The sequence below is a fragment of the Bos indicus x Bos taurus genome, chromosome 9, assembly GCF_003369695.1.
Source record: "Bos indicus x Bos taurus breed Angus x Brahman F1 hybrid chromosome 9, Bos_hybrid_MaternalHap_v2.0, whole genome shotgun sequence".
Classification (NCBI taxonomy): domain Eukaryota; kingdom Metazoa; phylum Chordata; class Mammalia; order Artiodactyla; family Bovidae; genus Bos; species Bos indicus x Bos taurus.
The window spans coordinates 91,199,542-91,435,458 of NC_040084.1; the positions used below are offsets into that span (position 1 = coordinate 91,199,542).

General features: G+C 40.4%; 1 protein-coding gene across 4 annotated transcripts; it reads right to left on the reverse strand.

Moving 5' to 3' along the window:
- Positions 1 to 24,904: 24,904 nt before the first annotated feature.
- IPCEF1 (interaction protein for cytohesin exchange factors 1) lies at positions 24,905 to 192,715 on the reverse strand. 4 transcript variants are annotated; one of them, XM_027551901.1, is made up of 14 exons: positions 192,555 to 192,715; positions 182,577 to 182,936; positions 182,250 to 182,360; positions 144,508 to 144,551; positions 116,910 to 116,962; positions 102,331 to 102,367; positions 101,542 to 101,711; positions 71,315 to 71,388; positions 69,824 to 69,895; positions 62,258 to 62,316; positions 60,859 to 60,947; positions 51,461 to 51,833; positions 37,564 to 37,757; positions 24,905 to 31,054 (listed from the first exon to the last, which is right to left on the reverse strand). In XM_027551901.1, the coding sequence occupies exons 5-14, from the start codon at positions 116,940 to 116,942 to the stop codon at positions 30,848 to 30,850; spliced, it is 1,308 nt and encodes a 435-aa protein (XP_027407702.1). In that variant the 5' UTR covers positions 116,943 to 116,962; positions 144,508 to 144,551; positions 182,250 to 182,360; positions 182,577 to 182,936; positions 192,555 to 192,715; the 3' UTR covers positions 24,905 to 30,847. The 4 variants fall into 4 exon arrangements, with proteins under 4 accessions (XP_027407702.1, XP_027407700.1, XP_027407701.1 ...); XM_027551899.1 differs by having other exon boundaries at positions 102,331 to 102,370; XM_027551900.1 differs by lacking the exon at positions 182,577 to 182,936 and having other exon boundaries at positions 102,331 to 102,370.
- Positions 192,716 to 235,917: the final 43,202 nt, after the last annotated feature.

The following is a 235,917-nucleotide window of genomic DNA, read 5'->3' on the forward strand; positions in this document are numbered from 1 at the left end:
TTGCCCAGTATGCATCAATCAGATCAGATCAGTCGCTCAGTCGTGTCCGACTCTTTGCGACCCCATGAATCGCAGCACACGAGGCCTCCCTGTTCACCACCAACTCCCGGAGCTCACTGAGACTCACGTCCATCGAGTCAGTGATGCCATCCAGCCATCTCATCCTCTGTCGTCCCCTTCTCCTCCTGACCCCAATCCCTCCCAGCATCAGAGTCTTTTCCAATGAGTCAACTCTTCTCATGAGGTGGCCAAAGTACTGGAGTTTCAGCTTTAGCATCATTCCTTCCAAAGAAATCCCAGGGCTGATCTCCTTCAGAATGGACTGGTTGGATCTCCTCGCAGTCCAAGGGACTCTCAAGAGTCTTCTCCAACACCACAGTTCAAAAGCATCAATTCTTCGGCACTCAGCCTTCTTCACAGTCCAACTCTCACATCCATATATGACCACAGGAAAAACCATAGCCTTGACTAGACGAACCCTTGTTGGCAAAGTAATGTCTCTGCTTTTGAATATGCTATCTAGGTTGGTCATAACTTTCCTTCCAAGGAGTAAGCGTCTTTTAATTTCATGGCTGCAGTCACCATCTGTAGTGATTTTGCAGCCTCCAATTACTCAATGGAAGTATCAGTTCAGTTCAGTTCAGTTGCTCAATTGTGTCTGACTCTTTGCGACCCCATGAATTGCAGCGTATAAATATGTTTATATTTTTCAGATGGTGTGTCCTCTTCAGTTTTGGTTTTGCAACAGTCGTTCTTGACACTTTGGTTACAAGTATATAAGTACATCTCATAAAAGGGGATAGTTTTCTCAGTAACTAAATTTGGCTCTTGTCTGTACATCTCAATGATCACACTTTTATTTTTATTCTTTTTTAATATAAATTTATTTATTTTAATTGGAAGCTAATTACTTTACAATATTGTATTGGTTTTTCCATACATCAACATGAATCTGCCACAGGTGTACACGTGTTCCCCATCCTGAACCCCCCTCCCACCTCCCTCCCTATACCATCCCTCTGGGTCATCCCAGTGCACCAGCCCCGAGCATCCTGTATCCTGCGTCAAACCTGGACTGGCGATTCATTTCACATATAACATTATACATGTTTCAATGCCATTCTCCCAAATTATCCCATCCTCATCCTCTCCCACAGAGTCCAAAAGACAGTTCTATACATCTGTGTCTCTTTTGCTGTCTCACATACAGGGTTATCATTACCATCTTTCTAAATTCCATATATATGCATTAGTATACTGTATTGGTGTTTTTCTTTCTGGCTTACTTCACTCTGTATAATAGGCTCCAGTTTCATCCACCTCATTAGAACAGATTCAAATGTATTCTTTTTAATGGCTGAGTAATACTGCATTGTGTATACGTACCACAGCTTTCTTATCCATTCATCTGCTGATGGACACCTGGGTTGCTTCCATGTCCTGGCTATTATAAACAGTGCTGCGATGAACATTGGGGTACACGTGTCTCTTTCAATTCTGGTTTTCTTGGTGTGTATGCCCAGCAGTGGGATTGCTGGGCGATCACACTTTTAAATGATCTGCTGTCATTCAAAGCTAAGTCATGAATCAAACTTTTGCTCTTCACCCTACAGTCATGTGCAGGAAACTTTTGCTCTTCACCCTACAGTCATGTGCAGGAAACCTAACATGTGTCTTTTGCTCTGGTGCCTTGACCATGTGTATATTACTGTCTAAGCTTTCTGATAACTCAAGACTTCCAAAAGAGAAGAGTTCCCATTTATAACATGATTTTGAAACAAAAGGGTCAGCTAGGTGTTTCAGAATGCCTATTCCTCATTTGTTGACCCTTGGAGATGTTTTTGTTGGCTGGCTGGTTGGCTAGATGATGTGTGGGTTTTTGTAGCTGCCGTTCAAGATTTTTCAGGTCTCTTTGGAATGTTTGTCACCACACAAATTCATGTGCCTCTCTTCTCCCTACTGAATGGATTTCCCTTTGTAATGACCTGTGTAGGAGGTTAGCATCACTGGAATAAAGTGGAAAACTGAGGCATATCTTTGTGGATAGTTCAACACCCTGGTGGGGCCACCTACATTCTTTCACCAAACAACGGCCCCTTCCTCCTACATCATTTGGATTTTAGAGCTGGTCAGAATTCAATCTCCTACATCCTGTCTAGCACAGGAAGCCCATCAGCTGATTCTCCAGCTGCATCTCTGCAAGTGGGACGCCTGATTTCTGCTCCAGCCTCCACAGGGGTCCATTCAGAAAAATAACAAAGTCTTCCTGCTACTCTCTCTGGCTGAGACAATTTGTTCCCATCTGCTCCCAGGCTCACCTGGCACTCTGACTCAGTGGGAAGCTGGTACTGATCACTGCTGCATTAATTCAAAACTCATTTGCTTTATGGAAATTCATGGCCCTTATTTCTCAAGGGAATGGAGAAAACCAATAGACCTCCTACCAGCCGGGTACTTTCCATGCGAGTGACTGCATCTACATAAATTAGATTCAAATGACTTTATTTTCAAGATTTATAAACTCAATATTGCAAATAGTAGAACCTGGCACATGGATCCCCTTGCTTGTCTGCGAACCAAACATATAACTTCTGCGTGAACTGGGGCAAAATAACAACAGTGAAAAAAACGGGTTAATGTGAAAAACTGACCAATGATTTTGTTTGTTTTAATAAACTCAATCCATTTACTAGCCAGGGTGGGGGGATGTTCATCCTGATTACATGGCTCCTTTTTCACTTTTATTATGAAATCCTTTGTCCAGGAATACACTAAATCTGATCATAATCAAATACATACCAATCAGTAGGAAATTGGGAGACCAACTTGGTTACTTTTCTTATTGATCTAAAGATCGTTGAAGCAATCTTGCTAGTTGCTTTCTAACTGGCTGGTTTCTCATTTAGAAACAACTGAAAAACTGAGCAATTAAAGACACCACGAGAAAAAAAAAGTTGCCTTACACTTCCTGCAGGGCCAAGGGACAGGAGAGGGGAAAAAATGCCTAGTAACAGCCATGCTATCTCTGACATAAACTGAAAAACCAGAAGGACTTCCTCTAGCTCTGTTTTTGCATAGCATACAGATATCTTTGTAAATAATAGGAAATTAATGTTTGGTTGGATCTATAACCTAAGTCAGTTTGACTCTGTCATGTTAAAAGAGCATCGTCTGGCCTGTGTCTGTACTTTATAACATTTGAAATCTAAGTTTCATCTCAACATGATATAATGCTGGACACTCCCACAAACAAATATCATTTTGACTTTGCCCTCTGTTTGAGAAAATTCATAATGGAAAAACTAAAACATCAATCATACTCTTAGATTGGATTTTCTTTCTGTTAAGAGCATCTACATATTTTTGAAAAATAGTTCTCTGCCTATTCTCAAACATATTTATTTAGTTCATGGCCTGATAAACATATGACTTCCAGACTGTTAGGAATAATTGTAATCAAAATAGAAAGCAATCAATAAAATTAAATTTATCAAAAATGTAGCTTCTTATTTGACACTCCAGAATCAAAAAAATTATTTGTAAACTCAAAATGAATTTAGAAAATGCTTTCAACTACACATTCTCTATTTAAATCTTAATTTGAACTTTAAATGATGCCATGGTCTCTATTCAGACCATCAATTTCAGTGAAAAGTTTGAATGGTCATAAATCCTGAATCCATAGAATTCAAAGCTACTGTTTATAATTTAATACTCCCAACATAAAATTTCTGGTCTATGAATATCAGAATATAAATTCCCATTAATTTAATGAGAAACAAATTAAGAATATAGATATATGAATATGTATTTCCATTATATATCCCATTATAAATTTGAGTATATACAGGGAATATATATATTGATATACATGTGTGCTATCGTATACAACTCTTTGCAACCCCATGGACTGTAGCCCACCAGGCTCCTCTGTCCATGGGATTTCCCAGGCAAGAATATTGGAGTGGGCTGCCATTTCCTCCTCCAGAGGATCTTCCTGATTTAGGAATCAAAACTGCATCTCTTATGTCTCTTTCATTGCAGGTGGATTCTTTACCACTGAGTCAATGGGGAAACCTATATATTGATATAAACGTACCTATATATATTGCCATATAAGTTCCCATTAACTTAATGGGAGTTAAAGAAGAAATGCCAGTTTCTACTAACTCATCCTTCCCTTGGTAAAACATTTTCTGAACTTTTCATCTACTACTGACATAATTCTGAAAACTCAAAATGACAAGTTTTAATTTTGTTCTGTTATGGAAAAAAGAAACCATTTTGCGAGTGGAGCTCTAAAAGAAAAAGAAATAGAAAAAGATCTTTTTAAAGAGTGTAAATCTAAACAGTAGTTGCTCTGACACTTGTTGAGAAATTTTTTGTAGCAGTATTGACACATTTTTGCTTTTTAAAGATAATTTCCATTAGACAGGAGAAGATGTACTGCATGCTTTCAATTATGTTGGAAATTCAGGTAACTAAAAAACACTTAGCTTATAAAGATGACCATCATGTTTCTGTGGAAAAAAAAAATATTATAAGGGAATCTGTTTCATTAAATGAGATTGTCTATGGTTGATGCTTTTCTCCCCAGCAATAGAAATGGCAGCAGAATTGTTACTTCCTATTTCTATAGCTTCAAGTCAAATTCCATCCATCAATCTCACTCAAGTGGCTCCCATTCAGGGTCTGAGAAAAGAGCAGAATTGATAATTTTCCTTGAAAGTATTGGAGGTGAAAAGAAGAAGCCGATCTGCTGCTCTGCCTATGGATTAAGCCTCCCTGCAGTATTAACTATTCAAAGAGCAAGCAGAGATGCCAACCAGTATCGTAAACAGTCTAGAACAGTTCATGTTTTACAGATTTCGTACTCAAGTAAACGAAAATCTAACCATGTCTTTTGAAACATAGTATGAAATCCTTGGATTTAACAATGAATACAGCATGCTTCCTGTATTTATTTTTCAGATCTCCTCCCCACAAGACATACACACATCTGTCTTCACCACAATAAGACAGAAGTACTGCCAGGTATCTGTACTGTGCCTACGTGCCCCTGCCAGGGAAATAGAGACAAAGAATGTATTGTTGGTTATGGTAACACACAAAGAGGAACATTTTAAAAATATATGGCATTCTTTTCCTTTTGATCATCTAGTAGTTTTCCTTTAGCTTTTTGTTTGTCCCATCAGAATGTCTTTTTCACTGTTGATAAACAAGTATTTTCATTTGAAGAAAAGATTAAACTATCGTTTCATGAATATTTCCAAACAAGACAGGATGATCCACCAAAGCTTCAAAAGAATGAACTGTCAAATCACAATGGTCTCACATGCAAATCAAAATGTTGATCCGTACATCAACCAATGAGCGTATCACTAAATTCATTTTACTGTATTCTTATCTGACTGTTTGATATAACTGTGTATAAAAGCAGATGTTTGCATTGTATTACTCTTGTGCCAGAATACATATGTTTTGCTCTATATTGTGATTTTCTTGCATGTAATATATGATTATACATGTGACCAATAAAGAAAACCTGATAATAAGAGAAATCTAGACTTTTCTCTTGTCTTTCTCATTCACACAGCATCACTGACCTGCTTAGAAAGAATGTTTTCCAGGTAAATGTTCCAACGTACATAAGGAGCTTAAGAATCATACTGACAGATGACTTTGATACTGAATAAGCACTTCAAAATCAATGAAAGAAGCGGGCTTTTTCCTCTTCATGAATTATTTCTGTTTTTAGAACCAAAATGTCCCTAATTCTAACTTCATGACTCCTTCAGCTAGAACTAATCTGTGCAAAGAGGGAAAAAAATCCTCTGTTGTAAAGTCCAAAGTTGAAAATAAGCATAACTATATTCATTGCTAGTTTATTTTTTAATGAAGTCAATATCTTAAGCAAGGAAATTCTTCACAAGAACTAGGCAGTTCAACAGGGTGAAATTTAGAGGGTACTTTAATTTATTAAGTATAATTTTTTAATGTGGAAGCAATCTTGACATGAAAACACTTCGTGGTGAGGAAAAAACTATTTCAAAATAACATTGGATCACTCTAGATTACATATTAAAAATAGTTTTAAACCTAGACCTTTTGAAAAGAAAAACCTTTGTCCAAACCCCAATATGTGCAAATATCTTCTCTGCATCATAGCAACCTCTTCATTCACAGCTCTGTTCTCTGCTCAGCACCTCTGAATGGTGTTCCATTACCTAACAACTAAAGTCCAGGCCCTTTGGCCCTCTGTATAGCACATGGAACTCTGTTCAGTGTTATGTGGCCACCTGAATGGGGGGGCGGGGATTTGGGGAGTATGAATACACGTACATGTAAGGCTGAGTCCCTTTGCTGTTCACTTGAAACTAGCACAACACTATTAATCGGCCACACTCCAAAACAAAATAAAAAATTTATTTAAAAAATAAATTAACAAAGTCCAACCTCTTTGCATGATATCCAAGGGTCTTCATACTCTGTGTGAATATACCACAATGTATTCGTCCATTCAGCTGTTGATGGACAGTCAGGCTGTTTTCAGTCTGAGACGCTCATAAACAAAGTTAGTATATACATATCTTCTGGTGCACATATATATGTGTTTCTCCTGGGCAGGTACTGGATGTTATTTAAGAAGAGTATGCTTTATTCAGTAGCCAGTGGCAGTCATCAGAAATCTTTAAGCAAGGAAATCAGATGATTAGATTTGTATTTTTTACATGACCAGGAAGCAGCATCCATACCCAACTCCATCCATTTAATTCTCAGACACCTGTGTTAAAAGTAGGGTTATGTTCATACTCAGGTGCTGAGAAATGAGTTATTGATTCAGGCCTCTAAAAGCAGAGAGGTTGGTTCATGTGTAGGAGTAATGGATGAAAGTCCTCCCTATGTTTAAAGCAAACACAGCCAGCAAAGTGCTCCTTTCTGATGCACCAAAATTCAGTCCAAGTCTTAATCCAAGAGGCAGGGGGAGATAGGGTCTCTGAACCACCACTTTATATCTGTAGGGGAGATGCAGAATTCTCTAGGATGTTGAGACAATAAGAGAAGAAACAATGGCTTTGAAGCTTCAGTTGTGCCCGAATTACCCATCCTTGACTCCACGTCATCCCTTCTCCTTCCTTAAAATTCCAGACTGAGGCAGGAAAAATACTCAGTGCTGAAAGTGCTAGAGAAAGAATGCACTCAAAAGCCACATTCTGTACAAGAAAACGTGCTCAAAACAGCAACTCGTTAAAACTTGGGCTCCTTCCGCTCCAACTTCTCACCCAGATAGCAGGACCAGTCAGGCAGTCTTGCAAAAGTACAGACAGCTCTCCCCCAGAAACTGGCTAAGCAGCTTGTTTAAAAATCCATATGCATTTTCAGGTCAAGAGTCAAAGGAAAACACTCTCTGAGAAGAGGAAATGGGCATAGCAGTTAACTCATTAATCAAAAATCGATGGCAGAAAAGACCTATCTAAATTAGATTTCAGGGACTTCCTGGTGGACCGATGGCTAAGACTCCACATTCCTCATGCTGGGGGTCCATGTTGGATCTCTGGTTAGGAACTGAATCCCACATGACCCAACTAAAACAACCTACATCCTGCAATGAGGACCCAGAGCAGCCAAATAAATAATATTTCCTAAATAAATAAATAGATTTCACATTGAGAAGACCTCTTTACTTCCCACCCACCCTCTCTGGGGTTATGGGACTTTTGGGGACAGTCTGGTGACCCACTGAACCCTAGATCACTTCTTTAGATCAAATCTACTTTTCAGCTCTTGATAAACCTTTGTTCACTGTGTGTATCATGGACTTGATTGTAGATGTCTTTTGCAAAACCAAAATAGACCAAACTGACTAGAAGTCTATGAGAACAGATATTTTCCCTTATTAATTCTGTGTATCAATTCATGGAGTTGCAAAGAGTCAGCCATAACTTGGTGACTAAACAACAACAATCCATCCTAAGAGGTATTGATAGAGTGTATCTTTGTCCAAATCCAAGGTGAACTTTAGTTTACTTTTCAATTCATCCTCCACCCTAGTGACAGGGTCCATGTCCAGTATATGAAAGGCTTGGACCAGTCACACTGACCAACATTTCTGAGCCACCTGGGCCTCATATCCAGGCCTCTGGTACCTTTCAGCCTTGGTGGAGAGACATGGATGCTCCCTGAAAATGAAACCAGGAGTTGGAGCTCCATTCAAACTTTTCCTAGTGTAGCCTGATACTGGAGCAGTGCCCAAGCCTCCCCACTGAAACTAGACATGCCTTTTCTTAGCAGAAAATCAAAGCAGGCTTAGTTAAAAACACCAAGAGAGAGAAATAGAAAGAATATGATGTTTAATATTCCCTAAGGAAGCACTAATACAATCATAATAGGAAGATTCAAGCTCGCTGGACTTTCTGTAGTGTAGAGTATATTCACTATTTGAATTTACATATGGGAAGTGGAAAACCATTCTCTTTTGTATGCTTAGGACTTGTAAAGATATAATTCAGCTCTGCCCAGCCAGAAAGCCTGAGTCATTATACCCAGAGAGGTCCGGTTGGTCACATGCAAATGACCAAATGAATCTGTTGGGACCTGACTATCCTCAAAGAGTGAGAAGCCATATCAAAGGGATCACATGCACAATCTCACCTCTGTCACAGTCTGTGCAGTTTTCCTGAGATCCTGCTTCTCCTCTCCATCACCAGTCCTCCCGCCTCCTCCCATTCTCATCTGCATCAAAGTTCCATTCTGAGGCTCATATTTCACATGAAAAGTTCTCTGCCCAAGGCAGAGGACAGAAGTAGAAATGAGAGAAACCTTTATGGAAATCTATGATATGCGGCTATCCTTGACTCTTCTTGTGAAACAATGGCATCAACTTTCAGCTGAATAATGTAGAGATACGAGATGTAGCCAAGTGATCCTGCAGACTAAGCTCTGCTAAATCTCCATGCTCATTTTATGCTCCCTCTTAAGAATGGCTAGGGGACCCCTTGTTCCACCTAAACCTTTACCCCTCAGCCCCTTCTGTGAGCCCTCTTGCCCCACTGGCCCAGTATCCCTAGAGACAGTGGCCAAGAAGAATGTGGAATGGTGTCACAGGCAATTAAAATTCTGAGCTTTTTACCCACACTGACCAGGTTTAATCCCTCACCCCTTCTACTCACTAGCATATTCTTAAACTCTCTGAGCCTGTTTCTGCCATTGCAAAATCATTAAGAATTGACATTAGGACTAAATTAGACAATATACAGAAAGCTTTCAGTAAAATAATAAAAAGGGACCATTATGTGGCTTGAGGTAGGTTAATATTGTAAAGTGTCTTCATATAGAAGTAATTCTCATGCCAATTATTCATCTAAATCGTCTGACTGTTTTCAAATAAAAAATACCAATGCCTGGGCCCTGCTCCAGATGAATTAGATCAGTTAAGTGTCTGGAAGTGGGGCCTGACCATCAGTATGTTTTAGAAGTTTCCCAGGTAATTCCTAATAATCAAACTCTAAAGAAAGCTGAGCACTGAAGAATTGATGCTTTTTAACTGTGGTGTTTTCTAAATGTTGAGCTTTAAGCCAACTTTTTCACTCTCTTCTTTCACTTTCATCAAGAGGCTTTTTAGTTCCTCTTCACTTTCTGCCATAAGGGTGGTGTTATCTGCATACATGAGGTTATTGATATTTCTCCCGGAAATCTTGATTTCAGCTTGTGCTTCCTCCTGCCCATCATTTCTCATGATGTACTCTGCATATAAGTTAAATAAGCAGGGTGACAATATACAGCCTTGACATACTCCTTTTCCTATTTGGAACCAGTCTGTTGTTCTATGTCCAGTTCAAACTGTTGCTTCCTGACCTGCATATAGGTTTCTCAAGAGGCAGGTCAGGTGGTCTGGTAGTCCCATCTCTTTCAGAATTTTCCACAGTTTATTGTGATCCACACAGTCAGAGGCTTTGGCATAGTCAATAAAGCAGAAATAGATGTTTTTCTGGAACTCTCTTGCTTTTTTGATGATCCAGAGGAAGTTGGAAATTTAATCTCTGAATCCTCTGGCTTTTTGAAAACTAGCTTGAACATCTGGAATTTCACGGTACACGTGAACTGAAGCCTGCTGAAGCCTGGCTTGGAGAATTTTAAGCATTACTTTACTAGTGTGTGAGATGAGTGCAATTGTGTGGTAGTTTAAGCATTCTTTGGCATTGGCTTTCTTTGGGATTTGAATGAAAACTGACCTTTTCCAGTCTTGTGGCCACTGCTGAGTTTTCCAAATTTTTGCTGGCATATTGAGTGCAGCACTTTCACAGCATCATCTTTCAGAACTTGAAATAGCTCAACTGGAATTCCATCACCTCCACTAGCTTTGTTTCTAGTGATGCTTTCTAAAGCCCACTTGACTTCACATTCCAGGATGTCTGGCTCTAGGTGAGTGATCACACCATCGTGATTATCTGGGTCGTGAAGATCTTTTTTGTACAGTTCTTCTGTGTATTCTTGCCACCTCTTCTTAATATCTTCTGCTTCTGTTAGGTCCATACCATTTTTGTCCTTTATCAAGCCCATCTTTGCATGAAATGCTCCCTTGGTGTCTCTAATTTTCTTGAAGAGATCTCTAATTTTCCCATTCTGTTGTTTTCCTCTATTTCTTTGCATTGATCGCTGAGGAAAGCTTTCTTATCTCTTCTTGCTATTCTTTGGAACTCTGCATTCAGATGCTTATATCTTTCCTTTTCTCCTTGCTTTTCGCTTCTCTTCTTTTCACAGCTATTTGTAAGGCCTCCCCAGACAGCCATTTTGCTTTTCTTGCATTTTTTTCCCATGGGGATGGTCTTGATCCCTGTCTCCTGTACAATGTCACAAATCTCTGTCCATAGTTCATCAGGCACTCTGTCTATCAGATCTAGTCCCTTAAATCTATTTCTCACTTCCACTGTATAGTCATAAGGGATTTGATTTAGGTCATACCTGAATGGTCTAGTGGTTTTCCCTACTTTCTTCAATTTAAGTCTGAATTTGGCAATAAGGAGTTCATGATCTGAGCCACAGTTAGCTCCCAGTCTTCTTTTTGCTGACTGTACAGAGCTTCTCCATCTTTGGCTACAAAGAATATAATCAATCTGATTTCAGTGTTGACCATTTGGTGATGTCCATGTGTAGAGTCTTCTCTTGTGTTGTTGGAAGAGGGTGTTTGCTATGACCAGTGTGTTCTCTTGGCAAAACTCTATTAGCCTTTGCCCTGCTTCATTCCATATTCCAAGGCCAAATTTGCCTGTTACTCCACGTGTTTCTTGACTTCCTACTTTTGCATTCCAGTCCCCTATAATGAAAAGGACATCTTTTTTGGGTGTTAGTTCTAAAAGGTCTTGTAGGTCTTCATAGAACCGTTCAACTTCAGCTTCTTCAGTGTTACTGGTCAGGGCAGTAACTTGGATTACAGTGATATTGAATGGTTTGCCTTGGAAACGAACAGAGATCATTCTGTCGTTTTTGAGATTGCATCCAAGTACTGCATTTCGGACTCTTTTGTTGACCATGATGGCTACTCCATTTCTTCTAAGGGATTCCTGCCCACAGTAGTAGATACAATGGTCATCTGAGTTAAATTCACCCATTCCAGTCCATTTTAGTTCACTGATTCCTAGAATATCAACGTTCACTCTTGCCATCTCCTGTTTGACCACTTCCAATTTGCCTTGATTCATGGACCTGACATTCCAGGTTTCTATGTAATATTGCTTTTTACAACATTGGACCTCGCTTCTATCACCAGTCACATCCACAACTGGGTATTGTTTTTGCTTTGGTTCCATCCCTTCATTCTTTCTGGAGTTATTTCTCCACTGATCTCCAATAGCATATTGGGCACCTACCAACCTGGGGAGTTCCTCTTTCAGTATCCTATCATTTTGCCTTTTCATACTGTTCATCGGGTTCTCAAGGCAAGAATACTGAAGTGGTTTGTCATTCCCTTCTCCAGTGGACCACATTCTGTCAGACCTCTCCACCATGACCTGTCTGTCTTGGGAAATAGATGGGGAAATAGTGTCAGACTTTATTTTGGGGGGCTCCAAAATCACTGCAGATGGTGAATGCAGCCATGAAATTAAAAGATGCTTACCTCTTGGAAGGAAAGTTATAACCAACCTAGATAGCATATTCAAAAGCAGAGACATTACTTTGCCAACAAAGGTCCATCTAGTCAAAGCTATGGTTATTCCAGTGGTCATGTATGGATGTGAGAGTTGGACTGTGAAGAAGGCTGAGCACCAAAGAATTGATGTTTTTGAACTGTGGTGTTGGAGAAGACTCTTGAGAGTCCCTTGGACTGCAAGGAGATCCAACCAGTCTATTCTAAAGGAGATCAGTCCTAGGTGTTCATTGGAAGGACTGATGCTGAAGCTGAAACTCCAATACTTAGGCCATCTCATGCAAAGAGTTGAATCATTGGAAAGGACCTTGATGCTGGGAGGGATTCGGAGCAGGATGAGAAGGGGACGACAGAGGATGAGATGGCTGGATGGCATCACCGATTCAATGGACATGGGTTTGGGTAAACTCCAGGAGTTGGTAATGGACAGGGAGGCCTGGCATGCTGCAATTTATGAGTTCGCAAAGAGTTGGACATAACTGAGCGACTGAACTGAACTGAACTGTGGTGTTGGACAAGACTCTTGAGAGTCCTTGGACTGCAAGATCTAACCCGTCTATCCTAAAGGAAACCAGTCCTGAATATTCATTGGAAGGACTGATGCTGAAGCTGAAACTCCAATTCTTTGGCCACTGGATGCAAAAAACTGGCTCATTGGTAAAGACCCTGATTCTGGGAAAGATTGAAGGCAGGAGGAGAAGGGGACGACAGAGGATGAGAAGGTTGGATGGCATCACCGACTTGAAGACATGAGTTTGAGCAAACTCCGGGTGTTGGTGATGGACAGGGAAGCCTGGCATGCTGCAGTCCATGGGGTTGCAAAGAGTCAGACACGACTGAGCAACTGAACTGAACAGGTAAGTCTTACACATGTGCCCTCCTGATTGAACACACAGAAGGGATGAGGAGCTCTGCCAATGTGCTTGGAGGGCAGGGAGAGAGCCAAGGTGGGCATCCTGGAATTGATGAGTCCTGCCTTGTTTAGCAGGTATCAGAGTCCTGCAGAAAGGATGGGAGGAAGATCAGATGCATAACAGACACTGGAGAGGTTGGGAGCCAGGTTACATTTTTCCCTTAAAGGGTATAAAAAAGGAGTCCCCTTTATGATGCATCTCAAACTCATTGAGTTTTCCACTTTTACTTTAACTTACTTTCTCTTCCCTTTTACTTTTCTTCCAACTAGGAGCAAGCTACAAACCAGAAAATTCATAAAGAGCTGGACAGATGCAATGGGAAAGGACAGAAATCAAGACCAGCAGCCCCTCAAGTGTTCTCCTATCCATTGTCGACTAAAAAATGTAGTCACGACCTGAAAGTAGAGAGTTATTTTATTTGATGGGGATGTTTAGGACTCTGAGTCCTGGAGACTGCATCTCAGAAGCTCTAAGAAAGCTGCTCCAAGGTGGCAAGAGGGGAAGTCAGGCTCTATACAAATTTGCAACAAAGAGAGCCGACAGTCCGAGCATCACAGGTCAGGTATTAAGTTAAGGAATTCCACGTTCTTTGTATGGGAAGATGCAAGCCTCTGGACTCACTGAATTCATCCCTCTCATACACACCTCGGCTATCTGGGGCCAGTCCTATTTCCTTCTTCACCGTGCTTCTTACATCCCCCAGCTCTTCAGCAATCACGGTGGGGGATGGTAGCATCCACTGGATCAGTTTGGGGAGCCCTTATTCACATTTGGAGGCCAGAAATCATTGATGGTTCTGATATTTTTTGTTTATTGATACGACAGGAGATGGCTTCCCTGGTGGCTCAGACGGTAAAGAATCTGCCTGCAATGCGGGAGACCTGGGTTCAATCCCTGCATCGGGAAGATCTCCTGGAGAAGAAAATGGCAACCCCCTCCAGTGTTCTTGCCTGGAGAATTCCATGGACAGAGGAGCCTGGTGGGCTACAGTCCATGGTGTGGCAATGAGTTGGACACAACTGACTGACTAACACACGTGGCAGGAGATATATTCATTCACACCATCTTCACTCTGATCATGTACCCTCACTCTGATCTGGTCACTGTTAGAAAAAGTCTCTAACATGGAGGGCAAGATGTGCCCTGAGGACACCCTTTTTAAGTTTAGAATTGTCCTGAAGGAAAGAAGTCACCGTGGCTGTATGCATGCACGCTCAGTTGCTTCATTTGTGTCCACCTCTGTGATCCTATGGACTGTAACCCACCAGGCTCCTCTGTCCATGGGATTCTCCAGGCAAGAATACTAGAGTGGGTGGCCATGCCCTCCTCCAGGCAGCTGGGTCTAACACAGCCATCAAACTGTGGTAGGCTGATACAGTTTCTGAGAAGTCAAAGACACTGATGGACCCAGCAAATGTGGGTAGCCACTTACATCAGCCCCTAATGCCTAGCACACTGGAGATTTAATCAAAAGCTTTTCATTGTCTCCACTATTTATGGAATGAAAAAAAACATGATCTGCAGACTGAAATGGCCAGAAACAATGAACATTAACCCCACTGCCTACATGTTAAATTTCCTGGTAATGATATCCCTGCAAAAAGTCACACTTGAACCAATCCTAACCCACAGGAAGTTGAAGAAATCAGTGTGCAGACTCTGATAACAAGACGTCAGCTCTCAAAGGAAAACCAGCACAAGGGACCTGCAACATTGATATGCAAGTCACTCGCAGGCTATGAGTCAGTTTCTTGAAGTAATTAGCAATTACCAGCATTTATTCAGTGAGCGCGACTCCGGCAGACAGACAGTGACAGGCTGTCATTAGCACAACAAAAGAACCACAGCATTTATCCTCCCCAGAGGAAGTACGATTTTTAAGAACTCCAACTTTCAAGCTCACACTCTTCCCAGACCTATGATTTATTTCACCATCAACCATAAAAATGATATAAAGTTCAGCTATTTATTTGTGAGGAGCTGCTCACAGATGGGTCTCCCAAGAATCACATGCAGACTCAGAAAGCTCTAAAAAACTACTGAACAGAGATTTCATAGGTCAGCTGCCAGGGAGGCACCACTCTGCACTATCCCCCAGTGACTACATTCCGAGAAAGGATGCCCTTTCTTCAAACTTCCTGCAGACTGCTTCCCCTGTGTCACACCCTCATAACTCAGTTGCTGCCCTGATGTGGGCAAAGCAGTTATTATTTGTTACATTCTGATTCAGTTCAGTTGCTCAGTCGTGTCCGACTCTCTGCGACCCCATGGACTGCAGCATGCCAGGCCTCCGTGTCCATCAGATCAGATCAGATCAGATCAGTCACTCAGTCATGTCCGACTCTTTGCGACCCCATGAATCGCAGCACGCCAGGCCTCCCTGTCCATCACCAACTCCCGGAGTTCACTGAGACTCATGTCCATTGAGTCATGAGTGATGCCATCCAGCCATCTCATCCTCTGTCATCCTCTTCTCCTCTTGCCCCCAATCCCTCCCAGCATCAGAGTCTTTTCCAATGAGTCAACTCTTCGCATGAGGTGGCCAAAGTACTGGAGTTTCAGCTTTAGCATTATTCTTTCCAAAGAAATTCCAGGGCTGATCTCCTTCAGAATGGACTGGTTGGATCTCCTTGCAGTCCAAGGGACTCTCAAGAGTCTTCTCCAACACCACAGTTCAAAAGCATCAATTCTTCGGCACTCAGCCTTCTTCACAGTCCAACTCTCACATCCATACATGACCACAGGAAAAACCATAGCCTTGACTAGACAAACCTTTGTTGGCAAAGTAATGTCTCTGCTTTTGAATATGCTGTCTAGGTTGGTCATAACTTTCCTTCCAAGGAGTAAGCGTCTTTTAATTTCATGGCTGCAGTCACCATCTGCAGTGATTTTGGAGCCCAGAAAAATAAAGTCTGACACTGTTTCCACTGTTTCCCCATCTATTTCCCATGAAGTGATGTGACCAGAAGCCATGATCTTCGTTTTCTGAATGTTGAGCTTTAAGCCAACTTTTTCACTCTCCACTTTCACTTTCATCAAGAGGCTTTTTAGTTCCTCTTCACTTTCTGCCATAAGGGTGGTGTCATCTGCATATCTGAGATTATTGATATTTCTCCCAGCAATCTTGATTCCAGCTTGTGTTTATTCCAGTCCAGCGTTTCTCATGATGTACTCTGCATATGTTAAATAAGCAGGGTGACAATATACAGCCTTGACGTACTCCTTTTCCTATTTGGAACCAGTCTGTTGTTCCATGTCCAGTTCTAACTGCTGCTTCCTGATCTGCATACAGATTTCTCAAGAGGCAGATCAGGTGGTCTGGTATTCCCATTTCTTTCAGGATTTCCCACAGTTTATTGTGATCCACACAGTCAAAGGCTTGGCATCTCCCAAAGCTTGCACAAACTCATGTCCATCGAGTCAGTGATGCCATCCACTGTCTCATCCCCTGTCGTCCCCTTTTCCTCCTGCCTTCAATATTTCCCAGCATCAGGGTCTTTTCTGATTATAGACCAATATTTGACACTGTAGAAGCAAGAATGAGCAAATGAGCTCTTCAGCGGTAGACTCTCTAGTTTGGTCAGAGCTTCAGTAATGGATCCAGAGTCAAATTGAAATCAATCAAATCCACCTCCGGTTCTTACTGGACACATGATTTCAGGCAAAGAATTTAATCATTCTGAACTTAGTTTGCCCACTTATCAAATGAATGAAACCTGCTACCGCTGCTGCTGCTAAGTCGCTTCAGTCGTGTCCGACTCTGTGCGACCCCATAGAAGGCAGCCCACCAGGCTCCCCCGTCCCTGGGATTCTCCAGGCAAGAACACTGGAGTGGGTTGCCATTTCCTTCACATGAAAGCGATAACGTACTACTACTAATAGTACAATGCACACTGCCTTACACACAGTACGTGGGCAACACGTATTAACGTCGTTACGTCACCAGTTTGTCCCTGTGTTGACCAGTCGATAAGTATGAATATCCAGTAAGGAGGAAGGAAATTGAATCAGTAATCAAAAAACCTCCGGACACAGAAAATGCCAGGACCTAATGTCTTCACTGGTAAATTCTACCAAATATTTAAAGAATTAATGCCAAGCCATTTCAAACTCTTCCAAACAAAGAAGAGGAAAGAGTACACTTAAGCTCATTTTACAAGGCCAGCATTATTCTGATACCAAAGCCAGACAACAATTATACAAAAAACATTTAGGCTAATATTCCTGATTAACATAGATGTAAATATTCTCAATAAAGTACTAGTAAACCAAATTCAACACCACAACATGTTAAGAGGATCATACACAATGCTCAAGTGGGATTTATCCATGGGATACAAGGATGGTTTAACATACACGAATCAGTAAATGTGATATACCACATTAATGGACTGAAGGATGAAAATCATATGATCATCTCAGTAGGTGCAGAAAAAGTATGTAACAAATTAAAACAGCCCTGCGAGATAAAATCTCTCAATAAATTAGAAGGAATGCGCCTAAACATAATTAAGGCTGTATACGGCAAATGCACAACTTATACTCAATGGTGAAAAGCTGGAAGCTTTTCCTCTAAGCTCAGGAACAAGACAACAATGCCCAGTCTCATCACTTCTATTCACTACAGTGCTGGAAGTCCTAAACAGAGTAAGTCAGTTCAGTTCAGTTCAATTGCTCAGTCGTGTCTGACTCTTTGTGACCCCATGGACTGCAGCACACCAGGCCTCCCTGTCCATCACCAACTTCCGGAGTTTACTCAAACTCATGTCCATTGAGTCCCTGATGTCATCCGACCCTCTCACCCTCTGTCGTCCTCTTCTCCTCCTGCCTTCAATCTTTTCCAGCATCAGGGTCTTTTCCAATGAGTCAACTCTTCGCATGAGGTGGCCTAAGTATTGGAGTTTCAGCTTCAGCATCAGTCCTTCCAGTGAACACCCAGGACTGACCTCCTTTAGGATGGACTGGTTGGGTGTCCTTGCAGTCCAAGGGACTCTCAAGAGTCTTCTCCAACACCACAGTTCAAAGCATCAATTTTTCGGTGCTCAGCTTTCTTTATAGCCCAACTCTCACATCCATACATGACTATTGGAAAAACCATGGCCTTGACTAGACAGACCCTTGTTGGCAAAGCAATGTCTCTGCTTTTTAATACGCTGTCTAGGTTGGTCAGAAGTTTTCTTCCAAGGAGCATACGTCAAGAAAAGCAAAAAGCATCCAAACTGGAGAGAAAAAGGTAAAATTGTCTCTGTTTGCAGTGACAGAATTTTACAGACAAAAAAATCCTAAAGAAGAAAATTCGGCCATTAGTGACAACATAGATGAACTTGAAGGACATTAAGCTAAGTGAAAGAAGTCAGGCACAGAAAGACAAATACTGCATGATCTCAGTTATATTTGGAATCTAAAAAAGTCAAACTCATAGATGCAGAGATTAGAATGGCAGTTGCCAGGGGCTAGGGATGGGGCGAATAGGGAAATGTCAGTCAAAGAACTCTAAAGTTCAGAATTTCTGGGCATCTAATATACAATTTTGAGATTGTAGTCAATATAATACCATATTATATAATTGAAATTTTCTGAGAGACCTTAAATGTTCTCACCACACAACACACAAAAAAATGATAACTATATGAGATGATGGATATGTTCATCAGCTTGATCATGGTAATCATTTCACAACATATGCATCTATCAAAACTTCACATTGTATACCACAAATATATACAATTTTTATTTGTTAATTACATCTCAATAAAACTGGCAAAAAATTCCAGCAAGTTTTTTCATAGATATAGTCAAGATTATTCTAAAATTTAGAGGAAAAGACAAAGAGCTAGAATAGCTAACTTATTTTGAAAAAGAAAAGAAAGTGGGAAGAAGCAGTCTGCCAGAATTCAATTTTTATTTATATAGCTGCAGTAATCAAGACTGTGGGATACTGGCAGAGGGAGATGCACAGAGAGCAAATGAACATAACTGAGAACTTAGAAATAGATCCACACAAATACACCAAACTGATTTTTGACACAGGTGCAAAAACGCAAGGAAAGAAAGACAGCATTTTAAACAAGTGGTTCTGGAGCCACTGGACATCCATAACCAAACATTAACCCCAATTTAAAAGGTTTGTAAGTATCGCACCTTGTATAACAAGTATCACACTGTCCTTGATAAAATGGGCTAATGATTAGGTCATATGAGGACATTTCTGCAAGGCAGTATGTTTTTTCAACTTTTTACTTTATATATTAGAGTATTGCTCAGTCATGTCCAATTCTTTGTGACCCCATGGACTGTAGCCCACGGACTCCTCTGTCCATGGGAATTCTCCAGGCAAGAATACTAGAGTGGGTTGCCATTTCCTTGTCTAGATTTCCCTACCCAGGGATCGAACCCATATCTCCTGCATCTCCTATCATGTCAGGCAGATTCTTTATCACTGAGTATAGGTGATTAACAATGTTGCATTAGTTTTAGGTGTACAGAAAAGTGATTCAGTTATACATATACAAGCATCTCTTCATTTTCAAATCCTTTTCCCATTTAGGTTGTTACATAATATTGAGTAGAGTTCAGTACTGTGCTATACAGTAGGTCCTTGTTGGTTATCCATTTAAAATATAGCAACATGTACATGTCAATCCCAAATTCTCTAATTATCCCTTTCCCCTACTCTTCCCCAAGTAACCATTTTTAGAGAGATATTTGCTTAACTTGGGTGTCTAGGTAAAGCAAGTGAGAAACAAAATCTCACAGTCTAACCCTGATCAATAATTTGTAAAGACAGGTGGTGACAGGAGTAAATACTTAAGTTCCAATCAATCTTTGAAAGGTATGAAATGGAGCATTCTGTGCATAATGTAGAAAATCAAGATGTGTTGTGAGGTTGCTAATGAATGTTTCTGTCACTCATGAATTAGATGATACTTAAAATATACTAAGGTGGTGGGTTAGGCGTGTGAAGTAAAGAGCAGTTGCATTCTAGACTCATTCTCAGGGCTGATAAGCTATTGAGCAAGAAGAAAAACAATATAGTCCTCACTATGCCATGCTTCCCAGGGTACCCTTACACAGCACAGAACAAAAAGCTCCCCCCACGTGAAAAAGTCAGGCAGAGAGGTGGACAGCTGTCTTAGATCAGATTCCACAGAAGCATGACCAGAGACAGATTATTGTTGAAGTGATGTGAAGGAATCCTCCTTTTGAGTTCTTGCTTTTCACTATCATATTAAGCTTGCTACATATTGGCACAGTCACAATTTCTGAATGAACTCCCAAGAGGCAAGTTAGTGTGTTGAATTATAGCCCAGCTGTGTCATGGTTCCCAAGGCCTCCCGTGACACTCTATCTCCCTCCTCCAGCACACATCCTAGACTCCCTTTCTTTGAATATCTGCTACCTGATGCTATAAACCTCCTCTCTGAGTTCCTGGTCACCATACATTCCTCAGGCCAGTGACTGCTCTTGCTGTTTTATTGGGCAAGTTATAACCAGCCATGGAGCACCAAGAGATGCCCCTGTGGACTGTCTGAGTGCCAAACGTATTTTTCCCTCTTCCACTATGTACCCAGAATCTTATCTCCTTGTAGTTACTATAGTCAATAATCCCTGCCAGCATGGTAGAGCCTTTCAGGGCCTGCTGGTCTCCCAGCCTGAGGAGTTCTAAGTAACTAGGTGGTATAGTCTTTGGTTTCTGGGGACTCTCGTTGCCCACTCCCCACCCCCTTGCAGAAGTAGGACCTATAGATCCACAGAGCCTGACCTTGGAAGGATGGAAAACACAAATTCCCCAGCCGAAGCTCTTGGAGTGACATTGAGTCAGCCAGTTCTATTTCTTGCCTCTTGTTTCCTGACCTGTGTAATTTAGGGTACCATACAATGGCCACTGGCTCTGAAAAGCACACTGTATTCTGAAGGGTGGTGCTCCACTCTCACAATATATTCCTACCAGTAGGTGTCTCAGCTGCCCCTTCAGGAGACTTTTCCAAAGCTCTTTCAAGCCAGCAGCCTCATGAACATATAGAATGTGATAGAACCACCAGGTCCCACAGTCATGTACCCACTGCCTCAGTTCCTTGGCTGTACAGTGGGCTGCTCATTAAGGTCATGGTCCCAGTCTACTCAGATGTCTATGACAAAATACCATATGGTAACTCATTCTCTATTGTAGATGGCATGGCCTTGGTCCAGAATCCTAGGGATCTGTGCCATGACTCTCGTGTTGGAGGCTGTCATAGACTTCACACTGTTTCTTTCTGTGTTGTATCTATCTCTACTACCTACTGTGGGACCTGCCAAGTCATATAGCCCAAGCACGAGAAGGATTACTTGTACTACGGTCTATTCTTACTGTAGAGCCCATTCTTGTTCTGGGCTCTAGAAGATTCCCATCTCAATGAATGAAGTCAGAACAATCTTCCCAAGTACGGGACATGTTGCCTTCAAAACTTGAACAGACCCACCAAGCATAATGCTTCTTTCTTATTGTAGACATCTAAGCTTCCCAAGTGGCTCAGTGGTAAAGAATCTGCCTGCAATGCAGGAGACACAGGAGACAAGGGTTCAATCCCTGGGTCAGGAAGATCCCCTGAAGAAGGAAATGGCAACCCACTCTAGTATTCTTGCCTGGAATATCCTGTGGACAGAGGAGCCTGGAGGGCTACAGTCCATGGGTTGCAAAGAATCAGACATGACTGAGCACAGCCACACACAAGGTACAATAATTTTGTCCTTTGCATGAGATGTCCTGGCTTTCCCCAAGCAATTGGACCCCTAGATATTCCACATATTTAGCAATACTTTGAGCCTTTGTTGAATCTATCTCTCACCATCCGGAGTTCCTATGTCAAACCATAGCCTCCAAAGCACTTTCCCCTTCTTGCTCATCAAGTTCTTATTGCTTGTTACGTGATGTCATCAATATGGTGAACCGATATGATTTTCTGTGGAATGTTTAAATGGTCTAGGTCCCTTTCAACTATATCATAACACACAGCAAGAGAATTAATAGAGTCCTGGGTCAAGACCATAAATGCATTTAGTCATCCATTCCATATAGATGTGAACTGAAGGATGTTGAAGAGAATCCACTTCCCAGCCAAGGTTTATGTGCTGGTGGATGTAATCTGCTCTAGTAAAGAGACCACAGCAAACACTGCAGGTTCCGCGGGTTGTAACTTGGTTCAGTTAACAGGAATCCATCATAATTTGCCATGATCCTTCTTGGTTTTTAAGGAGACAAACTTGTAAATTGAATAGGTATGAGTGGGCACCTATACCTCAAAGTCCTTTACAGGGGCACTAACCTCTGCCGTTTCCCTTGGATGCAATGTTGGTTTTCATTTACGGTCTATTCTGAAAGAGGTGGTTTCAAGGACTTCTACAATACTTACTACTGGTTAAAAAAAAAAAAAAAAACTGACATGAGAATTCTTCCAGTTGCCAAGTATAGCATTTCCAATTGTACATTTAAAAATTAGCAAGACTTCTCTGGAGGTCCAGTGGTTAAGACTCCACACATCCACTGCAGAGGGTGCAGGTTCAATCCCTGGTCAGGGAACTAAGATTCCACATGTCACACGGTGCAGCCAAAAGTTTTAAAGAAGAAAAAAGAAATTAGAGCACATGGGCCATTTATCACTTGGCCTATATATTTCCCTTCCCTCCCCTAACCTAGCAGCCATATTATTTGGAAGGGGTTCCTGGGAATCAGCAACATTTTGGGCCTTATCAAATTTCCCTTGAAGGTATTTCTGCATACCGCTGTCTTCCCATGTATTTTGTGTCTGGAGACTCGTTTTCTATTAGCCGTCTCCAAAGATCCATATGGTCAGCACCAGCCCCAGGCTGTCGCTGTTGCCCATTGCACTAATTCTGACTACCTTGCTTGTGATTGCTAAGTGTTGCCATCTGGCCTTGGCATTTATTGGCCACAGCCACCCTGGTCGAGAATGAGGGGCATAAATAACATCCTGGCCTAAGTGGGGCTCATTTGGCTGAGGACCATTTTCTGGAAAAGGAGGATGCTATTAACTGCAAATCCTGAGGCATGAAAACTCTGGACAAGTGAAGGGGTCTGGGCCGGCTTCCACAGCGTCCACAACTATAATATTTGGCACCAGGACAGTAACTAGTGAAGCATCCAGGCACCCCACTGGCCTGGGAGTTCTGTCCCTTCCCCACACCACCTGCTCCAGACAGAACTGCCAACACACGCTCATCAGAGACTTCAGGGCAGGCAGAGCGCTTATGAGTTCCTCAAGCATGAGGCTGGAAAAACAAGCAGACCAGCATCAAGGGATTACCTGTGAAGACAGGCTTGCTTGGGCTGTTCAAAGAGAAAAGACAAATATAGTATTCAGATGGTGGTTTACAAGGGCTGAAATCAATGGAAATTCTATGCCTCTTGGTACATTTGAACATCATCATGGACTCACTAGGCTCTCTGGGACTCTTTCCTGTGAGAACAAGCTGGGACCTGGCATGGAGCAGCTCATAAACCTAAGATTTTGAGGCCTAAGTCACCCTCTGCTAAACAATATTCAATTCTCAAAAGAAGCTTTCTAATGCTTTGTCTTTAAATGCAGGTGTTGTTAAAACTTGATCTAATTGTGAAACTCCTGTATCTGTCACACCTGAGTATGTGTCAGTTTAAAAACTAGAAAAATTTCCCCTTACTCATAAAGATGGAATTATTAATATTTTTCCTATAGTGAATATACTTTGATGAAATCAAATTCATCACACGGTATGACAAAGGATTTCGTGCTTGTCATTAAAACTTAAGACATTCCGAAATTTCTGGAAGACATCGATGGTTCAGGGAGACTAAACAGGATATTTGAAATGGAGGTTTACAGTCAGCAGATTTACATGGTAGAATGATGGTCATGAATCTCTGGACCTGCATATATTGTACAAAAAGGAGTTAAGGTTGGAGGTTGTATTCAGGTTGTTAAAATAGAGAAGGTTGCCTGCATTAGGTGGGCTGAATGCAATCACAGGGGTCCTTAAAAGAGCCAGTGGGGAAAGGGGTCTCTCACTAGAGAGACCAGAAGCAGAGAGATACAATGTTGCCACTTTGAAGATGCAGGAAGATATCCAAGAAGCAAACAATGTGGGTGACCTGGAGAGAGCAAGGAAATACATTCAACACATTTTTAAGCTGCTACATTTGCAGTGGTACAGCAGCAACATAAAACTAATGCAAGATTGTTCTGGAAATCAAGAACATGCTATATTGATGCCTTTGGATAATCCCTTTGGTCTAGAATAATTTTTTACTGCTTCTGTGTGGGAGCATAGACAGACTTGCTGGTAGCAGATAGAGGAAAAAGAGGATGAGACTCAGCATGTAAAGTGAAAATTTGGAGGGAGGGAGGAAAAAAAATAAAACACTTTGTGTATACAGCAGTCAAGGAGGTGTTAAGTTCAACACAAACTAACCTCCTTTCATCAGTGGATCAGAATAAAGGCGATTTATGATGCTACTTCAATATTTTCATTGTCCCTTTTTCACGAACATATCTTATGTGTTTTAAGGAGCTTATGTGCTACTGGTTGTAATTTTTGTAATCTGCAGATTTTTAAGATTCTCTAAACAAGATGTGGGTACATAACAATGACGAGTTAAATTGTTTGCATCAACAATTTTGAAAAGTATAAATATATCTGCATTGAGAAAACCTGTCAGCTGAAGACCACTGGAGAAGGCCACCTGAGTTATTGTTGAAATAGATTTCTCAATAAAATTCTTTTATTTAAAAATCGTCTAGAAGCAATTATTTTGAAGATGCCACCAGAGGGCGCCCTAATCTTTGTAGACGATAAAAGCCCAGCCACGCAATACTTCCCAGGGAACTTTTATTTTGACCAAGCAACATTGCAGGGCAGAAAACGAACAGGAACAGAACATTTCCACTGTTTCCCATGTCATTTTACTAGACATATTTTCTTCTGTTTTTATTTTTATCTGAAAAGTCATCCTCAAACACAGAAAGTAGGAGAAATGAGTCATGCCTCTTTTTTTTCAGTTTGTTCCAAGAGGGGAGATGAGAGTACAATGAGATTGAAGGTATCGTTTTGACATTAACATTTGCCCCCAAACATCATGCAGTGCAAAAAGTCACATCCGCATCATGCAAGGACATTAAAGGACATGGTGGAATAAAATCCTGGGCTTTATGATGAGATGTTCATCATCTCCCTGGGGCAGGCGTCCCCTTTTGGATTCAAGGTAAAGAAATATCAAAACAGGGCAGCGAAGTCTTCTCACAGCACGAGAAACAGAAGTATTATTCAAAATGTAGAATCCATTTCTTCTTCGTTTTCTCTGTGGTCTGTGGTGATGTGTGCAAGGGTGAAGATGTAGAGAAGGCTTCCTGTCTCACAACACATAGAAACGAGATCGTTTTCTTGTTCACTGAGACAGCAGCTCTGGGTGCTAGAGGAATGACTGATCCACCTCAGTCCATTTCCTATGAGTTGTTAAAATCTAGTTTTGGGGGCTTCCATTTTTGTGACATATTACAAAACCCTAGGTAGGCAGTCACTCCACATTTCTAGGACTCTATTTCTCTTATATATAACTATACTCCCCCCCTCAAAAAAAAAATTGGATGGTGAAGCCAATTGGAAAACCCCAATCAAATATCAAATATTAGACCGAAGAGGAGATCCATCCTCAAACTTCATTTAGACACGGCAGCTTTGCAACACAGAATGACTATTGGGTGGCCCCCTTCTGCACCTAAATTACTCACTCAATCTTCTGTGGACTTCATCAAAATATTATCTTTCAATTGGAATATCATACAAAGAGGTATATGTCCATAAATTTACATATGGCTGGAACTGGTACAGCACCTCTCCTCAAAAGACTTTTAAGTGTCTGGTTCACCTCTGTGATACTGCTTGTGATTTAGAGGCTGTCTGAGGAAATTAGCATAATTACATAAAAAAGAACTCAGAGGAACTTAAGGTCCTAACCCTTAATCGCTAAGCTCAGTGTCTGGTATCTCCTGACACATTTTAAAAAGGAAAAATAAACAGATCTCTTTCATCCAAGGATCTCACAGCTCCTACCAAGCAGTGTAATTTACGGAAGGAAGGAAAGGAAGCAGGATGATAAGTTATGCCCCAATCCACAGCCAGCCCAGCTGCAGAGCAGTACAGGAGGAACGGTAAACTTTCAGGCCACGAGGAAGAGACTGTACTCAAGAAACAGGGGCCCTCAGGTTTTTGGTGGATGACCTCCGAGAAGCCACCATGGCCCTGTGCCCATGGCAGTGCAAGGGCACGTACAGTCAAGTTCACCTGCTGGTCCCCACACCACTGCACAAGGCAGAGATGGAGGGAGACTCACGTCCTGGCCACACCACGTGGGGGTCTCCCCAAGGCACTCATCCTGGGCCAGAAGGAAGAACGATAATCCACAGCCATCCCCAATATTACAGAGACCCCTCCAGAGGGGTAGGGGGAACTTGAAATACATCCATTTGCAAACTACTACAAAGTGCTACTTAAATCTAAGGCACCATCGTTTCACCTTGACCTCTGACTCCAGCACAACCGCTTGCCCAGGCTTGCTTCCTGCAGTCTTCACCATAGTGTGCTTTAGAGTCTTTGTCCAAGGCTGTAGGCCTGGGGTGTGACACAGAGACCGTGACACAACTAAGGATTGCTCAAAGCAACAGACGTCCTCCATGTGAGGGACACAACTCAGCAGATCCTGCAGTGGGCCAATCAGTGAGAGCGTCACATCCCGCACCAGGCAAACAGTGGAGGGAGCAGCCCCCGACCCACAACAACCCGAGAGGAGTCCAAGCCAGATCCTAGGCCACGCCAGGTGCCGCGGGTTCAGACCCGGTTATGCTCAGAGCTTCTCCACTTCCTGAGTGGTCATGGTGGTGTGCCGTTCCACAGCGCTTGACCACAGATCTCTTTTATCCAAGGATCTCACAGCTCCTAACAAGCAGTGTACTTTACAGAAGGAAGGAAAGGAAGCAGAATGATAAGTTACACCCCAATCCACAGCCAGCCCAGCAGCAGATCAGTATGGGAGGAACAGTAAACTTTGAAAACAGCAATGGGTGTAGAAATCTCCCCTTAGACCCACATGAAATGGCCCCAAATCCATTTCAGAGATGGTCCAGTCCTCGGGAATAAATCGGAAGTAATCCAATTTTCTCAGTATCCCTCAGATCAGAAAAAAATGGCTTCAGGCCCAGAGACTTACTGGCGTTACTTCTGAAGAAAGTCACCCCCCTCTTCTTACTTCTCTTGCCCTCCTCTTCAACCACAGCTGAAGGTGGGAACTCAGAGCTGCAGCCCCCACTACTTCCTAGCACAGCAGAACACAGAGCGAACACATCCCCAGAAGGGAAGTCACAAGTGAGCAAGTGAGTCTGGTCTAGAAGAGCTGGGCGCAAAATCCTGCAACTCAATTTTAACTTTCATGGGGGGTTCTGCAACTGTTTCAACTAACAAAGCAAAAACGTGTCAACTGACTTCACCTTGAAAAGTAACTGAAAGACAAGTCATCTCACAGATCTATTTTGCCTTTAAACTGGAGTGGTACCTGCTACTGCTGCTAAATCACTTCAGTCGTCTCCGACTCTGTGCAACCCCGTAGATGGCAGCCCACCAGGCTCCGTCGTCCCTGGGATTCTCCAGGCAAGAACACTGGAGTGGGTTGCCATTTCCTTTTCCAATGCATGAAAGTGAAAAATGAAAGTGAAGCCGCTCAGTTGTGTCCAACCCTCAGCGACCCCATGGACTGCAGCCTTCCAGGCTCCTCCATCCATAGGATTTTCCAGGCAAGAGCACTGGAGTGGGGTGCCATTGCCTTCTCCGGGAGCGGTATCAAGCGCTTCTCCATCAAGCGGTATGGACTTGAAAAGGTCAGTTACATGTATATTAACAAAAAATCACAGTAAAGCATTAGAATATATCTGCAAGCTGTTGAAGCACTTCCACCTGGGGAAAACTGGTTTGACGTTTATAGGGTGGTGCTGGAAACTAAAGAGAAATAAGGCAGAAGAACATATATCATAATATCCTTTCCTCCATGATTATTTCAGCTTTTCTCACCACTTTGTTTCCATTGCAAACCCTGAACAATCCACCTTCTGATTACAGGAAGAATTTGACCTGTATGCAGGTCAAGAAGCAACAGTTAGAACCAGACGTGAAACAACGGGCTGGTTCCAAACTAGGAAAGAAGTACATCAAGGCTGTGTATTGTCATCCTGCTTATTTAACTTATATGCAGAGTCATCATGCGAAATGCCAGGCTGGATGAAGCACAAGCTGGAATCAAGATTGCCAGGAGAAATATCAATAACCTCAGATACCCAGATGACACCACCCTTATGGCAGAAAGCAAAGAGGAACTAAAGAGCCTCTTGATGAAAGTGAAAAGGGAGAGTGAAAAAGCTGGCTTAAAACTCAACATCCAAAAAAACGAAGATCATGGCGTCTGGGCCCATCACATCATGGCAAATAGAGGGGGAAATGGGGAAGCAATGGAAACAGGAAGAATCAGATGCTGCTAATTATAGGCAGAATCAATGATAATTTCTAGAGTAAAGAGGATGAAACACCAGGCTTCAAACCAGAAGCTTCAGGGTCCAGCCTGAGGACCTGAATGGTTCCTTCTCTCAGGGTTACCAGTTCTACCTGGGGCAACAGCACCTAAATGCTCACTGGGTCACACTGACCAGCTTGGCCTTTATCTCTCAGAAGCTTCTAGTATTACAACGTGCTTTTTGTTTGGTTTAAAGTTGTTTTTTGTTTACAAAGTATTGAGACCTCTTAGTAAAGCTTAGGGAAAATTTCAACAACTATTTCCATTTAGTTTGCAGATAAAATTCAGAGGTGGGGGGTGGGTATTTCCATTTGAATGTCAAGCCACACACTCTGACACTACAAACCCAATGAGGTTGTGTTGACAATTTGCTCGAGGTCAGGCTGAAATGGGTCTCTGATGTGGTTATTCTTATGGAGAGAAGTATTCATGGTGATTAGTGAGTGGAGACTTGCCTCTGTTTCTCTAATAAAATGAGTTTCCTTTAAGGGTATTAGCCTAATAGTCTTCAGAAGACTGCATTAGTTGTGCTTCATTTGATTTAGGATGTGTGGGCATAAATGGCATAAACCTTAACGTGTATTTACTAGAAGGGATGATGTAAAAGGAAAGTCCTTTTCTGGTTAGGAGAATGGTTTACAACAGATAGAAACCTAAGCATTCTGGTGACAGAGACAGAAGCAGAGAGAAAAGCCAGAAAATAAAGATTATTATTAGCAATGCATGCCCTACATTTATCCCACAAGATTTCCTGAGCATTCCTCAGATATTATAGTGCAATATCATAACTCCAATGTACCCATAGTATTTCTATTTTTCTCAAGCAAAAAGTATATACTTTGAAATATATACTGAACAAAACATACCATAGTATATAGCCTCTTGTAAGACATTAGTAATCTAAACTTCTATAAATATCTTTAAATAACAAACATATTATAGATAGCTATTCACATAGGACACAGTGACACATAACCATACAAAAATAAAACAATCATCTTTTAACTCTTTTTTTTTTTTTTTGGAGTAAATTTCAGACACCAGAATCACCTTGTCAATACGGATCCTGGGGATCGCGGATACACATTTATTTATTTAATGGCCATGTTGTGCTTTTTGTGGGATCTTAATTCCCCAACCAGGGGTTGAACCTGGGCCCTCGGCACTGCGAGCATGGAGTCCTAACCACTGAACCACCAGGGAACTCCCTGGATGTACATTTATACCATGCATAGCTACCGCACCCAAGGGCCATGGCGGGAAACATTCCTCGCTGGATGTATTACTACATCCTGGTTCAGAAAAGCTTAGGTTGGAATAGAGGTGTCCGAGTGTGATGAGAGAGTTGTCTTTAGCTGTTCCGTGGAAAGGACACATGAATCAGGTCCCCGACCCCAACCCAGACAAAGTGTGAAAATATGAAGCTGTCCTTTGAATGAGTGGAATACAGAACACGTCTCTTTCTTGAGTGTTCCCATACAGCATTTGCTACGAAGCATTTCTCAACACGTGGGAAAGGCACCAGCGTTCTGGGTCAAAGGCAAGGGATTTGGGCTCCACGATGCCACATCTGTGCTGCTCCGGGCGCTCTGTGGAAAGCATTCCTCCACTCAAAAGGTGATTTGGGGATCCACGATGCCACATCTGTCCTGCTCTGGGTGCTCTGTGGAAAGCATTCCTCCACTCAAAAGGTGATTTGGGGATCCACGATGCCACATCTGTCCTGCTCCGGGCGCTCTGTAGAAAGCATTCCTCCACTCAAAAGGTGATTTGGGGAACTCAGCTACCCAACCAGATGGAATATGTACATTCTTCTTTTGGAAACTGAATATTTCTATGAAGAAGTATCCCTGGTCAAAAGTGATCTTTTGCCCGTGGAATGCTGTCCTTCTCTTGAGAACAAGAAACAAAAAATATGGTTTGCATATCCCACCTAGAACCCAGCATGGTCAGGGGTCCCAGAAGGAACACAGACACTGTTTTCTCAGCTGAACTCCATCCCTCCAGTACGATGGGAGCACTGGAATTGGTGAGGCAGCATCATCGTTTGTTTCCATCCCAACCGCATCCCTCCAGGAGGAGCTGGTGTTTCCAGGAACTGGGTTTCAGTTTTCCTTTACAAGGAAAAATGTTAAGCTCTCGCAACGTCTTGAAGAGTTGCCTGAGGGGTAAGACAGGAGGGGAGAGCATCCTGGCTGGTTCTCAAATTGAATTTTCAAGGCAGGCAGAGGAAGGTGGTTTCTGGGGGGAGCCTTCAGAGGCAGACGTGGGGGTTCGCCTCTGCTGATGTTGCTGATAGATGTCCTGGATCAGCAGGGTGTTCATGAGCTTCCACTCCCTATATTTTCTGGCTGTCAGCTTCGGATCATCCAGCAGCTGGTTAATCATGGCCAGGTCGTGTTCTTTACACTGTCCAAGTAGGAAAATAAAAAGAGACACAGAGAGAGAGGAGGGTGAGATGTGATAGCTATCTTAACTTCAATAAACCATCTTTAGCCTTTTGCAAATAAATGCACATATACCTTGACTGTAAAATTATCAAAGTGTTTTTACACACTAATATTCAAATTTCTACAACAATCCTAAGAGACATGGCAGGACACCCGCCCTTTGTGCTTAGATAAGCTAAGCACAAAGAGGTAAACATCCCACACAAGGCTTGGGGGAAGAACTGGACACAAAACCAAGGTCTCCTATGTCTCCTATGTTCCTGATTAATCCAGTATTCCACATCACAGTCATATTTCTATCTCAGTGTGAGCTTTATTCCTCCTGGGATGGATAACTGTATAACCATGTTGTTGACCACACAGTACTTATCCTAAGACATAAGACAGTACAAAATGTCTCTTTTTTTATTTTCTATTAAATTGTATTAATTTTAAATAAATTTCACACATTTATTTAATGTATACAGACTAAACAGGTAGGCTATCTTTTTATTCAAAGAAGATATCATTAAACTTCCATACAAACAATGCGTATTTCAATGACGCCAATAATCTATTCATATCATTTCACCCTGCCTCCTCCGCAACCAGTGACACACATTTCTGAAATGTCTGTCTCAGGTCAGGGGACTTTTCTATAGTCAAGGAATGGAATGAGACATAAGACATATCAGTTTCCACATTAAAAAAAAAATAAAAGATTTCTCAGCCTACATATTTATCACAAACCTATTCCTGCTTCCTCCATCTCTGTGACCGTAATCCCAATTTGGGATATAAAGTCTCACCTATCACCCTTAATCTGCTGCTACAGCCTACCAGGTGAGGTTCCTGCCCCCAGTCCCCACTTTGTATCCACCCTCTGTCCAACAGTCCAGGGAGTCCCCCTGAAATTCTGAGTCCTCTTAACGGTTCCCCTTCTAACCCAAGTTTCCACGGACATGAGCCCATTTGTTGATTCTCCACTTGCTTTTTCCTTTCCTCTCTAGGAGTATTGACATGGGTTTTCTCCCCCATACAATGCTGCTTCACCACCCCAGGACATGTCACACAGAGGACCTTCTACACCCTTCTTCACCTGCTGTTGCTGCTGATAAGTCGCTTCAGTCGTGTCCGACTCTGCACGACCCCATAGACGGCAGCCCACCACGTTCTTCCATCCCTAGGATTCCCCAGGCAAGAATACTGGAGCAGGTTGCTATTTCCTTCTCCAATGCACGCATGCATGCTAAGTCGCTTCAGTCGTGTCTGACTCTGTGCAACCCTATGGACAGCAGCCCACCAGGCTCCTCTGTCCACAGGATTTTCTAGGCAAGAATACTGGAGTGGGTTGCCATTTCCTTCTCCACTTCTTCACCTAGTGGATTCTAATTCCTAGAGTGATTTTCATATGGAATATTTCCCAATCTCCCTCTCTCTCTCTTTTGTTTTTTAATGGATTTTACTACAGCTCATGAATGTACATTCACTTCAGGCAGAGGACCTCCTTCACCTAGTCGACTCTAATTCATACCTAGAGTGATTTTCACATGGAACATTGGCCAATCTCTTTTTTTTTTTTAATGGATTTTACTACCGCTCATAAATGTACATTCACTTCGGGTATCATGCTCTCCAAAAAACTGAACCCCCAGATTGAACTGAGAAGATTTTTTCATGCTTGCATGCCTTCCAATGCTTGGAACCCTCTTAGAACTTACCACATCACACTTAGATGTTCATGGGTCTGTCACGTCGTCTATTCTAAAGCTTCTTAAGGAAAGCGACAAGGAACATATTTTATTCATTCCTGCATTCCCCAAATCTCACACAGTGCTGAGGGCCAGATAGACATTCAGTTATGAACTATCTCTGCTAATCTGGGGCAGGATGTGCATAGGTAAGCATTCACTGCTGTGCTTACTGGTCCAAGTTCAAATGCATGACCACTGCCATTAAGTGGACTTGCACGACTATTCAGTAACTGTGTTTTCTCATCCCTTTTTTCTCCCACTCCCCTAAATGACTATTTCAGAGTTTCTCATTTCTGCTCAGATCTCCTCCCCAATCCTCCCCTGTAGCTGAGGACCCTGCTCTTTATTTTTTTGAGGAAATGGAAACAATCAGAAGAGTAGTTCTCCCAAGCTCCTATTGCCTTCTATCTACATCAGCACAAGTACATGCTGCCTTCCTTCCTGTTCACTTGGGTGAAATGTCTGTGCTTCCAGCAAAGACCCATCTCTCTACTTGTAAAAGCATGTTCTTTCGTACATTTAGGAAATTTTCTCCAGCAATTCTCACCCCTTTCCTGTGACTCATCAGTTTCCCATCTGCAGGTGATCATTCTCACTGGCGTACTCATATGCTCTTATTTATCATACAAGCCCTTCCTTGACCCCCTTCTCTGCTTCCAATGTCCTTGTGCCTCCTCTTTTAGACCCACTGGCACATGAATGTATTGTTTGTGCTCTACATTCAGCTTTAACTTATGCTTTATTTGGAGTGTTTTATTATATTTTCTTGTCTTCTTCTTTTCCTGTTTCTAAATTGACTGGAGTAACATGCATTTCAAGGGAAAAGGTTCACACACATAGTAATCTGAGTAGTGAGATTTATCATTTTGAATCACAAAAGCAAGGGTGTGGTGATAAACGGAGGTTAAAAGATACTTTGGGGTTTCAGGAAGGAGAGAAAAACTGTGCAGAAGGAAAGTAACCAAAGAGGAATACCCAGGAGGTTGGCCAAGACCAAGAAACAGAGGAAAGAAAGGTTAGTAAGTAAAGTGGGTAACTAGGAAGGACTGCCAGAAAGTCAAGCAAAGCCAAGGCAGTTTTCTCTCTGAGTCCAACATCAACACTTCAGAAAACAATCTTTCCCACCCAAAAATATGCTTCTATTCTCTAGTCTTACCATAGCACTATGGTAAGTAGTCACTTAAGGAGTTTCACTTCGTTCTTAAGAAATCTTGATATCTGTCCAGAGAGTGATCCTAATATGCTATTGAAGAAATTATTAATTAAGATCTTGGCAAATCAACAAAATTTGGAAAACTGATTTTTTCAAGGCAAAAATGAATTCACCACCCCTCTAAAGGGGATAAAAGGTTTTAGGAAAGGATCTCTTCAACTTTGGGCTAACACTTCTCATACGGTTTCTAGCTCTAAATAATTCAAATTTCTTCCCATTCAGCTCAAGTCTGTGTTAGTTCCTTTATGGATAAAAGAAAAAAACTGTAGATAAGAATAGAGAGGAAGGAAATTAGCAAAACAATAAAACTCTCTGAGCTCCTTCCTAGACTTGGCAACCCAGGGTCAAGAGCATCAGGCAAAAAGCCCTGCTTCTCCCCTGTAGAGCAAGAGGCTTGCTGAATGCTTTGAACTACTTTTACAACATCCTTCTGGTTTTCTGGCAGGCAGGGTCTGATAGAGTTCTGAAAAATATCATCCTTTCATTTTTTTACTCCAACTATTCAGTGCATGGTTTGTATCAAGACCTAAGCATTGGAAATGGATTCTATCAGAGCAGTTGGGCAAAGAAAGGTCTGTTCCCCTTCAGATACAAGTGAGGGTAGTTTTCGGAGAAAGTTTCAGTTGGACTCATTAATCATTTCATTAATCATTCATTTAAAAATAAAGACAGGCTTAGCCAAAAGTCAGGGAAGGTGGAGCTCTCGGAGACTCTTAAAGATCTAAAGATCTCTAGTGTGCGACACAATAGTTTGCTCAACTTCCTAAAAGAATTTCTATAGAGAGTATTCATTCCAATACAATCCCCGTGCAAGAATTTTTCTTTATTTCTGGAATGTGCCTACACTACTATAAACATTATTATTAAAATAGTTTGCTTGCTTCTGCATGAAACTGTTCTTTTTTTTGGCTTGTCCACACTCCAGCTTTGAAGTATTTTTTTATATATTTATATTGCAATGTAATATACACAGAGCAAAATGTACATATAAAGTCTGTGCTTAATAAAATCATCACAAAAAGAGCACATTTGTGTAACCACTGTCACAGTCAAGGAAAGACTCTTATCTGGCACTTCAAAAGCTTTACTGTGGTCCTACTCAGTATATATCCTCACCTTTTCCTCAAAGGTGACCACTATCCTAACAGCTTGAGTTTTAAAGACAGAACTCCCCTGGTGGTGGAGTGGTTAAGAATCCCCCTGACAATGCAGGGGACATGGGTTCAGTCTCTGGTCCAGGAAGATCCCACATGGCCCAGGACAACTAAGCCCATGTGCGGCAACTACTGAGCCCTAGAGCCTGAGAGCTACAACTACTGAACCTGTGTGCTGCACCTAATAAAGCCCACACGTCCGGAGCCCATGCTCCACAGCAAGAAAAGTCACTGTGATGAGAAGCCTATGCACGGCAACTTGAGAGTAGCCTACATGCAGCAATGGAGACCTAGTGTAGCCAATAAATAAATGGAAAAAAAATGTTAAGATAGTTAAAAGAAAATTATTCTGATAGCTTTCTGACATGAATAAGCATGCATGTACCAAATGATCATTCTCTAATGAAGAGGCTGATTTTTTTTTTTTTCCAACAAGGTCAATTTCTACGTCATCCTGCCCTCTGACCTCGTAGGAGGTTCACAGAAATACACAACGTGGAATCTATCTCATCAGCCCCAGCCTAAGGGATCTGTGGAAAGGCCTTCTTTTCAGTGATGTTCAGAGAGTGCAGCTGGGTGGGGCAGACAGCCCCTGAAATGATCCAGCATTCCTTGCTCCCTGGGATTCATGCCCTTCTGTAATTCTCCTTCTTGACTGTAGGGAGGCTGACCTAGCGATTTGCTTCTAATGAATAGAACGCTGTAAAAGCAATGTCACGTCTCTCCTGAGGCTGGGGTATGATCCACCCTGCTTGCTCACTCTCCCCACCTTACTCGCTCTGCAGGAAGTCAGCTCTTACTTTGAGAGCTGCTCTATGAAAAGACCCACATGGGAAGGAACTGGGGTGGCCTCCAGCCCATAGACAGTGAACAAATGAACAACTGAGACCGTCAGTCCAGCAACCTGTAAGGAACTGAACTCTGCTGTGAAAAAGCTTAGAAGCACACCTTCCCACAGTGGAGGACTGTGGATAGCCCCAGCTGGTGCCTGGATTATAGCCTCATGAGGGACATGGAAGCAGAAACACTGAACCAGGCCACACCCAAAGTCCTGACTCCCAGAAACTGTGAGACAATAAATGTCTAGTACCTGGAGCTGCTATGTTTGTGGGTATTTTTGTCACCTAGTTAGTAATTACTAAAACCTGGGAAGAAAAGAAAAATCTGTTGGATTCATCAATTCTGTGGCTATAGTGCCTGAAGAACAAGAGGTCACAGAGAACCACAACTCTGCAAATATTGAGTTGGCCAAAAAAGTTCATTCGGGTTTTTCAGTAACATCCTAAGAAAAACCCAATGAAATTTTTGGCCAACCCATGATGACAGATTATGTTTGATTTTGAAAGGAGTGCTAGTGATGTTTTTCATCATTAAATGCTAAGGAAATTTCTCCACATTTGGGTTTTCTTTCTATAAATAAAATGTACCTTTGCCTTTTATTTTTCAGCTTCATTTTAGCAAGGTTTTTAGGGTGCTTAAGTTTTCTATAGATGAACAGGGACATCTGACTAAGAGTTACTCAGTCATCTTTGGTAGCCTTGTCTTTTTGCTTGCTGACATTTCTTCCCGGAAAGGGATTCACATTCATATGATACAAAAGGACATGTACAAAACGGAATTAAATTTCAGGTCTGTCAAGGCTTTTCAGAATCTATAAATCTTCTGCTAATTCAGAACTATTTTACAAACTCTTCTGGCCTCCCCTTGTTTGTACTGTTGTCTAAATGTGAAACCAGGATGCTCTTGCTACAGAGAACCCTTTCAGTTACAGGAGGCCCTAGAAATAGCTCCAGTACATCCTGTACACTAACCCTTATTCTCATGATGAAATCCCCTGCTACCAGGAAGTATCTCTTTCCCACTGCCCAGCTCTCATGGTGTTTTGTAGCTTCAAATCCAACAGCTTGAAGTCTCTTAAGTCTTTGCTGTCTCTAAAATGTAGACATTTTCTTCTGGATATAGTACAGAAGAATGGCCTCCTCTCATGAATCAGGTGAAATCCCAAGATCTTATTAAATATTACTGTGTACTCCTGCCAGTTAAGTATCTCAGACTCTCTCTAACATTTATTATTCCAGGTAGAAGGGTACAAAAACAAATTACACATGATCCTTGCCATCTCGAAGCTTAATATTTGAGATTTTATGCCAGAGTGAATGGAAAAATCAAGGCCTATTGTAAAAACCACATTCCCTAGGGCTTTAGGAATGTCAAGGGTCAACTCACCCTACAGAGACTGTATTGGCTTTACTGCCTTTCCCCACCCTCTAGCCACATAAACACACGTGGTTAGCATGGATTGTTCCACAAAACCAGCATTTTCTCACCCCACATCCACAGAGTTCATCCACAATCTGGAATTTCTTACCTTTAATGTGCTATTCAAAGTTCGTATTTTGTGGAGTTTCTCATTTATGGATGGATTCTTGCACCGCTTGACAAAGGACTTTCTCAGCTCCTTTTTGGTTGAAGGTCGTCGGTCCCCAAGAGGAGACAGACTAGCTTGCTCTAACGATTTGTAGAGCTTCTCCATTTCATCATCTTCGGAGGCTTTTGTCTCTTCTATTAAAATAAAAACATAACAATACGCCCAGTTAATCAAGGACAGAACATTTGACACTGTGGTCCTAAAACAAGATCCTCCTGACACCTTCATCTTAGACTTCCAGGCTCCACAATGGTGAGACGTACATTTGTCACAACAGCCCATGTTCCCTTTGAAGGCTCTAGGGCAGGATCTGCTCCAAGCCTCTCCCCCAGCTTTTGACGGTTCCTTGGCTGTGGCAGCAGGACTCTTATCTTGACTTGGTGTCTTATGGTGTGCACGTCTGTGTGTCCCAATATCCCCTTCTATAGACACCAGTCATATTGATTAGGGGGACATCAATCTCTGATTTAGATGATATTTGGGTGAGACTCAGAGTCGACTTAGAGTTGATATTGGAATGGATTCAGACTTTTGGAGATGTTGAGATGAATTCAGTTAGGACTTCAACCCAGGGATTTTGGAAGGACAAAACTGAACCCATCACAGTACACCCTCTGTGCTGTGTGCTCAGTTGCATCCGACTCTTAGTGGCCCCATGGACTGTAGCTCACCAGGATCCTCTGTCCATGGAATTTTTCAGGCAAGAATACTAGATTGGGTTGCCATTTTCTTCTCTAGGGGATCTTCCCCACACAGGGCTTGAACCTGTATCTCTTGCATCTCCTGCCCTGGCAGGCAAGTTCTTTACCACTTGCACTACCTGGAAGTATATACCCCGTAACCTCCCAAAATTCATGTCCCTCTCACAGGTGAAATACATTCATTCATCCTAACATCGCCACAAGTCTTAACCCATTCCAACATCGACTTTAAGTCTGAAACTCTAAGTCAACTCTAAGTCTCGTCCAAACACCATCTAAATCAGAGATTAGTGGGACTCAGGGGAAGATTCATCCTAGGGAAAAATTCCTCTCCACCTGTGAACATGTGAAACCAAACAAGTTCTCTGCTTCTCAAATACAGTGGTGGGAGAGGAAAACCTTTGCAAACCAATATACACCCTAAATAATGAGAACCATTGTCCCAGACTCCTTTTTAATGTCCTTCCTAGAACCGCCCTTTGAAAGAAGGAATCTGCCTGTGGTCTGTGGCTTTGAGCAGATAATAATCATTTCTCATGCCACACACCCCCATTCTCTTCCTTAACCACACCTCGCCAGCCTCAGCCCAAATGCTTCCATTGGAGTGATTCTCCCGGGTATCCAGAGGGACCCTATATATTTAGGCAGTCCCATCGTGCTAGCCACAGTCACTGATCTAGGGATGCATACGGGTCTCAGATCAGGCCCACGGGGCCAAAGAGACTCAATTCTGAGACTTCGGTTTGGAGTATCAGGGAATCAATCTCCTTGTTTTCCTAAACTGAGCAATGTGATGATATGACCTGGAAGATTCCAGGAATCATGCCAAGAGTCATGAAAATGGAGCCAATCCATAGGATACAATTAAGACATGGATCTTGGTGATACTGTTAGTGTCATCTGAGCCCCTGGGAGCCAATCCATTGCCTTTGTTAAGGTATTCTGGATGTTGTCTTCAGTCATACGCAACTGAAAGAGCCTCGAATGATATAGAAATTTACTCAAAGAAAATCATCTCCTGTCGCTGCTTTAATTTCTTACTAAGAACTTCAGTCCATTATTCACTTTGGTCTCTGAAAAGTCTTGGGAAAGATAGACAATAAGACTTTTTTTCTACCATGCAGTCCTTAGTTTTTTCTACACATGCAGGAATCATGCGATTTGGTTCCTGTCCTGAGAACAAGATTGACAGAGGATCATAGAGAAAGCATGGCCTTAGGAGAACTAAAAAACAGTCTCTCCAAAGGGGATAAAAAAGTCATACCATAGTCGTATAGGAGCATCAAAATTAAGCACACTCACTTCCTTCACAGTTTACTCTTGTAAGATTAAGTGTCTTTAGGCAATGTTTTTTCCCCCTTCTACTACCAGAAAGTCCATAAGCATGCATAGTACTCTTTCATGAAATGGAGAGAAAAGATGTTGGGTTAACTTTGCAATTAAATTATAGTACTGGTCAATAAACTTCTTTGTTTTCTATCAAAACAATATCAAAAAAAAGGGGGAAATATTCAAAACTACATTCGAACACAGACTTTTTGGCTCAGTTGGTGCAGATATCAAAAGTAGGCTTTTGTCAATAAGCACATGAAAGGATGCTCAGTATCATTAGTCATTAGAGAAATGCAAATCCAAACCACAATGAGATACTGTGTCACACTCACCAGGATGGCTAAATTAAAAAGGACATAAGTGTGGTGAAACCAGAACATTAAAGTCCTTGGTGGGAATGTAAAATGGACCCCACTTTAGGAAACAATCTGGCAGTTTCTCAAAATTCTAACTGTAGACTTATCATGTGTGTGTGCTAAATCGCTTCAGTCATGTCTGACTCTTTGCAACCCTGTGGACTGTAGCCCACCAGGCTCTTCTGTCTACAGGATTCTCCAGGCAAGAATATTGGAACAGGTTGCCATGCCCTCCTCCAGGGATCTTCCTGACCCAGGGATCAAACCCATGTCTCCTGTGTCTCCTGCATTGCAAATAGATTCTTTACTGTGAGCCACCATATGACCCATCAATTCCATTTCTAACTATGTATTCAAGAAAATTAAAAACATACATTAACACAAAACTTGTGCATGAATGTCATGAAAGACACAAACAAAAGGTGCAACAGTGTAAATAAATGTTCATCGATTGCTGCAATATGGTACATGCAGGGAATGGAGTATTAGTCATTAAAAGAAATGAAGTACTAACACACACAAAAACATGGATGAACTGCAAAAAATTCTTTGAAGTAAAAGGAGCCAGTCACAAAAGGCACATACCATATTGTCCATTTATAATAAAATTTCCAGAACAAATCTATAGAGACAGAAAGTAGATTAGTGGTTGCCTGGGGCTGAGGAGGGGACAAGCAGGAATGACAGCTAATGCGTATGGGGTTTTCCTGTGTGTGATGTGACACACTTCACATCAGACTGTGGAGTTGCACAACTCTATGAATATATTAAAAACCACTGAACTGTTTTTTATATGTGAATTTTACAGTATGTGTAAGAAGCCAACTGCCGATGAGAAGAAGCAAGAGACACAGTTTCAGTCCCAGGGCCAGGAAGATCCCCTGGAGAAGGAAATGGCAACCCACCCTAGTATTCTTGCCTGAAAAATTTCATGGACAGAGGAGCCTGGTGGGCTACAGTGCATGTGGTCGCAAAGAGTCGGATACAACTGAGCAACTGAACAAGCATGCATACGTGAAATATATCTCAATAAAGCTGTTAAAAATTAGGCTTTAATAAGATTATCATGATAACTGATGACATCTGCATAGGAAAAATACTAAGCTTGGTAATAGTCCTGGAGTTAAGCTGGAGACATTGAAATTAAAAGACATCTGACTCCTAGAGGGTAACATTAGCATTGAGGACTCCACGAGTTTTCAGTCCCACAAGATAACAGTAATTTTATACATCTTTTTTTTTTTTTTACAGATAGGCAGGCAGGACTCTACTTCAAATAAAGTCCGGATATATAGCTTTTATGGCTTCCCTGGTGGCTCAGACAGTAAAGAATCTGCCTGCAATGAAGGAGACCCAGGTTCAATCCCTGGATTGGGAAGATGCCCTGAAGAAGGGAATGGCTACCCACTCCAGTATTCTTGCCTGGGGAATTCCATGGATAGAGGAGCCTGGTGGGCTACAGTCCATGGAGTTGCAAAGAGTCAGACAGGACTGAGTGACTAACACTTTCACATAGCTTTTAATACCACAGTATTTTTAAAGTAATATATATTTAACAAATTTTAAGAAATCAGTGAAATAAGTATACAACAAAAATAAACAGAATGGTTACTTTCTCTGTGTGTACCAAGATGCTCAGTTGTGCTACTAAAGACTGTGATAGAAAATAAAATTATTTTTGACTAGCACGTTAATTTGTAATTATGTCAGAGTAAAATGATTATAAGATCTTATATCTAATTTGACAGACAGTAAATTGGGAAGGATGAAAATAAGCTTTAGGAGCTTGGAATAGCATGGCATAAAGTACATTCCCTAAATGAAAAAGAAGATGGCTTATTTGGATAATCTTATATTATTTAATATATTTTTATGAATATATATTACCTTTAAGTTTAAAAAAAAAAATCACAGATTATCTCCCTCTCCCCACCCACCCCAACATTCCCTTCTCTAAATTAAACTTCAGGGCACTACCCAGGAGGATGTGTGTGTGAGTCTGTGTGTGTGTGTGTGTGTGTGTGTGTGTGTGACTTGCTCCTCCTAGAAATAGTGGAACTTTCAAATTAACACGTAGGTACAGTGGACCTTTTGCCATTACAAAAAGTTAATACAATTTACCTAAAATATGACCAAACAATGTTCAAAAAACAAACACTTTCTCATTGGGATTCACTTAGAAATTGGAGATAGTAGTAAGGAGTGAGTATATTCAAAGAAAGTTTTAAGCTGCTGGAAAAATGGAGAAAAATTAATTCAAATTACCATTACCTTCTACCACTCATCTCCTTGTCCCTCCTCAAAAGAAACCTGAGTCTAGAAAACTATATGTCTGACCTCTGATTACCCGATTCCAGAATCACTCGCAAAGGTAAAGATGAGAAAATAATAATGATGATGTTAAGAGTCAAGAAAATACCCTGATGGCTTTTTTTGCATAATAATCTGTGGAATACACAACATATTACTAGATATTCAGGGGTAAGACCTGTGACCCAACCTTGTCCATGACCTAGATGGGGATTTTACTCTATTTTACTGTTGCTAATGGCTGGTGCGTAGGTCTTCACAGGACCATAAACAGAAAACCCAATAAAAATGGAAGCAGATGATAAGTAGGAGCATAGGACAAAAAAGGACCCAAAGGGTACAAGCATATCAAACACAGCTTGCACCTGACCTCAAAGCAGAAATGAAAGTCCTTACTAGTCATTACATGAAGACTAGCACTGGTTGGCTAACCTTACAGGGCTACCTCCACACCTTTCAAAGGTTTTTCAATAAAGTAGCATTTTTTTTAATCTCCTTTTCATCTTTTTTTTAATATAAATACTTTTCTAAATTCTAATTTCATATTAGAAAACACTAGATTATTCCCTTATTTTACCAGATTATAAAAAGAGCAAAATAACAAAAAAATGATTGGCAGGAAAGGCATTTGGTCTCTCTCCCACTGTAAACAGAAGCCAAGTTCATTATCTTCACCTCCTTTGTCTTCTGTGGCAAAATAAAATGAATTTTGTCTGACAATCAAGTGTTTCCCATGCAATTGCTCTCCTTCCTCTCAAGTGCATATTTTAGTTTTCTTACATAAAATAACAGGACTTTAATTTCCTTCTTCTCATAAGGCACACTGTAGTCTATCTCATCAAGCCTCACAAGTTCCTTGCCGAGGAAGATGAAAACTATTTTTATATTACAGATGAGAAAAAATGTAGAGATTCTTGAAAAACAGCACGCAATCTTTCCAAAATGTAAATCGATGCAAAATTAGGAACAAGAGTTCAGTTCCACGCTGTGCAGGCCTGTGCAATTCTCGATGAGTTTCCTCCAATTTTAATAAGCAATCACCTAGGGATCTTGTTAAAATGTGGCTTCTGATTCACTCCAGGACAGCAAGCACTGAGATTTAAATTTTTAACGAGCTCCTCGGTGATGTCAGAATGGCTGGTCCCTGGACATTCTTTGAGTAGCAAGGCTGGGTTGCTTCCCAACAGCTAGTCACACAGAACCTGTCTCAGTTCATTGGAAGAGAAAGGGGCTGAAATTACAATCAGAAAGTTGGGACTCATCCAGAAAGCAGCATCTCTTTCTCTGAGCCATAGCTTAATTTAAAAAAAAAAAAAATCTGGCTTGCTCAAAGGAGGATCCAAGAATCCTTGCTCTAAAGCATTAGTATCTCACACATTGAATTGGTAGGAATTTGAGGTCAATGTTAGCAACCCTTTACTTCTGTTAGACTCGCTCAGAATGTCTGAAGGGGTCAGACATAAAACATTCTCCAAACTTAGGTTAATAATCTAATGATTTAGACTCAAGAAAGGGATGATTATTTTTTGTTTTTTTTTAACAAGATCTTTCTTGTTGACATGAGCAAAAGACAAAACAACACTTCTAACTAATGGTTACTAGTTCCTTCCTTTCCAAGATGATGCCAAATGCATGCACTCTTCTCTTGCTTCCTCCCACATACTCAGCCTATTGTGTGCTTCTGATGGGACACACACGCTCCAGTAAGTCTGGAACTTGGTTGTCGAGAACACTGTATGAAGATTATCTCTTTAAACGCTGTACTGTCAACTTGGCCTCCCCCACTATCTTATTTTTGGCGCTTCCTTGTGCTTTCTAGACTGTGGGCTTTTTATTTTCTGTTCAGAACATAAAAGCCGACTTTAGGAGACAAGAGGGAAATTCACACGCCATATTTCAAATCAGAATTTGAAAGGAAAACTTTTTGAGGTTGGAAAAATCTAAATGCTCTCCCAAGGAAGATAGTCATTCCTAAATATGAAACACTTAAAAAAGTTTACGTAGAAAACAGTATTTCCTGTTTCATATGCAGTGTTCTAAGTACTTGAGAAAAGAAAGACTATGGAAGTTACTTGTTACCAAGAGAAGATATAACTACACAGTCATTTGGACATTCAGACTTTAAGACTTTACAAATGTCATTCACTTTAGCACCTGACGAGCTTCCCTGGTGGCTCAGTGGTAAAGAATCCTGCTCCAAATGTAGATGTGGGTTCAATCCCTGGGTCAGGAAGATCCCCTGGAGAAGGAAATGGCAATCTACTCCAGTATTCTTGCCTGGAGAATCCCAGGGACAGAGGAGCCTGGAAGGCTGTATAGTCCATGGGGTTTCAAAGAGCTGGACACGACTTAGTGACTAAACAACAATAGCACCTGATGCAAAGAGATTAAAAGCATTTTATAGGCTTCCTCTAGTTAATGATTCTGATGACTCTACATAATACAGTCAAATTTAGAATCATCAGATCAGATCAGTCACTCAGTCGTGTCCGACTCTTTGCGACCCCATGAATCGCAGCACGCCAGGCCTCCCTGTCCATCACCATCTCCCGGAGTTCACCCAGACTCATGTCCATCGAGTCTGTGATGCCATCCAGCCATCTCATCCTCTGTTGTCCCCTTCTCCTCTTGCCCCCAATCCCTCCCAACATCAGAGTCTTTTCCAATGAGTCAACTCTTTGCATGAGGTGGCCAAAGTACTGGAGTTTCAGCTTTAGCATCATCCCTTCCAAAGAAATCCCAGGGCTGATCTCCTTCAGAATGGACTGGTTGGATCTCCTTGCAGTCCAAGGGACTCTCAAGAGTCTTCTCCAACACCACAGTTCAAAAGCATCAATTCTTTGGCACTCAGCCTTCTTCACAGTCCAACTCTCACATCCATACATGACCAGAGGAAAAACCATAGCCTTGACTAGATGAACCTTTGTTGGCAAAGTAATGTCTCTGCTTTTCAATATGCTATCTATAATTTATGCAACTAAGATACATCTGGACAATTTATCTTACTCATAAGGATACTACTAACCAAGGATATTAGCATAGTATAATTTTAGAGACAGATTAACTATTTGTCTCTGCTGCTGTTAAGAAATAGCTTTTTGCTGGTGGAAACAGCTTTCATGTACTGAACTTTTAACTGTGTAACAGGTACTGTGTTAACTACTGTACCAACATTATCTTAATACCTTTGTAACAACCCTACAAGGAAGTATTATTAGTCCTAATATAAAGGAGAGAATGTCAAGACACAGAAAGATTAAAAACTTTGACCAAATTCACAAAGAAACAAGTCTAAGTTCTGATCCAAAGCGCATTGCCTTAAACATTATGCTTTATGCTATAAAAATATTTGACACACTGTCTTTGAATGAAGTTCAAGGAAGAGGATTTCAAGTCAAATAATGCATAGTTATCAAGACAGTAGCTGGCAAGGCCAAGGCTCAGATCCCTGGCCCCTCTACTCTGTCTCCAAGGGAAAAGTCTCCACCCAAAGCCTCTGCTTCCGAGGTGCCCAGATTTTATACCTTAAATTCTGTTCTCACAGGGCACTCAGTCCTAGGAGAGGAAATTCATAAGCTGGTCAGCAACTTAAGACACAGGCTGGAGAATCAGATTCTCTGCTTGGGTGTTTGAACCAGACACCTAGGGATAATGAACCAGTTCACATCAGGAGCTATCATGGTAGGCTGGACCCCCAAAGACAACAAAGATATAAAGGCACAGAAATGGAGAATGCAAAGTCAGGGTCTCAAAAAATGATGGCAGGTAAAGAAACTTCTATAAGAGAAAAATCAAACAGATTGAGAGAAAGTCAGAGACAGCATTCAAGTATAAACCAAGTATAATCTTGTGTTTCTGTAACTCTGAGACTAATTTTACTTTGGTTTCCCATATTTTCCTATATTTGATTTACCTTCTCTACCAATCAGATATCTATTAATATTTTATCATGGATATTTGATGTTTCTATTAAGCAAGATAACTCAGTACCCCTGTACTGTATCATTGCTTTCATTGATAAGAATAAACTTAGTCCATTGGGAGACCCTTAGTGTTTTCTGTTCTTTTGTTTTATTATTATTGCCTGTGTGGCAGTGATTTTCAGAAATAACCTGAGGTTGACCTCATTACCCAAGATTCTAATAAGTGGCTTTTTACATTTTTAAAACAAAGATTCCATTTGTTTTTAAAATGTATTCTTCCAATCATAAGAGCACCTTGGATTAGGTGAAATAGTTAATGCAAACAAAAAATTTCTACACCTGCTCATACTCTGAGCAGACAAAAAACATCAGCATGCACGTCAAACTAGAATTTGGTCAGGTTTGGGGTAATTGCTAAATTCTAAATCTGGCTAATTTGTGTCACTTTCCTGGGGTGTCATGCATCCTCTAGTTATTTGTATATCTTCATTAAAGATGCATCTATTCAAAATGCTTTCCACATTCAATCTTGCTGTACTTCTACTTAACAATCTATTTGCATAAATTGGGTATTAGTCTCATTACTGATTGAGGAGGGCATGGCAACCCACTCAGTGTTCCTGCCTGGAGAATCCCATGGACAGAGGAGCCTGGCGGGCTACAGTTCATGGGGCCACAAAAAGTCAGACACAACTTAGCACACACACTTATTACTGACTATTCAGCTTGTCAGCATCCAGGGTATGGCCACTTCATTCATGGAGTAGGTGTAACTGTCTCACACTGTCGACATAATATAAGTAGAAAAATACAGTGTGAGTCATCATCACACAGGCATGAGTCATGGGCCAAATAACCTTTCATAAAAGAAAAGAAACAGGACAGAGTAAAACTGAGCTGAGATGAACATTCCATTAACCTCATCATCTCTTTCCCTGCTTTGCTTTGTGGAAAGACTCAGTGAAGAGTCTGAAGACCTCTGATCTACCAACGTAGAAAGGCAACAGGATACAATTAACACCATGTATTGTTTAACTAGCTTACTCTGTGGAGGAAGATGTCTAAAAGGGTTTAACTTCAGTATAAAATTCTAGCAACTACAGTTTTAATTGCATACCAACTGTAAAATATTTCTCTCATTGTCTAAATAAAAAGAAGGCTATAATACGTGCTGTCTGCTTATTTCTGGGCTCAGTTATTAACCTTCAAGAATCTTTTCTAGGATAAAAGCCTCTTTCTCCAGCAAACACATCTTGAGACTGGGACTTAATCTAAAATCCTAAGTCCTATCATAGACCTTGTTGAAACTTCAATCCCTGTCATATTAATAAAAGCATCCTGAACCATATGTCAGGCACAAGACTTTTAGCATTTTTCTTTTTTAATTTGCAGATAAAAAATAATAATTTTTAGAAGTCAGAAAAATGAAAAGCTACCTCTTTTCCAACACACAAACACATATATAAAACACACACGCACACACATACACACACAAATACGCAACCTGATTACTCAACATGTCATGGCAAACGCAAGCAAAAACTGGGTGGCTGTTTCCATAGCAATGACTTTCTGTGGTTTAACTCTGCTGGGAATTTGACCAAATCCCCAGCAGCAGGAGAAAAGCATCAGCAAACATTCTGTACCATATGGCAAATGCCAACAAATCAATGAGGGGAAAAATAGTTTTATTTTCTCTTCCTTTCTACCCAAAGGAATACCTTTGTGTGGAGCTGTTTGAAGAAGCACACAGATTTCATTGGTCACTCTGCACCTAACTCAAAATGTTAAAATACCTGGTTTCTTCCTTTGGAGATTAAAAGACCTGTTGGTACTCAGCCAGGCTCTGCAGCACACACATGCCCAGAATGACGTTAGACATGGACAAGAACTGCAGGCATCTTCCTGTGACTTTCAAATCATTCATCCTAAAGGAAAACTCAATCTGCAGAGTTACCTCCTGAGAATGAACGAGAATGGAACTTTATTCTCATTTGCTTCTGAAGCCATCCTCGTCCTAGGTGCTGTGTGTGTGTGCGTGTGTGCAAGCTTGTTTGTGCATGCGTGAAACTTTTTAGTCCTACCAATGGTCCAGTGATTAAAGTAAGAGTTGATAACAGGAGAGAGTAAATATGGCCCTTTTCATTACTTTCTTTAGTTCCACCTATCCTGTATCTGGAAGGATCTTCCAAATATCACATTAGAGGCAATCTAGTTCAAGATGCTTAAATTCCCTCCTTAGTATATCTCCATAAGGCCAAAAATTGTAATCAACACATAATATGCAATTAATACGCAATGAAAATGGTTGTCTCAGAAAGAGTAAACACCTTCAGTGATGAGGAACACACTACTTTCCAAGGAACCTGTTCAGTTCTGAACAATTCTCAATGCTAAAAAGTGTCTAATGTTGAATTGAAAATTATTTCCTTTTTATGTGAACGATTGGCCTCAAAATTTACATCAATTTGAACTTCCACAGAGGTGCAAATTAAGCCCAGCACCTTCATATGACAGCACCTCCCCAAGCTGAGGCCAGCCTGAGTCTCCTGCCTTCTATCCTGCACAGTCCAATATTAACCCATCTCCCCTTACTCATCAGTGGTGCTATTTCCATTCTCCCCCCTACCCAACCTCGCTCATCTCTAGAAGCAGGTTATTTTGGCAATAACTTTATTTACTAATGTAAAGTAGATCATTAGCATTAATTAAGGGTATCCAACAAAAATGCCATCAGATGGGGACTTCCCAGTGATTAAGACTCCAAACTTCCAATGGAGGGAGTATGGGTTTGATCCCTAAAAGTGAAAGTGTTAGTCACTCAGTCGTGTCTGACTCTTTGCGACCCCATGGACTGTAGCCCACCAGGCTCCTCTATCCATGGAACTCTCCAGGCAAAAATACTGAAATGGGTTGCCATCCCCTTCTCCAGGGGATCTTCCCAACTCAGGGATCAAATGCTGGTTTCCTGCATTGCACGTGGATTCTTTAACATCTGAGTCACAAGTGAAGTCAGGGAAGTAAGATCCCACATGCCTCAGAAGCATGGCCAGAAACTAAATAAATTAACAAAATAAAATAGCCTATTCTCAAGCTCTCCTGAAAATATAATGTCATCTGGGGCCCAGCAGGTAATTCAACTGTGTGAAGCATCTTCAGATAAGGCCATAGGGAGTGGTTAACAACTGTGGTGACTTGGAGAATGAGTTCCCAGTCTGAGAATCCAAATAAATGCTGTACACACACACACACACACACACACCAAGGTCTGTAGAGTTCTAATCCTTGGCCTAAATTATTCTGTACTGTGCTATGTTAAGTCGCTTCAGTCATGTCCAAATCTGCATCCCCATGGACTGTAGCCCACCAGTCTCCTCTGTCCATGGAATTCTCCAGGGAAGAATACTGGAGTGGGGTGACTCTTCCTTCTCCAAAATTACTCTGATACAAAATATCAAATTAATAGAGTACATATAAAAAATTGAGAGCTTAAAGAATTGTCCCTGATGAACCTGGGAGAGGGGGCAAAGCAGTCATTTACACCATCAGATCACCATGGCTCGCGATCCTGGAAATTTAGCCAGTCAACTTATCATTTTCTCATTTTTAAGTATCTTCTATCAGGTAAGCTTGTCTGACAGTGGAAAGAATAAGGCACAGACCGTCAGGAACAACCCATCATGACTGAAAACTAATCATTTTTTTAAAGTTAGTCTGGATAAAAGATAAGGACCAATTACCATGGAGTATTAAAAAGTATTAGATAGCATCACCAACTCAACAGACACAAACTTGAAGAAACTCCGGGAGACAGTGGAGGACAGTGAAGCCTGGCGTGCTGTGGTCCAAGGGGTCGCAAAGAATCGGACACGGCTTGGAGACTGAACAACGACAACATTAAGAAGGCTCACACTCTTCATTTCTACACTCCAGTAACTCTTTCTTTTGCTAAGACTTCAAATGATTTTTTTCTTTTATTAACACATAAGCTGTACTCTCCTTTGGTTTTAAAGTTCTAGTGATGCCCTCCGAGGTACATGTAGATTGCCTCTTCCTGTTAACTACACGGGCAGGCACCTCAGGAGCCAACTAGCTTAGGACCCAGCCCTTATCTGTGGTGGTAGCTCGGGGAAGGTGGTTGCTCTGTGTATGTTTCGAACAAAGGAGGCGATGTCATCTACAAAATGTTGATCTAGTCACCATGAACTCCAGAGCAGAGGACACGGGACCAAACCAAACAAAAACAACCTGTGGCTGATTCATGTTGAGGTTTGACAGAAAATAACAAAAATCTGTAAAGCAAGTATCCTTCAAAAAAATAATTAATTAAAACAAAAAACAAAAAAAACTCATACTTTATCTCAGATTGGTGAAAAGGTATCATTATTTTGTGAACACATGTCTCATAGTTGCAAGCATTTGGTTAGTGACACTTACAGTGGGCTGGAGAAGGGAATGACAACCCACTCCAGTATTCTTGCCTAGAAAATTCCATGGACAGAGCAGCCTGGAAGGCTACAGTCTATGGGGTCCTAAAGAGTCAGACTGGAGGAGGAAATGGCAACCCACTCCAGTATTTTTGCCTGGAGAATCCCATGGACAGAGGAGCCTGGCAGGCTACAGTCTATGGGGTTGCAAGAATCAGACACGACTGCGTGACTAACCACACACACAGTGGGCAATGAATGGCCTTGAAGCTGGAGTTTTCCACATGCAACCTCCTCTACAGAAGTAACCTCCGCACTTCGCCTCACTTGACTTAATTATCGAATCATTCAAGACTTCCAACATTCTTTCTATAATCCACATTAGCATTCTATATCCACATACAAATACCCATTCTCTGAAAAGAGTAAATAAATTTTTAGGGCTTCCCTGGTGGCTCAGTGGCAAAGAATCTGCCCACCAATGCAGGAGACATGGGCTCAATCCTTACTCCAGAAGGATCCCACATGCCACAGAGCAACTCAGCCCGTGAGCCACAGCTATTGAGTTGTGCTCTAGAGCCCGGGAGCCACAACTGCTGAGCCCACATGACCTAGAGCCTGTGCTCTGCAACAAGAGAAGCCTCCATATGGAGAAGCCCACACGCCACAGCTGGAGAGCAGCCTCAGCTCACTGCAACTAGAGAAAGCAGCCCGTATAGCAACAAAGACCCAGCACAGCCAAAAATAAATAAAATTATGTTAAAAAAATAATAATTTCTTGCTTTTACCTCTGTCTGTCATCTTTGATCCAGCAGGCTTATCTGGGACGGTAAGATGGTCAATGTTGCTACTCAAGGAAGAAGTGTCATCACTCGATAGAGAGTTCAAAAATCCACTTTCTGATGCGTCAGCGTTGTTTTCTAGGGCCCCGCGGCCATTTGCCTCTGAGGGGGCAGGTGAAAGCAACTGCACTGCACATGTCACAGACTTTCCCATATCTTCAGTGGCAGATGAGCTGCTCACCATGTCAATCCAGGACTGTCTTTCTCTCGATATGGAGGAAGACAGACTGCTGGGAGTCTTTTTTATGTTTTCCATGGAAGAGAAGGAACGTGATGTTTCACTCAATTTGGGTGAAGATGAAGATGCCTGCTGTGCAGCCTATTTTTCACAAAGAAAACCAAAAGAGCATGAAATAAATTATGATTAAGTCAACATTCTCTACTTGTCATTTTCAATGAAGGTAGACCAGTGTTTCAAAAAAGAGCCAATAATAAAAGAGTTGAAAGAAAATTAGATGGTGTTTATACCTGTGTGATAGGCATGATGATGCCATTTTCCCAAACACTTAGAAGACCTCTTTGAGGAATTCTCTGGAACACTGAAGGACACTTTGAGCAAAAAGTAGATTACTGAATTTTCACTGATCAGGCAAAAACTCTTAAGAAAGGTAATTAAAAGAAAGAAAAAGCTGGAGCCAAACAGGAAGCATAATAACACGAACTGAATGGAAGACCAGTGATGTAGACAAAACACATGTATTTATACTCTCAAATGTTTTTCAGATATTCTTTAGCACATGACCAGTATCAGCTCATAACTACATAATTAGGTGAGCTAATGTTAACTCATTCACTCTTCAATAATTTTAAAATGTCAATAAACTTTCTCCAAAAAAGACAAGAATACATATGCAGGGTCGTAATTCATTAAAGGAAACCAAGAACTATGAGAAATGGGTTGATGATGTAGGATCTTCTGAAAGCAGCTGCTGACACACAATTCAAGGGTGAATGACAGCCCTGGTAAAATCTTCACCAGTCTATCAATGCAACAACACCAATGTCCTCTCTTGGGAAGAACTTCATTTATTCTGACACTTTATCTTTATCATATATTTGCATTAAAACATATGCTTTCTTTTGGAAAATGGTAATGGTAGCTATACCTTTTGTCTTTTTGGAGCTTTTTAAATGTTCTGCATAGCAAAATAAAGATTTGGCAACTAGATGCTGGTCCTCCATTTTTAATTTTATCGTTCAATAAAAATCCAAAAGTCTAAACACCAGTGCTCTGGGGTTACCCTATATCTCCAGTGGCAGATAAGACAGTGAAGTCTGTGTTCTGGTTCTGTTTCATTACATCATTCTATGAGATCCTGCTGTCAATTTCAAGCATTCAGAACTCCAAGGAAGTGGAGGAAGTGGTAGGGAGGAGACTGTTCGAGGGAAGGAGCCAAAAAGCAAAGTAGGATCCTCTCCCAAAACACTCAGAATGATTGCAACTAATTCAGGATAGTTGACTTTGCTCTAAATTAATATGTTCCCAAGAATTTTTCAGATTCTAAGCTTTATGTTCTGATGGAAAAATCAGTAAATATCCAATGAGTGCCTAGCTAGCTGCAAGCTAGACATGGACTGTCAAATAAGCAATAAATAAATAAGCAGCATGCATTTTTAGTTACTCAGTCATGTCCAGCTCTTTGCAAACCTTTGTACTATAGCCTGCCAGGCTCCTCTGTCCGTGGAACTTTCCAAGCAAGAATAGTGGAATGGGTTTCCATTTCCTCCTCCAGGAGATCTTCCTGACATAAGGATGGAACCTGTGTCTCCTATGTCTCCTGCATTACAAGCGGATTCTTTACTCATTGAGCCAGGCGGATTCTTTACCCACTGAGCCATGGCACTAAAGCATCTAGTTAATATATTAAGTGAAAATACTGGCTTAAAATTCAACATTCACAAAGTGAAGATCATGGCATCTGATCCCATCACTTCATGGCAAATAGATGGGGAAACAACGGAAACGGTGACAGACTTTATTTTCTTGGGCTCCAAAATCACTACAGATGGTGACTGCAGCCATGAAATTCACAGACACTTTCTCCTTAGAAGAAAAGCTATGACCAACTTAGACAGCATATTAAAAAACAGAGACATTACTTTGCCATCAAAGGTCTGTCTAGTCAAAGCTATGGTTTTTCCAGTAGTCATGTATGGATGTGAGAATTGGACCATAAAGAAAGCTGAGCACTGAAGAATTGATACTTTTGAACTGTGGTGTTGGAGAAGACTCTTGAGAGCCCTTGGACTTCAAGGAGATCCAACCAGTCAGTTCTAAAGGAAATCTATTCTCAATATTCATTGAAAGGACTAACACTGAAGCTGAAGCTTCAATACTTTGGCCACCTGATGTGAAGAACTGATTCACTGGAAAAGACCCTGATGCTGGGAAAGATTGATGGCAGAAGGAGAAGGAGATAACAGAGGGTGAGGCAGTTGAATGGCATCACCAATTCGATGGACGTGAGTTTGAACAAGGTCCAGGAGTGGTGATGGACAGGGAAGCCTGGTGCGCTGCAGTCCATGGGGCTGCAAAGAGTCAGACTGAGCGACTGAACTGAACTGCTTGAGGACACTAATTCATCACACACGTCTTCCTAATAGCAACATGCTTGGCATGACATGAAAACTTTCCTTTCAGGAATATCAATGAGCTTTCAAACTGGCTGCCTTCAACCACCTAGACCACTTAGCTGGGAGATCCAAGATCTGCAGTTCACGAAAAAGCAACTACAACAACAAAGGAAAACCCTAGCGATCTGAAGGAGTTAATACACCCCCCTACCAAACTGTCCAAATAAAGGCCAAGACTTGTTTACTCTTTAACAAGATCTACAGAATAAATATTAACAAAAATACCCATTCAGGCCCAGTGCTGACATGGTCCCCTATTGTGAGCTATTTTAGTCAAACTTGGCTTCAGTGTGATCAGTTTCCTTTCCTGAAAAGAGACCAAGCACAAGCTTTTCCTGTTGCTCCTACTGATACTACTGTAATTTGATTATAGCAAAATAAGCTATTTGTGCAAAAAGCTGTTGCTGCAGCATTTTTCATAAGCCTTTTTGAACTTAAAAACTCTGCCTAAAAGAATGAAAGACTTAAAAGACTATGTCAATGAGCATCAGAAATTTCTAGGAAATGCTTCCAATCCATTGTTTTCCAGCACCATGTAGCATTTATAAAGCTGATTTTTGAACAGAAAAAAGAAGGGTGAGGGACAAAAGAGAATAAGAAAAGAACCAGAAAGAAGGACAAACAAATGAGAAAAAGATGATATGTACCAGGTCAGAGGGAATTTTCATTCAAAGAAAGGTGGACACAAATCTAAAGTTCCCTGGAGTGCTACCACAGAGAATCAATATGGGAATGAGCTTTGCAAACCCTGCAGTGCTAAACTCGGTTCATTATTTCTATGACTCTCTAGCTACCTATAACTACAAGTCAAACTGAGAACTTTTAGCTCACTGCCTTCTATGAACCATTCAAGTATCCATTCAAGGGCTAGCTCCTCCTGGAAGCCTTCACTGGGTGCCTCAGGGAGAGGCAGGCATCTTTGCCTGGTTCTCCCATGCTTACTTCTATTATACCAGGTGGAATATAATTTTATTTGTCAACTATTACTGTAATTGTTGAACAACTTGTTCCTCTTTTTTGGTGAGTTACTTGAGAGAAGGCTGTTTTTAATCATTTTTGCGTCTCCATGTTTTGCATTTGTGCCTGACATTAATAAATTAGTAGTTGGTAATAACTAAAAGGGGGCTGCCCAGCTGGCTCAGCAGTAAAAAATTCCCCTGTCAATGCAGGAGACTCAAGGGATGCCGTTCGATCCCTGGGTTGGGAAAACCCCCTGGAGAAGAAAATGGCAACCACTCCAGTATTCTTGTCTGGGAAATCTTATGGACAGAAGAGCCTGGCAGGCTATAATCCACGCACTCACAAAAGAGTCAGACATGACTTAGTGACCAAACAACAAATAAACCAATGCTACAAAGGCTGGTCTAGACAGCCAGCTGTACAAGAAAAGTGCCTAGAGAAGTTCAGTCTCTTACTCAGGAGCACCCTGGAATTCTCTGCAAAGTGCTATGGATGATTTATCCTAATCCCAGGATCCAGAATTACTGCTTGCAATGCCAATATTCCCACAAATGTCTTCACAATCTCAAACAAAATTATTTTATTATTGATTAATAACTGCATGCTGTTTCACTTCTTAGAGAACAACTGGGTTTTAAAATGCTATTTTTTTAATGAGAAAATACAGGACATTTTTAAAATCTTAGTTTTCATGAGGAAACTATGTGCGTTATTAAATAAAATAATCAATAAGACATGTTTCTCCCCATTTTCTGTATAAGACATTTTTAATCATTGAAGAAGCTTAGTTAAAAAGCTGATTAGCTCTAAAATTCTTTTCTTTGAATTGCTTTTAAAGCACAAGCATGACATGGCAAAAAAGAGTTTAAAATGGCCACCAAAAGCCTGTAATTAGAAAGGAGTGAGTCAGCATATAAATCTTAAGCAACTTTAGTCAAAGTACATGAAAATACAAAAGTAATGCACAAATAATTTTAAATCCACTTATTTTTTATCCAAAATTTTTTCATCCAATTTTTCATCCATACTATCTCCTTTACATACATTTCTATTATTATATATAGCACACGTAACTAAAGATCGTTTCCTTCAGTAAATAACTGAGTAAGAACTATCCTAGTAAGATTAAATTTGAATTTCTACAACTGTTTTTACCCCTTCTTGTGTTTAATCTCTGACCTCTTCCTCTGCCTCTGCCCAATGAGCCACAATGTGCAGAGTTTGTTTCTACTTATCGCTTCTTTGATTTTTTTTAGTTGATTTTCCCCCATCTTTTGGATATAAAGGAACTGTACTTCTGAAAAGCATTAAAATATAAGGACTATGGTGCTAAAATAATTTCCATGAGCTGCTTAAATCTGGGATGATAATATCTTCTCAGTTTCTCTCATATCCGATCCACCAATTGGTCTTAGAACTATGTTCAAAATCCAACCATTCCATCTCTCAACTACACCCTGACCCCAGTCCTCACTTCTCACACTAGATGACTCAACACTTTTCCTTAGATTTCTTTGCTTCTGGACTTCCTCCCTATGTCACAGGTCACTCCTACACGGCAGCCTGAGTGGTCCTTTCAAAATGGACATTGTTCACATCACTTCTCTGCTCAAAACACCCAAAGGCTGAGGAACTCAAAACATCAAAGCCCTTCAGTTCAGTTCAGTTCAGTCACTCAGTCGTGTCCAACTCTTTGCGACCCCGTGAATCGCAGCACGCCAGGCCTTCCTGTCCATCACCAACTCCCGGAGCTCACCCAGACTCACGTCCATAGAGTCAGTGATGCCATCCAGCCATCTCATCCTCTGTCGTCCCCTTCTCCTCCTGCCCCCAATCCCTCTCAGCATCAGAGTCTTTTCCAATGAGTCAACTCTTCGCATGAGGTGGCCAAAGTACTGGAGTTTCAGCTTTAGCATCATTCCTTCCAAAGAAATCCCAGGGCTGATCTCCTTCAGAATGGTCAGCAAAGTAATGTCTGCATTTTTTAATGTGCTGTCTAGATTCGTCATAGGTTTCCTTCCAAGGAGCAAGCACCTTTTAATTGCATGGCTGCAGTCACCGTCTTCAGTGGTTTTGGAGCCCAAGAAAATAAACTCTGTCACTCCTTCCACTTTTTCCCCTTCTATCTGTCATGAAGTGATGGGATGGGATGCCATGAGCTTACTTTTCTTAACGCTGAGCTTATATGATGATAGTCTTACCTAATGTTATAGTAGGAGCCCAGGGAATGCTTGTTTCAATACAAATGGACTTAAGGATGGATGTGAGACCACTAAGTTAGGTCACTGAGATGGGAGCAGTGTTTAGAATGTTATTCCAAATGTCAATCAAATGTTATTCCTTAAAGTTCTAAGTTAAGCATTGTCTGGAAGACCACTAAGGCTAACATTATTTTTCTGAAGGAATGTATTAGAAATAGATAAATGTTGAACAGTTAGATTTTATGTTCCTTAGAAACAGAATGTGTTGCTGCTGCTCACATATATCCCAGGCAGATTTTGTTTTTGTTTTCTCTTGTTTCTGAAAAGCAGACATGCTAGACACTTGGTTAAAATAACACTTAAGCTTTTTATTTAAACAGATGAAATTTTTGAGATTATGGTAACGTTTGTACAGAGCAAGAGCAAACATTGTTTTGGCTGAATCCGGCATAGGCTAGTCATGACTGAGCTATCTAAGCCTAGACAAGTAAAGAAGACAAAATAAAACCAAACTCCCAAACACCCAAATCTTTCCCAAGTTCTTGTTTTTCTTTTTTAATTTTGTGGTAATGAACTTTCATTTTGGAATAATGAATTCATGAGTATAAAATAATTACTATTCTAGAAAATTATTTCAAAAATGATAAAATCTTGAATTAAAATTTTAATTCTATGTCCAATCATTTTGATTTCTATAAACAGTAAGATTTCAGCACCAGACCAGTTTGGACCTATGCTTCTCATGGGTGAAACCACATTTCACAAAGAGCATAAGGAATATTACAGGGTCTTTGAGTAAATAAGAGATTTCTGTTCATGTTTATTCTTCTTGAGAAGGCCCCACAGGATGGATAATGGAAAGGACATCCATTTATTTACAAAGAAATTAAAAAGGGAAAGCTTTTTGGCAGGCTTAAGATAGATGAGACTCTGTAGGTTTCACTTAGGAAGATCCTTTGTGAAAATCACTACCCATGATTTCTTGAAACCCACAAAACAGCAAAAAAGGAACTGACCTCATTATATTTCAAACTCATTAATTTTATATGATATAAAGTGATTTAAAAGCTCAAAGATCATTAAAAATTTGTTACAAATATTTTTCAAGTTTAATTTTTAAAAAGTGTTATCTGGTAACTTGATGCTGCTTAAATGCTTATTCAGGCTTCCCGGGTGGCTCAGTGGTAAAGAACCTGCCTGCCAGTGCAGGAGCTGTCAGATACTAGAGTTTGGTCCCTGGGTTGGGAAGATTCCCTGGAGGAGGGCATGGCCGTCCACTCTAGTTTCTTTGCCTGGAGAATTGCATGAACAGAAGAGCCTGATGGGCTACAGTCCATAGGGCTGCAAAGAGTCGGACATGACCGAAGTGACTTTATCATGCATATGCTTATTCATTCATTTAATATTCATTGAGAACCACTATCCTAAATAGTACTTGGACAGCAAAGAGGTCAAATCAGTCAATCTTAAAGGAAATCAACCCTGAATATTCACTGGAAGGACTGATGCTGAAGGTGAAGCTCCAATACTTTGGCCACCTGATGAGAAGAGCCAACTCAATGGAAAAGACCCTGATGCTGGGAAAGATTGAGGGCAAAAGGAGAAGGGGACAGCAGAGGATGAGACAGTCAGATAGCATCACTGACTGAATGAACATAAATTTGAGCAAACTCTGGGAGATGGTGAAGGACAGGGAAGCCTGGCATGCTGCAGTCCATGGGGTCGCAAAGAGTCAGACACGACTTAGTGACTGAACAACACGACAAATCATCATATAATGCAACTCAGCCATGATCCTTCATCTAAGATGACAATGTGGTTGCTTTTACATTCACCAAGTAGAGGTCTAGATCCCTTAAAAAGCTCTTTGTAAACTCCAATACTTTGGCCACCTGATGCAAAGAGCTGACTCATTTGAAAAGACCCTGATGCTGGGAAAGATTGAAGGCAGGAGGAGACAGAGGAGGAGAAGGGGACGACAGAGGATGAGATGGTTGGATGGCATCACTGACTCAATGGACATGAGTTTGAGTAAACCCCAGGAGTTGGTGATGGACAGGGAGGCCTGGCATGTTGCAGTCCAAGAGGTCACAAAAAGTCGGACCCGACTGAGCGTCTGAACTGAACTGAATCTGTGATATAGTTTGCCATTTATAAAACTTAAAATCACAATATTTTAGAACTAAAATAATTCATATGAGATAGAGAAGAAGAGACACAGAGAGAAAAAGACAAAGACAAAAAGAAACTACACAAAAATATAGGCTTCTCCATTAAGTCAACAAGGCTAACTTTAGAAGAGGATTCAGTCTACATCAAGGGAAAGCTAAGAATATATTAAGAAAGGCTATATTGTACGTCTAGTTCAAAAATTGGTCTACATTTTACCATAGTCAACATTTAATTTTTTTATATCTTGCTTAACTTTGGCTAATCCTATTTAATAGAAATTTTAAATAAACATTCATTCAACAAATATTTACTTCTGGTCTTGACTGCCAGCCAAATAAATTAGAAATGTGACCATAATTCTCCACTGATAGCAAATAAAAGCAGTAGAGCTCATTATTTAAATGATATTAACACCTTTAACTCAGGAACTGGAAAAATGCAAATAAAGATTAAAAACCTTATCACACAAAATAGAAAATTCTGGCAGAAGAATTTTGGTCGGCAAAGGAGATGCTGTAACCTATGAGAACTTATAGTTACTGGGGTCTGTGGATGGACGAGTGTCATGGTACTGTGGAAAAGTCATGTCCTGTAAAGTTATAGGGGGTTTCCCAGGCAGCGCTAGTGGTCAAGAATCCCCCTGCCAAGTCTGGAGACGTAAGAGATGTGGGTTCCGTCCCTGGGTCGGAAGATCCCCTGGAGAAGGAAATGGCAACCCACTCCAGTATTCTTGCCTGGAGAATTCTATGGACAGAGGAGCTGGGCTACAGTCCATGGGGTCGCAAAGAGTCAGACACGACTGAGTGACTAACACTCACTTTCATAGTCTTAATGTCCATCAATAACCTGAACTTACACTGGATGCTTCCAAAGTTTCGAATCAAACGTGGACTGCTCTCTGGTGAACACACCGAATCATTCTATAGGCAGATTTAATGCGCTAACCCCACTCCTGGCTTCCAGCTCTCTTTCTGATTCTAAATTTCTCTTCATGGTCTTGCCTTTACCCCCTTTACATTCATTTTACATCACTATGGGGCCTGCACCTAGGAAAGGCATTTTCAATTCTTTCTGAGAACAAGTAGGGTATAAATAAATGTTATAAAATAAGTCTTTGCCAGCATCGGCCTATTACCTAGAAGCCCTCTGCATTAGCATGAATCCTCTGGGCATAATACACTTGTAGGTCACAAACAAATGCACCAAATTTGTCATACTAATGGGTTGCTATGGCACCCCGGGAATTACACTTGCTTTTTGGCAATACCTTTATTTAGCCTGCTCTAAAAACGTATCAGTCAAGGTAGTTTCTACCCAGCTGGAAGGAATGACATCCATACGTTTGATCGATGAGCAACAGGCTAATTTGGTACCTACCGAAGGAGAGAGACTTTCTGCAGAGTGATGAAGGGGTGGCGTCTGGACCGCTATTTCAGGATCTTCCTGTTCACTCTCACTGTAGCATTCTAGAACAAAAAGGAAAATGCTGAATGTTTCAACGCTGTCATCACTTATTCCATAATGCATGAGAGAGGTTTTTTTCCATCTGGCTATTGCAATTCCAATCCAATTCAGAAAGTCCTCATCTAGTGGGCTACCTGATACATAAGAGTTTCTCTCTGTTAGGGTTTCTGCCCTCAAAGAATGTCCACTAGGCAGAAAGAGGACTAATCATAGCTCAGGGAAAATAAAACTAATTCCTCAAAAGAGCTGTGAGTCATACACTAAGGGAGAATAAAATCAGCAGTGATTAACTTTGAGCATAGAAATCTTAATGAGCTGAAAATGGCAGGATAAGTAAACCACCAATGATGCACACAGAGTAATGTGAGTCCCAGGCGCCAAGTCTTCCGAGTTCCCTAAGGGACAGGGTGGAAAACAAAGCTGAAAGTTTGCTTGATGCCGTATCACAGAAGGCCTTACATAACAGGATAAAGAGGAGGGTTTTGTGTAGTTATTTTTGTGCTCACAATCTATAAAATACTGCAAATATACCATGAGAATTTATTTTATGGAAAAGAGGATCAAGAAGATGGTTAGGACACTGATTTCACACTATCATATTCTACTTCTTTATTCTAAAACAAGTTGTCACTTTTCCATTTCTAAATTTAAGATTTTATGATTTTGCTCTCCAAAGAAATAACTCCCTACTTCTAACTCCTGAGTTTTATGTGGTCTGAGCATTTCAGAAATAGTGTCAGCTCTGTGACCCAGACACATAAAGACATCTTTCTTCTCAATATTAAGGAGCAACTGCATCATTAAGAAGAATTAGACTCCTGGAGCTTTTGAACACTGAAAGCTATAGACTGAGCTAAAAAAGTGGCCTTTGTCCCAGTCTGACATTCAGGCTCCTGGTGCAAACTTAGGGTAATTAGTCTTGGCACACACCTGGTGAAAATACTAAAATATCAGAGAGGAAAGAGTGGGCTGAAAGTTATCTGCCTAGAGATCACGATGAGATCACACCGATGAGTAAGAATTCAGTAAGTGGGGCAATAAAACATTTGCATTGGCAATTGACTGCGATCTCCATGAAGCCTACAGCTGCTAATGTGTGGGTGAAGTGTGAAAAGCATTCTTAGCCAGCCTGGGAGGCTCTATTCCATGTTGGTGAGCCAGTGTGATTATGTCTGTCTCTACATATTTTCAGATAATTTTAAATAACAAGCTATGTTTCATTAGAACAAGGCTCTACATAGAACTTGACTTTGTATTTTCACCCTATTCTCAGATGCTTGTTAAAGTTTCAGAAATTGAAAATAGAACATACCTTCATCCTTTGAAGTGGATTCAGGATGGATTTCAGCTAATCCCAATTTGTTTAACCACCTAAAATTCAAATAGAAAATAGACGTTTGACCAGGGAGATTGGTCCCTCACCTATTCACCCTTATCCTAGACCCCAGAGGAAGGTCTTGTATCAGACTTTATAATGAAATTAATCGTAGTGCTATATCAGTATAAATGTTTTCAGAAACAGCCTAAACATGTGTTATGGAAACCTAAGACCACTGGTTTCACACTATGGTCCGTGTCATAAGCAATATGATACGAAATGAGGATAAGAAATGAGATGGCCCATTATACAGCTAGTTAAAGTGGGTAACTACATTAGATATTCTAAATATACAAACAAATATACATTTTGTAATTGCATATTTGAAATTCTTTCACAACCATCAAAATGAATTTCATAACTTGACCTTTAAAGTTCTCTTTAATTCTTAAAATGTAAGCTTACTTCACAAAAAGTGATGATGATCTATTTTTAAACCATGATCTTTATATCAATAAGGAAAAAGATCTGGCCAGAGTTTCACAGTTATTCCTAAGCTGGGGAAATTTTCAATTTCTTGAAAAATTTTATATAAGGTAAAACTGACAATGTCTCATTTTCCACTGACTTACCATTATTGGCAATGAATTTCAACTACACATCCATAATAAAAATAGAACTAAACAAACCTGAGGGAATGAGCGCAAATGTGGCTTATGACTTCAGGTCAAGGGTTCAGTTAGAAATTTATTTTAATACACAAATTTTTAAAACACATAAAATGCATCTATTTCATATGTTCCTAGCTATATAACCTATTTGGACTGCAAGGAGATCCAACCAGTCCATTCTAAAGTAGATCAGTCCTGGGTGTTCATTGGAAGGACTGATGCTAAAGCTGAAACTCCAATACTTTGGCCACCCCATGTGAAGAGTTGACTCATTGGAAAAGACTCTGATGCTGGGAGGGATTGGGGGCAGGAGGAGAAGGGGACGACAGAGGATGAGATGGCTGGATGGCATCACCAACTCGATGGACATGAGTTTGAGTGAAGTCTGGGAGTTGGTGATAGACAGGGAGGCCTGGCGTGCTGCAATTCATGGGGTCACAAAGAGTCAGACACACCTGAGCGACTGAACTGAACTGATATAACCTATTTAAAGGAAAAATATTATTTGGGGACAGTGATAATCTAAATGACCTATTTCCCATTTCTTTCTACTTTTCTTTATTTTAAAAACATATTCCATAATACATATTAATCTTTTTTTGAAAAATAAGTAGCCGAAGTCAACTATCAACAAAATGACGATAATAATGCTATGCACTTATTGACTCACTTCGGACACGACTGAGCGACTGATCTGATCTGATCTGATGTTTTATTTTTGTTAGTCCAATAATGCGTCATAAACTATCCAGCTACACCCTCACCAAAGCATAAACACTGCATATTCCCAAATCTGCAATTGTCAACAAATTAGGAATCTTTACCCAGCCCTCAAATAAAATAGAACTTTCTATAAGAAGCAAGATGAGTTTCAGCCTCATTTAGGAAGTCCCCTTTTGTATCATGATAAACACGTGTCTCTAAGTGGCCACTTAAAACTAGACCAAGACCCAAGCCAAGATCATGCCAGAGGCACTGAAAAATATTCATCAAGACTCAACTGCAAAATAAACAAAACAAAGAAATAGAAAATGACAAAAAGCTACAAATGGCTAATAAATATAAGGGAAAATTCTCAGCCTCAATAATATTTTAGAAAATGCATATTCAAGCACAAGCAAATATTGTTCACCCTGAGATTGGCAAAATTTTTAAATATTGCTAATTTCTAGATTTCAAGATAAACAGTCTCATCCTTTGTTGAGTTGACCCTAAAAAACTGGTACAGTCAATATCAAGCAGTTAATTGGATGATACTATCTGACCTGCCTCTTGAGAAACCTATACGCAGGTCAGGAAGCAACAGTTAGAACTGGACATGGAACAACAGACTGGTTCCAAATAGGAAAAGGAGCACATCAAGGTTGTATGTTGTAACCCTGCTTGTTTAACTTCTATGCAGAGTACATCATGAGAAATGCTGGCCTGGAAGAAGCACAAGCTGGAATCAAGATTGCCGGGAAAAATATCAATAACCTCAGATATGCAGATGACACCACCCTTATGGCAGAAAGTGAAGAGGAACTAAAAAGGCTCTTGATGAAAGTGAAAGAAGAGAGTGAAAAAGTTGGCTTAAAGCTCGACATTCAGAAAATGAAGATCATGGCATCTGGTCCCATTACTTCATGGGAAATAGATGGGGAAACAGTGGAAACTGTCAGACTTTATTTTTTGAGGCTCCAAAATCACTGCAGATGGTGATTGCAGCCATGAAATTAAAAGACACTTCGCTCCTTGGAAGGAAAGTTATGACCAACCTAGATAGCATATTGAAAAGCAGAGACATTACTTTGCCTCCATCCAGTCAAGGCTATGGTTTTTCCAGTGGTCATCTAGGGATGTGAGAGTTGGAATGTGAAGAAAGCTGAGCACCAAAGAATCGATGCTTTTGAACTGTGGTGTTGGAGAAGACTCTTGAGAGTTCCTTGGACTGCAAGGAGATCCAGCCAGTCCATCCTAAAGGAGATCAGTCCTGGCTGTTCATTGGAAGGACTGATGCTGAAGCTGAAATTCCAATACTTTGGCCACCTCATGTGAAGAGTTGACTCACTGGAAAAGACCCTGATGCTGGGAGGGACTGGGGACAGGAAGAGAAGGGGACAACAGAGGATGAGATGGCTGGATGGCATCACTGACTCGATGGACATGAGTTTGAGTGAAGTCCGGAAGTTGGTGATGGACAGGAAGGCCTGGCGTGCTATGATTCATGGGGTTGCAAAGAGTCGGACACAACTGAACGACTGAACTGAACTGAACTGAATTCAAAATATATTCATTCCCCTTCACCAAATAATTCTAATTCTAAATATCTATCCTTCAAAACACATCTTCATGTATATAAGAAATATGGAAGAATATTAATTCGATAGCCTTGCAATGACAAAAAAAAATGGATACAATAGAATTGTCCATTAACAGAAAAATGGATGAAGTATGGTAACAATTCCATCAGTACCATGTTATAAAGAAACTAATAAAAAGACTGCGGTTGGGTGAGGGAGCCTTGTCATGACCTGGAAAAATCCTAACATACTGTTAAGTAAAAAAAGCAAATACAAAACAAAGTGTTTATCCTGATTCAATGTGCTTCCTTTTTAAATTAATTTTCATTGTAATTGCTTTACAATGTTGTGTTGGTTTCTGCTGTATAGCAAAGTGAATCAGCTATACAGACACATATCCCCTCTTTTTTGTATTTCCTTCCCGTTTAGGTCACCAGAGATCACTGAATAGAGCTCCCTGTACTATACGGTAGGTTCTCAATAGTTACCTACTTTATACATAGTAGTGTATTCATGTCATCAATGTGCTTCTAAAACCGTGTGCAGGACTTGATTTGCAAAGCAAAGCATCAGAGAGGATATAGTCTTATTGTGAAAAGTGGCTTAATGTTAGGGAGAGAAGTTAAATTGGGAAGTAAAGTTGGGGGGACGGGAGGTTTTTCATTTTACATACTTCTATATTACAAGACTTTTTTTTACAAGAATGTGTTTTACACATTACTCAACTAAACACTTAAAAATACATTTTTAAAAACTGATCAGGCAAAGCACAATGAATTTAATGGCTAACTAATCCCTAGTTTATTCCTGATTTCATAATTTTATAATTGCATTTGACTCCCCCCCCCAAAAAAAAGCATCTCAAAATGAAATAGACAAAATTCTTTAACATATCAATGCAAAAAAAAAATGATGAATTCAGAATGCCTGAATCAAGTAAAGACATTCCTAAGTTCCTTTTCAGAAATGAGCAGAACGGAAGAATACTGACAGTAAAGAAAAGATTCCTTTCAGCCCTCACTCAAAACTCTTCTCCCTGTAATTGACACTATCAGTTACTTGCTGGGAAAACTCGTGATTGTTCAGAATTTTGTTTGTTTTCTTTCTAGAACTTACAGGCTTAGAGTACCTTCTTTGCTAAGAACTTTTTTTTTTTTTTTTAACATCTAGGCAGTAGAAAACTTTCTATTTGTAGCTAAATAGATAGATGCAAAAAGACTTATATTTATATAAAAGAAGACGACAGATGTTTCCTGGGAGTTTGTTGTATGTTAACTTGCTGTGAATGTGTGCGTTGAAGAAGTACAAGTGTTAAGAAATTGATGTACAAAATGAGAACATTCTTCCCACAAACACTGCCTGAGAAAGGCAGCTACCACCAGCCTTTGTTTAGAAACCAACTTTTACATTACCCTTAATTACTCACCCCTGCACTTGTAAATTGAGGGTCCCTGCAGAACACACAGTGTTTCTTAAACTTAATTACCTTGTCCTTCATGAGAAACGTCACCACCCAAAAAGGCAGTTTCTTAAGGAGGGGAACTTCTAAAACAGGCCCCGTCTCTCCAAATACCACTCCCTTATTCCCCAGCACCTCTGCGTCTCACTGATACCCAGAGGCATTATGTCCTGGCTCCAACACGTCTCATCAGTAAGACAGGAAGTTCTTCAGTGGCTACTGAAGAGCAAATCTTTAAACATCCTCTGCCTAGTCTTGTGGGAGAAGGAGGAGGTTAACTAGCAATCCCAAAGGGATTCTGCATTGTTAGCTACTAGAAAAAATCATCTTCAGAATAATAAAGCTTGCTGCTGCTGCTAAGTCACTTCAGTCGTGTCCGACTCTGTGCGACCCCATAGACAGCAGCCCACCAGGCTCCCCCGTCCCTGGGATTCTTCAGGCAAGAACACTGGAGTGGGTTGCCATTGTCCTTCTCCAATGTGTGAAAGTGAAAAGTGAAAGTGAAGTCACTTAGTCGTGTCTGACTCATAGCGAACTCATGGTTTGCAGTCTACCAGGCTCCTCCATCCACGGGGTTTTCCAGGCAAGAGTACCAGAGTGGGGTGCCATTGCCTTCTCCAAATAAAGCTTAATAATGATATTATAAATAAAAAATTATGATACATTCAGGCATAGACAAAATGAGCCATTTACTTATGAGTGGCCAGATAGACAATTTTTGTATATAAAGGTCACTGAGAGATTCAAAAATATGGGGCCAGGACACCTCACACTCAAATTTCAATTTATAATCTTATTTGTAAGCTGGAAAGATAAATGCTAAAATAATCTCAAGTAACACAGATCTTCACAGCATAGAAAGGCCCGAAGACTTTGGCTTTGATAACTGTGAAAGGCTTAGACTTAATAGTCAGATAGGCAGAGTGTGTAGCTAATGCTCATATAACTGTATTCCCCATTAGACAGATCACTTCAAAGGGAAGATGAATGGACCAGATATGTAAGCAAAACTGGAATAGTGGGAGAGCAAGAGCTAAATAACTCTGATGTGTGATTGAGAGAGCAAATTTGCCTGAAATAGAGGAGTTTCAGATAATCTTGTAAGGGTCTCACACTTTTAAAATGTGTTTCACCATGTAGCTAGAGAAATTCTCTAGGTAACAAAAGACTTTGTGTCATTGTTTTCCTGGTAAAGTCAGTCTTACTCTCCCCCTTGTTGGAGTGAACAGAACTACTTTGAAAGAACCAGCCCTGGGATGAACAGAAAGGATACAGAACGGAAGAAAGCTGGAGATACAGGAAGTTCGTGGGAGAAGCTAGGTACTGGCAGGAGCCTATAGGGGTGGGGAGAGGTGGCTGACGGGCAGCTCTATTTCACCACCAGTAAAGCTTAAAAAGGGCTTCCCTCGTGGCCCAGAAGGTAAGGAGTCCAACTGCAATGCAAGAGACCTGGGTTTGATCCTTGAGTCAGGAAGATTCACTGGAGAAGGGAATGCTACCCACTTCAGTATTCTTGACTGGAGAATTCCATGGGCAGAGAAGCCTGGTGGGTTATAGTCCATGGGGTCACAAAGAGTTGGACACAACTGAGCAACTGAACTGAACTGAGACTTTGCTAATCAATAGGATTTAGAGTTACCAAGGCAGATAAAAAGAGAAAAAAGAACTTTGACTGTCAAGTTTTTCATCTTCTCCTTTTGTGTTGTTGTGTTGTCTTCTAAGTCATATCTGACTTTTTGTGACCCCAGGCTATAGCACGCCAGGCTTCCCTGTTCTGCACTATCTCTCAGAGTTTACTCAAACTCATGTCCATTGAGTCAGTGATGCTATCTAACCATCTCATCCTCCTTTTGTGTATCTGCTCCTATTTTTCTCAGATGCTTGAGAAAGCCAGAGGGAAAAGCTAAAATCAAAAGAGGATAGAAACTATTTCTCCCTTTGTCCAAGGAAATAAAAGACTCGTTTGGAAGACTCGATTGTCAATACCTTGCTTTGTTATTTCTAACACAGGGTTTCCTAACTTTGTGCTAAAAAGCCATTCTGCCCTCATTTGAAGGTTTGTAATGGGAAGGTAAATGTAGGGAACAGATGAGAATGATTCTAGTGACAAAGGGCTTCTGTGAGGATACAGAGTAAGGTGCTCTGTGTGTGTGTGTGTGTGCATGTGTGTGTGTACTCTTGCTCATGCATGCTTAGTGAAAAGTAGTTTTTTTTTTCTTTAAGTTTCTTGAGCAACAGGCAAAAAAGAAATTACACAGAGCAAAAGGATAAAGTCATTATGTCTAAATTAATAGATATAATTAGATACAAAAATATAAATAGGTTAAACAATAAGCTCTATGAATGGAGATATTAAATCTGTATTCTTCATTTTTAATGCCCAGGATCTATTACAAGGGAGTACATCATAGATAATCCATACACATATTTTTAATTAATTAACTGAAAGCAATGAAACATTGACAATTCTGAGAATAGGACTTAATTAAACAGAACGCCCTCCAATGCCACAAGCACCTCAAATATATATAGTTTCATTCAAATAAGACCCCCTGGGATCACACTGTAATATAAACCAGCAGGGGATGTTGCAAGGCAGACAATGCTCTACCAGGATATTCCACTTAACCTGAGCAAACAGGAAATGAAGTTAGTGATATACATTTTTATATTAGAGGGACTCTGAACAAGACGTGCTGCAAAATGTTCAGGATGGAACATGGAGAGATGATAAACGTGAGTCACCATGAATCACACAGCACATACGAAGTCCTGCAGGGAGTTTCCATGTAGATTTCTGAAAGCTGTGGGACCTGTAACACAAGTCTTGCAGGCTTTTCTCCCTGTGAGGCTAATTCTCACTTTCACATTTTCTTACAATGTCATCTGTCTTTTCCTTTCTCAGTCTAGTGTCTGAGTGCTTCCCTTAGAAGAACCCTACTACTTCTTCCTAAAACAGCCATTTTGATCTGTATAGTGCTCCAAAATGCTTCCAAATACTAGGAAAGAAAGCAGAAAGACTTTATAACCGCTAAGGAGTTTAGGCTGTAAAGCAGCAGAAACAAATGAAATGCACATATGCTTAAAATTCAGACACTTAACCAAAATAATCTGTAAAGATTATATCGAGTGATTTTTCTCTACTTACAGGTTCATTTCCTGCACATTCTCAGCAGCAAAATAAAAGGTCTTGATCTGTGGATGACTGATCTTAAAAGCGCTTGGAAGGAGAAAAGCACAGACACATGAGAAGTTAGAAATTAGTACAGTCAACAGTGCAGTCAACAGTAAAACAGTCAAATATATACATGGTAAGTTCATCTGATTTCTTTGTTAATTTACAAAAGCAGAATTTTTAATTACATTAAATATCTATTGTCTAATCTCTATTATATGTAGGGAGCAGAGGATGAATTCATCACGTCAGGACTTTCAGACTAGGACTTAGTCTTGACTAATCAATAGTCTGTTCTTAAAACATATGAACATATTCTTATATTTTCAATTGCTGTTTGTTATAGAGACAATAAACTAAAATATAAAGTGGTAGATGTGCAACTTCAAAGTACCCAGATCAACTCCAACAAGCAAAATATTTAAATTCAGATACTGCATTTATAGAAAAATAATTAAGTATAAAGTTTCTACACTGTGACAACACATCAAAAACATTAACCAAGCTATCCTCTATTGGTGAAGAAAAAATACAAGGCAGATTTTTGAGTTTAAAAGAAAAGTATAAAAACATCGACGATAACAAAGTATTTCCTCTTTACCATTTAGACAGGAAGTCCTGTAGTGTGGACCAGAGTTTTTATACGTGACCAGTTTGGTCAAAACCATAAGAATCGACGCAACCTCATGCATCACTAGGTACTTTCTGATGCAGCTACATCACAATGGCACAGACTTAAAGCTCACAACAGGTTAATTTTTTTTTTTTTAATAATCAGTTGCTGCTACTAGAAACACAGGTCAATAGGGAACTGCCCTTTTCTAACAAAACAGGAAGTGATGTCAAAAGCAGAACAAAGAATAAGTAAAAGATGAAAAAGACACATATACAAAATGAAGATGGATCCTGTTATGGGAAGAGCACTTGACTGGGAGTCTGGAGGCTGGGGACTCTGGCTCCCATTGCTTATCAAATCTCTTAGACTTTAAGTGTATCAGGGTGCAATCCCCAAGTCTAAGACAACTCAGAGAATTCAATTTCAGAATGCTACTAACAATTTCATGAACTAAGAAAAAGAAACTGGTCTCATATCATATCTGCTGCTCTTGTGAGTCCTATTTAACTAGCCATTCTCTTTACAAGGACACATTCTTGACATTTGATCACCCTGCCAGTCCTGGATGGCAGCTCGTTTCTCATTGGATCATGGACATGGTCATTAGCAGCATGCCCTGCCAGGGCTCCATGGGGTTTTAAAAACCATCTGCTTCACAAAGTGAAATTCCAGAAAACAAGAGGTTAAAAGCTTCTATTACTGTTTGGTGTGCCAAACCATAAAGTAAAAATTTTTAGACATTTGAATATCATCATCATGAACTTCTAAACCACCATATCACCTGAGGAGCTTATAAAAAGGCTGTTATCTCGGCACCATTATTTTGTGGGAAATGATAGACAACTTACTGCTTTTTCTTGCATTCAGATGCTTTCTCTACTGTGAAATCAGGCAGGTTAACAAATCCATCAGCTTTTTCTGCCTGAAATAAACACACACCACAAATAGGAATAAATGCATCAATCCTAGCAGTTCGTTTATTGAGATCATATGTTGAACAGGGACAGAACAAGTGAAATGGAGGAGGATCAAAAGATACTTCTCTGAATCAGCATTGGACTTCCCCCGGACATACATTTTATAAGAGAAATTAATAGTCTTCTAACAAAGCATCCAGAATCTTCTCTGAGAAGTAACATGACACAGTTTAGGGACAGCCAACGTGTGGCACAAGTAAGACCCACCCAACCCCTTCTTGTCTGTCTTCCTAGAAAACATCAGAGCTAACTGATCAGAGCTCCACTTCCTCTTGAGCCCAGGGCCATCTTCAGTATCTCATCCTACTTCTCTAGTGAGCCACAAGTATCTAAGGTGGAACCTAATTAGCATCACAGACATAGTCATTAACAGCATGCCCTATTACATGATGAACAGAGGCCTGATTTTGGAGTTAATTAAAATTGAGGTTCATATCATGGATCCACCACTTACTGGTTGTTATAGGATTTAAATAAGCTCGGAAAAATAAAACACTTAACAGATACTCAACAAACATTATTTTCTCTCTCAAGTTTAGTAAGTTCCCAGAGGGTTAAATCACAGAGCCATGTCTTGGAAAATCTCAGTTCCATAATCAATTCCTCGAGTTCTTTCTATAAAGGAAAGAGTGCACAGGAAAATGATACTTCTAAGGACATAAAACGAATGCCACTTTAAAACACCATTTAGAGGAGAATGGATACAGGTATATGTATGGCTGAGTTGCTCTGCTGAGCATCTGAAACTGTCACAACATTGTTAATTGATTATACCCCAATGCTAAATAAAATGTTTTTTAAAAAGTGCATGTCAGTGTTTCAAATATAAATTTCTCAACAAATAATAAAAGATATTGGGCATTTCAGCAACTTAACCTAATTTATTCCAACCATTATTTAAAATCTAGTGAGTTTTGTACTGTACCTGATTCATTATGAAAGTTTTATATAAAAACTATGAGACTTCAAGATAAAAGATTAAACAATACCAAAAATTTTACAGGGAATATAATCATTGCTCTGCCTCTAAAAAGTTTCTTAGCCTTTATGAATAAAATTTAACTGAACCACAGGAGGCTAGATTGCTTGTCACAGATAGAACTCAAATCTTCCATCTACACTAGTATCTCTGAATGGAGAAATACAGTCCACAACATTAAACGTAGGTGAGTCTAGGATTTCCCTGGCAGTCCAGTGGTTAAGACTCCAAGTTCCCAATGCAGGGGGCATGGGTGGGAGAATTAAGATTCCACATGCTGCACCGCATGGCCAGAAAAACAAAGCAAAACGTAAATGAGTCAGTGGTTATTAGAGGATATGTAAAAATTGGTTTTGAAAACACAATTAAAGGCAGCTAGTTGTTAGGTCAGCACTTTGAGTGCTCATAGTTCATGTTTTCATCTGTGCTTCTTTCCCTTATCACCAACTAGGGTGTAACTTGCACTCTTTCTTCAGAAAAATTAAACTGTAAAACTTCCAATCTTAGGTCTGTTCCGTCTATTCTCTCCTACGTGCACCAACTTAGCCAGACTCTTCGCTCGAAGATCTTTCTTCTTATAAAACTCAAAACTCAATTCAAAGGATACTTCCTTCTTTAAAAATTATACGTTTTTCCAATTAGACTTATTTATTTTTGGATGGGCTATTTAATCACTGGATGATGGTTTCACCAATCCTATCTAAAGAGAATGTAAAGCATTTGAAGAGATTCAACTTTCTCTACAATGCACAATGCTTTTTTGTGGACTCTCAGCATTATATAAAAGTATACTATTTTTCATTTATTTAATTGAAGTATAATTGATTTATTTGCAATATTGTGTTCATTTCTGCTGTACAGCTAAGTGATTCAGCTATTCAGCTTTTCCATTATGGTTCATCACAGAATATTGAATATAGTTCCCTGTGCTATATAGTAGGATCTCACCGTTTATCCATCCTATATAATAAAAGTTTGCATCTGCAAACTCCTAACCCAGCCCTCCCTCACCCATACTAAAAATTAGAGTTAAAAAATTGCATTAGGCTCCAGAAATTCCACTCTTTATCCCAAAAGAAAACAGGTGCTCAAATAAATACATGTGTGTTCACAGCAGCATTATTTCACAATAGTCAAAAAGTGGAAACAGTCTAAGTGTCCATCAACAGAGGAACAGATAGTGGCCTATCCATACAATGGAATATTATTCTGTCATAAAAAATAAAGGAAGTACTGATAAATACTCTAATGTGGATGAACCTTGAGAACATTATACAAAGGAAAAGAAGTGATACAAAACACTATATATTGCATAATTTCATTTATATGAAATAGCCAAAATAGGAAAATCCATAGAAACAGAAGACAGATTAGTGGTTGTCAGGGGCCATAAGCAGGAGGGGATAGGGAGCAACTGCTTAATGGGCGTGAGTTTCCTTTGGGTTGTTGAAAATGTTTTAGAACTAGATCGAGGAAGTGGCTGCACATGTGAGGGTACCAAATACCGCTGAATTACTCATTAAAGATGGGTAATCTCATGTGAGGACTTCCTTGGTGGCTCAGAGATAAAGAATCCACCTGCCAATGCAGGAGATGTGGGTTCAGTCCCTGGGTTGGGAAGATCCTCTGGAGAAGGAAATGGCAACCCACTCCAGTATTCTTGCCTGAAAAATTCCACAGACAGAGGAGCCTGGTGGGCACCCGTCCATGGGGTCGCAAAGAGCTGGACCTGACTTAGCAACTAAACAACAGTCTCATGTGAATTTTACCTCAATTAAAAAAATGCTATTTGGGGCTAGGGTATTTTAATGTAAATTCCTACAATTACTTTAGAAAGAATAAAACAATTTATATTCACCATTTGTTTCTACTTCCTACCTTCATTGATTTCTACACCCACTAGTCCACAGAAAGAGTTGTTACCGAAAACCGCAATGATTTTCATGTTGCTAAATCCCATGTACCCTTTTTAGCCCTCAGTTACTTGAACTCTGGAAACTGACACTCCAGCCCACTCCCTCCCTCATGAAATGTCTCTTTTCTGACAATGCATTTCTGCAGCCTCCCCCTCTTCCCCATTTAACTGCTCCTTGCTTTCTTTCATAGGGTCTTCTTTCCCGCTCTGTTTCTTATGCCCCAGATTCTAAGTACAAACTCACTCTCTTCTTATTCCAATACCCTCCACAGGGGATCATACACACTTCCATGGTAGCGCATATAACCACATTTGTACACACGTATCCAAAACCTATAGCCGCAAACTCCTTTCAGTCCTAGTGCACCCATCCCAAGATCCAACTGCCTAATGTACCTATTCGATGAGTACTCCACAGGCTCCCTATGGACCCAATATTTGTGTTCCCCCACATCCCAAATTCATATTTTGAAGCCCTAACATGATGGTATTCTAAGTGGGGTCTTGGGGAAGTAGTTTGGTTTAGATGAAGTAATAAGGGTGAAACCCCTCCGATGGAATTAGTGCCCTTATAAAAAGATGAAGACACCAGTGCTTTCCCGCTCCTGCCCATGCCTCCTCCATCTGAACATATGGCAAGAAAGCAGCTGTCTTCCAACCAGAAAGAAACCTCTCATCTGATATGGAATCCATGAGACCTGGATCTTGGACTTCCTAGGCTCCAGAACTCTGACAAACAAGTATTTGTTGTTTAAGCCCTGCAGACTATGGTATTTTGCTATGTGGCAGCACAAACTAAGATTCTCCCCTCGAGAGTGGTAAATCCAAGACCAAACTCATCATCTCCCTCCACGAAAGGCCTGCTTCTCTTTCTCCTGTGTTCTCCTCTGAAGTGAATGATGTCACTTTCTATCCAGTTGTCCAAAAACAGGAAATATGGGAGACATCTTTGACACTTCAATCTCCTTCTCAGCATCTGTGCGAGTAACCACTAAGTTGTATCATTGCTGCGTCTGCCACAGCTCTTCAAAGCTTCTGTTACCCACACCACCTTCAGACTACCATTACTGCAGAAGTCCTCGAAACCATTAACCATTATCCCTCTCCATAGTTCTGTTTTTTCCTCTGATTTAGTGTCCAAATCACAATCACAGCAAATCTTCACTCCACAAACCTCTTCTTTCATTAAAATCCTGCATGGTTCCCAATTGCTCTTGGAGAAAGTCTAAGTGTTTAAAGTGAAGTCTCTCAGTCATGTCTGGCTCTTTGGGACCCCATGGACTGTAACCTACCAGGCTCCTCCATCCATGGGATTTTCCAGGCAAGATTACTGGAGTGGGTTGCCATTTCCTTAAGTGTTTAAGCAGAGTATAAAAGGCCTTTCATGATTACTCCATGGTTAATTACAGTTTCATCTTCTCTGGAGAAGGGAATGGCTACTCACTTCAGTATTCTTGCCTGGAGAATCCCATGGACAGAAAAGCCTGGAGAGCTACAGTCCATGGTATCACAGAGTCAGACTTGACCTAGCAACTAACACTTTCACTTTTTCACTTTCACAATTATATAGTTTCATTTTCTCTAGTGTCCCTACCCCTTACTCAACCAAAAGTAAATGAAAAAATTAAAACACAGAAAAAATACTTCTATTGAGCTGAATTATAATTGATACCCAATTTATAGCATTAGTACTCTCTAGATAATCTACTATCAGAACAAGAAGGCCATCTTAAATGACAACAACACAAAAATAAATCAACAAAAAACTAAATACAGATATATGTAAGAGAAAAACTGTAAATCTTCATTTTGATGGATTCCTTTCTGGCAAAACTGAAATGGCTGAGATTCCTTCAAATAAGAGCCTAAATAAAAATGAGTAAAAGATACCTTAATATTTCCCCAGTAAATTTTTCTTCTATGAGCAAAGGCATTTCTCACTTTATGTTCAAACTGTATTCAAAATCACAGATAACTGTGTCAAAAATTGTCTTTGCTTATTTGACTTGCAAAAAATACCTCAAAAATGACAATCACAGTGGGAAAATCCTAAGGAAATGACAGTTTTCTCCTCCTTTCCCTCCTCCCACCCCCTCAGATCCCTTGTTCCTTATTGCATTAACTGAACTAACTTTCTCAAATAGCATCCTTCCTCTCCAATCATTTCTAACTTTCTGAAAAGTTACTTGAAAGTTCTTCATTGGTACCTGCAATTTTCTCCCTGGATTCTAATGTCATAAAAATCTTGTTCTCTTACCAGAAGTATCACACCATCCTTTGGTCACTGTGCAAAATTGTCTTATCAGATTTAGTCTTACATTCTGAAACAAGACACTGCTTTTCACTTTGTGATATGATGCTCTACAATCTTAAATACCACATATTCATCCTTCCACTTTTCTAGCAACTCTGATTTTGTTCAACTTGGTGAAGTTTCATCTGCAGTTGGTATATTAGCAGCATTAAACACACATGTTTATTAAAACTGTTGATGTTATACATTCATTTATTCAATGAACATTTACTGAGTACCTCTTTTGTGTCAGGCACTGTGTCAGATATTTGGGCTTTATCAGTGAACAAAACAGACAGGGATATCTACTTTCAAGGAAAAAATTGACAATAGCTCAACATATGAGCACATAAATTCCATAGCACACTCTAAGCAATAATTCCTACAGAGAAAAGTAAAACCGATCTGGGTAAAGGGGTTCTGACTGCAAGCAGGGCAAGATGCCTTCTGTTCCTAGGCTTAAAAAGCCCTTCCTCTCTCACTTTCCTAGATATGTCTCCACGAATCAACTTAGGTGTGACCTTCTCCAAAACTTTCCCTTGCTCCTCCAAGCTTGGAGTTAATGCCCCCTGCTTTATGTCCCAACCTCCACAATGGGCTTTGCTTACCATACTTCTCTTTCTGTATTTAGTTATCAAGGTATTCCTCTGTTTCTCCAACAGACTGAGCACCTTGAGGGAAATAATTTTGTTGTTTACAGTTATATCATCAATTATTGAGATAAGCTAAGGTGTTCAACTTTTGATGCTTTTGAACTGTGGTGTTGGAGAAGACTCTTGAGAGTCCCTTGGACTGCAAGGAGATCCAACCAGCCCATTCTGAAGGGATTTCTTTGAAAGGACTGATGCTAAAGCTGAAGCTCCAGTACTTTGGCCACCTCATGTGAAGAGTTGACTCACTGGAAAAGACTCTGATGCTGGGAGGGATTGGGGGCAGGAGGAGAAGGGAACAACACAGGATGAGATGGCTGGATGGCATCACTGACTCGATGGACATGAGTCTGGGTAAACTCTGGGAGTTGGTGATGGACAGGGAGGCCTGGCGTGCTGCGATTCATGGGGTTGCAAAGAGTCAGACACAACTGAGCGACTGAATTGAACTGAAGGTGTTCAACACAAATAAAATAAAGAAATGAGCTTTATGAATGAATGAAGGACAGAAACATGGTCTTTTTCCTCAGTCAATAAAGTGCTAAAATGAGATGCAGAAGTCACCTGGAAAAACGTTTGGCAGTTTCTAAAAAATATAAATATATACTAATAATTACCATACAACTTAGCAATTCCATTCCTAGGTATCTACCCAAGAGAAATGAAAGCATATGCCCATGCAAAGATCTGCCTGCAAACATTTATAGCAGCAGTATTCATAATAGCTCAAATCTGGAAACAACCTAAATATCCATCAACTGGTAAATAGTGTGGTATATTCATACAACAGAATACTGTTTAGTGAATAATTGACATGAGCTCAAACATAGAAGAATCTTGAAAACATAATGCTAAGTAAAAGACAGACACAAAAAATCATGTAATACTATATTATTCTTTTATATAAAATGTAGAGAAAAAGCAAATCTATCTATAAAGACAGAAAGTAGAATAGTGGTTGCCTGGAGGGGGAATGAAGATTGACTGTAAAGGCATAAAGGATTTTATTGATATTATGAAAATTATTTAAAGCTGATTTATTATGATGGCTTATCACTCAGTAAATTTACCAAAAATCGTTGTAAATCTGAATAGTGTAATTTTATCATATGTGAAATATATCTCAATAAAACTTTTTAAAAATATGAGATGCAGGAAAAGTCTGGGGAGTAAAAAATAATGAATGAAATTTTTCCTGTTTGTCTATCCATAAGACTTAAAAGAAGGCAAAATATGAGGTCTTTGATGACTCCACTGATGACTCAGTATGACTTGTTCAAACTTTAGACACAAAATTAAGTTAAAATTTATTTGCTTCAATTTTTGGACTACAGGAATTTTAGAGTGAAAAGTATTTTACATAGAATTTGCCACACTCAGACATATTTTTTAAATTAATTAAAATAAGATGTTAAGTTTTAATATCTAAATGCAAAATAAGTGTTCATTGCCATCAATAAAGTTTGACTTCTTCATAGTACAAAATAGACAGAATCAGTTCTTAAGGACCTACATATGTCAGAAAGGTAGAAGGGCAGACCTAGAAAAATAAGAGTGTTATAAATATATCCCAGAGACTAAGTAGGTCAAAGAAGACCAAGCCAGAAACAAATGAAGTATAATATAGGAAACTATTATGTATTTCATGGTTAAAAATAAAGAGTATAATTACCTGTCTATTCTCAGTGGAACACTATTTCCTTGATTTTAAGAAGCCTGATTTTTTACATTTCAATAATTCTGAAATCAAGAGGCACCTTAGAAACCATGTGTATTTTCCTTGTACCATTTCCCTCAAAATCCTGTTATTCAATAAAGTATAGGTCTTTAAATGAATATCTTAAATTCAAGGGGAAAATAGTTTAAAAAACAAAATATAGACTTCTTTGTAATATGCTTTTGCAGTTATGCATGAATATGAATTTGACACTCTTGAAATTACTTTAAATAAACTTCAGTGAAGTTACCCAATGAATATCAAAATCGGGAAATTTGCAAAACTTTAGTACTCCACATAAATCCATGGTTTGCTCAGTTCTACCCTGAAACTCCCAGTATGTTGGAAACAGTTCAGTTCAGTTCAGTCGCTCAGTTGTGTCTGACTCTTTGTGACCCCATGAGTTGCAGCACGCCAGGCCTCCCTGTCCATCACCAACTCCCGGAGTTCACTGAGACTCATGTCCATTGAGTCGGTGATGCCATCCAACCATCTCATCCTCTGTCATCCCCTTCTCCTCTTGCCTTCAACCTTTCCCAGCCTCAGAGTCTTTTCCAATAAGTCAGCTCTTCTCATCAGGTGGCCAAAGTAGTGGAGTTTCAGCTTCAACATCAGTCCTTCCAATGAACACCCAGGACTGATCCTTTAGGATGGACTGGTTGGATCTCCTTGTAGTCCAAGGGACTCTCAAGAGTCTTCTCCAACACCACAGTTCAAAAGCATCAATTCTTCAGCACTCAGCTTTCTTTATAGTCCAACTCTCACATCCATACATGACCACTGGAAAAACCATAGCCTTGACTAGATGGATCTTTGTTGGCAAAGTAATGTCTCTGCTTTTGAATATGCTGTCTAGGTTGGTCATGACTTTCCTTCCAAGGAAACAAGCAAAGTCTAAACTCTAAGCAGAGCAGTTCACTCTCATGTCACTTTGGAACAGGTGTCACTAAATTCTAATGGCCTTCAATTTTCTTGTTTTGCAGTGTCTTTGATTTTGTTAACAGGGTAATGTTTACCTTGTAGAATGAGCTAGAAAGTATTTCCTCCTCTTTAATTTTTTGAAATACTTTGAGAAGGATTAACTCTTTTTTTAATGTTTGGCAGAATTCCCCTGTGAAGCCATCTGGTCTTGAAGTTTTATTTGTTGGGAGATTTTGGATTACTGATTCAATTTCAGTATCAAGAATTCATCTATTTAGATTTTCTATTCCTTTCTAATTTAATCTTGTAAGATTGTACATCTCTAGGAATTAATCATTTCTTCTAGGTTGTCCAATTTTTTGGCATAAAATTGTTTGTGGTATTCACTTGTGACTATATTTTTGTGACATTGGTTGTAACTTCTCCTCTTTCATTTCTAATTTTGTTTATTTGGTCTCACTCTCTTTTTTTCTTAATGAGTCTGGCTAAAGGTTTACCAGCTTTAAAAATATCTTTCTAAAAAACAACTCTTAGTTTCTTTCATTGATCTTTTTAACTATTTTTTTAGTCTCTATTTCCTCTCTAATCTTTATTATTTCCTTCCTTTTGCTGACTTTGGGCTTTGTTCTTTTCCTAATTCCTTTAGATGGAAAGTTAAGGTTGTTTACTTGAGATTTTTCTTATTTCTTAAGGTAGGCCTACATCACTAAAAACATCTCAGAACTGTTTTTGCTGCATCCCATAGATTTTGAAAAGTTATATTTCTATTTGTCTCAAGATATTTTCTGATTTCCTCTTTGATCTTCTCATTAACTCATTAGGTTTTTTTGTAGCAAGTTTTTTAGTTTCCATGTGTTTGTGGTTTTTCCATTTTTGTTCCTGAAATTGACTTCTAGTTGCATACTACTATGGTAAGAAAAAATATTTGAAATAATTTCAATTTTTTGAAATTTACTGAAACTTATTTTGTAGCTTAGCATGTAATATATCTTGGACAAAGTTTCATGTTCACTTGAAAAGAATATGTATTCTGCTGATCTTGATGGAATGTTCTGTGGCTATCTATTAAGTCTATCTGATCTAATGTGTCTTTTCAGGCCACTATTTCCTTATTGATTTTCTGACTGGATAATCTGTCCATTGATATAAGTAGGCTACTACAGTCCTCTTGCATTATTATATTACTGTCAATGTCTTCCTCTATGTCTGTTAATAGTTGCTTTATATATTTAGATGTTTCTATAGTAGATACATTTATGTTCACAAATGATATATCCTCTTCTTGGATTGAATTGTTTATCATTATATAATGCCCTTCTTGTCTTTTATTATAGATTTTTAAGTCTACTTTGCCTGATATGAGTATTGCTGCCCAATTTTCTTGTCCACCAACATGACTGGATAAAGAGGATGTGGTATACATATACATGATGGAATGGAATATTACTTAGCCTTAAAAAAGAATTAAATTTTGACATTAGCAACAATGTGGATGGACCTAGAGGGTATTATGCTTAGTGGATTAAGTCAGATGGGAAGAGACAAATACTGTGTGTTTTCACTTATATGTGAAATCTAAAAACTAAAATGAATGAACAAATACACCAAGGCAGAAATAGACTCACATACACAGAGAACAGACTGGTGGCTGCCAGTGGAGAGAGGGGTGGGTGGAGGAGAAAAATGGGTGAGGGGGATTAAGAGGTACAAACTACCGGGTATAAAATAGATAAATTACAGGGATATATTGTACAGCACAGGAATAAGCCAATATTTTATAACAACTTTATATGAACTCACACACTGTTGGCAATAATGCAAAAATGGAAGCCACTGCAAGGAAACTGAGCATTAACTAGCAAAAATGTATTTACTCTTTGACCCAGAAACCCTACTCCTGGGATCTGTCCTAAATATAAATATGTTGAATGGCATATGAATTGTATCATTATTTGCAAGAACAAAAGACTGTAAAGAATTCAAATGTCTATCATCAGGGGACAATTGAATAAAGTGTGTATGGTATCCACATACAATGAATAACTAAGAAAAATGACATATATACATACAGGGTAATCTCCAGGACAAGGCAAGAGAAAAAGTAAGGTATAGCACAATAGATACAGTATGCTAATTTTATGTAAGAAAAAAGAGATAGGATATGTTCATGCCTACATACTCATCTTTATTTGTAAAAATAAATCATAGCAAAAATTTTAAAAACAAACGTAAAAGGAGGAAGGCAAAAGGGTAGAGGAACAGGGACAAAAGCAAGACTCACCTGGTTATAATTAGTTATATAGTTTTGACTTTGAAATTGGATAAATGATTTATATTTTTTAAAAAATGCAAACAAAAAAGAAGCAGTTCCCAAAATTAAAAACAAATAGAAACAAACGAACTCAATTGAAAACATGGTGACAGAACCCCACAAATAATAACAGAGCACAGAATTTTGACTACAAGATAGTTAGTGGAACACAGTCTAAAAACTTTTAGTAGTGACATTGTCCTTATTTTTAGGTGATTTTAGTAGTTTTTTTTCCCCTCAGAAAATTCCTTGAAATGTAAAGGAAGAGGGAATGGAGTTGGCTTTTGGCTCTAGATGACAGACTATGTGATGCTGCTTTGTTATGAAAAGTCAACTCCACTCCCTCTTCCTTTCAGGAAAGGAACTAGAAAGATTATACACCACGGCCATCTCCAGTCTGCTAGTGTTATGTGGGCCTGCAGGCAGACAGCTGACATTATTAGCACTGGGTTTTGATAAGCACTGCAAAGGAAGAAGAAAGAATGATTTTCTCTCCTCTTTTAGATATCAGAAGCAAGACTGGCAGTGAGAACACTTGAAATCCTTTTGAGAAGTATCAGTCAGTTCAGTTCAGTCACTCAGTAGTGTCTGACTCTTTGCCACCCCATGGACTGCAGCACGGCAGGCCTCCCTGTCCATCACCAACTCCTGGAGTTTACTCGAACTCATGTCCATTGAGTCGGTGATGCCATGCAACCATCTTATCCTCTGTCATCCCCTTCTCCTCCTGCCTTCAATCTTTCCCAGCATCAGGGTCTTTTCCAATGAGTCAGCTCTTCACATCAGGTGGCCAAAGTATTGGAGTTTCAGCTTCAACATCAGTCCTTCCAATGAATATTCAGGACTGATCTCCTTTAGGATGGACTGCTTGGATCTCCTTGCAGTCCAAGGAACTCTTGAGTGTCTTCTCCAACACCACAGTTCAGAAGCATCAATTCTTTGGCACTCAGCTTTCTCTATAGTCCAACGCTCACATCCATCCATGACTACTGAAAAGACCATAGTTTTAACTAGACGGACCTTTGTTGAGAAGTAATTATAATAATCTTGAGTAAAATCTCTAGTAAAACCTAACTTTTGTTGAGTACTAAGTACATGACATCTAGGTACTAATATCTTAGTATTTAGAGAAAAATTTATCATATTCAAATGCCAGAATTTACAAAATTGATCACTATTTAACCTAGACATGAAACTAGACTGGCATTCAGGACTTCCTTGGTGCTCTAGTGGCTAAGATCTGCATTCCTAATGCAGGGGATCTGTGTTCAATCCCTGATCAGGAAACTAGATCCCACATGCCTGAACTAAGCATGCAAATGCCACAACTAAGACCGAGCACAACCAATAAATAGATTGGCATCGTACAAGAGAAAAATTATATGGTTCATTAAAGTGACAGAACTCAGACCAGAACCCAGAAGTCAGTTAAATAATTCTAGCCAACAATTTCTTCAGTCTCAACCACAGATGAAATATCATAGAAGAGAATCTGCAGTTGACAAATGTCATAGAAGAAAGAATCCTGGACTTGAATCAGAGTATCTTGAAGCAAGCCACTTACTGTGTAATCCTAGGCAGAGCATTTAACCTCTTGGGTCAGCGAGCCTAATTAGAATTAATATGAATCTATGTAATACTGTAAAGTTGTCAGAACTATATAATTTTATACAGTTAAAATAAAATTTAAGATTTTATTATTAATGAGAAGAATTGGGAAAGAAAATAGAAGGAATGACCCAAAAAAGACAAAGGTAAAGTAAAATAAGTTTTTCACTCTGCTCACTGTCAGCCAAGCCCTCCAAATAGCTCCTTCTCAGTCTAAACTCTTCCTTATTTCCTCTGTCTCAGATTAATGGCTGTAGAAAAATATTTTAAATTCTTTAGAGAGCAATAATGCTAGCAAGCTCTCTGCATCCTTCATACAGTATCTGGGGTATGCTTTTATTTAAATGCTATTGCATTTGAGTTTATCTAGCGCTGTATTTTGCATATAATGAGATTTTCATCCAAAGAGATTTTTCTTCTTATAAATGCTTAGAAATAGATGTCCTACATAGAAAACATTTGGCAAGTGTTCTTGACTAATCAACACAAAGGCCTGATTTCCTACCAAACCCACAGATAGTGGCCATTCATTATAAAAATGGACTGAAGGTGTTGGTGGTGATAATCAGGATGGTACTGAAGAGGCTGGGGCTCTAACAGGAGGAGAGAAAAGGCCTCAGAAGGAAGCCGACCACTTGCAGAGAATGCTGTGGGTGACCCAGCCACGCGGCCACGTCCTGATCACCCGGGGCACGCTGGCCAGACTGGACTGCCGGCCCTTGCATCTCTTTGTGGGAGGCTTCTCTGGCTGCCAGATTCCAGCTCCCCATCTGTGCAGGGGTGCCCTGCCCCCAGGGCAAGCAACGACTGATGCGACTTGGTGTATAAATATTCCAGGGTCCCTGTCCCTTGGGAGGAAAACTCAGAGGTGTGTCTTTCTCACAGGCTCTCAGAGTTCCCCAGCAGAATTAAGCTTTAGCTACTCACAGTCACGATCTGCATGCTCAAGAGAGCTTTATCAGCTGACTTTCCACCTTTTCTCACTTCCTCATTTCCTTTCCACATATTTCTGGTATCACTTCCCAAATAAAGTACTTGCACCTAAATTCTCTCTCAGGGTCTGCTTCTGGGAAATCTAAACCACGATGCTATTCCTTTCACAGAAAGCATTCCTACTAGTGGTTCCTGCTCACGAACAGCCCATCTGCTCTGCACCTGAAGCCCTCTTCATGATTTCCTTTTAAAAATTGCCCAAGGATATGACTCTTTCATTATCATATTAGGTCATATTTAAGTAGTGACCACGGGCTTCCCAGGTGGCGCAGTGGTAAAGAGTCTGCCTGCACTGCAGGAGACGCAGGAGACGCAAGAGACATGGTTTGTTCCCTGGGTTGGGAAGATCCCCAGAGAAGGAAATGGCAACCCAATCTAGTATTCTTGCCTGGGAAATCCTACGGACAGAGGAGCTGGCAGGCTACAGTCCATGGGGTCTCAAAGAGTCAGATATAATTAGTGACCAAGCATGCACACATACAAGTGACTGGCGTCTCACTCTATGATCTGTAAATCAGCAATCCTAGCTAGCCATGCTTACTTAAACATTCTTCCATTCTCTCCCTACGAAATCATAGTTTTAACGAAATTAAGTTATCAGTGAATTTTCTGGCAGTCTGACATACAAAGGTAGTCATTATCTTCTGAAATACCATTATAAGAACAAGGTGGAAATTTTAGTATAAAAGAATCTTCTATTATTGTTCTTTATAATATAAAATCTTCCTCACAGGGCACAAGCCTTAGCACAGAAGGCCATACGTGATCTTCCACATCCAGCTTCAACTCCCACCAGTGTTTTAGAAGCCTTAAAACCCTAGAGACGCTATTACTTCCACCTACTTCGAGTTGGTCTATTCGGCAGCATGGTCAGGGTAAAAAAAAAAGGGAAGAAAAAGCACTAAACAGGAAGGAAATTTTTTAAATGAATAGGAAGACATTTGGCTAAATGTCACTATTACAGAATAAGCTACGTGTCTTGTTTCCCAATAGAGGTCATCTTCCATCCATGGCTAGAGCAGAAGTGAAGGAAGAATAAATAAAGGAACATCATTTAAGAAACTTGAAGTCTGGCATGTTTGCTTTCAATATTAGAAATTTGGTGGAAATAAGAAAAATAAGGCAGATTGTTTCAAAATTACAGTTATTATAGCACATAATTGTGCCTTCACACCATGCATATTAAATCTTCCAAAACTCCAGAAAATTTCAAATCTCTTCAAACTGCTTTCATGAGTTTCTTGAGTCCCATTAAGTTACTGCTCAGCCACAGCTGAACAGACTCCACTGGGAAAAGACAGTTGTCCAAAGAAGATATATAAATGCCCAAAAGGCACATGAAAAGATATTCAAGGTGACAAATCATTAGGAAAATGCAAATCGAAACCACCATGAGACAGTACCTCATATCTGCTAGTATGGCCACTATCCAAAAACACGAACAAACAAAAAACCAGAAAATAGCAAATGGTCGTGAAGATGCGGAGAAAAGGGAACCCCTGTGCGTCACTGGTGGGCATGTAAAATGGCCACCATAAAAAAAAAAAAAAAAAAAAAACCAGTATGGCAGTTCCTCAAAGAATTAAAAATAGAATTATCATATGATCCAGCAATTTCACTTCTGGGTATGTAGCTGAAAGAATTGAAAGAAGGGTCTCAAAAAGACTTTTGTACACCAGTATCCTCAGCAGCATTATTCACTATCTCCAAAAGGTGGGTACAATCCAAGTGATCATCAACAGATACGAACGTGCAAGTAAGATGTGGTCTACACATATAATGGGATATTATTCAATCTTAAAAAGGCAGAAAATTCTAACACATGCCACAGAATGATGCAATGAACCTTGAAGACATTATGTTTAGTGAAATAAGCCAGTCACAAAAGGACAAATACTGCATGATTCCAGTTGAATGGGGTACCAAGAATAGCCAAATTCATGAAGAAAGAAAGTAGAATGGTAGTTTCCAGAGGTGGAGATACTGAATATAGCACTGTGGTTTTATAAGATGGTAAGAGTTCTGGATACAGTTGCACAATAATGTGAATGCACTTACTGCCACTGAACTGTACCCTTCAAAATGGTTAAGAGGGGTGACTGCATGTTATGTTTGAGGTACTACAATTTTCTAAAAATAAATTCCAAAAAATGTGGTGATACTCCTCTGAAAATCATTATTTGTCAGTGAAGGATGAGAATGCATTTGCCACAGTAAGTTTCCTAAGATTCCAATAGGAAAATATCAGTGGTTAACATGCTGTTCATGAGACTGCCTCTTTCCCAGGGAATAGCCAGAGATTCACATTCCAGTCTAACAGATAAGAAAGAAGGCCCAGAGAGGGTGAGGGGTTGGCCTAGGTTGATGAGTGGCTCCAGCATCAGAGGAGCGCCCATCCTCCTGATTTTGAATCTAGGGACAACTTCAACTCTAAGATGTCATTTCCTTGTGTCCTTTTCATTTATCTGGGAGGCAGGGAGAATGCTGTGCAGTATGTGGGATCTTAGTTCCCCTATCAGGGACCGAACCCACACCCCTCACCCCCTGCACTTGGAAGCATGGAGTCTTAACCACTGAATCACCATGGAAGTCCCTTTTGTCCTTTTTGAAGACATTGTTTCAAACATGTTCTAAATTCTGGCTCCTTTAAAAAAATGTTCTATATATATATTTCTTGTCACTTCCACTGCATAGCTTCCTTTCAAAATGTGCTTGAAACACACTTTATGGAAAACCAAACACAGCAGCACGATGACAGATGAGTTTATCAGCTAGCTTGTCAGTAGAAGCATCTGGTCCCTTGGACCTTAAAAAGCTTGCTCCGCAGGGAACAATAAATCTTCAAATAATGACTTCTCAGGAAAATCCTCAAATCTAACCAAAAGTTCAGCTCATCCCATGGGTCACTTCTCATTCTATTGTTTGGAAAATGTGCACACAGCCCTCATCACTAAATCACATATTACCTAAGCTCTTACTCCACGTTAGGAACTACTGTGCTGAAGAATGCCCCCAGGGCCTCCTAGTTCACTTTCCTGTTTTATGGCTTAGAAATCACCCTTTACACAGGGTCAGTAGGAGTTATTTTTAGAATCTCTAGCACATGACAGCCATTGCCGCCAAAACAAAAGCAAACATTTCTAGTGTTTGAAAATCCTTAGCACAACCCTTTTGCATCCTAAAATCACAATGCTATACACACACATTTCATCTAAAGTGTACACAAATTTGCCATTATAAGTATTCCTTTGATCTTTTATATATTGCCTTAAAATGCGTTTACTCTTCTCACAACCACTCTGAATTACGTAGGGACGGTATTCTTGGTCAAAAGGTACTTATAAGAAAATGAATGCATCACTGACCTAGGACGAGACAGGTTAGTATGAAAGGGCAGGACTAAGGACCCTGTGACATTTGTCCTTCATATCCATGCTGGCAAAACTCATTTTCCTGCCTGCTCGTTTAAAAGAATAACCGAGATACACACACACACTCGCATTCACCTATCAATATATTTATACGCATACCAATAACTATATAAATGCAAATATATTAAACACACTTGCATGCTAAATCACTTCAGTCATGTCTGACTCTTCACGAGCCCTCCAGGCTCCTCTAGCCATGGAATTATCTAGGCAAGAATACTGGAGTGGGTTGCCATGCCCTTCTCCAAGGGAATCTTCCTGACCCAGGCAGGGACTGAACCCACATCTTGTGCGTCTCCTGCATTGGCAGGTGGGTTCTTTACCACTAGCACCACCCAGGAAGCCCATATTAAACATACACTATAAATTAAACACATGTTGCTTTATATTCAACTTAGTATATGTGTGTTTGTAAATTCTATTTCCTGTTAGCTATTTTAAAGAATTTTTAAAACCAAGATTTCTTATTTCAAATTCTATGCATTAATGAACTATAATATATCCATATGTAATACAGCCATTAGAAATGATGCTGTGGATATATATATACATATAGTATATAGTATATATATAGTATATAGACATGAAAATATTTTTGTAATAATTGCTTAGTGAAAAAATCAAGTTATGATCTCACGCATGGTATGACTGGATTTTTGGGAAACACAGAAAAATGTTTGCAAACACATACACCAAAATGTTTGGAGTGATTGCATCAAGGTCACGGGATCATAATTCATTTAAATACATAAATTATCTTAATTCACTCATTTCTTTCTGTCTCTCTCCATATCTGTCTGACATTTTAAGCCATCTTCTTAATTATTTAAGGCATTTAAAAAAAGTATTTAAATTTCAGAGAAGCGAGAAGCTGGATTCCACCCAAAAAAGATGAAGTAAAACAGAGGAAGGTTGTGGAAACACCAGCAGAAGCACTCGGCACTGGCCGCCAGAGGAGAGGAGAGGAGGTACCACTGATCTCCCGAGGGCATTCCAGTTCCTGCCACGAGCTGAGGACCATCCTCCGACAGCCCAGCCGCTGTCATGAACCCTGGGGTCCTCCGTCAAAGCATCAGTGCCCAAACACAGTGGACCTGCCCTGAGAACAAGACAACAGGCGAAATATTTCACAGCCTTGGTATTTCACAGCTTCTTCGGCAAAGTTTGGAAAGAATCGAAAGGAAAATAATATTGGCAATGTCAGCAACTGTTCCCACACTGTGGGAATTTAGCAATAAGAAGTCACAAAGGACAGCCTACCTCAGTTACAGACTGCCCTGGTCATATGGGTGTACATGTCTCTGCTCTTTTTTTGGATTTCCTTCCCATTTAGGTTACCAGAGAGCATCAAGTAGAGTTCCCTGTGCTAAACAGTAGGTTCTCATTAGTTATCTATTTTATCCCAGTATCAATACTGTATATATGTAAATCCCAAGTATACCTTCTAGCTGCTTCACTTTGCTATACAATAGAAACTAGTAAGTTATAAAGCAACTACACTCCAATAAAATTTTTAATAAATAAATAAAGCTATGGGTGGGGAACCAGTATTTTAGAAATGCATTCGGAGGCCTACCAAGGAAAATAAATGTTAAGACATGGTGATAGTATCACAGACAACAAATACATTAAACCAAAACCAAGCATCCATTTTAAAGATCTTTTCCACATGCCTGAATTATAATGAGGGAAGGAAAAGAATTCAAAAAGTCTTCAGTCATTCCTAAATGCAGGCTTTCAGGTGGTACCTAAATTCGTTTTTCTCCTTTCACTCAAGTCATCATCTTGAGGGTAACCAGTCACTTCCAGCTGCTAAAAAATCTTTTGCCATCCACCTTCCCATTCTCCTTTCGCATACACACTCCAGGAACACGGGTTGGCAACAAGTGTATCCGTTTTACTTCAGTGGTTTGAATTGCCTTCACTGAAGAAGCATTGTTAAGTACTGGAATTTTGTATGGGACACTCTCAGAAGCTGGTTGTTGGCCAAAACAATGAATACAGAGATCAAACAAATTAGAAGCCCATCATTCATAAAGGATCTTGCTTGGTAGAACTCCAGGAATAATCAGGCGTTCAACATGCTTTGATTAATTGATTTATATAAATAATTGACAATTATGTAATGTGATAATTAAGTAATTGTATTTAAAAAAATGATTGGTGCCTATTCTGTGCCTACTGGTTCTAGGCTCCAGGGACATAATTTTCTCTTTTTTGGCTTTTTTTTTTCACTTTCTGGGTGTGTCATTTACTCTATACATTCAGTGATATCCCAAGACCAAGGTGGTCACCAGTATTCACAGAGGATAACTCTGAATGCTGAACACTGACTTCTTTTTTTTTTTTTTTTGGTTGCTCCGTGCAGCATTGTTGTTCAGTCATGTCTGATTCTTTGTGACCCTATGGACTGCAGAACGCCGGGCAGCATATGGGATCTTAGTTGCCTGACCAGGGATCAAACCCATGCCCCCTGCAGTGGAATCCCAGAGTCTTAATCACTGGACTGCCAGGGGAGTCTCTAGAAACAGTTTAAATCAGAGAGATAAAAAATATGCCCTCAGGTGTTCCCATTATACTGGGGGAAAGGAAAAAAAGAATATAATAAGCTCTGATTGCAATATAAATTCTTACAGATTTTTTTTCAACCTATGCTAAACTTGTTCAGACATCTTCCCCCAAATCTATGTTAATAACTGATTACTAAAAAAAGTTAAGAAAACATCAACAACTCTTTCAAAGGGAGAGTTAACCCATTTCTTATTTTCTTATGGTGGAAAAAAAAAAAAGGTGCTCTATATTGAGTGAAACTTTCAGAGCAGTTTTCTCATAAAAAGAGAAATTCAGGCTTTCAAGTAACATTTTCTGCAAAGGTATATTCAGTTCAATCTAAAAACCATATTAGTCTTTTCTATAGAGATTCTTATAAAACCGATTCCAAGAAAAATCCCTTCCAAACCTAAGATCTTCCAAAATTCACATGACCTAAATATGCAGCTGAATACTGAAAACTTCTGATATAGTCACGGTTACTTGAACCTGCAGACACGTGGAATCATCCAGGCAGTGAGGGGGAAAGTCAGTCACATTCAGGCTGGCAGGTTGAATTCTCAAAGAACTGCAAGGTCTGTATAATAGGTATACTGGAGTGGAGTGTGACTCCCCTGTTGGCTCAGACAGTAAAGTGTCTGACTACAATGCGGGAGACCAGGGTTCAATCCCAGGGTTGGGAAGATCTTCTGGGGAAGGAAATGGCAACCCACTCGAGTATTCTTGCCTGGGAAATCCCGTGGGTTGAGGAGCCTGGTAGGCTACAGTCCATGGGGTCACAAAGAGTCAGACACGACTGAGTGACTTCACTTGGAGTGGGTAGCCTATCCCTTCTCCTGCGGTTCTTCCCAACCCAGGAATTGAACTGCGGTCTTCTGCATTGCAGGCAGACTCTTTACCAACTGAGCTATCAGGGAAGCCCATTAAACCATATATTAACATATGGTTATATGTTTATATTAACATATAAACTCACCAGTTTACCAAAAGCGTTTATGAAATAAAGAGTTGGTGATTCACCTTTTTCTGTATGAGGCCCAGGGGTTCCTGGGCTCCCTTGAATCACTGATGCAACAGCACAAAAGACATCAATAAATGGTTACTCTACTACTAAAGAACATAGGTTTCCTAGTAATTTTATACAAAGAATGTACAAAACTAAAATAAACCGGAAAAGTCACTGACAATGAGTCTAAGTGCATATTTTTACCAACAAATTTGTCCTTCCTCAATTTTCATATTATTTTCCTAGTCTCTCCAGGCTCTAAAACTTGGAGTCGTTTTAGCTTCAAATATTTTGTGTTCTATATCAAGCGCTCCACATACCTTTCCCTTGCTAACTGTGTGAGTACATGCTAAGTCGCTTCAGTTGTGTCCTACTCTTTGTGATCCTATGGACTGTAGCCCTCCAGGCTCCTCTGTCCATGAGATTCTCCAGGCAAGAATACTGGAGTGGGTTGCCATGCCCTCCTCCAGGGGATCTTTCCAACCCAGGGATCAAACCCACATCCCTTACATCTCCTACATTGGCAGGCTGGTTCTCTATGACTTCCCTTGGCTTCCCTTCTCTACGACTTCTGGGCTTCCCTTATGGCTCATCTGGTAAAGAATCCGCTTGCAATGCGGGAGACCTGGGTTGGATCCCTGGGCTGGGAAGATCTCCTGGAGAAGGGAAAGGCTACCCACTCTAGTGAATCTGGCCTGGAGAATTCCATGGACTGCACAGCCCATGGGGTCACAAAGAGTTGGACACGACTGAGCAGCTTTCACTCAGTTCTCTATGACTCACACCCACTGGGAAGCCCCACTTATTGTGTACTGCGTCCTAATTTCTTAGTTTCCCCTCCAGTCTAGGAGTTCACGTTTCAACAACTGCCTTTTGTCACCATCTCCTAACTGACCCTCTGAAAGCTCCTTTATTCTCCAATATAGCCCCTATACTGCCCCTATATCATCCTATAGGCTATATATATCATCCTATATTGCCCCTATATCATCTCCAATATAGCCCCTATATCATCTTCCCCAGACTGAAGATGAAGCCCAGTCCCGGGAAGATTAAAAGTGATAATGGTTTGGGAAGAGATTTTATTTTTAAAAAAGAAAAAAAAGACAGGGAAAAAAAGAAAAGCTACTTAGAATATGGTTTTGGCTATGGCTTGACTCAAGGCTTTTCAATGCTTTTCCCCCCTTTTGTTGAAAATAACATTTTCTTCTTCTTCTTTAAAGAAAACCATTGTATGTTTAATTTACCTTTTTTGTTTGTTGGTCTCTTCTTCGTCATGACTCCCTCTTTCCCCTCCCCCTTTTCCAAATGAAAGCCATGTTAAATCAATCACTGGATTGACTGCTTCATCTTTTTATTTTTAATGGAGAGTATGCCACAATTGTAAAGCAATAAGATTTGAGGTAAACAATATGAAAATTTTGCTTTTTGCTAAATGGTAGCAAGTTGAACAGTAATAAAAAATGGAGAAGGTGTTAGTTAAAAGTTATTGCTTCTTTCTCTACCTGAATTTTTTTAAAAAATCAGTTGTCATCTAATACAAGTTTATATTCTATATACAAAAATTTGGAAGTCTAAAAAAATCATGGCTTTAAACGTCCACTGATGAGGCGGATAGGTGATAAAGATGAACTCTGAACTGCTACTAAAGATATGCATGTTTTTTACTGTGGGGCAGGGCAAGGAATTGAGGTGACTTTGTTTGGGGAGGTAGGTAGGTTTGTTTGTTTTTAGTTTCATCACTTGTTATCTCTAGGAGACTCGGAGCCAGTGATCCTTTTATTCTGCTACAGTCTTCAAAGAATTTACAAAAAAATCAAGGGCCGCCAAAACTTAAATCTTTCTTGATTTCCCCCAGAACTTAAATCTTCCTTGATTTCCTATTTCGTTCTCCGGTGGTTCATGTTTTTAAATATGTATACATGTATCTATTCTGTTTCTTAGATAAAAAATATTTTACCAAGGATCAAAAGAAGAAACCCTAGAATTAAAATGGGGAGATCTATCACAGTGGATTTCTTCTCAAACTGATAACGTTTAGGTTTTAAGCAAAATAAAGTGCCAGTTAATGTGAAACTCAATCACAAAGACTTGAGATTTTTGCTTTATGAAGACAGAGAATTGAAATTCTTTTATGCCATAAATGTGCATTCAGAGTCCATGAACCAAGCTCTGCTTTTACTTAGGGATAGAATGTTTTCCTGTCAGACCCCGTTCTTCCCATTTTTTGGTAGAAACATGGTATGGAGAGCATCTCTTGGCTTCCTGTGGGTACACAGGACACTCCTGCACAGCCCACTCGCACTGCCTACCAGCCCTGCTCTGACACGATTTCTCCTGGTTCTGTTCTTCACTCTATGTCCTGTACTTGATGGGAGTTTGTGACATGCTGCTCTGCCACTATTCCATTAGTATTTGTCTTTATACTGGTGCCCTTGCTTATTGCAAATGTCACTTACAGCAGCAGTTTAAGGGGCTCTGCTGGGCTGGAGAAACCATGCATTCAGGAGGCCTGTGTGCAGCAGATAACAAACCAGTCACATGCCTTAAAAAGGTAGTCAAGAGACAGATCTGTAGGTTTGCTTCTCCACCTTCTGATACCATGAGCTAACGGGAAAAAAGGTTTAGGGGGTCTTAGTGTGTTAATGGGCTTCCCAAGTAGCTAAGTGGGTAAAGAAAAGGCCTACAATGCAGGAGACACCACAGATATGGGCTTGATTCCTGGGTTGGGAGGACCCCCTGGAGGAGGGCATGGCAACTTACTCCAGTATTCTTGCCTGGAGAATCCCATGGACAGAGGAGCCTGGTGGGCTATAGTCCATGGGTCGCAAAGAGTCAGACACGACTGAAGCGACTGAGCACAGCACAGCACATAGCCCCTATATTACTGTTCGGTTGGTATTTTCATAAGCCAATTTCATGAGGTCATCTTCAGACTCAAGAATCTGCAGTGGCTCCCTACTGCCTACTGACCAAATCCACATCCCTACCATGTGCATTTGGGGCCACACTTACTGATCCTGGCTCACCTCTCAACGGGGAGGTCATGTAGCCTGACTTTAGTATTGGTAGATCTTGTTCCGAATTCCAGTCCTGCCACTTACTCCTTAAGCAGGTTTGAGCAAGTTACTTAAATTCCCTCAGCTGCATTAAACGCCTTGAAAAATGGGAATAATAAACTCTATCTTGCCAGGGTTTCTGAGAATTCAGTATAATGCCTAACACAATGGGTTGGCACAGTTCATTTATATTTTCATTCCTTTGTTCACATTAGTCCCCAGACTGGAATGCCTACCCTTCTACCCTCTGTCCTTAAAAAAAATAATAATAATAATAAAAACTGTCTTCCAAGGCTGATCTTCTCCACAAAGACTTTCTAAATTCACTGCAATCCACAGGAACAATGTTTTTTTGTTGGTGAAAATTATATTTATCCAGTAAAGAAGGCTAGCTTCTTTGACCAAGGAAATCACACAGCTTTGGGAAATGATGAGATAAGGAAAAACACACCTTCCTAGATAGAAAGGGAGAAGAATCTTTCAGGAATAAAAGTTGCTTGGCAGAACTCTCCCACATTCAACCCAAAATACTTCCCTTTACCCTGAATTTTATAGAATTCATCTGTATTTCTCACTCTCAGAGCCATTTCTTCACCAATTTTTCTTTGATCATGTCATTTACACAGGTCTCTTTGTGTGCACCAGTCTCTAAGCTTTTAATAGAGTGAAGAATTGCAGTCTCTCATTTATTTGTAATTCTACACTTATAACATCTACATCTACTAGTTAGTCCAAATTATTTTTAAGTCTCAATAAATACTGATGAGAGGATATATAAATGGGTGGGTAGGTGGATGAATGGAAGGATAGATGATAAACTTTTCATGTTTGGCTCATTTAGAAAGAGAATTTTAATATCTGTTATCTGTAATTAATATTAAACTGTGCTTTGTAATTAAAGCCTAAATTGTTTAGGCAATGCCTCCAAGTTTTATACTAGCCTAATGCATATGTTCCCTTGATGAATTTTGATAGCTCACATATGCTCTTAGATAAAGTAAGAAGATACGCCACCAAAATGATTAAATGCTCTGTGAGCAGAAACGTTTAAGAACCTCACTGATTTTAAGTGGGTTATATAACAAAATAATATATATATATATATAATATTTACCATATGATCAGTCTTGGGTATAAATAAAATCCACAACATATTTCTCAAGGAACTATGCAAACTTTTAATGAAGAATTCTTAGAAAAGAAAAATAAGTTATAGCAAAAGGGGAAATCTTAAAGCTGAAAAAATATGATACTTTTCACCAATAAGTAATCACATCTTCAGGACCTATCCTGTCACTATTTCATAGCAACACGCCTGAAAGAAAACAATAATTCAAAACTTTGTCTGTTCTCTTCCAGAGAGAAGATGCTGATCCCAAACATCAGTCTTCAGATGTGCCTGGAATCCAGGTGAAAATCTCGAGTGGAGGGGATTCCCTGGGAAGTCTTCCTTCTCTCTTTCAACATTTCTGCCCTAACCTGGTGATCTGGATCAATAAACCCTCGTTTTCAGCCAGAGGCCATGGTTAGAAAGAATCTAATAAAATAAACTCTAGTAAGACGTTAACAAAATGGGAGCAAGCAGCTGTGTGGGACCCATCTGGGACCATGGAAACCTTCTAGCAAATCTCAAATTGGATCTTGTCCTGTATTTTTAAGAACAGACATGACTAGGTGTGACTATATATATATATATATATTTTTTTTTTTTTTAATAGATGTTATTTTACTGGAAAATCATTTTCCATCAAAAGCCGTCTTTACTCCCCAGCCCATTTCTCAAAACCCCCACGGGTAAGATAAATGCTGGTGATTCCTAAATCTTGTTTATTTATAAAATCAACAAATACAACAGGAGTGCCTAGTAAGTGTCAGACACCGCCTAAGGGGCTAAAGATATACTCAGTCTTGCTCTATAGAGATTATTATCAGTAGTGGAAAACAGCAAGACTAACAAGATGTACAGGCTTCCCTGGTGGCTCAGACTGTAAAGAATCTGCCTGCAATATGGGACATCAGGCTTCAGTCCCTGGATTGGGGAGATCCCCTGGAGGAGGGCATGGCAACCCACTCCAGTATTCTTGCCTGGAGAATTCCATGGACAGAGGAGCCTGGCGGGCTTCAGTCCACGGGGTCACATGGAGCGGGACATGACTGAGAGACTAAACACACACAACAAGATGTACAAAAGAGGAAGATAAGTGTAATAAGTATTAAGCATAGGCTGCCGTGGGCACAGAAGAGGTGGCCTAATCTGGGTCAGAGGAAAGGTAAGGACACTAAGAGGATCAGCTATTCAAACTAAAATTTGATTTAGGAGGAGGAGTAAGCTTGATGGGATTGAGTGGGAGAAAGACTTTACAGGATGAAGACAAAGAGTTATCTGAGCCAATAAACAGCATATGCAAAGGCTTAAAGAGAGAGCTGGCATACATGCCATTAATAAAGAATTAAAATTAGTTCTGCAGTTGCAGCTTGGGTGGCAGTGTAGAGGGTAGGGAGAATAAGACAGATATGGGCCAGGAGATTATCAGTAGCCAGGAAATGAACTGGTACTTCAGGGGCAAGGAAAAGCACTTGTGTGGACTTTAATCCAAGATTTTAAACAGCCTGGATTTTTAAGGCTGTTCAACTTGAATATGGTTTTGTAAAACATGCCATAAATTCTTGTGTGCAGCATGAGATTCTATGCGAGTAAGATGGGGTGTGAAAAGCGATAGATGAATGTCTGGACTTGACCTTTCTCAAGAAAATCTGCGTAGCATTTTTTAAAGCATCAAAGTGTGGTGGAAGAAGGAAGTACACCATGTGTCGGTTACTAGGTAACGACGATAACAAAACCCTGAGAGAGGTGAGAGTGGCATCTCCTCAGGTTGTCAGGTAACAAGCGCGACAAGCAGAGGGACGCCACAACAGCAGCTGCACTTGCACATAAGCCCAGCCTCACGTTTCACTTCTAGAGTTGCTCCTTCTGAGCCCCTCTGAAGGCAGACAATAGCGGGGAACCACACGGAACCAAGTTTGTCCTGGTCCCTGCATGGAGTCAGGTTGGCATAGGACAAAACCTGGGGCTGAGACGTCTAAGGGGCTTAAGGGGATCTGTTTTCCCTCCGTTAGGACTCTGATCACCTGGAGAATGTGCGTGAGTTCCCTGAGTCTCGGCCTTCTCCCAACGTTCAAAATAGGTGACAACTGCTACTTCAGAGGGTATTTTGGAGGAGTTAAAAAAAAAAAAACATGTAGGAAAGGTACCTCGAGTCTCTCTTGGCATTTGGCAGGCATTTGATAAGAGGAGACTCTGGCTATGAAACCATCAGCTTCATTACCGTATGAAAAAGAATGGGCAACAGGGAAGGTAGAAGAAAAAGAAGTTTCTTCATAAGGCATAGATGCCTTGGGAGCTACTTTATTGAGTCTGAATTCCTTGAGTGGCTTAAAGTAAATAAATGTTCTCAGCCTGAGCGTATGTGTTTGGCTCTTACTTCACAGTTGATATTCACACGGATGGCAGGACTATGACTCTTAAATTAAGTATTCACTGAGTAGACTTTTTCCCCCCAAACAAACATATAATTAAGATGTCAGGGTGTATGTGTGTGTGTGTGTATGTGTGTGTGTAGAGATGACTCCTCTATAATACAGCATAGAATTAGGGAGCTGAAAGGGTTGTTCTGTTATATACCACTAGCTGAATAGGATAATTCTCTGGCCAGATAACAATAAGTTTATCTCCATTCAATGTTGCTAATCTATTTCTGCTCGAATTCATCATTTGCTCCCTGAGTATTGCTTTATGTGTTTGTATGACAGCAACTGAGGACGGGGGCCTCGAGGGGGTCTGATGGTCCCTCCTTTTCCTCTTTCACATCAAGTCTCTGTCAACAGTGCTAGTCCCTGTGGAAGCATGAGATTCCTAATGCCTAAAACAGGTAATTCATTGCTCCCTTAAGAGAAACAAGCCAAATGAACTGATGAGGCCAAATAAGCCAACTCTGTAACCATGTGTGGTTCAGAGGGGATTCAATTCTATGAAGACGGGAACAGCACCGAGAACATATTGGAGGGAAAATGCAATTGAACGAGGAAATTAACGCCAGGCTTATATCTGAGCTTTTTTACTTCCCACAGATGTGCTATGCTCCATCAGCACCCAATCTTCCCAACAGTCTCAGAAAATTCCTAAAGAGCTATTAAAAAGTAAATTAGTAAGCCGTCTCATTTCATAAAAGATCCAGACTATAACTTGCCACAACTAGCCAAAAGCAAAAGCCTAAAACATTATAAATGAGAAGCAGAAAATTATATTAACCCTAATTTATTAACCTTCATTAAGAAGGAAGCTGTATTATTTACAATAGCCAAGATACAGAAACAATCCAAATGTTTATCGATGGATGAGTGGATTAAAAGGATGTGAGTGTGCTGCAGTCCATGGGGTCGCAGAGTCGGACACAACTAAGCAACTGAACTGAACTGACTGAGATATGTAAATAGTAGAATATTATTCAGCTATAACGGGCTTCCCTGGTGGCTCAGATGTAAAGAATCTGCCTGTAGTGCAAGAGACTTGGGCTCAATCCCTGGGTCAGGAAGATCCCAGGTGGGTACTGGGCTACCCACTCCAGTATTCTTGCCTGGAGAATCCCATGGACAGAGGAGCCTGGAGGGCTACAGTCCATGGGGTCGCAAAGAGTCGGACACGGCTGAGCTGCTCACACACACACACATTCAGCTTTAAAACTAATGCAATTCTGCCACTCGTAACAACATGGATGGACCTTGAAGGCACTATGTTAAGTGAAATAAATTAGACAGAGAAAAATGAATACTGTATGCTCTCACTTTTATGTAGAATCTTTAAAAAAAGAAATAAACCTAAGCTGAAAAATGCAGATAACAGAGTGGTGGCTGTCTGAGGTGGAGATTGAGGGGTGAGCAACAGGGGTGAAGATACTAAAAGCACAAACTTTTAGTTATAAAATAAATAAATCATAGGGATGTAATGTACAATATTGTGATTATAGTAAATAATACTGTATTGCATCTTTGAAAGTTTAAAGTAAACAAATCTTAAACTTTCTCATTAAAAAAAGAAGAAGAAGAAGGACGCTGTATTTTTTAGGAAAAACCCCTTAGGGTAGAAGGTGAGAGCCCAGCCCAAGGTTGCCTTAATTTGGATGAAACCATTCCATGCTAGAGGAGATGATGAATGTATCCAGGAGAGGAGAACAAAAGAGCGAAAAGGAGACAGTGGAGGATTACATATTCTACAAGGTGGTTCTTACTTGTGAACCTCCCAAATCTTTAATAAAATTGCTAAAACTCAAAAATATATAGTTATAAAACTCAGTGAAGAATTTTGTACCAGGTTTTGGGTGAAACCAAAGCAATAAACTTGGCAGCAGGAGACAGAGGAGGGGGCGTACAGAGAGAAGCACAAGAGAGGGAGCTGATTCCAGTGCACTGGAATTGGATTTGAGTGCAGTTTAACCAGACCCTTACAGGACAGGTCCTTGGGTCATGTGGATACACAAGTTTTCGATTAGTGGCCAGTGAATGTAGATTTCTTAGCTGAAAATTTCACCTTCAAACTACACAGGGCACTTATTTTACATTTATAAAGTTATTTGCCCTAAAGCTCTGTTGCTCAAGAGATGGGCATACATAAGATGTTTTAAAAGAATGGTGTCATATAAAAAGAACTGTTCTGGCTTGTGGTCAATTTTTAAATGATTTCCCCTTAATAGATTAAAGGACATCCATTGCTGACCTTCACTCAACCAAAACGGGAAACAAGCTCTCCTTAGATCAGCAGTTGGCTACTCGGGGTTAGTGGAGAGAGTTCTTCTGTGAAAGGTCTCTGCTCAATATTCAACAACATCATTGTTTTCAGAATGCCTCAAGCCAGGAAGGATCAGCACACTTTTTTTTTTTTTTAAATTTTGATCATTACACATTTTAACAATAACTTTATTTTCAGCCCTTTCCAACAGAAAACTTGCCTGCAAAATAGATCTCAAAAGTACACTGCCTATTACAGGATAAATTAGGCAACTTTCTTATCAAGACTTGTCCAAGGATCATTAGTTTAAAGCCATCAGCGTACATGCCAAAGAACAAGAGATGACAGTCAGCGACACAATGTTGGCACACAGGTTAGAGATTCCAAAACCAACTCCTGCCCACTCCAGCCACAGAGAAGGTCAGAGGAAAAGAAAATAATGAAGGAGGGAAAATGAAAACAGCTTCTGTGGACAGAATCAGTTTATACCCTCAACTTTTCTTTAAGTTGAGACCCTTTTTTTAGTAGAGATTTTAGCAATGTCAAGTGTCCATAGCAAGTGTTGTCCATGGAAATCCTGAAATGATTAGCATCTCTCATGGCAGAGTAACATTAACAGGCCCTGAAATCCTCCTTCAAGACAGGTATACATTGGGATGCTCCTCTCCAACCAAAGATTAGTCAAGCGGGATGGTTTTCTCCTCCAAGTACAACAGAAAAACCTACATATCCACAGAAACAGTTTCTAGAGCTTATTGGTTTATTTGCTCTATTCCAAGTCCCAGAAATTGAAATGATCTTTCCCATAGGGACCACCTGCTCCATCATGATCTCTGACCCACCCTTTGTTGAAGAGGGAAGAGAAGGAAGAGAGTGGACTCACCAGCTGATTGCTGTACCAGTACAGCGACGACCCCTTCAGGACCACCCAGAACTTTTTCCATTTGTTGCCTAGGAAAGTTCCTTTCTCCTTTTTCTTATAGAGCCACCCTTGGCAGTCAGCATGCCCCAGGTCTTTACATGATATCCTCCTCCGACTCATGCTGAAAAAACCTGCAAACAAGTACATGAAAAAGTACGTAACGTTGTACCCTGATTTATAAGACAGAGTGAAAGGGAACTGTACACTGTTTACCTTCAGGAAGTTGGATTTTTGTACCAAGATCTATGCAAAGTAAATGTGAAAATTAAAGTAATTTACCGATTTTATTTTTAAACATTCATTTGGTGCTTAGAAGGGACAAGATCAAAGAAACAGTGAGACACATACAGGTGTAAGTCTAAGAACGTTCTTCAATCGAGTAAATTGAAAACATGAAAATCATGATTCTGGCAGGCACATCACTGCACTAACCAGCTTGTTTCAACAATAATAGCAGTAGTTATGCAAGAGATGGAAAAGGGTTAATGCCCACCTAGAAACACAGCCACTTGCCGACTCAGTGCCAGTCTTTGTAAGCTCTATTGACATACCACGGGGGATTAATCCAAATGAACAGCAAGCCATCATTTCTTAAAATCGATCCAAAAACAAGAACCCCACATTAATCTGCCATCCACGTCCTGGTATTAGCATTAAGACAGACAAACATCGGATCCCAAAGAAGACATCCAGGAGAACACGACACTCACACACACACATAGGGGATAAAGAAACAAAAGATCTAATTACCTTGAGTTTTCTTTCTCTGCTTCTGACGCAAGGGAACCTGCTGGAAATGCAGGAAGGAGAGAAAAGAGGAAATTTCTGATTGTGTTGTAACATTTGTAAAGAGAGAAGGAGGGAGGAGGTGGCAGTGTTTATGAGCAGGATGGAAGCTAAAAAAAAAAAAAAACGACTCTCCCAGCAGAGCTAAAGGGGCGCTTACTAGCTGAGGCACAAAATGTGCTAATTAGAATCAATAGACATCTAGCTGCACCTGAAAACTACGGAACACAGCATTTATCACTAATGTTTCCTGTTTCCACCCACAACCACCTTTCTCACTACCACTTTAGTTATGACAGGATAGCGTTCACTCAAGTTCTTAAAAATAATAAAAATATCTCCCCTTTTATTCTTTGTGAGAGAAGAAAAACTTATAGCATGCTTTATTTTGTGCCATTTCTAAAGAGCAACAATTATTTAAATAAACCTGGAAGACAACCATTACAGTCTCACAGGACTACAGGTTTACATCAGACTACTAAATTCATGGTCCTGCTACCTCCATCGGGTTGCATGTAAACCACATGAATTAACCATCCCAGAAAAAGAAGTTCCACAACCTCTTTTGGTGAGGTGTAAGTACCTATCAACCCTCCTTATTGGGAAATTCTGATTTGCAGCCAGGTTTAATTCACATATTGTCTTATGGAAGATAAATTAATTACCAATTTCTATTTTATACCAGCTCTTCTAAGATTCAAATTAGAAAAAAGATACTATATCTGAAATATACATTTTTCACATTACATTTTAAACAATTCAAGTAAAATCATCAGACTATAAACAAAAACAGAAAAAAAAATCTTTCAACTGGCTCTGTATGTGTGTGAGATTTTTTTTTTTCCTCCATTATATCTAAGCTGAATTCAGTCAGGGTTAAATGACATAATCTTTTGAGTGGAGAATTTGAAAAAAAATGTACATAATCGAAGAGGAGTTCTAAAAATTGATATGCAATTCTATTACAAGAGCTTATAAAGTTATTCTAGATGCACCTGGCTAATATCCTCTGTATCTAACTATTGCTTTAATAATTACAATGGCTCTATTATATTTTTGAAGAGGGAATGTGACAGAGTGGAAGTAAGATGGGATTTTTAAATCCAGAGACCTGAAATCAACTTACAGCTGTTGTAATTAGTAGCTGTGTTACCCAGGGAAAAGTCAGTTTAGCACTCAAAACCAACTTCCTTCATTTGTAAAATCAAGATATTTATAAATCCAATCCCATAAGTCTCATAAGTATTTAATATGGTTGTACACAAAAATGCGCTAAAAACTAAAAATTCTTTATGTATGCATGGTAATATTATATGATTATAGATGTAAACAAATGTTTCATATATAATAAACAAAAATTTCCTATCAAGTTTTAGGATAGGTAGGATTTGTATTTCTCTCAGATGTATTTCTCTAATCATTTAACTTCAGTGATGAAGTTAAAGTGCCTTAAACTGTATTTCCTGAGAAACCTCATACTAACTTTTTATTTTACAAATATTAGAATAAAATTTTATTCTTGAAGAAAGAAATCATTCTTTTGAAAAATGGACATGACAAAGGCAATATTTGCCCTAAATTTTAGGCAAGAGAAGACCTGTTAGAGTCGTGACAGGCAACAAAAATGTAGGTATTTTTGACCAAATTCTAGTCATTTCTACTTCATAAGATACCTCCCACACTGACCTGCATCCTGATCTAAAATTCCCACTATTCTCTTCAACGTTCTTTCTCCTGGGCTTTTTTCTGAGTTCAGCAAAGCCCATTAACAAAATATTTTAACCCAAATATATTGTTCAGATAATGTATTTTATTTTGATAGCTAGAACTTAGCTGACAGCCAGGACTGAAAAAGAAGAGAGTAAGTCAATTTAGACAGTGGGAATAATTTAAGAGAATCTGGGGTCCAGGAGACCCCAGGAAGCTCTCAAGACAAATTAAGAACCACCAGGGAGTAGGAAGAAAAGGGAATTATGGACAGAGGCAGTCCTAGACCATTCTGGCACATCTGAACAAGGTCAATCACATTAGCTGATACAAAAAGAGCAGCTTAGAAAGGAACAGAAAGTAGGAGAGGACACTGTAGTATCCGTGAAGGGAGGCAGCCCACGCTCCATCCCTCCTGACTGGGAGCAGGTGAATCTCCTCCATCCATTAATTATAGGCTAGTACTCTTGCCTGGAAAATCCCATGGACGCAGGAGCCTGGTAGGCTGCAGTCCATGAGGTCGAGAAGAGTTGGACATGACTGGGCGACTTCACTTTCACTTTTCACTTTCATGCATTGGAGAAGGAAATGGCAACCCACTCCAGTGTTCTTGCCTGGAGAATCCCAGGGACAGGGGAGCCTGGTGGGCTGCCATCTATGGGGTCCCACAGAGTCGGACACGACTGAAGCAACTTAGCAGCAGCAGCAGCAGGCTTCCCAGGTCATGCTAGGAGTAAAGGTATCTCCTGTTACCAATGCAGGAGATGAGACATAAGAGACATCGGTTCAATCCCCAGGTTGGGAAAATACCCTGGAGGAGAAAATGGCAACTCGCTCCAGTATTCTTGCCTAGAAAATCGCATGGACAGAGAAGCCTAGTGGGCTATGGTCCATGGAGTCCATGGAGTCCACTCCAAAGAGTCTAACACAACTCAAGCAACTCAGCACAGCACAATTTGACAAGGTCTTTCCAGTTCTACCATACAAGCTGATGGCTGGTTCTAGAGAAAACCCTCTATCAAACTGCACACTCTGTCTCAACATGGCCCCAAAACAGGCCTTGGTCTATGCTAGATTCTTGCACCTGGACTAATGAGAAGTGGGGCTCTAGGCTGGACGATACCTCAAGCAGGCTGAGCACTCAAAACCGACAGGACTTTATTCAGACTTTTTTTTTAAAACACGGGCAAGGAGTTTAGTCACTGAGTCAGCCCTATGCCTCAGACAGAACTTTTCCTAAGGCAAATGATCATAAAATCTGTATAAGTGTTCAAACTGTTTCCTCCAACCAGAAGCTGAGCTGCATATTACAGGAACAATAAATTAGTGGGAATTGCATTTTCACTTGATCGACATGAACTTGAAACCTAAATTGGTTTACATGAAAGAATGAAAACAATCTTGAGAACTTTAGTAAGTTTGAGATATGTCTAACTCCTCACAACAGGAAGTGGAACCCACGAGCTCGTCAGTTTCAAAAAGATCTCACATGTGGTTTATTCCACTAGATGAGCGAGAAAAAGCCAAGCAAACAGTGAGCACTTTATGAAACCATTTTTTTTTATAGGGAATTATAACCATTACAACAAATGTGTGTGTAAGTATGCTCAGCCATGTCTGACTCTTTGTGACCCTATAGTCAGCAGCCCGCCAGGCTCCTCAGTCCATGGGATTTCCCCAGACAAGAAGACTGGAATGGCTTGCCATTTCCTGCTCCAGGTGATCTTCCTGACCCAGGGATTGAACCTGTGTCTCTTCATAACAAATATCTAAAGCCTAATAAGGTATTTTTCTCACAAGATTTTCTTCCTATTGGGATATTGTAGGTAAAACTTAAAATTCTGAATTTGCCCTAATTCGGCTCTAAAATTTGAGGAAATTTTTCTTTTGAATACATATTTCCTTTTTATTGAAAAAGAGTATTTTTCTTTTACTTTTTAAGCAGGGGGGGTTAAAAAAATTCACTTGGTCATTAATCGCTCAAAAACACATGCTGTATAAATATACAAAGGAACCAGTGTAAAATATACAAATGGACCTCCTCTGATATTGAATGATGGTGTTCACATCCAAGTTAAGGGTAATTATTATACTGATTTCTAATTTATATAGCAATTAAATCTTAAAAGGTACAATTTACCTGTGACATTAAAATTCACCATAAAATAGTTTGTCATTACATCAAACTTCACAATGATCGTGTCTTAAAATTACACGGTGATATGCTATGATGCAATGGCACCCCACTCCGGTACTCTTGCCTGGAAAATCCCATGGATGGAGGAGCCTGGTGGGCTGCAGTCCATGGGGTCGCTAAGAGTCAGTCACAACTGAGTGACTTCACTTTCCCTTTTCACTTTCATGCATTGGAGAAGGAAATGGCAACCCACTCCAGTGTTCTTGCCTGGAGAATCCCAGGGACAGAGGAGCCTGGTAGAAGGCCGTCTATGGGGTCGCACAGAGTCGGACACGACTGAAGTGACTTAGCAGCAGCAGCAGCAGGCTATGATGGGTCCTGATTTGCACCATTTTCCCAAGTTCCATGGTATAAAACCTCACAGCATTGTCAATTTTAAGCTACCAATACTTTAAGTGGCCAGCAGCCTGAGCCAAAGGACACAAACAGCCTCAAAGCTCTAGGGTAGTATTAGTCACTCCGTCAGTCCAACTCTTTGTGACCCCATGGATAATAGCCCACCAGGCTCCTCCATCCATTGGATCTTCCAGGCAAGAATACTGGAGTGGGTTGCCATTTCCCTCTCCATTAACCAAGCCACAAAAATTCCTAAATTTTTTAGGGCCAAGCCAGCTCCAGCTGATAAAACCATTACGAAGTTTCTCTACAAAACACATTTGCCCCCCTATAAAAAAAAAAAATCTCTCCTTTTTCCTGGCAAATTAAACTCAATTTTGTAAAGAGAATTTTCAAGCTTTAAATATTAAAATTTCACCTGTAAAAATACATGAAAAACTTGCTACTTTTTTTCAGAAGACTAGCTACCTTAAATATTACTAAGTTAATATGAAAAGAAACTCTCTGATAGTGAAAAATGAAGATAGATAAGAGACTTTATAATAACAATAGACAATAATTGAAAACAATGATAACCAAGAAACATAAAGCTTATAGTTAGATAGTGTTTGCCATAGCCAGGGTGAGTCTTTTCATAAATACTTGGACTAAATTGTCACATTCACAGCTTAGACATTATTATAATGCATATTTTACCGAGAAGAAAATTTTTTAATTAATTTTTATTGGAGTATAATTGCTTTACAGTGTTGCATTAGTCTCTTGCCATAAAGCAAAGTGAATCAGTCATATGTATATGCACATCCCCTCTTTTTTAGATTTCCTTCCCACCATTTAGGTCAGAGGAGAAAACTGAAGTAAATCAAGGTTCAGTGTTTTGCCCAAAGTCACAAAAGGAAATGGTAAAATACATATATTTATTTTAAGAATAAAATTCACAAAGTAGTAACCTTTAAGGTATTTGCTTCGGTTGTTGATGTTATATAAAGTAAGAGAACAGAAAAGCAGGGATTGAAGTTTGAGGAGAAGCTGGATGCAATGGCACTTTCTACATTGAAGAGAAACTGGAGAAATTAAAGAAGAACTAGGGAGAAGAGGAAAAAGAAGAAGAAGAAAAAGAAGGAGGGACAAGGAGAGGAGGGTGAGGAGGAGGAAGCTAGAAGGTGGAAAGTGAGGGAGAGAAACGTGTCAGGGAAAGACTGTCTAGCTTAATCAGTGGAATAAATGACAATATAGAGAACTGTGGTGTTGGAGAAGACTCTTGAGAGTCCCTTGGACTGCAAGGAGATCCAACCAAGGCACCCTAAAGGAAATCAATCCTGAATGTTCATTGGAAGGACTGATGCTGAAGCTGAAACTCCAATACTTTGGCCACCTGATGCGAGGAGCTAACTCATTGGAAAAGACCCTGATGCTGGGAAAGATTGAAGGTGAGAGAAGGGGATGACAGAGGATGAGATGGTTGGATGGCATCATCGACTCAATGGACATGAGTTTGAGTAAACTCCGGGAGTTGATGATGGACAGGGAGGCTTGGCGTGCTGCAGTCCATGGGGTCGCAAAGAGTCGGACACAACTGAGCAACTGAACTGAAATGATAGAGAACATGGCTTAAGTAGAGAAATGACAACCCACTCCAGTATTCTTGCCTGGAGAATCCTATCAACAGAGGAGCCTGGTGGGCTACAGTCCATAGGGTCACACAGAGTCAAACATGGCTGAAGCAACTTAACACAGCAGCATTTATAAATAAATACATATATATCCATAGTAAACATATTGAGTTTGATGTATATAAGACACATGGGAAAATAGCATATATAGTATTTATGAGTCTAGAGATTTGGGAGAAGTCTGGAATAAAGATGTAAAATTAGGAATCATCAGCATATAGAGAGTGGAAATCTTGAGTTTGGGTAAGATCACTCAAATGTGTAGGATGTAAAAGGAGTGAAGTCAAAATCCAAAGGAAGACCAATGCATTTACACAGAACTAAGAGGAATGGAGACTGCCAGGAGACAGAGCAGACAAGCAAAGGAAAACAAGAAAATCAGGAGAGGGATTGTCATGGAAGTGAGGGAAAGACTGGAGGGAGAGGTGAGCCAAAACCATCAAACACTCACCAGTATAAAAGAGAAAGAAAAAATTACTAGAGACCTTGGCAAAACAGTTTCATCATTGTGTTGGCTAGAAAACAAATTTCAGTGGGTTGGAGAGTAATGGGAATTTAAGAAGTTAACAGAGCACTAAAGACTAGTCTCTCCAGAATCTTGACTGAAAAGAGGAGACATGATAGTAACAGGAGTCCTAAAGCCAAAAGACAGAGGTTGTTACACGTGTTTTCAAAACTATGCTCCTGTGCTTATAATCTCTCCTGCAATAAACTATAGACAAACACTTGTTCACTGACAGTCGGATGTTGAAATTGAAAAGCCATTTAACTACATGATATCAAAAGTCTCAGCTGTTCATATTCTAACTCACTGAGTACACATTTCTCACTTCCTTCTTTTCTTTCTTAGCTTTTACTTTATTTTTAAGGGAATGAAATATGAATACATGATATACAACTTCCCTTTTCCATTTCCCTCTCATTCACCCCAGGTTACACTAAACCGAATGTGATATTTATCATTCCCATGCAATTTTAGTATTTATAAGGAGCATTTAACAATACCATAAGCAATAGCATTAATGGGTGGTGGTGGTTTAGTCGATAAGTCGTGTCCAACTCTTGCGACCCCATGGGCTGCAGCCTGCTAGGCTCCTCTGTCCGTGGGATTCTCCAGGCAAGAATACTGGAGTGGAAAAAAAAAAAAAAAGAATACTGGAGTGGGTTGCCATTTCCTTCTCCAGGTGATCTTCCAGTAGTTGAACCCGGGTCTCCTGCATTGCAGGCAGATTCTTTACCGATTGAGCTACGAGGGAAACCCTAATAGCATTAATGGAGGTGTTTAATTTTCAGTATTTTTTAGATTTTTTTTTTTCCCCATGTTGAGGTAAGTAGTTGTAGTTCTAAGACAACAATGCTGCTGCTGCTGCTGCTGCTAAGTCGCTTCAGGCGTGTCCAACTCTGTGCGACCCCATAGACGGCAGCCCACCAGACTCCCCCGTCCCTGGGATTCTCCAGGCAAGAACACTGGAGTGGGTTGCCATTTCCTTCTCCAGTGCATGAAAGTGAAAAGTGAAAGTGAAGTCGCTCAGTCATGTCCGACTCTTCATGACCCCATGGACTGCAGCCTTCCAGGGTCCTCCATCCATGGGATTTGCCAGGCAAGAGTACTGGAGTGGGTTGCCATTGCCTTCTCCAGATTTCTATGCAGAGACTTCCATTTCAGGAAAAAGTTTTCCCTTGGCATTTCTTTTTTCCAGGAAACATTTAGGGAAGGAAATTTATTTTAAACAATTTTTGAGAAAACACTGTCATAAAGTTTTGATCTAAGAGAACTGTGACATTTCTTCCCCACTAGAGCAATCCCTGAAAGCAATTCTTGAAAGCTTTAGGTAAAAGAATTGTGTACAACGGTAAACAAGATGTTGTGTCACATTCTCTCTGAGCCTTGTCATCCTTAAATTAAGGCTGCTTTCCTTCCTTAGCTAAAATGCTGTTACTGAAATCTGAGACTTTAGTAATCAAGCCTTTAAGACTCATATACTAGTCATTATTATTTATTTATCTATTTATTTTAATGATAAACGAATCATAAAAGAAAGCTAAGCACACTGATTTAGTGTATAATGCTGAATGACCACAGTATCGTGCTGCTTGCTGTTGTTTAGTTGCTAAGTCATGTCTGACCCTTCTGCGACCCCAAGGACTGTAGCCCACCAGTCGCCCCCGTCTATGGGATTTTCCGGGCAAGAATACTAAAGTGGATTGCCATTTCCTTCTCCAGGGTGATCTTCGAGACCCAGAAATCAAACTCAAGTCTCTTATGTCTCCTGCATTGGCAGGCGGATTCTTTACCACTGAGCCACATGAAGAAGCACAGTATAATGTACGGAAAGCCTTATACGAACTACACAATGGATGTTTAATGATTGTACCAAATATAATCATAATGGTGGAAATTTCCCCAAAATCTTTGACCCAGATCCTAAAGGTGTTAGGCGAGTGCTTTCTTTCAGGTCACAAGTTGGTAGATTATGGATTTTGTTTATTCAACCACCCCTTACTGCACAGTTACTCAGTGCCAAGGACCAGCAATTCAGTGGCAAGAAAGTTTTAACACAGCTTCTAGGGCAACACAGAGGAAAGAGAACTGAGCAAGGATAACAAGGTCTCACCCCATCACAGTGCTGACCTAAAACTGAGGAGTCAGAGCCGGGCCTCCAGATAAAGACCTATGCATAAGAGGATGTGGCACAGTAATGCAGGTACAATCAGGAGGCATGGACCACACACAGAGGATGGCAGGATTTGGGGGTGGACACCGTGTTCAGAGGGGCCAAGTCACATCACGAAGAGCCTTGTAAATTATGCTGGAAAGTACAAAGTTCATCTGAAAGCCAATGGAAGCCATTGAACAGATGGGAAAAGATGAGTAGAAAAATCACGTCTATGTGTAGGCAAATTCACCCTGGCTGTTGTTGAGGGGTGGGGAGGAGACAAGTGCAGAGAGAGGCAAAGAGCCCAGTGAGCAGGGGGAGGGCAAGTGTTGCGAAGATGGGAAAATATTGGGCTGTTGTTACATCCTCTGGAAAAACCCAAATGGACTTTTTGGCCAACCCAACATTTAGGTGTTAAAACAGACAGAACTTAATGAGCTAATCCTTTTGATTCTGTTTGAAGCTTTAGCTTTGAAAATCCTGCTGCTTCCCTTCAGAAGAGAGAAAATCAGAGGCAAGAGAAACATACTATCAGTTAACAACAATTCAACAAAAAAAAGAACAGTGTTTTTTTACTGTGCACATAATAAAATTTCAATGCGTAGAGTCTAGTTTCTTGAACTAGCACTATTTACATACCACTTCAATGATACCTATCATGTCGGGATCAATAAAAGTCCCTTAGAAGTATCACCCTGCCCCCACCAGGTGGTCGGCTCCTCCTCTAAGTACCCCAGCACTAAGCAGAGAGCTCAGCACACGCAGCTCAATACATGTTATTTTAATGGAAATGAAGGGTAATTTGGGATGTCATTAGGTCAAATGTGTCAGGCCTATCAAAACCACCTAGCATAAAAATAGGTCTCTGGTGCTACATATTATTTAGAGAACAAATGACAGCAGAAAATGGAACTAATTTTCTAAATGGAAAGATAAAGTAGGGTAACCACTGAAAAGCAGCTGGAAGAAATGCTTGAGAGAGATATTAAGCGTTCCCAGCCAGACACTGATGGCTGTGAGATAAAAATAACAGGAAAACTGACACACAAGGAGAGCTGAGCTGATTCAGTCAAGGGGTGGAGGATGATGGCTCATGAAATGAGAAAGGCCCAAAAACAGTTCCCACCAAGAACAGAATCCACTTGTGCCCAGAACCAAAGGGGAAGCAGGTTACATATTACACGGTTAAGAGCCCTAGATTGGGAGTTCCAGGATAATGCATTAGTCCTTGGCTAATCAGATTTGCCATCTTTGTTCAAAAATCCAAGGCCATACTTTTTTTTTAAAGACATGGAGATTTTGACTTGTTTCAACTCACCATTAAATCTCCAATTCCTACGTAGTAGGTGGCTGACACATAATAAACTCAGAAGAGGTAATCAGTGAACATTAAATGAATGTATCAATGAATCAATTTATTCATTTGAAGTCCTTAGGTGCTCTCATTATCTTAATTTCCATTTCCTCTTAAACATATAAGATAAACGCTTTCCAGCTGGAAGATTACTTTTTTTTTTTTATCACAATTAAACCCTGCATTATCTTTCTCAAGGACTCAACAGTCCTAATTCTTTCTTTTCATGCCATTTTCCCAAATAACACATACACATGCTTATAATCACATGCATTTTTTCTTTTAAAATTTCTCATAAATTTTGGATACTCTAAACCTGAGTTTCCCTGATTCTGTCTTTACAGATCTGTGACCTCTGTGTGCTTTTGCCCGTGACCTCCTTTAATATCCTGTATACACAGCTTTGATCTCACACAGAATGATCTCTGTTCGTTTCCAAGGCAAACCATTCAATATCATGGTAATCCAAGTCTATGCTCCAACCAGTAACGCTGAAGAAGCTGAAGTTGAATGGTTCTATGAAGACCTACAAGACCTTGTAGAACTAACACCCAAAAAAGATGTCCTTTTCATTATAGGGGACTGGAATACAAAAGTAGGAAGTCAAGAAACACCTGGAGTAATAGGCAAATTTGGCCTTGGAATACAGAATGAAGCAGGGCAAAGGCTAATAAAGTTCTGCCAAGAGAACGCATCGGTCATTGCATACACCCTCTTCCAACAACACAAGAGAAGACTCTACACATGGACATCACCAGATGGTCAACACTGAAATCAGATTGATTATATTCTTTGTAGCCAAAGATGGAGAAGCTCTATACAGTCAGCAAAAACAAGACCAGGAGCTGACGGTGGCTCAGATCATGAGCTCCTTATTGCCAAATTCAGACTTAAATTGACGAAAGTGGAGAAAACCACTAGACCATTCAGGTATGACCTAAATCAAATCCCTGATGATTATACAGTGGAAGTCAGAAATAGATTTAAGGGACTAGATCTGATAGAGTGCCTGATGAACTATGGACGGAGGTTCATGACATTGTACAGGAGACACGGATCAAGACCATCCCCAAGAAAAAGAAATGCAAAAAAGCAAAATGGCTGTCTGAGGAGGCCTTACAAATAGCTGTGAAAAGAAAGGAAGTGAAAAGCAAAGGAGAAAAGGAAAGATATACCCATTTGAATGCAGAATTCCAAAGAACAGCAAGGAGAGATAAGAAAGCCTTCCTCAGAGATCAATGCAAAGAGATAGAGGAAAACAATAGAATGGGAAAGACTAGAGATCTCTTCAAGAAAATTAGAGATACCAAGGGAACATTTCATGCAAAGATGGGCTTGAAAAAGGACAGAAATGGTATGGACCTAACAGAAGCAGAAGATATTAAGAAGAGACGGCAAGAAAACACAGAACTGTACAAAAAAGATCTTCACAACCCAGATAATCATAATCGTGTGATCACTCACCTAGAGCCAGACATCCTGGAATATGAAGTCAAGTGGGCCTTAGAAAGCATCACTATGAACAAAGCTAGTGGAGGTGATGGAATTCCAGTGGAGCTATTCCAAATCCTGAAGGATGACGCTGTGAAAGTGCTGCACTCAATATGCCAGCAAATTTGGAAAACTCAGCAGTGGCCACAGGACTGGAAAGGTCAGTTTTCATTCCAATCCCAAAGAAGGGCCATGCCAAAGAATCCTGAAACTACTGCACAATTGCACTCATCTCACACGCTAGTAAAGTAATGCTTAAAATTCTCCAAGCCAGGCTTCAGCAATATGTGAACCGTGAACTACCAGATGTTCAAGCTGGTTTTAGAAAAGGCAGAGGAACCAGAGATCAAACTGCCAACATCCACTGGATCATGGAAAAAGGAAGAGGGTTCCAGAAAATCATCTATTTCTGCTTTATTGACTATGCCAAAGCCTTTGACCGTATGGATCACAATAAACTGTGGAAAATTCTGAAAGAGATGGGAATACCAGACCACCTGACCTGCCTCTTGAGAAATCTGTATGCAGGTCAGGAAGCAACAGTTAGAACTGGACATGGCACAACAGACTGGTCCCAAATAGGAAAAGGAGTATGTCAAGGCTGTATATTATCACCCTGCTTATTTAACTTATATGCAGAGTACATCATGAGGAATGCTGGGCTAGAGGAAGCACAAGCTGGAATCAAGATTGCCAGGAGAAATATCAATAACCTCAGATATGCAGATGACACCACCCTTATGGCAGAAAGTGAAGAAGAACTAAAGAGCCTCTTGATGAAAGTGAAAGAGGAGAGTGAAAAAAAAAAAAAAAAAAGAAAGAGGAGAGTGAAAAAGTTGGCTTAAAGCTCAACATTCTGAAAACTAAGATCATGGCATCTGGTCCCATCACTTCATGACAAATAGATGGGGAAACAATGGAAACAATGGCTGACTTTATTTTTCTGGGCTCCAAAATCACTGCAGATGGTGACTGCAGGCATGAAATTCAAAGACGCTTACTTTTTGGAAGAAAAGTTATGACCAACTTTGATAGCATATTCAAAAGCAGAGACATCACTTTGCCAACAAAGGTCCATCTAGTCAAGGCTATGGTTTTTCCAGTGGTCATGTATGGATGTGAGAGTTGGACTATAAAGAAAGCTAAGTGCTGAAAAATTGATGCTTTTGAAGTGTGGTGGTGGAGAAGACTCTTTAGAGTCCCTTGGACTGCAAGGAGATCCAACCAGTCCATTCTAAAGGAGATCAGTCCTGGGTGTTCATTGAAAGGACTCATGTTGAAGCTGAAACTCCAATACTTTGGCCACCTCATGCGAAGAGCTGAATCATTGGAAAAGACCCTGATGCTGGGAGGGATTGGAGGCAGGAGAAGAAGGGGACGACAGAGGATGAGATGGTTGGATGGCATCACCGACTCCATGGACATGGGTTTGTGTGGACTCCAGGAGTTGGTGATGGATAGGGAAGCCTGGTGTGCTGCAGTTCATGGGATTGCAGAGTCGGACATGACTGACCAACTGACTGAACTGAATTGAACTGACACACAGCTTTATATCTAATCTTTGCAAAAATTTTCCATTGAAGCACATTTATTCTCTTTATTGTTCTTCCCTATATTCACCGTGATTATTCATATTCTATTATCAAACACACACCCATTCATGTGCAAAAAATCAGACTTCCCTCTTTCTGCAAGTTTTAGATAGTGAATTTCCTAGGTTGCATAAGCGACTATAATTTTCATTTTCTTTTTTGGTTTTCTGCACCCTTGTCTCCCAAACTATCCACCATTTTTCATCATTAGCAAAGATTTCCTCATTTAGAAGGAGCATCAAAACAAAAGTGCTCTTTGCCTTCTCTCCCTCTGGAATATGAAATTGTTATCAAGCAGAAAATTAATATGTTGTCCTGGTTTTTAGTAAGGTGTCTCTTCCAGGAGCTGTCTAGTTCACTCAATTTCTCTATCATTATAATACAATTTGCCTTGACATCCATTTCTTAATGTGCATCAGGAAACCACTGTCCACATTCCCTATTTGGCAGGAAGTCTATACTATATTTTCTTAACACCCCACTTCTGCTTCTGCTTTTGGCTCTACCCCAAAAACTCTGTCCTACGCATTCATCATGAAGTCATTAGATTTGCCAAAAGATGCACACCATCCAATCCCACACTGCACTACAGCCTCTTCTATTTGAAGTGTCATGTTACTTATACTAAATTCTCTATTTTCCCTGCATAATCAACCAATAAAGGGGCTTCCCAAGTGGCACTAATGGTAAAGAATCTGCCTGCCAATGCAGGAGACACAAGAGATGCAGATTCAATCCCTGGGTCAGGGAGATCCCCTGGAGGAGGAAAAGGCAACCCACTCCAGTATTCTTGTCTGAAAAATTCCATGGGCAGAGGAGCCTGGTGGGCTACAGTCTGTGTATCCCCTTCCATCTGAAGTATCATGTTACATCAACATCTCTATTTTCCCTGCATGAGTTTCTTCATCTAGTAGAGGAAACTTGCTTAACTGACTTACCTAATTTAGGCAAATTTATGGCCATAAAATTATTTTTAAAGGAACCTATAATTTTGGCATAATAATTAGCAGAATTATTCCCATAGAAGTTGCATGAGAGGTTATACTATACCAGAATTAATTGAAAATAGGGACAAATTTATGTATATTATGTCAAAATCATGGTTATGTTTCATGATATTTAAACAGCTAGGGGTCTTAAACAAAAGCTTGGTGATCATAAGAAACTTTCGAACTCTAACAAAGGGATCATTTAATTCTGTTGTGTGTGTTAGTCACTTAGTCGTGTCTGACTCTTTGCAACCCCATGGACTGTAGCACGCCAGGCTCCTCTGTCCATGGAATACTCCAGGCAAGAATACTGGAGTGGTTTGCCATTTCCTTCTCCAGGGGATCTTCCCAACCCCTGGATCGAACCCAGGTTTCCTGTATTGCAGGCAAATGCTTTACCATCTAAGCTACTAGGGAAGCTCTTTCATTCCATTATGACTAATGAAATGGACAATAAGTAGTTAGTCGAACTTAAAATCAACCTAATTTTTTACTCATTCATCAAACTGACGATACTTAAAGTCTGAATATTCCAAAGAATACTTACAAGCTCATTGCCATCAGTAGCCATGTATGACATCAGATTGGTAGAAACAAAAGCTAGAAGAGAAAAAGCATTTTCAGTTAAATGTTGGAGGAAATCACTCTTAAAATTGTATATCTTCTTGACAGGAAGAAAAGCACTTGTATTCTGATTGATGAATTTCACAATGAAAGCAATTCATTACAAAGCCTTTTAATTCAGAATAAGCCAACTGTTAAAAACTGAGTTCATAAAATAAGCCAGAATTTTAATTGCACATGTGTCAGTATTTCTTTCAAGTCTACAGCAAGATATATTATATATATATTTTTATCTACTTAATATTGTACTATGGGCTTCCCTGGTGACTCAGTAATAAAGAATCCGCCTACAATGAAAGAGACACAGGTTCCATCCCTGGGTCAGGAAGTTCCCCGGGAGAAGGAAATGCAAACCTATTTCAGTATTCTTGCCTGGGAAATCCCAAGGACAGAGGAGCCTGGCTACAGTCCATGGGGTGGCAAAGAGTCAGACATGACCCAGCAACTTAACAACAATACTGAATCATACATAAACATACGTTTTTGAAAAGTGAAAATATTTTCATCTTCAAGATGAATAACATAATGTAAGATGTGGACATATCTGATCTATTACTATTGTTCTGATGGTATTAACTGAACAATTTCAAAAATGTAACCAATCCCTCAGCCTCAGAAATCTCAACTTTAATATGAAGATGAGCCCCCTTTGATGTATTGCACTTTGTAGTGGATTACCTGAGAAATAAGACACTCTGGTTTCAAGAAAAGAAGATGAAAACAAAAAGACGAAAATCTCATATCTTCAGACTAAGAAAAAAAATCTACTTTGATAAGCAACAAACTTGTTAAACATCCACAAGCCGCTGAAACTCTCTGCAAAGCAAAAAGCCTTTCACCTCTCCCAGTGACAGATCCATACCCCATGTGACTTTATTTCTTACACCAATCGTTTCCAAATTCTGAAAATGCATAGCCCTTCTTTACGTCAAAATGCCATATTTATATTACACTGATATGAATAAAACATTTATTTGTAAAATGCCAAAGAGAAAAACCACAATAAAAAAAAGACTGACCAATTTACTTAATTTTTAACTCACTTGTTTAAAAAATACAGTCAAACATAAATGGAAAATCAAATCACAGGCTGGTGAAAACATTTGCAGTATTCATTTAAAAAATCATAGCATAAACAGTTCTCTTATTCACCAATAAGAAAATAATAAGTAGACTGGGAGACCAAGACGGTGTAATAGAAGGACATGGAGCTCACCTCCTCCCACAAATACATCAAAAACACATCTACGTGTGGAACAATTCTCACAGAATACCCACTGAATACTGAAGATCTCATAGAACCAACGCTGCAAGAAAGACCACCGCATAACTGGGCAGGATGAAAGGACAGAACAAAGCAGCTTGGGATGGACCTGAGCTATGAAAGCCTCTCTCACTCTGGGACCCCTCAACCAGATATGGAGTTTCAGGAGCTCAGAGGAGGACGCAGCAGCCAGCCTGCAGGAGCAGGACAGAGAGAAAGGTGCCCAGAAGGTCCTGGCCACCTCACTGCACACCCCAGCCTGAGATGCATCACTGGTGGAAGGCATGGTGGTGGCTGGTTGCTGGTACACGGGACTTCAGCAGACAGAACCAGGGAGAAGATTTGGTTTGGATGCAGAGACAATCCCAAGGGCCTCAAGAATGGTTCAGGCCACTGTAAGTGTGTATGGGACCAATGGGAACCCTATTTGTAAATGCACGTGCAAAGGGAGTGGCATGGCCCCACCAGAGCAGCTTCATCCTCAGCTTGCTCACAGGGGGTGCAGCTCCACTCTACAACCTCTGGGCACACACAAGCACGTGTGGGTGGCCCACACGCAGGGTGGGACTGAAATCTGAACTGATTCCTGGTGGGTGCATGACTTTCACAGAAGATTTACGCCATTGGCAGCTTCCGGAGCACAGCACCGGAAGGACTTCCAAGCTGACTACCGGCTTTTCCTTTGCTGAGGTGGGGCAGAGGGCAGTTTCGTCAACAGTGCGCTTCGTGAGCACACACAAGAGTGACAGGGAACATCACAGAAAGCATGCCCCAGTGGATAGCTCTGGCGGAAGAATACCCACGGGCTCCGCTACCAGTAAAAGTGCGCCAGTCCTGCCTACCTCACACGCAGCTTAGAACCAGATCTTAGAGCTTCTACTCCAACAGCTGGAGAACAGGCCCCGTCCTTGACAGAGCTATGACAACCGCAGAGCAAAGAGGAGACCCCTCCAAAAACCAGTGCAGCCTCTGGTCACCACAACATAACCTTCACCCCCGACGAAGGGGAACTGGCTGGCACACCACCCCTGAAGAACAATGTGGCAGGTACCAAAAGCAGCCCCGGCATTAATGAGACTCATATAGAATGTTCCCACATAAAAACAGCCCTTCAGGACCACAACAGATAACTGTTTCTCCTAAATTGAGTCACAGAAATATAACTAAAATGAAGGAGCAGAGAAACTATTCACCAATAAAAGAATAAGACAAGTCACCTGAAAGACCAAATAATGAAACAGGCTTTTTCAGTTTACTCAGACCCTGAGTTCAAAAAGGAAGTAATACAAATTCTGAAGAAATTAAGAAAGATTATTGCTAGAAATAGGGATCACTGTAACAAGGAACTGGAAACTATAAAGAGGGGCCAATTAAAATTAGACAACTCAATTGCCAAGATGAAAACTGAGCTAAAGGCAATAAATAGCAAATTAAACAATACCAAACAAAAAAGTGACCTAGAAACTACCCAATCAGAAGAGAAAATAGATAGAAAAATGAAAAAAAGAAGGCAACATATGAGACCTATAAGATAATATAAAGCATGCCAATCTACACATAATAAGGGTACCAGAAAGAAAAAAAAGAGAAAAGGGGATCAAAAATGTATTTGAGGAAATTACAGCTGAAAACTTCCCAGACCTAAAGAAGGAAACATATCCAGATACAGGGAGAAAAGAAAAGTCATAAAGAGGAAGTAAAAAGGCAATCTCTTTGAAAATCATGTCAAAAAAAAAAAAAAAAAACACCTTGAAATAAACCTGATCAAGGAGATGAAAGACTTACACACTGAGAACTATAAAACATTGATAAAGGAAACTGAAGCCAATTCAAAGAAATGGAAAGATACCCCATGCTCTTCGATTGGAAGTGTTAATATTATTACAAATGACCACACTACCCAAAGCAATCTACAGATTCAATGCAGTCCCTACAAATAACCCATGACATTTTTCACAGAATTAAACAATCCTAAAATTCATATGGAACCACAAAATACACAGAATTGCCAAAGCAATCTTGAAGAAAAAGAACAAGAAGCAAGACTCTCCCAGACTTCAGACAATACTACAAAACTACGGTAATCAAAATAGCATGGCAAGGACATGAAAACAGACATATGGGTCAATGAAACAGAATAAAGAGTCTAGAAACAGACCCACAGACCTGTGGTTGATTCATCTTTGACAAGAGCAGCAAGAGTATACAATGGAGAAAAGACAGTCTCTTCTTCAACAGGTGTTGTTGCGACAGCTTGACAGCTGCATGTGAATCAATGAAGTCAGAACAGTCCCTCACACCATACACAAAAACGAACTCAAAATGAATTAAAGACTTAAATGTAAGAAACTACAAAGCTCTTAGAGGAAAAGATAGGCAGTACACACTTCGCCATAAATCACAGCGAGATCCTCTTTGATCCATCTCCTAGAGTAATGGAAATAAAAACAAAAATAAACAAATGGGACCTAATTAAACTTAAAAGCTTCTGCAAAGGAAACAATAAACAGGATTAAAAGACAACCCTCAGAATGGGAGGATATAATTGCAAATGAAACAACTGACAAAAGATTAACCGCCATAATATATAAACAGCTCATACAGTTCAACGTCAGGAAAACAAAAAGCCCAATTAAAAAAATGGACAGAAAACCTAAACAGACATTTCTCCAAAGAAGACATACAATAAACACATGAAAAGATGCTCAATACTGCTAATTATTAGAGAAATGCAAATCAAAATTACAATGAGGTATCACTTCACACCAGTCAAAATGGCCATCATCAAAAAATCTACAAACAATAAATGCTGGGGAGGATATAGATAAAAGGGAACCCTCCTACACTGTTGGTGGGAATGTAAACTGATACAGCCATTATGGAGAATAGTACAGAGTATCCCTAAAAAGCTAGGGAAAAAATCTACCATGTGACCCAGCAACCCCACTACTGGGCATATACTCTGAAAAAAACAGAGTTCTGAAAGACACATGTACCCCAGTGTTCATTGCAGCACCATGTACAACAGCTAGGACATGGAAGCAATCCTGTGCATAGACAGATGAATGGATAGAGAATACATGGTACATATTTACAATGGAATATTACTCAGCCATTAAAAAAACAAATTTGAGTCAATTCTAGTGAGGTGAATGAACCTAGAGCCTGTTACACAGAATGAAGTAAGCCAGAATGAGAAAAACAGATATCATATATTAATGCATATATATGGAATCCAGAAAAATGGTATTGATGAACCTTTTTGCAGGGAAGGAATGAAGATGCAAACGTGGAGGATGGACTTGTGGACACAGTTGGGGAGGGAGAGAGTGGGATGAATGGAGAACGTAGCACCAACAAATATGCTATCGTGTAAAATGGATAGTTGGTGAGAAGTTGCTGTATAACAGGGATCCCAGTCCGGTGCTCTGTGATGACTTAGAAGGGTGGAATGGGGGAGGGGAGGGAAGCTCAAGAGGGAAGGGATTGATGTATAATTATGGCTGATTTGCATTGTCATATGGCAGAAATCAACACAACGCTGTAAAAATTAAAAAACAAAAAAGATTTAAATAGAAGACATGACACCATAAAACTCCTAGAAGAGAACATAGAAGGAATGTTCTCTGTCATAAATTGTAGCAATGTCTCCTCAGGTCAGTCTCCCAAGGCAAAAGAAATAAAAATTAAAAAAAAACAAATGGGCCTAATCAAACATAAAAGTTTTTGCACAGCAAAGGAAATCATAAACAAAACAAAAAGACAACCTATGGAATGGGAGAAAATATTTGCAGATTCTACAACTGACAAGAGATTAATTTCCAAAATATGTGAACAGCTCATACAGCTTAATATCAAAAAAAAAAAGAAAAAGGAAAAAGAACCAACCCAATCAAAAAGTGGGCAGAAGACCTATTCATAAATAGACATCTCTCCTAAGAAGACATACAAATGGCCAGCAGGCATGTGAAAAGACACTTAACATTGCTAATTATTAGAGAAATGCAAATCAAAACTACAATGCGGTATCACCTCACACCAGTCAGAATAACTGTCATCAAAAATTCTACAAATAGTAAATGCTGGAGAGGATGTGAAGAAAAGGGAACCCTCCTACACTTTTGGTGGGAATGTAAATTGGTGCAGCTACTGTGGAGAATAGTATGGAGATTTCTTTAAAAACTAAAAATAGTTACCATGTGATACAGCAATCCCACTCCTGCCTCTATATCCAGAAAAGATGAAAACTCTTAACTTGAAAAGATACATGCACCCTACAGTAGCCAGACAAGAAAGCAAGCTAAGTGCCCACTGACATGTGAGTGAATAAAGAAACTGTGATATGAATACAATAGAACATTATTCAGCAATAAAAAAGAATGAAATAATGCCATTTGTAGTAACATGTATGAACCTAGAGATTATCATACTAAGTGAAATAAGTCAAACAGAGAAAGACAAATATCGTATTATGTCAGTTACACATAAAATCTTTTAAAATGATACAAATGAACTTATTTACAAAACAGAAACAGACTCGCGGATAGACAGAAAACAAAACTGTGATTACCAAAGGGGAAAGGTGGGGGGGGGGTTATTAGGAGCTTCATATTAATAGATACACACTACAGTATACAGAATGCCAGGCTGGATGAAGCACAAATGAAATGCAGGGCTGGATGAAGCACAAGCTGGAATCAAGACTGCCGGGAGAAATTAACAATAACCTCAGATATGCAGATGACACCACCCTTATGGCAGAAAGTAAAGAAGAACTAAAGAGTCTCTTGATGAAAGTGAAAGAGGAGAGTTAAAAATTTGACTTAAAACTCAACATTCAAAGATCATGGCATCTGGTCCCATCACTTCATGGCAAATAGATGGGAAAACAATGGAAACAGTGACAGACTTTATTTTGGGGGGCTCCAAAATCACTGCAGATGGTGATTGCAGCCATGAAATTCAAAGACACTTGCCCCTTGGAAGAAAAGTTATGACCAACCTAGACAGCTTATTAAAAAGCAGAGACATTACTTTGCCAACAAAGTCTGTCTAGTCAAAGCTATGGTTTTTCCAGTAATCATGTATGGATGTGAGAGTTGGACTATAAAGAAAGCTGAGTGCCGAAGAACTGATGCTTTGAACTGTAGTGTTGGAGGAGACTCTTGAGAGTCCCTTGGACTGCAAGGAGATCAAACTAGTCAATCCTAAAGGAAATCAGTCCTGTATATTCATTGGAAGGAATGATGCTGAAGCTGAAACTCCAATCCTTTGGCCACCTGATGCAAAGAACTGACCTACTAAAAAAGACTCTGATGCTGGGAAAGATTAAAGGAAGGAGGAGAAGGGGACAACAGAGGGTGAGACGGTTGGATGGCATCACCAACTTGATGGACATGAGTTTGAGCAAGGTCTGACAGTTGGTGATGGACAGGGAAACCTGGCATGCTGAAGCCCATGGGGTCGCAAAGAGTCGGACATGACTGAGCGACTGAACAGTATACAAGACAGATAAATAACAAAGTTCTACTGTAGAGCACAGGGCACTATATTCAATACCTTATAATAACCTATAATGGAAAATAATCTGAAAAACTATATAAAATGTATATATGCATATACATTTATATTCATGTACATATCATATATATTCCCTTGTGGCTCAGCTGGTAAAGAATCTGCCTGCAACGCAGGACCCCTGGGTTCAATCCCTGGGTTGGGAAGATCCCCTGGAGAAGGGAAAGGCTACCCACTCCAGTATTCTGGGCTAGAGAATTCCATGGACTGTATAGTCCATGGGGTCGCAAAGAGTCAGACATGACTGAGTGACTTTCACTTCACTCACATACTGAATCACTTTGTTGTACACCAGAAACTAACACAATGTCACCTATACTTCAATAAAAATATTAAAATTTTATAAAACAAAATAATTATCAAACTAATAAGATAACAAGTGAAGGAAAATTCAAAACATAAAAATACAAATGACTAACATTGGCTACCTAATGCAAAGAGCCAACTTGTTGGAAAAGACTTTGAGGCTGGGAAAGATTGAGAAGGAGAAGGAAGCAGCAGAGGATGAGATGGTTAGATAGCATCACTGACTCACTGGACATGAATTTCAACAAATTCCAGGAGATAGTGGGGGACAGAGGAGCCTGGGGTGCTGCAGTCCATGGGGTCGCAAAGAGTCAGACACGACTTCGCGACTAAACAACCACAATATTCAGTCTCATTAGTAATGAAATAAGCTCAAAGTAAAACAACAGCCTAGCTCCATTTTTAATCTTCACAACTGGCATACACAAAAAAAATTGTTAGAAGCCAAGTTTGGTGGAGGGTGTCGAAAAGAAAAATTTGTTGTTGGGATGCCCAATTATTATAGCCTTGCTGGAGGACAATTTGTCAAGGTGATGTTGATGACAATGGTGACATTCACAATGACTGCTGACATTTGCTGAATCTTTACTATCTGCCATCAACTATGGGCTTCCTAGGTGGCATGAGTGGTAAAGAACCCACCTGCCACTGCAGGAGACACAGGAGACTCAGGTTCAATCCCTGGTGTGAGAAGATCCTCTGGAGGAGGGCATGGCAACCCACTCCAGTATTAGTGCCTGAAGAATCCCATGGCCAGAGGAGCCTGGTGGGCTACAGTCCATGGGGTTGCAAGAGTCAGACACGACTGAAGCAACTGAGCACCATACCAAACATGAGAAGAGTTTTACAATATATTCTTAATGAAACAGTAGGGAAAATATATGCAGTGGAACTTCATTCACTTTTTATTATAAAAATCTAAGTTTATGTGATACAAGTCACACATCAGTGCCTTGGAGGGAAAAGTCTGAAGAAATCTATAGCCAAATATGTATAGTGGGACTTTCCTGGTAGTCTAGTAGTTAAGAATCAATTCCTTAAACATGTTTCTACCCATTTCAGAACCTTAGTGCATGCTCTTCAACAGTCAGGTCAATTCTCATTTAGTCAAGAAAGCTTTCCACTATATTTATTAGAGATCAGTATCTTTTTGTATGTTCTCATAGCCCCTTAGGTCTCATAATTGTATAGGATTCTTAATTTTGCAATTACTTTGCTAACATCTGACTCCCACTATAGTAACTTACCTGAGGGCAGCAGGCATTCTTTCTTACCTTGTCTATCTGTTTATTGCTCTGTATCTTGTCTTTGTATACTGGTTGAGTAAATAGACATTTGTTGAGTAAATGAATTTAAAATACAGAAAATAAAAGCTCTGAACTACAGATGAGTTTCCATAAAGAAAACCTATGAATTTCAATTGTTTTTTCATTTACTGGAATAGTACTGTCATGAATAGCCCATGAGAAATCCCCTTCCCAATGTGCAGAAGGTGGAAATGAGACTGTGTGATGTCAAACCTCCCCGAGTCAGAGAGCAAATGGGCAGAAATAATATGCAAACACTGGTGCAAGGAGGCATAGGTGAGGAGACGTGCCTTTATGGAGGCTACGTGAGTGTTCACTTAAGTAGTTCATGTAGTGGTTTTGGAGCCTTGGTACTATATTCCTGAGGTGGTCGATATATGTGAAATCTAAAATGTCACCAGAATGATTCAGAGTGCGGCAGAAGAATCGTCAGAACAACCTAAGCTTTATCTAGGTTCTCCTCTTCCATACAAAGCACACAGCCATACTTTAGAAGAATTAGGAAGTGGGATGATATTTATGAAGACTCATGGAAATACACTTGCTTATGGTCTGGACAAAAGGAACCAGCTCAGCTAACGATGTTATAGGGTACATGGTGTCTCTAAAAAATAGGTAGCACCAAGATTTGATAAAAATACTTATAAAGCACACAATAAAATTAGCTTGTGGAAAATAATAATAATGCTGGCAAAAGTGCTTTGGAAGTAATAATTTTTCCATAGTCCCAACCTTTCTGAGAATATTAGTTTAAGGAAGCTGCCTGTGAGTGAAAGAGTTAAAGGAAGAAGTGTTAAATTCTCTGATGTTTTGATAAAGAATTTTTGTATAATTCCCAGGAATTAAAAACATATAAGAGCCTAACGAGAGTAACAAATAACATTTATAAATCAAGTTTCCAATTCTTTGCTTTCAACAAAATTGAAGAAAAATCTATTTTAAGTCTATTAATCATTAAAAGTAGTTGTGGTATTTGGCATATTCTTGGAAGAAGTTCAAAAAGTGCTCCATTCCCACCTATTTATTTATATGAAAAATAGTTTTAAGTGCTCACATACATAAAAAAACAGTAATAGGATTAAAACTGGTTCTGAACTCTAATACTGGAAATAAATAATACTCATGGGTATTGTTACATACCCAACACTTTGGCCACCTGTTGCAAAGAGCCGACTCATTAGAAAAGACGCTGATTCTGGGAAAGATTGAAGGTAGGAGGAGAAGGGGATGACAGAGGACGAGATGGTTGGATGGCATCACTGACTCAATGGACATGAGTTTAAGCAAATTGCAGGAGATGGTGATGGATGGGGAAGCCTGGTGTGCTGCAGTCCATGGAGTTGCAAAGAGTTGGACACGACTGAGAGACTGAACAACATAATTAGGAAGAAAATCTCATCTGTGTCATTAAACACTGCATTTTCATTAAAAACATTTACCTCTTGTATTAATCATCATCTGTCAAGATGTGTAACATATTCATATTTTTTGTTAAATTACAAACCAATAATAATTATAATGACTCACTCCAAATGAAATCATTTATGGTTTAAAGGATTATGCCACTTCAAAATTTTTTAATAAATTTCATTTTAAATATATGCAATATATTGTTGAAATGTATTACAGGATTATTAATAAGTTTTAAGCATAAAAATGTTTTATAATTGTACAAAAATCCATGGAATGTTGGAATAAAAATATGAGTTCTAGGGGGGGGAAAGTGCTATGTAAAATCTAAAATTCCAAAGATTACTTTAAAAAAATAATTAACCATATCAAATTTCTGTTTATATTTAATAAGTTATAAAGAGAATATAACATTTTTCAGGCTTTCCCAGTGGCAGGAGCCATAGGAGATGTGGGTTTGATTCCGGGTCAGGAAGATCTCCTGGAGGGGTGCATAGCAACCCACTCCCATATGCCTGCTTGGAAAATCCCATGGACAGAGGAGTCTGACCGGCTATAGTGCATAGGGTCGTAAAGAGTCAGACATGATTGACTTGACTTAGCACGCACGTATAACCTTTTTTCACTATCAAGATTCATAATATGCCACAAATTACATCTTTTGCAACTATTTAAACGGAGAAGGCAACGGCACCCCACTCCAGTACTCTTGCCTGGAAAATTCCATGGACGGAGGAGCCCGGTGGGCTGCCGTCGTGGGGTCGCTAAGAGTCGGACACAACTGAGCGACTTCACTTACACTTTTCAGTTTCATGCATTGGAGAAGGAAATGGCAACCCACTCCAGTGTTCTTGCCTGGAGAATCCCAGGGACAGGGGAGCCTGATGGGCTGCCATCTATGGGGTCGAGCAGAGTTGGACATGACTGAAGCAACTTAGCAGCAGCAGCAGCAGCAAACGTATGATAAAAACTCTGGGTGACAACTTAAAATGTGAGGAAGTACGTAGGGTTTCCATATTATTTTATAGATATACAACCAAAAAAAATGTTTTAAAATCAGTGCACACACATGGTTTAGGGCCAAACAGATCTCACTCCACCACTTAAATGTGGAAACTTAAAAAAAAAACCCACCTAATTTCTCTAAATAGTAAGAGCTTCATCCATTAAACAGAAATGACAATAACCAGCTGATAGGATTTTGTTACAATTAAGTGAAATATCATATGGGAGACACGTGGATGCTCAACAAGAGGTAGTAATTACCTAGAATGGGTGCAATTACCCAGAAATAGCTTTATTATAGAAAACTATTCTTCCTAATGGAGTTAGCACCCAACTAAAGGGTTTGAACAAGTTAGATAACAGGTTTCATCAAATAAAATAGCTTTCCCACTTCAAGGTTGAATAAACTCCCTAACCTACTCTCCTAGAGACATTTCTGGTACCTTATTTCAGAGTTTAAGGAAATAGTTTTCTCAGTTATCTGAGACAATTACCTTCTTTGGAGAACAATTCCTTAACACAATACCACATGCTGCTGCTCCTGCTGCTAAGTCGCTTCGAATTGTGTCCAACTCTGTGCGACCCCATAGATGGCAGCCCACCAGGCTCCCCCATCCCTGGGATTCTGCAGGCAAGAACACTGGAGAACACAGTGCATGAAAGTGAAAAGTGAAAGTGAAGTCTCTCAGTTGTGTCCGACTCAGCAACCCCATGGACTGCAGCTTACCAGCCTCCTCCGTCCATGAGATTTCCCAGGCAAGAGTTCTGGAGTGAAGTGCCATTGCTTTCTCCCAATACCACATGAGACTTAGCAAAAACACTAAGGTCATTACTATTTTTTAAGTCAGTGAGATGAAATCAAATCAAATATTTGTATTTCTGATAAGTCCTGTAATTGAAAAGTGGAAATAGATTTCATTACAATTCCAGAGACGAAACTGTTCCTGAATTTATTACTGGTTTTCTGGACTGAATGTTTGTGTCCCTGAAAAATTCATATGTTGATATCTAATTCCAAGTGTGATAGTATTTGGAGGTGGGGACTTTGGGCGGTAATTAGTTCATGATGCAGTGTGGGGGGAGCCCTCATAAATGAAATTAGTGCCCTTATAAGAAGGGACCAGACTCACTCTCTCCCCATGTATAACTATAAGAAGAATCAGCAGTCTGCAACCCAGAAGAGAGCTTGTATCTGAACCTAGCAAGCTGACACCATATTCTTGGACTTCCAGCCTCCACAACTGTGAGAAATGAATTTTCTGTTGTTGATAAGCCCCCTTGTTTACAATATTTTGTTACAGCAGCCCAAGCTAGCTAAGATGCTGGTGAAGAATCGTTCCTTTTTGTTTTATCCTAACAAAATAAAACTTCATTCTAGCAATTTATTTTAGAAACTTTTTGGTAAACTAGTTAAGTAGAAATACGTATTCTGGTCCCATATCATTTTAAAACCAGAAAATAAATTAAGAATACATGTATACCTGTGGTGGATTCATTTTGATATTTGGCAAAACTAATACAATTTTGTAAAGTTTAAAAATAAAATAAAAATTTAAAATATATATATATATATTGTGTGTGTATTAAAAAAAAAGAACTTGAAAAAAAAAAGAATATCAATACACAACAAATGCACTATTGATAAAGCAGACAGTTGATAATTAGCATTTTTTAAGTTAAAAAATTCACTAAAGGCAGTTATAGTTTCCATTGATCCAAAAGTAACTGTCTTAATTATGATCTTTGGGATGATGTAGTGAAACAAGTACCATGCCTACCCTTTTAAAGAAGACAATTTATTACGATCTCAAGATAGTTTTCCGTTTGAAAGAAACTATGGGCTAGGCTTATTCTCTTTTTCATGGAGCCTTAAGTGAAAACAACATAATGAACAAAAAGTTTAAAAGCCAACAGATTCATTCACAACAGGCTTATCCTTTAAAATTACAGTGTTAGCACTCAACAAGACACTCTCAGAACAGTAAATGGATTTATAGACAATCCAAGAGCATAGGCAAACAACGTGCATTATTCTTAATCCAAAAACTAGAGCTCTTCGGAAGCAGAAAGTGCTGGTCACCTAAAGGCAGAACTCTCAATCATCAAAAAAGCATGGAAAATGTGTGACAACAAAGTACACGCTTAACTAGCAATGACACCAGCCTGTAAGCATCTTCTGTTAAGTGACTGTCCATCATAGCAACACCATGGGAGCAGCAGAGAAAATGCGTCTTTGCTCAGATAAAAAAGTGAAGAACATGAAACAATCCATTAGCTTTGCTCCTTAGCAGGACATCTCTTATTAAGGCAGAGTAGGAGAGAAGGGAGCAAAATTCAAGATGCACCCCCTTCATCCCCACCCCCTGGGAGCATGCATGTATTGGGTGGGCTTGTCTGTGGTTATTACTTTGTCCGGGAAATTTATGAAAGGGAAAAATTTATTCAAATTATTGAAAACTTTTTCCTTTTAGCTTTATTGTCATTCTGTCCCAATCCATCTCTCCTACAAGTTTTAAAAGTCTTACTCTTCTTCTTTCATTTATTTTCTCTTTTTTGTCTTTAACTCTTCCACGCATTTCACTACATTTCTTTTCTGCGGTCTCTCCACTTTGAAGATAATCCGACAGATGGTTTTAAGAGTCGCAGCTTTTTTTAAACAGAAACTATAATTAAAATTACTTTATTTTCAACACCACCGAAATGCTGTGATCCATCGTCTGGGGAGATTGGCAGCCTTCATCTTTTCTTCTCCCTCCTGCCTTCCCACATAAGCTTTCAGCCCTGACAATCACAATTTAGACATAAAAGTCCACAAATCTAAGATGGAAAAGCCCTTCTTTCTGCCAATAATGTCAATCTCTATCCCTAAACAATCATTTTTACCATAGTAACAAGCAATGTAAGTGATGACCAACAATCCCTCTTCTACCTCTTGGAGGAACCTGCACCAACCCAGAAGGCTGGTGGCCGCCCCAGCTTAGCGAGGCACGAAGCTCCCTTACATCTTTGACCTCAGACATATAGGTCCCTTTGCAGCTTCCAGAACCCGAAAGATTCACAGATTATGATCTGCAACCCAGCATGCCTTAGGGCTCTGGCAAGCGACTGGAGCCCTGCCAATCCCCCTCCCGGTGTAGCCAGTGCTGCCCACGTGTGCCCTGTGCTCATTGCTCCCAAGAAGGCACTTTCCCTTTAACAGCTAGTGGGGTCAACCAGATGCCCAGAGACCAGTGGGACTCATACCTATGGGATCAATTCTGTTCCTATGATTGTCTTAAATTCCATGATGCCAGACCAGATTAACCCCAGCAGCCCTCCAGAACTGAGCTAGCACACTGATTTTTGGCTCTTCAAATTATGTATAAAGGCAGGGGGCCTGCAAAATATACTTTCACCCACCCCCTCAACACACACACGCACAAAAACGCACACCATAGTAGCAACTTCGTGCACCAATGCAGATAAAGCCTGCAAAGTACCTGCCTCCTCTCCTACACCAGTGACAGATGGAAGGAACTTCTAGGAGTCAGTAATTCTACCATTCAAACTAGCTGTGTGCTGAGGCTGGATTTATAAGATTTGTGATGGAAACACAAGGAACCTCCTCAAAGGTCTGTCTAGCCCCAGTATGCTCCATCAAGTATGAACAGGGCTTCCAGGCATATGACAAGGCCACAGGAACCACTGGTAGCCCTTCTCACAAAGGATCAGTTATTAGGTCTGCTACGGGGTGTCCTGAAGTACATACACCCTGTTTGTCCATAGTGGCAGCTCCTAGGCAACACGTGATCCCTAAATTCACTTCACTCCAGCCTGTATGGGCGAGAGTAGATGCTGCGTGCTAAGATGGGCAAGACAAGAATGGCAAATGATCACCCTTCCCTTTCTACAATCTGCAGCCCTAAATTTCTCCATGTGACTTGCAGGCATATTTTCTCTCTCTGGAAGAGAGCACATGTTTCTGACTGTGATATCCAGACTGTGTTTACACTGCTCTGAGGCAACCTGTCACCTTAATTAAGCTTTACCCAACAACCTTCCATTGAGCCCTCTTTCCACAAAAGTGAGTAAGTATAACTCCATGCAGCAGTGCCCTCTTCTATGGAACCATTGCAGGCTAGAAAGAAGCTAGAAAAACTATTACAAAAGCTGCCTGCTGCTTGTACCCATTGCTCTGGAGTTGGACAAAAATTCTTCTTTTGTTTGGCTGATTCTTTCTAGGGAAACATTGTTTCGATGGGACTTGCTGCTTTTGCAAAATAATGCATGAGGCCCAATCTAAAAGCAGAGGTCGTGACCATAAGGAGCTAACCTGCTGTGCATCAGCACAGGAAAGGCTGCCTTAACCAAGGGGCTCCCAGGGTGGCACTAGTGGTAAAGAACTCACCTGCCAATGCAGGAGGAGGTGGTAAGAGACGCAGGTTCGATCCCTGGGTCAGAAAGATGCCCTGGATGAGGAAATGGCACCTTACTCCAGTATTCTTGCCTGGGAAATCCCATGCACAGAGGATCCTGGTGGGTTCATGGGGTCAAAAAGAGTCAAACACAACTAAGCATCTGAGCACAGGTACAGACTTTATCAAAAAAAAAAAAAGGCGACTTCTCTTAGATACAGTGACACTCGGCAGGATTCTCAAAAATTCTTTGCAGTCTTCACTTCAACTCAGTAAAATAACAATACATACACTTTCACAAATAAAGAAACTGATATTCAGAGCACATAGACTAGCTACTTCACATGGCTAGCAAGTCATAAAGGCAAAATTTGAATTCAAGTCTTCAGACTCCCATCTTGGGGTCCTTTGGATATTAGCAGTGCTGCCTCTTATAATAAACTTTGCCTTTTCAACTTCTTAACAGCATGCTTAATTTTTCTGCAAACAGTAAATCTCATCACATTCTTAAAGAATAAATTGAGTGCCATAATTCTTGTAGACACTCCAAGCCAGGCATACAGTAGGCACCTAATAAATATCTGTTGACTTATTCTGACCCTCCCTCTACTTAAGGACAAGTTAGAGTAAATTTAAACAATGTACCAAATTTGAACAATTCAGAGAAGCTTTATGTGACTCACCACAATTGACATCTTTTACTCAAAGGGCTGACCTTCTCAGGTGGCTCAGTGGTAAAGAATCTGCCTGCCAATGCAGGAGACTTAAGAGATATGAGTTCAGTCCTGGGGTCATGAAGATCCTCTGAAGGAGGAAATGGCAACCCACTCCAGTATTCTTGCCTGGAGAATCCCATGGACAGAGGAGCCTGGCGGGCTACAGTCCATGGGGTTGCAAAGAGTCAGATACAACTGAGCGACTAAGCATGCACTCAAAGGGCTACAGATCCGCTGCCACAGGGTGATTTTGAAGGATCTGATCAGCAAGGAATATAGTACCTAGAAAGAGACATCAGAGACTCGAATGCAGTTTGTTTTCAAATTAAGCACCCGTGCCAAGACTTCATTCATAAATAATGTAGGGCTCACTTCCTGGTTGCCGTCCTACATATCTGTATCAGTCTCTCAACAACCTTGATGCAAGTATCTGATTTTTGTGTCTGCTGACAAATTCTTGGTTAATGTCTCCAAAATTTTTAAAGAGATGTATATCTATTTATTATCTAAGAAGAGCTGTTAAATTATTAAACCCATTCTCGTGTGTGTGTGTGTGTGTGTGTGTGTGTGTGCGTGTGCTCAGTCGCTCAGTCATGTCTCTTTGTGACCCTATGGACTGTTGCCTGACATGCTCCTCTGTCCATGGGATTTCTGAGGCAAGCCTACTGGAGTGGGTGGCCATTTCCTCCTCCAAAGGATTTTCCTGACCAGGATTGAACCCGAATCTCCTGTGTCTCCTGCATTGCAGGCAGATTCTTTACCTGCTGAGTCAAAAGCCATTCTTAAATACCCCCAAGTTGAGACATTTGTTGACACAGTCCATGTACTGTTGCCTTCAGAACTCGATTAGCTGTCTCTGGAATCATAATATATATGCAAAGAGACACCTAGTGGACAAATATATATGTACACTATTGAGACCAGAGACGGACTCAAAAGACCATTCTCTCTAATTTAACACGCTTTAGACATGAATTGAGCAGTTTTTAAAACTACTGGAATCATAAAGCTGGATATATAAGTTTTACAAAATATTATTTTATGTTCATTTCTACAGGAAATTTTTGCTCTTTTTTTAATTAGACTATCATTGACATAAAGTCCTGAGAAATAATACAAAAATGAGAGTAGAATGTGATTGACCAGCCACTTGTGTTTCTCTGAACATATGTGTGCTTATTTTTGGTTTCCACCTCTTCAGAGACCTTATGTGTGAGATTTTCCATTGTCTTTGGGTTGTTTTATTCTTGCTTTTAATTAAGTAAAGCTTTTTTTTTTTTTTTTTCCAGCCTGTTTCCTGTGGTCTGCCGGGCTTCCTGTGGCCTGCCTGCTCTCTTCATTTCATACTCCCTTCTCACCCACACCTCACCTACACACAGTTTTCTACCCATCTTCTCACATTCAACTTATATATGCACCTGCCACCCTCCCACTGCCCTAGATAATTTTAACCTCAAAAGTAAAAGTCTTGTCATCACAAGAAAGCAAGGAATTATTTACCTATTCCTGACACCATTTTACTGAAATTTGGTTATGTCCAACGTTTAGAAACGTTTTATTAATTAAATAGATAAGTTAAATTTGAATGTGTATGAATGCATGGACTCCAACTTGTAGAATTTTAGCTCTGAAAAAGGAATACTTGTTCTTGAGGAAACCAGACAACATTTACAAAGTCCACTCACTCTGAGACTGCCGTACCAGGAAAAGCCAAGTCATGTGGAGTCCCAGGAGAACAAAGTGCCAGGAAAAGCCAAGAACACAGATGTGTGGTTGAAAAAGTGGTCTTGGAAGTGGGTCTTCCTGTCCCAACCACCCCAGCTGAAACCACATGAAACAGATGAACAGCCAAGCCAAGCAAGTTCAGTTCAGTTCAGTCATTCAGTCGTGTCTGACTCTTTTCGACCCCATAGACTGCAGCACGCCAGGCTTCCCAAGCCAAGCCAAGCCAAGCTGAGCCCTTCCCAAATTCTGTCATGGGCAAACCAATGAGGTCCTCTATCATTTTCAATAAGCTCTTTCCTCCACAGCGTATTTGATGGCAAAATCTTGAACCTTTTCTTGGATATTAGGACTATACTGGGAGAAGGCAATGGCACCCCACTCCAGTACTCTTGCCTGGAAAATCCCATGGACGGAGGAGCCTGGTGGGCTGCAGTCCATGGGGTTGCTAAGAGTTGGACCTGACTGAGCGACTTCACTTTCACTTTCCACTTTCATGCACTGGAGAAGGAAATGGCAACCCACTCCAGTGTTCTTGCCTGGAGAATCCCAGGGATGGCGGAGCCTGGTGGGCTGCCGTCTCTGGGGTCACACAGAGTTGGACACGACTGAAGCGACTTAGCAGCAGCAGCAGCAGGACTATACTAACGATTCTCAACATTGTGTCAGAAGTGCTCATTTAAAAATAGTAAGAATTACAATAATTAAAAAATAAGAAATTAAGATCGTCTATTTTCAGAAAATATGATTTTACATGTTGTTGTGGAACAACAACAATGATTTTACACGTGGAAAAGAATCAACACAAATTATTTAAACTAAAAGTGGATATAGAAGGCTTGCTAGATACCAGCCCAGTATGTAAAAACCAATAACTTTCTACATTCCAGCAACAAATAGCATGAAAATAAAATTTGTAAGAAGATATGCATATAGCAGCATCATTAAATCCCAAATCTGTTGGAATGAATCTAACTAAAGACATGAGATCCTTCTATGAGGCAATCTACAAAACACTATTGGAAGAAATTTAAGAACATCTAAAGAAATGGAAGGCTAGGTCACATTCATTCATTAGAGGACTTAATTGCAAAGATAACTACAGTTAGTGCTTTTTCTTTGCTGTTATTTTTATTATCTTACAGCCATGGGATATTATTTTACCTTTTATTTTAAATTTTTTGTTGTTTTGTCTTTCATTTTAGATCTATAATCTACTTGCAATTGAATTTTGATTCTGGTTAGTTTTATTTTTCAAATTAATAACTAACTGAGCATAATTTATTGAAAATACTGTCATTTCCATGTCTAATCATAAAGGAGAAACTTGGTAAGTTGGAACTCTAAAATTAAGAATTTTCATTTTCCAAAAGACAACATTAGGGACTGTAAAAGCAAGAAAATGAATGAGAAAAGATGTGCAATATATATAACCTATACAAGGCTATATACCAAACTGCATAAAGAACTCCTATAAATCAATCAGAAACACAGAAAAACCCAAAAGAAAAATGAAAAAAAAAGTCTTAGGCGTTTCACAAAGGAGGATATCCATTAGTAAATATATGTATGAGAAGGTGCTAAGCCTCATATAACAATCAGTGAAATGAAAGGCAAACCTGCAAAGAAACATCATTAAACATCCATCAAAATCATGAAATTTTAGAAGACTGACAATAGCAAGTACACTGTAGAGCCAATGAAAACAATCAACCACTGCTGCCGGAAGCGTAAAGTAAGACAACCATTTTGGAAAACTGTTTGGCAAAATCTGCCAAGCTAACCAGTATAGCCTATGACCCATAAATTTTATTCTTAAGTGTACATGCATCAGATATGCATGCACACAAAAGTCGAAAACCTATGTAAGAATGTTTCTAGCAACTTTATTGATAATAGCAAAAATGTTTTTAAAAATCCAAATGTCTATCAACAGGAAAGTGGATAAATAAATTGTGGATTGGTCACACCTGGAATACTACTTAGCAATAAAAAGGAGGAGACTCATCTCACAGTCTTATGAGAGAAAAAATCAGATATCAAAGAAAATAAATGGCATGATTCTGTTTATACAAAATAATAAAACTGGCAAAACTAGATCTCAGTGTTTAGCAAAGTACACTTGGGTCATAAAATTATACAGAAATGCAAGAAAGTAAGGATTACAAATGGTAGGAAAGTGGTTACCTTTAAGGGAAAGCAGGGATTATTTATTAGAAGGGGCACAAAAGGTGTCCTGGGGTCCCAAGAATATCCTTTCTTGATTCAAGTAATAGTTACAAGAATTTTTTCTGTGTGATAAATCAAGCTATTCACATTAGTTTTGTGCACTCTTCTCTATTAATATTATATTTAATATAAGTTTTATTTCAAAATAAAATTTAAGAAGTAAGAATTAGCAATATGTTATCTAAAAAGATATGAAATGTTAAATTAAAAGATAGAAACAGATATCCAGGAAAACATAAGCTAAAAGAAAGCTGTGATGACAATTTTAATATCTGAAAATATAAAATTCATGATAAATATATACATTTATAACAAAAACTAAGATCGGAAAATATAACCAGCATAAACATATAAATATATTGTCTTAAGAAACTACAGCTCAGAACTGGAAAGAGAAATATATAACTTAACAATTATATATATATGTTATAGATAACAAAAATAAAATGTCATAGTTTATTGACATTAAACTATATCAATAGCTCATGCTAAGTCACTTCAGTCGTGTCCGACTCTGTGCAACCCCATAGACAGCAGCCCACTAGGCTCCCCCATCCCTGGGATTCTCCAGGCAAGAATACTGGAGTGGGTTGCTATTTCCTTCTCCAACGCATGAAAGTGAAAAGTGAAAGTGAAGTCGCTTAGTCGTGTCCGACTCTTAGCGACCCCATGAACTTCAGCCTACCAGGGTCCTCCATCCATGGGATTTTCCAGGCAAGAGTACTGGAGTGGGGTGCTATTGCCAAGCAGACAATAAATAAACAGAAATGTAGATGATACAAATTAGCAAATTTATATACACAAAACTCTATACTTGAGAAACAAAGGATAAACTCTCATGTTCAGAATACACAGTATTTGTCAATAATTGATAAAAGTACTATATTACAAAGAGGTCTTGATAAATTTCACAAAGTCAATTTAACACAGACTATGTTCTCTGACTGCAATGCATTAATTATAGAAATTAATAGTGAAAACTTTGGCCCCTGGTGGCTCAGATGGTAAAGAATCTGCCTGCAATGTGGGAGACCTGGGTTCTATCTCTGGGTTGACAAGATTCTTGGAGTAGGAAACGGCAACCCACTCCAGTATTCTTGCCTGGAGAATTCCCCTAATGAAAACATAGCTTTAAAAAGTCTGTATGTCTGGAAACTAAATCTTGCAGTACTAAAAACAAAACAAAACAAAACAAAACTGGATAATCAACAAGGACTTGTGTATAGCACAGGGAACTCCACTCAATATTCTAGGATACAATAACTGATAAAGGAAAAGAATCTGAAGAAGAATGGATATGTGTATATGTATATAACTAAGCCACTTTGCTGTATACCTGAAACTAACACAACACTGTAAATTAACTATACACCAATATAAAGATAAAAATTAAACTTTAAAAATATTTGAAAATTTTAATAGATTAAAAAGAAAATGGGAAATAATTAGAATTTATCACCACTGAAAACACTATATATCAAAAGTTTTAGGAAACACAGCTAAAGCATTTTTCAAAGGAAAATTTATACCTTAAATTCATTTATCAAAACACAAGAGGAATAAAAACAGATTAAGAGCTTAAGGAAAAAACTAGAAAAATAGCAAAATAACAAACCCAAGGAGGAAATAGAAAAAGTAAAGGCAGAAATCAATAAAATAGAAAAATATAGAGAATATTAATAAAACACAAAGCTAATTCTTTAAACAAAAATTAGTAAAGTAGAAATTCAACAAGACTGATAAGGGGGGAAAATGAGATGCACATAAAAGCTTCTGAGTTATAGCTCTTAACCTACCTATTATTCAGCCCGAAATTGTTAACATCAAAAAATGTCATTCAAATGCAGAAAAATAGTTAAGAAAAAAATCTAATATAGAGATATTACCCAATTATCCATCTTATAATCTGCTTTCCTGAAAGAAATAAAATATTCTTTGCCAAAGTCTAACATTTTTTCATACACTGATCAGTGGGAGTAAAAATATAATTGAAAATGAAATAAATTATTCATAAAATCAGAGAAAATTATTTTCCCTATAATTTTTTTCAGGCAAAATTGCTTAACATTTAAAAACTAATTATATCATGTAAAATTCTAAATCAAGCAAATTGGAAAATTACCATCTGGTTTCAGATCTGCTGCTTTATTCCACCTATTAATCTCAGGCCCTTTAAATACAGGCCCTCATTTCTCAAATCCTTCACTAGAAGGATCTTTTATTGACTATTTACTAATTTTTGTCTAACCAGCATCTTTTACTTCAAGAATTGCCTCTTTCCCTTCGGTGTGGCTCTGTTAATCATGTGGCTCCACATTCCCACACAGGAGCAAGTATATGGCTTAGGTTGGCCAACCATTCATTCATTCAGCAAATAGGTACTGGCTGATCATATGCCAGGCAGTCTAACAGACTGAAGATACAATATTGAACACAACAGATAAAACCTCCTGCCCTCAAGGGATCTACAAACATGGGAGCAGACAAACAACAAGATAAGTAAGTAAAACAAATGGTATATCAGGTGGACATAAACAGGGAAAAATAAAATAGTAGAGAGTATCATAGAGGGTTGTGATTTTTAAATAGATGGATAGAAATGGACTCACTAAATAGTTGACATTTGGGTAAAGACTTGAAAGACATCAAGAAACAGCCAATGGCTACTCAAGGGTGAAGCAGCCCGGGTTTAGGGAACGGTCAACACAGCAGCCCCAGATTGGGATTGGGTGTGTGTCTGGCCTGTTGAGGCATAACAAGGAGTCCAGCAGTGTAGGCTGAGTAAGCAATGGAAGGAGGGTGCAGAAGATGAGGTCAGAAGGGTCATGGGAGGTCAGAGCATGCAGGTCTTGGTGGTCATTTTTTTTTTTTTTGCATTAGGAATTATCATTTTTATTTTAAATTCAAAAAGAAATTTGAATTGAGAATTATGTGTATTATATAAATTACATAAATCTAGTAGGTGTGAGAACTGGGTCTGAACTAAGGTCATATATAGTGACAAAGACCAACTGATTCTCCTTTGTTAGCATCACTGATAGAAATTTATCTCTTTTCCATTCTCATTACTTCAAAGTGTAGTTCAGCCCATCATCACCTGGCCTGGACCACTTTAGTTGATTCCCCCTATCTTGGTTCCTATGCTTCCATTTCATCTTCAATCCTGCTACAGATAAACCTTTCTATGATCTGATCATGTCACTTATCAATTAGAAACCCTTCCAAGGCCTCTCATCAACTCTATGACAGGGTACAAATCTGTCCATGTGGCCCTCCATGATCTGCATCCCTCATCTCTCTTGTATCATCTTTTAGATCTTGGTGGTCTTTCGAGTGATGGATCTTGGTGGTCTTTCGAGTGATGGTTGAAGACTCTAGCTTTCCTTGAAATGAAACAGGCAAGTTTTGCAGGGTTTTGATCTGACAAACACATTAGCAGCTCTGGCTCTAACACTGAGAGAGACTGAAGGGAGAGAGAATATAAACTGAGGAACTAGTTAAAAGTTCCCTGAGGTCATCCCAAGAAGATGTGAGAATGTCTTGAGCCCAAGCAGAAGCAGTAGAGGTGGTAAGAAGTAGATGGACCAAAACACTTAACTTCTTTGACATAATGACAAATTCAGAAAGGAGTACATGAACCAACTCAGGCTACTCAGGAAATTCTTCCTGGAGTATTAGGATAAGATTTGTCCTTTTTTCCCTGGGATTTTAGTCATAATACAACACGAACCTGGAGTTAACAGTGGCCATACCTGGGAAACCAAAACAGTGGGAAGCAGAACACAAAGAAGGGAAAAAAATCTTCCACTGCCACAAAATGCTGAATCAGATATATTTCCAAAGATGTGCACTTGAACCTTGTTGTTTAGTTGCTAAGCTGTGTCTGATTCTTTGCAACCCTATGGACTCTAGACAATCAGGCTCCTCTGTCCATGGGCTTTCCCAGGCAGGAATACTGGAGTGGGTTGCATTTCCTTCACCAGGGGATCATTCCAACCCAGGGATCAGACCTGCATCTCCTGCACTGGCAGGCGGATTCTTTACCATTGAACCACCTGGGACATGTCTTATGAAATTTCAGAATTCCTAAGAGATACAGAAAATTCTTAAAAGTTTATAGACAAGATAAAAAGATATTATCTACACAGAAACAAAATAAGAATGGCATCAGTTTTCTCATATGCAACATGGAATGTCAAAGATATTGGAGCTTTGCCTTGAAAGTTCTAAATGAAAATAAATTTTCTCCATAAAATTCAATACCTAGTCAAACACGCAATCAATCATGAGGTCAAAATACCTTCTCAGACATGTTTATTCCCCACGTACCCTATATAAAAGTATTGCTTGGTAAAACACTCTAATAAAGTGAAAAGGAGAAAACCATGACATTAAGATTCAGGGAAAGCTGAACAATGGGGAAAAATTATGAAAGACAATCTATTAAAACTGTTCTTAGTTTCATATTCCTTGCTTGATATCCCATGAATTGATTTTGCAATCAAACCTCTGTGTTTAGAGTTACATTTAATTTCAAGTAATGATGGTTTTATTTAGAAGAAATAATAGATATTATTAATAATACAAATAGAGTCTATAGACATCTAAACACTCGAGGGCCATTTTTTTCCATTGTCAATTATATCTATATCATCCCTAATTCCTTGTCAGTAATACTTGCTTTATTTTTCCCAACCTAAAGTCAGCAAGTAAAAAAACAGGAAACTAATTTTAAAAGATTAAAATTGCTCACCAAAGGAAAGCATATTAAAATATAAAGAATTAGAGAGGTGACACGGAGAAGGCAATGGCAACCCACTCCAGTACTCTTGCCTGGCAAATCCCATGGACGGAGGAGCCTGGTGGGCTGCAGTCCATGGGGTCACTAGGCGTCCGACACGACTGAGCAACTTCACTTTCACTTTTCACTTTCATGCATTGGAGAAGGCAATGGCAACCCACTCCAGTGTTCTTGCCTAGATAATCCCAGGGACAGGGGAGCTTGGTGGGCTGCCATCTCTGGGGTCACACAGAGTTGGACATGACTGAAGCAACTTAGCAGAGAGGTGACAGAGTTAGAAAGTTGTTTCATATATGTGCCAAGTACAAGGATTTCCAGCAAAATTCATCAAAGAAGAAATGACTGGTGCTCACTGTAACTGGTTTTCCTCTCCCCTCTGGGCCTGCAAGAAGACTTCCAGCCCCATGTGGTGACGAGTGGCCATATGCCTAGTTCTGGCCAATAGTGGAGGTGATGTGGAACACCTCCTGTCTAGAGACGAGTGTGAGTCCTCCACGTGCTCTCTTCTGCTGTCACGGCAAACCCTGCAGCCACCTGCTGCCATGGTGATGCCACAAGGGGTGGAGCTTCATCAGCTGCATCCCTGAGGGACTGTGTGGAGCAGAGGAGCCCTCCCCTTCTCGTGTCAACTAATATTGACTATATAGTGTAAATAAGAAACTGAAGTTTCTTGTGTAAAGCCACTGAGCCTTCAGAGTTAATCTGCTACCATGGCACAGCCTAGCGTGGCCTGATAAGGGTTATTTTGCCTTTATAATCATTAACAAAAGACTTTTCTAATTTACTTAAGTTAGGTGTAAATTTTTCTCTTGTAAAGTAAACTGACATACCTAAGGTAGTCAATCCCTTTTTTGAACACATTAGTAGAAGGTGTTTGATTAGCAAAGACATTGACATTTCTACTGAGGACCATAAACTCAGAGAAAAACGTCTGAAATAGGAACTGTTTTGCTTCCTGAGTAAGCTTATTTCTCTCCTCCCCCTTTTCCTCACTCCCTACAAACAATAAATACAGAACATTTTCTGGGAAAATGGTCCATTAATTTGTGCAAGTAACCTCAAAAGATTTCAAAATATTCAGTGAATACCTATCAGTTTTAGAATCGGATTCTGTCCCTTAGAAAGCTACGTTCATATTTTGAACCAAAATTTAAGAAAGCACAAATATCATTAGCCAGTTAAAATAACAGCCCCAATGTTAACCTGCCGTCCCAATAATTTGAAGAAGTTGCAGATTCTGTTTCAAAGGATATGTAAGTAATTTCTCAGCTAGCCACCCTCTTTGTAATTTAGTCCTTACCCCTGTTCACACTGGCATGCATGCATGCACACTATGTTGCTTGGGTTGTGCCCAACTCTTTGTGACCATATGGACTGTAACCCTCCAGGTTCCTCTGTCCATGGGATTCTTCAAGCCAGAATACTGGAGTGGATTTCCATGCCCTCCTCCAGGGTCAAAATGGTATATTTTGTGCAAAAGAATTACAAGTCTTCGGGAAGAAAGAAACATATGTGGTAACTACTCCTTCACTGCCAGAACAGATTTTAACATAGAGTCTATTTTAAAATAAGTCAAGAAATCCTTGGAGTCTAAGTTGTTTTTCCATTAGAAGTCTGAGACTTGGCCCTACATATTTCTGTTCTGGAAAAACTCTATTGACATTCTGAGTCACCTGGAAACATAAATTAACATTGAGTAGGTCTTAGAACATAATATTCATAGGCACAGCAAAAAAAAAAAAAAAAAAGAACAAAAAAAATACATCTGTGTTCAAAATATATTCACACAAAACTTCACAATATTGACTGCCCAGCAAGAATATGTCAAAATAATTAGAAAAGCATTCTGTACTTAAAAACTCTGTGAAGACTACTGGTGGGAAAGTAAAAGGATACAGTTGCTGTGGAAAACAATACAGTGGAGCCTTAAAAAATTAAAAATAGGATTACCATACGATTCATCAATTTGACTTCCGGGTATGTAGTCACAAGAATTGAAAGCAGAATCTCAAAGAAATATTTGTACATCCATGTTTATAATAGCATTATCCACAATAGCTCAAAACATGGATGCAACCAATAAACAGATGAATGGATAAGCAAAATACACACAATGGAATATTATTTGGTCTTAAAAAGGAAGGAAATTCTGCAAAATGCTACAACATAAATGAACCCTGAGGACGTTATGTTACGAGAAATAAGCCAGTTACAAAAAGACAAACACTGTATGATTCCACTTATATGAAATACTTAGAGTAATCAAAACCATGAGCCAGGAAGTATTGTTATACTCGTGGGAGGGGCTGGTGGGAAGGGAAAGGGAAGCGTTATTGCTTAAGGGGCATAAAGTTTCAGCTCTACAAGATGAAAAGGGCTATGGGAAATGGTGGTAATTTATATGTGGACATCTATTTCTTATAAAATAGATTCTTCACATAATTACAGTTTTATGGTATTCGATAGTTATGGTACGTTCCTGACCACTAAAGGGATCAAACAAGATAATTCCATAAATAAACTGCTTTGCTAAACAGTTCTCTTACTGAAAAGTAATCACTATCAAAAATCCATTTTCAGGTCCTCCGGAAAATCCAGAGGACCAAATACAACTGGTTATTTATTAATTCTATTAGCTTCTGTCTGCATTAATCCTACCATAGGAATAAATATACCTAGGCTATTACAATTTGGTTCACAAATTAGAATAACAAAGTGGAGTACAGGCTGCTCAAGTCACAAATATCACTAAGAGAAAGAATTAGTTCTGAAGAGTTCTCAATTACATACCAAAAAGCTATGAGGGTCCTTGTTCCAGTTCCGTTGACTCAGATCTGTACAAGAAAAAGTCAAGAAAGTGGTCATCAGATTTCTGCCAGGACGACTGCATGGGAGGAGGTCAAAGTCCTACCACATCAACCCCAAGAAAAGGCAGCAAAGTAGCAACTTTCTAATCACAAGGACCACAACCATAGCTTCCTTTTCTATGTCTGTGAGATTATTTCTGGTTTGTAAGTAAGTTTATTTGTATTATATTTTATATTTCACATATAAGTAATATCTAGTCCATCACTACATTAAAAAGTCCTCTATTTTCATATCAAAAACGACCAGACATCCTTTTTTCCTCTTCTACGGGCTGCACTGCACATTGCTCACACTTTGTGGCCTAAATTTCTAGTTTTGTTATTTTAAACTGCAAGGTAATGTAATGTTATGTTTTATCTAAATATTTTCCGAGTGCAATGATTTGAAATTATAACAGCTCACCAGAAGCGATATAAAAGTAGATGAATGTTAGCTGTACCAAATGCCAAGTCACTGGCTTCTGTTCACGTTTGTATTTAGAGCACCTAGCAGTGAACCAGCCATATTTCTCCCCACAACAAGACTCATGTCACTTCCTTCTGCTTTTCAAAGCAGAGAAAACAGCACTGTTTCAGCTGTGGTAATCAGCATTTGTACAAGAACTTCTTAGAATTGATATATTAAACTGGTTATAAAATTTTTCTTTCTACTCTTGGACCTCACAATCCTGGTATTGTTTGGTTGAAGGCCAACTCAAGAAAAGTTGGGGTATCAGTGCATGTAACTTGCTCAGAGCCAGAAGAATGAATCTCTAAGTAGACATTCCAGCCAGAAAGAACACAAACAGGTTTTCCCATCAAGAGCACTCATGGGCGTAAAAGCCAGACAAGTTTTATAGTAATACTGAAATTTTAAAAGTAATACCACCCATGTCTAGGTAAATGTGACTGCAGATGCTTATCTGGGTGGTATTTGGACTCAGATGTACTGACGAAATCACTTTGAGTTTAGGAAGATCTTAAAGAAATTGGGTGCTATTTTCCACTGGTTAAAACCACTTCACCACCTCCAGAAAGCCTCACACTGAGAGGACAGATTAAGATCCATTTACTCTTCCACCCAGGCACAATTTCTCTGACACTCAATGCTTTGAATATCTCATTTCAAAAGAAAAGAGTAATTTCAAATGCCTGAATAATGAGTGCGATACTTCACCCTTATCCAGTGCTCAGTGTCATAAGGAAGCAGAGACAGAATCCTGAAAATACCCAAAGAAGGAACAAAATTCTCCTTTCAGCTTCCACAGAATGCTGCAAATGTAGCATCATTTTCTTTCTGAGTTGGCATATCATTCACCCCCTCCAAGAAAAACCTATATCTTAGCCTTAGGAAAAGCATTATTCTTATCCTTCATTTGAATTCATTATGTAGGTCAAATACAGTAAAGAAAGCTGCATTTGAAGACCATGCCTTGAATGTATAAATTACAGCCAGACAGAAAGAGTGGATGAAAAATGTCTCAGCAGTGAAGTCTTTAATAGAACATGTACCATTCATTTTCCCCCCACCAATTCTCAACAGACTCCCATTGTCTTCAAACAACAATAAGAGAAGCTGTCTGCAGTTAATTTAATCATTGTCATTTCCTAAGAAATAAGGACTGATGTCTATTGAAAATTATTCCAATTATGTCTTTGAAAATGAGTTCAAAACTGTTCAAATGACTGCTTTCAATACTATATTAACCTCTACCAAATGTTATTAGTTATTCTCACAATCTTCTTAGAGCAAAAAGAAAATGACATTAGTGCCTAACATTTTTATTCAGTAAAAATTCAAACTGGAGATGCCACAATCATTTAAAAAAATTTTGCTCCAATTTGATCTACTTAAGGATTAATCTAACCCTTTTCTATGACATCCCAAGAAGTAATTTCTCTGATTAAAAACAAAAACATGGCCAAAATCCATTTTATTGTACCAAATAAAATCAATGCTGTGCAATCACTTGAAAATAAGTAGAAGATAAGCAGAGAGAAGGCATCTCACAAAAAGAACGAAACAACAATGAAAATCACAGTGTCCATGTGTGCTGAGTCGCTTCAGTCGTGTCCGACTCTTTGCAACCCTATAGGCTGTAGCCAGTCAGGCTCCTCTGTCCATGGATTCTCCAGGCAAGAATACTAGAGTGGGTTGCCATGCCCTCCTCCAGGGGATCTTCCCGATCCAGGGATCAAACCCATATCTCTTACATTTCCTGCATTGGCAGGCAGGTTCTTTACCACTAGCACTGCCTGGGAAGCCCAAAAATCATAATAGCCCACGTTTATTAAGCCCTGATTATTATTTCATTTGTGTTTATGCTAGGTGCTGTACGTGCATTCATCATGTAGTTTTCACAACAACTCTGTAAAGTTGATGCTGTTTTTATTCCCATTTTACAAATGAAGATGAATGTCCTGAAATATGCAGCTCTGGCTGGCTGGCATCCACTACTCTGTAGACAGCTGCCACCCCAATTCTCACAGGTGGCTCCCTGTGCTACCCTGAATCCCTAACAAACCCCCAACATGTCTGTTTTTAATCAGTACTTTGATGAGGGCTCTCCACACAGACACACACTTTCAGTTGACTGTATTTCTCTCTCCAGAACCCAGATACCCTGGAAGAGGGATTGTGTGAGGAGGTGTAGAGAACAGGGAGGATCCAGGTCAGTGACCTCTGCATCCACAACCCCACCTCCTCTCATGAGGCCAAACTTCCCTCATCTCAGCTATTTCCAGGCACCCAGGGCTCTCTCTCCCTAAAGCTCCATTACACTCCTTAGAAATGCTCATGAATACAGATTCATTTGTGTCCACTTCCTGCACCTAGAAAAACTCACCTTCTGTACCTCTCCCTTGGACTGCAAGGAGATCCAACCAATCCATTCTGAAGGAGATCAGCCCTGAGATTTCTTTGGAAGGAATGATGCTAAAGCTGAAACTCCAGTACTTTGGCCACCTCATGCGAAGAGTTGACTCATTGGAAAAGACTCTGATGCTGGGAGGGATTGGGGGCAAGAGGAGAAGGGGACGACAGAGGATGAGATGGCTGGATGGCATCACTGACTCTATGGACGTGGGTCTCAGTGAACTCCGGGAGTTGGTGATGGACAGGGAGGCCTGGCGTGCTGTGATTCATGGGGTCGCAAAGAGTCAGACACAACTGAGCGACTGATCTGATCTGATCTGATCTGTACCTCTCCCTGACCAAAGTATGTATTCCATATAAAATGCTGGCTTGTGAATATCAGCATCAGTGGTTTAGAGGGAAGACAAAGGAACGTTAAAGTAGGAGAGGCTGTGGGCTTGCTCTAGTCCAGCTGCTTTTGGAAGCTTTCTGTCCATCATTCGAGTCTGCCATGTCTAAACCAAAATTGCAGATAAGTTCAGCCCTTCTTTCCCAGGGCTCTTGGACCCCGTGCACTGCACCTGGACACGCCTCTGAGTCCTTTCTGAAGCTGCTCAGCTGTTCACCAGATGCTGTCTGCCAGCCAGGAGTGACCCTGCTATGACATGCACAAGTACATTAGCAGTTGGTTGGCTGCAGCATAACTTTGCCACGTGTGTTGGCCAACTCTCATCCTGACGTGGTTGAAGAGACTGTGTTCCATGAAGGAAGTAAAGTTCATGACTTTCAGACTTTTCTGGGCTTTGATATGCTGTGCACTCAGGGTACACTTGATGAGAATGAAAGGAAGCACAGGGAGAAAGAAAAGAAAGGGGAAGAGAGCGATTTGGACAGTGAGTTATTGTAGGTCTTGGACCAGCCAGAGGGCAGCAGGGGGCCAGGCATGAGAGGTGAGGGAAAGAAGCTGCCACAGAAGAGGATTTAAAGAAGACAGACAAACACGAAACACAAAAGTCACTTCTCAGCTTTACCATTCCCTATTCTGCTCCTCCCAGAGGCTGAAATCACACCTTTTACCTGTGTCCGCCCTCCCTTAAGTTCCAACATGCATGCGTGCATGCTAAGTCGCTTCAGTTGCGTCCGACTCTGTATGACCCTATGGACTGTAGCCCACCAGGCTCCTCTGTCCATGGGATTCTCCAGGCAAGAATACTAGAGTAGCTGGCCATGCCCTTCTCCAGGGGATCTTCCCAACCCAAGGATTGAACCCCATCTTTTACATCTCCTGCATTGGCAGGCAGTTTCTTTACCACTAACGCCAAAGTTCCAACACACACCCTAGAAACTCACATGAGCACAAATTCACTTATGTCAACTTCCTGACCTAGGAAGACTCCCCTTCTGTACCTCTCCCTGAACACAACGGATATTCTACATTAAATGCTGGTTCATGAATGTCAGCATCAGTGGTTTACAGTAATGATGAAGGAACATTAAAGTAGGAGAGGCTATCAGGACCTTCCCACCTACACCCTCCCCCACTCACCTCCTGATGGTGGGACTGAGGGTGGATGAATGAGATGCAAATGCTAAATGCAGGTTATACAAGAAGCTTTCCCCTTCTCTTTCCTGTTGGTCTAAAGTCACTACATTTCTAATTGCTTGGCCCTTCTTGCAAGAGTAGGCTCCTGATTCACCACCCCTACCAGCAGCATGGACTTCCCCAGTGGCTCAGCCCTAAAGAATCTACCTGCAATGGTGAGAGGGGAAGATTCCCTGGAGGAGGGCATGACAAATCATTCCAGTATTCTCGCCTGGAGAATCCCATGGACAGAGAAACCTGGTGGGCTACAGTTCATAGGGTCACACAGAGTCAGACGCGACTGAAATGACTAGGCGTGCATGCCTACCCAAGAGCATGGGCTTCCCCGGTGGCTCAGTGGTAAAGAACCCACCTGCCAATGCAGTAGATGAGGATTCCATCCCTGGTCAGGAAGATCCCCTGGAGAAAGAAATAGCAACCCATTTTTTTCAGTATTTCTGCCTGGGAAATCCCATGGACAGAGAAGCCTGGTGGGCTACAGTCTCGGGGTCTCAAAAGAGTCGGACCACAACCTAGTGACTAAACAACAACAACCACGAGCATATTTTTAAACCTGAAATTGATGGGCACGTCTGACATGATGCCTATTATTGAGTGTTCGAAGGAACAAAGTGTCTTCAGGACCTTTGTCCACCATGTCCTTGTTCCAAGATGGCTCTGCCAATAAGCACAGCATCAATTCCACTTTTTATGTTTTTTATAGTAAAATATATATATTTACATTGTTTTAAATTTAAAATGCAAAAGAAAAGCATTAACAAAAGAAAACAAAAATCATCCATGAGCCCAACTCCAGAGATAACCCACTCTTAACTTGTTGTGTATTCCTGTTCCATTTTCTTCTATTCATTTGGAAAATTTGGACTGTAACAAGGGATATTCTATACATACAGCTTTGTGTCTACAAAGCCACAACTCAGAGCTCTGTGCAAATGGGGATTAGAGCTAATATTTGAGCTACTTGACAAGTCACATTTAGATCCTTTAATCATAGCAGAGGCCCTGACATTCCACTAACTTTATCAGGCATGTATGAGATTTTGGACGGCACCCTAATGAGCCGTAATGCTCTGAAGAGCATTCTTTTCTTATCTTGGTTTTTGAGCAGGAGGTCCTAGGGTGCAGAACAATGTAAAAGTCCACATGGACATTTTCAACATTTGAAACCAGCACATAAAGCACAGAAGTGCTTTTGAGAACAAGACCAATAACTTATAAGGTTCAATGATTGGTGCCATATCAAATATTCATTGTTTAATATTTCTGTGTTCTTTGAAGGGGAAAGCTACATAATGACAGAAAGCAAAGATTGTTTCTCTCAAAATTCACTGAAAAACATCGATTCAGGATCAACTGGTTCTGTGTTAGAGAACTATGGAAAATATAGAAAAATTTTCTTAGAAAAAACGTTGAGGACATATTAGAAAACATAGGATGATGATATTTCACATACACACCACTTTGATTTAACAATCTCTTAAACTGTCCCCCAAATGTCTTTTTAGAATTGGTTTGTTCTAATTGTTATTAGAACACCTTAATAACAAACTAAATTTAGGCCAACAGCTTAACTCTAACTTCCCAAACATTTCATGAGTTATTATAGTCAATTATATCATCTCCAATAAAGGAGACATTTTAATTTGTTCATACAAGAAACTGACTGTACCAACTGAAAACTGTATCAACTGAAAAAAAAAAAAGAAAATGATGCAAGCCCAAAGAAAGCAAAGGAAATGGAGAGCAACCTTTCTGTAAAGAGTAAAGAACATCTCTTCTCCTTTCAATAGAAAATGAGTAATTCCTATTAAGGTTAACCAACATCATCAGGAGGAGAAAAATTTTCCTCTTCTTTCTGTCTTGGCTGTCTTGAGCCTGAACCCTAAGGATACTTATTAGAAGGTTCTATGGAGGTGTTACAAAAATGGCCACAGCCATATATCGGCAGCCCTTGGAGTAGGCGGAGAGCTGTTCACTGTTTAGTTCAGAATCATGTCTGACTCTTTGTGATCCTATGGACTGTATGTAGACTGCCAGGTCCATGGGATTTCTCAGGCAAGAATACTGGAGCAAGTAGCCATTTCCTTCTCCAGAGGATCTTCCTGACCCAGAGATTGAACCTGCGTTTCATGCACTGCAGGGTGAATTCTTTACCCCTGAGCCGCCTGGGAGAGAGAAGAGCAAAAAACTCTCACGAGGTTGAGCTGCGACTTACGAGTTCAGAGAGCAGGCATACAGAGAGGGATATACTTGTTTTGTTGTTGCTGGAATATATATGTTGCTTGCACTCTCTTTGTACAATTAGGTTCCCGCCAGCTGTTCAGTGTGGTAATAACTTCCAGTAATACTCTATTTTCCACTGGCCGACTCACCTGGCACAGTCAAAGGATGGCTCAGGACCAGAGATCATATCATAGTGTAAATAGGTCTCTCTGTGTCTATGACAAGTGAAGGGAAACAGGGTTTCAAATAAACCTGAAGCAAGTTCGGGGAAAATCCTTCCAAATTTTAAAGCTCACGGTCGAACAAAACAGGAGAGAGAAACCCTAAAATTTTACATTATCAGCAATAAGCTGTGAAGCCCAAAAGAAGTTTTTTTTTTTTTGAACAATCAGTAAAAATGAAAACAATTCCAATCAGCTTATGCCAGACAGACTGGATTATCTTTCTATGCTATCTAGAGAAAAATGACTCTAAGATCACTATCGTGTGACGAGGCCACCAAAGAACACACACCTAAACATGTAGGGGCAAAGTATTTCAGAGATCTGTCAGGCAGTTAGTTTTTAAATGACCTTAATTTTCTGACTAATGTGCTGTTTCTGGTATTTTGTCAGCTTTTTAAAATGTGAAATTTATTGTCATTTCTAACATGTTTTTTCAATACCGAGTTTCTTAGAGCTTTTTCTTTGTAAGTCTGTATTATATTTGTACCTTGTTTAGCTCCAGTTTCTCACATTACAGCCTGGTCTCAGTTGAGCAATGGTAATGATGGGGGGAAGGGGGTGAAGAGGGAGTTGAGGATTATGTCCATGTTTGGGGCGTCCTCTCCTGGGACCATGAAATGGTGGTAGCTGGAGATTTGTGATGTTCCCCAAGGAACTTGAGAATCTTGGGCACAAGACTTGGGTCTGGCTAACACAGACATCCCTCCAACTTTGAAATATTAGCATTGTATTTTGTTAAATGTGCCTGCAGCTTTCCTGTTCTCCAAGTTATTGAAGCATTTGTTTAATCTGCTGCATGGAATAACTGCATTCCTATGCTTGCCAAGAGCATTAAATCCAACTGGCTGGTTCTCAATCCATGTCAAATGCTCAGTTACAGTAAACAATATTTATATAATATGTCTAAAGGCCTATCTATTACTGTATATTGCAGAGTTATTTACTCTTAGAGTGCTGAGACTTCAGGAGGTCTGTGATTCCCTGAAATTGTATACAGAGTTTAATGTGTGTCTGCATTGACAGCTTTCACCAGAGTCTCAAATTGGTCTATGACACATGAAAGTTAATAATCACTAATCCACATTTCAAGTGCCACCAAGGAGGTGATACTAAAAATAAATAACAATACTTCATACCTTCAAAATGTTTTAAAAAAATTTACACTAGAAAGTTTAAAATCTGTTACTAAAGTAAGCTGGGCCAGTAGAAACATGTCATTGGTTTACATGAGAAATTATAAGAGATAGCTCAATAAAACAAAGGAAGTTTTCAAACGTACCGTTAATCTCATTCCCCAGTGTATCGTTGCTATGAACTGAATCGTATCCCTCCACCCCCAAATTCAGATGTTGAAGTGTAACCTCCAGTGTGAAGGTTATTTGTAGATGGGCCTTTCAGAGCTCATAAGGATGGAAACCTCATGATGGGATTAGTGCCCTTAGAAAAGAACATAAAAGAGAACAATCACTCTCTTTCCACCCTCCAAGGACACATCAAGAAGGTGGCCGTCTGCAAGCCAGGAAGAGAGTCTGCACTGGAGCCCAGCCAAGCTGTCACCTTGACGTGGAACTTGTGAGCCATCAGAACTGTGAGGAATACGTGTCTGTCATTTAAACCACCCAGTCTAGGGTATTTTGCTACAGCAGCTCAAGCTAAGACAGTGAGTATGAGGCAAAGCTAACAGAAGAATTGTTCTCTAGTGTTAGTAGAGAGAGAGCCGGGCATCTCAGGAGATGTGATCATGAATCTGTAGCTAATTGCTTCTTACCCTTTACATTGAAGGTTAAACTTAGAATTAAATTTCCCATTGTACTCTTGTAAAGTACAAGAGTACTTTAGAACCTTCCCACATACACTTTGTATATTAATTTTACTTCAAGACACCATTTACATTTCATATCAATATTTTCCTTTTTCTCATCCACTAACTTGCCATCCTATTATAGTTTGCTGTATGAATCTCTTCAAGTTGCTTCAAATGGTTTCAAAAACAAATCAGATTATAAGTGAGAATATAAATGAGGGCTTCCCTGGTGATCCAGTGGTTAAGAATCCAGCTGCCAATGCAGAGGACACGGTTGGATCAGGGAAGAATCTTTCCTGGTCAGGGAGGTTTCACATGCTGTGGGGCAACTGAGCCCGTGTGCCACAACTACTGAGCCTGTGCTCTAGAGCCCAAAAGCCGCAACTACCGAAGCCTGCATGCTCTAGGGCCTGTGCTCTGTGACAAGAGAAACCTCCACAATGAGAAGCCCACGGAATACAATTAGAGGGTAAACCCCCACTCGCTGCAACTAGAGAAAGCCCTCATGCACCAACAAAGACCCAGCACAGCCAAAAATAAATAAATAAGATTAAAAACAAAATGAACCCAAAAAAAGAATATAAATGAATGACATTTCCATTTTAAAATTAAAAATATAAATGTTCATAACTGCTTTGGAAATTATATGCAAACATTTCTTTGAAGAAACTATCTCAACCATGCTCATAATTCCATGAGAATGATTTTCCTCTTCTAAGGGCCCTTAGTTTGAGGCTCATGGATCCTGTGAACAGAACGCTGGGATTCTATACATGCAAATGGGGAAAACATACCTTCAGTTTCACTGAATTCTAACTGAAATTTAACAGTTCCTTCAAATATAAACGCTGACAACAAACCACAGAAGTATTATCAGGGTCTGTGATTTTGTTTCCCATAGAAACCACAGGTGTTCTTGTCTCCAGCTGGGTTATTGCAGCTCTCTCCAAATATCACTTATGCTCCTCACCATCATTCAAATGTCACCAGACTTGCTGCTGGATTGTTATTTAATGCATTAATATAGAAGCGCACATATTACTATATCACACATTTTTATTATTATATTTTTACATATCTGGTTTCTTTGTAATCCTTTGTATTTTGTCTTATGCATTTAAAACCATTATTCTGAATAAGGGTCCGTGTGTGAAGTGTGAAAGTTGCTCACTAATGTCTGATTCTTTGTAACTCCATGGACTGTAGCCTGCCAGGCTCCTCTGTCCATGGAACCTTCCAGGCCAGAATACTGGAGTGAGTAGCCCTTCCTTTCTCCAGGGGATCTTCCCAACCCAGGTATAGAACCCAGGTCTCCCACATTGCAGGCGGATTCTTTACCATCTGAGCCACCGGGGAAGCCCAAAATACTTTACCACTGTGCCACCCAGAATATCCCAGCTGAAGGGTCCACAGGCTTCTTCCAATTGCCAAGGGTGTCCAGGGCATAGAAGAAGTCAAAAGTCTGATACACACAAATTGTTTAGGCAGCATTTTACAAAGTGTTTGCAAATATTTTACTGAGAGCTATACTATGCCTAGGAAATAGTGGTTTCTCTTAATTGGAGAACTAAGGCATCTTCTTTTAAATAAAAGGGAATATTAGAAGCTGCACAAGTTTCATAGACACTTTGACATTAAAGGTCACCATCAGCCCTGACATAATAAATCCATTTCTTAAGTCTGTACTTATAACTTCTGAAAAGACATTTAACAGCTTTGTGAAACTTTGGGTCAGCATTTCTCTGACAAAGAGAGAAAAAAACTGACATTTAAAACATCTCTTAAGAATCAGTACTGTGTGAAGACTCATTATACACTTTGCAAATTATATAAGCCCCTCCCTTTTATTTTTTCCTTGTGAGTCAGCCTTCTTTTGAATTTTTATCAGATACTTTGGTACTTTTAGCACAACTAGAGTAGGACAAGAATAAGGAACTAAAACAAAAAGCTGTCAATATGATTACTCAATACACACTTGAAAATTAGTTACTGCTGTGACATTGTATGAGTGTGTTGGGGGAACAGTATACATGTGGTAACAGCACTCCATAGAGGCCATGGGCAAGGGGCTTTGCTCCTACTTTCCAGTTTCTTTGGTGGAAGATAAGGAAAGGGACTAAAGACTGACTGAGGATATTTACTCTCACCCGCCATGGACAGAGGAGCCTGGTGGACTGCTGTCCATGGGATCGCACAGAGCTGGACACAACTGAAGCCACTTAGCATGCATGCATGCACTGGAGAAGGAAATGGCAACCCACTCCAGTGTTCTTGCCTGGAGAACCCCAGGGACAGAGGAGCCTGGTGGGCTGCCATCTATGGGGTCGTACAGAGTCGGACACGACTGAAGCAACTTAGCAGCAGCAGCAGCAGCCACTACTCCACGTGGTAACTACAGCGAGAAGCAGGAATTGAGGCAGCATGGTGTGTCCCTGCCAAGGTGGAGTTTATCTTCTCGGTCTCTTTCTCTCTCTTTCAGACCAACAGGAGGTTATTAGCACTGGGCCACCTGCCCCTATGCCAGCGAAACTTGTAGCTGGAAATCAAAGTTCATAGTTAAATGATAAGGCACCAGCTCTGCTCAGTATACATTACTTTGCATAACTAGTAAGTTTTCAGATGGCTGATTTCTTACGTTTTAAGCAATGACACTTTTTTTCATGTTAGTTGTTTTACACAACTGAATGTATTATGAATGCACTATATACCTCTTATGTACTTAGAAAAGTAGCCTGCAGTTTAATCTTCTATTAATGACTCTGAGTCAACATTAAAAATATCTGCTTTCTTCAGTCCTGAGAAAGAAGAATGGAGCTGGTGGAATCAAGCTTCCTGACTTCAGACTATACTACAAAGCTACTGTCATCAAGACAGTATGGTACTGGCACAAAAACAGAAATATAGACCAATGGAACAAGATAGAAAGCCCAGAGATAAACCCATGCACCCATGGGTGCCTTATTTTTGACAAAGGAGGCAAGAATATATGATGGGGCAAAAACAGCTCTTCAATAAGTGGTGCTGAGGAAACTGGACAGCTACATGTAAACTAATGAAATTATAACACTTCCTTAATGCCATACACTCATTATTGATTAAAGACCTAAATGTAAGACCAGAAACTATAAAACTCTTAGAGGAAAACATAGGCAGAACACTCAATGATATAAATCAAAGCAAGATCCTCTATGACCCAGTTCCTAGAGTAATGGAAATAAAAAGAAAAATAAATAAGTCGACCTAATTAAACTTAAAAGCTTTTGCACATCAAAGGAAACTACAAACAAGGTGAAAAGACAGCCCTCAGAATGGGAGAAAATAACAGCAAAGGAAACAACTGACAAAGAATTAAATTTCAAATTATACTAGCCACTCATACAACTCAATATCAGAAAGACAAACAACCCAGTCAAAAAGTGGGGAAAAGACCTAAACAAGCATTTCTCCAAAGAAGACATACAGATGGCGAACAAACATGAAAAGATGCTCAACGTCACTCATTATTAGAGAAACGCAAATGAAAACTACAATGAGATACCACCTCATACCAGTCACAATGGCCATCATCAAAAAGTCTACAAACAATAAATGCTGGAGAGGGTGTGGAGTAAAGGGAACCCTCTTGCATTGCTGGTGGTAATGTAAATTGATACAGCTACTATAGAAGATGGTATGGAGATTCCTTAAAAAACTAGGAATAAAACCACCATACGACCCACTACTAGGCGTATACCCTGAGGAAGCCAAAATTGAAAATGACACATGTACCCAGTGTTCATTGCAGCACTATTTACAATAGCTAGAACATGGAAGCAACCTAGATGTCCATCAACAGAGGAATGCATAAAGAAGCTGTGGTACATATATACAATGGAATGCTACTCAGCCAGTAGTCAGTTCTAAGGAGGTGGATGAACCTAGAGGCTATTACACAGAGTGCAGTAAATCAGAAAGAGAAAGATAAATATCATATACTAATGCATATATATGGAATCTAGAAAGATGGCACTGATTAATTTATTTACAGGGCAGCAATGGGGAAACAGACATGAGAACAGACATATGAACATGGGGAGAAGGGAGGAGAGGGTGAGGTGTATGGAGAGAGTAATATGGAAACTTACATTACCATATGTAAAATAGATAGCCAAGAGGGGAATTTGCTGTATGACTCAGGAACTCAAACAGGGGTTCTGTAACAATCTAGAGAGGTGGGATGGGGAGGGAGATGAGAGGGAAGTTCAAGAGGGAGGGGACATATGTATACCTATGGCTGATTCGGGTTGATGTTTAACAGAAAATAACAAAATTCTGTAAAACAATATCCATCAATTAAAAAATTAATTAAAATTTTTAAAAAATCTGCTTTCTTGCATGGGCATATTACAAGGTGTGAATTAACAATGCCACCTGCCCTGTCAGTAAACAAAGGATGCTGCAGCCACCAAGCCATCCCATTGCTGCCTCCCCTATAGGGAGCTCTGAGGGAACTCAGCATGGAAACAGGATGCCTGACATCCAGCAGTCAACTGCTACAGCTGCCCCCAGTGGTGCACCCTGAGGACATACGGGATGAAAAAGCACAGGATACTGGCCCTAGATAGCTGAGGTGCACATCAAAGGAATATTTCCGTGAGCCCAGACTCCTGCATCTCCCCATACATGCAAAAGCACTAAATTCATTAACTTGAGATACCTGGTTTTCTTTCATTAACCGTAATCTTTTGATGTTCCGTTTACCTAGTCTTTGTTGTAAAAAACTCCTATATATCCTGGCTCCCCTTTTGCCTCTTTAGGAGCAGCCCCTCACAGTGATCTGAGAGTCCTGTCCCCTGGGCTTGAAGTCCTCAGAATGTCCACTGAATGAAACATAATTCTCAATTTTTAGGGGGTTCATTTTTTTTTTCAGTTAACACAGGGTAATTCCTAGGATCCTGAGGGCCTTTGACGATAATTTGAATTGATGCTGAGATCTCTGAACTCTTACAGCTGCTTTTTATATTTTTTTAAATATTTTTGTCTATTTCTTTCATGTCAGACATTATTTCTCCCTGTTTTCAATAGTACTAATGAAAAATTTCTTCTATGTTCCAATAGATTTGGAAAGCAGATATACAATAAGAAAAAAATTGAGGGCTTCAGGTCATTTTGAATGGAATAAAAACTATAGTGCATGGAATTTATTATTTGTTGTTTACGATATCTATTTGAGTATTCACAGTTTTACTGGTTTGCTGATTTCTGCTGTATGCTGGATGTATGAGTTTTTGGTATAGATAATTTCCAAATAAATGAGATTCACCTATACTTACTTGGTTTTCAGTGTCAAACATTCAAAGAGGCCACCTTGCTCTCATAGGTATGTCTATATACCAGCTCAAAGAAATGCTTATCACAGCTTTTGGCTGATAGAAAGCCTCTGTCATTGAGTTAAAAAAATCTCCTGCATCTAGTAACTGAAATATTTCCAGACCTTGACTGCACAAACTGTGGGTCCTGCTGTCAGAAATCTCTGAGTCACACACGTATTTTCACAGAGGCAGCAAAACTCAGTTTTCCCACTTCCTCTTTCACCCATGCTTAATTTGTCTCATTTAGTTGTAACCACACCACGTGGTAGAAGGTCTGTGGACAAACACTGAAATCCTGCTTCTGCTTCCAACTAGCTGTGTGGGACTTTGGGGAAACCATAGTCTCAATTTCTGCATCTCTTAAGTGATCATAATTTAGGACCTGGGGCAAAAGGGACACAGTTCCCGTGAATTTGCCCAGCTGGTCTCAGGCACTTGAAGTGAAGTGAAGTGAAGTGAAGTGAAGTGAAGTCGCTCAGTCGTGTCCGACTCTTTGCGACCCCAGGGACTGTAGCCTACGACGCTCCTCCGTCCATGGGATTATCCAGGCAAGAGTACTGGAGTGGGTTGCCATTTCCTTCTCCAGAGGATCTTCCCAACCCCGGGATCGAACCTGGGTCTCCCACATTGTAGGCAGATGCTTTACCATCTGAGCCACCAGGGAAGTTGGTCTCAGGCACTTAGTTGATGCTTAATAATGGTTTCCTCTCTTTTCCCACGTTCCTTTATGTTTCTATTTGTTGACTCTGCAATACGCAACTATATAGATCGCCTTCAGAACACACAGTTATCATCTGGAGTCAGCGTTGATCAACAGCCCAACAGCTTTAGTCATTCTGCATAAGTCCCCATAAGGTTTCGAATGCAGCTGTGTAGCAGTACTGTCACATTGCCTTAGGAGCATACACAAGTCCATATCCAAGTCTGTCAGCCCTTCACCCAGGTTTTTCTTGATGAAAGGGTTTGCATTGTATTTATCTTTTCCTTCCCAACTCTCAGTGCATCACCTAGGACTTTGCATGCTAAGTCGCTTCAGACGTGTCCGACTCTTTGCGACCCTGTGAACCACAGCCCAACAGGCTTCTCTGTCCATGGGATTCTCCAGGCAAGAATACTGGAGTGGGTTGCCATGCCCTCCTCCAGGGGATCTTCCCAACCCAGGAATCAAACCTACATCTCTTACGTCTACCTCCACTGGCAGGCAGGCTCACCCCTAACACCACTGGGAGCAAACACTGAACAAATTTTAAAAAAATGAAGAACCATTTTGATATCTTGAATGAGGTACTTGTTACATCAGGGCTTCCTGGCAGAGTAAGTCATTGGAACAGAAACCAGAGATCCTGAAAAACAAGAGGCCAGGATGATCAGATCCATAAACAGCCACCTACTGACGGCTCTCTGCTGACCTCCTAGTACCACAAATGGTTATAACATTAACCTGGGAACTCTCCCACCTATCTTCAAATTGGAAAAGGGAAAAAAATCCTCATTTGCATTTCTAGACAGAGTCAGTCTGTCTATGCCTAAAACAGTCTTTTGTTTTAAGTCATGAGAAAATTAACGAGAACGCTGGTACTTTCTGGCTGTCTACTCAGCCCTTTCCATCTCGACACTGACCCAGACAGGTGTTTTTCTTAGGAGGAAAAACCAGTTGCCCCTCAAGAGCCTGGTTCACCACCCTTGCTTCTCATTTTCCTGGGCTCCCTTGTCCTTCACTTACTACACCCGCTCCTTAGTAATTTCTACCATACACTCGTCACCATTTTTCCATCTCCGCAACCATCACCAGGCCCACCTATCTTTATTCTTCTCCCTATATTTCAACCTTCTTCCTCTTCCTCTTCCTCTATCCATCTTACACATACGTATTAGAATGAGCTTTCACAAAAATTATATCTCACTAATTTTAAAAGAAATGAATAATAGTTCTCGATCACAAGCTTTTCCTTCCAACCAGTGAAACTACCCTCAACTTCCTTCTTCACCGGTTCTACCCACTCGGGTATCTGATTCTAAGAAGCTCTCCATGACAGGCAAATTAACCTCATCAGTGCTTGTTTTCTCATTATTTAATAATGCTTCAGTATACATGGTGACTTTTATCCAGAATCCCCTTCCATGCCTTCTCATCCAAACTCATTTCCTTAAATTCCTTAAAAATGTAACATTTTAGAGTTTAAAGAAATGACCTTGGGTTAGAGCTCAACAGTGCAATGCAATCCCCTTATTTCTGTGCAGTCAAGAAACCAAGACCCAGAGACGATCTGTGACATCCTTCTGCAGAAAGGTCTCAGCGTCCACACCCTCACCCTACAGCTGCTCTCAGGAAAGCAGGTACATGGCAACGAAGGGGCAGAGCGATAAACACTCAGGAACACCTCCCAGTTCCAATTCTCAGCCCTGCCCCTCATAATGAAAACATTTTATGAAGGACAAACCTGAAACTCAGGAAGGGCAAACACTGGGTTGGCCAAAAAGTTCATCTGAGTTTTCCAAAAAATGTTATGGGAAACCCCAAACTAACTTTTTGGCCAACCCAGTAACTTATTTGCTCAAAGTCATGTAGATAGTCAATGCCAGACTCAGTTCTCAGACCTCAGTGTGTTTACCCCCAAATCTTACTTTATTTCTCTCTCTTCTTGCTCCCTCCACCTATACACACTATATACAACCCACATTTGTGTTTCTTCCCCTCTGTGTATGATCCATCATACGGGTGGTTCTATTAGTTTACTAGGGATGACACAATAGAATACCACAGGGAGGCTTCAACTACAGAAGTTTATTTTCTCAGAGTTGTTGAGGCTGAAGTGTAAGATCCGGATGTCACAGTTAGTTTAGGATTCACATTAACATTCCCACTTCAATTTAATTACCTCTTGAATGGCCCTATCTCTAAATACGGTCACATTCTGAGGCTCTAGGGGTTAGGTCTATAACATGAATTTGGAGAGAACACCATTCTGTCCATAACAGGAGTCCAGAATTGTACCTTCTACTTCTGCTATCCTTAATCTCACTCTCCCACCAAATAATCTCTTTCACCAAATTATGATAAAAATAACACAAATTAGTATTTAATAAGGTTTAGACTCTTTTGCAGATCTAAATTTAAAGTGAGAAGAACCTAGAAAAGTATTCACCCTGTCTTTATTGCTATCTACATCCTGCCTTTTGCTTAAAACACTCATTAAAAACAGTGAGTAATAATTAATGTCTTCTAATAGCATTAAGCCCATCCAATCCCAAAGAAAGGAAACGCCAAAGAATGCTCAAACTACCACACAATTGCACTCATCTCACACGCTAGTAAAGTAATGCTCAAAATTCTCCAAGCCAGGCTTCAGCAAAATGTGAACCGTGAACTTCCAGATGTTCAAGCTGGTTTTAGAAAAGGCAGAGGAACCAGAGATCAAATTGCCAACATCCTCTGGATCATGGAAAAAGGAAGAGAGTTCCAGGAAAACATCTATTTCTGCTTTCTTGACTATGCCAAAGCCTTTGACTATGTGGATCACAATAAACTGTGAAAAATTCTGAAAGAGATGGGAATACCAGACCACCTGACCTGCCTCTTGAGAAACCTATATGCAGGTGAGGAAGCAATAGTTAGAATTGGACATGGAACAACAGACTGCTTCCAAATAGGAAAAGGAGTACGTCAAGGCTGTATATGTCACCCTGCTTATTGAACTTCTATGCAGAGTACATCATGAGAAATGCTGGACTGGAAGAAACACAAGCTGGAATCAAGATTGCCAGGAGAAATATCAATAACCTCAGATATGCAGATGACACCACCCTTATGGCAGAGAGTGAAGAGGAACTAGAAAGCCTCTTGATAAAGTGAAAGAGGAGAGTGAAAAAGTTGGCTTAAAGCTCAACATTCAGAAAACGAAGATCATGACATCTGGTCCCATCACTTCATGGGAAATAGATGGGTAAACAGTGGAAACAGTGTCAGACTTTATTTTTTTGGGCTCCAAGATCACTGCAGATGGGGATTGCAGCCATGAAATTAAGAGATGCTTACTCCTTGGAAGAAAAGTTATGACCAACCTAGATAGCATATTCAAAAGCAGAGATATTACTTTGCCAACAAAGGTCCGTCTAGTCAAGGCTATGGTTTTTCCTGTGGTCATGTATGGATGTGAGAGTTGGACTGTGAATAAAGCTGAGTGCCAAAGAATTGATGTTTTTGAACTGTGGTGTTGGAGAAGACTCTTGAGAGTCCCTTGGACTGCAAGGAGATCCAACCAGTCCATTCTGAAGGAGATCAGTCTTGAGTGTTCTTTGGAAGGAATGATGCTAAAGCTGAAACTCCAGTACTTTGGCCACCTCATGCGAAGAGCTGACTCATTGGAAAGGACTCTGATGCTGGGAGGGATTGGGGGCAGGAGGAGAAGGGGACGACAGAGGATGAGATGGCTGGATGGCATCACTGACTCAATGGACATGAGTCTGGGTGAACTCCGGGAGTTGGTGATGGACAGGGAGGCCTGGCGTGCTGCGATTCATGGGGTCGCAAAGAGTCGGACACGACTGAGCGACTGAACTGAACTGAACTGATGCGCTAAGTACTACACTCATAGCACATACACTTATCACATACCGAGTTACTCTTCCCAACTTGCCCCTCTCACATGCACCCACTGACAAATATTACAACCAGCAAATAAAGAATTTCTCATAAGAATCCTACTGTTGAAAAGAAGAAAGGCACAGAGTTTCTTTGAAAACTGCCACTTAAGTGTAAATAGTTCTCTAGAAGCTTCAGCAATTCTTAGGGGGAGAGGGAGAAAAATAAAAGAGAGTGAAATGAAGAACGAAATGAGAACAGGATGAGAAGGGGCCAAAATCTATGATGCACATGCTTATATTCCTGTCTGAAATATTTTAATGAGGACTTCAAATGTTTATTTTCACCACTTAATTCATCGTTTTTACCAAACCTATTCAGAAGTCAGCATTCCTTCCCAAAGCAGTTTTTATATACAACAAAGAATAAAGTATACTTCATATTAACTTCAAACCTCCTCAAAAAGACATTAGTGAAAGAACTGTAAATATACCAGCCCCTACTGCAATACAATGGGAACAGTAATATGCACTTATAATTTCCATAAAGCAGTAATACTTCTGAAGGTTCTAATTTGTTAATTTTACAGGATAAGAATATTTTTCAACTTAAGATCAGTTACAATATTTGTAACTTAGGAACATGGGGCAGTCCATTAAAAATGAGTTACACAGTCTTCATAGTTCCCATTTCTAAAGTGTAAACAAGTACAATTATTTTTTTAAAAAAACAAGGAACTCCTTTACAAGTATGACAAGTCATCTTAGATGAGGAAAGTTCTGCAATGGGACATATGGGGAAGAAGGTTAATGTATGCTAAAACATTACTGTCTCTTCCAAGTAATATGATTTCCCCAGAAAAGAAAACTTAACCTTTATTAAACATTATATATCTAGTGCTAGCTCCTTTATGGAGAAGCCTGGTGGGCTGCCGTCCATGGGGTCGCACAGAGTCGGACACGACTGAAGCGACTTAGCAGCAGCAGCTAGCTCCTTTCCGTTCCCCCAAAATGTCTCTCAGATAGAGCTCTTCCCTGAGCTCTCTGTGTTAAACTACCCAGGACTCCAAATACCTCACAAATTTGTATTTATTTTGTGTGATTAACATTAATGTCTGCTCTACAGAAACCAGTATGGAGGTCCCTCAGAAAACCAGAAATAGAACTACCATATGAGCCAGCAATTCCACTCTGGGTATTTATCCAAAAGAAATGAAAACACTAACTTGAAAAATACCTGCAGCCCCATGTTCACTGCAGTATTATTTACAATAGCCAAGACATGGAAACAACCTTCATGTCTACTGATGGGTGAATGGATAAAGAAAACGTGGTATACAGTTGTCCATCAGTGTCCAAGGGGAACTGGTTCCAGCACCAGCCAGGGGAGGATACCAAAATCCCCACATGCTCAAGTCTCCTAGTTAACTCTCTGTATATTTTGGGGGGCTCGAAAATCACTGCAGATGGTGACTGCAGCCATGAAATTAAAAGACGCTTACTCCTTGGAAGGAAAGTTATGACCAACCTAGACAGCATATTCAAAAGCAGAGACAGTACTTTGTCAACAAAGGTCCATCTAGTCAAAGCTATGGTTTTTCCAGTAGTCATGTGTGGATGTGAGAGTTGGACTGTGAAGAAAGCTGAGTGCTGAAGAATTGATACTTTTGAACTGTGGTACTGGAGAAGATTCTTGAGAGTCCCTTGGACTGCAAGGAGATCCGACCAGTCCATCCTAAAGGAGATCAGTCCTGGGTGTTCATTGGAAGGACTGATGTTGAAGCTGAAACTCCAATACTTTGGCCACCTGATGAGAAGAGCTGACTTATTGGAAAAGACTCTGAGGCTGGGAAAGGTTGAAGGCAAGAGGAGAAGGGGATGACAGAGGATGAGATGGTTGGATGGCATTACTGACTCAATAGACATGGGTTTGAGTAAACTCTGGGAGTTGGTGATGGACAGGGAGGCCTGGCGTGCTGCGGTTCATGGGATTGCAAAGAGTCGGACATGACTGAGTGACTGAACTGAACTGAACTGAACTGATACACCTCTCAGGTTCAACCAACCTTGGATCATGTAGTACTCCATGTACTTATGGAAAAAAATCTGCACATAAGTGGACTTGTGCAGTTAAACCCATGTTGTTTAAGGGTCAACTGTGTGCATGTGTGTGTGTGTGTACACTCACACAATGGAATATTACTTGGCCATAAAAAAGAAAATTCTGCCGTTTATGACAGCATGGATGGACTTAAAGGGCATTTTGCCAAGTTAAATAAGTTAGAGAAAGAAAAATATTACATGTTCTCACATACATGTGGAATAGTAAAAGAAACTCTTAAAAAAAAAAAAAGCCCACAGATACAGAGAACGTATTGGTGGTTGCCAGAGGTGAGGGAAGGAAGGGGAAGGGGGCAGCAAAGGCAGTGCCAGTGGGAAGAGGGGGTATGGGTGAAGGTGGCCAAGGGTACAAACCTCCGTTTGTAACAAATTGGGATGTACTCATTTGATAGAATAGAGAGCAGCAAATGGAGTGAACTATTACCAATACATAAAACAGCAAAAATTAATGCACACATCACATACTGTGATGAATAGAAGGATCCACATTCCTAAGGGAGCATGTCATTCGATGCCATTGACAAGAAGTTCTGGAACAGACAAAAGTAATCTACAGGGAAAGAAATCAGAGCCATGGTTGTCTCTGGGGAGAGGAGAGGATGAGGGATTGATTGTCATGGGGCACAAGGGAAATACTTCATATCTTGGTTAACAGTGTGGGTTACGTGAAAACATGCATCTGTTAAAACTCACAGAACTCTAACTAACCCTTCTGAGCTGCACATTTCACTACGTGGGGATGATACTTTGATCAAATAACCTAAAGCTCAGGAGATAATTAGACAATATTATTTTGATGAAATGAAAATTAAACCTGAAAACAAATAAAGTAATAAAATGGGGAAAATTCAGGGACTTCCCTGGTGGTCCAGTGGTTAAGACTTTCCTTTTCAAGGCAGCGGGTTCAGGTTCAATTCCTGGTCAGGGAGCTAGTAATATCCCACAAGCCTCAGAGCCAAGTAACCAAAACATAAAACAGAAACAAGATAGTAACAAATTCAATAAAGACTTCAAAATGCTCCGCATACAAAAAACGTGGCTTCCCTGGTGGTTCAGTGGTAAAGAATCCACCTGCCAACGCAAGAGACACAGGTTCAATCCCTGATCCGCACGGATCCCACATGCCACAGAGCCACTGAGCTCATGTGCCACAACGACTGAGCCTGTGCTCCAGAATGGGAACCACAGCTACTGAAGCCCATGTGCTCGACAAGCTGTGCTCCACCACAACAAGAGGTCACTGCAGTGAGAAGCCCGAACACCGCAACGAGAGAAGTAGCCCCTGCTCACTGCAACAAGAGGAGGTCCGAGCAGCAACGAAGACCCAGCACAGCCAAAACCAAAAATACATAAAATTATATTTTTTCATCTTAAAAAATAAATAAAATTTAGCAAATTCATTTCACTCTCAGGGAGTGTAAACTCAAGATTATGGGTGCAATGGAAGCTGCAATTTTGTTTTCATTTCTACTTTTCCATACAACATGCTTCTGAAATCAGTAATTACCTTCCCCTGCCCCATTCTGGCCCATGAACTTCATCATCCAGAACCTACAGAAATATGGAGTTCTGTTTCAACAGATCTACTAGCTGTGTTAGTAGAACTCTCTGTCTCCAATTGAGTGCCTTCCAGGAAGACTGTCAGGGATAAGGCTGAATGTATGACTTTTGCCTTATACAGTGACTTTAGAAACTAACAGTGGATAAGCTAAAAGTCCATAGTAATTTTTCCTATGTGAGTTGGTAAGTAATATACTCTAGATTCAAGTATATAACTGAATTCCAATCATATGATTCTTAGCACTCTGGTTATAATTAAATGTACTGCCTGTCATTGAAGTATTTTAAAATTCTCCCTAATCCTTTCTTTTTCCTCCCCCTCCCAAAAAAACATGAACTATTTATACAACTTTCTGTCTCTTCATTTGGTTTTACTTATCTGGACTCCTAAGCCTTGCATGGTAAATTTCAGACCTATAATTTGTGGCTTCCTTCTTCCAAGATTTCTCCAGAGTCATTCTCATGTGACTGGTTTTCTAGTTAAATATTTACACATATACATGGGGTACACAGGCAGTTCACATTTGACATGATTTAACAGCATCTACATCTGTTTCTCATCATAACATGACTGGAAAATGTGCCTGCTAAACATTTTTAAAATATATTTGTGCAAAACATCGTTTCTAATCTCATCTTGAGACATTTCTGCATAAAGAAAATAGAAATAAGATGGCCTGTCTCTGATTCCTTAATTCCGTTCCTCTGGCTTCAGGGTCCTCTCTTGCTACCAATCATTACTTCCGAAGCTTAATCAAAGTATGCATCGTGTCTTTTTTTAATCTGTGAATGAGAAGCACAAAATTAAGTTGAGATATGAAGGCAAAAATATCTTGTTAAAAAGCCCCCCAAACAACAACTGGCTTCAGTGGTAACCCCAAGATTAGCAAGACTTCATCTGAATAAAGCCTCTGATGATTCAAACCTGTCTGAAGCCTCTTTCATGTTCCCAGTGCACAACTTCAAGCATGAGTTTTCCAAATTAAAAAAAAAAAAGGCAAGAGAAAATTCTTGGCTTTCAAGAGGTAATCATTCCTAGGTCCCCCAAATTTCAAACCACAACACAAACATGTCTTCTAATTCTTCCCTGCTTTATTTTTTAAAGTCAAACATATTTTAAGTTCATACACTTTTCCAGAAATATAAGGCACAGTTAAATCATGAGAGCATACTCTTTAGAACACTAAGTTAGAATAAATTGATCCTATCTGATTATCATTCTATTGTTTAGGGTTTTAACCCAGAAATATTTCTCACTTTTATTCATGTGTTATCATAAGCAATAACAAAGCAAGATAAAAAGAACAAAAACAAAAACTCTCGAGTGCACTATAAAGCCTGGAAGCAAACCTCAGTTCATATGTAGTCAAGAAGCAAAAATAAAAAGAATAACTGTTTTCAGAGATTTGGGACTTATATTTCCAAATTGTGTCTGACTAAAGATCTTGATTTTTCTTTCTTTTATTTTTCGTGATTATCTTTTGGCCATTTAATAGCTCATTTCACTCTGGAAGGAAAGTGATTGAATGAAAAAAGGGAGATTTAAAAAAAAGAGAGAGATGAGACTAAAATGAATATAATTGACCTCAACAGCCCCGAGGAAAAGCTTTATTTTCAAGAAGCCTGGAACATCCAGCTAATAAAGCTTTTGGTGCATCTGAGAATTTAAATAATCCTTAATATTCTTAATTCCTGTCACACTGATTTAAAAGTGTAACAGTAGACATAATATTTTTAGACATTCTGTTAAGAAATAATATGAAAAGTTGCTCAAATCCAGAAATCACAGTATATACTCAGAGCACCTCTTAGAATATATTTCCTCAAACAAACAAATATACATATTTACATATTCAGTTCAGTTCGGTTCAGTCGCTCGGTCACGTCCGACTCTTTGGGACCCCATGAATCGCAGCACGCCAGGCCTCCCTGTCCATCACCAACTCCCAGAGTTCACTCAGACTCACGTCTATCTAATCAGTGATGCCATCCAGCCATCTTATCCTCTGTTGTCCCCTTCTCCTCCTGACCCCAATCCCTCCCAGCATCAGAGTCTTTTCCAATGAGTCAACTCTTCGCATGAGGGCCAAAGTACTGGAGTTTCAGCTTTAGCATTATTCCTTCCAAAGAAATCCCAGGCCTGATCTCCTTCAGAATGGACTGGTTGGATCTCCTTGCAGTCCAAGGGACTCTCAAGAGTCTTCTCCATCACCACAGTTCAAAAGCATCAATTCTTCGGCGCTCAGCCTTCTTCACAGTCCAACTCTCACATCCATACATGACCATAGGAAAAACCATAGCCTTGACTAGACGGACCTTTGTTGGCAAAGTAATGTCTCTGCTTTTGAATATGCTATCTAGGTTGGTCATAACTTTCCTTCCAAGGAGTAAGTGTCTTTTAATTTCATGGCTGCAGTCACCATCTGTAGTGATTTTGGAGCCCAAAAAAATAAAGTCTGACACTGTTTCCACTGTTTCCCTATCTATTTCCCATGAAGTGATGGGACCCAATGCCATGATCTTCGTTTTCTGAATGTTGAACTTTAAGCCAACTTTTTCACTCTCCACTTTCACCTTCATAAAGAGGCTTTCTAGTTCCTCTTCACTCTCTGCCATAAGGGTGGTGTCATCTGCATATCTGAGGTGATTGATATTTCTCCTGGCAATCTTGATTCCAGCTTGTGTTTCTTCCAGTCCAGCGTTTCTCATGATGTACTCTACATAGAAGTTCAATAAGCAGGGTGACAATACACAGCCTTGACGTACTCCTTTTCCTATTTGGAACCAGTCTGTTGTTCCATGTCCAGTTCTAACTGTTGTTTCCTGACCTGCATACAGATTTCTCAAGAGGCAGGTCCGGTGGTCTGGTATTGCCATCTCTTTCAGAATTTTTCACAGTTTATTGTGATCCACACAGTCAAAGGCTTTGGCATATTATATGTTAATAAAATAATACACGTGAAACACATATATGTACGTGTTGGCTTTGGTTTGGCATTTCTACACTTTAAATATTTATGCTAGCTTTAGAAGAAGGTAAAGAATTACAATATGTGAATAAATAAAACCTACAGATGATCCAGTATTCTTGCTTGGAAAATCCCATGGATAGAGGAACCTGGCAGGCTACAGTCTATGGGGTCGCAAGAGTCGGTCATGACTGAGCAACTAAGCACACAGATGATCCAACTTTTTTATCCATGAACTTTCATTACATACTAGATAAATATTTCAATAAAAAAGATACTACATACATTTAATTATTTTTAACTTTTGAAGAATTAAAACATGATGAGGATCAAAACGACCCAAAAAGCCTTTTAAAACTTTCCAGGAAGTAGAGAAGGGAATATTTCCCAACTCTTTTAAAGAAGGCAGCAGAACTCAGATATGAAAAACTAACAGAGACATTATAAGAAAAGAAAATTGTAGACCAGTACCCCTCATGAACACAGATGTAAAAATTCTTAATAAAATACTGGCAAGTTGAATTCAGTTACATATAGAAAGTATATTATATTATGACTGTGGGAAGTTTATCCCAGGCTTAACAATTGAAAAGCAATCAATATATATCACCATATAAACAGAATAATAGGAGAAAATCTCATGATCATCTCAATAGATACAGAAAGTGTGTGCACCAAAAACTCAAGCTCACATCATGAAAAGATCAGGAACAAGGTGAGGATAGAAACATTCTCACCACTTCTATTCACCATTGTACTCAAGAAGCTACCCAGTGCAATGGGGCAAGAAAAAATTTTAAACAAATTCTACAGAATGGAAGGGAAAAAGAAAAACTCTTCATTTGCAGATGGCATGAACATTTTGAAAGGAAATCCTATGGAAATTAAAACAAACAGAAAAGCTCTTAGAACTAACTGAATTATCAAAAGGTGGGATAGAAGGTAAATATAAAGTATAAATTTTGTATCTATGTTCTAACAATAAAAACTGGAAATGGAAATAAATTATAAACTAATGACATTTATAATAGCATCAAAAAATATAAAATGGGGGAGGACATTTGTTCAAGATGGCAGAGTAGAAGGACGTGCACTCAAAATAGGGATAAATCTAACAAAAGATGTGAAAGATTTAACAATAAAATGCAAAAAATATGGCGAGGAGAATTAAAGATCTAAAGAAATGGAAAGATATGCTTTATTCAAGAGTCAGAAGACTCAATATTGTTAAGATGTTAATTCTCTTTGAATTGATTTATCAATTCAAATCACACCCAATAAAAATTCCAGCAGAATTTTTTTAACTGATAAACTGACTCTATTATTTTTATTAAATGCAAAGGAGCTAAAAAAGACAAAACAACTTTATAACAATACAACGAGTTACTCACCTAGTGTGGATTCATTGTAAAGCTAAAGTAATCAAGACAGTATAGTATGACATGAAGCATGGCAAATAGATCAATGGAAAAAAGCAGCAAGTCCAAAAATAAATTTACAAATATACGGTCAATTGATTTTTGATAAAACTGCATAAGCAGCTCAACAGAGAAAGCATAATCTTTTCAACAAATGGTGATGGAACAGTTGAATATCTAGGTGCAAAAAAGAAAAAAAAAACATATTTGATTCATATCTTTCTCTGTATACAAAACTGACTCAAAGTGAATCATACACCTAAAGGTAAAACCTGAAAGTATAAAATTTGTAGAGGAAAAGATAGGAGCTTTTATTAAAATAACTTCTATTTCTCGAAAGACATTTTTAAGGGAATAAAATAACAAACTATATGTGATGAAATGTTCATATTCAGAATATTTAAAGACATCTCAAAACTCAATAAAACAACCCAATTTTAAAAATGGGCAAAAGATGTGAACAGAAACTTCACAAAAGAAGACAGAGGTCAACTAAGCATTTGCAAAGATGTCAGTGCTGTTACTCATTAGGGAAACGAAAATTAAAAACACAGTGTTACCCCTACATACCTAATAGAATGGCTAAAGTTAAAAATATTGGTCTCACTAGGCCTCAATGTAGAAATGGAGCAAACAGAATGCTCTTACATTACTGGTGGGAATATAAAAAATGGTCCAATCACTTCGGAAAACCAGTAGTTTCTTTAAAAGTTAAACATACACCACCTACAACCCAGCCATTCTACTCCTGGATACTTATCCAAGAGAAATGAAAGTATATGTATGTTCAAAGCTATGTACACAAATGTATATAGTGGCTTTATTTGAAATAGCCAAACACTGGAAACAACCTAAATATATATCAATAAGTAAATGGATAAACAAAATTGTGGTGTACCCATTCAATGAAATATTGAAAGTGAAAAGTGGAAGTGTTGGTTGCCCAGTTGTGTCTGACTCTGCAGCTTCATGGACTGTAGCCCACCAGGCTCCTCTGTCCATGGGATTCTCCAGGCAGGAATACTGGAGTGGATAGCCATTCCCTTCTCCAGGGGATCTTCCTGACCCAGGGTTTGAACCCTGGTCTCCTCACCTGCAGGCAGATTCTTTACCATCTGAACCACCAGGGAAGGCCACAACAGAATATTGAGCCATTATAAAAATAAATAAAATTGAATATTAATACATGGTAATAAGAGCAATGTCTCAAAATAATTATGATGAGTGAAAAATAAGTCAGACAAAAAAGATAAAATTCTAGAAAATGTAAAATAATCTATAATATAAAGCAGATCAGTGGTTACCTGAGGATGTGGAAAATAAGGAAGGGCTGGTGAGAGGGATTACATTTTCTTGATTGTGATGACAGTTTCATTGGTGTAGATATATGTTAAAACTTATCAAACAGCACAGTTTAAATTGTGCCATTTATTAAACATCAATCACTCCTCAATAAAGGGCTTCCCAGGTAGAATAGTGGTAAGAATCTGCCTGCCAATGCAGGAGACACAAGAGATGCAGGTTCAACCCCTGCATCAGGAAGATACCCTGGAGAAGGAAATAGCAACCCACCCCAGTGTGCTTGCCTGAAGAATCCCATGGACAGAGGAGCCTGGCGGGCTACAGTCCAGGGGGCCTCCAAGAGTTGGACACAACTGAGCGACTGAGCACAACACAGCACTCGTACCTCAACAAAGCTGTTTTTTTTTTTCTTTCCTAACATCCGAGTATGAAATTAGTGTCCATAAATTTAAGAAATGGAAAGAAGGCCAGTGTAGCTAGGAACAGAATGAGTGAGAGGGAATTAAAAGGCAAAATCAGAGGTAAGCGGGGCCAGACCACATGTGTCTTTATAGGCTCAGTCAGTTGTGTGAAATACATTCAAATGGAGGATTATAAACAGAGCAGTAACATGATCTCATTTATGTGAAATGCTCCTTGAGCCTTTTCCAGGATACAGTATAGTTGGAATCATATAGCATGTAATCTCAGATTGGCTTCTTTCACTTACTAAAATTCACTTCAGAAGCCTCAATGTCTTTTCATGACTTGATAGCTCATTTCTTTTCAGCATCAAATAATATTCCATTATCTGGATGAACCATAGTTTATGCATCCATTCCCCTGTTAAAGACATCTTCGTTGATTCCAAGTTTTGGCAATTGTGAATAAAGTTGCTATAAACATGTATTGAGGTTTTTATATGGATATAAGTTTTCAACTCCTTCAGGTAAAATCCAAGGAGTGCAACTGAAGGATAATATGATACGAATATTTCAGTTTAGTAAGAGACTGACAAACTGACTTCCAAAACTGGCTGTCCATATTTTGCATTCTCATCAGCAATGTATGAGAATTCCTGTTGCTCCAGATCCTCACAGGTATTTGGTGTTGGCAGTGCTTTTGGATTTTGACCATTCAGATGGATGTGTAGACGTATCTCCCTGTCTTAATTTGCATTTCCCTAACAAGATAAGATGTTGAGTATCTTCATACACATTTGTCATCTGTATCTTTGGTAAGGTATATGTTCAGATATTTTGCTAATTTTTTAATCACATTGTTTGTTTTCTACTTGTAGAATTTTAAGAGTTCCTTGTATATTTGGGGTTGTAGTACTTTATCAGATATGCCTTTTGTAAATATTTTCCCCAAGTCAGTGGCTTGTGTTATTCTCTGACAATGATTATATTTTAATGTAACTCATTTGATACTGATTATGCCTTCCGTCCACTAAATCTAGCTCTGCTCTGCTCTGCTAAGTCGCTTCAGTCGTGTCCGATTCTGTGCGACCCCATAGATGGCAGCCCACCAGGCTTCCCCGTCCCTGGGATTCTCCAGGCAAGAACACTGGAGTGGGTTGCCATTTCGTTCTCCAATGCATGAAAGTGAAAAGTGAAAGTGAAGTCACTCAGTCGTGTCCGACTCTAGCAACCCCATGGACTGCAGCCTACCAGGCTCCTCCATGGGATTTTCCAGGCAAAAGTACTGGAGTGGGTTGCCATTGCCTTCTAGGTGTATATAGAAAAATGAATAACATAAAAATCAAAATATTACCAGAAACACAAAATAACAAAATATGCTAAGATGTACTGTTTTCTAAGAAATAGCTTCTATTCATATATATACTGAAGAAAGATCAGAAATCCAGTGAGACTCTTGGGAAATCAGTGCCATGTGTTAGTAAGTCAGACTTTTCAGGTAATTGTAGGCATCCCCAGAATCATGGAGCACAAAATAACAGAAAGATAGAAAGCATGGAAATGGAATTATACAATACTGTTTGATATTTTGTTCCCTGCAATCATCCTATTTGGCATTTAAAAATTACGAAAAATTTTCCTAATGTCTTCCTAATGAAGATGATTGTTTTGTTTTATTTTCATGGGGAAAATGCAGGAAATCAGTTTAAATAAACATCTTTGTTAATTCTTATTTATGTAGCTGAAAATGTTAAAGAAAAGAAATAAACATTTCCAGTCTTAGATATGGTCAATAATGTCAAAATCTTGCTTATCAGGTCATCTTCCTCATATACTTTTATATGTTGGGCATTTTCCATAATAACAATGTTAATTTTTTTTAATAAATGTTTGGAACTTCCCTGGTGACTTAGATGGTAAAGAATCTACCTACAATGCAGGAGAACTGGGTTTGATCCCTGGGTCATGAAGATCCCTGTGGAAAAGAATGGCTACCCAGTCCAGTATTCTTGCCTGGAGAACTCCATGGACAGGGGAGCCTGGAGGGCTAAAGTCCATGGGGTCACAAAGTCCATATGCTAAAATTTAGCAATATGGCTTAGTCAACTGAGTAGCTGTGTGGAAAACATCTTAAAAAGCTGTTTCACCAATGTAACTTTCAGGTAAATAAAAATTTTGAATGCATAAAATAAAATAACAAAACTATTAAAAGTAGGTATAGGAGAATTTATTTCCTTCTGGAGATGAGAAAGTTTTTCTAAACAATACACAAAACCCAGATTCCAAAAAGATTAGTGAATGTGATGACATAAAAGTTTTTTTCTGCACAGAAAAAAATAACATGCAAAGTCAAAAGACAAATGATCAACTGGGAAAAATATTTCAACACATATGACAATGAGCTCATTCTTTTAATGTAAAAAGACCTCTTACAAATCAGTTATAAAAGACCATTAAACCAATAGAAAAATTAAAAAAGAACTTAGAGGCGGTTCATAGAAAACAAGCACGAAAGCTTTGCAACAAATAAAAAGACAACCTCAATCATAAAGAAATGAAAAGCAAAATGGAAATGTTATATGAATGCTCAGTTATTGGAAAGCAATTCTTAAAATATACGTCATTAAGAGTATTTAAGTGAAAAAAGTTTAAGATGTAGCATGATCTATGTAGTACACCTCTATCCGTGCTAAATAACTAAATACATATCTATAAGCATTGGAGAAGGCAATGGCACCCCACTCCAGAATTCTTGCCTGGAAAATCCCATGGACAGAGGAGCCTGGTAGGCTGCAGTCCATGGGGTCGCAAAGAGTCGGACACGACTGAGCGACTTCACTTTCACTTTCCACTTTCATGCATTGGAGAAGGAAATGGCAACCCACTCAGTGTTCTTGCCTGGAGAATCCCAGGGATGGCGGAGCCTGGTGGGCTGCCGTCTATGGGGTCGCAGAGTCGGACACGACTGAAGCGACTTAGTAGTAGTATATGCATATCTATATATACACATATACGCATTATGCTTAAATACTTTCCATATGTATTGAAATACATCTGTATGTTCTATATGCATAGAATATTCTAGAACATTGTATAAACTGGTGACGGTGGTTGCTTTTATAGTAGAAGCCTGGAAATCCAGTGTGAGTAGTAAATATAACTTTCCATCCTGTGTGCTTTATATCAAGTCTAAATTTTTAAATGGATGTCTGTATTACCTTTTCAGTGAAAAATAACTAGTTGATTTTAAAAAGCTAAACTAATACATTCAACAGATATTTCTTTGTGTCAGTCACTGTTCAAATGCTAAGAATATAGGTGATGGAAAACCAACATAAATCTCTGTCCCCAGCTCTAACATGGTCCCGAGGGGAGAACCATAAAAGTCTCTAATGAATTCTGTTCAGTCGTTATTTTTTGACAGCAACTTCACAAATGTTTTCTTTGGATATGTGCCCTTCTCAACGTAAGGGAATATACTGAGTCTTACATACAATAGTATCTATAGAAACGCATTCCGTGGAACTGACACAATTGTCATCATTATAATTTGGATAGGCTTTGTCAAGTTAGAAGAAACAAGAAGAGATACATGATTCATACCTCCATATGTATTTAAACCATTTTAGAACTTCATTGTGGAGAAGGAAATGGCAACCCACTCCAGTATTCTTGCCTGGAGAATCCCAGGGACAGAGGAGCCTGGCGGGCTGCCGTCTATGGGGTCGCACAGAGTCGGGCACAACTGAAGCAACTTAGCAGCTGCAGCAAAACTTCATTGTCCTTGGAGCAAAACATTTCTAACCTCTGTTTTACAATTTATCTATTGAGAGTGTAGAAGCCTCTCACTCCCTTATTGCTTATTATTCATTATTTTAGAATTCAAACCTAAACTATGTCACGAAGATTCAGGACTAAAAGCATCCCAAAGACTTTTACTATCATTCATACACACAAAATTTTCACCAGTGGCCTAAGTTTTCATTTCCATTGTATCTCTATGTCTTTTTCTCTAGATATAGAACAACTATGCCAACAAAATGTAAAATTACAGCTGTTAAGAATTTGCTTCACTTATTAAAAATGTATATTTTAGTTAAAGGATGGAGTAGCTAAAGACCAATATTCTAAAATATAGTGGATGAGCACAAGGCTTGCTCAGTGTTTGGTCATAAAGGGATTTCTTGGCCAATAAACTGGAAAAAGCTGCATATTAAGTTTCCCCACAATTAAAAATTTTCCCCACGTTGGAGAGTAACAGCACCTGTTAGCAAATTAGTCCTCTAAAAAAATTCTTCAAGGAAGAATTGTGCTTAACTCTGAGCCTCTGTTTCTTTCTTTCTTCTCTATGTTAATAAATAGATTTCCTGCCATCAGAGGAAATTATCATCTGTTCTCAAAGCAGGACACGTTTCCATTTTTAATCGTTGCTTTCCTCTCAGCAAACTCTAGGGTACTTCCTGGCCCTAGGAAGTCATGTTGTCATATTTCTTATTAGCTCACAGCTACTTCCAGCTTCTATTGGTAAGAATTACAGCATAACATACCTCTGTCACAAGGAGCTCACTCTTGGTCCCCTGGTAAGAAGAAAGTGAAGACTGAACATGTGTGTGCTTAAAACAACTGAAATTCAATACTACCTACCAGATTATTTCCTCTTAAGGATAATCCTCTCTGAGAGAGCACAGGAATAACCAATAACAACAAGTGCAATCTCTATTTTTTTTTAAGCATGGAACAAAAGAGATCCAGTTCAAACCACTTCCTCAAAATAAAATAGGATGGGAAACAACCTTCCTGTTAACAGAACACCAATGGGACTTTTAAAATTACAGCCTCTCTTTCAGCTAACACTTTGCCCAAGAAAGTTTTATTGGATTAAATGTTAAAACGAATCCAAGAATTTTCTCTTACAACTATGTTCAGACATGGATCCAAGCCTTCCAAAGTTCTGTTAGCTCTTGACTTTTATTGTTACGCCTTGCTTTCAAAGCTTCCTGGACTGAAACAGTCTACCAGCTAAAGGTGAACCTTAATGAAAGAATTCTTTGTTTCCATTTTTTTTTTTAAAGGCGATGTTGTCACCAACAAAATCCCGCTACAATTTCCTTAATTCACATGCAGAACAAACACGGGCTTCCCAGATGGTGCTAGTGACAAAGAACCCGCCTGCCAATGCAGGAGACATAAGAGAAGTTGGTTTGATCCTTGGGTCGGAAAGATCCCCTGGAGGAGAAAAATGGCAAGCCACTCCACCTGGAGAAACCCATGGAAGGCTGCAGTCCATAGGGTGGCAAAGAGTCGGGCTTGACTGAAGCGACTTAGCAAGCACGCAGGACGTACGTGACTGAAAAATCAGGGACCATGACGTTTTCATACTTTAGGAGACAGACACTTGACCTAATATTTGATAACTTTTTATGAGGCAAATTCACCTTCTGGTGAAAGCCTGTGAGTGACAAATATTTATCTGAGAATCTAAGCTTATCAAGAAGCTAAAACTGGTCATTTTGTTTAAGGGTGTGCTTAAGAACTTTTTGATTAAAAAAAAAAACACCTTGAAAACTTTGAAGAGATTTCTCTCCCTTGGCAAACAGAACTGGAGACTCAAGTATTTTGTCTCCAGTTCTGCTTGAATTGCCACGTCTTCTCTGCCAGCTGGGCGCCCTCCCCCAGCCCCATCTGTGCAGCTTGCTAAATCACTGAGGAAACCACTAGGCACAAAGTCAGCACAAATAACCCTCCGAGCCCAAGAGAAGCTGTCACTTAATAAGAGAGCCCGAGGAGAGAAAGGGAGATTGGGTAGGGGCTCTGTTAAAAAAAAAAAAAAAGCACATTACAAGGTAAAGAAAAATTATCAGTAAAGATCTGTGTAATCAGGAGGTTTCCCCCAAAACCTTACAACATCTCAATGTTCAGCTGATCTTGAAGCAGGTCTGGTGGGGGGTGCCCTGGAGAGGATCATGATTGGAAAGACTTGAAAGAAATTTCTTCTAATGAAAAAGCCAGCATTAGCTGCTGCCCTGTGGAAATACAGGCTTGTCTCTCATCCAAAGTGCCCAAACCCAGATCGACTTCCTTTTCTGACGGCCTTTGGAGTGTTACTGAAACTCAAGTCATGGGTTGGCTCCTCAAATGAGCCAGTTTGCTTAGATGTCTTATCAGTCACGGGCTCAACCTTAGTGCCTTGTACAGGCACAGCCTTGAGAGAGATGAGGATTAGGAGAGAGGAAGGATGAAATGAGGGAAATCTACCATCTTCACACACACAGGACAATACCGCATTGTACTGAAAAACATTTTAAATCAGAAAAAACGCTGAACGAATCTTCAAGAATAAATGCTGCAGTCTTTGTTGCCGGGCAGTTGACATTTAGAGGGTCTAGACTAAGTGTTTATCAGCTTGAAGTTGTGGGACAGATGAGCCAAACGGTTTGGCAACCAAAACTAGCTCCCAGTCGGAACCGGCTAATTCACACAATGGCACTGTAACTCATAACGACTGAAAGACTTTTCCTTTCCAAGAATGTGTTCATGTTAACCCAGATTTAACAGTGGAGAGTCTGGGAGTCAGGAAACCTAAGCAGTGAACTGAGCGTTACCTCTAACCAGCTGCTCACACTTGAGAAATCACAAAAGCTCTTTGGACCTCCATTCCCTATCCATAAAGTGATCAATGGAGACCAAATGGAGTCCACGGTCCCTCTGAGCCAAAATAGGTTTGGTGTCTGATCCTATGCAGTAGGCACTGACATCAGGCCTCCAACACAGGTGGGGAGAGGCCTTCCGAAACGTTCAATATAAGCTAAGGATACTTGCTCAATGGGATGACCCAGGCTAGGACACAGTGAGGAGCAGAAGATAATTAGGCTTGAAATCAAACTTTACCTAAATGATAAATCAGTAGAGACAACTGACTGATAAAGCAATAGGATGCTCCAGAGGCAGAAACATCCTATAAGAAGCAGTAGACTAGATTAGAGCCTCAGTTCAGTTCAGTTCAGTTCAGTCGTTCAGTCGTGTCCAACTCTTCGCAACCTTGGACAAGTCACTTCACCATTCTGAGCCTCAGTTTCCTCCATGGGTCCATTACTATCTTCCCTGCACACAGCACAAAGTCGATCTAAGAAAATGTGCACAAGCACCCTTGGGTGATTGTAGACATCATAGCTCAGAGGTTCCACATGAAGAGGCATTTAGGATTTAGAAGGAGGTCTCCTTCCCAAAAAATAAAACAAAAACAAACAAAAGGGTGGAAGAACATTTTTTGAGTAAACAGCTTCCAACTTTCCCACTTATAAAATATGGACACTGAAATGTCAATCGGTGAAACTTCAGTGACTCAGACGGTAAAGAATCTGCCTGCAATTCAGGAGACTCAGGTTTGAGCCCTGGGTCGAGAAGATCCCCTGGAGACGGGAATGTGTCTACCCACTCCAGTATTCTTGCCTGGAGAATTCCATGGACAGAGGAGTCTGACATGGCTATATAGTCCATGGGGTCACAAAGAAGTCAGACAGAACTGAGTGACTCTCTCACTTTCACTTCACTTTACTTTCTCTAGGCTCTCCAAGAGAACAGGGAGCAGACTGTTCATTGGAAATGACGGCATGATAAAAAAGATTGCTAAACCCAAGTCTTTGTCATATTTACTCAAAACCCCAGACCACGCAAGACATTCAAGGAAGCAAAAAAGTCAGAGAATCTCTGCTTTATACCAGGAAGCAGGACACATTCTGAGAGGTAAGGCGATCAGTAGGGTTCAGCAGAGGGATTAGTCCAATATGCCCAGCTAATCTTGAAAAAGAGGCCCAGAAACCTGGGAGTAAGGGTAAAGAAAAAAAAATAGGGCACAGCCAAGATTTCCTGGGGGCTACTGATTGGGTGAACAGGTAGAGGAAAAGAAGACAGTGTTTCTTCCATGAATAACTAAGAAGAGAAGTCTAGGAAGAGAAGTATTAGACAACAAAGCTACCTTGTCCTAGAAAATATCAATACAAGTGTGATTCGACAAAGCAAAATTAACCCCTAAATGAGGGGGGAAGAGAGCTTAATGATTTTTAAAAATTATACCCAACCAAGTTTATTTGTTTTGATCAGCTCTCCATGAACTCTCAAAAGAATATAAGGAGAACAGCCAGAGAATATTGAGCATTCAATTCTAAACACATGTAATGTAATAGAAATATAATTTTAATATGTCAGAGTACAGTTGTATCTCTTTTTTTTTTTCAAATACACACACATATAAAGAAAAAGGACAAAGTATTGAAATTTTTGCACCAAAATGTTAATTATGTTTAGTTCAATATGGTAGGAAAATGGGAAATATTTATCTTTTCCTAGTTTATTTGCATTTTGACAATCAAGATGCATTATATGTATGCTAAAAAAATAAGTATTTTTAAAAACAAGCAGTAAATAGCATGATAGTTGATAATATAAATTTAGCATGAGGTTGAATGCAAAGTATTTGCCTAAAGAAATCTTTTTATACTATCCTTTTATCTAATTTGGTATTTACAAATCTTTTTTTCTCAAGAACTTCTTCTGATCGTATAATAAATAGAAACCATGAAAGGAGACTATTCAAACACACCTCAAAATCCTACCTGCCTAACTTTTAATGTCTATTTTGTTCCCCTTTCCAATTTGAATGAGGCTTTGTCCCAAGCCTCCTCGGCTATGATCTGGAAATGTCTTTAGAAATAAGATATTCCTCAGCACTTGGGCAAATCGGTGACAAGCACTCCTGACATTATATTCTTCACCCAAACAAGCATCCTCTGGCCTAAATGGAGTTCGATGACATATACTCCAGCCCGGGGATGAGAGGAGAGGGCAAGAAGCACAAATCAGCCTTATCTAAAAATAAGAAATCTCGTGGCATCCTTTTCCCTCTTCCCTCAAGGCAGCCATATGTTAAATTCTGGTGCCAGAATCAAAGGTTGGGCTTTGTTGGGGTTGGGCTCCCGCCTACACTACTTTATGCGTGACCTTCAGCCAAGTTCTTAAACTCTCTGAACCTGTTTCTTCATCAGGTGAAGGGGAGGTAGCACTTTCCAGAGTGATTCGATTGAGAAAATTAGACAAGGATTATACTGCCTTTAACACCTTCCCTGGGAGGCAGCAAGTACACGTTAGCTCTTAGTGATAACAGTAGTGCCAACCACACAGCTGGGAACATGGGAACCAATGCAGCCTGCCTGAGAAACAGCAGTTGGAAACAAGGAGCCCTCACGAACCCTATTTTCTGGCTTCACTCCAAAGCTCACCTCAGTGGCGCTCACTGCCCAGGAAGTTCTAAACACTGTAGAGGAGACCTCACTGGCCAGGGGCTTCCATCCATTGGCAAAAGGCCCAGGTCCATGGTAAGAAACATGAGGCTGTGGGGAACAGACGGCAATGCTCAGTATCTGAACTCCATCCGGGACTGAGAGGAGACTCTTGCTAACCCACACCCAACATAGATCACAGAGGAGTAAGTGTTTAATGCAAAGTGGAAACGACCCCACGTCTAGGACTCTGCTGCTCCCAGGAACACCAAACTGAAAAGCAAGTCCCTTCCGAAGGAATAGCCGAGCCTTGCTCTGCTCACTTACTCCGCTAAGTGGTCTGGGATCTCTCTCCTCTTGATGGCTTCTCGGGACAGGATAGCTGGGGATCTGATGTTCTTGTCAAGGCAACTGATCTGTACTTCACTCTGGAATGCTGGTGAGTGTCCACAAAATAAATTGTGCCTACTGCGTACCTCCAACCCTGCCCGACAATTCCCTCTAAGTCCCTGTTGCCTACGCAAAAAAGGTTCCAGTTGGTTAATCAAGTTGAAAATTCAAGTCCAGGGAGCTCAGTGGCTTGTGTTCCAGGGTGAAATGCAGCTTGAGCTGGAAAATCCTGGCCAAGTTTCACCAAGAGAGTTCAAGTTCAGAGCCTTCTCTTTGACAGAATGGCTGTAGTTGACTCTAACCAGGGAAAGATAATGTTAATTCACATGATGATAAGGGAACTTACAAGATGATCATGTCTGTTCTCTTGCAGTAAAACCCCTGGAAAACATGAGATATCCAAAAGGCTCTTGGTGAATGTTAAATATTCAAACATGGCCTTTTCATCATATTATATGATTAATATTTACATTCATGAGTGAGAACAATTCTTTGCCTATTTTATCAGGATCATAAGAGAGGCTTGGATTCATGGTTCAACAAGGAATCAGCAAATAAGGCCTTTGGCGTAATTTGCCTTAGGCTTTTAACAGGTAGAAAGAACAAAGTTGTTATAACTGACCTGTACTTCAAGTGAATGAATTAAATGTTCCTGGCACAACCATTAGTTTGCTAAACTTGCAGAAGTTTCAAGAAGTTGATGAGGTAACATGTAGTCATCAGACCAGAAAAACTAGTGCAAACATCCCCCATATGGCTTTATCCTCTGAGTTATCCGAACAGAATAATCACGAACAAGTAGCTTCGTAACCATAAAAAGCATGGTTTTCATGTTCCCAGTCATTTTCTCAGTTTTTTTTAAAAGAATGAAAGGTCTCCTCTTTCAAACATGACTTAGTATAGCCAAGTGTCTTCTGGGTGAGAAGTGACACCTTACCCCGAATTATATTCTGTGGGAGTGGATAATGTTAAATTGAGACTCCTGGGAAGAATTTTGAGCTGTCTCCATTTCTTTCCTTTTTTCTGAGAGGTCTTGTATTTTCCTATTTTAGATATGTTTGGTATCGATATAAAAATTTGTCTATAAATGGTTAAATGTTCTATTCCTAGGTAATATTAGAGATTAGTACACCAAACTCCTAAGGAAGTTTTTCCCTTCGTGAAAGTCAGGGGAAAAAAAGAAATTCTAATTTGTTCAATGCGAAAGAATCTAACCAGCCACAAATTTCCATTGAGCATTTTGAAAGAAATTACCTAAAATTAACAACAAGTCTAAAGAAAATTGATTGTTAATAAATTAAGAGGAGGAACAAAAAGGTATTTTTAGTTTTGAATAGATTAAATGAACTAGCCAACCTACAGTAATGTTTTCCTGCTATAAGAATGTTGTCCTGCTAGGGATAATTATGGTAATCGGGATTAGGGTAATTTAAACTGGACTGACTGAAAAGAGGAAGTAAGAGATTCTTAAGTTGCAGAAAAACCCAAGAATATACTTAAAACCCTGGCTGTTTATGCTGCCATTAAAACAGCTATGCGATACCAAACTAATTTTATGTGTGAAAGTGAAGTCGCTCAGTTGTGCCCGACTCTTTGCAACCCCATGGATAGCCTGCACCAAGCTCCTCCGTCCATGGGATTTTCAAGGCAAGAAGTACTGGAGTGGGTTGCCATTTCCTTCTCTAGGGAATCTTCCCAACCCAGGGATCAAACCCAGGTCTCTCACATTGTAGACAGACGCTTTACCGTCTGAGCCACCAGGGAAGTCCTTATGTATCAAAGGGATCAACAATCATAGATGAAAGAACTAAAATGACCCAACGTCGATGACTTGGGAAGTCTCTCTTCGCTATATGTTTAGATTGAAGTCTTGAGTTTTTATGTTTCGACCAAAACACCATCACATCGCATCATTTTCCAGTTCAGAATATTTGAACTTTTCTTTCACTGTACAGCTTGAGGAAATCAACATCCTCTCCAACGGACACTCATGTTCCATATCTAGTAGATGACCACAACAGTATAATAATCTGGAATCCCCAACTAGACTCAACTCATGAAAGGAGGCTCTTTTACAGATTTCACAATAGCCTAATTTCCATTCTGTTAATGTGTCCCATTGTTCAGTGTCTGTATTCATTCCCATTCAGTGATGAAGTGGATCTACTGTTTGAGGCCCAGTGCCACCGGTTAAAGTCAGAGAAATGAGTCATGCTGGATTTGGTCCCTAGAAGCACTTGCCAGCAATTAGATGAGTTTATGACTCTTACTCTTTACTCCCTTTAGTTTCCTAGGGCTATAGTTACAAAAGACCACAAGCTGAGTGGCTTCAAACAACAGAAACTTGCTCTCTCATAACCCTGGAGACCAGATGTCTGAAATCAAGGTGTCATCAGAGCCACACTCACCATAAAACACACAGGGGAAAATTCCTCCTCACCTTCCCCAAGGCATCTGGAGGGCTGGCCATTCCTTGGTGACCACTGGCTTGCAGCTACATCACTCGGATCTCTGTCTGCCTCATCACATGGCTTTCTCCCAAGCTACCTCTGGCTTCACAAGGCTTTCTTCTTACAAGGACATCAGTCTGCTTGGATCTGGGCTCCTTTCATTATGACTTTAACTTAATTACATCCACAACTCCTCCATTTCCAAATATGACCACACTCTGAGGTACTGGAGGTTAGAACTTTAGCAGGTTTTTTCCCTTGGGGGAGGAGGCACAGTTTAACTCATAACACCCACTACTATCTTTCATCCAATCCTCTTTTGCCTGTAAAGCTCTTATATATCAACTGAGTCTCTACATGGTAAGATAATAAAATCTGAGCCAAGACAGAAGGCCCCATTGGTTTATAATGTTTTCATTTGCTTCAAAGCATTTCCACTTAATTGCATTTGGTCCACACAACAAAACTGGATAGGTATTTTTATCTCAGGTTTTATGGATGAGAAAACTAAAGTGCAGAGAAGTTAAAGGCCTTGCTTGGTAGCACACAACCTTTGTACTACCACAGGCAGAATACTCAGGCCTCCTAACCTCTTCATCTGTGCTGTTCCCACTAATAAACAAGGCCTAACATGTAGTATCATCACTATGGGTGCACTGACACTCAACAAAGAAACTGGATTTTTCAAATTAAATAGGACATTGTTACAAAAGAGCAACAGGAGGGACGCTTGTGATGGTCAAGGGTTATGTCTCTTGACGAAAGTCACAGACTATCCAAGGATGGTTCTGAAAGTCATGAAGCCCACTGGATCTCCAGACTCCTTTGGTTCCATTTGGTTGAGATCCCTACGTAATCCTTTCAGTTCAGTTCAGTCACTCAGTCGTGTTTGACTCTTTGCAAACCCATGAATCATAGCATGCCAGGCCTCCCTGTCTGTCACCAACTCCTGGAGTTTACCCAAACTCATGTCCACTGAGTCAGTGATGCCATCCAGCCATCTCATCCTCTGTCGTCCCCTTCTCCTCCTGCCCCCAGTCCCTCTTTTTCAATGAGTCAACTCTTCGCATGAGGTGGCCAAAGTATTGGAGTTTCAGCTTCGGCATCAGTCCTCCCAATGAACACCCAAGACTGATCTCCTTTAGGATGGACTGGTTGGATCTCCTTGCAGTCTGAGGGACTCTCAAGAGCCTTCTCCAACACCACAGTTCAAAAGCATCAATTCTTCAGTGCTCAGCTTTCTTCACAGTCCAACTCTCACATCCATACATGACCACTGGAAAAATCATAGCCTTGACTAGACGGACCTTTGTGGCAAAGTAACCCTTTAGGTCAGCCTAATGGCAACCCACTGCAGTATTCTTGCCATGGACAAAGGAGGCTGGTGGGCTGCCATCCATGGGGTCGCAAGAGTCGGACATGACTCGGCAACTAAACACAACCACCAAGAAGTAGCTACATTGACAACCACATACATGCAGTCAGGTCAGGACACAGGGAGTGCCCTCACCAAAAAGAAAAATTCTTTTCCATTAACTCTTCAACCAAGAAATAGAAAGGAATGTCAGTTAAGGAGATTTCAAAGCAGGAAGTGAATCTGCTCATACTCCTCCTTGGTCTCCCAATTCTTGGCCTCAGTTCACTACTTATATAAGAAAATATTGAATGCAAATGAAATCAATGCAATGTCATGTACACTGGTAGTTAGGCCACAGGCTCAGAAATGCACAAAGATCTGGGCTTGAATCCTGTCTCCGTACCTGCCTAGCTGAGTGCTTTTAGGGTATTTTAACTCTTGAAGCTTCAACTTCATGGACATAACAGCAGTGCTCTTAGTATTTCCCAGGACTGTTTTGAAAAGAGATTGCTTTGACAATTGTTCATGTGAAAATAAATGTGTTGATTACAGTGCCTTGTTCGACAATATCTTTGGTTTGTATTCAATATCTTGTATCCAATATCTTTGGAGTTGTATTCAACTCCACACATGAACATTCAGTAAATGCTATGGACCATCTGTTCCAAAGCCTACCACGTTGCTACTTCTAGTTCAATTTGCATTGCATACTGACGGGGTTTCCCTGGGTTTTACAACTGGGCAGAAGGTTCACTGTTTGGTTTAGTTCTTTCATCCCTAATCTAAATTTCAGTTTTTGCTAAAGAAGTGGTCATTTTTTATTCAGAAATTTTTTAAGAGTTCTTCCATACTCTAGCAATTTGGGATAAGTTTAAACTTGTTAACTTTTCACATTTCAATGCCTTCTATTTCAACTCCCAAGTCAGCTTAAGAAATCTGTTTTTTGCTGATATTTGGGGTTTTTTTTTTTTGCCTCTTTGTCTGCCAATAATCTCTCACTTGATCATTTCTAACACAAGGACAGGAGATTTGTTCCAGTGCCTATAAGCCAAAATAAATGATTTTGGTTAAGTCTCTGATAAGGGCCTCCTCCACAGTGACCGGTCAGTACTGAGTGGGATGGCCAAGATCCTAAGAAGAAATATTTGCTACTCTACAAAAATATTTTTCTGATCTCTCCCCAGGTATACCAAAATGAAAAAGACACGTCAATATTCCCTTAAAAATAAGTTACTCTTATGACAGCAGATATAAACTTAATTTAGAACTATCCAACTGACTGTTGAACTTGCTAGAATGTTACCCAATACAGCTTCAGAGGCAGTTATAAATCATCTAGAGAAAATAGCCTTTTTTCATGTTATTCCAGGAACCAAGTAGACTAGTCAGCCCCAGAGGGGATCTGGTTCACTATTATCACTTTAGAGCTGTCACACAATTCTGCACCAGACTTAATCTCAAAGGGAATTCCCAATGAAGATTAAATAATATAACTCATGTCAATTCAACTGCAAGGAACCATAAAGTTTAGCACACTATAACTAAAAACTACTTAGTGGAAGATTAAGAGAGTTAAAATTGCGTTGATTTTTTTAACTCCACATTTATTTTGTTTTCAGATTATTAGGGTAGTCTCAATATGCTTCACTAATGAAAAATTTGAAAAAAAAATAGAAAAGCTTGAAGACAAATAAAACTATCATCAGCTATAAACCAAATTGGTGGTGGTGGTGCAGTCCCTAAGTATGTCTGACTCTTCTGACCCCATGGACTGTAGCCTGCCAGGCTTCTCTGACCATGGGATTCTCCAGGCAAGAATACTGGAGTGGGTTGCCATTTCCTTCTCCAGGGGATCTTCCTGACCCAAGAATCAAACCTGGGTCTCCTGCATTGCAGGCAAATTCTTTACTGACTGAGCTATGAGGGAAGCCCATAAACCAAATTAATTACATGTTAATGCATTAACATATTTACCTCAGTCTTAGTGTTTTACTTAGCTGAAAGTTGTTTCTTCTTTTTATTAATTTAACCTTAGTATATCACAATATTTCAAGAACATCATTTTATTGATGGTCTTTTTAATACACTATCATGTATTTAACAATCTTGAAAACTAAGCATATAAAATTTATTTTTAATCAATAATTCATGAATCATGCTTATTTTATGAAATTTCAGTCCAGTTCAGTTCAGTCGCTCAGTCATGTCCGACTCTTTGCAACCCCATGAATCATAGCACGCCAGACCTCCCTGTCCATCACCAACTCCTGGAGTTGACTCAAACTCATGTCTATCGAGTCAGTGATGCCATCCAGCCATCTCATCCTCTGTAGTCCCCTTCTCCTCCTGCCCCCAATCTCTCCAAGCATTAAAGTCCTTTCCAATGAGTCAACTCTTCTCATGAGGTTGCCAAAGTATTAGAGTTTCAGCTTTAGCATCAGTCCTCCCAATGAACACCCAGGACTGATCTCCTTTAGGATGGACTGGTTGGATCTCCTTGCAGTCCAAGGGACTCTCAAGAGTCTTCTCCAACACCACAGTTCAAAAGCATCAATTCTTCAGCACTCAGCCTTCTTCACAGTCCAACTCTCACATCCATACATGACCACTGGAAAAATCATAGCCTTGACTAGACGGACCTTTGTTGGCAAAGTAATATCCCTGCTTTTCAATATGCTATATAGGTTGGTCATAACTTTCCTTTCAAGGAGTAAGCGTCTTTTAATTTCATGGGTGCAATCACCATCTGCAGTGATGTTGGAGCCCAGAAAAATAAAGTCTGACACTGTATCCAGTTTCTCCATCTATTTCTCATGAAGTGATGGGACCAGATGCCATGATCTTCGTTTTCTGAATGTTGAGCTTTAAGCCAACTTTTTCACTCTCCTCTTTCACTTTCATCAAGAGGCTTTTTAGTTCCTCTTCACTTTCTGCCATAAGGGTGGTGTCATCTGCATATCTGAGATTATTGATATTTCTCCTGGCAACCTTGATTCCAGCTTGTGCTTCTTCCAGCCCAGCGTTTCTCATTATGTACTCTGCATATAAGTTAAACAAGCAGGGTAACAATATACAGCCTTGATGTACTCCTTTTCCTATTTGGAACCAGTCTGTTGTTCCATGTCCAGATCTAACTGTTGCTTCCTGACCTGCATATAGGTTTCTCAAGAGGCAGGTCAGGTGCATAAAGTATTGGTCAAAATTCTACAGGCCAGGCTTCAGCAGTACATGAACCATGAATTTCCAGATGTTCAAGCTGGTTTTAGAAAAGGCAGAGGAAGCAGAGATCAAATTGCCAACATCCATTGGATCATGGAAAAAGCAAGAGAGTTCCAGAAAATCATCTATTTCTGATTTATTGACTATACCAAAGCCTTTGACTGTGTGGACCACAATAAACTGTGGAAAATTCTGAAAGAGATAGGAATACCAGACCACCTGACCTGCCTCTTGAGAAACCTATATGAATGTAAAAAACAACACAAAATTAAAAAAAGATAAATTGGTGATTAAATTTGTAAGTGTGACCATAGAGTTTTAAAAACTGAAGAAAATTTGTTGGCAATTGCCATTTGGTAAAGATCTATGCAATGGCAGGCACCATGCAACTGCATTTCTAATCCTTACATGACAGCACAAAAAGCTCATTTTATTATAATTATCACTTTGAAGGTTCAGAGGTCATAGAGCTAGTACGTGGTGGATACAGACTATGAACAGATGTGTCTAATCCCCAAACTGTTTCCCGACTACATCACACTACCCGCCATCATCACCTCCACTTCACGACTTCTTCCACCGCCACCTCCATCACCACCACTATCATCTCTACCATCACATCTATGGATCTTTACCGTCACCTTCACCAACACCGCTCTCCACTATCACCACTTTCAACACCATTTCCACCACCAGCTCTATCACGTCCTCTACCATTCCCTCCATGACCACCTCGACCATCTCCACCACCACCTCCAGGATCCACCACAACCTCCAGGATCTCCACCACCACCTCCAGCATCTCCACCACCACCTCCAGGATCTCCACCACCACATCCAGGATCTCCACCACCACCTCCAGTATCCACCACCACCTCCACCATCTCCACCACCACCTCCAGCATCCACCACAACCTCCAGTATCCACCACCACCTCCAGGACCTCCATCACCACCTCCAGCATCTCCACCACCACATCCAGTACCTCCATCACCACCTCCAGTATCCACCACCACCTCCACCATCTCCACCACCACCTCAAGTATCCACCACCACCTCCAATACCTCCACCACCACCTCCAGTAACCACCACCACCTCCAGTATCCACCACCACCTCCACCATCTCCACCACCACCTCCACTATCTCCACCACCTCCAGTATCCACCACCACCTCCAGTATCTCCACCACCACCTCCAATACCTCCATCACCACCTCCAGTATCCACCACCACCTCCAGCATCTCCACTACAACCTCCAGCATCTCCACCACCTCCACCCTCTCCACCACCACCTCCATATCTCCACCACCACCTCCAGGATCTCCACCACTACCTCCACCATCTCCACCATCACCTCCAGGATCCACCACGACCTCAACCATCATCTCTACCGGCAGCTCAGACTCTACATCCTCACCACCTTCCCCATCACCACTTCCGCCCCCCTCTACACCTCTACACAGGCCACCATAACGCCACTCTTAAGGTTTCTTATCATGTCTTTTCTATATACCCTTTCTTCTCTTCCCACCTTCATATTCTCCTCTCCTGCTTCACTCTGACCTTTTCCAACCTGGACTTCCTTACATGCCTGAGTCATAGAGATAAGGCAAACACTGCCAGACCACACTCATTTTATGAATAAGCCCAATCATTCATTCATTGCACAAACACTGACTGAGAGCCTAGTATGGGACAGGCACTGTTCCGAGCACTGAAGAGTCCAGTAATTCTTCCATTTGTACGATTTTCTTCAATACCAAAGAGCTTATAGGATTTTCTTCACTCTCATACACCATTTACCCATTAAACTTGCTTGAGTTCCCAACTCATTCTGCCTGGCCTCCACAGCAGGTGGAAAGCAGAAGTGAACTGCTCAAAAAGGATACGCGAGTAAAAAGGAAAGTCAGGCAATAGTCATGAAGTAACTTCTTATCACTTATTGCCACAGCAAGCCACCACAGGAAAGAACTTCCTATTTCCATACTGCTTAACGCAGCTTGCCTGTAAGAGTTCACACATGGACTATCTTCAGAAAAGACACTTGATATATAAAGAGAGGAGAGAGACGTTTAAAAATAAAGAATATGTATACCAACAAATATACAAACTGAAGTCCTTTTTCTTCTCACTTGCATGATGTGTGCAGAAGGAAACCCATGTTCTTTCTGTTTCTATTTCCAAGTCAAATTTTAATTAGCTGTAGAGGAATCCGAGTCTGTGTATGACTATACAATGCCTAAGAACACACAGGCCCCTACATACTAATAAATTCCACTACTACAGTCAGCAATGCCTTGGTGGCTTATAATCCTGTCTCTTACAATTAAGTTTCTTTCACACATTCACAAGCAAAGAAAACCAAACGTTCCAGACGTCCTGGGTAAAAACCTCTGAACCAACATTACCTAATTTCCCATTTCATACAGAGATATCTTATCAAGCCTGTGACTTTTTATCTAAAAGTAAAATCCCCTCCAGCGGTCTGCATACAAAGGAGGATTCTCTACAAAGAACACACCTTCTCAAAAGAGGGTGGCCACAGAGTGTTTTCCCAGATGAATTCCTCAGGACCCACACACATGCCAAACTGTTCCTCTAAATCAAACCCGTGGTCTGCAGTCCCAGCAGTTATCAATACAACATCCACTACAGAAATAGAAGAGAGGAGAGTTCACAGTTCTCTCCTTCAAGACTCTAAAAGTGTCTGTAGCACTGGACTTCCCAACAGCAAGTTTATGAAAAGCTGAGCAAACATGACATCCCAAGAGTCACATCTTACTCACAGCTCACTATTTTAAAGAGAGTGCCAGAGTATCCGTTGCTTCACCATCTTGAGATGCCAAGCAATGACTTTATAAGTCAGCCAAGGAGTGGTTTTACTTACATGCAATAAAAAGAGAGTAAATCCAAGTACCAGCTCTTTATCCCTGATTTCAGAAAATTCATAATACTCTGAGGTCAAGGTTGAGGATTCCTCCGTATGCAGCCACAGCTGGGGCAGCTCCACAAGACGACCATTAGAAGCTGGCCAGAGAATAAAGCTCTTTCAAAAGAAGAGGAAGTGTCATCTCTAACTTCCCCAATCTCATTGTTCTTCCTTCTTATTGTTAATAAGCCTTCCTTGATTCCAAAAGACAGGACACAATTCATGTAAATTAGTTACATCTCCTCTGTCAGACTCCATTGATCACTAAACACTATTCAGTATGTTCATTTCCAGGCCACACGTGGGAAACATTACATCATTTTGCATTCTCATTTTGGAGGCAAAGATGTTTATTTGCAGGCGAGGGTGGGGTGGGGTGGGGTGAGGTCATTTGCAGAGCTGTTCCTGGTGGGTTTAGTTGAAATGCTGCTTTTTTATCATCAACCTCTTTTAGGCTCAATGTTCTTTTGCATTTCCCTTCTTTCTCACCTCATAGTGTTCATATTACTCCTAAATAGATGACACAGATAAATGTGCAAAAAGTATCTTATGTTAAAAATAAGTCAGCCTGTCTTTCTCCTGCAGCATAATTAATAGATTCTCTAACTTTAAAACTTATATTTCACGTGCTCGAAAAGGAAAATGACGGGAAAATTAGGGAGACCTGAACTCACCATCAATAAATGTCTGCCCTCTGACTTCTCTTTTTCAATACCAGCGTCTTGTCTCCTTAAACCTTCTTGAGGAAAGAACATGATCTCACTGTACTTATGGTCCACTTGCAACAAAAGGAATCAAGTCATTTGAAACAGGCTCATGACCATGCAGTTTCCCAAAATGTGGTCACTAGATCCTTAGCACATGTACTAGTTATCTATCGCTGTGCAACGGACGATCCCAGCACTAGGCTGAAAACAACAGACACCTATTACGTCTTAGTTTCTGAGTGCCGGGAATCTGGACCCAGCTTAGCTGGAGTCTCCACAAGGTTACAGCCAAGGAGTCAGCAGAGACTGTAATTATCTCAAGGAAAAGAAACGCCTCCAAACTCACCCACATGATTGTTGGTTCGATTCAGTTTCTCAAGGGCAATAGGATTGATGACCTCGATTCAGTGCCAGCTGTTACCCCGTAGGTCTCCCTTCAGTCAGTTCAGGACATGGCGGCTGGCCTTATCAGAGCAAATAAGTGAGAGTGAAGGAGGATGGGAATGAGGAGTCCAGCTCCTCTTAAATCCCCATGTGTCACCTTTTAGACCTGATCACAGGCAATTATGAAGGCTCTCCCTGGAAGGTTTCATAGGGATACTGCCTTCCCCACCCCAGACTTGGTGACAGCAGGACCTCACAGGATCTGAGGGGAGTGGTGGTCAAAGTCCCAGGCTCCCTGTCAGTCCTGCTCTGTGGCTTAGTTACATTCCAGAGTCATTTTACCTGAGGCCTTGGGGCAGGGTTCTCTTCTGGGGCCTCTTCTAGAGGCCTCCTTATGAAGGGAGGTAAGGAAATCCCCATTACTCAGTTAGGACCAGTCTATTCCTGGCCCTCCTCCCACAGACCTACTTGCACCTCAGGGGCCATAAAACTGCCAAGTCTTTCCTTTGGGGATGGCAAACAGATGGGGAAACAATGGAAACAGTGACAGACTTTATTTTCTTGGGCTCCAAGATCACTGTGAACAGTGACTGCAGCCTTTAAATTAAAAGACACTTGCTCCTTGGAAGAAAAGCTATGACAAACCAAGACAGCATATTAAAAAGCAGAGACATGACTTTGCCAACAAAAGTCCATTTGTCAAAGCCGTGGTTTTTCCAGTAGTCATGTATGGAAGTGAGAGTTGGACCATAAAGAAGGCTGAGCACTGAAGAACTGAAGCTTTTGAACTGTGGTGTTGGAGAAGACTCTTGAGAGTCCCTTGGACTGCAAGGAAATCAAACTAGGCAATCCTAAAGGAAATCAGTCCTGAATGTTCATTGGAAGGACTGATGCTGAAGCTGAAGTTCCAATACTTTGGCCATCTGATGCAAAGAATTGACTCATTGGAAAAGACCCTGATGCTGGGAAAGATTGAAGGGGGGAGGAGAAGGGGACAACAGAGGATGAGATAGTTGGATGGCATCACCGACTCAGTAGACATGAGTTGAGCAAACTTCTGGAAATGGTGAAGGACAGGGAAGCCTGGCGTGCTGCAGTCAATGGGGTTGCAAAGAGTCAGACACAACTGAGCAAGCGAACCACAGCACATCAGTCCCAACCCTCCCCATGCCCCTTCCTAAACCTTCCTCCAGTTGTAAACTCACCTGTGCCTTCACAGTGAGTGACCTTTCCTTTGTGGCTTGTTACTCCAACCCCTGACAACTCAGCTCTCCCTTGCCCAGCTCAGTGGACCTTCTGACAGAAAGAGACTGTGAACAAGACAGAAGTCACAATCTTTTGTAACCTTTTCTCAGAAGTGATATCCTAATACTTTGTCACATTCTGCTTGTTAGAAGCTAAATTCTTGATCCAATCTACACTCTAGGGGACAGAACTCTATAAAGCATGCGTTCCAGGAGGTGGGGCTCACACAGGTTGTTCCTGTCCATCCAAATATTAACAAAAGGGAAGACTCACCTAAAGATATAATCTTCAGTATAGTCATACCAATAAGGGAAAATCTGAGACTTTCACCCAGGCAGTAAATCAGCCTGCAGCCCACTCCAGTCATTACCAAGATTACACTGCTCAGACCTGGACACCTAATGATCTTCATGATTCCATCTCCAAGAAACAAAGTACCACATAAGAACATCATAAATGACACTATAAAAGTAGCCTAGAATCTGGAAAGTGGCTGAAGCAATTTCAGTGGGAAAAAAAAAAAGTATAACTTTTTACCTAACCACAGGCATGAGAAAACCTCAACACAAGCCCAGAGTTGGACCTTTCTGTAAGTTTATATGGGTTTATATAATCACCTTAATCATTTGTCCCATTAGGATCAGAACTCCCTGACACCTGGCCCTTCTCCTCTTAAGGGTCAATGAATCTGCTCCTTCCAAGGATGACAAGGCAGAGTTTTATTGCATGGAGCCCCCACCAACCCCACCAGACACAAAAGCAGGTCACTCCTTCCATCTTCCTTTGTGAACACGAACTACTTAGACCAGCACAAACAGAGGGTCTGTTTCCTAGTCCACAGCCACTGGGGATGAGGAGAGAAGGGTCATTCTGGGAGGAGAAGTAAATAATTCTAAGACCTAAATTGACTTTGGATCTTCCTCATGTGAAGAGGTGCTGATAACAGCTGACAGAGACCAGTGTCACTGGATTAAGGGCAACATTCTCAAAAGCAAAGTGGAAATCCTCTGTAAGGCATGGTTTGTGTCTCTGTTTTTTCAGAAGTTATTTAATTTATTGATTAAACATAGTCTGCATTCCAACACCTCCCATACCTCACCATCCAATGTCAATAAAAACTGCATTAAAAATAAATAAGTGTTGAAGGAATGAAGAAAGAGAATATATAACCAAGTTACTACCTCATTCAAAGCTTTGCCTTTGAGGAATAAATAAAGTTTGAAAACTAGTTCAGTTTCTGGTCTCAGACATCCTTTCATTTCTTTATATTAATTTCATGAGATGATAAAAATTAAATCAAATCTGTGGAGGAGTGACGGGATTATAAGAAGACGCTGTACATTTTGACCAGGGATACAATGAAAGTTCTCCCAGTGGCTTCTTGCTTTAGAAACATCTGTTTCTAGGCAGTTCTGCCTCATCTTTTCCCTGTGCTGAGTTGTCCTCTCGTGCTTTGCATCAGGCAACAGCAGTGCAAAAGTAACAGATGATATGGAAAGTATTTAGTCACATCAGTAGCAGGACCTTGTTTCTCATCAGGCTTTAAATGCCATCTTCAAAGACATCCTCAAAGGGCATGCAATTTACAACTGTGGGGACAGGATTGAAGCTACTTAAATCCTCCAAGCATAATCACCTGATTTATAGAAGTGGAATCCTCTAGTCCTTCCAATTCAAGATGGGTTTATCACAGATTTCTTTTTTTTTTTTTTTTGCCCCTTTCCCTCCTTCCCAAGACTCCATTAAAATGATAGGAAAAGTAGAAAAAACATATAAGCCCATACTACTACTTCTGCAGAAGCAGAAATGGAGGAAGAGCATTAGAGCTTGAAAGATCTCAACAAATTTCTGGAAGATGGGATGACGGAGGAGGGGAAAGAGATGAAGGAGGGCAGGGGAGTCACAGAATTCCATCCGTGAGTAGGACACCATGGTGAAGAAACAGGTCATCTGTGATGCAGAATGCCTGAGAGCATCAAAACTCAGAAAGCCAAGAGAAGGCGGAACATCTAAGTAAGCAAGGAGGATGAAAATTGGAAGATTCGTTGAAAATCTCTAAGAACCTAGCCTTCTCCCATACCCCTCTGCCAAATACCTCTATCGGCCCAGCCTTTACATATCAAGTACACACAGTCCTCCAGGCAGCATTTCACTCTACCCTGAGCAATATCATGAGGGATTCTTCTTTTAAAAAATTTAAAGTTATACAGAGAATACAGACCATATGTGCATATGGGTGCTTCAGAGGGAAAGCACCACATTCTGGAATGACAGTGTCACTCACGATGTGCTGAGGCATACCATATCACCTTTTTGGGTAAACAAGAAATGTGAAGAAGAAGGGAAAATGATCTTCTGATAGGTATTCTTACAGATATTTATGAAGATGGTATATCCATAAAAAAATAAAAGGCTGTTGCTGCTGCTGCTCCTGCTGCTAAGTCGCTTCAGTCGTGTCCGACTCTGTGCGACCCCATAGACGGCAGCCCACTAGGCTTCTCTGTCCCTGGGATTCTCCAGGCAAGAGTACTGGAGTGGGGTGCCATTGCCTTCTCCAAAAGGAGTAGAGTACTGGAGTGGGGTGCCATTTCCTTCTCCAGTGCATGAAAGTGAAAAGTGAAAGTGAAGTCACTCAGTCGTGCCCGACTCTTGGCAACCACATGGACTGCAGCCTACCAGGCTCCACCGTCCATGGGATTTTCCAGGCAACAGTACTGGAGTGGGGTGCCATTGCCTTCTCCAAAAGGCTGTTAAGAAAGATAAATAATCTGAGAACAAGAAAGAACCCCTCAGTTCAGTTCAGTTCAGTCGCTCAGTCGTGTCCGACTCTTGGCGACCCTGTGAATTGCACCACCCCAGGCCTCCCTGTCCATCACCAACTCCCGGACTTCACTCAGACTCACGTCCATCGAATCAGTGATGCCATCCAGCCATCTAATCCTCTGTCGTCCCTTCTCCTCCTGCCCCCAATCCCTCCAAGTATCACGGTCTTTTCCAATGAGTCAACTCTTCACATGAGGTGGCCAAAGTACTGGAGTTTCAGCTTTAGCATCATTCCTTCCAAAGAAATCACAGAGCTGATGTCTTTCAGAATGGACTGGTTGGATCTCCTTGCAGTCCAAGGGACTCTCAAGAGTCTTCTCCAACACCACAGTTCAAAAGCATCAATTCTTCAGCGCTCAGCCTTCTTCACAGTCCAACTCTCACATCCATACATGACCACAGGAAAAACTATAGCCTTGACTAGACGAACCTTTGTTGGCAAAGTAATATCTCTGCTTTTCAATATGCTATCTAGGTTGGTCATAACTTTCCTTCCAAGGAGTAAGCGTCTTTTAATTTCATGGCTGCAGTCACCATCTGTCGTGATTTTGGAGCCCAGAAAAATGAAGTCTGACACTGTTTCCACTGTTTCCCCCTCTATTTCCCAGGAAGTGATGGGATGGGATGCCATGATCTTCATTTTCTGAATGTTGAACTTTAAGCCAGCTTTTTCACTCTCCACTTCCACTTTCATCAAGAGGCTTTTTCGTTCCTCTTCACTTTCTGCCATTAAGGGTAGTGTCATCTGCATATCTGAGGTTATTGATATTTCTCCCGGCAATCTATTATAAATATGACTGCAAAATAAAGATTTTAATGGAAGGCTTGGATGATAAATTCAAGTAAATCTTTCAGGAAATGTTACTCAATGACTTCATCAAAGAAATAGCATGAAAGATTTCCAATAAGTGAGGTTCAAGAGTATTTGGATTAAAAAGCCTCATTGAGGGCCCAGGAGAAAGTTTCAACTCACAATCAAATTCCCAAACATAAAAAAGAGAAAATCCTAAAATCTCCCAAGTAGAAAAAAAAACAAGTTACTTCCACAGAAACTAGAAACAGAAGGGTTCCAGACTTCTCTGGAAGTAGAACTGAGGGTTAGAAGGCAAGTGAGTAAAACCTCTGAAGTTCTGCAGTATCTTAATTTTACACTATTTTCATTCATTCATACGATCAGCAAACATCTTGGTGCACCATTCCAATGGTTACAGCAGGGATTGAATGATAGAACGCTGCCGTCAGGAGCCTTCCAATCAGGATGGTGTGCTCTCTACACAAAATAAGCCACATCCAGCCTGGATGGAAAGGGAGTTTGGGGGAGAATGGAGACATGTATATGTATGGTTGACTCCATTTGCTGTCCACCTAAAATGATCACAACATTGTTAATTGGCTATACTCCAACACAAAATAAAAAGTTAAGGTTAAAAAAATAAGCCACATCTAATGCATTAGGTAGTAATAAGTGCTAAGAAGGAAAAAGAAAAAGCAGGTTAAGAAATTTTAAAAAAGAAAAAAAAGCAGAGACATTACTTTACTGACGAAGGTCCGTCTAGTCAAAGCTATAGTTCTTCCAGTAGTCATGTATGGATGTGAGAGTTGGACCATAAAGAAAGCTGAGGACCAAAGAATTGATGCTTTTGAACTGTGGTGTTGGAGAAGACTCTTGAGAGTCCCTTGGACTGCAAGGAGATCCAACCAGTCCATCCAAAAGGAAATCAGTCCTACATATTCACTGGAAGGACTGATGCTGAAGCTGAAACTCCAATACTTTGGCCACCTGATGTGAAAAGCCAACTCATTGGAGAAGACCCTGATGATGGGAAAGATTGAAGGGAGGATGAGAAGGAGACGACAGAGGATGAGATGGTTGGATGGCATCACTGACTCGATGAACATGAGTTTGAGTAATCTCCGGGAGTTGGTGATGGACAGAGAAGCCTGGCATGCTGCAGTCCATGGGGTAGCAAAGAGTCGAACATGACTGAGTGACTGAACTGAACTGAAGAAATACATAGGATACAGGGAGAGAATCAGGCTAAAAATTAGATGAGGTGTCCGGGGAAGAACTCACAAAGAAGATGACCTCTGGGTAAAGATCTGAAAGAAGTGGAGAGAACCAAGAGACATCTGAGGAAAGAGAATGACTGGAAGAGGGAAGGACAGATGCAGAAGTCCAGAGACCCTGAAGCCTGAGTGATGATAGGTGAGAGGACTAGCCAGGAGGTGAGTTTGACCAGAGTAGAGGAAAAGCATTCAGGAAAGTGAAGGAAGGCCATCCAGAGTTATGGTTTGATTGCATCAAGTCAGTGAGAACTTGGCTTCTGACTCTGACCACCTAACTAGCAATCAGCAAGCTTTGTCTGTAAAGAGTTAAATAGTAAATATTTAGGTAATAAATGGTCACAGATCACTATTCACCTCTGCTGCAGCCTGAAGGCAGCCATAGACATATATCAAAGAATGAACAAGACTGTGTTACAATAAAACTTTATTTATGGTCACCAGAATTTGAATTGCATATCATTTTCACATGTTACAAAATATTCTTATTCGTTTGATTTTTTTTTCATTCATTTAAGAATGTCAAACACTATCCTAACTTCTGAGCTGTACAAAAACTGGACAGCAGCTATGTTTGGCCCATGGCAGAAGCTTGTTGATCCTGAACTAAGCTATCAATTAAGCATGAAGGCAGAACGTGCCTATTTTCAGACCCAGAAAGGGTGACTCAGAAAGATGACCTCCCACAACCCTTTCCTAGGAAGTTCTTTGGTGAGGTATCCTGGCAAATGGGGGGAGTAAACCAGACAACGAAGAGGTAGAATCCAGGAAAGAGAAGACCAAGCTAGCAATGGAGTGAAAAGAAGTGATGAAGTGGCTGATGTAGACAGCAATGCATCAGACAAGCAAGGGGGGAAATATCTTCAAAAGCAAACTTTCTGGGAGAAAAAAATGGAATCACAGATTGTGGTACTATCCTTGAAAATATGGAGTAAGCTAAGGGTCAGTAGAGAATTGAAAATACAAATTGAAAAAGTAATTAGAATACATCAAAAATAAAAACAGTGAAAGAACTGAACGTTGATTACTCTATATAATTTGGCTGTAAAATAAGCAATACTTATATAGTCATGACAATGCAATATTCACAGCAGATTTCCAACACTGAGAATAAAGGTATTGAGAAAATATAAAATTAGGAAAGACAGTCAATAAGCCTTGATAATATAAAAGTTAAAACATGCTAGGCTATACAAAACAACAGCCACTAACTATTGAAATATAATTTCAGTAACTAAGATGAAATGAAATTTAAAACTCCAGTTCCTCGGTCACACTAGCTGCATTTCAAGTGCTCAAGATGACTTGCCAGTTGCTACCAGGCTGGACAGCACAAGTATGGAACATCTCCACTAATGCAGAAAGAGCCACTGGAGAATTTGGGAAGTGGAAGGAGAGCTTTGAGGTACTAACTATGTGAAGAGTCAGGAGATGCTACATAGGCATCTTTACAAAGTGTAAGCATATTGTTTAAAAAGGTCACCCAAGTTATAGCAGAAACTAACACAATATTATAAAACTATTTCTTTCCAATAAAAAAAAGGGGGGGGAAGTGGGTGAACCTAGAGCCTATTATACAGGTAAGGGAAGTCACAAAGAGAAAAACAAATATTGTATATTAATGCATATATATGGAATCTAGAAAGATGGTACTGGTGAATCTATTTGCAGGGCAGCAATGGAGATGCAGACAGAGAGAATGGACTTATGGACAAGGGTGGGGGAGGAAGAAGAGGGTGAGATGAATGGAGAGGGTATCGTGGAAGCTTATACACCACCATATGTAAAACAGATAGCCAGTGGAAATTTGCTATATGACTCAGGGAACTCAAACTGGCCTCTGTAACAACCTACAGAGTGGTTGGGAAAGCGTAGGAGGTGGGAGGGAGGCTCAAGAAGGAGGGGACACATATACACCTATGGCTAATTCATGTTGATGTGTGGCAGAAAGCAAACCAATATTGTAAAACAATTAGCCTTCAATTAAAAATAAATAAAAATTTTTTAATGCATCTAAAACACACACACCAAAAAAAGGAGCAGGAGGAAGTCACCCAAGTAACCAACACTAAAGCACTGAAGATGGAGATTGTATTATCATGGGATGAGGAAGGTGTTCTCAAGTGAGCCAAACCCTCACCTCTTGTCCTCTGAGGTCAAAAGGTAACATTTGAAATTGACAGCAACAACAAAAAGACCAAGAACATGGTGTAAAGAAATCACAAGAAGGATTCAAAACAGAAGAGCTAAGTGGGAAGCCTATCTTCAGGTTGGAGTGGAGAGGGCTGACACAGAGGGCAAGTGCTGTCCCTTAGCTCCGCTTGACTGATCCCTCAGCCAGACCTAGCTACCGTCCTTCAAGGTTCAGCCCACGAGTCATTTCCTCAGGGAAGCATTCCCCATCTTTCAGACTGAGCTATTCCCTCCTTGTTGCTCTCACAGCATTCTGTACAAAATCTCGAATTATGTTTTATTATAATTATGTTTATAAGCACATGTGACATGTGTCTTCTCAAGTCCTGGTCCTTAGAAAGGCCCCCATTCTGGTTTAACACTCACCCTTTCAAAATTCTCAATAATCCTCAGACAAGGGTTCCCCTGCTCTCAGTTTGAACTAGGACCTGCAAACTGTGCAGCTGCCCTGTTTGGAAGTTTTCTTCCTAACTGGACTGTCAGCTCTTCGAAAGCAGGGATGGATTACTGTTTTTTAAAATTGTATCCCCATAAACTAGCATAAGGCCCTCAGTAAATCACCATTCTCATAACTGATATTTATGCGTATTTTACTGGTGAGGGCTATAATTTTATACTCTAAGATCCAAGAACATAATCTATCTTTCAGGAAAGCTGTGATTTGTAGTATGCCAGGGGTCACCCTAACACCATCCATAAAACATCTCTGACTCTTTCTTGGGTGGCTGAAATGCCATAATTACAGTTTTATTCCTGTCTTTTTAAGACGTTTCCTTCTCTTCACTGTCAATCCCTCTGGGAGGGCAGCCTTTAAGCTCTACTAGTGAACCTGAACCAATATGAATTTGTTAGATCCTTTCAGTTCAGACAGAAACAACCCTATTCCAAAAGCAGGCAAATCATTTCAAGATCACATTTTGAACACAACCCTCAGCTGTGTTACTGATTTAGGGCCATGTTGGTAAAACATATATACAAATAACTCAACTTTCTGAACCTCAGCCACTGCATATCAGTTAAGTGTGATACATAAAAATACATCAATATTCAAGATTCAAAAAAAAAAAATACATCCATCTAAAACATATGCCATCATCTCTAATTTCTGCCTGACCTGAAATATTTTTTCAACCTTTTCAACTAGTCAATATAATTACCCTTACTTTATTTATTATTTATTACTATTATATACTATTCAAGATTGAAGGCAGAAGGAGAAGGGGGCAGCAGAGGATAACATGGTTAGACAGCATCTCTGACTCAATGGAGATGAGTTTGAGAAAACTCCAGGAGATGGTGAAGGACAGGGGAGCCTGGCATGCTGCAGTCCATGGGGTCGCGAAGAGTCAGACACAACTTAGAGGCTGAACAACAGCAGCGAACAGTATCTGACTCTGTGACCCTAGCCCACGAGGCTCCTCTGTCCATGGAATTCTCCAGGCAGGAATCCTGCAGTGTGTTGCCATTTCCTTCTCCAAAGGATCTTCCCAATCCAGGGATGGAACCCAAGTCTGCAGTGTCTCCCGCATTGCTAGGCAGATTCTTTACCACTGGGCCACCTGGGAAGCCCAGTTTACGAACAGATATTCATAGAGATGAATAGTATATTTTCACCTGAGTCTAGAAACAAAGTATTTTTGGCATGGCTTTAATATACTTTAAAGTATCATCACTTCCGAATGTATCCTATAAATCTCTTTCATTTAGAAGTTTATAAAGAACAAGTTACCATTTCAGAAAATCACAATAGCACTGGAAGGCTGGCTTATGGAATCAGTCTTTTGTACACTTGTGTTAGTAGCCATCAGGTTACACAGATTTGACATACGTATGAGGATACAGTGAGTTAGGTGTTCTTCAAAAGCCAGATATCCTTTCAAATGTCAACAATACTCAGTTGAATATCTTGCTTAAATAAAAACTTACTCCTTATGAATCGGAGTAAGGGTCTGACTATTTCATTTGTTTTGCTAATGTGATCATGTCTGAGCATTCATATATTAAAATATAAATTATTTTATTATAATCTACTTTTATTTCCTCCTTATATCTCACCGAGGACATTATGAGGTAACAGAGAGCTTATTGTGTGCCATATGTATTTTAAGAGCTGTACATATGACTCACTTGTGATCCTCACAATAACCCTTTGAGATGGGTATTCTTACCCCCATCTCATAGAGGAGAAACTAAAGCACAGAGAGGTCAGGTAACTTGCCCAAGGTCCCATGGCAGACACTGGATTTGAACCTCAGCAAGCTGGCTCTAGGCCTCCTGCCCTTAGTCAAATTACTGTACTGCGTTGTATGGTTTGTTTGTTTAAGTTTAAAGGTAAATAAGGATTTCCCGGTGGCTCAGATGGTGAAGAATCTGCCTACAATGCAGGTGACCTGGGTTTGATCCCTGGGTCGGGAAAATCCCCTGGAGAAGGGAATGGCAACCCACTCCAGTATTCTTGCCTGGAGAATCCCATGGACAGAGGAGCCTGGCGGGCTACAGTCCATGGGGTCTCAAAGAGTCGAACACAATTGAGCAACTAACACACACACGGGATTTTTTTTTAAGCTTATAAGTATGCTGTATCATTTATGAATCTCATTCCAAGCTAGTAAAGAGGACATTTCTACATATTTTTATCAAGAAAAGGAAAGCATTGAGCTGGGTAAGGAGGAGAATCAGTGGCACAGTTGATAATTGAAGCTGATGAGAAAGAAAAGTAACAAATAAAAGCAGAAGGACAGCTGGAACTGGGCACAGCTCACCTGCTAAGCCAAGGGGTGTGGGGTAAGTTGTATAGAAGGATCCCAGCCTCCTTGAATAAAAACCATCCTGAATATAATGTAATTTCTTAATATTCTATTATTTTTCTCTGCAGAAATCTTCTCCTTGTTAAAATAAGGAAGATTTTGAAAGGCATGGATTTTTTTTAACTATAAACCCCAATATACAATGCGTATCTAATGATCAAGTAATGTTGGTTGAATTATTTATATGTAAAAGCTCGGTGCTTGGCCTCTCTCTCTCTTTCTCTCCCAATCCTCAGTCACTTGCTTAATAGGAAAATCAGTAGCTCCAACCTGATTCCTTTGGAGTCTTCCTCTTAGCCAGCAAAGATCCCCATATCAGTCTCACCTAATGGGTTGTTTTATCAGCTTTCAGAAACCCCTATGCTTGTGAATTAAAAGTTTAAAATAACCATTCCCTGTTTCGGTGAATGAATTGGTAAATGGGGCAATTTTAGCCTTTTAGCAAGCTGCTGACAAATCCCATGGAGTCTGCAATGCTATTGGTTGAGAACCTTATAAACCATCTTTGAATCAAGCAGTAATCAATAAGAAGAAGACCATGCCTAGGTGAGACACAACATCTCAGCCATACTTATCTTACTCAGTTTTGAGGACAGGACAAAACCAATATTCTGTAGGTGAGGCCAGGGCCCACCCAAGGCACACAGTAGCTGGTTGGCGAAGCAGGCCTTTGACAAGTGAGGGTCGCATCTCTCAGCCACAAATGCTTCTCCCGAAGGACTCCTTCTAACACTTCTGAGTACTCTTTACCCATCTCCTACATTTCCAGCCATGATTATGGCTCAGAGGCTCAGCGCCACTGGATTTTCCATGCCATGTATGAGTGCCATCCATCAGCAGACAGTCTGGAGCCTGCAAGGATGGACAGTGGTGGAGGCAGGGTAAGAGACTCTCACAAAACAGATGATCAAAAAATTTGACATACAAGCAATGGGGTAGGTGCTGGAAATATTTTTAAACATATATCTGTGGCAAGTTTTCTAGTATACATTGTTGAATTTTCAAGATGTTACTAGCAACTAGAGACAGTATAGAATGAAGACAGAAGTGTTGAAGAACAAAGTTTCGTCTAAACATAGGACTTACTGATAGTTTCTTCAAAACCTACAAGTCCAAAAATTCATGATACAGTAAATTGAAGTACTTCTATGATAATAATTCACTCTACACTATAAATTTCTAGAAGCCAAGGCCAGTCTCTTCTTCACTGATATATCTCACAATGCTCAGCACGTAGCAGACACTCCATAAATATTTGTTGAAAAAATGAAGGAAAAGAGGGACGAAGGAAAGAAACAATGTAAGTGGACGCGTCAGTTTTCCATTGCTCTTTTTTTGAATTTTTTCATGTGTTCCATTTTTAAAGTCTTCATTGAATTTATTACACTATTGCTTCTGTTTTATGTTTTGTTTTTTTGACCTTGAGGCACGTTGCAGCCCCATGGACTGTAGCCCACCAGGCTCCTCTGCCCATGGAATTTTCCAGGTAAGAATACTGGAGTGGCTTGCCATTTCCTACTCCAGGGGATCTTCCAGACTCAGGGATTAAACCCGTGTCTCTTGCATCTCCTGCACTGGCCGGAGGATTCTTTACCACTAACACCACCTGGGAAGCCCATTTTAAAGTCTTTATTGAATTTATTACAACACTACTTCTGCTTTATGTTCTGGTCTTTTGGCCCCGAGACATGTGGGATCTTACTTCCCTACCCAGGGATTGACCTCACACCCCCTGCATTAGAAAGCAAAGTCTCAACCACTGGACCACCAGGGAAGTCCCTCCCATTGCTTTTGTAACAAATCACCGGAAACTCAGAGACTTAAAGCATCACAGCCCTATTACTGTCCTACAGCTGTGAAGGACAGAAGTTCCAGACGGTCTGTCAGGGCTGGACTCCTTCTGGAGGCTCTAAGGAGAGCCACTTCTTTGCTTTTTCCACCTCTAAAGGCTGCCTTCACTTTCGGCCCACTGTCCCCATATCACTCCAACCTCCGCTTCTGTTGTCAAATCACCTCTTGCTCTGACCTTCCGACCTCCCTTTTGTAAGGACCCTGTGACTGCACCGGGCCCACTAGGATAATCCAAAATAATCTCGCCATCTCAAGATCCTTAACTGAATCATGTTTGCAACGTCCCTTTGCCAGGTGAAATAACATATTCATAGACTACTTCCCAGGTATGCTAGTAGTAAAGAACCCGCCTGCTAATGCAGGAGACATAAAATGATATGTGCACTGATCCCTGGGTCGGGGAGATCTCCTTCCTGGAGCAGGGAATGGCAACTCACTCCAGTATTCTTGCCTGGAGAATCCCATGAACCTCTAGAGAAGCCTGGCAGGCTACAGTTCATAGTGTCTCAAAGAGTTGGACATGACTGAAGCAACTTGGCACACACAAGGATTAGAATATGGACATTACTGGGCAACTCAGACAGTAAAGAATCTGCGGTTTCAATTCCTGAGTCAGGAAGGAAATGGCAACTGACTCCAGTATTTTCCAGCTGGGAAATCCATGGACAGAGGAGGCTGGCGGGCTACAGTCCATGGGGTCGCAAAGAGTTGGATACACCTAGCAACTAAACAACAGCAAGCCAAAGCAAGAGAGACACTAGATTTTTGTTTTCCAGATCCCTATCTATCATCAGGAGTAAATCACCAAATTTTATTATTTTAATCTCCTTCCAGCTCTGCCAACCACCTCATTCCACGTGCAGCTCTCATCCTCGGCAGACCTGTGATACCTTTCCGACCAACCCCCTCACCTCTAATGGGTTTCGCCAAGTCATCCTCCCTGATTCAAGTAACCCCTTAAAGACACACATCTGTCCCTCCCCAGGAGTTGCATATAACACCAAAGAAATATTTGCTGAAATAGTTGTTGAATATAACTAACTGGTGATAATAGATACTGATTCGAAAAAAAAAAAAAAATTCTTTGAAAACCATATCCTATCATCTGGAATCTGCCACTTCTTTATTATTTTGATTTTGTGTGTGTGTGTGTGTGTGTGTGTGTGTGTGTGTGTGTGTTCGATCAGAGTGCAGTTTTTTTTTTTTTAATTTATTTATTTTAATTGGAGGCTAATTACTTTACAATATTGTATTGGTTTTGCCATACATTAACATGAATCCGCCACGGGTGTACACGTGTTCCCAATCCTGAACCCCCCTCCCACCTCCCTCCCCATACCATCCCTCTGGGTCATCCCAGTGCACCAGCCCCAAGCAACCTGTGTCCTGCATCGAACCTGGACTGGTGATTCGTTTCTTATATGATATTATACATGTTTCAATGCCATTTTCCCAAATCATCCCACCCTCTCCCTCTCCCACAGTCCAAAAGACTGTTCTATACATCTGTGTCTTTTTTGCTGTCTCGCATACAGGGCGGATTTCACATGTTTCATTCTATAAGGAAGCCTGTCACTAGTCTATTAGTTTGTATGTAATTCACATGAGTGGATACTGCATATTTATACCATCAGATTTCCACGATCCAGATGAATCACAGGAGTCTGTGATCGACTCCTCAGGCAGGTCTGATCACTGCCACCATGTGGCAAATGCTGTCATTGAATCAGCGAGCCAGACACAGCAGCCTCTCAATCTTCCCATTAAGCCTTTGAAGCATAAGGAAGGTGGTGAAATATATCTCAGACCTTCACCGGTCATGAGCTGAGACTTAGAATAGCAATTTGTGGGGTTTTTATATCACAGTAGGAAAAAGATGTAAAAATTCTTTTGAGTGTCACCTTAGAAATCAGTTTTTTCCTTCTGTTTTCCACATTCAACCTTGCAAAACACAGTAATGCCTCATTTTTTCTTGATATTAAAGGGAATATGACAAACTAGAAGGTTATTTTCAAGGTAACTTGTTTGTGTCTTCAAGAATTATTTTGACAATTTAACCATCTATAATGTTCTAACTTCGCTGTCACAGAAGTTAGAATAACATGATGTGTCTGTTTCCCTTGGTGCAGCCATGAAAAGCCAGTCACTGCTTGGAGGGCTGGCTCCTGCTATTATTGTTCAGCTGCCCAGTCATGTCCGACTCTTTGTGATCTCATGGACTTCAGCATGTCAGGCTCCTCTCCCAGAGTTTGCTTCACCATCTCCCAGAGTTTGCTCAAATTCATGTCCAGCGAGTCAGTGATGCCACCCAACCATCTCATCCTCTGTCGCCCCCTTCTCCTGCCCTCAATCTTTCCCATAATCGGGACCTTTTCCAGTGAGTCAGCTCTTTGAATCAAGTGGTCAAAATATTGCAGGTTTAGCTTCAGCAACAGTCCTTCTGATGAATATTCGGGGTTGATTTCCTTTAGGATTGACTGGTTGGATTTCCTTGCAGTCCAAAGGACTCTCAAGAGTCTTCTCCAGCACCATAGATGAAAAGTGTCAGTGCTTTGGGGTTCAGCCTTTTTTATGATCCAACTCTCACATCCATACATGACTACTGGAAAAACCATAGCTTTGACTATATGGACCTTTGTTGGCCGAGTGATATCTCTGCTTTTTAATATGCTGTCTAGGTTTGTTGTAGCTTTCCTTCCAAGAGGCAAGTGTCTTTTAATTTCATGCCTGTAACATTGTAAATTCACCAACGTCCAGGATCAGGCCCATCCTTATGACAAAGAAACTCCACTTTGTGCTTGCCTTGGGATTTTCCTGGACACAAGGATGCTGACTCACCTTAACCAAGTCACACACAAAAATGTGAAAGCAGATTTATGCATTTGTTTGAGAAAAGAAATGCAACACATGACTTTAACCTAATTTTTCTTTTCTGTACCTGCAACAGGGATTGGGGTTCAGGGCAGGAGGAAAGAAGAGGGGGACACAAAGATGCCCCCCTAACAGAGAGAAGCAGGGAGCTGGGTTCCAAAGGCATTTTTCCTCCTATTCTAGTTCCCGTAGCGTAGCAATCTGTTCCCCTATTCCTGAGATAAATTACAAGAATCTCTGATCCTTGAAAACAAAAGAATGAGCTAAAAATAGTATCAATATTAAACCCGAAAGTCATTAGTGGGGATGTCTTGGTTTGCTTTTTTAAGTTTGGAGCACTGATCATTTTTTAATCATTGTTTTGCTATTTATCTCTAGATCTACCACAAAATAATAACTAGATTGTAAGATGTACAATTTATGCTATGTAAAATAGATTTGTATTATCTGAGTTTATGATTAATTATCATATATGTCCCATGAATGCTTTTTAAAAGGTCAGTTCTTTGTACTGTAAATAATGTACATCTATTATTTCTACTTTCAAATTATGTCATGCTTTTTAAACCTTTATTTACTTTGTCTGCTTGATCTGTCAAAGACTGAGGGACATTTGTTAACTTTGATGACATCGGGTATTTGTCAATTTCTTCTTATATATCCAGTAGATGTTGTATAATATGTTTCAGGTTCATGTACTTGGGATAGCATAGGTTTTTGAGTATTATGTCTTCCTTGTAGACTGTATCTTTCATCTAAAATGACATTCTGTCTTACCCAATGCTTTTGCCTTGAAATTTATCTTATCCGAAACTAATACCGTCATTACCCATTTTCTTGGGTCTGTTTTCTAATCTTTGCCCACCTTTTTTTTCCCCTGCACCTCTAAGTAATTTCATTTTAGGTGTTTTTTGTTGTTCATAGGATATTGTCTGATGCTTTGTAGAAACATACTTTAAGACTTTATGTCTGCTTCTGTTTCTTAAAACTGCTGTACCTACTCTTCTGTCAGCTTGTTTTATCCTTTATGCTCCTTTGTGTTTCATTAATGGTCCAGAGCCCAGGGCTAGAGCATGTGACTAGGCCTAAGCCAATCAGAGACTTCCTTGTGATCTGAGCAGGTCCAGTCAGCCAGCTTCCAGCATTTGCACAGGAGTTCTTGGAAAGAGAAGCTCTTTCATGCTGAACTTAAGTTTGTTAAGATGTGAGATTACAGTCACTATGGCCACCTTGCTGCAATGAAAACGGAGCCAACACAATAGAAAAATAGTTGAAAGGTAGAAAGAAATGAGTGTCAGAGGTTTTGTTCAAACACCCAAATTCAGTTATACTTGAGGAAAACTCTACCTCTAGTTTCTTCCTTCAACAGAATTTTCCTGCAAAGACAGAAATGTTTCATGATTTACAGTGTCCAGGATGGCAGCCACTAACCTCACTGTGACTATTCCACACCAGGAACTGAGATCCTACAGGCCGCAAGACCAAAAGAAACAAAGAAGAAGCATCTTGACTACATTCACAGAATTAGTGGCAATGCCAAACTAGTGGCCAGGTGTCCTAGAATCTATTACTGTGGTCTGAATATATGAGCTGGGAGAGAAAGTGAAAGTGTTGGTCACTCATTGGTGTCTGACTCTGTGACCCCATGGACTACATGTAGCCCACCAGGCTCCTCTGTCCATGGATTCTCCAGGAAAGAATACTGGAGTGGGTGGCCACTCCCTTCTCCAGGGGATCGTCATGACCCAGAGATTGAACTCTGGTCTCCTGCACTGCAGATTCTTCACCCATATGAGTCACCAAGAACTTTGCGAGCTGAGATATGCAGTCATTAATTAACAAGGCAGCACTGAGGAACTAAAAATTAAGATTCTGTATTTGATCTGTGGACTTCTGACTTTTCTCTTCCGTTTTTTCCTTGGTTGTGGCCACTGGCATCAATCTAAACAACAGTCTTTGGAGGGAAATTATCTCTAATTATGACAAATATAAACAAATTGGTCTTATTATGTTTTCACCTATAAAGCTGATGTGCCAACTGTTTTTTAAAATATGGTTAGGAATCCTGTTCAGAAAACTTTAAATGATTCTGATTCCTCTTTTAGATCAAATATTTCTTCCGACATCTAAAATTACAGGATGGAAAATATGATTCTTGAAAAGAAGAGTTCTGGAATAGCCCCTCTAAGCTACTTAGAAGTATCTGATGCAAAGAACTGCTAATACATGCATACAGATGGGCCTAGTATCAGAATCACAACATGGTTCATTTTTCTTTTTATACAGGCACTGTCCATTATTTTTTGCCTTTGCCTTTCTCTTTTTTGAGTGCCTGGAGAATCCCAGGGATGAGGGAGCCTGATGAGTTGCCATCCATGGAGTCGCCAAGAGTCGGACATGACTGAAGTGACTTAGCAGAGATTTTTTTTAATATTTATAATAATATTGTGGTATATTTAGATTATAATTCTTGGTAAAATGCCACCCCTCAATTATGTTTGAAACACAGCTATTAACTCAGGGAATTTCAGGAAATTTCTGAAGCCCAAAATATTCACTTACAACTTCTCAATCATTATGCTGTTACTGCCTTCCCTCTCTTTCTCTCTCTGCTCAGTCGTGTCTGACTCTCTGTGACCCTTTCAACTGCAGTCCACCAGGCCCCTCTGTCCATGGGATTCTCCAGGCAAGAATACTGGAGTGGGTTGCCATGCCCTCCTCCAGGGGATCTTCCTGACCCAGGGACTGAACCAGTGTCTTCTGCGTCTCCTGCACTACAGGCAGATTCTTTACCACAATATGTTCCGAACAGGTTCTTCACACCCAGGAAATCTAGGTAGCCACAAACATTGAAACAAGCTAAAATATAGCTGAGTCTTTTTTTTTTTTTTTTAACGTGGCATTTCTGATTTAAATTTCTGCAGACCCAAGTAAAGTGGAGGAGATTTTCACATGTTGATTGTAATTGGGAGAAAAAATTGAACATCAGAGCCAAACCAGTTAGATTTAGGGCTCACACTATGACAGCCAGAGAGCAGAGAAGCATGAGAAACCCCAGAGACTGGATATTGAAAAGACTATTCTCCCCTACAAGTTGGGCAAAAAAACCACCCAGGGCTTAACATCATTCAACTCTCAAGTCAGCGATTTCTACAGTGAAAACTTTCATAGAAAAGTTCCACCGTTTATCATCAGTATCCTAGCTGTGGGGCAGATCTAACCCTGTTTGTTTTCCTACAGAGCTGACTGTGGCTCTAATCTCTGCTGGAGACAGAGATGGCAGCTCACTCCAGTATTCTTGCCTGGAGAACCCCATGGACAGAGGAGCCCGGCGGGCTGTAATCCATAGGCTGCAAAGAGTTGGACATGGCTGAAGTGACTTAGCACGCACACATGCTAAGCTCTGCATTTCATGGAGAAAATTCCAGGGCATCTTCCTGCAGGCTCACTGTTCTCAGCCTTGCATGACCCCCTGGGCCATGCTGCTCTGATATCCTTCCAGACAGCAAGCAGGGACAGAGAAGGAACCAAACGCGTGACTAAGCTCACAAAACATACCCCAAGCACCACCACTGAGCCAGACAGAACTCCAGTTCCCATCAAAGGCTGCGCAAGCCCCCTGGATCTGAGCAGCCAACACCAGACAGCCCTCCTGCAGAGTGGTCCAAGCATCTCTCTCTGGAATCTGCACATTTTGCTCCTGGCGGGAATTCACAGAAAAACCCTCACAGGCACTGGGAGAAGGAAAACAAAGCCAGAAAACCCTGGCTCTGTTTGAAAAACTGAGTCCAAACTAAGACTATAACTATAAGGCTGTGACTGGCAGCAAAGTGCATCTAAGAGTAAGTTAACATGAAGTTGAATGTGGAATTCAGGGTCACATCTGTAAGGGACACCTCAGTTTTTAAAATTATGAGCATGGGGGAAAATGCTACTGGGATCATTTGTGACCCAGAAAAAGAAGCCTGAAGAAATGGGCCTAAGGCCATACTACCCTGAACGCGCCTGATCTCATCTGATCCCAGAAGTTAAGCAGGGTAGGCCCTGGTTAGTATTTGGATGGAAGGAGAAATGGTGTCAGAGATTAACTTAACAGCAGCGATAGCATTTTATAAATAAACTTAAAATTTTGTATTAAGATGATAACATGTGCTTGCATGCTAAGTCGCTTCTGTCATGTCCACTCTTTGCGACCCTGTAGACTGTAGCCAGCCAGGGGTCTCTGTCCAGGGGGAGTCTCCAGGCAAGAACACTGGAGTGGGTTGCCATGCCCTCATCCAGGGGATCTTCCCGATCCAGGGGATCGAACCTGTGTCTCCTGTACTGTGGGTGGATTATTTACCGCTGAGCCACCAGGGAAGCCCCAAGGTGATAATATAGGTGGTTTTATTGTGTTAATATGATTTTCCTTATCAAAAAGTAAGAAATAAAACACATCCAGATAAAGAAATTTTACATATACACAAAATTATATAATGCAACAGTTCCAATATGCCTAAACTTCTATGTTTTAATTAGATGACACCAGATGTGCAATTACATGGCACAAATAGCAGGTTACTGAAGTGTATTAACTGCGGGCGACTGCATAAACTTCACGGCTAGGCTTTCCGTCCCCTAATCACTACGTAACTAGCAGGCACACACCAAGAGCAGTGATCTGACTTCTACCACAGTCTTATCAATGAGGGTCACTGTGCATCTGTTGTTATTCAGATCACACAGAGCCAGCAAGGTGTGTACCAAAGTGGACAGTGAAATGTGCAAACGCTAAAGTGCAGCAAAGAAATAAGAAGGAATAAGGCTGGAAGTCAATTTCCAAGCAAATGCAGGGTTAGAGAAGAAAGAGTCGATCATAGGAACATAGATGTGGCCTTGGTTCCTGAGACTTCAGACATGCAGCCAGAAGATTAAGGAGGATGAAGTTAGTCACGATGAGTGAGGACGCAGCTGAGACGCAAAACAGGGAAGCAAAGTGATGTAGGCAGAAAACAACGGCAATTGAAAGAACTCTGAGAGCTATTCCTCATTAACACACAAAGGATAAAATGCTGAGAGTTGCTTCAAATTTTAAAAGGAGTATAACAATTCTTTAAGACGGAGAAAAGATCCAAAGAAGGCAAGCCGTACAAACTATTCTTGACATAGCTTTTACAAAGAAATAAAATATTTTCATTCTCAATCTTTCTAACATTTGAAATTACTGGGTACTAAATATAAATATATATGTACCATACATACATACATCAATTTTACAATTTTTTTCGTTTCTCTATAGTCCGAGGGAAGCCACGGGACTTCCCTGGTGGCCCAGACAGTAAAGAATCTGCCTACAGTGCAGGAGACCCAGGTTCAATCCCTGGGTTGGGAAGATCTCCTGGAGAAGGGAATAGCAACCCACTCCAGTATCCTTGCCTGGAGAATCCCATGGACAGAGGAACCTGGCAGGCTACAGTCCACGGGGTCCCAAAGAGTTGGACATGATTGAGCAATCAATTGACAACATCAATATATTCATAACTTACAGAAAGGGAGCGTTTGATGTTCTGACAAATAAATTTGAGAGTTCACAGAAGAATTATAACTTTGCCCCTTGATTATTAAGATCACTTTGCAATGTGTCGGTCTACAAGATCGTACCTATGGTCCTGCACAAAGCAAGAACTGTCTACCCTATTTTAAATGGGAAAGTAAATTGCTCTTTTTGCCCAAGGCATTGATGCGTATGCTCTTGATGAGAATTCCGAAAGCAACATCACCTCCTGCCTACCTTGCATTGCCACATGTTCTCCCAAAAAGAAAAAAATAAATGGTCAGCAACATCATCCTTCCTCCAGATCAACAAACACACTGTTAGAGTGAAAACTCAATGCCCTTTTTCAGGGATCATCATCCTTATTTCACATATAAAGAAAACTATTTCAGTAACCACCCCTGGGTGACCATCTGCTATTCAAAGACAGATTGCTAAAACTTGGGGTGCCCCCCACCTCAAGCATCTTTCCCCATAACAAGCTGAATATACCTGGAATGTAGCTGCCATCTTCATGCCCATTCTCAGCCTCAAAATAAGGGATGTGCATGAATTTCTCCCCTCAGTCTAGTCTCACATATTACACTTTCACATATGCTGTTTCTATGCTGAATGCCAGCTGCTCACTCGAACACCTCTTTCTCTGATGGCCCAGATAGTCACAGAGTTATTTCCCCTCTAGAATGTCTGCCCTGCCCCCACTGTCCAATTGCCTCACTCAGAGGTCTGTCTGTTTATCTTTACAGCCTTAGCCTCTGCCACAGCCTAGCCAGTAGTACATGCCCAGTAAAATCTATTTTGAATAAATGAATGGATGACTGAGTCCTCAAGTCTCACCTCAGACAACACCTCCTCCGAGAAGCCTTCCCACCTCCTCCACCAAGTGGACCATGGACCAGCCCTCTCCTCGCCTCTGCAGCTCGTACTTCCATATCTTTGTTCTCATCAACGCTTTGTCATCAAAAATGAGTTAAAATCATTGCATCTCTCCTGCATCCTCAATATCTCAGATAAAGTTCAAACTCCTTAGTTGACATTCTTCGTTTATTTCATTCTTTCACTCAACAAGGATGTTATCAGTCATTGGATGTGTCAGGAATAGGTTAAAGGTGATCTCAGAGTCAGCTGTTTGAACTAGCTGACAGATACACAAACAAATAATTACGGCCCAGTTCAGGGAGTGCAGTGTCAGAGATCTGCCCAGTGTATTTTAAAAACAGAGGGAGGGACATCTAATCCATCTTGAGAATGAATGGGAAGCACATGTATTTCCCTGAGAAGCAAGTGCTTGTTCAGTTCAGTTCAGTCGCTCAGTTGTGTCTGACTCTTTGTGACCCCATGGACTGGAGCACTCCAGTCTTCCCTGCCCATCACCAACTTCCGGAGCTTGCTCAGACTGATGCCACCCAACCGTCTTATCCTCTGTCATCCCCTTCTCCTCCTGCCTTCAATCTTCCCCAGCATCAGGGTCTTCTCCAATGAGTCAGTTCTTCGTATCAGTACGTAAAGTAGTGGAGCTTTAGCTCCAGTGAATATTCATCTTCCAATGATTATTCAGGACTGATTTCCTTTAGGATTGACTGGTTTGACCTCCTTGCAGTCCAAGGGACTCTCAGGAGTCTTCTCCAACACCACAGTTCAAAAGCATCAATTCTTCCGCGCTCAGCTTTCTTTATGGTCCTACTCTCACATCCATACATGACCACTGGAAAAACCATAGCTTTGACTAGATGGACCTGTGTCAGCAGAGCAATGTCTCTCCTTTTTAATATGCTGTCAAGGTTGGTCATAGCTTTTCTTCCAAGGAGCAAACATCTTTTAATTTCAAGGCTGAAGTCACCATCTGCAGTACTTTTGGAGCCCAAAAAAATAAAGTCTGTCACTGTTTCCGCTGTTTTCCCATCTATTTCCCATGAAATGATGGGACCAGATGCCATGATCTTAGTTTTATGAATGTTGAATTTTAAGCCAACTTTTTCACTCTCCTCTTTCAGTCTCTTGAAGAGGCTCTTTAGGTCTTCTTCACTTTCTACCATAAGGGTGGTGTCATCTGCATATCTGAGGTTACTGATATTTCTCCCAGCAATCTTGATTCCAGCTTGTGCTTCATCCAATCCAGCATTTCGCATAATGTACTCTGTATATAAGTTAAATAAGCAGGATGACAATAGACAGCCTTGACATACTCCTTTCCCAATTTGGAACCAGTCGTTGTTCCATGTCCAGTTCTAACTGTTGCTTCTTGGCCTGCACACAGGTTTCTCAAGAGGCAGGTAAGGTGGTCTGGTACTCCCGTCTCTTTAAGAATTTTCCTCAGTCTGTTGTGATCCACACAGTCAAAGGCTTTGGCATAGTCAATAATGCAGAAGTAGATGTTTTTCTGGAACTCTCTTGCTTTTTCAATGATCCAACGGATGTTGGCAATTTGATCTCAGGTTCCTCTGCCTTTTCTAAATCTTGCTTTAACATCTGGAAGTTCTCAGTTCACGTACTGTTGAAGCCTGGCTTGGAGAATTTTGAGCATTACTTTACTAGCATGTGAGATGAGTGTTATTGTGCAGTAGTTTGAGCATTCTTTGGCATTGCCTTTCTTTGGAATTGGAATGAAAACTGACCTTTTCCAGTCCTGTGGTTCTTGTTTGTGGGGACAGGTAAGGGAGGCATTTTATTTGGTTTAAATAAAAATGGTACACAATTACATGTGCAAACTCTAGGTAACTAATGATGTAAATGAAAACACAATCCATGCTGCAATTTAAAAGCTAGACTATCACAATATCCTTGAAGCTACCTGTGTGTTCTTACTTGATCCTCTCTCCTTTCTTTCCTTCAGGCCTCTGCCAAAGAGGGTGTGTGTTTGCTTTTGCTAAGAGCTGAGTGATGACTTGGGGCCACCTTTGCCTCCTCTGTGTCCTACTGGGTGAGACTCTGTGTTATACAGACAAGGCTTAGGCTCCACATGTCAGGACTAATGTAAGAGTTTGCCCTCAGGAACATTTCCTTGTCCATTCTCCTCATTCTGAGCTCACGCATCATTACAAATATTCCAGAGCCTTATAAAATATCTTCACGATGATGAATGCAAGATTTATTTGTTGTGTAGCAAGAGGGTTCTTCGTAGTAGCTAGGAGCCCAAACTGTTATGAGTGGAAGTCTGTGGTTTCATAATTCTAGGCTCTGGTCTTGCAATGGAATCTCCCTTCCTGGCTATATTCTAAGGAAGGATTACAACAAATCCTATTTCAAATTCTACTACCCCTTAAAAGCGTTATTATCTATGACAGTTTCGAATAGTTGGTAGTAGTTACCGGAAATTCTGTCTTGAAGGAGTTTGGATTGTTTTTTCTAAGCCCCTCAGGAATGCATGTTCAATTTCTACCATGAGTAGGCATGCAATGAGTGACATCCCACCAAGAATTCAGCCTTGACAGCCTCAGTTGACAGCCTCTGCATTTTTCAGATGAATGTATGTTGGTTGGTATTTCACTCTTCAAGGATTAGTTTTTGATTACCTAAATCTACCTTCAGAGCCCAAGTTACTAATGAGATTGTAAGAATTTAAAAACCAAATGTCTTCTCTCCCTGTGCTGTGCTTAGTTGCTGCTCAGTCATGTCCAACTCTCTGTGACCCCATAGACTGTAGCCTGCCAGGCTCCTTTGTCCATGGGGATTCTCCAGGCAAGAATACTGAAGTGGGTTGCTGTGCCCTCCTCTAGAGGATCCCAACTCAGGGATTGAACCTAGGTTCTCCATATTGCAGGTGGATTCTTTACCATCTGAGCCACCAAGGAAGCCCAAGAACACTGGAGTGTACTGGGGTGGGTAGGCTATCCCTTCTCTGGGGGATCTTCCCAACCCAGGAATTGAAGTGGGGTCTCCTGCATTGCAGGTGGAGTCTTTACTAGCTGAGCTACCAGGGAAGTCCCTTCTCTCCCTACCCCATTTCTTATTTCATCCTTCACTCACTCAAGCCCTGCTGTAACTCATGCACTGCTTACAAAGCAGGCTTCTCAAACTCAAGAGCTTTGCATCCCCTTGATTTTTAAAATCCTAGTAAAAATTATGCAGTGAAGAAACACTTTTTATCTGAACTTGTGTCTCATCTCAGGTCCTATTCTCACTATTCTTAATGACTGACTCTAATTTCTAGCTCATAATCATCACTTAGTATCTGTTATCCATTGCTGTAGAACAAATCCTCTAAAACATAACAGTTTGGAAAAGCCATAACCATTTATTTTCTCATCCTATTTATATTAGTCAGAAATCTGGGGATGAGCAGTTGAGGGACTCCAGATCTCGTGTGGGGTTACCATCACAGTGTCAGCTGGGGCTGCGGTCATCTGAAGACTTGACTGGCCAGAGGATCCACCTCCTAACTGGCCCACTCTCATGGCTGGTGAGTCAGTGCTGAGTGCTGCTGGGAACCTCGGTTTCTCAGCATGTGGTCCTCTCTGTAACAGGACTGCTTGAGTATCCTCACAACATGGCAGCTGGCTTCCCCCAGGTTGAGTGGTCCAAGAGAGAAGAAGGTGGAAGCGTCCTCATCTCCAATGACCTACCTCAAAAACCACAAGCTGTCCTTTCCACTATATCACTATTGCTATCACAGGTCCTCTCTTTTCAGGGTGGGAGGAAATTACACACGGGGTTCAACACTTGGTGATGGAGATCACTGGAGGTCTCCCTTAGGCTGCCTACCAAGCCTGGCAAATATTTTTTCTATAAAAGGGATTTAAAACCAAAGACCCACAAAACCTGAAGCTTGCTAACTTGTAAACTACTCCAGTATGCTGCATAAAGAGCAGAAAGAAAGCTGTTACATTTTCTGTGCAAAAGATGATGACTTTACATTTTTGCAAGAAACCTCATAGCTTTGGGGCTTATCTTATCACCTACATCTTTCTGAGATTCCAGAAATGAAATTACATTTCATGACTAAAGACTGAGGAGCAGCCAAGTTGACAGAAACAATAGGATCATGGCAGAAAGTTGTTATTGGAAGGTTCCTAAGTATGTCTCTTGAGAGTTTTGGGGGGTTGGTTATTTTTCCACAGAATAATAAGTTCCATTCAATGAAAAAAAAAATAGTCTTGCCCTTGTACTTCTGACAGTAACCGTAATTGTGGAATCATGGCCGACTCCATTTCTTTGTCTTGTTTTGCTTTCAGGAATTCTTGATAGGCTAGCACCTGCAGGGATTTTGGAATTTCCTTGCCTTAGTCTAAGGAGGTGGGAAGTCCTAAACCTAATTATAAAACAATGTTAGCCTTGTTACTGCTTGGTTAGCAAGCCAGAAATCTGCCAAAGTTCCACAAAGCAGTGGTTATAAAATATTTACATAAAACTGCAATTGCCAAACCCATAAAGAAGCGGTGGATCTTTCCACAAGGCACATCAACATTACTAATATCTTCTAAGCCCCTCCTCCTCCTGAATAATCAAATTCAAGAGATGTGTATGAAGCTACCACCAGAATGTGTCAGACAATTTTCTAGAATTCCAGGAGATAATAAGAAAGTTAAGACTTGCCTGCCCTTCAGGAGCCAACACATCACAGCTCAGTGTGGGAAACTCCTTTGACCTCGTGATGTGTGTTCATGATGTCCCCTCCCTTATCCACTTGTAAGAAGACATAAAATCTGGTGATATGGGAATTTAAGGACACCTCTGCCTTACTCTTGTATTCTATGCACCATGCCCCTCACTTTTCCTGGGAACAGCACACCTGGAGAGGTCTGGCTCTAGGAATATTTTTCCCTCCAAATTTTAGATGTTTGGAATCTGATTTTGTTTAAATCTTCCCCAAATCTGCTCAACATCTATTGTGAGCCTGTTTGAGCATTACTTTCAGATTTTAGACTTTTCGTCTTGCCAGTGTTTTGGTTTTATGATATAACAGTATCCAGAAGCAAGTCTCAGCCCCTGGTGATTTACACAGGAGGGTAGGTCCAGGGCTCCCCCACAGTCTTGTCTGCAAGGAACGCTGTCCAAGTGACAGAGAATGACAACCTTCTAGGGAAAGGAGAGTATGAGTGGCAGGAACAATGTCTTTCCAAATAGACTCTTTAGGTGGCTCAGTGGTAAAGAATCTGCCTGCCAATGCAGGAGATGCAGGAGACACGGGTTCAATCCAGATGGCTCAGTGGTAAAGAATCTGCCTGCCAATGCAGGAGACGCAGGAGACACAGGTTCGATCCCTGGGTTGGGAAGACCCCTTGGAAGATGAAACATCAAATAAACTCTTCAGGATACATACATCCTAGGAACTTTCTTCTTTTCTTGAGGAAGGAAAATAATCCTACCCCATCCAAACTAAAGACTCACTCAAATGCTTAATCCTGTTTATATGCATCTACTTCCCTCCATTTATCTAGCTCTCAGAATTCTTTGAAAAGAAAAATGCACAATGCAAAAGCAGCTAAGTTTATGGAACAGAGCTCTGCATCTTTTCCATCTTGCAATATCTACATTTCTTAAAAATGGCATCTTTCTTCTTTGAAATATAATTGACATATGCCCTTATATTAGTTTTAGGTGTACAACGTGAGTCAGTATTTGTATGTATTATGAAACCATCACCACAGTAAGTCTAGTTAACACTCATCACCAACATAATTACAACATTTTTTTTCTCGAGAACTTTTCTGGGGGGCTCCAGAATTTCCCTGGTGGCTCAGATGGTAAAGTATCTGCCTGCAATGTGGGAGACCAGAGTTCAATCACTGGGTCAGGAAGATTTCCTGGAGAAGAAAATGGCAACCCACTCAAGTATTCTTGCTTGGAAAATTCCATGGATGGAGAAGCCTGGTAGGCTACAGTCCATGGGGCTGCAAAGAGTCTAACATGACTGAGTGACTTCACTCTCTCTCTCAAGAGCTCTTAAGATCTACATTCTTAGCAACTTTTAAATATGCAGTATAAGATTACTAACTATAGCTGTCATTAAATCCCAAGACTTACCTATTTTATAACTGAAAACTTGTGCCTTTTGATTCCCTTCACCCATTTTGCTCACCCTCAACTCTCCACCTCTGGGAACCACTGAATCTGTTCTCTACGTTTATCAGCTTGAGTTGTTTTTTGGTTTGTGTTATTTTAAGATTCTACATATAAGTGAGATCATATGGTATTTGCCAAATATACCTTGCTGCATTGCAGACTAGCAATCCCCAAACCTTCCATTTAAAACTAATTTTAAAGTCCTTATCATCATTGTTGTTAAGTCTCTCAGTCATGTCCGACTCTTTGGCCCCATGGACTGCAGCAAGCCAGGCTTCCCTGTCCATCACCATCTCCTGGAGCTTGCTCAAACTCATGTCCATTGAGTAGATGATGCCATCCAACCATCTCATCTTCAGCCGCTTCCATCTTTTGCCTTCAATCTTTCCCAGTACCAGGGTCACAAAGATTCATAAGAAATTATCAGCATCCCGCCCTCCTGTGTCCCTCCTCCCTAACAAAGAGCACATGTTTCAGACATCATCCTTCCACCTGTTTGTCCCCAGGATCAAACATGGTAACAACCGTCCCCTGAAGCCCAAAGGCAAGGTCCCCCTGGGGAGTGCTTCCCTTTTGAAATTGGACCAAGTCACTAAAACCTAAAATTTTTAAGGGGGAAAAAAAAGTCTCCTAACAAATATGGCAATTATCAAAACATGGAGAGTAAGGTACTTCTTGAATGATTAAAAATGTGTTTAGCCCTGGAGAACTGCCCTGTAAGTGTGTCAGACGCTTTCTGCTTGTCCCTTCAGTTCTACCTTGCGCTCCCTCGAACCTCCCACCAATGCCAAGAGCCAAGGAAGCTGCTCTCCATGGATCACTCCATCACTAGGGCTCTTCAGCCCTCTGGCTTCTGTTTGGGTCCTGCCAATCAGGGGGGAACTGACAGAAGGAGAGAAAGGTCAGGATTCATTTTCTCCCCTCTCTTTCTCTCTCTCTGTCCATCCACCTCCTCTGCACTGGCAGAGATCTTCTACCAAAGGTCATGGCTCCTGATGGGTATCCCCTACTCCAGCTGCCACATTCTCCCTGGGTTCCGGGGACCTCCCCCTCCCCTAACCCTCCATCCTCTTGCTGAGTCTGGGATGCTTCACCACCCCTTCTGGAATCTCTGCATCTACTGGCACTTCTGCAAATCACCCATTCATGAGACTCACCCGTGACCCTTTCAAGGGTGCCATCTGTTTCCTGCAATGACCATGACCAGCACTGGGCATCAATGACTTTTTTAGCCTTTGTATCAATACATCAAGCAGTCCACTCTCTTCCAAAGGAGAGTAAGTTAGAAAAGAATAAGCCAACCGCAGGGTGCACAGCTTTACATAACTCATGAAATAACGAAGGCACTGCTGCAAAGAAAATGAAAGAAAGCTGTTTCACTGTGTACATTACGAATCGAGGCAGTAGGAAAGGAATGTTAAGAAAAGTAGGAATGTTTGCCATGTTCAGGGTCCGTGATAACCATGGATTGTTGCCTGTTGAAGGCATGTGAGTAATTCACAACAGACTTGAACGTGCACACGCAACAATTCTTTCGTTTTTAATGAAACATAAGAACCTGGCAAGCAGTGGAAATTAGGAACATATGTATTCGATTACTTTATTAGGCCTTATTTAATGACAAATATTTTCTATAATCAAATGTACATTCTTTTTTTAACATTGGGTGGGGGGTTTAGGAGAGAATGGATAAACGTATACGTATGGCTGAGTCCCTTTGCTGTTCACCAGAAACTACCATAACATTGTCAACTGGCTACATCCCAATAAAAAAAAATTGAAACTTTGGGAAACAATAAAATAATAAAATTAAATGAAAAAAAAGAAAGAATAGCTCATGAATAAAACTGGTCAGAGACATAATAGTTGAATTTTTACCAGATATTTGACCCCTTTTGTCCCCCAAATAGGTTTAAATTAGCTTTTTAAAATAACCAACCAATTTCCTGGATGTAAGGAAGAGTAAGGGATTCTCAGAATTGAAAAGCAGCTGCTATTCTCTTTAGAACAGAAAAACACACATACTCAGAAACACAGGATTGAATTAAGCATCATTTAGCCTTTGATTCTTTGTACATCATCATTACCATCATGTCCTCTTACTTTTTAGATTTTATTTTAAAAATAATAAAATGAATACCTACAGACCCACTATCCTAACCAAGGACTAGCATATGACTGATGAGTCACAAAATCCAACCCAGCTGGGCTCCTGGAGTCCCTTGTCCAGGGCCAGTCAGGGCAGAGCGTCTCCTTAACCATTGACCATGGCCAACCAGGCCAACCTCCTGCATATCCAGCTATTCTTGCCCTTTGTGGACTCAGGTGAAAGGCTACACTGCATGGCATGGGGGCTGGCATTTTGAGCACTCACTAAAGAGAAGTAGGTGACACAACAAAAAAGTACATGGACTTCCCACAGGCTGCCCTGACCCAGAAGATAAATCCTCCCTTCAGCCTCCCCCTTTAGAGATTCCAGATGAGCCTCACTGAGTGGAGCATAGTTGCCTGGAGACCTGCTGTGTGTCTTCTGGGGTAATCTGAGAAGTGACTGTGGGTATCTCTTTGTGTTTTAGTCTGCTCAGGATGCCTTAACAAAGTCCCACAGACTGGGCAACTTACGCAGCAGGAATTTATTGTCTCACAGTTCTGGAGCCCAGGAGTCTCAGATAAGGATGTCAGCGGGGTTGTTTTTTACTGAGGTCTCACCCCTTGGCTTGTAGACGGCCACCTTCTCCCTATGTCTTCACATGGTCCTTTCTCTGTGCACATACATGTCTGTGTCCAAATTCCCTCTTATAAGGACACAACACTGAGGGACCCAAGTAGGGTCTTCCTACTTGGACCCTAACTGAGTAAGACCTCATTATTTCTTTGAAGATCTGATCCCCAAATCTAGTTCTGTTCTAAGATACTGGGGTCAGGACTTCAATACATGAATTTGTGGCGGAGACACAATTCAGCCCATAACACTGTGTTGCTTCACATCTTCTGCCTCCCTTCCTTTTCTTCTCACTCCAGTTGCCCTGAGCTTTAACTTGCAATTAAAGCATCAATACTTTCATCCTTGACTCCAGAGAGAGCTGAGTTAATACGAGAATTCATTATGTACATCTGCCAGTGGGTTCCTTCATTTCCTATGCTCTTGCCATCCCACAAAAGATAATCAACAGCTCAAACTAAATATTTTCATCCCCTCTCTTTTCTCTCTTCACTTATACATTATGTCTAAATAATATTTTCTTTGGTGTCGCCTGTCTTAGAATATGATAAGGAATGTTACACTATATGCTGCATTCTGGTACTTACTTTTTCCACTCAACATTACATTGATAAAATTCATCTCTTTGATGTGAACAGCTATCATTCATTCATTTTCACTGGCTGCAGACTGTTCCATTTTAAGAATAAGCCACAGTATAAACATTTTTTGCTGATGGACATCAGCTGGTGGTTCTGTAAACAAAGGCAGGTGGCCTAGCAAGCACGAACAGGCCTTTTAGAGACCACGTGCTGAGGACCCTCAGGAAAAGCAGCAGAAGGAATGTGGGTCCTGCTGTCAGTTTCATGGAGAGCAGCAGACAGAGGTCCGACAGAGCCCACCCTCGGTCTCTGGAAGAGAGTCCTTAGACCTGTGGGCTTTCAAGCTTCATCTTTAAGGAAGCAGCAGGCCCTCCCTTGGCGTGATCAGGGTGCAGGATTGCAGCTGAGCCGCAGAGTTGCTCCCTTACCATCAGTGGTCAGGAAAGAACCCACCGTTCGTTCCCCTGGTAGACCCAGCTAAGTAGGTTCGAAGCCTTGCACATGATCAGATTTTACTGCCCTAAATGACAGGTCATAGTTAGCTTCTGTGGAGCTCTGCAGGAGCCCACCTCCTTTACTGGGATAAGAGCTTAGGAGGAATCAAGCTTTGACCTGTTAGTATTTATGTCTCCTGCGTGCATGTTTAGTCGCTCAGTCGTGTCTCTTTTGCAATCCAACTCCATGGAGTGTAGGCTCTCTGTCCATGAGATTCTCCAGATAAGACACTGGAGTGGGTTGCCTATCCCTCCTCCAGGGGATCTTCCCAACCCAGGGATCGAACCCAGGTCTCTGGAGTCTCCTGCACTGGCAAGTGGATTCTTAACCACTGAGCCACCTGGGAAGCCCATTCACATCTCAAGTAGTTAGCATTTGTTCTCCAGCATATATTCCCAGGAGTGAAACTGCTAGATCGACAGTATGAGCATTCACTGCTAAGTCAACCTCGTACCAGCCATGATCCTCTGAGTACATCCCCCTAGCATGTCTCAGTTACTCCATTTCTGATAATCAGTTAGATACGGAAGACTATCTCCCTGTGGTTTTGACTTAGACTTCCCTGATGACTAATGAGTAGCTTTTCACGTGTATGTGGATGATTTGCGGGGTTTTGTGTGAAATGTTTTTTGCTCATTTTTGTACTGATTTGTCTTTCTCTAACCAATTTGTAAGGATTATTCATATACTCTAGACTAATCTTTAAGATTTGCTATCTTCCCTCAATTTTTTATTTATTTTTGGCCAAGTTGTGTGGCATGTGGAATCTTAGTCCCTTGACCAGGGATCAAATCTGTAGCCCCTGCTTTGGAAGCACAGAGTCTTAACCACTGGACCTCCAGGGAAGTCTCAATGTTGTCTTTTACAGTTGGCCTTTTTATTGTCTTATATAAGAAATCCTTCCCTATCTCAATGTCATAAAAATATATAAACCTAAAAATGATGTGTGGACCAAAGACTAAATAATAACAGAAATTTTAAATTAGTTGGAATTAAATGGTAATGAAAACGTTACACACCAAACCTTGTAAAATGTAGCAAAAGTAATGCTTCGAAGGAAATTTATAGCCTTGAGTGTTAACATTAGACAAGAAAAATCATATATTAATGAACTAAGTATCCAACTTAGGGAACATGGCAGAGACCATTAGTTCTCACCAATATCCCTTTCCGAACCTCCCTTGTAGTAAGGTGGCCACGACCGTCATTTCTAGGCCAACATAGTTAACTACTCAGTTTCACTCTCTCATGTCTCATACCCCGGTCTACCAGATGGATGATGCCAGGGAAAGCTTGAAGCCCCAAGTTGGAAAAACCAGAGACAGAAGTGTGGCCTGAGTCCCTGAGTCATTGGTTGGAGCAGGGCCATGGTAGAGTGTTTTCCATCCTGGAACACCCACCATGGACTTTGCATGTGAGAAAATATAAACTCTTCGTGTGTTAAGTCAGTGAGATATTGACGGTGTTACGGTATGAATCTAAAACAAGAAATTTAAAAAAAAAAAAAAAAAAAAACAGCAAAACCCAAAGGAAATGGAAGGAGAAAATAAAAAAGCAAAGAGCAATGAAACGGAAAACAAAGAATCATCAAACTCAGCAGAGGGACAACTGTTCTTTCCTGAGCCTTAGAAAAGCCATCAGGTAATTGATTGCCCAACCCTGGCCTTGGACCCCTTGTCAAACGTGTTTCCGTCTCTCCACACTATTCGAAAGAACACACTGAGAGCCGACATATATGAAACTGAATGGGCCGGAGTACTTGTTTCTTGTTCTTCCAATTGGCAAATAAATGTGCTATGTTTTCTCAATGTGGGAAGAAAGAGTTGAGGTGGACTGAGCAGACAGAGCAAATCCGAGGAACAGGGGTGGCCAGGGTTTGAACTGAGTCAAGAAATCACAAAGGAAAAAAGCAGAAAAAGAGGCCAAAAGTAGAGGGTGAAGGTGAGGAAAAGGCAAGAAGAAGAAAGGCAAGCAGAGCAGGAAGCAGGGTTTCCTGGGGCACTCAGGGCAAGGGCTCTCCATGCAAGGAGAAGAGACACAGAGTAGGTTCTGTCATTTGAGCGCACAAAGTATTTGCCACTGCCAAGAAGAGGATCCAATCCCACTTCCCATGTAATAAGCATAGTCCACATTTTCAGCTAATTCAACAAGAGCACTTTTGATCAAAGTGAAGAAAAGAAAAGTGAAAGTGAAAGTCTCTCAGTCGTGTCTGACTCTTTGCGACCCTGTGGACAGTTCATGGAATTCTCCAGGCCAGAATACTAGAGTTGGTAGCCTTTCCCTTCTCCAGGGGATCTTCCCAACTCAAAGTACATAGCTGTATTCATCGGCGCAAGCAGCCCTCCAGAGGCCCAGGCATCAGCACCATCACTAATTTTGGTCTGGAAAGGAGTTTACCTAATCATCTGATACTTCTTCCTTTTTAACTTTATTGTTGGTCTTTGAGCTACATCCTAGTGGAATGTCTCCTGCTACCTGTCATCCGTTTGGAGAGTCAGATTCCAGGAGGGAGCAGATTTTCTGCTTGTCTTCATACATCAACAGAGTAGATTTCCACAGGCTCAGGTGAGTCCCGTGTAGCCTCAAGCAGAGGACATTATTTTAAAGCTAGACTTTCAGGTCTGAAGACGGTATGGGCAGCATTTGCTGGTTGTCTCTAAAACACAGCAACAATATTCTCAGTAATTCTATCACTGAATCTCCTAGGATGAACTTCTAGACAGAATTTCACTGTCTCATCAACAGCTTTAATATTTATACACTTGATTTTCTCAGGTCAAACTACTCTCCTTTGACCAAACCTCACAACTGAAATTGTCCTCCATCTTGCCTGAATTTCTAAGAAGGTCCACAACTCCCCACTACTAATTTTCCTATGGTTAATTTGAAACTGCCTGTACGATTCTTAAATGAGTCCTCTGTAGACTTCTGCAAGTGCTTACATTCTCAGCAGTTACTGTAATCCTGTAAGCAAAGGAGCTATTGTCGACAGCCTAGGTTTATTCTTCCTATAAATATGATGAAGTTCTGACACCTGGTATAATGTTTTCCTTTGGAATGAGAGCTTATGTCATGAAATTCTATATGTAGTAGTATGCAAAAAAATCTTAATATAAAATCTTTTTTCTCACCTAAAACTTCAATATTTTTTAAAATTTTTTCCCAACTGTACAGTCATTAATTTTACCATCTAGTTACTTCAATAATATTGACTCTACCTACCATGTGAGTTAAAGGGACCCCGCTTTAGAAAGGTTCATAATCCAAGCTGGAGAGCCAAACATTTAATAGGAGGAGTCAATGCTACAGAAAAACAGCAGAGACCAGTGAATTCTGTCCAGAGCAAGTTCAAGGAAGGCCTCATAGCAATGACCTTGGGAGTCACCCTGGGGGCTGGACCAGGATGAAAACCCTCAGGATGAAAACCCTCAGGATGAAAACCCAGAAGGAAGTGCTAAGTCAGGGGCTTCAGGAATAGCATTAACTAAAAAAAGCTAGTTGTTAACTAACACACAAACAAAAGCTTACACCCTGATCATTTGTATTTTATGTTATCTAAAGAGTAGCATTCAATTAACATCCATGAATGCCCTCTGGGCATGGTGGGTTCAATGACATTCCTTCCTTGAGGAGAAATCTGAAAAAAAAGCAATAGCACTTTCAAGTAAAATACAGTATTCTAAACAAGACTGGCTTAAATATTTTTCCATTTATTAAACTGTCACAAGAGCTAAAAAGAGAAGTAAATATTGAAAGGTCTGGGTTAATTTCTTTTCTTCTCCAAAAATCAGGTTCCAGGGTGTTTGTTCTGTTTTGTTTTGTGTGCTTTTTTCTTTGTGTGTTAATTGCTCATCTGAGCTAAATAGCCATGGCCAACCCTTGCTTATCCTTGGCAGTGCCATGAGCATTATAATGTAAAAATGCCAGTTTAGTCATTCACCCATAATCGGCTCCCTTCTTCCTAGGAATTAAACAGATTATTTCCTAGGAAATAAACAGATAAGTAAGGTCAAATTTGAGGGTCATCTTTGGATGTTCAGGGCAATGGGGATGAGAGATCCACAGAGGCAGACAGTCATTACAAAGTGGAACTAACACAGGACACAGAACAGAGTTGAGTGTTGCCAGAAAGTAAAAAGAAACAAACATGATCTCTGATCTTGGGGCATCTGTAATCTACTAGATCAAATCAAACTGACTGCTGGCTCTGTAGGTTTTTATTCTAATATGGCCAAATAGGCACAACTCATAAGATTCTGCTTAACAGGTGAGTGAGACAAACACAATGATGGGCAGGAATGGAGCTGCGATGTCTGTATTAGCTGAACATCTATCTCTTGGTCTGTGTGCTCACTGATACATTTCATGCGTCCAGATGGTTGACAAGCAAAATGCCAAAAAAAAGAAAAGAAAGTAAGTCAAGCCTAACAACCATTTTCTAGTTCCCCTTGACCCTCTCAAGGAATCTCTTTCCCTATGTCTCCCTGGACCTACCAGAGCATTAGTTGGGAGTAGCACGTGAGGACAATCCTTTTCACCTCCTACAGAGGCAGCACAATCTCTTAGTTTTACATGTATGAAGGAGTCCTTTTTCATGAGACTTCAACACAGAAACCATTCCACGTGATTCCCCCTTTTTTTTCTAATTATATGAAACCCAGAAATAAATTTAGGGTGCTGCTTCAAACCAGGGATGGGAGGCAAAAGTCATTCAGTCAACTAGGAGATGGGGAAATGCTCAGATTTCCTTTATTTTATACATTATTCTGTTGAAGAAAGTTGGGGGGGGGTGCGGTTAAAGAGAAAATATGCTGATAAATCAAGCCAATATTAAAATAATACTCTATTATTCAACATGCATCCAATCATAAACTTTTATCATTTTTTTAGTTTTGACCCATCCAAAACTTCTGAATAATTGAGATCTGTACCAGTAAAAGCCACATTTCCAGGCTGCAGACTACATAGCAGCCTTCTAACAGTGTGGCCATAGCATAATTTTGCTGGTTATGGACAAAAGCCTATTGACCAGCTCTGAATGCCTTATTTAACTAGAGGTTAGGATAGAGCACGGAGAAGGCAACGCACCCCACTCCAGTACTCTTGCCTGGAAAATCCCATGGATGGAGGAGCCTGGTAGGCTGCAGTCCATGGGGTCGCTAAGACTCAGACACGACTGAGCGACTTCACTTTCACTTTTCACTTTCATGCCTTGGAGAAGGAAATGGCAACCCACTCCAGTGTTCTTGCCTGGAGAATCCCAGGGACAGGGGAGCCTGGTGGGCTGCCGTCTAAGGGGTCGCACAGAGTCGGACACGACTGAAGCAACTTAGCAGCAGCAGCAGCAGGATAGAGCAAGGAGCTTCCCAGGTGGTTCAGTGGTAAAGATTGCACCTACCAATGCAGGAGACAGGTTCAATCCCTCAGTCTGGAAGATTCTCTGGAGAAGGAAATGGCATCCCACTCCAGTATTCTTGAATGGAAAATTCCATGGACAGAGGAGCCTGGTGGGCTACAGTCCACAGGGTCGAAAAGAGTCAGACATAACTGAGCATGCATGCAAGATGGAGCAAACACTGCTACTTGTGTTCCAACAAGAGTGGACATCTCCTAAGTGCTGGGTGCTGGAGGATCCTACAGGCCTTAGGAACACTGTCTCATTTAATTCCCGTAAGCCTATGAATGAGATTCTATTTTTATCCCCACTTCATAGATAACTGAGGAGCAGAGAGATAAGTAACTTGTTTTGTGTCACCGAGCTTGTAAATGCTTCAGTGAGGCAGCTGGATTATCTAACTTTAAAAGCTGAGCCCTCAACTGCTTCTAACTACTGGATGCCAGCTTCCAAAGGTCAGCGACTTTTAAATTAACACTAATTCCTAAAATCCCTCCATTCTTACCCTGGCATGACCTCAGCTGGAAGGACACAGAAGTGCAGATGAGTAAGAAAACAGAACCCCACACTCACAAAATTAAAATGGACAATTTCTTACTTTAGACAAAATATTACTTTATATTAAAAGTTCATTTTTAAAGTCCTTCCTGTTTTCTTAAGATAAATCAAAATGTTCACCCAGAGATATGTCAAAATGTTGAAGGATCATCCTCAAATCCAGTCTTCGTCATCCAAAAAATAAAGTCAAATGGAAAATCCCTTTCAGTGGGTCTAGACAATGAAAGAACATGGGGAAAAATATGATTTTTTTTTTCCTCTGATGTTTTCTCTCCTTTTAATCATTCCTTTGCAAACATTTGAGGATTTACAATGCTCCTGGCAAGGGGAGAGAAAATGATGAGACTATCAATATCCCTGGATTTGAGGGGGTGATGGAGTCCTTCTTCTTTTTAAAACACCTTTGAGGTTGATTTCTTAATTTTCTCCTACAGCTTCAGTTTCACAACTTTTCCGAGAAACAAGAAGCTTGGGAAAGGAGAGCATGTGTAATATTCAGCTGCAAGCATGACATGAAGACCTCGGGCTGGGAATTGCCTTTCTCTGCACAGTGACTCCGGGCGGTCGGATCCAGGAAAGAGTGAGGATTAACATCCTCTTCTTCAGGTGTTTCCTCACATGTTTAAACCCCTTCGGGCTGTTGTAAACTGGCATCCCATGAACAGTAAATGTTTGACTTAGAAGATGTGCTTCATAAACACTGCCACAGAGTTTTACCACATGCTGAGGAACGACCAGGTTACATCCAGAATCTAGACCTTAAAAGCTCAACCCCAGGTGCATTTCTAGGTAAGGGGAGCCCCAAAGGTTCTGAAATACTGTCTGTGACAGCCTGTTGACAGAGTGACATTATTTTGTTGCTTATAGACAACTCTTACCGCTTCTATTTCCAAAATCAATAAGTCATAGGACACTGTTTCAGGACTTTTGTAGTAGGAAAAAACTCTCTTAGAAGAAACAAGAAAAAATTCTCTCTTTATCTGTTTCTCTGTCTCTCTCTTACACACACACACACACACAAAGGGTTTGGGACAGGCCTCAAGTTCCTAAAACTAGAGAAATACATGACCCTCCAGTAAATTCAAATTTGATGTAATCACTTTTTCCTTTACTTCTCTTTGCCAAACCTCAGTCACACACCAGAACACTTCTAGCAACAATTCTGGCCCCAAATAAAAAAAATCCCTAAGTCAAAACTTAGCATTTGAGAAATTTCCAGAGAATTATAATTTTTACATAAGATTAATAATTTTTTTTCTAATCTCAAATTCTACAGTTTATATAATCTACTTTATGAGTCCCTTTGTGAAATGAAAGTGTCTAAGTCGACCCCACAGACTGTAGCCCGCCAGATTCCTCTGTTGATGGCATTCTCCAGGCAAGAAGACTGGAGTGGGTTGCCATTTCCTTCTCCAGGGGATCTTCCCCACCCAGGAATTGAACCCAAGTCTCTTGCAATGCAGGCAGATTCCCTACCAACTGAGCTATGAGGGAAGCCCTATGAGTCCCTTTCAGTTCAGTTCAGTTCAGTTTAGTTCAGTCGCTCAGTCGTGTCCAACTCTTTGCGACCCCATGAATTGCAGCACGCCAGGCCTCCCTGTCCATCACCATCTCCCGGAGTTCACTCAGACTCACGTCCATCGAGTCGGTGATGCCCTTTAGGTATCAGTAAACTTGCATTAAAGTCCTCCTGGGCTTGATTCGTCACACAAGGTCTTCCACATATGTGAAAAAACATCAGAAACGTCAGCTTTGTATGATCTTTACCGTCCGAGCCATCAGGGAAGCCCTGCTTTGCATACTCTTTAAGCCAGTTTTTCATCAGCAGATTTTTAAATACTCACCTTCCGGGTGATTAGCATGAACATATTTTTGAAAATAACACAAGAAGGAGGGCCTTGGGTCCTGGAGGATACCAGCTGGCATCACGGTGCAGAAACTTAAGTGCCACAAAGCAGAAGCTGCTGAAGGAGTTGGACTTCCCTGAACTGGGAGGTCAGGGATCACAACCTCCACGAGCTGCGTGTGTCGCGACGATGTCGCTGCAGCTGCGAGAGAACTACACGCTCCAAGCCGCGAGGTGGGGCGGGTCGCGAGCTTTGCACGGCGCCTGCGCAATCCTCGGCGCCTGCGCAATCCTCGGCGCCTGACCCATTTTGAGTGCTTCTGCTGCCGGCTTCGTGCCCGCACGGGTCGGTGGAACCGTGCGATGTCCTCACGGCCTCGACCCTCTGCCCTGCCCAGTGTGCTCCTCAAGCTGCGCGTGACACAAGCACCTCCAGGCCACCGTGGCATTCCTGGAGCAGGGCCACGTGTGCGTGGGCCGCCACGTGGTCACTGACCCTTGTCTCGCGCAGCCTGGAGGGATTTCGTGTCCCCTGGGCCGACTCGTGTGAAACGTGCTGGACTATAATGACGACCTCGATCCAAAAGCTTAGAGGGTCTTCCCTCTCCAGGCCTACATGTTACAGATGGAGAAGCTGAGCTCCGCGAAGCCTGAGGTTCTGTGACGGCGCTCTCCCCGAAAAATGGGGTGTCAGCCAGTGGTCGGGTCTGAACAACTTGGCTCCTCAGCAACAGATCACACACGGAACCAAAGGGTACGCCCCTTTCCCACGAAATTTTCTTAGCCTTTGGCGATTGGTAATTAAATTACTGCCTTAAGAGACAATGGGAAGCGGTTTTGTACTGCACCGGGGAATTGTTAACATTCTTACAGCAGAAATACTCAAGTGTGAAAGTGAGGACTTTGGAGGGGGGGGGGGGGGGAGGGAGGGGGTGTGCAGGGCATAAGCGGTCCCCCAGTTTTCATTTCCTTGTAGCAGGACAGTTTGGTTTAATTTATTTAACTCGACTTCTTGCTCTTGTTCATGATTAAGCTGTGTACAGATGCTAGAGAGTTTGGTCTCAAGTTTTCATAGACTGGGTGAGATTTTAGTGTTCAGAGTTCTTTCTTTTGTTTAAAGGAATGCTCTCCTAATGCTAGTAAATAGCCTAACTGCCTTATAAGTAGAAAACACACACACACACACACACAAGCAGGGGAACTACAAAGGTGAATGAAATCAAATGTCAGTGAAAGTGAAAGTTGCTCAGTCCTGTCCAACTCTTTGAAACCCCATGGACTATACAGTCTATGGAATTCTCCAGGCCAGAATACTGGAGTGAGTAGCCTTTCCGTTCTCCAGGGGATCTTCCCAACCCAAGGATCGAACCCGAGTCTCTTGCATTGCAGGCAGATTCTTTACCATCAGGGAAGCCCTCAAATGTCATTGGCCAACCCCATACCAAGAGGAGGTTTTTCCTTTTCAAGGTGCCCACCTTCCGTATAACCTCCAAGGAAGAATTGGGCAGAAGTCTCATCCCAAAGCAAACCATGCAGTGATTCTGTTCATAAGGGTGGAAGCAAAATGTGATCAATGTCTGGTGGCTCAGACAGTAAAGAATCTGCCTGCAATGCAGGAGACCTGGGTTCAATCCCTGGTCGGGAAGATCCCCTGTAGAAGGAATTGGCTACCCACTCCCGTATTCTTGCCTAGAGAATTCCAAGGATAGAGGAGTTTGGCGGGCTACAGTCCATGGGCTCACAGAGTCAGACACGACTGAGTGAGTTAACACTCTCTGCAAGTACTAACCACATATTCAACAGGTGGAAACAGCCACATTAGGCCTGCATGGTCATTCCATTTATGCCTGTGGTGGCAAAAAAGCAATATGCTCAAGTGTCAGAGATTTACTTATACCAGCTCTTTAGGGGGATGAAAAGGTAAGTATAAATACCTCTAAGAGTTCTCTGAGGGCTAATAAACTGAAATGTGGGAATACTGATGGTCTTCAGGCCAGGAGGCAACTGCTTTACTTTCAGGGAGGAAAAACAAAATGATAGTAAACCCCCACAAAACAGATACATTCAGTTTGGTGGAGAGAGACGTAGAGAGAGAAAGTCCCCATCTTAGGACTTCAGGGAACAGTCTGAGAAACACCAGTCTAATACAGCTACTTGAGTTGCGCACTGAAAATTCACTTGAGGATGGTCATTTGATCACAAAGGGCATTCAGTCCACAGCAAAGGAGCTGACCTGCAGCTAAG

Bases quoted from the DNA above. Each gene is read 5' to 3' on its own strand.
- IPCEF1 (XM_027551900.1), bottom strand. From the start codon at position 116,942: ATGTCATACATGGCTACTGATGGCAATGAGCTT. The intron at 101,712-102,330 runs GTAATTAGATCT...ACTTGTTTGCAG, and splicing joins GCAGAGAAAGAAAACTCAAG to GTTTTTTCAGCATGAGTCGG. The intron at 71,389-101,541 runs GTGAGTCCACTC...TGTTTATTTCAG, and splicing joins ACTGGTACAGCAATCAGCTG to GCAGAAAAAGCTGATGGATT.